The 234,040-nt window shown below is 35.5% G+C and overlaps 3 protein-coding genes, 2 long non-coding RNA genes and 1 other non-coding gene across 15 annotated transcripts; 4 read left to right on the top strand and 2 right to left on the bottom strand.

Annotated features, from left to right (window-relative positions):
- Positions 1-21,011: 21,011 nt before the first annotated feature.
- LOC149807401 (dynein axonemal intermediate chain 3-like) lies at positions 21,012-156,600 on the bottom strand. 10 transcript variants are annotated; one of them, XM_089966322.1, is made up of 26 exons: positions 156,515-156,600; positions 120,395-120,543; positions 103,554-103,719; positions 98,251-98,322; positions 87,634-87,818; positions 85,274-85,378; positions 83,664-83,816; positions 74,888-75,046; positions 71,900-72,057; positions 64,457-64,568; positions 63,696-63,774; positions 62,939-63,063; positions 61,412-61,585; positions 58,995-59,117; positions 54,822-54,895; positions 53,798-53,942; positions 52,625-52,709; positions 50,497-50,633; positions 46,700-46,763; positions 45,495-45,625; positions 44,475-44,501; positions 39,258-39,296; positions 35,276-35,480; positions 33,216-33,307; positions 30,189-30,311; positions 21,012-21,873 (listed from the first exon to the last, which is right to left on the bottom strand). In XM_089966322.1, the coding sequence occupies exons 2-26, from the start codon at positions 120,479-120,481 to the stop codon at positions 21,733-21,735; spliced, it is 2,961 nt and encodes a 986-aa protein (XP_089822448.1). In that variant the 5' UTR covers positions 120,482-120,543; positions 156,515-156,600; the 3' UTR covers positions 21,012-21,732. The 10 variants fall into 10 exon arrangements, with proteins under 10 accessions (XP_089822448.1, XP_089822461.1, XP_089822434.1 ...); XM_089966335.1 differs by lacking the exon at positions 156,515-156,600 and adding an exon at positions 156,288-156,490; XM_089966308.1 differs by lacking the exon at positions 156,515-156,600 and adding an exon at positions 135,043-135,303.
- An 828-nt stretch (positions 156,601-157,428) lies between these two features.
- Positions 157,429-157,500, top strand: Trnac-gca (transfer RNA cysteine (anticodon GCA)). Its single transcript has one exon. It is a non-coding gene; the product is annotated as a tRNA-Cys (tRNA).
- Positions 157,501-160,768: 3,268 nt separating this feature from the next.
- LOC149807396 (histone chaperone asf1b-B-like) lies at positions 160,769-229,447 on the bottom strand. Its single transcript, XM_089966282.1, has 4 exons — positions 229,241-229,447; positions 205,628-205,743; positions 191,439-191,615; positions 160,769-177,818 (listed from the first exon to the last, which is right to left on the bottom strand). The coding sequence occupies exons 1-4, from the start codon at positions 229,347-229,349 to the stop codon at positions 177,588-177,590; spliced, it is 633 nt and encodes a 210-aa protein (XP_089822408.1). The 5' UTR covers positions 229,350-229,447; the 3' UTR covers positions 160,769-177,587.
- LOC149807399 (uncharacterized) lies at positions 168,674-169,579 on the top strand. Its single transcript, XM_089954616.1, has one exon. The coding sequence runs from the start codon at positions 168,674-168,676 to the stop codon at positions 169,577-169,579; it is 906 nt and encodes a 301-aa protein (XP_089810742.1).
- Positions 222,859-223,537, top strand: LOC149807398 (uncharacterized). The gene is made up of 2 exons (XR_016419865.1): positions 222,859-222,967; positions 223,341-223,537. It is a non-coding gene; the product is annotated as an uncharacterized LOC149807398 (long non-coding RNA).
- Positions 223,813-224,813, top strand: LOC149807397 (uncharacterized). The gene is made up of 2 exons (XR_016415305.1): positions 223,813-223,984; positions 224,617-224,813. It is a non-coding gene; the product is annotated as an uncharacterized LOC149807397 (long non-coding RNA).
- Positions 229,448-234,040: the final 4,593 nt, after the last annotated feature.

The raw sequence follows: 234,040 nt of genomic DNA, 5'->3' as shown, positions 1-234,040 counted from the left end.
GCTTAATAATGAATGTCATCAGTGTTCACCAAGTAGTGATCTTGTAAAGGATATTAAAAATGACTATTTCGTTTTATTTATAGCAAAAAAGGGTAGACATTTAACTATTGACTTTTCTTAGTAACATTCTTTTACTTATTTAGCATATGACAATATATGAACAGTATCTGTATAACAGGATAGTGGGCAGCATCTGCATGAGAAAGGAGTAATCAGTAGAACAAACAACATAGATCCTTATCTGCAGGTGTATTATATGATGACAGATCATGATCTTTGTTTGCAGTTTTGCTTGACTTATAAGCAAGTACAAATGGTATGTGCTTTATAGAATAATTTGGTATAAGCTTAAGATTGTTGTTCAATTCTCCATGCCATATATACTTATGTATAAGATCCAAGTGAAAACTATAGATCCAGATCTGCCAGCACTTTATAGAATGCGTCTTTGCAGTTTGTTATGAGTGATCAATAAACAACATAGACCCTGATGTATTATGTGCCAGCAGATCAAGACCCATATTGTTTGCAGTTGGACCAGACTTGTGAATATATATATCTGTCTGATACATACTTTCTATGATGATGTTTGAAATAAACAACCAATTTTGTATAAGGTAAAATGCTTAGCTTTGGCACTGTGTCTATGTAGACAATCAACTTCTAAGTTTTCACATTGATCCACAATTTTAAAAGTAATCAACAAGAGTAAATAAATTCCACACATTCTGCTTAAATAAATTTAAAAAGAAATGTAACAAGCATTTTATAAAATATTTTATTTTAAATAATAATATGTACTTAAGTTGATATTATAGCTTATAATATATGATCTGCAACTAAATATGGTTCATACATGAACGTGATTTTCACTATCACTTATCTAAATTAATTTAAATAACTTCATCAAAATAAATTTAGTCCTTTAAAAATTTAACTACTAACTAGCAGAGTCTTGTTAACTTCAATTCTTTTAAAGTTTTAACAATCATAATCTGAGGTCAATTTTATTAGTATGTTGCAAAGTAATCGTCATCTTAGAACACCTCACTACTCTAGACTTTTGGCATCTTTGATTTAATCATGAAGAATTATTTATTTTTTTTAACTTCTTTTTATATTTTTTTAAAATATTCAATGCCGAGGAATAAAATTACATGAACAGATTCTACTCACAATTACATGCTGTGTTAAACCATCTGTTTTAAATGGCTGACCAATTCATATTTATGATATACCATTATAGATGCATACAGATTTTAAATACACAGGGACAAAGGTTGTTGTTCTGTGGTCTATGCCATTTGTCAGTGCAAGATAGGCTTTACATGGCAGCCAGTATAACTGGTGAAAGAAGAACCCAGGGAAAACTACAGAAAGAACCACCAAAAAATGGGAAGCTACTGGCAAGCTTTCTCACATACCCACATTGGCTGAGCCCAACACTTGAACAAAATTGGACAAAGGTGAGATGGCAGTGATTAGTAAAGGGTCCCCAAGGACAAGGGAGTTGGACAGACTATACACATATTTATTGAATGTTCAATTATATAAGTAGTGTTAATGCACTGGAAGCATAAATATCTAAAGTAATGGACAGCTACAAGCAAGCCACATTATTAAATGGAAAAGCCTAAAGCAGGACAAAAGAATTTGAATTAAACTGGTTCAATATGTTAAGCAAAATTAGTACACCACTAGATTTTTACAAGTGTAGATCACAACTAATGGCTGTTATAACAGTGTCATACCGGATAATACTGCAGAGCTGTTGAGGTTGTAGAAAATTACAAAACCAGAAATATATTATTTTGAGATAAAAGAAAATAGACTAGCTTAAATGAACATCACAGCCCCCCTCCAATGGTCAGTACCTTAACGTAGATAAAGTAGTCAGGTGAAAGTAAATTTCTGCACAACTTGTCTTCTAAAAATTGTAAAGTGCAGTAATTATGTTAACTTTATAGATGCCACACTAAAACTGACATTAGGGGGCTTGTTGATACAAAGAGGAAGTACTGACATGGAAGCCTATAACTTACTAGCTACACGTACATCATAGAAAGGAAAACTTTGAGATGATAACATCCAGTTTTAAGACATCAGAAAGTGCCAGTAATGCACTGATTCAACAACAGGAAAATATTTAGTGGACTAGAGAAATTACGTAAAAGTCAAACAAACAACAACAAAAAAACTACTCTTCTGATTATCGTTGGATGATTTTTGGTCTTACAAAGGAATACACATACTTAACACTTTAAAAAAATGACATTTCTTTCCTACTTTTTCAATCAAAGACATTCCAAAACTTGGATTTGGCCTGAATATTTTTTACAACATCCTTTCAGCTAACATGATGGCATAATTGACATGTCATACATGCGATTCAAGGTTCATACAAGTAACTGCAATAATTGAAATTAATTTGTGACAAATAGAATTATTTTGTAAAACATTAAAAATCTTCGGAATTTTTAATCCATTAATAATGAAAAGATATTTAAAATATAATAAATGAATACTTACTCAGGAATTTCTGTACATTCCTTTCTGATGGAAACTACTAAAGTACCAGTACAGAGAAAACTTATTGTGTTATGAACCATATGAAAAAAAATACTGCAGTATACTTGTAAAATGCCAAGGAGCAGCAGGGAGGGCGAATCCGACATTTTGTCCAATCGTCATTTGGCTTAATTAATACTTTCTGCACTCAGCGGATCCGGTGTCGTCAGCGCCCGGTAAAAAAAAACGACGTCGTCGTCGGGGGGGGGGGGGCCAAATCGAACGTCATTTGGTTTAATATACCTTCTGCGCGCCGATCCCAGCGTCGTCAGCGTCCGGTAAAAAAGCGCCACGACCGCGTCGATGTCATCGCCCTCCCTGCTGCTTACAATGATCTTACAAACAGAGTGATCACTAACTCCTCCTCTTGTAGATCAATTAGGTTATTTGACTGATCGGTAAGTTTAAAATTAATTCTTGTTAAAAACCGATTATGGCATCGCATATAGACCGGATTAATCGGACTCTCAACGATTAAAAATCCCGGAGGGGCTGTTGGTGAAAATGAATAAAGGATATACCCCTGTTGAGCCTGATTTGATTGCTTGGTATTCACCTGGTAACTCCCTTCGATAACATCACACACTAGATTGATTGCTATCACAGACGTAATATTTACGTTGTATGAAGCAATATGCCTACCATCCTCTCCGTTATCGTGTCTGAGGATAGTTGATGGGGCGAGAAAATCATTAAGAGATTTTTTTAGTTCTGGCGCGTTGTATCCTGGAAACTTGAAATTGGGTAAATTGGCTTCTGTGATATTATACTCGGTTAAGAATTTTTGTTTATTATCATCGTTGTTAGCAGATATTGTTTTAACGATTCGTTCATTAATATATTCCATGTCTGATATAAGTTGATTTAACACCTCAACGTGTTTTCGTGCTTTCGTTTTCCGTAGCTGTTCTAGTTGTGATTGGTAATTACGATTAATCTCGGCAAACGCACCAGTGATATCATTTAAACCAACTGTGACCACGGCGGACGATTCAGGAGTTTGCTTATACGGAAAATACCATTGCATGGTATTCCTGTTTTGAAATATAAACCTGCTGGGTAATAACGTGTTTTTTATAATAGACAAATCATCTCGATAAGTGGGATCAATCTCATGATACGATTGCACATTCGTGTGCAAGTCCGCGGGGATTTCATGAGGTGGATTCTTAGGCCATCCTAGTATGGTTCTTATTGAACTGTTATAAATATCAACCATGTACCCCGGTGTGCTTATTTCAATCGTCGACGATAACGTCGGTTCATGAACCGTAATAGCAATTTTTGATTCTTTTCCTGTGATTGATTTTATCCTGCGTTGAAATTCTTTATTGATTTGTTCTATTTGGTATGACCCAGTTGGTATTGTAACCTCCTTCCAGTCTGGGGTCCCATCGGGTTTATTTGTCCATGCAAAAACCAGCGAGTTATTAGGTTGTTGTCCGTTAAATGCATCCGCTTGGATATTAGGCCAACTGTGATATACTCGCAATTTTGCCAGCGCTATTTCCTTCACTGGAACCGATGATGGGAAGTTCACACTGAATTCGGGTTTCGTTGACGTTATTGATATCATACTTGTTTGTACAGGAGTGGTGTTCTCCGCGATCCGTTGAAGTAATTGAAACCCTTCGGGGTTCAGCGACATTATTATTATTCGCTGTTTCTAGTGTTTAATTTCAACACCGAATATTAACAACCTGCTTGTTTTCAGGAGAATGTTTTAAGTCCATTGAAGTGGTTTCAGCGACGTGGTTTCCGGCTTCCAGTTGAAAATTTTCGATTTTTGACATAGCGGAGCCATACAACTGGACCATCGTGGAGAATTCAACATCGGATATGAACGAATTATCGATCGACAACGAGATCAACCCGGATAATTTCGAGTACGCGTCGGATACTATTTGATGTTTTACTGTATACTCGTTGAGTTTTTTCTGAGAACACGATGATATCTTTCTAGTGATTGCGTTGGCGACTCCAGCAATTGTTGTCGCCGCGGAGATAGCGATTGAAACAGCGATCGGGGCTATCATGGTCACCGTGGATAAAACGACGCCGGTACCAGCTACTATACCGGACACCGAGTACACGGTCACGTCGATGGCGGTTATTTTTCGGCGGTATTTTTTTATTTTTGCGCGGTATTGTTCGGAAAGCGTTTTCAAGTTCGCGGAGAATTCTTTTGCGGTATCGAATCGATATTGATGTGACGTCGGTGATACCTCTGATTCAATTACCCTGGTGGTCATTTCTATTCTAAAAGAACTATTGTTTTCAATTACCTACTTAAATTGTTGCCACGAATTCCACATACCATGTAATGTTTATCCTAATTAGACCGCTATCAACGGCTCTAATTATAAACCGTTCGGTTGCATCCTTGTCAACGATTGTTGATATTGTATTGTTAAACCCGGATGAACTCGACGATGATATATTAAACTGCATCGCTGAAATCAATGTCAATCGATAAATGCCCTTAACAGTTGCGGTGATATTTACTATATTATGCGTAGGAGTCCAATCGAATGATCCGTGTTGAACCGTGTATACGCTATTGCCGATGCTCCCATGAGGTGTTTTCATTTTTTCGAGTTGCTCTGTCACTCTAGGTAGTCTGTCTTTAATCGCTGTAACATCAGTTTTGATCGTTCCTATTTCCTGTGTATACGCGTCTATATTAGTCTTGTTCGCTGTAACCTTAGTAATGAGTGTATTTATTTCCCCTCCATACGCGTCTACATTTTTTTTGTTCGCTGCAACCTTAGTAATGAGTGTACTTATTTCCCCTCCATACGCGTCTACATTTTTTTTGTTCGCTGCAACCTTAGTAATGAGTGTATTTATTTCCTGTGTATTCTCGGTTATACTTTTTTTATTCGCTGCAACCTTAGTAATGAGTGTATTTATTTCCTGTGTATTTTCGGTTATACTTTTTTTGTTCGCTGCAACATCAGTTTTGATCGTTCCTATTTCCCCTCCATACGCGTCTATACTTTTTTTGTTCGCTGCAACATCAGTTTTGACTGTTTCTATTTCCCCTGTATGCGCGTCTATATTCCTTTTGTTCGCTGCAACATCAGTTTTGACTGTTTCTATTTCCCCTGTATGCGCGTCTATATTTCTTTTGTTCGCTGCAACATCAGTTTTGACTGTTTCTATTCTCCATCCATGCGCATCTATATTATTCTTGTTCGCTACGATATCAGTTTTGATCGTTCCTATTCTCTGTTCATGCACGTCTATACTTTTTTTGTTCGCTACAATATCAGCTTTGATCGTTCCTATTTCCCCTCCATACGCGTCTATACTTTTTTTGTTCGCTGCAACATCAGTTTTGATTGTTCCTATTTCCCCTCCATACGCGTCTACATTTTTTTTGTTCGCTGCAACATCAGTTTTGATTGTTCTTATTTCCTGTGTATGCCCGTCTATACTTTTTTTGTTCGCTGCAACATCAGTTTTGATCGTTCTTATTTCCCCTCCGTACGCGTCTATACTTTTTTTGTTCGCTGCAACATCAGTTTTGATCGTTTTTATTTCCTGTCCATACGCGGTGATATCATTTATAGTTGTTGTAATCTCATCCAGCTTGGTATTTTTTTTACCAAAGAATTTATCAAAGTTGTCATCGATCCTGTTAACATTTTTTCGTAACGTGTAAAATTGGCCCGACAGCGTTGTAAACTCCGAAATAGTATTTTTTATTGTTGTAATATTCGGTTCGGTTACCGTCGGGGTCCCAAAAAAACTAGCGGTAGTGAGTTGTATATCGGTGACAGATTTTTTTCACCTCGGTGACAGATTTTTTCACCTGCGTGTCAAGTTCGGTCACCAATCTATCCAACCTTATAAAACCGTCTTGGATTAATGTTATCGTCGATATATGTTCACCCGGTTTGAGTCGTCCGCCGCTGGTATACAACGCGATAGTGTTCTCGGCGGCATCACGCTGTCGTGTTAAAACGTCATCCAGCGACACATTACTGGATTTTAATTTACCCTGGCGGTCTTGAAATACAACTATTTCGCCCGGGTCAACGCTGGTTAGATTTAACGTATCGGCGATTTCATCCTCGATTAGTTTTTTTATGTCATCGGTGGCGGGCGTTTCCGTGGATTTTTTCAGCGCCGAAATAGGTCGTCCCCAAATATCAATCATCGTTATTGTAAAAAAAAAACGGTGTTTTTAATTAACCCGCCGGGCCTCTACGACCCCACTAGTGTATTCGTTTACAACCACATGAGGTGGTTTCCGCGATGATGAAATCGCCGCGAGTACGTTCAACACCTCACCGCCGCATATCGGTGGGTCACTTAATTGCTGTGTTGGCAGCGTGGAATAAAAAACCGGGGCTGAACACGCCCGGATATACCGCATGAACTCGTTTGGCGGGGCTAACCCGTATGAATCAAAATAGACGATTGCACGCGGATCAATCGCGTACGCAACCCAATGAGTTCCCGCTCCGGAGGACCCATCGAGGTTAATTATGCCGGTTTCAATATTCCTTGGTGCCGCCGGTAATTGATCCCTCATAAAAACACCTCTGAAGTTTTTTATCGCTAGCGCGTCTGCGGCATCTATTAAATCAAAATTAGACATAGGAGTCATTGACTCTTGCGTTAATAAACGGTTCCCGGTAGTCTTAGACCCTTCCCCGAGTACCATGAATACGGGGTTCCCGGTAGTCTTAGACCCTTTCCGGCCACGGATCGTTTTTTTTATAGCCTTTCCCGGTTGCCTTCTTCAATGCCATCCCCGCCGCGGTACCAACGGCTCCTAACGCCGCCGCCTTCGCCACTGCTGGGGCCGCCGCGGCAATCAACGCTGAAATCGCAGCTAACAGCGGAAATATCCCACCGGTCTTTTCCATGTTTTTAATCGCTGCGGCCGAAAAATCTATTTGAACACCCTTTTTATTCTTCATCGCATCATTGAAATGTTTTATTTGACGTGTCGTCAACGATATCTTATGATTACCACCTGCCATCTGCGACGGCTTCAGCGTTATTGTGGTCCCGCATTGTTTAGCCGACTTTGATCGTAATTTCTTGACTTGACCATCAGTTAGTGTAACGCCGACAACACTATACGACATTTTATTGTAAACGCGTTTGTGTTTTCAATTACATGTTTTCCACCGGCGCATCAACGATTCTCATTCGTCCACCAACACCTTCTAGCAGCATTGATTTATCGCTGAGAATGACAGCAACCGCTCTATAATCAGCACCACCCGGGGCTATACGAGCTCGGAAGTGTATATCAACGACGGATTGTCTCGTTAAATCAAGATGTTCCAACGAAAAATAATAAATCGGATACAGTTTTTTAAAATCAAGTTGTAATATTTGCAAACCAGTGTCGACGTTTTGATCACGACCCATGTATGACAGCAATCGATGATACACACGTGCGATATGGTTGTCGCCGTAATTAAGCTGTATATCCTCGGATGGTTCCTGTTGTCCGTTTATTCTCAGCGAAACATCCCCGACTCCTAATTGATCAAATATCATATGGTTGCGTTCTTGATTACCCAATCGTTCCCTATTCTGTAGCGCTATGAATATATGACGCGGGGCTGAAACACCCTGTTTTGATGCCAAGTGCCATGTAAATGTATCAGCGACATTATCCTCTTTAGCATCAGTTGTTACCGCTAGCCAACTCAACAACGATTTCCCTCCCTGTTCCATAAATGATAACAATCGTGCTTCCGTGGTAACTGATGGAGTCAACACCGGCATCCACAATGCTATTTTAGTTAAAACGACTTTACCGTTATCGACGCCAGCAGCACGCCATATTGCATTATTATCATCGCCCCTTCGCGTTAGCGCGATTGTATGCTTAGCCCCATAGATAACTTTTCTGACATTTCTGCAAAATCCGAATATGTGATGGAGTGGAATCGCGCATGAAAACTGTCGGCGTTGTCCTTGCAACATCCCTACTCGTGTTGCGAATCCCATATTGTAATTATCGTTAATACTTTTTATAATATTGAAATCAGCGCCTGGTCTTGCTCTGCGATCTGGATTGGCTGCTTCAGCCTGTGGGTCAACTGCGTTATCTCTTGCCGTCAGCACGTTAATGTACTGAAGATGATCAGCGTTATTAGTGGTGTCCTTTGCGAACATCATAGATGGGCCCGCCGATCTTGTATAATCATCCGAGTATCTCGCTAACCCAATTATCGTTGTTGCAACATCAACCTCGCGTTCTATTGATTCAATTTCTCGCCCGTCAATAAGATATCTGGCACTCTCAAATAACGCCATGATACCGTTGTTGACGAAACCAACTCGAACACGATTGTCATTTGCGTATGGTGTATTAGCGGCAACATTTGTCACGAGTTCTCCCTCAATTTCGATAAACGCTTCACACGGCAAAAAGTATTTACTGGTATCTTGGACTTGAAGTTCAATTCGCGATCGTAGGTCGGCTTGTGGTGGTTGATAGGAATAAAATTGATAATCACGGACAGAATCATCCCTGCGCACTGGGGCGTCCATATCAAACGCGGGATCAGCGGCTCGCGCAAACATTTTTATTATTTATCATGTTTTCAATTGCAATCCATCAACGTCGTCTTCGTCGTAAATTCTTTGAATTCTGTTTAAGACCACTCCCCGCTATTGCGTTCATGAGCGCGTTGGTTGCCGCATCGGCGGATGGCTGAGCCGCCAGCGGCGGAGTCAGCGACGCTAGTTTTTTTTCCACCGCGTTATTTATTACTTTACTGACATTTGCAGGCATCACCGTCGTTGATGGCATCACCGGTGGTTTCTGTTTTCTTTTTCTCACCAACGACATTAGTTTGTCCTTTGCTGCAGAAAACGCCTTTCCGGCAACATCTCCAATAGCACTAATTCCCTTATCACGAATAACATCAATAGCCTTCATTCCTAATTGTTTGGCTAACGGCGCTACTTTTGGAGCCATTCTTGTAAATAAACCCGCAATGGTATTACCGAGACCATCTCCATAGTACGCGCGGTAAACAGACAATCGCGAGTTTACCACGTAGACGAGTACTGGTTTGTCATGGTTGTAGTGTATGATCATCTTTATTATAAAAACACCAGTTTTCCAAGTAATCATCCACGAGCTCGTCTATGAGCGTTCGATATGCATTAATGTCCATGATTCCGCCTGCAAATAAACGCCTGCAAATATCAGCGGCCTCATTGATTATTTCCGGAGAGTTATTTCCGGCTCGTTTTCCTCCGATTAGTACTTCCAGCCGTGATATATCACCGAGAACACTACCAGGACAAGCGTTTTCAACCACACCGCTGTATCCTTCTCCTTTTTTTGGTTTTGCACTTTTAACCTTATCGAGGAATGCTTTGTAATTGGGACCACCACGACGTGGTATTTCGTCCTTGTGTATACTTGCTAAATACACCATTCTTGCCCAATCCTTTAACTCCTTTACATTTTCCTCGTAACCGCTATTGATATGCTTCTTATCTCGTATGCTCTTAGCAAAATTTGTGACAGTAAAATTAACTAATTCTTCCTCGCTGCTGAAGCCTCTAATTTTATCTATTGTGTCCTTTTTAAGTACATTACGGTATATATTCTCCCCTTTCTCTTTTTTTTTCGGTATTTCTTCTGGTATTTCTTCCGGTATTTCTTCTTCTGGTTCTTTCGCAGTAGCACCTAGTTCTTCTTCATCGGCCATTGTAACATAGGGTTCTTGTGGGTCCGTTATAGCGAGTGGTGGTGGCCTCCGTGTTGTAGCAACCGCTATTTCCGCAGGAGGTGTTTCTAAAGACCTTTTTGTTTGTTCGGTCTGAGCCGCTATCTTTTCAAGTACGCCAAGCAGTGGCGCCTTTTTCTTTCTTTCTTCGTCGGGAATATCCCCGTTTATCGCTGTTTTCACATCCTTGGTTGCACTCGTTATTGGAGCAAAGAGTTGTTCACTTCCAACAGTAAAATCAGTTTGTAGTTGCTGCCGCGTTTGAAGTTGTCCTCGGATCCTGTCTCGTAACGGTATGAACCTTTTAAGCGCCGCTAGTCGCTCTCTGGCTAGCCGAGTAGTAAGTGATTCACCTACCATTATTGCAATTGCTCCGCAATTTCTAATTTCCCGCCGAGTGTGGCGGGGGGATATGTATACATTTAATGTGCCATCGGGGGCTCCACGGAGTTTTCGTCTATAATCCTTCTAATGTTTTTGATCTTACTAGAAATCTCCCGGCGTCGTTCATAAACACGTCCGAGTTTTTTTCGTATTATTTCAACGGCAGTGAATAGTCCAATGAATGCAATTACGTCATTGTGGTACAGGTTCTCATTAATCGTATGTTGTAATCGTTTTATAAAAAAGTACTCGCGGGCCAGGGTAAAACGCCCCCGTTTCGATTGTTCGTTAATAATCTCATAATCGGATAATATTTTTTCGCTGTTGAGACCATCAGATAATTCAATTCCTTGATTTTTTAATTTTGAAATCTCGGTTAATATATTATTGATGTCTTCGATATTCATATTCTTATAAAACATCTTATTTTTAAATAAAAAAAAAATTATTTTACAAAATGAACCCCGCGCAGTGTTTTATTTAGTATGAAGTATTACAGACAATTCGTCATGGTGGCCTTGTCACTCGCTTATATTTATATACGAAAATCGAATTCTGTGTCCGGTCCTTTTTGAGATCGCTGTTTGATATATTCGTTCTGCAACAAATCGTACTGAGGCGATACAAATGTCGAAATATTTTCCTGCCTCATTCATCGACTGAAATATTTTTTCCTCGTGCGTTGATGTATTAAACGATTTGACACCCTTTGCTTGCTTTGAGCACTTACCAGTTTGGCCTTTTTTAATATTTTCGCTCTGAGAGATAGCTTGCAAATTACACAGTATGTTATCTCGATAATTAGAATTAATGTGATCAATAACGAGACCATCCTTAATCAATCCGTGGAAGCATTCATAGATAATTCTGTGACAGAGATGGTTTTTCCCTCCAGCATTAAATATCAAATACCCCTGATTATTTTTCCATCCAACTGGTTTTTTTAGTCTACAAATTCTAACAACGCCGTCGCGAGATGCCTCGTAATTAACGAGCACAGGATGCGGCTGAAATTCTTGGTTCATTTGTATAATAATACTACTTGTCTAATTCATTATTTGGTTTAATTATAAACCTTTCAATGTAGTCTTGAGGAGTTTTGATGATTTTGTCCTTGACGGAGTCAGCGGTGGGGTCCATGACGGCGTTTTTTATTCGTTTGTCATAATAGCGTTTTAGTTCCCTGTATCGCTTTCCGCCACAATTGATACATAATTGTGATTTTCCTCTTACACCAACGTGGCAAACCAAGCACGGGAGGGGGCCAAGAGAACCATTACGAACGCTTTGTAAATGATACCCGCAGAATTCACCTCTACATGATTTATTGCACGGGGTTGTCGACCCAATCATCAACCATTTGCAGTGATTCATTATACTATATTCTTTCATTTAAATACTTGTTTTAATTATATGGAGGAGTTCGAGAGATTAGCAGCAATTAAGCCCTGGAAAAATATTAGGTTTAATCTCGATAGAGTCCTCAAGGACGCACCAAAAGCGTTAATAAACGATAGAACCATGTTGAATAAAATACGCGATTGTATCAATGAATTCAAGCGTGATGGTGCATCTCATAGTTGGTCAACATTTCGAATTGATGGCGTTGTTGATGCTACCATGAACGACAACCGCGCAGCAACGATAATGTCACAACTTGACGGTAAAAAGTATTTCTTCAGAGTAAAATTCATTGTCCGGGTGGAATCAGGTAATTGGATCATACGTGATAAATTTGAACCAGTTCTCAGCGACAAGAAAACAGTCATTGTTAGCCGCGACTCCAAGCCGGGGCTGTTAACCGGAATTGACAGACCATACTATGAACGAGCGTATCCTGAAACAGCAGTTGTTTATGGAATATACCCGTTAAATAAGAAACCTGATATCGGAAAACTAGCGCCGATGAAACAGTCAACGGGGATAAATTGTGTAGCAGAACGAGTAATAGAGCATTTTACAAATGCGCGTCGAGGAAACAAATTGACTGATTTACGACGTAGCAAAATCAACCAGTGGGAGGAGACAGTGCGCGAGCGTGGAGCAACCATCAGCGACATAGCGAGATTAGAAACGTCGTTGAGATTTCCAATAACCGTTACAACGATAACCGGTGAAGTATTATACGAATCGAAGTATAAATCAAATGGAGCCCCAATCAAAATTATTGATCATAACGAACACGCGTGGACGCCCGCGATCACAGTGTTTCCACGGGATAGAACAGTAAAGTATATACCTGAAGAATTTTTGGGAGAAGAATTCTCCCGGGATGGTTTTCTCGCGGAGAGGAAACTATTTGATGCTATTGCTTGTTTGTGTAAAAACGACCCTGTATCAGTGTGGTTACTTCGCAGCGCTGAAAACGATGCGGATACCTTTGATCAGTTTGTAAGACCAAACGGTGAATTATATCGCACTGAAGCGTTTCACAACAAGATGAAAAAAACCGCCATGGAATTTGAGGAGCATGATGAACAACTGCTAACAAATTGTTTTACGATTCCATCGGTTGTGGCTCATGTTGCAGCAAGGAAAAATGCGTGGAGCCCAACGCGCAAGGAATTTCTACCGGATGTACAATCCAGTTGTTTGGAATACTATCACGGTGGACTATGGAACACTGAATACAACCGCGACGCTATGATTTCCGTTGATATGGTTGCCTGTTATCCAGCGAGTTTTCTCGGGTATGGATCCGCCGCTGGGTACTTTAAACGATTTGGACACCCCAGACATGAAATGACTCGTGTTGCTATTAATGGACCACTGCCTGATTTTGATTTAACCGGATTCGCTCGCATAGTATCATTTGAATTCGCGGCAGGACTTCATCGTTGTTGCTATATTTGGATCGGTAGACACATGAATGAAAAGAAGTGGTTGCTAATAGCGCTGCTACGGTATATGATTGATTGTAAAATGCTAGTTTCGTTGATTGTCAGTGACGCAATTATATCATACCGGGCGCAGACTGAAGTCTGGTTACCAGAACCGGAGCGTCTAGATAGCATAATTGACGAGTCCAGAAAACACATTGATGCCGACGAGGAATATATCGTCGAATGGTCCAAAAAGACATTCAACCAACGAAACAGAGAGGCAAAAGATCTCGGTAGAAGAATAATTGGTAAGTTCACACAAGGTGGAAAAAACTGCGACTACAAACGATATTGCTCACGGCTGATTATAGATGACGCAGAATATGATTTCGTAATCAAGGACGCAGTGGCAAAAAATAGATACGTGAACTGCAAAACAGCTTTCTTGTCCAATGGAACAAGGTTGGGTACAGTTGTTACCTACAGCGATGGAGACAGCCCAGCATACCCGCATTTGAGGGCGTCTATGCTGGGTTACGCCGCTATCAATTTATTCTCGATGATAAATAGATTTCCCGACACCGCGGTTAGAGTTGCGATTGATTCATTTTACATAGACGTAAAGTATAAGGAAAACGTAGCCGAGTTTACTAGTCCGGACGAGAGTTGGGGCACATGGAGAATTAAAAATGAAATACGACGCGATTATTCCTCGTCAGCAGATGTCACCGTTGAGAACAACTACTTACGCGGTGATAAATTGTCAGAATGGTCTAATGCACCACCGTGTTCTGATCCAATTTGTAGGCACAAAACAGTTTATTTAAGCGGCTGTGGCGGGTCAGGAAAGACGACTCGGGCAATTGAATTATTTCGAACGCGGGCAAGTATAATCGTGCTTACACCGACCCATAGACTAGAGCGAGAGATAAAACAACGAAATGTTGACGCCGTTACTTATCACAGCTTTTTTCGATACAGCGGCGGTGAGTGGACTCCTGATCGAATGGGCGAAAAATTTATTCCTGAGGTTATCATCTGGGATGAGATATGTACTGTTTCGTTAGATGTTTTACAAATGTTTCTTGATTGGTTGCTGCTCGCGAATACAGCGGTGATAATGTGCGGAGATCATGGTCAACCACCACCATTTGTCGGCGAGGGCCCACATGATTGGTTAAAGGGTTTTGTGGACTATTATGAAGAAACCGATACTGATTACCGAGCACTTGATGAACAACTGCGCGAGGTTAAAAAATTAATCAGATTACAGCCGGATAGAATTCAGTGTGAAATAATCCGCGAGGTGATTCCGGAAACGCCGTTAAATGAATTCTGGGAAACATGGAGACCAAATGATTTGATTGTAGCGAGTAGAAAGATAGTCAGAGACACACTTCAGCGGAAGTTGTTTACGTTGCATAAGGAAAAGTTTCCAACGCGCCCAGTGCCGTTATGTTATAGACCCGCGGACACACGGCGGCAGAACATTGAAGTTGAAATTCCAGGCCCGACAGCGTCAGGGACAAAAAAACAAATTCTCGTGCTGAATGATATCGTGCTCGTTGATATCAGCGTCGTCGAGGACGCGCTACGTGCTGATAAGTCCCCGTGGACGCTAGGATACGCAACAACAATACATTCCTCGCAGGGACTAACCATCACGGACACAATTGTTTGGATAGTTGATAATCGCATCGAATGGTCAAATCTAGTCTATCTTGCAGTGTCCCGAGTACGGAGGATAAATCAGCTTCGAAGAATTGTTATTGACGGAGTCAGTGACGGAGTCACCAACAACAACGACATCATCGATGCAAGCGTCATTGATAGAAAACTCTCGGGTTACCGCCAACAGGATAAAAAAAAACAGCGGCGTTTTGATATTGATGCCGAATTAATAATTGCGTTACGACAACAACAGAATAATCACTGCGCGAGTTGTAATTGTGTAATGCGTTGGCGTTATTCGGATAAAGACGCTCGCCAATTTACCGTGGACAGGATCGATAACAGTCTCGGTCATGTCAAAAACAATGTGAGGTTGACCTGTCTTGAGTGCAATAGACGCAACGGCGCTAGTTAAGACCACGCGGGGGCAATTGAGTATCGTCAGGTATCACTTGTAGTTGCTCGCGTGTAAACCCCCGCTGTGGGGCAGTTGAATCCAGTCTATAGATCGGTGGTCTATCAGTTGATCGTGTTATCGTTGATATGTTATGTGTGGTAACACTCCAGATAGGATCAGTAGCTCTTTTTTTACCGCCTTCAAGCTCTCCTGGTTCATACAGATATCTAACAGTGACATCGCCGAGAATCGGCTTGGAAACGCTATCTATTTTTGATCTTCCGGGTATATACTTTTCTTTAATCGCGTCGCTGGGCTTCATGTTGATTGCTCGGGTAATCTCGTTATTTAACGCGGCAATTACGCCTGGCAACCTTTTGACCCATTCACGAGATCGTTTTTCTTGGATGAATTCCTTCGCGTATTGATATCCAAATAACCGTTCAGCAAGAGTCCGATTGAATCGTTCAACAATTGCCTGATCACGATGTAGCGCAGTATGACCTCGTCGTACCGCGACGCTATGATGTTTCAGCGTTGATAAAACAGCGCCGCGAAATTCACCACCAGGATCAACTTGTAATAGATTTGGCCAGCGCAGAGGGCCTCTTCGATAAATCCGCTCAAACGCATCGGCTACTTCAGTTGCTGACTTTGTTTTTAACGGCTCCGCTTGTTTGTATCGACTCGCAACATCAACTACGGTTAGCGCGTATTTGTAACCGTTGTCATGCGGCAGAAATAGTATATCAGCCTGATGAACTTCATTAGGTACGCTGACATCAAAGCGCGAGAAGTTGATTTGTTTAGGCGGTGGTAGATAGATTTGCCATATAGCCTGTTTGGATGACCAATTAGCCGCAGTGGCCCTCGTTACTTTTGCAGCGCTTGCAAGCTTACCAATTGCGGCCTTCCCCTTCCAGTATCCTCTTGGAGAATAATAGATGGATTCCATGTTGTTATTATAAACGCTAGCGTTTTCAATTACCAGCGCGAGAAGCTCTGCTTCCAATCATTAATTTACCTTTCATAGCCGATTTTACCAACCATGAGGCCAATTTTTCCTTGAAGGATTTATCAGGAATAGCATTTAATGCGTGAATTAATTTTACATCCGCGATATGACGCTGTTGCAAATCGCTACTTTTGTAGTAAGCAACATCATGAGCATGACACGCCTTATCGATAGCGTTTATTGGATACTCACCGGGTTTGGGCTGATTTTGATCATCGAGTCTGATATCTAATCGCGTTCCGGGGCCACAGTAGCTATATCCTGGGAGGTGTTTTTCTCCTGGATACTTTGCCCACGGGGTTCCGGGGAGTTTTGATAACTTGGCTGCAATATCACCTCCTCGCTTTTTTTTAAAACATCCCCGGGTCTAATAGAAATGAATCTAAATTTCTTTATACCGCATTGTACACACTCACCAGTAAGTGCCGATCTGTTATTTCTTGTTGTAGCGGTTGTCATATCATTTGTGCCAGTACGTACTCTACACTTCACACAATATAGATCCATAATTTATGTATAGAGATATGAATATAATTGATTTTTCGGCGACTAAAACAAGAGAACCTGTTAAGCATGTTGCAGCGTTACCAAACTCGATCCGGATGATTATCATCGGACCATCTGGATCCGGCAAGACGCAATTGTTACTCAATTTAATAATGAGATGGATGAAGTGGGATAAGTTGTATTTGGTTGCTCCTAGCGTGGATGATCAACGATGCTACGAGGTGTTGAAAGATTTCAACGAGAATGCATCAGCGATCGCTGAAAAAAATGTTATTGAGTTTATTACAGATATCAATGATGCACCAGGCATCGATGATATTGATGGCGACGTTAACAATCTAGTCGTGTACGATGATGTTATGTTAGACAATCAAAAAAACCCAGCTAGGATATTTTCCAGAGGCAGGCATAAAAACACTGACGTGATATATGTCACTCAACGATACACTCAGATTCCAAAAGTAATCAGAGATAACTGTAATATTCTTGCTGTGTTCAACGGCGTTGATACACACACGCTACGAAATATTTGGCAGACATGGTGCGGCGGTGACATGGACTTTAATGTTTTTCGAAACTTTTTTAGTCATGCTCAGTCAACCCCACATGGATTTGTAACGATAAATTTACATGATCCTCGGACACGATATCGTATCGGACTTGACCAAATATTCGGTTAAATTGTAAGATCATTGTAAGCAGCAGGGAGGGCGATGACATCGACGCGGTCGTCGCGCTTTTTTACCGGACGCTGACGACGCTGGGATCGGCGCGCAGAAGGTATATTAAACCAAATGACGGTCGATTTGGCCCCCCCCCCCCCCGGACGACGACGTCGTTTTTTTTTACCGGGCGCTGACGACACCGGATCCGCTGAGTGCAGAAAGTATTAATTAAGCCAAATGACGATTGGACAAAATGTCGGATTCGCCCTCCCTGCTGCTCAAGGACCTCGATTACATTTTATCTTTGCATAATGAATAGTTTTTATTTGGAGAAATGATTCTGTCAAGAGTTATTCATGTAGTGTATCCAATGTCTCTTTAATCTTCTCATTTTTTGTAAGACTATTGTTGGTCACTATAGGAACCAAAGTAATTTCTAGAAATATTAAATCATTTTGTATATAAGTAATATTGGTTCCTTATCATTTAACTATAAATAACTGCGTTCTTCGTTACGGATCACTGCCATCTCACCGCTGTCTGCGTGTGTTCGAGTCTCGGATTCGGCTAATGTGGGTATGTGAGAAAGCTTGCCAGTAGCTTCTCGTGGGTCGGTGGTTCTTTCCCAGGTTTTCCCGGGTTCTTCCTCCACCATTAATACTGGCCGCCATGTATAGCCAATCGCGTGCTGAAAAATGGCGTTAAACCCAACAACAACAACAATAAATAACTGAAGAGTCATATTTTCATGCAGGGACAATCTGTAGTCAATTAAACACAAGTATTACAAAAAGTAAATATTATAAGATTCTAAAATGTATGGGCATGTTAGAAATTAAAACTTTAATCATCGAGCTTAATCTAGAAATAATAAATCTAGAAAGTGTTGTTGCTGTTGTAATTGGTTTTAATGCCATTTTTCAGCACAAAATAGGCTATACATGGTGGCCAATATTAATGGTGGAGGAGGAACCCTGGAAAGAACCACCGACCCACAAGAAGCTACTGGCAAGCTTTCTCACATACCTACACTAGCCGAGCCCGAGACTTGAACACATGCAGACAGAGGTGAGATGGCAGTGATCCGTAACTGTGAGTGCTTTAGACCACTCGGCCACTCAGGGCCCCTAAATCTAGAAATAAGAAACTGAGGATATAAGATAGAAAGACGAAAGTCTTAGAATCCACATACACGTTTTGGATAATATTATTTGATGAAAAAGAATCAATTATATTGTATTTTTTCCACAGATATTTTTTCCAACCAAGGTAACCATGAAAACACAGCTATTACAGTCCTGTCAGTCACAAAAAGACCTCTGTATGGCAGTAATTTTGTTTTTAAGTTGCATAAATTTTCAATTTAGGTGAAATGAAATATAAAATACTGCTATTGGCGACTTGGAAATCATGCATTTTAAAAGTTTAAAAGTGTGGTCTGATACAGTGAAGACATGGTTTTGTGGGATTTAACAACATTTTGTTGCACATGATAGGTTATACATAGCAGCCAATAAATTTGGTGGAGCAAGACCTTGGAAAGAACTAATGACCCACAAAAGCTACTGGCAAGCTTTCTTACATACCCACATTGGTCAAGCCAAAACTTAAACTCACATTGACAGAGGTGTATGTGTGAATAATCTGTAAAGGTGAGCCCTTGGACCACTTGGTCACCAGGGCTACCAATGCAGTGAGGGCAACATTATATTCAACTAAAATGTTTGCAAAGAATACATTTATCATTAATACCACCACCCCAATTCAGTTTAAAAAACTGCAGCTCCAAAATGCAATGAACTTAAATGACTTCCTTTCAAGTCTCAACTTGACATAAAATCTTTCTATTTTCTCTTTGAAATAACATGGGAGAGGAAATTATCTTTTTCATTTAGCAATATTCCAGTTCACATGACATCTAGTAAATGTAGTTATCACCTGACAGGTTAGGTATCTGAATAATCATTTTATGTGATGTGATTTTAATTTTTTATGTAGCTTTAACAATTTTTCAGTCATATCGCTACGATGTCTGCATTGTGCCAGCTTATAGTGAAGTCTAGCACTGGGGCATCATGCCGCAGACATGTAGCATGATGTCCAACCCAGTCACATTATCCTGACACCAGGCCAACCAGTCCTAACACTCTTAATGCTGAACGCCAAGCGAGGCAGCTGTTAGTACCATTTTTGTAAGTCTCTGGTATGACTTGGCCGGGGATCGAAACCACGACCTCCCGCATCCGAGGCGGACACTCTACCCACTAGGCCACCAGAGCAGTCAATAATCCTTTTATACAACTGTGCCAAATGTGGACATTTTAAGAGGTTGCTTGTCGACTCTATCTTCTATGTGTTTTTATTTGTTGAATGACATTTCCAGATTCAAATGTTTTAGGTACCCACCAACCAAGTCCACTGAATCTAATAAGAAAACCTTGATCCAGACCAAACCTGGAGAAGCCAGTATCCAAATTTGATTGCAATGATCATATTTTCATACTTTTTTGCTACTGTTATGCGAGTGAGTAATTTAAGGTTTATTTCAGTAAGCCTTGCAGAAAAATCAAAAGGGTTGTCAGATCTTCATTTTCACTTCCTTGTTTTGTATTAGCTATTAGCATGCATCACTCTGTGTAGAATTCACAACAATCAGACAATAAAAACTAGCTTTTCAGCAGTTTTATGGATTTTGGTTCAAAATGTCTGTGCTGTCCTGAAACAACTTGGCACTGATGGAGGGAGGTAAAAACAAATTAGCATATGTGACACAGAAATGCCAAAACAACCCAGCACTGCCTGAGTTAATGTATAATCGAATCACACCTCAATGTGATCAGTATAGACCCTAATCTACTGCTGCATACTGTGTGCGTAAATCATAAAACTCAGCCCGAGTATGAAATTCAATTTTCATTCTGCCAATCAAAAGTACCATTGCAAAATAAAGTTCATTGTGAGTAGTGGACACAAAATATCCATCTCAAAAGCTTTATGATTTTTAGGCCACATGTTCTATACCATCCATTTGAAATCCTAAGAAGAATAAAAAATGCACAGACCCTGATTTACAAGCCTTTAAAATGTTGACATATTTGGGTTCATGCTATTTTGCTGCAGTTGTGTGTGCAATATACACAAATATACATTATAGAGAAATAATTGTCAATTTCCCTTGTTTGGTCTCATTTAAGGTTTCTCCATATCTTGGTACACTTTCCATGAGAAGTTGTACTGTTGAGAAACAAAAACAGAGCAAGGTCATTATAAAAACACTTTAATTTCACAGTATTTTTTCACTCTGCAAATCTAATCTTGTACACAGACAACTTTAGACATTTAAAGTTTCCAAAAGTATGATATTGTCATGAATAACAAAATCAAATACATTTTTGTAACAATGACTATGTATTGAAAATTACATCCTGGATAAAGCATAGAATATATATAAATAGAACATCACAGCTATGGTGTAAAGTAAAATATATGCAGAGTGTTTTACAATGTATTGATAAATAAATACTGAGCATTTATTATATGATACAATTAACCTTATTACTAATAATATTAAAATTTATCAATATAAAGTAAAACACATTAATAAACAGTATCAATATTTCAATATGTTGAATATTTCAAGTTGGGTAAGTGTGTATATATATATATATATATATATATATATATATATATATATATATCATTAGAAGGAATGCCATTCATCAAGCTTCTTTCTCATATTAATATTTGTCATATATGTATAAACTTAAATTATTTTGATGGTATTAGTCAAGCAATCATCTCCAATATCAATATTCTTTATTAGTTTAACACTTCTTACAATGTTTTTTAAAATAATCTTTTTTTTTAATTCATGCAATTATTTGTTTCTACTCAGACATAATGATTTGATATGTCCATGCGATAAGATCATCAATAACTCTTGACATTACATAAAGACATTAATCCTGAATTAATCAAGGTATCACGTTGCAGGAAGTGGTTCTTCATCATCCTTCAGTCCAAGTTCCCGCAAGAAGGCTGCTTCTGTTTCTAAATACTGATTGTACTCCTGCTTCATACGGTACTCAATTTCCTCTTCAGACAGCAAAACCTGTGGAGCAATCTGAAAAAGACAAGATACTGTAGTAAAGAGCAACTCTAATCAGGCACATTTCTATAACAAATACGTCTATAAATGAAAGCAAAACACCTGTACAAGCATTTCGTTCCTGAATAATGCCACTTGCTTACTTTTGATAGTGAACAATGCATAGAGAGAACATTGTACTTAAACTTATTTGAACTTCCTTTCTGAACCTCACCATTCACGGTTGTTTGTTGTAACATTTAAATCTTTATTTCAGCGATTATATTAAAAAAATATTATTATTATTTATATTTATTATAATTCATTATTTAATAAATTTTTTTTTACAGCTACTAGACCAGGAGATTCCTCCAAATAAGGGAAAATCATCCATAGAGGACACTATTACTTTGTCTTTGATACGGCTCTGTCTCCAGACAATCATTCATGAAAAGGACTTGCTATATATGTATCAGGATTATGCAGCCTTAGTTCTACATGTAAGACTTCGATGCCGATATTTATGTTTTGGCCGTCTCTGTCTTACTGCCCAAATAATGGTGCTACATAGCATGTTCCAATGTCGTGTAAAAAATCAGAACAACAAATAAAATTTTCAGGAATATCCCACACACTTGGCAACTCATATCGGCGCTTTTCTACAAATTAAAGGTATAATTTTTTAGCCAGACTTTACTTACTCTTATGTCTTTTTCCTACTTAATTAAAATTCCCACACAAGCAAATAGACATGTTTTCAAGTTCTGTTGGCCTTTATTTCAGTTGGCTGGAATGCGATGTAAGCCGGGAATACCAAAATCGATTAGAAGGATGATAAGGATCTTGAACGAAATGAAGCTATTTAAACACTTTCTTGAATATTAATATATTTTTATTCGTTTTGTTAAAGAAGCAAACTTCAACTTAACGAGATTTAGGCATTCCTGGCTACAATCGCTTCCAGCCAAATGAAATGTAGGCCAACGAAACTGAAAACAAGTCCATTTCTTTTGTGTGAATTTGAATTTATTAGAGAAAGGACATCAGAGTAAGTAAAGTAAAACTAAAAGATTATGACTTTACTTTGTAGAAAAACGTTGTTATTGGCTGCCAGTTGTGGGAGATATTCCTAAAAATGTGACTTTCGTTACGATGATGGATGACATCAAAACATGCTACACTGCACTATTACTTAGGCAGCAAGATTTATCTGCCCAAAATATAACTATTAGTGTTGAGGTCTTACATGTAGGACTAATGCAGCCTACATTTTTGTGTCAATGTCTTTTCTCAGTTGTCCATTGCTTCCTCCGCTATTTCACTACTCTTTAATCCTTATGCGCTATTTTTATAGTGAGTAGTAGTATTTATAGAATTTAATGGCACATCAGTAGACTGCTGGCTATAAGCTGTGTTATACTATAAGATATTAAAGGTGTGATATAATGTAGTGAGTAGTAGTATGGTATTTGTAAGGTTTAATGCACATCAGCAAAACACTGGCTATAAGGTGCCATTTTAATAGTAAAGCACTACTGTAATATGTCTATATAATATAATGCCAAAACCAGAGGAATCCTGCTATGTGTTCATTATAACATGAATTCAGATACAACAAAGTTGCATTATGGCTCCTAATCATTTGTATTTGAGTTATTAATTCCCTGACACTGTTCAAGTCCGCCAAGCTAAGAAACATTACAAATTCATTAGTTTCAGAAACATATAGCTTAATAAATGATTTTCTAACACAGCAATGAATAATTTCCACTAAGCATGTGGCAATCTTAATCCCCACTGTTATATAAAATAAAATTAGTACTATCTATATATATATATATATATAAAATATATATATGACAAAAGGTCTGAAGAGTTATCGAACATCTGACTTACTACTGAGCCTATGACAAAGACCGGATTGTGGAGGCAACCCAAAAGGCGAAACAAACTGCAATGACCTACTAAAATATAGAGAAGGAAAAGCTGATAGGATACCATTTATCCTGACCTACCATCCAGACAACCCCAAAGTAGGTAAAATCATCGGGGAAACACTGGCCATCGTGGAATCATGTGACGACTGAAGTTAATACTCCCGAACAAACCTGTAGTAGCCTACCGGAGACCCAAAAACCTCAAAGACATCCTGGTCAGGGCGAAGCTAACGCTAGTCAATGTGGCCCCTGTGGCAATAAAAGGTGCAAAACCTGCCAACATATGATAGAAACTGGGACATGACTGGAGAAAAACTGAACAACATGGATCAAACAAAACGTGCAAAACAGAGGATGTAATTTATCTCATCACACTTAAGATCTGTAGCATCCAGTATGTTGGAGAAACTGAAAAACATCACAAAAGGATCAACCTTCATAGCTCTGATTGGATGACAAAGAAGCTGTAGAGGAGCCCAGTCGCAGAACACTTCTCCTCCCGTGGCCAGACTTTCAGTGATATAACACTTATAGCAATTGCTCACAACCCCAAATGGAGTTCCAAAACCAGGAAAGAAAAGGAATCATACTGGATATGCTGCCTTAGAACATTGATACCAAGCAATTTAAACCAAGAAGACTAGAAAAAGACAGCCATTCAAAAATAAAATTAACTTTTTGCAGCTGGCATATTATCTTTTCTATAATTCTCTAAATTTGCTTATTAGTCACCCAATAACCTATAAACTATAATAATGAAATATCCGGGATATAATCTGCACGTACATACATTTACAAAAAATAACAGATGACGCTATGGCTCTTTGATTTCTAGGTCAATATAAAATATCTTTCAGCATCCGCAACAAGTCATAGTCATGTAAAGTTTTAAAAAGACAATGGTTTGTCTGTTTTATTTGTTTGTCTTGTCTGTGTTTTGTATTTGCCTCTGAAAAATACTCATTAAGAGTTGAAAGCCCTTAGGCTACCTAGATACTAGTTTTGCACTGGTCATAGTCAGTTTATTACATTTATCTTAATCAATCCCTGACAAACGTGATCCCTTGCTGGATCCAGTGCACCTGAAAGGACTGTTATTCACCATATGATTTGTATTCTTTATATATATATATATATATATATATATATATATATATATATATATATATATATCTGACTGGCATCTTGTTTGTCCAAAACCCCACCCAACACTCCTTCAGTGAATTCTCAATCACTCCCACCATATCTTGGTCGGTTCAGTATATAAAGCAGTAGGAAGTTTCCCTCTATACTTAGGCAGTTTCTCCATATATTGCAGTTCAGTACAGAATGTGATAGGCCATTTCTCTCTATACCACAGTCTGGTATACGATGTAGTAGGTAGTGTCTCTATAAGGCAGTTTGGTACAAAATATGATAGACACTTTCTCACTATACCATTGTTCAATACCAAATGCAGCGGAAGTGTTCCTCAGTACTACATTTTGGTACATAACATGGTAGACATTTCCTTATTATACCACATTTCAATACATAATGTGGTAGACAATTCCTTATTATACTACAGTTCAATACATAATGTGGTAGACAATTCCTTATTATACTACAGTTCAATACATAATGTGGTAGACAATTCCTAATTATACTACAGTTCAATACATAATGTGGTAGACAATTCCTAATTATACTACAGTTCAATACATATGTGGTAGACAATTCCTAATTATACTACAGTTCAATACATATGTGGTAGACAATTCCTAATTATACTACAGTTCAATACATAATGTGATAGGGATTTTCTCCCCACAATGCAGTTAGGTACATAAATGTGGTAGACAATTACTTATTATACCACAGTTCAATACATAATGTGGTAGGGATTTTCTCCCTACAATGCAGTTAGGTACATAAATGTGGTAGACAATTACTTATTATACCACAGTTCAATACATAATGTGATAGGGATTTTCTCCCTACAATGCAGTTCGATATATAATGTGGTAGACAATTCCTTATTATACCACAGTTCAATACATAATGTGGTAGACAATTCCTTATTATACTACAGTTCAATACATAATGTGGTAGGGATTTTCTCCCTACAATGCAGTTAGGTACATAATGTGGTAGACAATTCCTTATTATACTACAGTTCAATACATAATGTGGTAGGGATTTTCTCCCTACAATGCAGTTAGGTACATAAATGTGGTAGACAATTACTTATTATACCACAGTTCAATACATAATGTGATAGGGATTTTCTCCCTACAATGCAGTTCGATATATAATGTGGTAGACAATTCCTTATTATACCACAGTTCAATACATAATGTGGTAGACAATTCCTTATTATACTACAGTTCAATACATAATGTGGTAGGGATTTTCTCCCTACAATGCAGTTAGGTACATAATGTGGTAGACAATTCCTTATTATACTACAGTTCAATACATAATGTGGTAGGAATTTTCTCCCTACAATGCAGTTTGGTACATAATGTGGTAGACAATTCCTTATTATACTACAGTTCAATACATAATGTGGTAGACAATTCCTTATTATACTACAGTTCAATACATAATGTGGTTGACAATTCCTTATTATACTACAGTTCAATACATAATGTGATAAGGATTTTCTACCTACACTGCAGTTAGGTACATAATGTGGTAGACAATTACTTATTTTACCACAGTTCAATACATAATGTGGTAGGGATTTTCTCCCTACAATGCAGTTAGGTACATAATGTGGTAGACAATTCCTTATTATACCACAGTTCAATACATAATGTGGTAGGGATTTTCTTCCTATAATGCAGTTAGGTACATAATGTGGTAGACAATTCCATATTATACTACAGTTCAATACATAATGTGGTTGACAATAACTTATTATACTACAGTTCAATACATAATGTGGTTGACAATAACTTATTATACTACAGTTCAATACATGATGTGATAGGGATTTTCTCCCTACAATGCAGTTAGGTACATAATGTGGTAGACAATTCCTTATTATACTACAGTTCAATACATAATGTGGTTGACAATTCCTTATTATACTACAGTTCAATACATAACGTGATAGGGATTTTCTCCCTACAATGCAGTTTGGTACATAATGTGGTAGACAAATTCCTTATTATACTACAGTTCAATACATAATGTGATAGGGATTTTCTACCTACACTGCAGTTAGGTACATAATGTGGTAGACAATTCCTTATTATATACTACAGTTCAATACATAATGTGGTAGACAATTCCTTATTATACTACAGTTCAATACATAATGTGATAGGGATTTTCTACCTACACTGCAGTTAGGTACATAATGTGGTAGACAATTCCTTATTATATACTACAGTTCAATACATAATGTGGTAGGGATTTTCTCCCTACAATGCAGTTAGGTACATAATGTGGTAGACAATTACTTATTATACTACAGTTCAATACATAATGTGATAGGGATTTTCTCCCTACAATGCAGTTAGGTACATCATGCAGTAGATACTTTCTCTCAATACTGTAGTTTGGTTTATAATTTGGTAGTCTGTTTCTCTATACCATAGCCAGCAGTTATGGACCCCAAACTAACGTGTACAGCAGGGTTTGTGTCTCTAAATGATTTTGAATGAGGTTGTTAATCTTCAAGAATTAATTCTACTGATTAAACAGATTAGACAAGGGTTGAAAAAAAAAAAGACGGGCACAGATGCAATTTCACAGTAAAGCATACTTACTTGCTCTTGTATAATTCATAGCAAACAGTGAGTATCAAGGACCCAGATCTGCTGTATATTGCACACTGCACCTGAAGATTAGGGTCTAAACCTGATTTTTAAAGAATTCTATGTAGAAAGAACACCTGAAGTTATTCTGTCAAGACATTTTGTGATGGCAGCTCTAAGTCCCATAGCTAGGCACCAGGGCTCAAATTTTGTCACATGCTGGCACTAAGGGTTTCTAGACAGTCACTTGTGCTGACTCAGATTCCACTTACCTCTAAGGGTTATAAAAATTCTTACTATTTGAAAACAATGTAACCAACTGCAGTATAATTTTAGAAATACAGTAAGTTATTGACTAAAATTTTCTGCTTATTTGTCTCTTGAAATAGTGTGTACCTTATACTGTACTTCAGCAACAATATATGACTTTGTTTACTAAAACATTTAATTCCACTTGACTTAAAGCAATGTTGTTTTTAGATCATGGTGTTAATTACTACTCATTACCAAAATAGTTTATGTTCTACAATGAACTTCAGCAACAATTATGTTTGACTCTGTTCACTTGAATTATTATTCAATTTCACTTTAAATAGTTTTTCTTTATTAATTTAATCAGAATAATTTTTGTCTCCAGGAAAACTAAAGCTTTTAGCATTCTTTTTGAGTACTTCACAACAGTGGATGCATAACAATTATAGAAGATACCCAATGGAACTAAAGTAGCGCCATTATTTGGGCAGTAAGACAGAGATGCCCAAAACATATATATTATACTGTGTCAGCAATGGGCATTAAACACATAGCCCCTAATAATCATATATTATATTGTAAGTGTCAGCAATTGGCATTAAACATATAGCCCCTAATAATCATATATTCTACTGTAAGTGTCAGCAATGGGCATTAAACATATAACCCCTAATAATAATATACTATACTGTAAGTGTCAGCAATGGGCATTAAACACATAGCCCCTAATAATAATATATTATACTGTTTGAGAAATGAGCATTAAACACATAAGCAGCTCATTGTTATTTGTGGAGAACTGAGCCGTAAGTATAGTCTACAGACGAAATACAGAAAATAAAAATAGTATTTTTTTACATTTCATGTGCTTCACTTTGTACACAAAACTTATAGTTTTACATAAAGTATGGAGACAATCTTTTTAAGGTGAGGCATGGATCTGGATATTAACCCTTAAACTACAAGTTGCAACATCATTTGTTTTGTTGGTACATGTCTCATAGTGCTTTTCACAACATATGGTTGTTGTTCTTCAGGTAGGCAACTGTTTACACATCTGGGTACTGTGACTTGACATGAAAAGTTGTTTTAAAAAAAGTTGATTGCTACATTGCACCCTGGAACAGCGTTCTGTCATAGTTTTAACCCTGCATTCATCAAGAAAGTTTTACAAATTGTTTAAAATACAGACTGCCTAGAAAATCCAAAATGGTTAAACCCAATATGGTTCATCTTCAGAAAATGATTTCCTTCAGCAAATACTGACTGATGATAGCAAAGAAGACAATGATTTTTAGAGTTTTGAAGTATAACAAAGTTTTTAAAGATTTTTAAAGTTTTGAAGTATACCAGATTGCTGAAGCTGGGAAAGTTTTACCAGAAACACTAATGTCACTGTGTTTTTGAGCTGGTCAATGCCCTTTTCAACAATATTTCAAAATTAAATGCAGAAATGGAGAATACCATGCTTATAGACCATTTAAGACCATTTTTATGAGGATTTCTTGCACAATACATCAAATTTTTATGCAGATCAGAGAATAAATGGGGCAGACTTTACTTACAATATCTGTGTGAGAAAATGGAATCCTGTCACACCGGATGAATTTAAATTCTGGTTATAGCCTGTGAGTTTGGTGCATAGATCTTATTTTGCTTTTTACTGGGCAGCTGAATATGTGATATCAACCCCATACTTAAAAAAGGGATATATATCTTAATATTCTAAGCAATAAAAAATGAACCTACCATGTGACTAAGCTTATAGGTGTACATTAGATGACATAAATATACTAGAATAAAAAAGGAAAAACAACAAAGCTTTGTGAGATATCAGAAGACTATAGGGAATGTAAACTTGTTTCTGGTATTTCTTGACTGGATGTTCATAAACTATTACCTATTCTGCACCTGTGATTTTCACAACCAGGATATAAAGTTATAACAGACATACATATCTAAAGTTGAACCCCTACCAATAAAGTATTTGTGACATACTTGAGCTTTATAATTAAAAATGAAACAAAGCGGTGAAATACAATGGTAGTTTGTAATTTTACATGTATTTGCACAAATGCAAATATGATAAATTTATATATGTGGCTTTCAAAAGATGCTTATAATAAAGTCCAGACTTCAATAATTACATTTCATATGGGGTTTGTGTATCTATTATGAATAGTAATTACAATATAAGCAATTTAAAACTAGGGTGTGAATTTTGTGCAACAATACTAAAAACATGCCATATTTTGTCATTTCTAAAGGTTTTAACTGGTAGATTAGAACAACTCTAGGGTCTGGGTTGACAAGCCAAAAGGGCAACACACTCAGTACACTGGATGGGCCTAGTCTAGAATGGGGAGGGAATGAGGCTACTTGGCATTTATTATACACTAACAAAAGTTTAACTTACACCAGCTTTCTTCTTTTGTTCTGCCTCTAGCTCTCTCTTCTCCAACTCACGGAAATCCCATCTTGCCACAACAAACACTCGCCTCTTGACTTCCCTCTCAAAGTAGTTGGCAACACCAGTAAGCTATAAGTTATACATTAGGAGATATTAATATTCTACTTTGATAAGTCTTGTGGAGCTAGCCTTATAAATTCATCTACACATGTCCCTCTACAAACGGAAAGGCCTAATTGAATTAGTAGGGATCATCAGAAGTCTGTTTATTCCTTGCTTTTATTCTTACTAGTTGATGAGTATCTTGAGATAACCACTGAGAGAGCCATCTGGAACAGTGGCCTATTAACAACCAACCACACAGTGTAAGAATTTTCTAGTGTATGACCATCCACTGAGGATAAGTAGTGATACAATTTTCAAGATGGCCACCATGGCAGCCATGTTGGAGATCAGATAGCATTAGTTTCAAATAATAAAAACATGCATCAAATGATCAGAAGGAGTCATAATAACACGGTTAGATCAGTATACTTTAAGTAGTATTTCTACTGAAAACCAAATTTTAACTAGACCTGTCAATCACCGAATCCTTACAAAATACCCCCATTAGATCAGTAAATAAATTGGTGTACAATTAATTTTCAGAGTATGTGGAGATAATTCTAAAAGTATTAATGTGACAAAGCCACAAATTACATGGGCACAAAATCATAAAAACATCTCAGATGGTTAAGAAGATATTAACCAGATGAGAGTGTTACACCCACACTACTGCACAATTTGTAATACAAATGGTGATAACTCTTAAAATGCTGATCAGACTGACTCCATGTTTTTACAGCCACACTATGCAGTCCATACAATGTATACCATGTTTCATGAAGATATTTCAAGTTTAGACAATAAAAGATGGATGGATGGACAAGCTGACTCGATTATACCAGTACTACTCTCCCTACATTTCACTTGCTAGAGGAGTATGACAATAAAATCAATTCAGGAGGAGAGGTATACCGAGTGGTGGCCATGCTGGAGGTCAAATTCGCATCATTTTCATTTTTGGACCAATTATACTACTCCTGAGAAAGGAATATATTTTTCTTACACTGATACTTAGGTATTCAATTCTAAATTTAGGTCTGTTGCATGCACTCCTCCTACACAAACCTGAAAGATTTGTGTAGAACGAGTGCATGCAACAGAATATTTGATTAAGATGGCACTATCAAAACTTCTGAAATCAACAGCCTGAGAAAATTTGATGACAATAAAAAATGTCAAGGTTCTACAAGGCCTAAAACTGACAAACAGGGAAAATAAATCCACCAATCATTATTTCATCATACGATGCAATTACACTGAAATCACTGATGACTCTCTGAAAAGGAAACAGATAAAGGTATACAATCTACTACTATAAAATTGTGATGAACATAAATGTGAAATAAAAGTCCATTAAGAAAGTGCAAACACAAACGATGGTGCCAGGGATGGACAGACACTTTTGATTGCCTGATAGCACCAAGAATAGGTAGAATGAAAATTAAAAGAAGGAAGAACAGAATAGACTTCTTTCCAAATTCTCTTCAAAAAAGATCATAATTTGAATAAACTGTTATGTGGAGAAAGAAATTGATACTACATGGGTAAGACAAGAATCCCTCAAAGGAATTTACATTTTAAGCTCAGAAAGAATTTCCTGAAGTCAATATACAACAATTTCTTCTTTTTAACTGCTGGGTGTTGAAACCATCTCTGATATTCTTGATCCATAAGATTTTCAAGTTAGCAACAATGATAGCCATATTGGATGCGAGACTTGTACCATTTTCATTTAAGACACTAAAGGCCATTATAAGACATTTGGTGAAAACCCTATGTTACTATGAACATTCATTCAGGAGAATCAGTGACACAATGTTCTTTATAGTAGCCATACTTGATGTCATACTGATATCAGTTTCCTTTAGGGCCAACCAGATGTCATAATTACTGTACTTGTTGACAATTCTTTCCATTTAGGAGGAGTAGTAATAATAAGACTGTTAAGATGAATACCACAGTGACCATACTGGATATTATACCAGCACTATTATCATTTGATGCCAACTAGACAACATAAGAAGTCATCTGGTGAGAACCCAATGCTGTTATGACTTTCGATCTAGAAGGAGTAACGATAAGATGTTCAAGATAGGCACTGTGGTGGCCCTATTGGCTATATGATCTAAAAAGTCTTCCAGTTAAAACCTCAGCAATATGAATTTCCTTTTAGAAGGCATAGCAATGAAAAGATGTTTAAGATGACAGCAATGTTGACAATGCTGTATTTTAGATTGGCACCAGTTTTACTTAGATCCAGGAAGTCTTTTAGAGAAAACCCCCCTTATGAAATGTCCATCCATTCAAGTTGAGCACCAATAAAAAAAAAAAACCACAGTGTCCATTGTGGCAGCCATATTTTGATGTGCATTTGAATCATTTTCATTTAAGACCAACTAGACATCATAAGAAGACTTCTTCCGAAAACGTCAAATCAATATGACTTTCCATTGAAAAGGATGACATTACCTTCAAGCTGCCTACCATGGTGGCCATAATGAGCATAATATTGATACTACTGTCATTTAGGACTAACATCTTTTAGTGAAAACTCCATGTTGACATGACCATCCATTCAAAGAAGCATTGATAAAAAGATTTTCAAGATGGCTGTTGTGGTGGCCATATGGCATATCCGTGGTACCATTTTCATTTAGGACCAACTAGACCTTTTGATGAATGTGTGTGTGTGTAAAGTTTTAAGACAATCTTCCAAGATTTTTAGGAGGAGTAAGTGATAACAAACTTGTACTTATGATTGGACAAACTGGCCATCCCGTAAATTCTCTTTGTCTGTCCCCAGCAAAGCCAAAAGAAAAGTATACAAAAAGGTACAAATTTGCCTCCCTATGGAAAATATCTGTCAATACAAAATTACTAAAAATGTGACTCTCGCTATTTAGCAAATGTGACTGAAATCTGGCAGACCTCATTAGTTGTAGAGTGTTTCAGGCTCCATGGAATCTCCAGTATGTGCAGAGTACCTGCTGAATCTCCAACAGCAAGAAGGTGTTGTTTGTCTGAAGTTGGTAAATCAAAATTAGGTTATTTTAACTTTGTTTAAATCATAGAAATGAAATGGAATTATTTCAATTCCCTCCAAAAAAGAAATAAAATTCAATTCAATTATATTAAAGTTCATGAAATCAAAATAAACTGGGCACAAATTAAATGATGCTAAGAAGTTGTAAAAATTTTACTCTGATTAGTACAGGATGGAAAAGTTACTTTTTGAAAGCAATGAAATCTTCGAGTTCTTCTTGAGATAACTGAGTTTCAAACATTCCACACTATTTTAAGTTAGAAGTTTGATGCAATTTTTAGACAAAGCTATCTGAATGCCCTCCATGCTATCTTTTTAGGTGTGTTATTCATTCCCTATATCAGTATATAGTGTATAGGTCAGGTACCAGGAACCCTTATATATCCTTGACATGAATGACAGTAACAATATTTTGACTAACTGTAAAATAATCCTGCAACACATTTAGTTATAAACATAGATCTTATTCTTTATCTTATATTTAACATCACATCTGTAAAATTTAATCATTTCAAACTATCAAACAAAACAAGCTTGAAATGGAAATTTTGGTGTAAAAGGTGTCAAACTGCTTTGATGATTGGTCTTAATCTCTAATTCTGATTTTCAGCTTCCACCAACAAAGCAGATTAAGAAATACAATGCTACAACCATACTGCCATGCATAAGCATCAAATGGTCTTCACTTTACATTCCTGACATTGCTGTTAGATTAAATACCTTTACAACTTTGTTTCAAATACACTAAATGACACAGAGAACATAGGAATACAAAAATCAATCAAGGAAACAAAGCACATAATTCATGTTTTGTAACTGGTTGTTCATAGTAATAATAAAATAAATCTGTTATGGTAAATGCCCTCTGATTAAAGTACTTAATTAAGAATAAGAACATAAAGTATATAACAATGTATGTTAGTCTCAGGAATACCACAGCACTATCATTTTCCCCTATGTTATCTATGATCATAAAAATACACAACAAGCATTATCTATCATAAATAAGAGAAATATACATGATTGGGATGAAAATTTGAATCCAAAGTAGGCAAGAAGTTTAAACAGCAAGTACCAGTTTTCATGGCTGAGATATAACAAGCCACTGAATGTGACGAGATATGTCAAAGAAAAATGTTCTTAATCCTGGTCTTTAAAACTTTTGAACGTCCACCCTGGTAAACCATGTGGAATGTTACCATGTTCAATAAAGTTTCAGATCTGGCAAAAGAAGCTTTGACAATGTTATTTCAAAATATCTATTTTTCTTATTTACAAGTACTAGTCCTTGAATGAGCTGTCAGCTAATGAATTTTAATTTTATTGATGGGAAATATTTTGACATCATTAGAGATTAGACAGTGTTATCCATGGATCTTGCTTGAATATCTTTTATCAACAAATGATGAGACCCAAAAGATAGTCTAAGGCAGCTGCTGTTGCTAAAACAAAACTAAACAAAAAGAAAGGTTTCAAAAATTACAAAATCTAATTTTGTGCAAAGCATGTATTTTTTACAGCATATCAATACATGTTCCTTTTCTGTGTCAATTGCACTAACTCTAAACTACTTTTTAGTATCATGGGCAAAAAGCTTGACATTCTAGAGAGAAAACAGTCCAAAAAGAAATGCAGTGATCTCAACTTCCAGCTTTTTAATTCAAAATATAACAAATACTTCACTTACACAGTTGTTTATGGATCTTTATTTCAGTAATGTTTCACTTCCTTTATCGATGGAAATGTTTACAAGTCCAAACAATTAACAGTTGGTAGAAATTTCAGAACAGTCCTGCTATTCTAGCCCCCCTGCCAAAAAACTCTCAATACAAAAAATCAAATGTCCAACAGCAAGCCAAAACTTTATGAACCTCTGGTATAAGTGTTTTGCCTGAATATGAGAGCAAAGACCTAACAATACCTCATCAATCAAGAAACAACTTACGTGAAATTGGCCAGGGAAAAATGGTGGTAATGGAGGTAGGTGAAACACTCTGTGTGAGTGAGGGTTCATGGGTCTTGTCAAGAAGGTCCCATACATCCACACTGCCATCCATCTTGGCAATGTAGAAGACCCCGGGCCTGGAAGGGGACCAGTGTCCTACCGTGAAGCGGATCGAGTTGGCACAAGACTGAAGAATTGGTCCACTCTGGAAAGATAGAAACACTATGTGAAATTTAAGGGAAAGATTTTGATTGATATAAAAGAGATATTGGAAAAAACAACCACAAAAACCATGAGGTACCTTATTTGCATTTATGAATTTACATCTAAAGTGTTAGTAGATGGGCAGTCATTAACATTACATATATCTCACAATATTTGAAATTTCATTTCAATATTAAGGTATCCAACGTACATACCGTTATATGTTGAGTTCAGTTAATATATGTATATTCTATACAAAATATATTTAAGGGTTCTTGATACATTCACAAAAATACATCTTTGAAACGATAATGTGTGTTTGTTAAGCTTATGTAATCATAAGATCATCACACAAAAATATATAATTCACAGCTAAATAAATGCTTGCATGTTGCAATTAATAAAATTAATCCACTGAGCTTTATACAAATATTTATTTTCTAACTAATACGATCATGTCATCATAGAGTAATATTATTGGCAAACTATTATTATGATGCTGATATTATAAACAACTATACAAATCAATCAACAAAAATCCCTTGTTAAGGAGCTAACATCTTTTTAAAAAATATGTGAGAAGATATTTTTTTCTTAATGGACACAACACAACTTGCCAAATTATTAATCCAAACTCTTGCTTACTTTGGCACTAAAACTCTGTAGTGCCTAATGATATTGTTTTAATTACTGCAAAATTCCGGAAGCCACTGCACAATTGGTATATCCAAATATGTGGTATAATGAAGTTGTTATAGTATGGTTTCACTGTAGATTTCCCTCAATGTGAAGCAGTAAAAACAAGATTTTAAAGCTGCCACCTTTGTGACAATACTAGAGGTTACATTGGCACAATTTTGCATTTAGGACAACTAGACACCACATGAAGTCTTTCACTGAAAATCTAATTTTAACATGACCTTCCATTCAGGTCAAGTAGCATTAATAACATTTTCAACCTAAATGTCTGAGTGGCGCCATTTTTATCCTTCTCAACTGAATCAACAACAAAGGCAGAAATCTAAGTATGTTTTGTTAAATTAAATATGGACTATACAAAACAAACAAGCACTGATTGAATGAATCACATCCACCAGTGAATGTTTCAACAACCTGAATGCCTGACACAGGTTGATTATGTTATTTTGCCCTTTGCATCATCATTCTTTCACTGAATTCTTTCAAAGTAGCAAGACATTTTAGCTCTACTGGTCATAGGAGGAGCATGTCCATCATCTGTCCGTCAGTATGTTTATTATTGCTACTAAACTACCAGAAGGATTTCCATTAAAATGTACCGACACATTCATCCCAAGTCCTACATGGTCTTAAATGAAAATGAATGTTTCTTATTGCTGTCATTTTTACTTAAATTAACTGAAATGAGACTTATGTGTTTCCTTTTAAAGACTGAGTCAGTTATGTTGACATTTTGATACAGATTATAGCATTTAAATGTACTGTGAATTGATATTAACTCTTTGACCATGATTAAATGTACTGTGAATTGATATTAACTCTCTGACCATGATTAAATGTACTGTGAATTGATATTAACTCTTTGACCATGATTAAATGTACTGTGAATTGATATTAACTCTTTGACCATTATTAAATGTACTGTGAATTGATATTAACTCTTTGACCATGATTAAATGTACTGTGAATTGATATTAACTCTCTGACCATTATTAAATGTACTGTGAATTGATATTAACTCTCTGACCATGATTTGATATATTATTGGACTTTCTGATGCCTTTTATCTTTGCTGTAGGAGATGAATCAGGTTTTATAAGATTAGAAAATTGCTAGGGAAAAGGCAGTTGTTTGTAGAAGAAAGTTGCAAAAGGAAAAAAAAGCTACATTTACCTTCTGTAATAACAAATTTGAATCACATACATAAAATTTTCTTAGTGTATATGCTAAACAATTAATAACTGAGACTATACTGATACATGACTACTGCAATACACAAACATTTACTATGCTTTTCTCTTTGATATTTTTCTCAGCTCATATTCAACTCTGTCTGCATGCATTCTGTACTATATTGTTGAGAAAAAGATACCATGTTATTGTGTTCACTTCAAACCCCATTTCATGGAAAACTCACATCAACTCACAAAAGAGATACCATGATATTGTGTTCACTTCAAACCCCATCTCATGGAAAACTCACATCAACTCACAAAAGAGATACCATGATATTGTGTTCACTTCAAACCCCATCTCATGGAAAACTCACATCAACTCACAAAAGAGATACCATGATACTGTGTTCACTTCAAACCCCATCTCATGGAAAACTCACATCAACTCACAAAAGAGATACCATGATATTATGTTCACTTCAAGCACCATGCCATGATAATACAATATCAGCTCTCAAAATAAATATTAATTTTTAGGATTCAGCTATCACCAATGCATGTTCAATCAACACACAAATACAATTATCAACACAATTACCACATGATCACTCAACACAAATGAATGAAATCCCACAAAATATATAACCAATCCACTCTCTTAGGTCTTACTGCCATAAGAGTCCTTACTTTTGTCACACCTCAAATTGGGTATTGTTTTTACATACAACAAATTTTTCCACCTCTACTCCATCCATACAAAATTAAACATGTAAACAGTAACATGCATTTTTACACAGGCTTGTTTTCCGACTTAATCTGTAAAAATTAACACTGAAGAAATGAAAATCTCCCTTATTTACTGTAATTTTTAAAAGATGTTTTCTACAGCAGTAAAAATAACCTCCTGAACAGTAAGTTTATCCATGATCAACTACCCAATAGTTTTGAATAGGTTTCATTCCTTTATCATTTTTCTGTCAGGTTTATATTCATTGTTGTAACAAAACTGATGATATTAGTACCCAATGACTCTGATTATTTGTCTAAGAAACACTCAGTATAAAAAGTGATACTCAAAATCAATTGTAAAAGGTAAATGACTAATAGCAGAGGAATAGTTAAACACAAGTCAATTTTTTAACCTATGTATAGTAAAAGAATTCTGCATGATAGTTTTTCCAATGGATATCTGTAACTACTCAGGTTAAAATTCAACCTGAATGGAGACTGTTAGAGATTAATTTTGTAGTCATTATAAAATGACAACTTCTGTGTATTGGTCATGATCTATTTTACTGAACAACTGCTAAAAAAAAGGCATCCATCAGGATGGAAGTACTGCATTACCAATAGAACTTTGATATTTATTTTGGCAATCATTTTTTTTAAAGATGGAAAAAATTTGTATTTGAATAGTTGAATATTCTGATCCTGGTGATAAACTGGTTCCATGTGACAAGATCATTTTTAGTTATAAACACTATTTGAAATTTGAAAATTTGTACCAGCAATTTTTGTTACTTATGATTACCATACATACGTCAAGCAAAACCAACTTTATGGAAATTCAGTGAATATGGATGTGGGATTTGATCCATGTAAAAAATGAACTGTACCTTAATGACCTGGATTGTTTATTTAAGGTCAAAAACAGGGATACAACTTATCTAGGTCAAACATATAAATGTGTACATGGTAACAATGTGCAGAAATGCATCATGGAAACAAAGAAAGTAATTCCAATCATAATTAAATCACTCAGATTAAATAAGACCACCATAATAACAAGTTCAATGTCTATTAGTGTCAAATGTACAGTATTCACCTTCACTTCCATGACATACCAGTGTTAAACACAAGCAACACAAACCAAAACCCTGTTAGAGCCCATTCCATATTTCTACCTTTAATGCTTCATTCTCTGCAGGGTCAATTTTAAAATCCTATAAAATAGATTTGTCTATGAAATAAAGTTGAGCATTATATGTACTATTAAAGGTAAGAATTAAAAAAAGATACTAAACTACTTAAATCCAATTTTTTGTTTTAATTAACATCTAAATTAAGATAAGTAAACTTTCCATTAATAGCATAGATGCATCATAGTAATAAATAAATTGCAAGAAAATTTATTATTATTTTCAGAAGATACGTAACTTTAAATTGGACAAGATCATAGTCTTAGCTATTATGTTTTCCTAATACATATCAATGTATTTTCTTTTCATCTGACACTTTATAGTAATACTCTGCTAAACATTTACAGAAGCAACTAAATGCTAAGAAGATTCTGATATCTACATACATGTATTTGTAATATATACTTCCTCATCTACACTGCTCTGATGAATTAAAATTCTTGATAAGCTGGAGCTCACAAAAAACAACTGATTCTATGGTGCAAGTCACTATCATCAAAAGTCTTCATTTAATCATAGAGAGGTCATAGCAAACCTGATTACAATGCAGCTTTGGTGGTAACTGATTTAAAGGTGATAAAATTAAGATACATGTACAATCTTCAAGTAATGTTCAAAATTGCGGAAAAGAGGTCATGGTGACCCATATTTTGGTGTAATTGACACTTTTATTCTGTAAGTGTAAGTCTGGCAGAAAAATGTTAAAAGGTGCTGGAATTAGAGCCCAGACATAACTGTAACCAATTTGTATGTTAAATCCTGAAAAGAAGGTCACAGTGACCTAGTATTGTCAACAAGAGATGCTCATCTCAAGATGCACAAATGGCAAGGCCGATGGTAACAGTGTAGCAGTTTAGGAGCTGCAGTGCAGAAAGGGAGCATACACACAAATTTTAAGCAATTGTGAAATGTTTTTGGATAGAGGAGAGACTTCTCAAGATGAACCATAAACACAAATTTGGTGCCTATAGGTAAAAACTGATTAGAATCAGAGCCTGGACATAACATTTTTTAAAAAAATTATTCAAGACTCAGGCTCAACCAATGTGGGTATGTGAGAAAGCTTTCTGTGGGTTGGTGGTTTTTACCATGGTTTTCCTGGGTTCTTCCTTCACCAGTTATACTAGCTGCCATGTATAGCTATCCTGTGCAGAGATATGGCATTAAACCCCAAACAACAACAAATCCTGGAAAGTATGTCACAGTGAGCCAATTTTGATGTGCACTACAAGCTCATCCCAAGATGCCTCACAGTGAAAGTTTGATGTTAATAAGCATTGTAAGAATTGTAGCCTGACAAGGCTCTACAGAAGGATCGATATAGGACCACAAATATGGAGAAATTCAGTCATACATACCACCTGCTTCTTGAAACAGGGATATCAAAATATCCATTTTGGTATTCAAAACCAAATTTTAAAACAATTATGTTAAGAAAGAGGGAGCACTTTAAATATTTTCTGATTATCAAAATGTGCAGAAAATCATACAACTTTAAAATCATTGTTCAATATGGATAATTATGTCATTCCACAGGAGTCCTCAGCCATTATTTGCTTCCTAGAACACATAGAAATCACTTATTTTCCCAGTCAGTGACAAGAATCCATTCAGAAAATTAATTATGTACTAACAATGAATGAAATATTATAGTACGCATTCTTAAATCTGAATATAACCCAGATGTATAACATTTCACTTTTGCATATTTCTAGTAAACTTTTGATTATGTGAGAACGAAAGTCTGCAGTGTAATAAAACTGTTGGCAAGTCACATGATAAATCTAAGGTAGAATGGAGGACTAGAACCAGTCAAGGACCTTCTTTTCACTCCAGGCTGTGAACAAGTATGTGTCTGTGATTTGGATTTTTAACGTAGCTGTAACAATTTTTCAGACATAGTGCTACAATGTCTGCAATGTGGCAGTTTATAGTGATGTCTAGCACTGAGGCATCATGCCGCAGGCATGTAGCATGATGTTCCACCCAGTCACAGTATCCTGAAACCAGGCCAAACCAGTCCTAACACTAGCCTCTTAATGCCGAACGCCAAGCGAGGCAGATGTTAGTACCATTTTCATAAGTCTTTGGTATGATTCGTCCGGGAAAAGAACCCACGACCTCCCGCATCTAAGGCAGACGCTCTGACCACTAGGCCACTGGAGTGGTACAGGTTGTGAACAAGTAGTTTAACTGTGGATCTTGTTTCTCTAGGAATTTAATTTTCATGTGTCAGCAGTGATTTTTTTAAACCCTTATCCTAAGGGGTGATTATTCCCTTGGTTATCAAGAACAAAACATGAAAGTCAAGACCTCTTTTATAACACACAACAGAACTACAAATTATTTAATTAAAAACTGAAATTATTAGAAACAAGGACACGATAGAATTTTTTAAAAAAAGCATTATTGAAAGGTAAAGTAATTTAAAAAAATAAAGGAATACATTTCTTAAGAAAATAAAATAACTGACTTGTGAAGAATTCTCTTCTTTTGTATTAGACAGAATATACCATTATAACTTGTAAGTAAAACTATTTCAATGACTACATTGCAATGAATCTTACACTTCTGTTGCTAAAAGTTTATAAAACCTATTGCATCAAATATATCACACACCTGAATTAAAACTTTACTTTTTTAGTGGGAAGGAAATAACTTGTCATTCACCAACAAGTTTTATCCAGAAACATAAAAAAGGACTAATTCATCAAACTATTTGTTGCTTGCTATGAAAGTTATTTTTCATCACCTACAAAGTGCAGAGAAAATGTTCCCAAAGATGTGATTAAATCAGTTATTCCAAAATAAACCCCTTAATCAATACTAAAAAATATGAAATACCCATATATTTATTGACAACAGACTGCCTTACTACCTAACAAACACATAACACTTAAAAAAAACTGGCAGTTCTGGTAAAGTTTGATAGTGAAATTTCATTGATCAAGTTCCCAAGTAAGTCTTGAAAGACATTAATAAAAGTTAGTAGTTGTTGTTACCGTGTGCTTATGCCATGACACAAACCATGTGCCATGACAGACTAGTGTAATGTCTATAGTGCAAACCCTTGGTTAATTATTCAATTACTGGGTTTATGATAAATCTAGGAGATATGTTTTCACACCTCTTTTGTGGTCAAGCAGTTACACTGAGTTTAAACTATTGGGAAAACATAATGACCAAACAAGCTTATATGCTTAGTCTGAAACAACTCTTTTGGATTGTCTGACAAAAAAGTCTGTGAACTAAATCTAGTCACCTCTGAATTAAGCTGAGTCATACCTCTTTTGTCTTGCATTCTGTGGTTATATAGAGTTTAAACAATTTGGAAAGCATAATGGCCAAACAAATTCAGTCTGCATCACCTCTAATGAAAGTCTGATAAAATAAAAACAATCTGTGAAATAGACCTAGTCAACATTAGATTTTAAAGTGTTCATTTTGGCAGTTTAATGGATAAACAAATCAAAGAAGAATTGGTGTTGTATAATTAGAGAACTAATATGAGCCATGCCAAATTGCTCCAAGTAATTTTGTGCAGATGAAAGTATCTAGCAAATGCAAGGATTTCAGGAACACTGGTATGATGTAAGATCCATCTCAATCATTACATTTACCTAAACCAAATTTTGAGTTCTAAAAGAAGAGTTTTTCTTTTAGTGAAGTCAAACTAAGGACCCATTCAAAGGTTTTAGGATGCCTCTGTGGAAGCAATCATTTCTATGATTATGTGTAATTCAGTACAGCTCTGCTATAAAAGAATGTACTTCTGTATGCACACCTGTAATGCTTTACACAGGTTCACCAACATCCTGAGGGGCCCCGAGTGGCCGAATGGTCTAAAGTGCTCTCCGTTACGGATCACTGCCATCTCACCTCTGTCTGTGTGAGTTCCAGTCTTGGATTCAGCCAATGTGGGTATGTGAGAAAGCTTGCCAGTAGCTTCTCATGGGTCGGTGGTTCTTTCTGGGGTTATCCCGGGTTCTTCCTCCACTATTAATACTGGCTGCCATGTATAGCCTATCTTGTGCTGAAAATGGCATTAAACCCTACAACAACAACAACAACCAACATCCTGTATATATTTACCTGCATTGCCTTGTATATATTCGATGCAGAATTAGATCAGTTTTCTAGTTTTAATTAGTTTTACTGCCTAAAGACACCACAACTTCTAAAAACTGTATCTCATATACAAATATCAGAAGGCCTCATGGAAGATTGGTTTATCCACCAAGTGAACTTCAGTCTTTAAACAAAGTTATTATTAATATTATTATTATTATTATGTCAATATAAATTTTGATGGTTAATGAATACTTGCCGTAGTCAGATTTTTATCTAGAAGTCAATACCACCAACAATAACATGCACCCAAGTTGCTACCATATTAAGAAGTACTCCTACTTAGAAAGTGTTTTATCAGTGTTAGTTTCATTCTGTAAATGTCAAACACAACACATTTGCAAAACAGACACTGAAAGCTTTAACAGACATAGCATATAAAGAGACTTAAGTTCATAGTGAAGACACCGAGTATAAGATCAGTAATTCTTCAAGTCCCTGTAAACATGAGACTATGTCTGCAAATGCAGCCAGTGAATGGTCTGAAAATTTCATTTCAACAAGCACTGAGTAAATGTTATAACATCAAACAAATTAAAAACCATATAAAATATCAAGCTGTCTTAAAAATAGATATTTAGTCCATCATCAAGATGTACTAATAAACCATCCACAATTCTGTTTTTATATACTTCAAATTTTCATTCCCTCCTATTTGTTATAAAGCTACTCTCTTGTTAATAAATCTGTTCATCTGTCAAAGTTTGATGATGATGAAGTTTCTCCAGTATAAGTGTCATACTTTACTGTACCAAGTCAAACCAGCAAATTCTTAACAAGATACAAGAATGTCATGACCAAGATGACCATGGCAATCCGATTTGTTCTTTCAAATTATGAATATATAGGATGAATGCTATCCAGTTAATTTTAGTAAACTCCCCATCCGTGTCCTAGAAGGACATGCTCAAAATACAAACTGTTTTAATTTCATTAGATCAGAATGAGAAGAGATTAGCCAAAGTTATTTTGAGATTTAATTTGATATGAAAAGTATGGATCAATAATGTTGTGTATAAATTAATAGAAATGTAACAAACAATCATAATGGAGAAACTTCAGGGGTTTACTTACAGGATCCATTTGTGTCACTTTTTCCATCTATAGTTGGTTCAAACAAAAATCTAATTCAACAAATCTAGTAACTGATCCATGTAATTATTGTCTCACTTCTATAAATGAGACCATGAAAACAAAATCAACTTCAACAAACTGCAGAGCTTTTCAAATCCATTTGCTCAATGCCCAGGAGACAAGCTCAAAGTTGGCTCAAGCAAGATCAAGCTTGCAAGGTACTTACCTGTGGGTAAGTAAAACAAATTGAGAGAGAAAGAGATTGTGGACAACCCAACTTTTATAGAATTTGTAAAGCCCTGAACTGATAAGTGATTTTGGTATTACAATATGACTGATAAAAAGGTTCTACCACATGAAAACTACAAACATTTTCTTATTTGAAGACCATTTCAACTTTTTTGAATTCTATGATGTTTTTTTATTACTTGGACTTAAACTCCATCTTTAATTTTATTTAGTTTCTGGTACTTGTTATTTTGAATCTTAAACATTATATGTACAGTTTTTGGTAATAAATGGCTGTCCTAACTCTATATATTATCAGCTTCAGTAATATACCATGTTTCATTGCAATTAAAGTGACTAGTATAGAGCATGCATGTAATATGTCATATTTCTCTAGAAAATCCCCCTTTTCCTATGTTTTCAAATGAAAACAAAAAGTTAATGCCTTCCAATAAGAAAAGCCATACTAAACACTACATTTAAACAAACGCATTGACCCAATAATGAAGATACAATATTGATCCCTAAATCAGAAAGGAAAATTCAAAAGGTGACAATAACCAAATAAAACTAACAGCAAATCCATAACAAATTTTGGTGACTTGATATTAATACTGCTCCAGTCATATTTAGCCAAATGTCTAAGCACTTCAGAGATACCAGAATTGACAAACCAAGAAAAATGCATATTTGAAATGTTGAGTTTATTTCTTAAATGGAAATAGAATAAAGATATTTGACTGCTTAACCTTGGCAAGCCATTTACCTGAATTGGATGACTACTGTACTTACTGATACTCCCTCCTTCCATATGGTAAAAGTCCAGCCCCCTACGACGAGGAGGATGTCAGAGAAAAATGGGGACCGCTGGACAGTGGATACAGGACCATCATGGATTGCGTGGTAAAAATCAGGCTTAGGAGCTTTAAAAAATAAGTAGTAATTGAAAAGGAAATATGGAGTTAAATGGGGTCACAGATGTTAAAAATGAGTCACAAAATTTATTAAAATGGAGCGATAAAATATAGTACAGTTAAGAGTCAAAAGAAGGACATTAAAAAGGAGTCATAATAAGGTTGTTAAAGAAAGGAGTCATGAGGAGGTTGTTGTTGTTGTTGTTTTGGGGCTTAACGCCATTTTTCAGCACACGATAGGCTATACATGGCGGCCAGTATTAATGGTGGAAGAAGAACCGGGGAAAACCCCAGAAAGAACCACCGACCCATGAGAAGCTACTGGCAAGCTTTCTCACATACCCACATTGGCCGAATCCTAGACTCGAACCTACGCAGACAGAGGTGAGATGGCAGTGATCCGTAACGGAGAGCGCTTTAGACCACTTGGCCACTCGGGGCCCCATATGAGGAGGTTGTTAAATGGAGTCATAAGAAGATTGTTAAGAAAATGAGTTATAAAAAGGTCATTAAAAAGAAGTCAAAAGAGATTAAATGAAAGCATACAGTTTGATTCATGAAGAAACCAAATTTTAAAAAATTGATGTATGAATAATTGCAGACCAAATACATATTAATAAAAAGAAAGCGAAACAAAATAAAATGTACAAATATGTCTGATGATACTGATCCATCAAAAAGCAATGATAGAGTAACCCATACATACGAGTAGCTTTGTAATGGTTCATAGTTACATGCCCTTGTCAGTAACCTTATAGATATAACATTTTCATTATAGAGAAGTTAAAATTGGTTCCACTTGAGACTCTGAATATAGATCAAAAATGTTTCTCACTTGTCTTTGGATGCATGTTGTGAAAGGCAAATTAAACTGTCTAAGGTCAGTGAACTCTACAACAATAGGTCAAAGTTTCATTGTCCCTATACATCTTCAGAGTCCAAGAGGACTGAGCCAGATCTCAGTGTATAAAAAACGTTATTCAAATCAACAGAAATCTGATAACTGAGACTGAAATTTGGAAAGTGCATTGTGTATTTTTTCATAGGTAAATGTACCATAATTAAAAATGATAAACTACTTACTCTGTATTTTTCCAGTGTCCTGGTCTTTCTGCGGCATCCAATCCACATACACTACCTCTCCATCCTATCAACAAGTCTCAATCAAGTATCACAAATATTTATCATAAAATACAATTGTTACTGACCTGTTTGTCATAACTAGCATCACCTCAAATTGTGATACCTCATATTCTCCCAAATTATACCAGGATTTTGCATGTCTTATCAAAATTTAATTATACCACAGTATTATAAAAGTATATGTACTTAACATTATATTCTTCAAATTACGATTAAGGTTAAAATCAGCATTGCCCTAAAATTAATTGCTAATGGATATTTTTGTGTGCTTTTCAACAAATGGAATTGTCTTTTTATTTCAATCACTCAAAAATAAAAGGAAATCAGAACTAATGTACTGCTACATGTAGCATGCATGGAAAAATAATTCTGAATATTTAGAAAAATATCTTAATTATCTGATTTTAAGCAAATTTTGGATAATTTCTGACAAATATTAATACATAAACATGTTCATAACTTATGTTGTTGTTGTGGGGTTTAACGCCATTATTCAGCACGTGATAGGCTATACATGGCGGCCAGTATTAATGGTGGAAGAAGAACCCGGTAAAGCACCGGAAAGAACCACCGACCCACAAGAAGCTACTGGCAAGCTTTCTCACATACCCACATTGGCTGAATCCTAGACTCGAACCGCCGCAGACAGAGGTGAGATGGCAGTGATCCGTAACGAAGAGCGCTTTAGACCACTCGGCCACTCGGGGCCCCTTCATAACTAATGAAACTCTCGGCAATAAAAGTGTTCAATGACAAACTAGTTACAAAAAGAATTTGATCAAGTCAGTAATTTTATAGTTAAAAGTTTAATTTTAATATTATTTTGCCATAAAACATTTTTCTTTTTCAAATAATCTTTTCTTGGTGTAAGACTGCATGAATATTCAATTTTTATAACATTTATTAATATAAAATGTCAACATAAAAATCAGAAATGAATTAGATTGATATTGAGGTTTAATTAACATTGAGTTAGACCATTGGTGTACATGTGCAAAATATTTAAAGTAGAAAACTATTAAAGAATCATACATTCTAATAATTTGTGTTTGTGGGTGATTCATATCTACACTGGAATATGCTGAAACAAAATGAGAGTTATCAATTCTAAATCTGCTAACAAATAAAGCTTTAATCCTTTCAAACTTACACAAATGCAAATTCTTGGTTACAAAATCATTCAAGGGAAATAATTTACACATAATTGGAGTATAAAATTAGAAAATTAACACTCTAATGTAAAAATTTAAATATGAAAGCACTATAAAATGAATAAAATAAATGAAAATGTGTAAAATAAGATTATATGGGTCAGTTGCTGTACAAATATTCATTGGAAATAATAAAGCACCTGTAAGGAGTGTTCAAACATGCATGCCAATATAAAGAAAGAATGAGAAGTCAATGACAACTATTGGTCAAAAAAAGAAATGAAAAATTATATTGCAAACTGGAAAACAAAAAGTTGCCCCATCTCCAAAATTAGTCTAAACAGACCATCTTTTAGGAATAAATGTATAACTTAATTGAAATGAGCACATTAGTGCCCAAAATACCAATATTACAATGCCACATCTATGGACCAAATTAAACCTGGAAACAAATCTTTGCCCATGAGTGTTACATAATATGAGAAGGAAATTTAAATAAAAAAAATTTAAATTTAACATCTGTACAATTCTGAGAAAGAGGGGCACAAAGTAGAAAGTGACAATGATGGTGGTGATGATGATGATATTAAAATAGCCACAATAACAACGTCAGTGATGATAATGAAAATGACAACATGAACAACAATCACAATGCTGATCACGATACATCATATCAATAATACACCTGTAACCACAAAAATGATCTTCTTTTCACAAAATAAATGCTGTCAGATAAGTTTGATCAGGCAGAAGAAAAATTGTCTAAGATTACCAGAAAACTGTTTAACTCCCATATTGTTATGATGCCTAAATAGTGTGATCAATAAAAAGTTGAAATCCAGATTTGTGAAATGTTCAAAGAATGACATGAACAAACTGATTCAACAGTATTAAGCAAATTTTAAGAGAAACTAATGCCCTTCAAGCACAACATAAAGGAAATTTGTGATGTGCAATAGTCATTTACAACTTGAAAGAAAATGTAACTTGAGGAATATAAAGTAACAGGATGTATGTGTATCATTATCAGATGACAGATTGCTGTGACTTTGCTGTCATAGAGATTGGTTGTTGTTGTTGTTGAAGGGTTTAATGCCATTTTTCAGCACACAATAGGCTATACATGGCGGCTAGTATTAATGGTGGAGGAAGAACCCGGTAAATCCCCGGAAAGAACCACCAACCCTCGAGAAGCTACTGGCAAGCTTTCTCACATACCCACATTGGCCGAATCCGAGACTTGAACCCATGGAGACAGAGGTGAGATGGCAGTGATAAGTAACGGACAGCGCTTTAGACCACTCGGCCACTCGGGGCCCCTGTCATAGAGAATGGTGATTATGTGGTGAAACTGCAACTGAAAACAACTATTGCAAGACAATTTTGAAAATGCAGTATGCATGTAAATGCAATGGTAAAAGTTCTGAGATGACATCTCACCCACCCAATAAACAGGAAATAACTGTAGCAAATGAAATCAAATCTGTACATGACAAGTGTAACTGAGGTCTGAAAATAGTGATCTCCCCATTTTCACAAAATTGCATTAATTTTTTTTTTAAACCACAACAAATCTGCAGAATGCTAAGCTTTGCACACAAAAAAGCATTTTCTTGTCATCCACATGTACAATATAGCAACTATAGCAATAAGATTCATTAGTGATACGGATATTCAGGCAAACTGACAAAATAAAGTGTGCAGATGTTTGAAACATGCAAACAAAGTTTCATGCAATGTGCACTGTGTTCATGCATGAATATACTAATGCAAGAAGAGGCATTCAGAATTGCAGATAATAACAAAGATAAGTGCAAATATATGAACATGCTCAATGATCTGTTGAAAATTTACTTCTATAATAGCATAGAAACTTAATACAAACAGACTTGATGTAGTACTTAGCATGCATGAAAACATCCTTACAGAGTTAAGCTTGGAGCAATGGATATATGTCACAGCTGTGAGCATTGTAGCAGGATAGATGGAAGTGAGAGAATATTATGCTTGGAAAACTAGTGGTAAAGAACTCAGTTTCACCAAAAAGCTGACCATGCATTAGATGAAATATTTTCTTAATCAGATCAGACTAAAGAATGTCACATTTTTCAAACAACAGTTATGTTGCATTTTGATAATCTTGAATGCATAGGCAAATTTGACCAGTAAAAATTTAGGCTAGTTAAACTTTAAACAACAACTGTATTAAGCATTGATGAGCAAGAGGGTCTATAACCAGAACAGTGACAATATGTTAATTAGTTTTTTTAAAAATATGTATTTATGCTGTTTACTTTATTACTCTATATGGCTTTCAAAAGGACTATTGAATGTAAAACAAAAATAAAAACAGAGCACTGTCATTGCAAAACTTAAACAAATTATAGAACCCTGAGACTCTGGTCATTTTCCAAGCTGTGCTAAAGCTATTTCTGTATTAGGGACAAAGTGCTATAAAACTGCTACAATGCGGCTACATGTGCAAGACTAAAATAAGGCTATACAGAGTGTGTTGAACCATTTTCAAATCAAGAAATGATTTCTGTGGCATCTTGATTTGTTAAGCTGGGTCTGAGCAGTGTATACCTCAGTCCCAACATAGAAATGAGTCTTCACACCCTGTAAAGTCCTCTTGTCTTTGCCCGAGCCTGGTTTGCCAATGAAGTGGCCTCCCTGAATGCTGGCTTCCTTGTCGGTTATGTTACTATCAGCAGCTTTAGACACTGAAATGCATTTGAAAAATGAAATAAATGTTAATTTGCACACTGTAAAAAAAACTTAAATGATATAGAACAACTGAAATTTCACAGACAATGACACACACATAGTCATAGGCACAGACACGGACATGGATTTTTAGACATCATTTACTTCCTGGGGAAAAAAACCTACAGGTGCAGAAACAAAATTATTTGCCAATCAGAAATGAAATTCATATGCATAAATAAATAACCCACTCTGACCTACTATAACCAGATTATTTCAGGATAATGTAAATGCCAACCTGTTAAAAGGCAATTTTAAATAACAGCCATGGTGAAGAATTTGGTCACATAAATATACCCACTCCTCCTGGATGTTACACCCCATCTGAAATCAAATATACCCCTCCTCCTGGATGTGACACCCCATCTGAAATCAAATATACCCCCTCCTCCCTGATCTTACACCCCCTCTGAAATCAAATATAACCCCTCCTGGATATTACACCCCATCTAAAATCAAATATACCCCCTCCTCCTGGATGTTACACCCCATCTGAAATCAAATATACCCCCTCCTCCCTGATCTTACACCCCATCTGAAATCATGGAGATGAGTCTATACAATACTCATAATGATTAAATGAAAACATGCCAAGTCTCAATGAATTCTAACAAAATCCACAACACTAGTTCAATTTACAAGATTTTGTCATATACTGGGTACAGCTGTAACTTAAGTAAAACAATGTACATTAACTCTTCCAATGACAGTACTGTTCAAGCAGTTTTGGCAAATTGCTGTGAAACTTGTTACCTATTAGAAAATGTATATTTTCAACAATCATTGTACTTACACAGTACAATGATCGTTGAAAATATACATTTTCTAATAGGTAACAAGTTTCACAGCAATTTGAAAAAATTCCTTAAACAGTACTGTACAGTCAATATGGTTAAAAACTCACACAAAAGTTGCAATATACTGACCATAGTAACAACTGAGTTTCAAGGTGGTTCATAAAAATAACCTGATACTTAAGTTGCATTTACAAGAATTCGATGGACACTGCATTTGACTGCAAGACAAAAAGTGTAATAACTCAAGAAAAACAGCAGGAAAATATCTTCAGATGATGACCATAAAAATGATGAAGTTGGATTGGTGAAAGCTAAATTCTAAGAGCAGCTGTATTCACATATTCTGTGATGCACTTTATTCAGCTGTGAGTCAAAATTGGTAAAAGCTGTAATAAAATGTATGGAGAAGAGAGATTTCATAATATGTATATCGTCACACAAGGACCTTAATATCTGACAAGTTTCATGGCAATCCATAAAAACTGGGGGGCTAGTTCAGCTTAAATTGTGTGCATGAAAAACAGGTAATGGTGATGTAGTGAACACTAAGAGTGTTCATAGTATTTCAATGAAAATAATGACATTATTTTGTAAATTTATAAAGCTGGAGAAATTTGTTATTGATACTGTTGAATAGAATCTCTTGCAGTGTATTCTCACCTATCACGTAATACTGTCTTTGGATTAATAGTGTAAGATTAGATGTGTTGATATTAACAACTTTCCAGCCCATTCTCTGGTGATAGAAAAATAAAACTGAAAATATCTGATAAAACATTAACAAACTGATTGGACAATTACACAGTGGTAATGCTGAATGTCCTTGGGTTGTTAACAGAAAAGAAAAACATGACACTTAATCTCCTTGACTTAAAAAATGGTTCTTTTCAAAGATGATAGGACTGCATTTTAATGAGTTGCCAATTTGTTATACAGTTTAAAAGTTGACTGTTTATGTACAAATCTTTAACAAACACTCCAACAAACCATTTTCTGTGCATATTGTGAAATTAAGTACATCAAATACTATAATGATAAAATACATTAATATTTTTAATTTCTTCTCATATTTTGATTAGGATTGGATAAAATGAACTGTTTTGAAGACCAATCTAAAAGACATTTTTAGACTAACAGAGATAACAACATACATGCTCCTCTGTCACCCTGTTTCTCAGAGATGGAGAATCTGGTTGGCATATGATCTCCTCCAGGTTCCGATTTATGTAGATGGACCTGCAGTTTAACATACATATTTACAGTAATGGGATAATGTTTCATGCTTGAAATGATCTGAGAACATAACCGTCTAAACTTTTTATTTTTAAAGCTAATAACTGTCTTAAAAATGTTGCATAAACCAATTTAAAAAAAAAAAAAAACTGGATTTAGTTTTCAATGGATTTCAAGAAATCTGTTGTACATGACAACCTTGTAATAATGCAAAAGTTAAATATGTTAAAGTTAGATTCTTTTTTACAGAAAAACAAATTTTGAAAAGGTAGAAGGTTACAAAATTCATATGTAGTTTACTCTGTGGAAATGTTTACCAGAAGATAAGGGGAGTATGTTAGCCAAAGGGTTCTGAAGTCTGTCCCAAGAGCTCAAGCAAATGCTTCAACAGAGCAAACCATTTAATACTAGGACTACTCCTCTTGCATGATAAGAGATAATTCAATTATATAATAAACCTTTCCAAACACAACAAACAAAAGAACCAGAAGCATTCTAAAGATATTTACTTATACAAAAGATGGCTCTCATTACAAATCTCAATCAGATTTAAAAATTATGTCAAAGAAATTTTGATTTGCAATTTGCCTTGACCCATGAAGCTGCAAATACAAACTGTTCATTTAAGTTTTTTGTTTTACACTAATTTATGTGTGTGTGAATTGGATTTATAATGTAGCTTTAAAAAAATTTCAGTCATAATGCTACAATGTCTGCAGTGGCAGTTTATAGTGATGTTAGAACTGGGGCATCATGCCGCAGACATGTAGCATGATGTCACACACAGTCACATTATCCTGACACCAGGCCGACCAGTCCTAACACTAACCTCTTAATGCCGAGAGCCAAGCCACTAATTTATGGAATTATTTCATAATTAATTATATATAGACATTTTAATAATTATTTCTTCAAGTGTATGAAATATATAAGGCAAAAGTTACTAAATTATATTTTGCAGCCAGTTCCCTTTCATGAAAAAGCAGAGACAAAATCAAACCAAAAACAAATCTCTCACCCTGAATGTTTTGTGTATGCAATCCAAACTATTATCGTAAAGAAGTTTTTGAAATGATCATGCAGTAATTTACCTTCAACATAGGTTTCCAGGTCAGATCTAAATGTTTGAAAGTGGTGGGTACTCCCATGGGGTTTACAGGCTCTTTTTCAGCATTCTTGCTTGACTGCTGTTGTTGCGGTCCTTTTGGTGGCCTTGTGTCCCAGAATAATATACAACTGAAAGTGAACATGATTCATCAGCATATATTACAAATATTAATTGCGAACAGTAAAATGTAAGGCAGTACCCAGAAATATTGTGTGTGTGTGATCTGGATTTTTGATGTAGCTTTAACAATTTTTCGGTCATATCGCTATGATGTCTGCAGTGTGGCAGTTTATAGTGATGTCTAGCACTGAGGCATTATGCCACAGACATGTAGCATGATGTCCCACCCAGTAACACTATCCTGACACCAGGCCAACCAGTCCTAACACTAAAATCTTAATGCTGGGAGCCTAGAGAGGCAGTTGTTAGTACCATTTTTATAAGTCTCTGGTAAGAGTCAGCCGGGGTTCAAACCTGCGATCTCCTGCATTTGAGACAGAAGCTCTAACCACTAGGTCACTGGAGCAGTCCCCAGAAATATTAATCATTTATTTATATAGGTAAACTTTCTGTGGTTTTGCAAATAATCACTTTTCAATTCAACTTAGATTTCTGGATTTGCTGTGCTAAAAATTGGGGTTGACTCATTAATCTTGAGTCTTTAAATTAATGGTTGCAGGCAACTACAAAGCACCTAATCATTACTAAACCTGGAATAAATGTTAATTAGCAGCAAATAAATTACAAGATTCTAGAGAAAGCAAATAAATGTTTAGGAAAATGGATTAGAAAATGTTCCAAAAACTGAACTTCATATACTTTATAGGCTTTGCATAAATATATATCCTAAGATAAAAAGACATGACACAGAACTGATGTACCTGTAGATGTTATGAAAGTGCATATATATTGAGAAAGTGTGGTAGACAGGTAGATAAAGACAGAGAACCAGGCTAAAGGGAGAGAGAGAGAGGCTGGAAGAGGACTGAGAGTCAAATAACACATACTAATCTGCGGCACATGTCATAATCTGACAGCACTGTAAACTCTTGTTTTCTTGTGGAACGCCCATTCTGTTTACCTGTTGAAAAAGAGTTTAAAAGAATAACCACACCATCTGTTAATACATTTTCTTAATGAAAATGTTTGTGTATGTGTACACACATGTATAAACATTCACATATACACTGTATCTTCTACACTGTAGAAATAAAATGAGAGATATTTACATTAAAATGAATACTACTGGAGAGTTAAGTTTTAAAAGTGAATACTCTCTGAACTTAACACAGGATACAGGTTTTACAAATTCAAACAGTGTAGAAGAAAAAATATACAATAATTTAATGGATATCTGATTTATGTGTAACCCTACACCTGCACTATTGAAATTATTAAAGATTTCTGAGTTTTGCATGTGAACTACCTAGTAAGTATAATACAGTATTTTGCATCCATTTTGGAACCCTTGAACTATATTTAAACATTAGATTCATAACAATTTTAAATATCTTCTATTACTAAATTTACAAAAGAATCACTACAAGAACTAAAATGTATATGTGAAATGTACACAAACAATACAGAATTAAAGGTAATCTTCAATGATTGTTTTATTCTCCACTTATCTAATGCCTGCCATTTTTATACCAATTTAATTTAAGAATATCTCTCATAGACCAGTGTACAAAAAGATAAGTTATTATGAAGTATTTTTAACAAAATATTTCATTAACTAAAATCACTAGATGAACTTTTTGATGATCTAAAGCATCAACAAACCAGCCAAAGAAGGGCAAGTTTGGAGGAATTGCAGACAAGTATTTTACAGCAATGTATGCATTAATTAGGTAAATGCTAATTAGATAGTCTCCCTTATCATATGCAAGCCAAATGAAGTGAAACTTATGGTTTCAACATTTGTAACTGATGAAACTGTACACATACTCTATGTTATTGGAATCAAAGCTCTGTGTCAGTAAAAACAATACAAAGAACAATCACGACTTTATGTCGTATACATATCTAAAGCTTGTTTTAATTTATTGTGACATAAATACACATCTTAAGATTCTCACTTTAAATATTTTTATAGTACCTTAAATAATACTGCATCTCTCTAGAGATCCCCCATTTTATCTCACCCCTTTTTCAGGTGTAGCTCTTCAGGTTATGACCACTGTTTAATAATCAATGTATTTATTTTTAATTCATGCTGCCCTATATATCTTGTTATCTTTCTTTGTTTTAACATAGTAGGTCTCTGTTAATGCAAATAGCAGGTACCATGAAGCATATATTTACCAGGTGCTAATCTTGCAAGTTTTATAACAGACCACTGACACCTTTGTACTTGCCAACAGCTGTGTAAAATTCTTGAATTCAAAGCATCAGCTACAGCTTTGGCATGAATAATGATGAGAAATGAAATGCCTCCTAATGAAGTATATACAGAAAGTGTAATGCACTCATTGATAAAGGATACTGGTCATCCTTCTTTGGTGGGAATACAAAGGTCATTTCACTGGCAGAGAAAACAACACAGCATGTTAAACATAAAGGTGAACAATTTTGCAACTTATGTGATACTTTCTGTGATTTAAATTATAGTAAGTCATACAGGCCATGTAGGTGTTCATCGACACTTTCAGTAATGCATGTCATTTTTTAAAAATTTGATTACACGTATCTTTAAATAGTAATTGTTCACTTAATTTGGATCTTCATACATCCATATTTCTTTGGAAGGTTATTATTTTCATACCCTGAGAAGTACATGCAGCAAAATCAATGTTAAATTACATCGTCATTTTTGGATGAGGTCAACTTCAAGTTGTGATCCAGTACAAACCAGATTGGATGTCATGAACCTCTCTGCATTGTAATGTCACAATGAAAGCAACACATGTTGAAAACAAATTTGTTTTACCATATCATTTGTTGTTATAGACCCAGAATCCTCTTTTCTTGACCTAGTTTATTACCTGGCTACCACTTTAAAAGTCCATAGCGATCAATATAATTTTCATCTAGAAGTTTTTTGATGACATTTACTGTACAATGAATTCAACAGTCAAGACTGAACAGATTACACTATTTTAGTATCAAATTTCAGAACAACAATTAACATTTAATGACGTAATGCTACTGCATTACCAACTTGACATACATGTTAAATGGAGCACATATGGGTAAAAATGTGTTATATTTGAATTTAAACTAAAGCTCCTGAAAATGAATCAACACTGTATATTTTTAAATTTCCATTTACTTTATCAGTTTTCTCCTTGAAAAAAGCTTCAGTTAAACAGGGACATTTAAAGTTATATTAAACAAACTGACATTAAAAGGGCCTAAATCTCTACCCCCATTTTCCCTCATAAAAGCAAACAAACTATATTAAATCATTTATAATAATAGTCTAAGCAAGTCATAAATTAAATCACAAGGTATCAGAGTAAGCGCATAATGATGATGGAATGCCAGTTTGTGTCATATTTACACATCTTCAAACCTATCATACTTCAAATGTCAATAAATTACAATAAACATAATATTTACTATTATTATATGCTCATTTGTTTCTCCATTAACTTTACATTGTCAGAATTTTTCAGTATTCTATGATATTGCATTCATGTGCACTTCATATTGTACTCATGTGTGCCCAATAGTGTATTAGGAACTACTTGGTAAACAAATTATGTACATTCACATAATAGGCGCTTTACATCTTCGTTGATTAAATTTGTTTTTGAATGAACTAGAGCAGATGTTTTGTGGACTGCCACATACCAGCTGCTTTGCCATATTCCGCATTAACTTTTTTGATACAATGTTTTCGATTTAGGCTAGCTAAAGACACCAGACAGAGTCCTTACAAATAACATGCAAGTGACAAGGCATAAACTGTCTTCTTTAGCTGGTAATAAGAATGGCAAAAAATATACTTACAGTTTTACATCCTCCATTTTCTCAAAATGTACTTTCTTAGTCCTGCAGATCTGAATTACATGAACTATGTCATGGGTTCTCAAGCTTGAATACACATTTCAAAACTGTACTGTAATTTCGAATATACTCCAAGTGCAATTACATCCTCTTTACTGCACTCAAAATGAAACAAACATTATATTCCACTGCGTCTTTTTGATAATTGCAATTAAAAGACCTCATATTTTCCCCACATTATGATATCAAACATTCAATGACAGAACAGAAACACACTTGCAGATGTCAAGACACTGTTGAAATTTGATGTACTTCACGTAGAAATGGCACAGACAAATCCAGTTCAGTCACAAAACTTTGTAGAATCGACAAAAATACCAAACTTTATTAATTTCAGATCAAATGGAGAAGTTGCTGCAGTGCCCATTCATTCACATATAACTCCATATTTCAATTTTAAGTAGAACAAAATGCCATTTTCTTTCAAAAGTTATGTTTTGCACGTGACTTAAGTTCAAATTTATCTGGGCCGAGTTATGTGCACATTAATAAATGTTGTTGTGTAATGATGAATCTGCACTTGTGTTTTTAGTTAAGAATACGGCATACATTCAGTTACTTTGTTTCTTGTAGTGTATTTTTGTTTATATAAATAAGACTTAGGTAGAATAAGAAAATGAGCATATAATAAAAAGGTTGCTGCATTTGTATGGGGAAAACATGAACTAATTTTGTCAGATGGATATACTGCACTCCCAAGGTCATGCAGTATTTCCATCCGAAAAACTCATTCTTTTCTCCACATACAAATGCAGTAACTTTTTCAAACACTGAAAACATAATATTTGTTTTGTATCTAAAACTGCTTAAATCATTGATGCAAACTTTAATTTCAGTCATCTAATGTAAATCATTTTCATTATAACTGTCATAATAGTATAAGTATTTAATAAAGTAATGATACCTTGAAAGATCTGCAATACATGCTGGTCATGGTGTCATATTAATATAACAACTGGTTCGAGCATCTTCAATCTAATTATGCCCCACTCTCCAAATGGCAAATATTGGAAATGGATTTCCTTTATGAACTATTTAAACAATTTTTTAAATTGGATATCTAATAGATCAATACAATGGGTTGGTAATGACAATGTAAATGTTCAATACACTATGATAACCAGAAAAAATGGCAGCAATATACAAAGATGAACATGAAGAAAGCCTACCTCTAAATGGTCTGGAAGCCACAAGAGATCTGTAATGGGAGCATGATGGCTATTTTCTATATTGGATACAGCACAGTAACGCACTATTGGGGTCTTCAAGGCATTAGGGTCTTCAAACCCTGGCTATATAAAAAAAGAAAACAAATGATATAAGAGTTTTACTCTTCTATAGAAGTTTTCTTGGAAAAAAAATGAGCAGCCTGTATCAGGACAGCCAAGACAAAATAAATTGGCCCTGTACTTCACAATAAACTGTCAGGTCATTATAGTGACGTGTATGATGGGTATTGAATTGCAAAAGGAATAGACATTAATCTGCTGCTGTATAGTGGTGTAACTACACTGTTATAAATCATAAAGTGCAGCACTGATCTTGATTTGCTATAGTAATGTATACTGGTATATCAGTATCTACACTATTTTAAATCAAACAGAAATTCTCCTGCTATTTTTTATATATACTAGTGTATCAGTGACTTAAAAATCAAACAGAAAGCACAATGATCCTGATCTGCTGACACATTATGTATTGCTAATTCTGAGTCTATGTTCTTGGTAGTAGGGTATTTTGTAAACAGTGTAGTATGCAATGTTGTTAACAGTTTGGTGGGATATGTTGTCAACAGTGGTAGTAGGGTATGGTGTAAACAGTGGTAGTAGGGCATGTTATAAACAGTGATAGTGAGGTATGTTGTAAGTTGGTAGTTGGGTATGGTGTAAACAGTGGTAGTAGGTATCTTGACAACAGATATAGTATGGTATGATGTAAACAATGGTAGTTGGGTATGGTGTAAACATTGGTAGTATGGTATGGTATGGTGTAAACAGTGGAAGTAGGGTATGGTGTCAACAGTGATATTTGGGTATGGTGTAAACAGTGGTAGTAAGGTATATTGTAAATAGTGGTAGTAGGGTAAGGTGTAAACCAGGGGTTGGCAACCTATTTTACATAGATTGCCACTTTTGTCCAGATTAATTACAAAATGAATGAGCACATGCCACCAGTAAGAGAATAACACTGTTAAAATTGAGATTTTTGGCTGTCCTTTACATGCCCCACAACACCTCTTTAAGTGTCACCTTGTGGCACATATGCCATAGGTTGCTGACCCCTGGTGTAAACAGTGATAGAGGATATTCTGTAAACAGTTGTGGTAGGGTATGATGTAAATACTTGTAGTAGGGTATGTTGTAAACAGTGGCAGTAGGGCAAGCTGTAAACAGTGGTAGTAGGGTATGGTGTAGACAGTGTTAGTAGGGTATGTTGTAAACAGTGGTAGAGGGTATTTTGTAAACTGGTAGTAGGGTATGGTGAAAACAGTGGTAGTAGGGTATGGTGTGAACAGCAATAGTAGGGTTCACTGTAAACAGTGGTAGTGGGTTATGTTGTAAATAGTGGTCATAGGGTATGTTGTTAATAGTGGTAGTAGGGTATGTTGATAACACTGGGAGTGGGGTATGTTGTAAACACAGTAAAGGGGTAACATAATATATAATGTATTTCCCTATTCTTGTTGATTATTGATGAAATAAATATTTCCAATTTCTTGAAATAATTGCTATCAAATACACCAAAAACAAATTTTATATTATTATCAATAATACTAATTATTACAAACAAAATGACTTAAATAACAAATTTATAAGTTACAGTAGCAATATCTTCAAGAGAAGTGTAATTGAATTTGGTTTTAATACATCAGATGAAAAGTTTCTTAAACAACTACCTTTAGTACATAATTAAATAGGAATTGAGTATATACATGTAAATAAGAATGATGTTATTGTTTTAGTAAACAATGTACTAAAACTACAGTACTATAATCAGCCTTTTTTTCTAACTCTCGCTATGTGACTTATAATTTGCTTGAAAAAAATGAAAGGTCATTACACAAACCCAGCTGTGCAGAAACAGCATAGCCAATTCAGTTGGAATCTATTTCCTGCATAATAACAGATCACTGAGTTCATTTTTCTCCAAGTTTATTTATTTCTACTTTTGTTCCCCATTTTTCTTCTCCATAGCTCACTGAAACAAACCCATTTTTGTGAAAATGATAGCTTGCTCTGCTGTTCACCTGTAATTTTTTTGTGATAAAAATGAGAACGAATACCAAATGACCTTTATCTGACTGTTTGTGTAAAGATTAACATACAGGATGTCAATTTTCTTCAATCAAGAGTACTTATTTGGGATCTATACATTTCATTTTGTCAAATTTCAAATTTTACATTGGAACAGAAAATAAGTAAGAAACATGCTCAGCATAAGGAAACCTTTGTTGTGGAGTTAAATTATTTTCTGCTTGAAGACGACAAATAATGTACTTATTGGGTCTAATTTCCTTATCTCGTGTCAACTCCAATATAATGTTAATAGTCTTTCTTTATGCTAATGCCAGTTAAGACATCAGTACCAATACTAAGGTCCTTTTGTTTCTGCTGCCTCCCCTTGGCTGTTTGAGTCTTTCAGCATGAGCTGAGATGTCCCATAGCACCAACTGTCCGTTCTGACAACCACCAGCGATGATGTTGACATCTGATGGGCTGAACTGGAAGCTGTAGATATCATCAGGGGCTTCTAATAAAAGCTACAAAGATATACCCATCAATGTGTATATCATTTACTGTCAAAAAATATTATGATAAACATTCTACCCTCAATCACAATTTCAGTATCATAAGGTTTAAAATACTAATGATTCATCATATTTGTAATTAAAAAATTGTCAGAAAGAGTTCATTATCAACAATGTTATTTCTGCAAATTAAGTTTCTTTGCAAAGCTGGCAAAGTTGATGCTGGCTGAGATTGTGAATTATGGTTGTTTTTAGAGTAAACATGTTACCTGATACATCTTTCTGCCAAACAATTCATATAATCTCAGCTGTTAATAATGATCAGTAATTAAAAAAACCCAATAAATTGATATCATCTCTATTGGTATTAATTTTTTATCTCAAGAAACTCTAGTTCTCAAGCCCACCTTTTATTTAGCTAGGAAGTAAAATGCTTTAACACTTGAGATGAATCTAAAGTTCTTTCACATTACCCTTAGTCCAGGAATGAACACAATGACGTGGACAGACGAATAAATGTGCATGGACCCTATGATTCTGACAATGATAGGGGGGAAAGTTTTACTGTCTTCACAAATAGATTAAAATTGTTTATTTTGTCTTTATATTCATGGTGTGTGTTATAACACAAAATACATGAAAATGGGTACACTGGAAATAAAAGTGGATTGACAGTACTGGAAGACTAAGTGAAGCAAGTACTTTCTCCTGACATATGTACAAAACTATTACACTTTTTCACCTGTGAGTAAAATATGGGTCAACAGCTTGTGTCACTGTGAACATTTTAGGAAAGAGATGTATAGACGTGTCCCACTTATTTCAAGAAATATGAATTCTCTTAAGATGTACTAATATTTGTCCTTGAAAAGAAGAAGTGCAGCATATGCATAAGGAGTGAACAAGGTGTATTTTTTGGCATCCCTACTGTCTCCCTTCTTAAAGCTGATTGATTAAAACAAAATGGTTTGCATGAAAAATCTATCATACAGAGATCATATAAGCCATATCAACATGCATCCTCATGACCTAAGCCTGTAATAGCTCTACAACTGCTAAGGTCCATACAGTCTTTTATCTTCTGCAAAAAAGAAAGGTCTGTTGGAGCTGCAATATCTCAAATGCGTGTTATCTCTTCATAAATACAAGTCCATGACAAACTACAGAACTATTGTTTTAACAGACACCTGACCATAAAGGGTGGATATTCTTAGTACTAATTTTTATACTGTATGCTTGACAGATGTTCATAATGGACAGAAAAAGTATGTCCCTTTGGTGTCCACTAAGTACAGGTTTTACTGTATAGTCAATTTTTATTTATTTGTTGGATTGGTGAATTTAAAAAGTAGTTTTTTGTCCAACCTGTGGATGTATAGGATCTGTGAAATTCCATATGAGGATAAGAGATGGGGTCATTATAACTTTGGCTGCTTCATCAATCCTTTCATCAAAATTCATCTTTTCTGCCACAGACACAGCAACAACACCTAGAAGGGAAAGAGTGTTTCACCCTTTTATTCTACCTATATAAAAAACTGATTGATGACTAACATCTATCTCAGAAAATGTTCATCAAAAAGGACAGACTAGCACCCTAATTTAATTCATATTGAAAAAATGTGTGGTGATTTTCCCCTGAGGCCTTCCTAACGTGAATTAAAGCATACTTTAACAAAATCTTTCTCAAAATGTGAAGTATAACCTGAGAAGGGTTATGGACTTGCTAGTGGTCATACTGCAAGGTAGATATCTCATGTCCAAATCTGCAAAAAGTTACTGCTCCAAGAAAACTTTAACTAAAGTTAGAGAAGAGTTTTGTTTGTGCCAGTTTCAAATAGATACAAGAATATACTTTAATGCTCCATAAAGATAAGACTAATGGAACAACTACAAAAAGCTGTTGCAAATTTTAAATCATTTCTATACTTGACTTCAGAATGTAAATGTGAAATTATTTCAAATATAATTGGCATTCTTTGAACTATACAGTGTAAATTAAAACTTGATCATCCTAAGAAAGTAAAAATCATACAGATATCTAAGTATACAAATTTTTATGTCAGAACATGATTAGCTTTAGTAAATATAAACGTAAAACAGTAATCAATTTATGTCAAACCTTTTATAGTTGGATGCCATTGTATACATGTAATCTTCTTCTCTTTACTGAACTGTAGGTCTGTGAAAGACTGGTACTCCTGAAAAAGGGAAGAATAAAAACGATTTCACTAAAAATTATGTGACAGTCTAAAATCATGTAACAGAATAAAACTCTTCAAGCATTTATCAGCAGTATGCATAATAAATAAATGCTGGCATATTGCTCATAACTTACTGACTTTAATTTGTACTAGAAATAATTATATCAATGTTCAAGTCTTTGCTGTAGAGCATATCAAACAGAATCAACAAAGTGGCAAAGAAATACATGACAGATAGTTGCAAATTTATCTGAAAGAGAAGTCTAATTCTGAATACTATGTTACCTAAAAGTACCATCAGGTTACTGAATATACTCGCAGAATCGAATGCAAATAACGGAGACCTTGATATGTCAGCACATTATATGATAGCAGATCAGAATCTATGCTGTTTGCAACTGGATACAAAATGTACTCGAGTATGTATGGTACCTGGTAACAAAAGTGATTTTTATTACTTCATAGAAAAACCCAAGCGCTGCTGATAGCAGGATCTCAACTTTAAGTATTTTGTTGTATATGGCTTTAATCAACCACAACCCAAAACATACAAAACTTTAATGCTGATTCTGCTGTCATTATCAATGTTTTTATGTCTTGCCATCTGCTTAACACAAGTTCAAAAATAGCATTAAAAAATACACAAATATCAATGAATATATAAATATTAAATTTCTACCTTGAGATGGTTGTCAGCTTTGCTGCCAAATGCATCTGAGGAATCTCCTAAATGAGCCCAGTCAATATGGAAGACATCCATAATTTCATTCTGTTGTAGAGCTAGCTCAAATCTGACAAAAATATATTGTGTTCATAAGTGTAAAACTGTTAAGTAACCACTGGTAGCTATAACTAGAATAGATAAAAGATGTTCAAATCAGATATTGATGAGGAAATGTCTAAATCATTTGACGAAAAGCTGGAAAACAGATGAAATGTCTAAATCATTAAGATTTAAAGATCGATTCAGGTTAAAAGTCAGATATCATATTTAAGTGTCTCTATATACAGTAAAACCTGTCTTGAGAGACCTTGCTATGAGAGACCAGGTTCTCCATGTAAAGATTTAGAGATTATAGTGTTATAACCTGTTTTGAGAGACCACCTGTCATAAGAGACCATTATGTTTTGGCAGAAGGGGTGGTCTTTTCAAGACAGGTTCCACTGTAATCAAAACTAAACATGTGAGGAAAAAAATATGCACACAAAGTTGTAGAATTTGTTTAAAACTTTGTAACTCAAGTTCAATTTTTTATTCAAAATGTTTTCTCTGGACACAAGGCCTGATGGTCTTTATAAACTATAAAACCTGTCTTGAGAGACCACCCCTTCTGCCAACAAACAGTGGTCTCTCAAGACAGGTTTTACAGTTTAGTGTTTAATAACAAATTTGGCAGGAGGGTTGGTTTACATGGTAAAAATTCAGCTTGTTTTAAGAAGCAAAAAGTCCCATAATAACTGTACATACATTTTTTTATATTCATATTTCTTGCCAAAATATTACATGCATTCGTCTACAATATAATTATACAGCAATAAAGACAACAATCATACATATTTATTTTTTTAAATTTCACGTGCATTCTATTAGCAATTGAATTTCAATCTCAACATAAATAATAAATGAATCAACTTGTTAGATGTAATATACATCCTAAAGTGATGAGATGATAAAATTTCAGACAATGACACTTTTGGTGCTTGGTACAGGTTTTAATTATAGTAACAAATATAAAGCAGCAAATATGAACTATAGAATTAACTCTTGCAGAAAATGAGAAGACTTTAATTATAAAAAAAACCCAAAAGATCTCATTCATGCATTTCAGCAAATGGGCACTGTCTTATGCTGATTAAACACATAAGCAAACATAAAACCCGATAATTTTTTACATCAACTGCACTTTTTCCTTGTCACACTGTTAAAATAGCCAATCTTACATTTAAGGCAGTGAGTGTGGATCTAAACTTTACATTATTTTGGTCCTACTTCTCACTACAGTGACCTATGGCTTTCAAAATAGATAAATATGGGTTTTTGGTTTTACAAGCAGTTTCTGTACAACTGCACAGTAGTTCTGGTATGTATTTTTGTCATTATTTGTGTAATTAGCTTCCCACACATCACTACAGTGGATCCATGATTTTCAAAGTAGTCATATATGGGTTCTGTTTTTCATTAGTTGGTTCCATACCACTGGATTGTTTTTTTAAAAAATATTTTTTTATTATGTACTTGTTTCATTATCTGCATAGTTAGGTTCCATGCTCCACTACAGTTACCCATGATTTTTGAAATAATCAAAAATGGGTTAAGGTTTCAACCAGATGGTTCTGTACAAATGGGCTGTTTGTTTACCAGCTCTTTCTGCACCACTGACTGGCATTTTTGTTGTTGTCCTTGTTCCATCATTGCTGTAGTTGGGTTTCACATCTCATTACAGTAACCCATATTTTCCAAATAGTCAAATATCAGTTGTTTTGTTGACCCGTTGGTTCCATACCACTGGCCTTTATTTTTCTGTCTGTAGATGTTTCATTACTGGCGTAGTTTGGTTCTGCATCTCATTTTAGTGACCCATGATTTTTGAAATAGTCAAATTTGGGTTCTTATATATCACTAACTGGTTCCATACCACAATATGTACCCGTTATATCATTTATTATTAGTTTGGTTCCATGCCTCACTACAGTGATAAATGACTGCAAACTAGTCAATAGGGGTTTTGCCTTCCAACTTTCCAACTATATCACATGTCCCATTACTTCAACATTCCATAAAGAGGGCCCCCTGAAAGGAAAGCTAAGTCATCATCAAGGTCCAAGATACAAGAGGCTGTAAAGACAGTCAAAATGGTGACACCATTGTCAGCATTGTTGGCCATCAAACCTCAACCCGGGCCTTCCAGAGAATAAGCCTGGGTGGATCTTCTGTTTGTTAGGTCTCTGACAGGCTCAACACCCAGATCATCTGGTAGCACTGCCTAGGCCTCCTATGGAAGATAGACTGATGAGAACTTGTGCTCAACCTGGATCTTCCATGCCAAATGACAATGCACCAGCCCCATCCATGGCCTTGTATGCTGTTGTCCGGCTTCACTTATGGGCATAGCCATAGATACAGGTAACTTTACCAATCAGTCAATTATTCAAATGAATCCTGCCTCCACAGCTCTTTCTCAATCACCATTTTTGAGCTCATCAGTCTCCCCATCTGCTCTAATCTCTGATAAAGTTAAGGCAACCATATGGGCAAGCTTATATATAGTTTTCTCAACCCTGCTAAATAACTCACAAGATGCAGGTTTCAAGTTTCAGCTTGATACACACAGTACTGGTCTCAAAATCAGCATTGTCAATAAAACTAGGAGAGTCACACTCATGACAGGACAGTGGATTCTCACATGGATTAGGTTTACTAGTACCCTATGTGAAAAAATCCATTGGTCAATACATCTATTTCCCAAAATAAGGAAAATGTCATCAAACTTCAAGAGAAATGCATTTTAAGTAGGTTTACTAGTATATATGTGAAAGAAAATCCATTGGTCAGTACCTCCCTTTCCCATGGAAACTTGAAGAGAAACATGCTGATTGGCAGCATTATCATGAAAACTCTCAACAATGGTTGCATGAGGTGAAGATCTATTGGGAACCACACGTTTGGAAGTATACATGAAGGCCATACTTGAAACAAACTCAACACAAAGCATTCTCACTCATTTTGTCATAAAATAATAGCTTGTTAAAGGCAAAACATGTATCTAGTTTACATAACAAACTCACTGATGCTCTTTCTTGACAATAGATTTAGAGTTTTCACAAAATGGCCTCCTATGCAAACTCATAACATCATATTCTGTCCCTTCCAATCTTGCCCAGGTAGAAAGTACTCTCAAACACTTAGTTAAAAACATGCCAAACCCTGCAATATGTAGCACAAATAAGTGGGCTTGGACACTATACAAGGACTTCACGTAAACGCCTTAACCAAATTCACTCTCCCAATTTTGATAAATAGTCTTGCCCTTTTCATAGCACACTTAATCAACATGAAATATGTATCACCTTCAATATCCACTTTTGTTTCCACAGGTGGCTACATGCACAAACTTAATGGGCCCCACTTACCCTTCTTCCTCTTCTTTATTCAAAACCTCATTCAAACCACTCACGAAAGAAAATCTCATGATGTACATTTGACGACTGACAAATGTGCATTGGATAGTTTCCTTCATACATACCATCTCTGGCATAAGCATGACTTTTCATGACTTTATTTGAGTAGGAGAAATAACAATACAGACAACTGCAAAGAAGAATGATAATTTGATACAATTATTTCATGTCACTTGTTCTCACTTGTTCTCATTTCTTGTTTTGCATTAGCTTTTCAACACTTCAAACACAGATCATGACAACCCTATCTATTGTATCTTGCAGCCCAAGAAAATCTTTGTAAATGTCTCATATCTCATTTACAAATGTACCTACTGATCAGGGGTAATACTCAAGAACCATTCTTTATGTACACAAGCAGGTAACCAGTTTCTAGAGTAGAATTAATACAGAACTTAGAAGTGTACTTTGCTTTGTGGTTTTAACTCTGATCATTTTAAGTCACATAGCTTCAGAACTGGGACTGCCACTGAGGTGGCTAGACAAAGTTTCAGTGACAAGCAAATAAGAGAATTAGGCTGCAGGAAAACAGATGAATTTAAGAATAACATAAGATTAGGCAGGAGGGTCTCAGCTTTGTAAGACTTCCCTTCCTTTCATAAGGGTTGCCATCTGCCATTTGTGCTACTTTCTTTCTCTTTCAGGTCTTGTGGGATTCACAGACCTGGATGACCATGCTTTGCTGGAATGAAACACAGTTCCATCCTGACCATTTGAACAGCTGTGATCATATGAGGGTGCTCTAATGGCTCCAGGAGATCAGCAGCAGATGCAGGAAATACACAGGTCCACTATAAAGTTTCCTGTCACATGCAGAGCTCTGTCAGGATACATCATAACTACCAGTGTGCATAATGATGCACTACCATTCCAGCTGTACAGGGTCTCCCAGCTGAAGCCAACTCGGCTCTACTATGTGAACTGTTGTCCATCTCAAGGTAAGATGACCTCTAAGTCTTCATCGCAGGACAAAAATGATTTCTGACTCAATGATTGTATGCCCATGCCTCATTACCTGTATATATTACATTTTACCCTTGCTTGCCTTCATCAGCATTAAAAATTTCTGTTTGATGCAGGCCACTTCTGTACTTTCCTCTCATTTCCTTTTTTCTGTCTATCAGAAATACATGATTTACTTCCAGTAATTCTGTGTATGGCGGTTGCAGTGTAAAAACTTTTCTTTAATATGTTGTATGTTTAATTGTTCCTTTTGGTAGCATGTTTACTCAACAGACTTTGTCCAAAAACTTATGCTGCATATGCACAGTTAATTCTGGGTTCATAATATATCATTCATATTCAATACAAAGTCAAGAAAGTGGCCAGCATCGAACACAACAACGTCGGTTCTCATTGTATTTATGTAATCACATAGTTCTGACACAATATTAATGATCTTGTGATTTCTGTTTCTGCTCTGGGTGTGTAAATTTATTTTCACCATCTCATCACATATGTTAATATTACTGAACCCATCCCTGCTTACACTCATTTTCATTCTTTTTGACACAACTTGTAATCTTTAACTGTATTTGCAAGAACACATTACATCAATATGGTTAAATCTGTAATAATACTATTCTACCTCACATATTTAAGGAAGATGGTAAACAGACAACTCTTTCACTCATTTTCTTGTGCATCACAGTAGACAACAATCTGAACTACACCTGCTGACTCTACTCAACACATGTGGTTACTGAGCCTTAACGAAAGGTTTTGCAATGCAGCATTCAAGCATGTTCTGCTTAAAATTTGAAGCCATTGGTCATGTTTTAGAAGGTGCTTGTTGTCACACCAGTACATCTATATAGCAAAATTAATCCACGATGATAACTTTGGTTATAAATGAGATTAGATTCAGCTATACAGATTTCACGGAATTAATTTATTTTGATGGTTTTGCAAAAGAAACGACTATTTCAACACTGCTTAAATTTAAGGATTGGGGAAAATGTACCATTGTTTACACAGAAGAAGTTCATGGGGTCTTTAAATGTATGGTTCCTAATGAAAAACTGAATTCAATGTACAGTAGTCCCCCTCCTGAATGGACCCCCTGACTAGCGGCCACCTGCTCCTTACGGCCAGAATCCGTTGGCACCGACAAGTTTGTGTTCAAAAGTACACCTCACGAAAGGCCACCCGGCTAACGCTACCATCTGCCAGCATATTAGTGCAATAATATAAAATTTACCCCTCACAAGTGGCCGCATTTTATTTTAATATGTATCCAGAACCAGTATTTTATTCATAACGTGTGTTAAGTAATCCGATTTCTGTTTCCCAATGTCAGGTTTTCGTTACTGAAAGAAGTGCTGACTATAGTACATGTACCACTAAGGTTAATATTATATCATTTACGCCTCACGAGCAGCCACATTTATTCCATAAAGCTGAGAAAGACTCAAATTTTAATCCATAAAAAAGGGTAAGCACATGTAATCCAATTAGCCTTACTGCTGTGTTATCATAAGATGTCCGGTTTAGTCACTCTGATAATTGTTAAGATTACAATTATTGAACAGTAGTAACAGCTGAGAAGTGACAGTATCGATGTACAGTACACAAGTCAGCGGGAAAATGGTTTGATAGTCTTTATGGCCTCCCTTAGTAAGATGTTGAGCTTGTTCACTTTGATTATTAGTGGCTATTACTAAAGACAATAAATGTCAAAATTACAAATCCTAACGGCCGCAAGGTCAAATCTGCATGATGTTAATGGTACATATCGAAGCCGTTTTGGATTCTCTCAGTGTAAAGAAATGTATAAAAACAATAGGGTACCATGACAAGATCACTTCCTTTAAAAACACACAGCAATTTGTTTAGATGCATAAAAAATTCTTTTATCAGTATTGTAGTTGGCAACATGAATAATTCTCAGTTTAGAAGAGAAAGTGAAATTAATTCAACTGACCGAGGGGGGGGGGGGTCGAGGATCCTTGCAGAAAACTAATGTTGAAAAGACTCAGATAAATAATATCGTGAAAGATGAGGAAACAATTCTGCAGAAGTGGGAAAGTGAAATGGACGGAGAAAGGAAGATTGTTTGAGCCAGGAGATGTTTGCATCCTGATTTGAATGACAAGAAAAAGCAACAATTTTGTCAGTTGAATTGGGATATGACTACTTTACCGCAAGTAATAGCTGGTTGCACAGATTTCAAGTGCGACATAATATTAAGTGTTCTGTCCTTAGTGGAGAATCAGCAGATATTAATAATGAAGTTGTCGAAGATTGGAACAAAAGACTAAACGATAGATGCAGGGGATATGACAGCAAGGATATTTTTAATTGTGATGCGACTGGTTTGATTTTTAGACTGTTACCAACAAAGTGACAGATAATGTGATTTGTAACATAATTATGAAGACAGTTTTAAAACTATATCAATGGTTATTCATAACATTCTTTTGAAAATGATGAAACAGTTTGTTTTACATTTATTTCACAACATGCATTTTATTGTTTAATTAAAATATTAAATGTTTTAGAATTAAATGTACTTGTGACTTGCTTCATATGCATTTACTATTTACATTTGTCATCCCCCTCTAGAAAGGCCACCCTCATGGCCTTATAAGAGGGGGACTACTGTATTAAAATTCTGTTCTTAGATCAGTATAATCCTCATGAAATGAACAACATACTATATATCCCAGCCTAAGATCATGTATGTACTATGTCTTCCATACCAAATTATCAAATTTATGATGACTTTAATATTATGCTAATTAAAGGTCAAGAAGATTTGTGTAAGAGATATGACATTTTACTATATACCTATCAATATTCTATCCAAGAATGAGCCAGAATTTTACCATCATTTCCTACAAGTAGGAAAATGATTATATCATTTTCTGATTCTGTTTTAGATGACTTTTTAAAGATTATTTAGGTTCTGATAAATCTACAGTACATGCATTTTATTGCATACCTTGGTGTGACATTTGAAATGAAGTTTGCAAGGTTTTTGGAGTTTTCTATCTTTTCTCTTTCCTCTGATGAAAACTCTCTGGATTCATACTGGACATTGGAACTTCTGGGATACTTCCAGTCTGTCTGAGTTCCAGAATTGACAAATACTGGGATTGCCTACCAAAAGTAAATGAAATTTACATTGTTAACTGTAAATAATGCCAAAAAATTTGTTAGTATAATTGTTAAATGCTGTTCCCTTGCATGTCTGATATAACTACATACAAAAATTGTGAATCAGCAAAAGTCATAATGTCATGAAAACTTATAAATATACAAAGTAAAGAAACACATATAATAAAAAATCAGGTTTATTATGCATACAAGCCAACCCCTGGTGAGAAAAAAGTGTAATGTAAGTGGACAAAAAGAGTAATTCGAGCAGAGAAAGAGTAATCCACTTAAACATGATAAAAATTCAATGAGCATGTGTGTGTGTGTGATTTAGATTTTTAATGTAGCTTTAACATGATACAAATTCAATGAGCATGTGTGTGTGTGTGTGTGTGATTTAGATTTTTAATGTAGCTTTAACAATTTTTCAGTCATACTGCTATGATGTCTGCAATGTGGCAGTTTATAGTGATGTCCAGCACTGGGGCATCACACCACAGACATGTAGCATCATGTCCCACCCAGTCACATTATCCTGAAACCAGGCTGACCAGTCCTAACACTAACCTCTTAATGCTGAGCGCCAAGCCAGGCAGCTGTTAGTGCCATTTTTGTAAGTCTTTGGTATGACTCGACCGGGTTCGAACCCATGACCTCCCGCATCCGAGGTGGATACTCTAACTGTTAGGTCACCAGAGCAGTCTTCAATAAGCAAATGTACGAAATGAGTTACTTATCCCTCTGGACTTTTAACATCTATTACTGCTTCAAGTTTTCATATATAACGCTTAGAGATTTAAAAAGCAACAGACTCTTACACTGCATTTCAAAACACTTTGTACCAGCTGAGACTATGTTTTGCACACCAGTAGAGCACTAAGTGCTGGGTTACAGAGCCTGGATCTAAATCAGTTTTATTTTTGTTAATACTGAACAATCTCTCACAGTCAGCATTGGAATGGTAAAGAATCAACATTCCTTTCATAACCTGACAAAGAAGAGGAAATTTATATCTTACAGTTACTGGGTCTTTTAGCTGGGAAATGAGATGAAAAAAAATCAACTCTGTCCGCATGAAGCACATTGTCAGGTAGAGTGCCAACTTGATACTTCAGGAGTTCTCCTTCTAATTTATCAGCAGCCTTGTGCATCATATGACAGAGACAGCCTGATATGTACAGTGGAGATATTTTTCAAAATATAGAATGCAACTCCTTTATAAATTCCAGTCATCACTGATGCAGTATCAGCTGAAAACCATATACAGTTCTGCCAATTTATGTTTATTCAAAGCATTATCAAGCAAATAAAAGAAAATGTGTTCTCCAGTGGAATCTACTGTTAATTCTGGTAATGAAAGAAGAGCACTCTGACTTTGCCCTTTTCACTGTCAAAGTCTCTTACACAGACTTGGTACAACATTTTGTCATCATAATCACTACTCCTGTCTGCTGCAATACTAAACAGCCCAATTTTCATGGTTTCTGCAATTTTAAGTGAAGTATCTTCTGCTAACACCTAACAATATTAGATGATTTTGTTCTTGCACATGCATATTTTCCGCAATTTTGGAATCAGGAAATATCCATTTGAACAAAGGACCAATGTAGTCTTCTACTGCTAGGGGCAGTCCGTGTTCTATTAAGAACTTTGTAGATAACACATCTGCATTTATAAAATTCATGTCCACAATTAAGTTCTGCTGTAAAAAGGTTACCTTAGTATTGGAGTTAGTAAAACGAGCTAATTCAAGGTTTCTTTGTTTTACTACCATGACCAATATTAAAATCCTTTCCACACAGCCTGCAAGGGGCATGAAGCTGCCCTAGAATGCTGTATTGTTTATTTCATGTATTCATCTCTAACTCGATTTTTCATCTTTTCCTAATCCGAGAAATCATCTGAAAAATATTTCTGCTCCAACACACACATTGACAAGAATAAATCTGATTTGACTTTTAGCGCCAAATACCTACAGACTGGTTCTATACCAGATATGATTTTGAACAAAGAATCTGTGAGCAAAGATTAAAAATTAGAAAACCAGTCTAAGCCATACAGCTGCTATAAATAGAAATAGAGGTCAAAAGTAGAAACCAGCATGTTTCTTGGAAATAGGGCAACTGCTATAAATAGAACATAATAATGTTAGGAAAGTGCATGCAAGTCTTCAGACAAGCATACTCTTATGTCATAGTTACATAGAAGCCATCTTTTCTAGAATATGGTCTGTGGATTAAGGGGATGTTAATAAAAATGAGAAAACAAATTATTAATGTTTTTGGGAGGGGGGAATATACCAAAAATGCATAATCCAAATAGTTACGCATAAGGCGTAATTTAGTGAAAAAAAGTGTAATGATTATGCCAAAAGTGTAATGGTTGGCATGTATGATTATGCAGACTTGAAAAAGGGTGATTTACCAATTTAAGTAAGAAACTTTGTAACATAAGCTATTCAATCATCCTTTACAAACAGTCATGTAAGGGAAAAAAAAGGAAAATAAAATAAACAAAGTTTCAATAATTGGACCAATTTAGGCTCCCCCAAATGTGTTTCCTAAAACACTGTTTTTAAAATTAGGGTAGGTAGATATGTATTTTTTTAAAAACATTATATATATTATAATGATTAGTATTTATCATGTATTAAGCACTTCATGTACTTGGCAAATCAATCAGACGCACAAGTCAGTTTCAGAGACCCTTGGAAAAAAAGTGCCAGGGTTGGCAATAAAAAAACCAACAGAAACATATTATTTTTGCCTAGTTAAATTGTTAGAAAATATTTGACACTTTCAGATTTCATATATTACAGTAGAAACAGTCTTACCTGTATTCCTTTGTTAAGCTCTATTTTCTTCAGATCAAATGTTCTGTCCTCATAAGAAACACATTCAACATAACCATCCTTTGCATCACTCACATTTCTGTCCTTGAATTCAAATGGTGCACCGAATTCTCTCCTCTTTCTTCTTACAGACACTTTAATCTGAACAACAATAATACAATATGAAAGTTGTCACATCATAGGGCAGCTAATTTATTCTTTCAAACATTTTTATGTCAATAATGTACTATATTTACTGGTGGTGTGATAAATAATCAAAATAATAGAAGACTGGTCACAAATGTCAAATGATTGGTCATAAATGTCACATGACCATTCATTCCACTATGATTTTCCATAACTGAATACAAACAATCAAAGGGCTGCATCATATCATTATTTACCAAAGAAATAGTCTGTTACTATATATATTTATTTATAAAGCTTATATAGTTCAGTCAAGACATGTAATGTGGTCAGTTAAAATCTGATCTGAACACATACAGTATAATATGGCAGGTGCCATGAAGCCATTGCAAACAAGTTTTATTACAAATGTTGTTAACCAATTATAACCAACAATCAACTGGTTATGAAGAACCAATCAACAGTCTTGAAATATCAACAATCACTTACCAATACTAACAGCTACCTCTGTATAACTCAAAGCCAGCTGCAATCAGCAACGACACAGATCTGTTGCACAATGCAAAGAAAGCGTTCCTTTGCTTGTATAAAAGTGATGTCGAATCAAAGAATTTGTGATGTTATGACACTGCAGTAGTTTACATTCAAACTATATTTGGAAAGTATCATATATCCTTGCTTGCAAGTCAATTCCAACTGCAAACTGCAGAGACCCAGATCCATTGTTGCACAATGTGCTGGCAAATCTGGATCTGTGCAGTTAGGACTAATCAAACAATACAGACCCTGATCTGCAGGCACATGATGCTACAGCAGATCAGGATCTTTGCTGTTTCTAGTTTGCCTCAGATTATAAGTGAGTATATATATGGTAAGCTGCATTATATTCAGCAAAGATTGCTCTTTTGGAAATCCATAAAATCTCAAATTGTCTATTTTTGCTTGAATGGACGTTTTCTCAGGTTATGGCTCAGTACAGATCCTAGCTTGTCAACACACTATACAAGACAGATCTAGGTCTAGGTTGTGGAAGTTGCCCAACGAAAGACATTAACTTAAATATTTCTTCTTCATCATTTTAATGCAGTTTGAGAAATTGTTTTCTGAATGACAGAATTATTCCAATTTTTCAATACAAAATACACATATATGTCAGTATCTCATGTACACAGCCTTAACATTAATTTGACATACCATTTCTGTAAATGTAAGGTCCAAGTTGGCCTGATATTGATCACATGACTTAAATAATATAGCAGCTGATCATTTCATAAGCAGGCAAGTTAATATTGTTAAAATGGGCATATACTTCCAGTTTTTCTGAGAAAAAAACCTTCACCAAATTAAAAACTGTTGACTTCAAACCATGACATGATAGTTTAGTTATCCTGAGCAGGTAAATGAATATAAATTTCAATTAGAAGTATCAAATTAAATCCCAAAGTCGGATGTCCCAGACTACTCATTTTAGAAGTAGGACATGCGCAATTTTTCAGGATGGTAGTCCAGGACAAGTGCTTTTTTTCCTGTTTGATATTGAATCAAGTCAGATATGTGCTAATTTTCATGCTTTAATCACTTTATCCACTTTTATCTGGTTGTTCATGCTCTCTGCATGCAATGAATGTCTGAATCTTAACTTTCTCCATTGATTCATTTACATACTGTGACATATCACACCTACTGCAAGTGGACATTGATACCTGTTATATGCACATAGTGTTACGTGTTTAGGCTCTTTCAAACAGTAACACAAAAAGAGTGGTCTTCACTTGTTGTCTTAACAAGCTTTGTAAAATTTAACATATAATTTATTTCCCTAGAAACACATGGTAAAAATGAGAAAAAGAACTTAGGGTTTTACAAATCAAATCCAAAAATAATCCAAGAATTAAAAAAACTTTAGTCCTAATAATAAAAAGTTCAAATGAAACCGAGTTCAAATCCAAATGAAATCCAAAATAGAAGGTGATGACGTATGGTGTGGTTAGTGTTGTTCTGACGTGTCAACAGTTCTTTGCTGAATCAGAGAAAATAATATTCCAATTTAAATTCTGTATAAATTTTTATAACTGTCTTTGTCCAATAATTAATTTACAGCACAAGTATTTTCAGAAAAGATAATCTCTTGGAATCCAAATAATTTGAAGAAAAATAAAATAATTCACCCCAAAACTGGTCACATCATAAAACACTTTAAACTCTCAAGTGTTAAGGCACAAAAGACTATTCTTTCTCAAAACATCAATAACAAATCTAGCTACAATGCAAAACAGATGCCAGGATGTGGGTCAATCCTCTGGAAAAACCTAATTGATACATGTTATTTGTCCCATACTACAAGTAAGGCCTTAATTTCACTTTATGAATCTAACTCTAAGAATACAATACAATAAAAAAAGTTGTTTACCACAACTCTTATTGGTTCTGAATCAAGGTCATGAACTAGGTCAGCATTATATACAAAGTTTCTACTATTAGATGTTTACAACTGAATTAAATTTCTGGACAATTTCAAATCCAGTAAATAAAATTATATTACAATAATATACTTCTGACAAAACAAAGTCAGTATGATTACAGTAGTAAGAAATAGTGCTTGATATACTGTATTTACTCAAACCAGATACTCATGTGCAGATCATCACAGACTACAATCAAGTGAGTCAACACAATTAGATTAGTGAAAGGTATTTTACCAATATCAGTTTCAGATTCCTTTATGAACTTTAATGACAATAACGATTCTAAAATGTTTTAATTGATTATATAGAGGATCAATTGTCCATGTGCATTACTGCCTTTGAAGGAAACAATAATGCTAATTAACCCTTTACCTCACGTAGGTGCCTTTGGATGAATCTACCCCATTCTCATGGAAGCGCCTTTGGATGCCTCTACCCAATTTGCATGGGGGCTAGTTTTGACACCTCACAGAAGCGCATTTGGAAGCCTGCTGTAAACATCAGCCATTTTGAGCTGGTTTTCATATACCATCTTTGGGGAAAAACCCCTATTAGATACTACATTCATTGATGTGAATAACCATTATGTTTGATCAAGTGGTCCTTGTTTAAGCTCTAGTCATAATCTGCTATTTAAAGTAACTGGGTAGGATTTTCCACTCTCCAAAATGAAGGCCAAGTATTTCATTCTGTACTTTCTGGAGTTTGTACTATTAGAATCATGACTTTTAGAGCTTCAATAAGATAGGTAAAATCTCTGATGTTGATGTAGGTATCACTGAGTTTTTATTATTTATCAAATTCAGGTGATTTAGTGATGCAGACATAGACAAAGGACTGGTAAATTTTGAGTATGAGAAATGGCAGCTGTGGTTGGTCACACAGCTTCACTGGCTCGATGGTGAACAAGTTCTCTCAAGATTTTAAAGCACATAAAAATTCTTCCATGAAAATAATTATACAGCTATAACAATCAGATTTTACTCTTTAATCTTTCTACACATAATAGATGTGTACCAAAAATGTAAACTAGTTAAAATTGAAGTTGAACGTAACATGTACTCCACTACTGTAACAGTTAACTGGCAGGCCTATGTGTATGGAGTCAAATAGGTAATAGGTGTTCTATTTACAGTGTACTGCACTGTATAACTTTCGTAAATATATATCTACTGCCTACAAAGCCATACACTATGAGATAAAGGGTTAAGATACTGCATGTGTTTATATTTTAACAACAAAATGTACATGTCTGAAACTTTTGAAGTAGTTGTCAAGCAAGGCTGGACATCTTTATCATGTGGGATATATATATATATATATATATATATATATATATATATATATATATATATATATATATATATATATATATTCACAAGGAAGATTATTAGGAAGATTTAGAGAATGAAAATTTACATGAATGTGGAGGTATAAAACATTAGGCTGCCACAGAGTCTAGGATAACTATTTGTGGAAAAAGATATACAAGCCAGACTCTGTGGCAGCAAATAAATGTCAAAATATGACAAAACTAAGTGAGCTACAAAGTTTCATCCACATTGGGTTGAGAACTACCCATGGCTTGAATTCAGCAATTCTGAAGGAAAAACAGCAGTTATTACAAACAACTACCACCACTCCAAAAAATAATCATTGTTTTTGTGTCCAAGACTTATATGCATGTACAAAATATAATATTATGTGTCCCACCACTTATAGACAAAAATGTTATCCACTTATAAACACAAAAATGTTATCAAGACAAAATCGGCATGATTTCCATAACCAAAAAGCAGTTATCAGCTAATGCTCAATTACCATGTCAATAAACTGTTATAAACTACTATGACTGTTTTTTTGTTATTTATTTTGCATGTACATAATTTATGATTTCTCCAACATGAAATAGAAAAGGTAAATAACAACTTCATAATTCAATGGTCACTTCAAGTTTATTGGTAGGCCTGTAATTTGTGTACAGTACATACACAGTGCATATCATGCTTCGCATCACTTACATCATTTGAGATAATAAGCCTATTTATTAAGTTTGATCAAATTTCTATCACAAATACAGTCAACTTAGTGGTAAAAAAGCTCATCCAATTGTTTGAAAAATCACTTTATAAATATGCATATATCTAGCTCATATAAAACTCACTAATATCTTGATACAAGTTTATCTACTAAGCCTGATAAAAATTTGATCAGAAACAGGGTTACTATACTACCTAATTAATGTACGAGGAACTCACACACAATTGTAATCATCAAAGCACCTGTTCACCTCATGAATATTCGGTGTATCTCACTTATTGCTGAATTCATCCAAGATCTTGAAGATATAATCTCATATTTCAAGTACAATCCAAACTGGACAAGAATATGGTCTCCAGAGTGTTAACAAACTCTGCCAATCAGATGCAAGACGACCTCCTTAATATGTGTATATCCCATTAATAATAAAACTTGTTGGATATCTTCATGATATTAGCCTTGTTGTCCCAAATCTGACAAAATATGATCAGAAATACAACTAAAGTGTTGACATGCTCTACAAATAGGATGCAAGATCACTATATTAATATGCAGTGGATCTCACTGATAATTACATTCATCTGAAAACTTGATTATTTAAGTACATTACCAAACTTAAAAACAAATGGATCAGAAATAACCTAAAAGAATAATAACAAGGGCAGACGATCAGATTCTTGACCACCGTATTAACACCAACAGATCTTGCCACTGAAAAAACTCACAGGATATGCTGACAAAACATATTTACCAAGATGAATAAAATTCTGATCAGAAATAGAGCTCCTAAAAATGTTCATAACTTCAGTCAATCAGACACGCTCCCTTCATTAATATTCAATGGTCTCACTGAATACTGTATTTATCTGAGAAAATGATAAAAACTGGATCAGAAATAGTCTCTATAGATGCAAGATCATTCCATAAGAATTAGAACTAATATTAGTACCCCTACTCCTCCCTTGTGGATGGGGTACTAACATGAGCATATACGTGTCAATGGAGCAATCCGGGTGTGATTCACACCCAGTGCTCTTTTAGACTAATATCAACAATTTGAACACATTCCTTGCATATAATGCAATAAATTGAGTAGTCCACTTATTTAATACTGGAAGTATTGCAAATCACTGAAAAATGTTTGTAAAATCTATTTTTTTTTAATCCCATATTTTCTTTTAAACTGTCTGCCATATTAGTTCAAATAATGATTACTTCTGTTCTCAGTCTCACCTGTTTGTGTGCCCTTATAAGGACAGTGAAGCCTTATGTGGAAACGTAAACAAATTGTAGCAAAAATATGCCGCAGTTTGAGTAAGAAATTCTGCACATTAAAAGTAAATACGGTTTATTGGTAACTTTGAAATTCCACCAAGAAGCCATTATTTGCCACTTTATTGATAATAACAAAGTGCAGAATATCCAAATATGATCTGTCAAGCCTTATATAGAAAAGGGGTCACGGTGAAAGTTTCATGTTATCTGTCATGGCAGACACGGTGAGGTTAGTGTAACCATACTAATTTATTTTATCGTGTAAGAGCTTAATAAAATCAACATGATTATACTTATGTTGTAGATTTCTACACTATCTGTTTTTCTAACTTTAGGGATGTTTTTTGTTTGTTTGCTCCATTACATGATACGGGATCAGTTCGTAGCCTCAACCACAACAAATCAAGTTGAGGCTACGACATCGTAGCTACATAAGAATATGTGGATCCTGTTAATTATTAACACTGTAAGCCTATATTCTAAGTCTGATCAAAGCTGGATCATAAATTCCAAACAGTAGGGTACTAACTGGGGGGGGGGGGATAGGGCAACTGCCCTAGGCACCAGAGGTCTTGGGGCACCAAAACCCATTTGGGCCATCATCATTGCCATAAGCGCCATTTACCCCTAGTACGCCACTGCTTCCAGAGTACTAAAAATCTCAGCAAATCACTCCATTAACATATTTGGATCTTGCTCATTATCAAACTCATGCCTTGATCATATAAGTGTATATTCCAAGTTCTATTAAAATTAGATCAGAAATAAGCTCAGTCAATGAGAAGCAAGATCATCTGTCAATCTTGTTATCATCAAATTCAACCATGATCTTAATGTGTAGATAGGTGCATTTCTGATGTGAAATCATGGATGACATGTAACAAGCTGCAGATGAATGATAATAAAACGGAGGCCATTCTGATCACAACACAAAGACTTTCTCATTCACATCCTTTACCTCAAACAATAAATATCAGCAATGCCATCATTAAATTCACAAAATCAGTACGAAACCTAGGTGTTACTCTGGATAGTACTCTCACACTGCACCAACATGTCATGAACATATGCAAGGCTGCATATCTTGAGCTGAGACGCATCAGCTCAATTCGCAAATATCTTTCAGCTGATGCCACTAAAACACTTGTGTGTTCATTAGTACTTTCAAGACTGGACTATTGTAATTCAATTCTGTCTGGTTCATCTCAATATCTACTCCAGAAACTTCAAAACATATACTCATTATTCCCACTATGAAAACAAAGTCATATGGACAGCATTCTTTTGCATACCAAGACCCAGCAACAAGGAATGAATTGCCCACTGAACTTAGACACAAAGACACACTGACCACATTCAAGAGGGCTCTCAAAACTCACTTATTTCGACTGCAAGAACAAACTTAAAGACCTAATAATGTTTCCTACCTGAAATATTCTCAGCATGTTTTTTATTTTTTAATGTTTTTTCTAATTTCATAGTGTTTGTTTTTGTAATAATATTTTTTTTGTTTTTTATCTTATAGGTGTTGTCTAATGTTGTAAAGCGCTTAGAGCTTCTGAAGATTAGGCGCTATACAAAGTCCTCATTATTATTATTATTATTATTATTATATAAGCCTATATTTTAAATCTGATCAAAACTGGATCAGAGATATGGTCTCCATGGTTACCATCTCAGCCAATCAGATTGCTCAAAAACATTTTGCTCATTACCAATCCTATCCAAGTTTTGAAGATACATGGCCAATTTCTAAGTCTTATCAAACTTGGATTAGAAATATAACCTCTAGATAGGTAACAAGCAATTGTTGATAACAATACACAATCACACAATAGATGCAGACCATACCATATGCTCAAATAACCTTACAGCCACTTGAGCTAAATGTGGTTTCTGAAACAATGGAACCATTTTGTAATTTGTTAACAATAAATCAAGTCCCTTTACTTCAACTCTAAGTATTTTTAAGTGCAAAACATTTTTCTACCTTAAACTCAAATTTTTAGGGTATTTTAGTGTCTAATTTTTATTAAGGTTTAAAATAACATGCAGCTCATTTAAATTCATTCAATTTTGAGATAAACCTCTGTGGTCTGCCGAAAATACATTGTCATTACCACTTAAACTCAAAATTAAATGGAAAACATCCTACTGTTTCTGCATATGAATACGCTATGAAAACCACAACAAATAATGTAATTATAATATTCCTACATTCTCTATGTTGGCATCTCTTCTGACAAATCTGAAAAGATGCATCAATGCAAAATTTAGTTCCTAAAAAGAAAACTGGCAAATGTAGATAGCATTTTGATTTTTATTCAAATGCATGTAGAATTCCTAAGGAATCATATCCACAGTATCATGTTACATTACTCATCTAGTAATAGTTCTGAGAAACTGAGATAAAAGCAATACAAATCATTGGACTACTAAAAATAGGTCCCAATGACCTTTTTCGTTTTAAGGGTATAGTTTTTTAAAAAAAAAGGGATCCACATATCATGGCTCCAGAAAGTGAGTTCAATGCAAACATCAGGCAAAGTGTTGATACCAGACAGACATAAAAAATGGACAGACGAAACATTACCAATTCAAAAGTCAGAGTTGCTTAGCAATTTTGCCAAGAAAGATAACTGAAAACTGGAACTGTGTATGCCATGAAATATGGGTAAATTTGCATTTCCTAAGATTAAACCCCAAATTTAAATCAGCTGCTAATGTAACCTTAAATGTATATCCGTCTTTTATTCCAACTTTGTTCATTTGTATTTCTCCATCACATTCTTTTTATTCTCAGTCTGTATTAAGTATTATAAGGCACAAGCAACTAGTTCTTCTGATGATACCTTTCTCCTGGTTTCAATGACAGATTCTTCAGTGATCTCCTTCTCACTGCCATGTGACACCCAATCCTTGGGCTCAGGAGGGATATACTTATATATCACCTGCTCCTCCTCCACCATCTCCTGCCCCTCTTCCTCACCCTCTTCTTTGGGAGGCTGGAAAATAAGAAGAAACACAATTTCCAACATGTAATACAAAAGTTTTTATCAATGCATAATGTAAAAGGTGTGTGTGTGTGTGTGTGTGATTTAGATTTTAAACATAGCTTTAACAATTTTTCAGTCATATCACTAAAATATCTGACAATAAAAACAAAAAACCTTTCATTAAAGGAAGTCGTGTGTGATTAGGATTTTTAACGTAGCTTTAAAAAAAATTCAGTCATATCACTATGATGTCTGCAGTGTGGCAGTTTATAATGATGTCTAGCACTGGGGCATCATGCCCCAGACATGTAGCATGATGTCCCACCAAGTCACATTATCTTGACACCAGGCCAACCAGCCCGATCACTAACCTCATAATGCTGAGTGCCAAGCAAGGCAGCTGTTAGTACCATTTTTGTAAGTCTTTGGTATGACTCGACCGGGTTCGAACCCACAACCTCCCGCATCCGAGGTGGACGCTCTAACTACTAGGCCACCAGAGCAGTAAGATGTAAAAGGTAACTGCTTTGTTAATTTGAAAAAACCGGGCATTACATTACACAATGATAATAACATAACAGTGACTCGAACTGCTGTACTTGTATCATAACAGCATAAATATATTCAATACAAATCCATAATATAATCAGTCTCCTGTATTTTCAACCAACCTATCTAGCATAAGCAGACATATCCATTATTTTTACAAATAAAATGAAAATGCAAAAATGCTATCAGTGATTATGAAGTACATTATACAAAGATTTGAAAAACTGCAGTATATCATGATGTCTTAGCATCATTAAATCTATGTACATTTCACTAACTGTTTTAGATACTGCAAAAAATGTAAAACTATTTTACTAGTAATATAAAGGAATATTTAGTTTTTATCTAGTGTCAAACATCTGAAAAGTGAAAACCCCGAGACCTAATGAAAACTTTTTATTTTTTGATTACTTGGGTTATCCATTTCCACTACTTAATCAGATCTGATCTCCTTGTAGTGCTCCTAAAATCAATCAATCTCTCTCTCTCTCTCTCTCTCTATATATATATACATATATATATATATATATATACTGTACATATGTATTTTATGCCATTATGGCTAAAATAATTTATATAATGATTTTCCTCTATTAAAAGTTGATAAAGTGAATCAAACTTTAAGAATATTAGTTTTCATCAGTATATGTTTGGCTATCTGACCAACTGACTACCATATACTCTAAGCAAGCACCAGTGTTAAAGCATTCATCTATAAACTGAAACGCTGCCAATGAATAAAAAATTATTTTTGTTTATAGAGTAGAGGAGTTCACTTTACTCAAACTATTGCTACTGGATTTCAAGCAATAAAAATTGTGGATCAGAAAATTATTTCAGGTTTGAAGGGATTTTGGTTTATTTAAGGGATTTTGGTTTACAAAATTTTCAGTCCTGACAAGTTTCAATGTACTCACATTAAGAATTTTTTCTTTGGCTTCTTCTGTTAGGGCGATGTAGAAATTCTGTCCAAACCTAAAATCAAAGTCATACATCAACAGGAGTTCATCTGAGGGATAGTTCTGGAAAATTAAACATAACACGTGTTAGAAAATAAATTTCATTGGGTACAAGACACATTTCAAAGAAGCATGACATCATTTAATTCTAGCAAAAGTTTTGATCCACTTACAACAATGTATATAATCACTTATAAGACAAGTCCAACTGCAAACCACACAGACCCAGATCTGCCATTTATAATGTGCCAGCAGACCTGGGTCAGTGCAGTTTCTTAGGAGTAATCAGTAGAACAAACAGCATAGAACCAGATCTACAAACACATTATTCTAAACCAGATCAGGTTCTTTGTTGTTTGCAGTTTGACTTGTCTTATAGAATATGGATCATATTCTTTATCTTTACTAAGAGCAAACCCAATTTTTACAACCTGTTAGACAAATTTGTTTTAAGAGTTACTGAGTGCAAATAATCTTTATACAAAAGAAAAGGATTTTAAATGACATTATGATCTGAAAAATTTTTACTGTTTTTTTTTAATCTCCAGAAATCCTGTCAAAATAGACTTTTACTACTGGTCAAATACACACTGTCAAGTAATGTGTGAAAAATTTAAATCTATTCAGACCTACTTTTTGACAGTACTTGTATGATATTTCTACTGGGTCATTTTAAAGGAGTTTTTATTCATTCCAAAATTTTCTTTGTAGCATGGTGATTTGGAGATCCTGGGTTTTACCTAATTTTCTTTTTTATTAACCTCAAACCAGAAGTGCAGATTATTTAACATATTTGCTAATTTTGCCACATGAAATACTCTACCAAATGTCTTGGTTACCAAGTACAAAATAAAAGTTTATCACACTAAAGACCGAAGTTTCATTATATTATATATATATATATATATACAACTTATATGAGCATATCTTGGTGTGACAAAACATTTTGTGACTGCGGATGTTGTTCGTAAATATCAAAGAATTTAAAAATTCTAAGTTCTTAAAAGCACTCAATTAGAATCAATACTACAATAGACACCTTGTCTGCCAAGCTTGCCATTTATTTACTTATGTAAAAATTGTAACATCCCAGTTAACATAGGTAGTGGACAGATGGACACGATCAATGACACTAAAGAAATCTCCATGTTGAGTTTCCAGCAAAGAAGGCTCAACAACTATGTTCTGCATTAAATAGCTATTTCACTCATTATTCCTGAATATATCATATTGATATCATGAACACCCTTGCTCCAGGATCAGTGTGTCATCACAATGCCAGATAGAATGATATGGGTGCTATCTGATAAAAGAAAGATTTAGCTGTACTATTATGCAAAGTAATGCAGATGTTCTATTATCATTAAAACTTCTGCCAAAATAGCAGAATCTGAGACCAGATTATATGTTAAACAAAATCCGTCAGTTTTTCAACTAATATAAAACAACTTCTTTTATGAACCTAAGCATCTAGCTACAGCACAGTCTGTCTGAATCAGACATACTTGGACTAAAATGAAAGTAACATGAAAACTTGGTCTCCTACCCCAATTTCAGTTTAAGATGATAATAATCTCCTCCAGGTACAATGAGTTAAGCATAAACAATAGCCACAAGAAAATTTTTTTTTACAGAAAAAACAAAATTAAAACTGTGAGTCATCATATATTGTTGTGACATAAGTTATGACAAATCCTCCATGTATGTGACAGGTGACATATGTTATGACAACTCTTCCTTGTATGTGACAGATGACACAAGTTATGAGAAATCCTCCATGTATGTGACAGGTGACATAAGTAATTACAACTCTACCTTGTAGGTGACAGGTGACGTAAGTTATGACAACTCCTCCATGTATGTGACAGGTGACATAAGTTGTGACAAATTCTCCATGTATGTGACAGGTGACATAAGTTATGACAACATTTCTATGCTGCGATTAGTGACAATGTTATGGCAATGTCAATCATTATGTAACTGGTAACAAGTTATGAAAACTCTCCATGTATTTGACTAGGAAAAAACCCCTCTAATACACTAAGAATGTGATCGTGTAGCATGAATGCTGTACTACAGTACCCGAAAACCGATCCAAACACAAAACTTAGCTGGGCAGACATGGATGGAAGGATTAATGAGTTGAAAAGAGTAGCAGACACCACTGATACATTTGTGGTGGGGTATACATGTCTTAATATATTGCCAATGCCACAGTCACTAAAGATTCTGTTGATACCAAAAAAGTGATAACCTCTGTCATGCTATCAACCAATGCAGGCAAGATAAAAAGATTTTATTACAAGATGGTGACTTACAATGATTTGTTGTTTGAAGGGATGGAAGTCCGAGACACCTGCACGGTTATGCAGGTCATCCAGGATCTCCTGTTTCGTGATGATTTTCATTTGATTTTCCTGTGTCACATCCACATCAGCACGACAATGGAAGATCTCTTGAGTCTTGGAGGACAAAAATATTGGGATGCAACCTTCAGGAGGTTCTGTATAAATAGAAAACTTATTTGCTTTTATATATTCTCTCAGCTAGAATATTAATATAATCATTAAACACCATAGTGAGTTAGGCTCACAAGATGCCCCCTCTTGTCTTTTGCAGTACAAAACAGTCTTTTCAAAAACTGCTTAAAAAATCTGGGAAAGCAGGACAATGTGACCCAGATTTGTTGCATGTAACACATTCATCCTAAATTTCATGCACACTACACATTATTGACAAAATGTAAAATGAGACTGGATTTATAGGATGGGCTCATTCTTTTAAGAAAGGTTTTTAAGAAAGCAAATTTTTAGTAAATTGTGTTTCTCCGAGAAAACTTACCCGATCACATTAATGTTAGGGATATAAGCCTGCTACCTCTCGAATCCAGCCCTACTAAAAGACGAAAATTCATCTTTTCAGTCTATCTCATATAGACCAAAGGGCAATAACTCTTGCCCCTTACCTCCCCATGCCACCGCCAGGTGTCACTAGTTTTTTAAGCTGAGCGATATATATTATATGAGGATGCTTGCATAGCGGGGTGGTTGGGAGGGTTTTTAAGTAATGTGATCGGGTAAGTATTCTCGGAGAAACACAATTTACTAAAAATTTGCTTTCTCCTTCAAATACGTTCCCCGATCACATTAACGTTAGGAGAATAAGTAATAGGAGGAGGGAATGCTGAGCATCCTACCTCCACCCTGGGTACCTTCTAGGGAATGATGGCTGGATTCCCCATTTGAACGATAACCTGTTCTCCTAATTTCATCAGCATTACAGCCTAGGGTCCCGTGACATGTGACCCCTATATACAGTTAAGAAGATAATTACTGAAATCTTCTTACCTACGAAATTTCACTGGCAAATCCAGCGAAGCTGATAGGCTGTGCTGATTGTTTTAAATGGGTCTGGTGGTCATCTGGGCTGCCGACACCAGACCTACCAGATTCAAGGTTTGCCTCTGCGAAGCCAAATCTCTGAGATAAAAACTGGAGAAGGTTGACTCTGCATGCCAGCCAACAGTTTCTATTACATCTCGGATCGAAACACTGCATTCGAATGCCAGGCTTGCCGAGATTGCTCTAATCTCATGAGCCGTAATCATCATGAGGCGACTCTGATCTTGTGAGACCTCAGAGTACGCTGAGCGTATAACCCACTTCAGCCATGAAGCAAGGGCTTGAGGGGTGATATCCCCGTTTACCAGCTTTGATCAGAAGAAAGAGGCGCTTACGTGTGTCCCGACACGCCTCTGTTTGTTTTAAATAGTGCTTGAGTGCACGAACAGGATCTTGCATGGCTGCTGCTCTTGACTTACCTATGGAAAAGAGTGAACAAATGATGATTCTTTGATTGCCAATGGATGGTAACCTATTTTTGGCTACAAAGCCTGGTTGCGTCAGGAGGACCATCGAACCATCTGATCTGAACTGAAGAAAGTTCGGGTCACTGGAAAGGGCATGTAACTCGCTCACCCTGCATGCTGAAGCTAAGGCTATCAAGAAACATGTTTTGTATGATAGTAGCTTTAACGAAGTGTGGGCTAAAGGTTCAAATTTGTCTGAATTGAGCCATGTTAAAACCCAGGACAGATTCCATTTGGGAAACAGGGTGAGGGATTTTGGTCGATTGAAATCAAAATTGGCTAAAAGATCTGATAGATCTTTGTTATGCCCAATATCACATCTACCATGATGGCGGAATGTGTCTGATATCATGGAGCGGTAGCCTTTGATAGTAATTGGGGCCAACTGTTTCTCCTCGCAAAGCCAGAGAAAAAAGTCGGCCAGTTGAGGGATTGAGACACTCAAAGGGACGATGTTATTGATATGGCACCAGTCCCTGAAAACATGCCACTTTCCCTCGTAAGCCTTCAGAGTGGAGGGCCTTCTTGCTCCTGAGATTCTCTCCACAATCGAAGGTTTAAATTGTTTGTCTCGCAAGGCTGCCTGGACAAGAGCCAAGCGTGAAGACGACGACGGTCCGGGCAGGGGTGGAACACTTGTGACCGCGGTTGTTTGAGAAGATTTGGGCTGGTTGGAATCTTCCTGGGTAGATCTATCGCTAGATCGAGTAGATCGGTGACCCAGGACTTGTTCCATCTGAGAGGGGCAATCAGAATCATCCGACAGTTCTGACCCCTTAACCTCTGGATTATTTTCGGTACCAAAACCGTGGGAGGGTAGGCGAATGCCCACAACCCCTCCCAGCTGATTGACAGAGCGTCCACGGCCCAAGCCTCTGGGTCTGGAGCCGGAGAGACGAAGGTGGGCAACTTGCGATTCCATCTTGTCACAAAAAGATCAATCATCAGACGCCCCCAAAGTGTGCAAATCCGAAGAAAGACTGATTGATGGAGTGACCATTCCATGTGAATGACTTGACCTTTCCTTGATAGAGTGTCAGCCAAGACACTGAGTCTGCCGGGAATGTGTCTGATTTGTACACTGATGTGGAGGTTGTCGCACCAACATAGAATCTGCCAGATCAGAATGCACAGGTCTGGTGATTTGGTGCCCCCTTGTTTGAGGAGGTAAGTCACCACCACAGAGTTGTCTGACATAATGAGGACAGTTTTTCCTGAGAGTTGATCCTTCCAGAAATGAAAGGCATTGATGACAGCCCTCATTTCTAAAAGGTTGATGTGGAGAGGTCTCTCCCCTGGCTCCCACGTGCCGCTGACTGTAGCGAAGTCTGGCAACAGGTGGGCACCCCAACCGAAGGTACTGGCGTTGGTACATACCGTTATCTCCACTTGGGGCATCTCCAGAGGAATCCCCGTGGACAGCCAACTGGGGTTGTGCCACTGATGCAGGAACGATCGTATCTCGGGCATGATCATTATTTGATTGAGGGGACTTGAAAAGGGGCGCCATTGTGCCAGTAACATCATTTGTAAGGGACGCATAAAAAGACGGCCAAGCGGGATCAAGTCCACCGCCGCATTGAATAATCCGAGGAGTTGCAAGAATTCTCTCGCTGAAATCCATGTCCTGTTGGAAACGGACTCGACGAGTTCGACGATCCGGATCACACGAGCGCGAGGAAGCCGTACCAGATTCAGATCGGTGAGAAACTCCATACCCAGATGGACAAAATGCTGTGATGGACGGAGATCGGACTTTTTCCAGTTCACGAGAAAGCCTAGATGATCTAAAAGCGCTAAAAGATCGTTTCTGCCTTTGAGCAGAATAGAACTTACCATATGTTTCTGGAGGATGTTGTCCAAGTACACTGCCATCCCTGTAGATAAAGTCGAGCGGAACAGGGTGACGACGCAATCCATAACCTTGGTAAAAGCCCAAGGGCTGATGTTGAGGCCAAAGGGTAGGACCTGGAACTGATAAACCATGTCGCGGTAAGCGAATCGGAGAAATTTCCGTGACGCGGGGTGGATAGGGACGTGAAAATATGCTTTGGTCATATCTAGAATGACGGCATACTCGTCCCGCCGGATGGAAAGACGGATTAATCTCGCCGTTTCCATCTTGAATTTCGGTGGTAAAATGTATTGGTTGAGGCGACTCAGGTCGATGATCGGCCTCAACTTGCCGTTTGCCTTCTGGATAAGAAACAGCCTGGAATAAAACCCCGGCGATTGCGTTTTTTTCACAATCTCCACCGCCCGTTTTTCTATCAGCGACCGTATCTCCTGTTGTAGAAAGGTATCCTTCTCCCGATCGGACGGTACGTCCGTGAAGTGGGGAGAGGAGAACAGGGCAGGGGGTTGGATAAATGAAATCTTAAGTCCCTCCGAAATGACCTGGATCACCCAATCGTTCTGAGGAAAAAAGGTGGTCCAGTGGTCCTGAAATTGCAGCAGGCGGCCGCCCACAGGTAGGCTGTCCACGGGTGGTGGAGAGGGTATGTCAAGTTTTAGAGTTAGGAGGCCTGAAGATGGAGAAACTTTGTTTCTTACCGCCTCTGTATGGTTGCCTCCTAGTTTGATTAGACTGTTGTCTCCTGGCATTGGGTTGGGATCTATACTGCACATTTGATTGTAAGGATCCCTTGTCCCTGGTCCGCCAATCATCCCTCCGCTGTGGCAGGGCTGATTTTTTCTAAATGCCTGCGAGGGTTGGGCGGTGAGTTGGAGGGGCAGTTCCTGAGCTGCCTGCTTCCGAACTTCTTCAATTTTTCCTCCAAAGAATAAAGGCGACCCAAACGGAGTCATCCGTAAAGCCAGAGTATGATGGGGCTTGAGCAACGTGGACCGCAGACATGCGTCATGTCATATCAGGTCTAAGTTGGCAGAAGCAGTCAACGCATTAGCCATGGAATGGTGAGCTGTCCTGTTAATAACTCTAGCAATCCGGGCCGTCGCTTCCCAAGCGTGGTCATTGTCGGATTTTTCTGCGAGTCGGAAAAATGGCTAATGAAGCAAAGTCTAACATTGAAGACGTAGCGACTACGTTCCGGACTAGTTCTGACATGGCATGGAACACATTTTTGTCCACTTTGTAAAACAGTGGAGCGGACATGTGAACTGCTGCCATATTTTTGTCCAGGGCTGGAAGATCCGTACTGAAGGCGTCTGAATGAGTTTTGTACCAGTGACATGAGAACGTCGCTGGTACTTGGCTTTCTGAAAAGAACGCCTTAGCATTCCCCGGATCACCTATTCGTCCTGATAGACGATCACTGATCTCCTTAATTGTTTCCGACTGGGGAAGGAGCCGGAAGGACGGCGTCTCTTCCTCCCCGTCAAGATCTACAGACATCTTAACTTTGTAGTCTTGAGTGGCGGTAGGAGGTGGAGGGCATTCTGAAGTTGCCAACACCCTATAAATTTCTTCCACTGCTGCCTTGAAGCCAAACTCAGTCTGTTCCATGGTTGGATCTGTGTACGGCTGATTTGCAGGAGTTTCGTCACCCTAACTGTGTGCCGAGTCGTGTTCTGTAATAGCTTGCATTTCTGGATAAAGCATACCAGGTGGCATAGATGACGTGATTCCGTCATCCTTAACACTGTCACTAACTCTCCCTTGTGGATAAGCCATGAACATATGGATGGCCGGCCCTGCCGGCTGGTTTGTCCGGCTTGTGGTCGGTCTGAATGTTGGCGACGGTCCTGCTATCACCGGTACCGGCTGCTCCAATGGCCTGGCTGGACGGACAGATTTCTCACTAAAATCTCCGCCATAATATTGGTATGTTGCCGGCGGTACAGCTTGATGGACGGATTTATCACCAAAATCCCCGTAAGTCATGTTTGGTCGGACCGTTTTAGCAATAGGGTCCCCATGCTGGGACAGCCGGATGGCCGGTGACGTAGAGGTTGTATAAAGAAACGGATCCGATGGATCCGGTAAAAACCCCATGCGTCCTGACTTACAGGCCCGAAGGCCATGCTCGGACATGCAGGGAGGCTTACGCTCACTGGGCAGCCTGAAATTGGGGAACATTCCCCCAAAGAGTCAGAAAAAGCTGCAGAAGCGAGCGAGGGAAATAAGGGTAATATCTGGCCTGATGTCAATAGCTGTGTCGTCGTTTCCTGGACCAAATGATGCATCTGTTCAAAGTTGGACTGTTGTACCCTGTCAACATTATTTTCCTCCATTGCCGCTGATGTTACTGTGGCTGACGGTTGCAAACGACGAACTTTAGGTGGAGGGGAGGACCCCAACGTCCCCCACAAGGCTCGCAATGGAGGCTGTCTTCAGATGTATACCGAGGACATCAATGCTATCTTTCTTCGACTTATTCCGTCTATCCCTCCCTTTTGCTGCCTTCTGGACTACATCAGCCCACGTTTGCTCTGTCCAAGTATTACACACGCTGCATGGTATAGATGATGTACACTTGGTACATACAATACAAGAGTCATGGTTGTCTTCTTCTGCTTTTAACTTTTTGCATTTCATGCATTTGGTTGACATTTCTACTGAAACGACACAAGAAAAGAAAACAAAGCACAAATTATCAATTCAGCATGTTATTAATTCGGTAATACCACAACCGTTACTAACGGAGTAAGCGAAATTATTCAGTGTCGTGTTAACTCTTAATTGATAACACGAATTCCGCGATAGTGTGTGTAACATGGTCTTCAGTAAACGAAATCCGTAAGGGTGACTAAGTCACTCAATTTTGAAAAAAATTGTTAAAATAATGTATACAACCTGTAGAAGAATGATTGTCCAACACAATAAATCCAAATTTAACTTTGGATGGTCCAATTTAACGCCAAGATGGCTTGGATTGTTTGGAGGTATAATGTACGTGTTATCAGTACAAGCGAAGCTTAAAAACTAGTGACACCTGGCGGTGGCAAGGGGAGGTAAGGGGCAAGAGTTATTGCCCTTTGGTCTATATGAGATAGACCGAAAAGACGAATTTTCGTCTTTTAGTAGGGCTGGATTCGAGAGGTAGCAGGCTTATATCCCTAATGTTAATGTGATCGGGGAACGTATATGAAGAGAAATCCCAGAAATTAGGTCATACTGTCTAAGTTTTGGTTACAAAACTTCACCTAAAGATACACAGGAACTCATACAGTGTTCAGTTATTATAAAACATGTATCAGTCATAAAAAAATGTTCATCACAGTCAAAAAGTGATCATCACAATTGTTGTAAAACATGTATTTTGTTGATCCAATGGCATAAATACAGTGTTCATCAGTTGTTGTAAAATATAACCCAATGCCATAAACAATGTTCACCATTTGTTGTAAAACATGTATCTCGTTAACCCCCAGTCATAAATAGTGTTCACAATTTTGTTGTAAAACATGTATCTTGTTAACCCAAAGTCATAGTGTTCACGATTTGTTGTGAAACATATTTTTAGTTGATCCAATGTCCCAGTGTTGTAAATACAATATTCACCATTTGTTGCAAACATGTATCTGTTGACCCAATGTCACAGTGTTCATCAGTTGTTGTAAAGCATGTATCTTGATGATCCAATGGCATATAGTGTTCACCATTTGTTGTAAACCCTGTCATAAATGCAGTGTTCATCAGTTGTTGTAAAACATGTATTTTGATGATTCAATGGCATATATAGTTTTCACCATTTGTTGTAAACCCTATGTGATAAATACAATGTTCACCATTTGTTGTAAATCATGTATTTTGATGATCAGATGGCATATCAAGTGTTCACCATTTGTTGTAAATCCTATATCATAAATACAGTGTTCATCAGTTGTAAAGCATGTATCTTGATGATCAAAAAGCAGTGTTCATTAGTTGTTGCAAAACATATATTGTGCTGATCCAATGGCATATAGTGTTCACCATTTACTGTAAAACCTGTCATAAATACAGTGTTCATCAGTTGTAAAACATTTATCTTGTTGATCCAATGACATAAATACAGTGTTCATCAGTTGTTTGTATAACACATATCTTGTTGATCTGATGACATAAATACAGTGTTCATCAGTTGTTTGTATAACATGTATCTTGTTCATCCAACGACAAATAGTGTTCATCAGTTGTTTGTATAAAATGTATCTTGTTGATCCAATGGCATATATACAGTGTTCATCATTTGTTTGTACAACATGTATCTTGTTGATGCAATGACATGAATACAGTGTTCGTCAGTTGTGTAACATGTATCTTGTTGATCCAATGACATAAATACAGTGTTCTTCAGTTGTATAACATGCATCTTGTTGAATCAATGACATAGTGTTCATCAGTTGTTTGTATAACATGTATCTTGTTGATCCAATGACATAAATACAGTATTCTTCAGTTGTAGAACACGTATCTTGTTGAGGCAATGGCATAACTACAGTGTTCATCATTTGTTTGTGGCATCAGAATTCAGTTATTTTGCAGAACCATTTTTCTTCCTTAAGTCCCTCTAACCTTGACTTCTGAATCCCAAATGCTAGCAAACTACCAAGTTCAATTAAGACATGTGGAAGAGAAAGTATAACCACTAACAACAGGCATGGTTCTTATTGGATATTCAAACCACTGCAAAGACTGGTATGGTATATCTTATACAATTGAAGTTATTGTGTGGAAAGTTTTGTTCTTCAGTCACTGTGACCTTGAGTTTTGTTTGAATCCAAAAACTGCTAGGTTTCTACCTTGCCCCAGAGTTAAGTTACTTAAAATGTTTAGTAATACTAGATGGTGCAGAACTCAAGTTATTATACAGAAGTAAAATTGGAAATAATCAGATGTACATCACAACACCTTATGATATGCATATAAAAAAAACAAGTAGACAATATGACAATATATGTAGGTCTCTCACATCTACAATGTCATTGCTTAGCACAATTAGGGCTTTGCCAAAGATCTCCAGAATTATTTACTCCAATGATTATATATTTCCAGTGAATGATTACTGTTCCACTAAATGGTGAAATTGTACAATTCCTCACTATACGGAATACACAGACTTAAATTTCCTATAAAGAATTACAATTACCCCCAAATCTCACACTGAACAATTCAAAGGATCTCTGTAGTATTCACACAGACTTAAATTTCTTACAAAAATTTACAATCACCCCAAATCTCACACAGAACAATTCAAAGGAACTCTATAGTATTCAGGAACAAAAATGTAGACAACTTCCTGCTCACATCTGATCTACAATTAGGTTATATCCTTTAAGAAAATATACATGCAATATGTCAAACTGCCATATTAACAATTCATATTGAGAAATGTCTTCAAAACGGTTGGGTAGTTTTCTAATTTTTGCTTTCCTTGTGTCTAATATTTGAACATTTTCTTACACATATGCATACAAATGTCATGTACATATGTATATATAATATACAGTGTTTGAAAATGCTCTAAAATCCACACACCCAGACAGTTCTTATTCAACAAACTATTCAAATTATACCAGTTAACAACCTAAACTCAATCATGTGAATGGCTCTTTTCTGGAGCTTACTTAATGATCCTTCTAACAATAGTTGCAAGTAGTTACAAACTCTGACCAGTCTGCTTGTCTCAATCAGGTATTTATTATACTGAAAAGTGACAGAAGTGGCTGAATGAGCTTGACCAAAACTAATAGAAACAAACATCTGTTAAAAAGTATGGACTTTCAACAAACAAAGTCTATAATATTCTGAATAAAAAAAGTTTTTTTTTTATCAATGGATGACTTAACTAAATGCTTGAAATTTTTGCTTGCCATTTTAAGTTAGGCAAGTGAATTTTCATCCTCTAATATATATTAGAGGAATGGTGAGCAATTTCCTCTTTATGTAAACATAACCCTGATTCCCATGCCTTCCACCCCTACCCTGACCATGATGGATTCTACGGTACCAAAAAAAAAGAAATTTTCTCAAAATAAAGTAAACTGATTGGTCAACATACTGGTAATGACAATAAAATGTACCTTGTTTCAACTAATCCACTAAAAAAAGCAAAAGCAGCTGCACTGACAAAATTTTGCTGTACACTGCATCCAGCTGCAGGTTATAAAGGGCAATAACTCTTACAAATATCAAGAAAAAAAAAAAGAACTCCAACTTTTACCCTTCTGCTCATGCGTGAGCAAAATAATCAATAGAAAACGATGTTTCTAACACAACTAGGCATTAGGCTAATGGAAAATCTCTTGGAGGTTGATGTATTCGGATGTATTCAGAAATAGCCCCCAAAATGCATTTCCTATTTGCATTTCAGGAACAAATGACAAAAACCTCCCAGGGTTAATAAGTTAATATGTACATCTTCAAACAATGTCCATAATGCTGTCAGAATTTCAATGCAATCCATAAAAACTACAGGACACATTGTATCCACAAGATTCTGTCATACACTGCATTCAGCTGCAGGATATAAATGAAACCAAGTATGAGAGCAAAGAGATCTGTCGGTATGTGCATCTTTAAATGATGACCATAACATGTACACACTTTCAAGGCAGTTCAATCCTCCTGATTTCAAAAAAATTTATTTTTAGTAAGGTCTATGGAAGGGTGGTCACTTGTAAATACTTATTTTGAAAGTGAGGGGGAGAAAGACAGGGAACATGCATGACGATACTATGCCTTTATATGAATGATAATACAACATATATGTTAGTGGGTACGCAACAGGGTCACCTGTTATATATACATGGGCATTGATTTTCTCATCTTTACATTAAAGAGATACTTATCTGAAACAAAGATCATTTACTGCAAGCAAGGAATTACTGCTGATGATAACATTTTTGGGATGTCAATTTTTGGGGAAAAAACAATAAAAAAACACTTTCATTATGTATTCTACATTAAAAAATAAATATTTTAATATGTGGCAATAATGAAACACTGAAAAGATAGAAAAAGGAATTTTTGTGAGTTTGAGAGACACAGATGGAGGAGTGCTCTAGACCAACAAAGGGGAGACACCGAGGACACAGGGAAGGCATAAACACTCTGATGTGATATCTAGATGGAGTACTAAACAAGAAAACTTCAAAAATTCGAATTTAAAAAATGTCTTACTGCCATCATCCTCATTACCACCAGCAACAGGTGTCTCTGGTGGCTTGGGTTCCTCCTTTGCTTTACTTTTACCTGAATAAGAGGATGAAAAATAAGCAATAAAACACAATTAGTTGAAGGATACAATTCCTAATGTTACCATATTACATACATAAAAAGTCAACATGTACAGATTGTAGGAAATATCTTCTTTATATGTATTTCAAAATGATCTTGCAAAGTGTAAGAACCATGTTTCTATGAATATTTTTTCTATTTACTTACATTTTGGTGTGTTGAAATTAGTAGACACAAGCTAGACTTCAACACAATCATACCAGATGAACCGAGTGGCCACATAAGAAGGTTCTTTGCTCAGGCCCACCCCAAATTTTTATCATCCAAGGTCACAAAAATGTCAGCTGATCATGTGCAAGAATATAACAAGAATTCTTTGTGCAGCCATAAACAGATATTTGAAGGACAGTGGAAAAGAAATCAAGACTTTCAAAGACAAAGAATACAAAAATACTAATTCAATTGTTAAATGCAAAATTGAAATTTAATCTAAAATCAGGTATTTCAAGACCAACCCAGCACTATCAAGTAATTTCACTATCAGAATTAGGGAAAATCAATGTTTATTTGACCCTGTTGCCCTCTGATTCAGAATCTGGTATCTGCTGGCTATTCATTTTCTGACCAGAGGTATTGAATTTTACCTTTAACTGACCTCAACTTCCTTAAAATTAGAAAATGATAAATCCGGCATAGAGTACACTACTCTAACTCATGAAACAATTTAAAAAAACATCACCAAGCTGGTGTTGATGAGAAACAAGCACTTGTCCAGTGAAATCTGTTTAATTTTTCCTGAAGAAATCAGGGAAAAAAACCAAAGACCTTATTTATGCACTGCAGTAAAGAAGCACTGAGATCTGAATTCAATGACAAGTGGTATATTTGTTAACAGGGAAAACCAAAACAGTTCTCCTTATTAATGCCAGACATGCAAAAATGCAGATGTGCAAAAACTATACTGGTCATTCACTCTGTGCAACAGCAATTCAAGCTATGAGCAATGCCAGGATTGCTACCAGAATATTTTTGTATGTGACAGACTAAAAGCATGAGGAGTCTCTCAGAACACATAGTCACAAACCTAGCACTGAGAAAAACAACAACTCATTAGTTCAGTTTTGGAAAATATGGCTACTGGTGGTCAAGCTCTGTCTGTATCAGGCCCTAACACCAACCCCACTTTCACTTCAGATCAAAGTCAGCAACTGCTGATAAAATCTCCAATCTGAAGTTCAAACACTTTAATTGCACAGTCCTTCCAGAACTCCAAAACTCAACAATGCAACCAAACAAAATATATGGCCATCTTTGTGAGTAACTCTACCTTTAACAACTGCACATTTCATTTCAGATTAGAACATTGAAAGGGTCTTGTTAAGTATTAATGATGTTGCAAATGATATAAAATGTTATTCCTGTACACAATGAAATGTGCTGGAACCATGGGTAACCATTGCCTAACACGTATAAACATAATCGTGGCAGTCGTCAATTTGTTGTGATTCTGTACAGGTTAGGTATTATGGGGCAATGTGAAGTGGTTAATGAAAAGAAAGTATGTGCTACTTAAATCTGAATGCATTGTTGATGCAATACATTGATTTGATGATAGAAAGGGCAAATATTGGAATTATAGGGAATAAATGATCATTTTAACTGATGTGTATATTTTACCTAATCACTCACAATGTTAACATAAAGTCCTTCTGGCTTCATTTACTTTGTGAACAATTAGGTAAAATTTATACATTGATAAATACCCATCCATGATCTTTTAAACCTATTTAAACCTATATTAAGAAAACTGCCAATGGTCATATAGCCCAATTATAAAGCATGATGTAAAAGTCAAAGCAACTTAACTTTGCTGATGGCTGTAGTACAGTGTGACCTCCTAAAACACGGCAGTTGGGAGCCATAGAACCCGACTGTGTTATAGACCGAACCGTGTTATAAGCAACCAGGTCAGTTAGCTGATGAAAATGATGCATGTATGCCAAGTTGGTAAAAGTTAGTTAGCGTTTTAAGCCGCTGTTGGTAGCATTCATAAGCATAAACTTTTTTACTGCAAAAATGAAACTTTCACGGCACAGTTAACATGTTCTAGTCACACTGGAAAATGCAAAAATCCATCAGATTCCATTACTTTTATTTAAGTTTGGTACTGACTTCCTTTAAAGAAAAGTTATTTGTTTTTATTGAAGATTGTAGTCACCTTTTTTTGATGAAGGGTGCATGCGTTATTGAAGTCACCACTAAGGACAGCTTTGGAGAACCAAACAAATGCCCATTTCATACTGTGGCAGCAACATCAAATAATTGTATTGCATGATTGAGACGTTTTTTCCCCCTCGATTTGGTCAGTATATTTTGATATAAACAAACGATGCTTCAAGGGTAATCTGTTTCCTTTGACATTTCAGCAAACTATTTTATTTGGGTACATTTTTAAAAAGGAACTGGCCATCATTTAGTCTATTCTAGTGACTGTTCCTCCCTGTCTATTGAATAAACCAATAAAGTAAGATTTATTTTTTTAAAAATTATTGTTATTTACATTCGTGGTAGCAGCATTATGCTGCCTTCCACACGTCAGAAATTTAACAAAGGGGTGTTCTGAAGGATTTAATTCTGACTGAAAAGAAGAGGAATTTTAATTACCATCCACATACAAATGTCAGTCTTTGTAAAAAAATATTAATTACTAGCGAGTGGCCGAAAATACGATGAAAGATAGATTACAAGATAATGCCTCGTCCAGTTACCAGAAATGCCAACAACAAAAAAGCAGATATCTCACAACATACAGTACTCATGCTAGATGTCAAGATAAGCGGATTATGATATAACAATGCACTGTGATGGTTTGTCAATATGGACAAAGAATTTGTTTATGTAACAATAGATAAATTTCAGTGCACTTTATATCCAGTTTGCGGCTTCCTTTCACGGGGCCTCTGAATTCCTCCACTCCACACCAATGGTTGTATATACAAGTTTAAACAGCCAATAAAGTCACCAATAAAAAATAAAAAAATCGCCAGATGGTATATTTTTCTGCCAATAAGGAAAAAAAAAAACAAGTTTGCGACATTGGCAAAGCTCTAAACGATCCCATAATAGACTTCTTACACGTTATTTTGCATACTTTAAGAAGAAAAAAACACTAGTGTACAAGAAAATACATATAAAATTGCAGGAGCCACACCAAGATCGTCTTGTATCATTCATTCATCTTCCCTAAAATGATAAACAACTTTTAGCGTTTTATTTTTCGTAGTTTTATTAAAGTTTTTTTTCATGTGCAAGAAAAATACTAGTATATAAAATTTCAGGAGCCATACCAAAACTATGTTATATCCGAATTCGTGATATAACAGAGCATGCTATAGCAGGGTCACACTGTACTTATCATGAAAAAACTTCATACAACTAATGTAACTTTACAAGCAATGGCATCTGAGAAATGTCCCAAGTGCCAACCCTAAATTTAGAGTGTTGATTCCAGATGGACAAATAGACAGATGTACTTCAGGACAGACATCATCAAACCATAAGCAGAGATTGCAATGCAACATGGCCAAGAATGAAACCCTTATTATAAAACAGATTTATTGATTTTCAGCTGTAACTTGAAATACACCCATATGACAAGGATGTGTTCAAAATAAATTGAAACTGAAGGATACAATTCTAACTCAAACAAGGAGCCTTAACTCCATTACATTTTGTTTGAAAATAGTTGAAATCAAACTTGTGCTAAATTTGGATTGAATCTCAAAAGTCATAGAAAAGCTATCAAGCAGAAATGAAAACATGATGGACATGGATAAAGCTTTATGTCCCCCTTCCACAGATATGGGTGGTGGTGTGGGGGAAACACAAAATTCTATAATTTATCCTGAATCTGATCTCAAGTGCTAATCTGAAAAAAGATATTAACTAAGACCTCTTCAATTATGCACGCTGAATTGCCACAAAGTAAGCTTTTCGATGATCTATTTTAACTTTCTCTTTCTGATTGGTCAATCAAAATTATACTGTGTCTATATTTTTTACCTATGTACAACACAGGGATCACACTGGGCTTCACCAATGTCACAAATTGCGATTTTTTCCTTATTGGCGACAAAATATACCATTTGGCAATCTTTTTGGCAACAACATTTTTGGCTGTTAAAAATTATATACAGACTTGGGTTTGGAGTTGAGAAATTCAGTGGCAGCATTACAGGAAGCTGCATAAAACTGCACTGGAATCTACTGTTACATAAACAAATCCTTTCTTCATATTGACCAACCACCCTAACATGGCACTGTTACATCATAATCCACTTATGATGATGTCTGACCACGTGCTGTAATATAACCTAAATAGTCATGCTACCTGACTAACTACAACCAACCACCTCTGAAACTGGGAACGGGAATGACTACAATCTACCAGAAAAATGTACCAGAAACAATAGTGTTACTAAACTTTCAGTCCAGTTGTCTTCATTTAATAGAAATGTCCATTTTGTTTTTGCTCTGTGTAAATCATAGTCAGTGAGGACAGGTCATCTCTTAAAAATTTCACCTGTATGTGAAATTTCAATTTATTTTCATCCCCCATACCTTATCTAAACACTTGCTTATGTGGACATTACTTTGGTCCCAGGATGTTGAGATAAACGGTTAGTACTGTATTATGAAAATGGCAACATTTTGCGAACACTGGCAACAAAATATTGAGGTTTGAAGTTTTTTTGCCGACAACTTTTCTAAAGCCAGCACCATCCCTGACAACATACTCCAAACTGAACATTTTAGACCCATATCAACAAGTGCACAATGTGCTGGCAGATCAGGTCTCAGACTTGCAAATTTTTGTACTTAAAATTTAAAAATAATCATTGAAATGTTGGAGTATTTAACTTCTTGGAAAGTTAATATTAATATTTTTACATTGATAAGAATCAAAACAATTCAAAATTAGATACTACCCAAACATTCATTCAACATATGACAACATTCCATACAAATATAAACAAATGAAGAAAAAATATGAAAAAACTTAACTCAAATTGTCTATAACTGTAACCTTAATCAAAAGGGCAAGTATGTGTGTTGCAAAATTAATTATCTTAGCTTCCTAATGGTTTATCCCAATTATGAAGGAAATCCATCAAGGGGCATTGTTTCCTGGACAGCCAACATATCAAAAGCTGTGAGCAGTTTTTTTCACTCATCCAGTAACCAACCCTTAGGAGCTTGCTTTGGGGCAGGACTACTTTTTGCTGGTGTAGCTCTTCCCCCCTTTCCACTGCTAGGCTGTCCAGTGCCACTTTTGCCACTGCTCTTCCTGGAACCTGCTGGACTTCTTTTGGGTGTTCCTTGTCTGGGAGTTCCTAATTTCTGAGCTGTATCCTTTCAAGAAAAGAAAATACTGATAGTAATTAAATAATCTACTGAAAAGCATCTTACTCTGCCATATCAATGAATTTAATGTACTACAGTCAAACATGGCTTAATGGACACTTTTTATACCATAGACACCTGCTCTTAAGAGATGACATTTACAAATTGATGCTATCAAGTTAATGTAAATATTAATGTTCTCTATGTAATGGTCTAGCTATATGAGACCACTTACTAACTAACCTACTGGACCAGATTGTTCAGTCCAATGGTATGTGCTCCTGGATTTGAGACATGTAAATGAGGTTCAGAACTGCACATCAACAATAAGACTCCCCCCTTCCATTACATCTACAAATTGAACAAAACATGTATACGTAATGGTAAAATTTTTGGCAACCCCACAATATTGTAATATAATTAAACCACTACAAACAGGAAATGTTGATACTATTGTGATATCAAGACCCTACATGTGATGCAGTACCACAGCTGTCTTCACAATTAATATTTCAAGCGAACTTCCAAAATGCACTGGCCCAATCTAAATTTCAATGGCCCACATAACTATCAAATTATTATGCTTACTGTAATACTTTCTCATAATAACCTTAGACTAACATTTACCAAATATATATTGTGTTAAAAATGAGAGAAGCATTGTATTTTTTCTTATTTATTCCCTCTTAAAATAATATATCACAGAATTAATAAGTTCTTATGACATCTCCTTTTCATAATCAATATCTTCTATACTTTCAGAATTACAACCATCTAACTTAATTCCTAATAGAGCTTAAAGCTCATATAACATTTGTCAGGGTATGTTCAATTCTGAATTGCTTAACCAGCTTGCTACATTCTGCTTTCTTTGACCTGAATAAACACTGACCTGCTGCACTATTCACTACTGTTTTAGATGCAGCTTTTAAAAGAGAAGTCATTCTGTATGCATTTTAGAAGTGTGGTGAGTTTTGAAGATAACGTAAGATGACATCTCAAAGCATATAATTAGGATAGTTAGGAGCTTGATAGTTCAACACCATCCATCTGCTATGTAAGGTCCTGAATGCTCCATACCTAATAAAGTATGTCAAATGCTGTCTAAACGTGACAGTCAATCTGATACATCCAATAAGGATGTCAAATGCTGTCTAAACCTGACTGTCAATCTGATACATCCAATAAGGATGTCAAATGCTGTCTAAACCTGACAGTCAATCTGATACATCCAATAAGGATGTCAAATGCTGTCTAAACCTGACTGTCAATCTGATACATCCAATAAGGATGTCAAATGCTGTCTAAACCTGACAGTCAATCTGATACATCCAATAAGGATGTCAAATGCTGTCTAAACCTGACAGTCAATCTGATACATCCAATAAGGATGGTACTAATTAATCTTTGCAGCACAAATATCCAGATCAATACTTAAAATTCAAAATGAAAAAAAAAACTGCTTCAATGTAAACAACTGACCTATACATGCTTCACTGCACATTTAAAATATTTTTCAAACTCTACCTTTTTGTGCCAAAATGTAAGAAAATATTTAATGTGAACATCCCACCACTCCATTTACTACAAAAGGATGCTAGATTATTCCAGTTAGAAAATAATACCATACTATAATTTCCAGTCTGATATGTTTTAATTTACCTCACCTACAGATGTTAACATAATAAACAGAGAGAGGTATAATATAAACACTATTATTTCAGTTACATACTTAGCAGTTCCCATACAACCAAAGGACATTAAATTTTTGCACAATATGTTTGCTTCTCATAGATTCTGGACTTTATTTTTCACTTGCATATTAATAATTATATGCATTTATTTCAATATTTCTTGGCTAGGTTGAACTTTGAGTAAAGAAATGTTTCTGACCCAAGTAAAAATACATGACCCTGGGTTTTGGACATACTATTATTTTAAAAACTACATTTAATTATAAAATTCATTAATATTTTTACACAGTTTTGTAAAATGTTTTATGGAGAAATAAAAGGCATGTGAGCATTTGAGGGCATAAATGGTGGTTTCAATATCACAAATTGAGTTTTACTGGTAATGGGTTATTGTAACAGAAGGACCCCATGTAGCCGAGCTGATGAAGGCATTCACCGTTAGTGACTACTCACATCTCACCTCTGTCCACATGGGGTTGAGTCTAGGCTTGGCCAATGTGGGTATGTGTGAGAAAGCTTGCCACTAGCTTCCCATGGGTCAGTGGTTCTCCATCCACAATATGCAGCCAATCATGTGCTGTAAAATGGTGTTACACCCACACAAACAAAACCAAAGAAACAGAAAAATCACCATAACAGTCCTCAAGATAAGTATCCCTTAATTTGGAATCAATTATTGTGTTATAAAATAAGAATACCTCTTTTAGTAACATCAGATTAAAATGGTTTAGAAACAGATTGTAATGTTACTTCTGATTGATATAGCAAGCACATTCATCAGTTGTCCTTATTTCATATCATAGAAATCTTTACTTACAGATGGTCAATGCAAAAAAGTGTTCTAAAGTAAGATCATGATTAGACAAATTAGTGTACTCACCATGTACATACTTATCCTTGTAATTATGTCAACTCATATTCTTACAATAATGTCATTTCCATGTCAAATTTTTCAGCCCTAAAATGTTACAGATAGCATAACTGGAAATCAAAATACAGAATTAAACATAAACAACTCAATAGTTTTACTCCACTAATGTCAAAGATAAAACCCCAGTGATGCTTTAACAGTATATAACCTCTGGCTTCCAATAAGTTACCTCTCATTAACTGTTATCTTTTATATCCAATCACTTCCTGGTTTTCCCTTGTCATTTTTCTGAAAATTCATTTAAATTTCACGGTTTCAATTTCTGTTGTCATGCAAAATATATTTTAGTCAGGAAAAAAGGTCCTAATGTCTGTACAAATGTATCATAGTTCCTCAAGTCTATACCAGTAGTTTGTAGCAATCCAAAATTTCAATGAAAACTGCTAGCCTCCAACAAATAAAAGTAAATTCACAGTTCTCAATGAAATTAACTTCCTGTGACCAACCATTTCCCTTAAAAAACTAAGTGTTCAATTCCATAACATAGCATTAACAACAGCATTTCTATTAATATACACGCATACAAGTTCTGTTGAATTTTTTTCATTTTTTGAAGTTTGGGTCTAATGGTTGGGAATTTAGGAGAGAGACACAGAGAGATTAAAGTTTAATGGCTCTTCTCTGATATTTTTCTGTGAAAATTACATGGCTGGCATATGTTTGTGAAATTTAATATAAAAACACACAAAAGAGATATCAAAGCTGTTATGAAATAGAAAACACTAATATATCTAATTATTAAATGTACTAGAAAAAGTGCAATTTTCAGTTCTGGATATACTGCTACTTCAGTGTTGGTATTATTCTTCCATGATTTCAATGGTTTCCCCTAAAATTAATTATTTTTGAAAATCATGTTTTCTTTAAACAAATATATGCTTAAGAATTTCACCAAGTAACAGTATTTTATTTCATTCTACTTTTTCAAAACTTAATTAATAATTGACAACAACTTGACTTGCTACCTCCAAAATGTGTAACATCTAATTAACATGCAGTTCCTTTCTATGAAGGATTAATAATTGACAACAACTTGACTTGCTACCTCCAAAATGTGTAACATCTAATTAACATGCATTTCTGATAAAGTTGGTTGGTTAAGTTCCTTTCTATGAAGGTCCTAAAATAAGTCTTGGAAGATGGTAATAGAAGCAAGTTGTTGTTCATAATATCGTTTTTGTTAATTTAGGCCTAGGCTTCATGCATTTTGCTCTAAAGATGTCATGTACTGACCCACATAGACACATGGTATCAAGGAATCGTCAAATGTCTATCCGTACTGCCCAAGGGGCAATCATTCACTCAAAGGGTTTTAGAGAAGTCCAGGAGATAAGTTTAAAGCCATCTTTTAACGTGTAATTTTTGTGGTTGTTACTGTTTAAATAATTGGGAAAACACTGACTGAACAAGCTAAGTCAATGACACCTCTATTGATTGTCTGATCAAGCTACCATTTTGAATTAAACTAAGTTGGCAACATATTTATTGGTTGTGCAATAAAGAAACAATCTATAAACTAGACCAAGTGAACTTGAAAAAAATAATCATGCCTTAGAAATATCATCTGGATTAGTCAGTTTCAAAAGACAGTTGGCTTATGTGAGAGGCCTGTGATGAATAAGACATCATTAAGAAACCAAATATGACTATTTTTGTGACCCATAAATTGAATCTTCATCTGTCTTTACTGACAGGGCTTAAATATTTAATGACCCCTGACCCTATTGAAAAGTTATGTAACTCCATACATGTCAACCCCTGACGAGGAAAAAGTGTAATCCAAGTAGGCAAAAAGAGGAATCCAAGCTGAAAAAGAGTAATCCACATATAACATGCTAAAAATTCAATGAACAATGATTTATTTGCCCCTCTCGTCTTTTAATATCCTTTACTGCTTCAAGTTTTCATATGTAGCACTTTTAGCTTTAGAAATCAACAGATTATCATGTTGCATTTCAAAACATTTTGTACCAGCTGAGACCATGAATATTTTGCACACTGTTACATGTTTAGGCTTGAATAAACAGTAACACAGAAAAAGTGAAAACAACAAGCTTTTTAAATTTTAACAAATAATTTATTTTCCTGGAAAATTCTGTAAAAATGAAAAAAGGAGAACTTACGGTTTCAAGAATCAAAACCAAAAATAATCTAAGAATGTCTTTCCAAAATCTGTGTGAGCACTCTTCAAATATTTCCAGAGAATAAAGAATTAATCCTTTTGAAATCCAAATGATCTGAAGATAATTATCTCAAAATCTGGCAAAGAAAACAACTTGATACCAAGTGTAAAAGCCCGGAAACTGAGAAATCTCTCTCTACACATCTCTATTAAAACTAACAAATGCATTAGTTATGGAAAAACCAGAATTGCAAAAACAAAGGGGGGAAAGTCATGTGATCATGTTCACAGAATATGGCCTTGATTAGACCAATAATTTTTTCTAATATAAAAAATAAAAAAAGTTGTTTACATCTTAAACCATGTAGGCCCATCTTGACCTTGGAAACAACCAATCATTTTAAAATAAAATAGAACTTTGTTTACTATTTTGAATCAAGGTCAGAATTTAAATCAACACCTGATGTTTATAAACTAATAGTCAAGGTCAAACAATTTTCTGAAAAAGTATCATCTCTAGTGAATAAATTTACATTACAATAGCATGTAAGAAAAATATTAAAAAATATTTAAAACTGACAAACAAACAATTAAATTATAATAAATATATATTAAATCAGATATACGTAACACCTGCCCCCATAAAAAAGAAAGATTTATATGATAAACCTTTCTTTTTACCACAGACTAATACACAAGTTTTAAGAAAAACATAAGTACTCTTATGAATTACAAACAGTGTATATGAAATAATACATTTCTGTACATGGGAAATTCTGAGATAACCTCGACCTTAGCATATATAGGTTTAACTTGTCCATGTCCCACAATATGTCCTAGAAAAGATACAATAGCACAGCAGAACTCACTTTTAGATAAAATAATTGTCAAACATGCATCTGTGAGTCTGTCAAAGAATTTCCTAACTGTTCCTAAATGTTCTTTCCAGGTGTCATTGTAGATGTAAGCATCACAATTGTCTAGACCAGAGGTAATCATATTCATGAGACGCTGAAATGTACTTGGCGACCCTTTCATCCCAAACGGCATTACTTTATATTGGTAAAGTCCATCTGGAGTCACGAATGCCGAAATTTCCTTTGCTCTTTCTGTTAGTGGAATCTGCCAAAATCCTTTCATCAGGTCAAATTTGGTGACATACTTGGCATTCCCAATCTTATCAATACAGTCATCCATTCTTGGTAATGGGAATGAATCTGTTTTTGTCACACTATTCACCTTCCTATAATCAGTACATGTACAGAAAGTTTTATCTGGTTTTGGAACAAGTATGCATGGTGAACTCCAGTCACTTTTACTGGGCTCTATAAAATCATTCTCCAGCAAATAATGAATTTCCTTTTTCATACATTCCTATTTGAGAGGGTTCATCCTGTACAGGTGTTGTTTGACAGGTTTGGAATTTACAATTTCAGCGTCATGGAAAATTTTGTTTGTCCTCGTAGGAACATTTGGAAATAAGTGCTCATATTCAAATAATAACTGTCCGAGTTAATTTCTTTCTTGCACATGCAAATGTGAACGTTTCTGGTCCAGATATTTCATAATTTCTGAATTCCAAAGATTTGTCACTCCAATGTCAGTAGAATCTAATGATATTCCTTCACTTAAATCTTCACTGAGTGGGACAGGTACAACTAAATTAACTGCATGTTTAACTTGGCTATCTCTTTCAATATAATGGTACATGTACTCCTATAGTTTATTTAGATCCCAGGAGCACTAATATTATAATTTAACTCATTCATTTTCTTCTTAACCTTATAAGGGCCACAAGATCTAAACTGAAGAAACATTTGAAGAATGAGCAAGAAAGACAGAACTCCATTATTACAAAACTCAAAAGTTCTCTCCATTTTAGTTCTGTCAAACCATAACTTCACTTTTGACTTGAATTACTGAATGCAAAGTTCAAGCAATATAGGCTGGAAAGTTCCAGATCTAAAATTTGACCCTTGTCCCGATTGGATAGAGTTAGAAAGCCAAATTGAGTAAAAGACTTTATCAAAGCTTTTACTATTGTTTTAGATATTATATTCCTCAAGGGAATTGCCTCTGGAAACCTTGTTGACGCACACATAATGGTCAACAGGTATTGGTTACCTGACTTGGTCTTAGGTAAGGGACCAACAAAATCTACCATAATTCTACTAAATGGTTTGTCAAAGGCAGGAATAGGTTGTAGATGAGCCTTGGGAATTTTCTGATTTGCTTTTCCTACCATTTGACAGGTATGACAAGATCTGCAATATTTACCAACATCACTCTTGACTTTTGGCCAACAGAAGTGAGTTAAGATCTTGTGATAAGTTTTATTGATCCGTAAATGACCAGCCAATGGAGTTTCATGGGCCAGACTAAGTATTTCCTGTCTGTAAGATTTTGGAACTACAATTTTATAGTTCACTGACCATTTGTCATCAGCGGGTACCTCGGGAGGTCTCCATTTTCTCATAAGAATTCCAATTTTAATGAAACAACAGACAGGAACTTCATTAGCTTCAGTTTCACTAATGGCTGTCTGAAACAAGCAGGAGTACTCAGGATCTTTTTCCTGTTCGACATGATTGTCATTTATCACCCTGATTAGAATAAAGAGAATGAGTTGTTAAAAGAGGATCTCTGTGACCAATACCTTCTGATTGATCCAAACAAGGAGTGAAAGTGAACTCATCAAAAGCCTGACCAATACATGTGTCAGCTAAAGGAATACTGCCCTTATCAACATCATTCTCAAGAGCTTTCTTTGCCATAGCTCTGGTAATGGCACAAGCTGTGAATACATCAGGGAATTCTTTTTCAATTGGTTCAACTTTCTGATCCAAGCAAAGCTTGTCAGTTACAAGTGGATTAACCACAACCTTGTCTTCAGATAGGTCATTGATTAGTAATAAATGAATGCCCTCAATGATTAAAACAGAGACCATTCTGACTGTCACGGGTCCTGAAACTAAGTCTGATGACAAATTTACACAATGGAGAGGAACATCAACAAAGCCGCACTCTACTCCCTGAATAAGAAGACTTTCATTAGAAGAAGACTTCTCAGAAAAAGGCAAAGTACCTGACAATAAAAGACTCTGAGAAACTCATGTGTCCCTTAAAATTTTAATAGGGATAGGATTGGCCGAATCACCCAAGAGTGATATAGAACCCTTTGATATGAATGGTTCATAATTCCCCATAATCAAATCGGACTGGGGTTTGTTAGATCCAACAAATGTATTGCTTTCAATACATGACCGTGACCTTGACGTCTTAGAAATAAGAGCATCTGGAATAGGTCTGTCTTGATTCTGATGCATATTTTTCAATTTGTAGCTATCAGAAATAACGTGTTGTTTTTTCTTGCAATTGGTACACGTAGGAAGAGACAAGGATCTTGAATCAAGCTTCTCCGAAATTTGATTTTTAAAAGTTGTGCCAGTTTGAGTTTTAGAAGGACTTGTATTAGGCTGAAATACTTTTCTGCCTGAAGACTGTTGAGTAGAAGTCTTATTTACAAAAGGAACTTTATGAGTTAAAGAATACTCATTAGCAGCTCGAGCAGCATTTTCCAAGGTTTCCATCTGATGCTCATCAAGATAAGACTTAATGTCACTATTGACACAGTTTTTGAAATCTTCAAGTAATACAAGTTGTTTGAGACTTTCATAATCTCGTTCAACTTTCTTGGCTAAGCACCATCTATCAAATAATTGCTCTTTTTCTCTAGCAAATTTGACACGAGTTTGTAAAGCTTCTTTTCTATAGTTTCTGAATTTTTGCAGACAAGCTTCAGGGACTAAATCATAACCCCTTAGGATGCATTCTTTGACCATATAATAGTGTCCACTTTGTTGAACTGACAGTGAACGGTAAATATCACTAGCTTTACCAGTGAGTACACATTGCAATATCACTAGCTTTACCAGTGAGTACACATTGCAATAACTGAGTCCAATGTTCCCTTGGCCATTTCAAATTTTCAGCAACTTTTTCAAAACGAATAAAATATTTGTCTACTTCTTTTTCTCTGAAAGGGGGCATTAACCTAATGTTCTTTACAAGATCAAACCTTAAATTTAAATTTGAAGTATGAATGACATGTGTTTTTCACTTGCCAGTTCCATTTCTTTCATTTTACATTGATATTCCCTCTCTTTCTTTCTTATCTAATTGCATTTGCTTTTCTTGTAACTGCATTTGCCTTTCTTTCTCTCTTTCATGTCTCTTTCTTACCTCTTTCTCATATTGTAACTGCATCTGTTTTTCTTGTAATAACATTTGTTCTTTTTCTTTCTCCAATTTCATTTGTTCTTTCTCTTTCTCCAATTTCATTTGTTCTCTCTTTCTCCAATTGCATTTGTTCTTTCTCTTTCTCCAATTTCATTTGTTCTTTCTCTTTCTCCAACTGTAACTGCATTTGCATTTGTTTTTCTCTTTCATCTTTCTGAACTTCCAGCTTCCTCAACTCCAATTCCATCTTGTATTTTAATTTTTGATTTCTTTACTTTTATGTCAGAGTCTGATACAGACTAACTGATTGAAACCAAAGCACTTTTATCCAAAACATTCTTTTCTACCAAATACTGAACCAAAATATTTCTTATTTCCTGTTTCATTAAAGAAGCCTTTACCTCAGAAAGATTGTATTTTCTGGCAAGTTGAATCAAATCAACTTTTTTGAAAAGATCTAATTGTTCCTGAGTAAGATTTGAAAGAAAGATTTCTACTTTTGATGCCATTTTAGAAAAAGCTTGTTGATCTCACTTAAGATTTCAAAAACTAGGGGAATTCAAATTTCAAAAAACACAATGTATTCCAAAATATTTTAGCCGGAATAAAGAAATCTTGGACAAGCTACCCAATTCTATGTTACGTATTTAGGCTCAAATAAACAGTAACAAGAAAGAGTGAAAACAACAAGCTTTTTAAAATTTAACAAATAATTTATTTTCCTGGAAAATTCTAAAGAAACAAAAAAAGGAGAAGAACTTACGGTTTCAAAAATCGAATCCAAAAATAATCTAAGAATAATCCACAAATTAAATTCCAAAAGTCCTAGTAATAAATGTTCTAATAATTTCAAATTCGAATCCTGATGTGAAAAACCCCAAAATTGAGAAATCTCTATCATAACAAAGGTTATATTGTATCATAAGACGCAGTTTCGAAATTCCCCCAAGTTGCGAAATCAGAATGGGGGTTCACGTGATCATGTTTATATCACGTACACAGAATATAGCCTTGATTAAACCAATAATTTTCTCTAAGAAATAAAAAAAGTTGTTTACATCTTAAATGTAATCCCATCATGACCTTGAAAACAACCAATCATTTTAAAATAAAACAGAACTTGGTTTATTAATTTTGAATCAAGGTCAGAATTTAGATCAACACCTGGTGTTTATGAAAAGAATGATTCAGATCAACCAATTTTCTGGAAAAATGTCATCTCCAGTAACTGAATTAACATTATAATAGCATATAATACAATAAAAAATTTAAAACTGACAAACAGTTAAATTAAAATAAATATATATTAAATCAGATATACGTAACAACATCAGTAGAGCACTAAGTACAGGGTTACTGAGCCTGGATCTGAATTCAGTTTTATTTTTGTTAACAATACTGAACAATCTTTCACATTAGGCATTAGAATGGTAAAGAACCAATATTGCTTTCATAATGTGACAAAAGAAGAGGAAATTTATATCTTCCACTGATTTGGTGTTTTAGCTGGGAAATAAGGTGCCATTGCACATCAACTCTATCTGCATTAAGTATATTGTCAGGTAGAATGCCAACTTGATACTTCAGGAATTCTCCTTCCAGATGATCCAAGTTAGACAAGGGTGGCAATAGAAAGGGATATCTGCTGACAAAGAATCTAACACTTTTAAAACTTTTTGAGTGTCTCTCATTTACATCAGCAACTGAAGCATATAAAAGCACTTCATCTCCATATGGGAATTTCTGGAGCATGTAATCACAGGCTGTAGCATAATAATCTCTAACATTATCATAGAACACCTTCACAACAAGAGTAGAATTGTGTTCTATGAATTCTCTTGCTTCTACACCAATATCAAGATCTTCATTATCTTTCTGGTTTGCTATGTCATGAAAGTCTATATCAGTTAAAAGCTTGGCTGATGAAATGATTTCTGGCTTAATAAACCTTATTAGCAAATCTGACAACTGGTTTAACAGAATCTTGTGCATACACCATTCCCTCGATAACTCGTGCACATCGGGGTCCAGAAACATCGACCGCACTATAAGTGAGGCGCGAGTTATCGAGGGACCTATAAAATAAGCCCAAAACCAATAAAATGATCGACGACATAAAGGAAAAATAAGGGGGGGGGGGGGTAGGCAGATTATAGTGTTGAATACTCACTTTATAATCGTGCTGAGATTAACTGTGAATAAATATCTCTTCATAATTGTGTACTTTATTTATTATTTCCTCATAGGGTAACATTAATTTCAGGATAAATTACAGCATATTGAGGCGATCATCAAAAACATTATTCCACGTGGTTTCCATTCGCTTAACATGTGTACAACTTCACACATTGTGTACTACGTCATTAATTTTTATGTTGAATTGGATACATTCTAGTTTTATTGTTTGATCCAAATTAGACATTTTTTTATATACAAAAGATCGACTCTTTTCGAGAAACAGTGTCGATCGAACGATAGATAAATAGATTTGAATGTGATAGAAGTAAAATGGAAAACAAAAAAACAAGGGCTAATCAGTACTAACATATTTAATTGGTCTACAAATTTAAAACAACGTAAATTAGAACAAGTTAATACTTGCCGTTTGTGCCACGCTTCACAAATATCAATTCACTTTTTGAAAAAATCAGTTACATTTTATATTTTTTTGGGTGTGTTACTCCTTGGTTTCTCTCCCACCGAGCAAAATCCCTCAGATTTCTCAACTGCATGAGCTTTACGTAGTCAACATTTTGGGTCTCCAGCCACCTTATGGCAATATCAAAATATTTGTTTGCTTCCTGTGCAGAGGGGGGAGGTGGTGCAACATCTGTGTCTGCATCACTTTCAACACTTGTGGTACTCCAGTTAGAATCGTCTTCTGCTGAAAATTTGTTCGTTATAGAATTAATTATTGTTTCATCTGACATGTATTCGGCTGTGGGGCAATCATTGTCAGCACAAATCCACTCCTCAATATCATCAAGAGAAACGCCCATCTCAGGACCATGAGTCTGTACGAATTTCTCCCAAACAGCCTCGGCATTAATGACATCAGTTTCACTGAAACCTTCGAAGTCACTATCATCGTCGCTGTCTCTGTTACTATTTTGCTTTATGTCAAAGGCAGCTCCAAGACTCTTAATCCAGCACCCCAGGTCTCTTGTAATCGATTTTTTAATGCAACAAACACTTCCCCCAAGTTGTTGATCAAAACAAAGCCGGCATGTAATTAGGTTCTCACAGAAGTACTCACGGGTTTCGATGATGGTCGATTGACTCTTTTCATGTTTTCAATGAACAGAATATGTTGTGATTATAACGTGTACACTGAAACGGAATTAAAGGATTATAATGTGACTTTCACACAGGAAGATGTTTAACTGGTGTTTATTTCATTTTCTGTTGCCATCTGTTAGCATTTACCAGAAGTTTTCATTGATCGCTATTTCACCAGACTGTTTATTTACCATATAGTGACAACTATTTATCATAAAAACTTACATAATATATGACATCTTTAAACAGAGGTCTCGCTAGGATTTTAAAACTGGGTCTTTCTGCCTCTGAATTCAATCACTAAATATCAGTACATTTTCTCACCCAGCCGCCAGTCAAAGCCTTTGAACTAGCCACCTAGCTATTGCATCATGTTCTTTTTTTATGTACCCTTATAAAATGGCAACATGTATGTACATCAAAGAGTCTTTCAGTCACTGAATTCTGTCATTGTAAATATCAGCACAGTTAACTGATCAACACATTTTCCCACAAAGCAGGTGGCTGAAACAGGACCGGCAAATCTTTGAATTTTCTCGTGCACCTATTACATGCGTATGGAGGACTCCTGCCTCAGTGATTTTCTGTGTCCCAGATCAAAAATTGGCATCCAAATATGCGTAATTAAGCGTTTTCGAGATCTCTGAAATTAATTCTTATTTAGAACTTGCAAGTTTCAAAATATGGATTATATTTTTACGGTCATTAATCACCATTTTCGATGATAAAACGAGCAATGTATCAAGGTTTAGTTTATCAATTCTTATCGTAATTTTTTCATGTTCAGCATATTTTAAAGATATTTTAGATACATTTTCTCTGGAAAAAATCAGGAGCCAAGACGGACACCGCGTTATAAGCGGGATTGCGAGTTATCCGGGCGCGAGTTATCGAGGGAGCGGTGTAATATGATTGCATGGTTCTTCTTTCTGAAAGACAACATTTGCTGCATCAAACATTAAAATGGCGCTCTTCAAAAACCATCTCACATTTTGATTCTTCAAAGCAGTGAACAGATTCTGTTTCTTTCTGTGACATCTTAGTATCCACTTTGCTAGTTTTGCCCTTAGAATAATGAGAAGATTCCGTATGCCCTGCACTCAATTTATTCTCTGATGAACCAGATCCAGTTGGCTGATTTAGTTTACTGACAATGGGTTGAAGTTTTCTGTCACAAGATTTATCTTTCACAATCTTGGTCTGAGCCTGGAGGCCCTCAAGCTGGATAGATAGAGGCTTCTCAAAAAAAAATCCACGCATTTGAATTTCTTTCTTTCTGACAACCCATTCTCTTTATTGTTAGTATGTCTATCCATACTTTCATCTCTTGTTCTCTTCTGACTTACAATAACAGACTCAACTTTTGTTCTACTCTTCTTCACTCCCCCCTCCCCCAGTTTCTCTGTGCAGATTCACTTTCAGTTCGAAAGAAAGCTTGTAGTGCTGTCCAAAGCTCAAGTAAACGGCTAATACATTTGCCCAGGGATAACCATCTTATACACACATGCTTTATAACTTTATAGTAATCAAGATCGAACTGATCTTGTAACAACATTAGAGCTTGTTTCCTTTTACTTATCTTCTCCAAATAGTAGTAGATGTCAATTAGCAAATGACCAATATCTACTTCTAATTTATCAGCAGCCTTTCCAGCAGCAAGGTGCATCAAATGACAGGGACAACCTGTTGTGTACACTGATGGAGACATTTTCAAAATATAGGATGCAACTCCTTTATGAATTCCAGTCATCACTGATGCATTATCAGCTGCAAACCCCAAACAGTTCTGCCAACTTATGTCATGTTTCTTCAAAGCATTATCAAGCAAATCAAAAATGTTTTCTCCAGTAGAATCTACTGTTATTTCTAGTAATGAAAGAAGAACACTCATGACTTTGCCTTCTTCACTGTGAAAGTATCTAACACATACTGGGTACAACTTTTTATTGTCATAATCACAATTCCCATCTGTGGCAATACTAAACGGCCCAATTTTCATGGCTTCTGCAATTTTAAGTGAAGTATCTTCTGCTAAACACTGAACAATATGAGATGATTTTGTTCTTGCACAAGCATATTTTTCAGCAATTTTGGAATCAGGAAACATCCATTTGAACAAAGGACCAACATGGTCTGCTACCGCTAGAGGTAGTCCATGTTCTATTAAGAACTCAGTAACACCTCTGCATTTATAACATTCATATCTGCTGTAAATAAGAAGTTACCTTAGTATTGGAATTTGTAAGACAAGCTAATTCGATGTGCTTCTTTGTTTTCAAGTGTTTCTCAACATCAAATTTACCACCATGCCCAATATTAAAATTGTTTCCTCACAGACTGCAATGAGCATGATGCTGCCCTAGAATGGAACACTGTACTATGCCATTCATGTATTCATCTTTCAATCTTTGGAGGATTCGGTTTTTGTCCTTTTCTGTGAAATTCTTGGAAAAATATGTGCTCTAACACACACATCGACTAGAATCTGTCTGAAGACTTTTAGCAATAAATTGTAAAATTCTTTCCACATGGCCTGCAATAGACGTCATGTGATCCTGCCCTCATGTCTTCATCTTTGGAGGATTCTGTTATTTTTTGTTTTATTTATTTTTTGCCTTTTTCTAATCCATCTGTGAAATTATTTGAATGGAGATATTTTTGCTCTCATACATGCATCTACTAAAATAAATTATACTTTTTAGCACCAAATACCCACAGACTGGTTCTGTACTAAATATGAATTAGAACAAAGAATCTGCAAGTAAAGATTAAATATCAGAAAACCAGTCTGTTCTCTCCTCACTAAATCATACAGCTGCTATAAATAGAATATGAGGTTGAACATTTGAAAGTCGAACCAGTATGTTTCTTGGTAATAGGATAGTTGCTATAAATAGAACATAATACTGTTAGAAAAGTGCATGTAAGTCCACGGACAAGCGTACTCTTATACTGTAGTTACGTAGAAGCCGTCTTTTCTAAAATATGCTCTGTGGGGTTAATAGGATGTTAATAAAAACGAGAAAACAAATAAATGATTTTTTTGGGAAGGTGTATTTACCAAAAAAGCATAATCCATATACGTTTACGTGTAAATTAGTGAAAAAAAGCATAATGATTACGCCAGAAGCATAATGGTTGGCATGTATGTAACTCTTATCTCTTCTCAAAAGTGACATTTTTTCTTCAGAGCTTTAATTGATAGGCAAACAGCTGAAGATATCAAACTATACCTATAATACTGGCACAAAAGACAAATTCCTTTTCTGTTGCAATAACACAACTACTTTTCAAAACATCCTGCAAACAGATTGCTTCGACCATTTACCGTAATGATAATAAATGTCTCACTTTCAAATATTGACAACTTTGAGTCACCTATCAAAGTGAATGGAATATGGTGAGTACATGAAAGGTAAGAAATGTCTGTAAATCAATTCATATAATATGCCACTTCTTTAAAAAAATAACCTTCCTCATGAAGCACATGAGTGGTCACTGTAGATATGCACCAGTGACTGCTTAAGGCAGGGAAAAACCAATGTTTGGTTAGGAAACACATAAGTGCTGTCCACAGAAAGTAGGTGGCCATTACATTTACATACACGACATTTATAAACAAAATCTGTCCAGAGGGAGTGGGGGAAATCAGAATGGCCATTGTAAGCAGGTGACCTCTGAATAAAAAGGCAAATAAATTATTTTATTAAAATTTATACAATGAAAAAAAAAATTATTTAAATTTTCAGATGGACTCACATTAATTATAACTGGTTCTTATTTGCCAAGATTCAAACATACTAACAGAATCCATGACAATAATCTAGCAAACTAAAAATTGAGGGACATCCCCCCAAACAATTCTGTCTTCAGAAACCTGCTTATTGCCTATTGTCCCTTGCTAGCTCCCCCCCCCCTTTCCTCACCTGTTTCTCTTAAATCACTAAAATGCCTTCTTAGATCTGTGTTGTTTTCTATTTCTTTCACTTATTTCTCTTTTTATTTATTTCAGGATAAACGTTTGAGCTTGCTTTTATCTGTTTCTACTTCCAAAAGGGACTAAATTCTAGATTTCAATATTAACATGGTCTTTTTATTTTAAAAAAATGACCTTTGTTACGAAAAGTCCCACTTCCTTCAATAAAAGCACCTCTTGTGCTAACACTGACCTCTTCCCCTGTCCTCTTTAATTCCTAACTAGAACACTGAAGACCAGAATATTATCAAAAGTGTGGGGGTGGGGGTGGTGTAACTGTTGCTGCTGATCTACCACCAGAAAGAAATACTACATTTTGCTTTCACTCAGATGAGGAGGAATATAAGCAATCTCCATTATGGTGCATGTGTATTGCATGTATGTTATCTAATTTCTGTTATAACTGTAAACAGTAGTACTTTGCCTCAGGAAAGCAGACAGACCTTATCTTTCTCCTCCTCCCTGGAGTTCTCTTTCTCCTTTTCTGTGACATCCTGACTCTCAGGCACTTTATTTTCTGACTCTGACATCTTTTCTCTTTAATGAATTGTAGCTTACAAAGTACTCTGTGTTATCAAGGTTTCATGTGTTTCTGAAAACAAAACAAGAGAACAACAATAACAAAAAGAATGTTTGAGACCAAAAATAGTTAGGCTTCTCTGTAGTGGCCACATAAACCTGATTTTCACACGAGAGCAACCACATACTTTGTTCCCATCAAGGCTATTCTAATACTGCTCAAACTTAAGAAGACTGGCTAGATCAAAACTGTATAAAACAACCAAACATCTAGTCTAAACTGATTCCTTTCTTAGGGATATTTTACATATGTTCAAACAGAAAGTATTTATCAGCTTTATTTATCTGTCTTTTAACAGGAAAGGATCCATTTTCAAACAACTCTTGACTATATCAACTCAAACCTACATAACTGGATATAATACTTATTTGTTGTAAGACTCTTATGGCAAAGAAATTAGGTCTAATAAGAGTACCATGAATGGCACATTATATGTTCACCCCATATAAGCACCAGTAGGACATAGATGCTTCTGGAGATTATTGACAAATGGGCTTTAATGACACTGACCCTTGGTCATAGTATGAATGGCTTAAGTAAATGTGCAGAATCATATATTTTCTATTAGACTTACCATGACTATGACCCCTGACCTGACATCAGAATCTATGGGTTTCATTATTATCAGAAGTGCAAGCCAAGATGAAAGCTTGATCAAAAAACTTACTCTTGAATAAAGGTTGTTACTGAAAATCCATTTTTCTTGGAACCAGTGATGTTAAGCTTTAACATTTTGACTAAAAATCAACAGGCCTCTTCCATACATTAAATGCAAGCCCTCCATGCATTTTGATGAAGCTACATGGTCTAGAACGAAAATTATTATGCAAACAAAATTTGTCTTCCTTAAGTTAGCGACTGTGACTTTTGACCTTCAAAACAATAGGCTTCTTTCTTACCCAATGTTTATTTCATGCATAAACATTGGTGAAGGTACATTACTGAGAACTTAAATTTTTGTCCACAAACCAGTTTTCTTCTTGCAGTTTGATTTTGACCTTTGCCATTTTGACCCCAAAATCTGAAAGTTTTACCCTAATACAAGTGCAAAGCTTCCACATATGTCGATCAAGGTATACGGCTTAGAAGTGAAGTTATAATGAACAATACATTTTTATTTAAGTCACCGTTTTTCTTTCTTACCCATTGTGTACGTCATACAAAAATAATGGTGAAGGTAGCAGGTCAAGAACCTAAATGTCTGCTGGAACCTTTTTTCATCAGTCATAGTGATCTTGACCTTTGGCTTATAAGCCCAATTTTACCCGAGTTCAAGCTATCCACAAAATTTGGTCCAAGCCTGTGATATGAAACTAATGTTACTGTTTGGAAACAGGTCTCGCTAGAATTTTAAAATTAGGAGTCCAGAACTCCCATTTTGGTAAAAATAGGAGTCCCACCATCAAAAGTTGCAGTTCCTTCTTACCTACAGAATCAACAGACGTGAGTGCATCTATTTTAAGATGGAGAGGTTTTCGTAATGTAATCACTCACTTTAATATAGCTTCATTACAACAGTCCATTGACAGGATTGCAAATTTATGGTTTATTTATTTGTCTACGTACTCGTTTTAATTTTAGACAATGGTTAAATACATGTATCTGATTTGCTGTTTTTTCCATATTTTCGCAAATACGTGTCAAGTCAGAAAACAGCTTAGACCTTAAAGTGCATCTGGCAAATTCCACAACATGGCATTGTCCCATATGTTTCTGACCTACATAATTTGCATTTTAAAGTTAAATCTTTAATAAAATACTACCTAGGCTTTGCTTTCAATGATTTGTATATTTTTCTGAATATTTGCTTCATGATTTACGAAAACTGACAATCTAATAAACTGGTACATCCCAGACGTAGCAAAGTCTGCCATTATTTCCTGTTAGGCCTACTCATTTACTTACTTTCAAACTAATTTTATGACGAAATAGTGTACAAGAGACAGTTAATACATATCCAGATCACCGATTCTGATCTTAAAACACAAGTCTGTACGTTTTTATTATCAAAGGATATCATGCAGGAAATTGATAGTTGCTACCTTACTTGGAAAAGCGTTAATGGTCAATCAGCTATCAAAACATATGCTTATGAATGGACAAGAGTTTGTTTGTCAACGTAATTGATATCAAAACTAGGCCTAGCTACTGATGTCTTCATGAATGCATTTCACTGCAACACTTAAACTAACCAGGCTAAGGCGAGGGGCATTTTAAAAAAAGTATGGTCAGTCAATGTACCTCTTAAATAATCACAGGGTGAAGTTGTTTTCACTTTCCTAACAGAAGAAGGCGAAGTTTACATTTTTAGCCGACTTAGTCACCCACTTCGCCTGGTAGCGTGATCCCTGGCCCCCCCCCCAAAAAAACTATGAAAATTAGAAGAACTAATGGTTGCCATTGAGTTCAATTTCTACATTCCTTATAACACAGACATAGCTCTTGTTCATCTATCAGAGTGAGGCTGAATTTTGTCAATCCAAGTAAAGACTTATTATAAACACTAAGCTAGGCATTACATATTTTCTTACATTTAGCTATTGTCCCATCCGAACTATCAATACTAGCAGCTTTAGCACTCTTCTGAATCTTGTTACAATCTTCGTAAGTTTGCCGTTTAACCCCAAAATACTCATCGAAATTTACGAGTGGCATTTTGTCTCAACATGTCTTGATTCTGAGGTCACATGCGCTGCTTATTCAACTACATTTGAAAATGAACACAATAATGAAAGCTAAGGTTGTTTATTTGATGTACGTTTATAAATGACCACATGTACATCTCTGGGTCTTTCTGCCTCTGAATTCAATTACTGTAAATATCAGTAAATTTTCCCACCCAGCCATAAGTCAAAGCCTTTGAATTTGTTGCCCAGCTATTGCATCATGTTCTTTTTGATGTACTCTTATAATGGCAACATGTATGAACATGTAGTACATCAAGGGGTCTTTCAGTCACTGAATTCTGTCATTGTAAATATCAGCATAGCTAAATGATCAACACACTTTCCCACAAAGCAGGTGGCTTAAGCAGGACTGGCAAGTCTTTGAATTTTGCCGCACACCTATTACATGCATACAGAGGACTCCCACCTCAGTGATTTTCTGCATCCCTGATAAAAAAATTGGCATCCAAATATGCATAAATAAGCATATCCGAGACATCTAGGAAACTATCTTCTTCAAGTCACAGTGACCATGATCGTAGATCTTTTCACACCAAAATCGACAGTTCTCTTCCATACCACAAGTGCAAACCATCCATAAAGTCTGGTAACTGTATATCTGAAGAACTCTAGTTATTGTGCAAAATCAAACTGCTAACAGATGGATTGATGGACATAACAATATAATATGCTGCCCCTTATGGTGGACATATAAAAAGACTGTAACGAAAGCAAAGGCAATTTTTAACATTCTACTTGGCAATTATACACAATGTTACACTTTTCAGACTTTGATCTTGAGCTTGAGATTTGTTCTCAAAAAGTTTCTGAAAATAAATGGCAATACTGATTTTGGTGCAAGTATCAATCAATCTTCATTCCTAAATTGTATCACTGTTAAATACTTCATATCACATGGACAACTGCCATACAGCATAAAAAGAAAGGAAGTATAGACAAGAAAAGTTAGAATTATATCCCTTCTGTGCATCCATCTATCATATTTTTGTTAAATTTTGCATTTAAGTCATTTTTTGTTCTCTGGTGTTCCATGTCACTAATCATGTTTCTAGTCTTAAAAAAATAAAATGGTTCTTCTAAAATCTAAATCCTAGCTACTTCAAAAAATTGTCAAATCTAAACATACATTGTACATGTTGTCAATATTTTTCCACTAAAATTTGTTAGACACACTAAAGACAGGCTGAGAAAGATGAGTCCCCATATAAAAATACATAGACAGATTGAAAGATTTTATTATAGTATGAAGAGAATATATATGGAAAAAATAGCATTTGTTTTGTTTTCAGTCCCCTTAAAACACATACAATTTATGCAGAAAAAAATAGTTTAGAAGCCATTCTACTGTTCAAAATTTATAAATCTACTGGTTTGAAATACAGATTGTCACATGTGTACAGATCCTATAATATCAAAATGAAAGCACTGTGTACTGGAACAATTTTTTACTAACCTTCTGTACTGGTAACAATTAAACCTGACCTCCATTTATCTCAACCCCGTCACAAAAATGTCCATCAAAATTACAATGTTCAGCTGTAAATTCTGTGATGAAAACTAGGGACAGATTTGTCAAAAGTCAGGAAGGGACAGACTTTGGTAAATCTACTTTGATACTACATTTCAGAAGAACCATTAATATTTAACATTAATAAAGGTACTGACGTGAGCACATAAAATATCTGCCAGTTCTCGCTTATCCTACAACATAAGACACCGACCCTGATAATAATGTTGTTGCACTCAAAGAACATAAATATTGGCAGTATTATAGTGCTCGCGTACCCTCCTGTTTGTTTGTACCACCTTACCGATTTGAAAAACGATAAGCATCAAGGATATATGTCTGTATGTGTGATTTGGATTTTTAACATAGCTTTAACACTTTTTCAGTTGTATCTCTATGATGTCTGCAGTGTGACAGTTTATAGTGATGTCTAGCAATGGGGCACAATGCTGCAGACATGTAGCATGATGTCCCACCCAGTCACATTTATCCTGACACCAGGCCAACCAGTCCTAACACTAACCTCTTAATGCTGAGTGCCAAGCAAGGCAGTCAAGGGTATAAAAAAGAATATAAAAAATACACAAAACATAGTTATTTCGTTTACTAATTAATAATTTCTAACACAACTGTCTCCAAGGGGTCCCTAACACTGCTGAATTATTGGCATATCAACGCAAATGAAAGCTCCTGATGTAAACAAGCAAATATATTGCTCACTGTACATTTTTTGTTTCTAGAATAGTCTATTTCAATTTATACTGTGTACAATGCATCCAATATTTGCAATGTCTAGTTTTAATATTTCTAAAACAAACTGAGCAAATAAATAGGAGGTACTCTTGTATGTTTTCAGTAAGACGTAAATCCCAAATTTATGGAATTATTGAGATTTACAAAGACGGTGAACTACATCACATATGCTGCTTGATAACACAGACTGGCCCAAGCAAACATGGTGACCGTGTTGCTCAAGAGGCTACCTTTTAATTCCAAACGACAACAGACTGACAGAGTCTGAGGCCTCTGGAGACAATTAGTTTAAAACTTATAAATCAATGAATGAAATGAATATTTTTGGTTCATTTTTTTTATATCCCAGATGCCCTTTGTTTTTAAAATTGGTAGTGGGTACAAACAAAATGGATGGTATAAGAATACGATACTCACTGGTCCTCAGTCGCGTCTGGAAAAGTACTAGCCAACTGTTCCTTTTAAGAGTAAAGGAGCAAATGCAATATTTTAAAAAAGGCAGTTACATAGGGAGAAGAGTATCTAAATAACTAGTTATGCAGGTGGCATTTACCCTGTGAAGTTTGAATCGAAACTCTACTAAGGTAAATAAGCGCCGAAGCAGAATGCCGCCATATCTATGATGCCCGGATATAAGCACATGCATCGCTAGTGGCAACAGGACATAGTACACAATTAATTTTACTATATGTTCTCTACATTTGTTTCTCAGTACTGACCTTTCCACTGTGTGACAATCAATGCAAATCATATGTTAATCTAAAATACCTTCAAAGATGACTTCACGGTTAAGTTCTTGTCAAAGGTTGACCTGCTCTTTTTTTAGATCATTGACTGTCAACATAACAGCATGTAACCAGAACACGTATTTCACTTCCGGATCATCACCAAGGCCTTATTACTCACTGTGCACTGTCGCCAAAATACATACAGACAACAACACCCTGAGCTCATATTATCAAGAATAAACAGTTACCTTTAAATCCCTACCAAAACTGCATAAATAAAACTCTTCTATCACCATCAAAATGAGAGAGGAAAAAATGTTCTAAAAATAGACTAGAACTACATTCGTGGGTACTGAACTGGAAGTATTAATTGTAACCCGATTCCTGACAGGCTCCATGTTTTATGCCAATTTTATTCAAACTTTTATATTTGCATGCTATACCTATTTCAACTTTATACATGAAGTCTTTTCGAATTTCCTTGCAAGGAAAACATGTGACACCTGTCAGAAAGTATGTAGTGCTGGTGTTCCACAGGGTGCAAGTTCTGGTCCAAGTGCTCTTGAGAAACCAAAACTAAATTTGCTATATCTTCCTTAATTATAGGAATTTTTCAATGCAGTAAAAACCTAATTGTGATACAAGATAAGCCCTGTCTGAAAATATGTTTGAAAATTACAAATGTTGATAAATTCAGTTTTAATGGCAAATTAAATAAACATTTAAATTTTAAAAACTAAATTTTATTGAAAACTTAAATTTTCATACAAGTTTTAAAACACAGTTTGACAAATTTTAGACAGAAAAGTTGACTAATGAATGATATTTAAAACAAATGGTAGTTTGGGTCTGTATAACTGATAACATTTTCCCCAGGGGTAGTGAAGCATCATAGCTCATAGTGATTTTGGCAGCAAACCGCAATATGCCTGTCCAGATGCATATAGGTGTACACACTAAAGAAACACTGACAGGTGCTATGTTCCACATTTATTGTGTCAGGTACTTAGGCAGTTGTTTCCATAACTAATAGCACATTCAGATTTAAAGTTCTAATGGGACCACTACCATGTTTTATAGCAAAAATGCATTCCATTTCAATGTCGATAACAACAAAAGGTGGCAATGGGATAGGAAAATAGCTTCTAGGGAGGTTCTACCTTACTGAAAAATGGTGCTGATCTCTCTCATGAAAACCTAAGCCATGTCTTTGAGGTGCCATGTATCAGTGTGGTGATATGAACTAATCTTGGTCACTTATGGTAGTACACTGCACATGCCCTTATGAAACCATGCTATTACCACCAGACTACTCAGGAGAGCTTCCAAGCTAATCCAACTCTAACACTTTGTTCCAGATACCAGGCTAGACCTGAAAAGATGCAATATGTTTCACTTAATTCTAGAAAACAGTAAGATCTATGTAAATGAAGTTAAAATGTGTTAGATATGGTGATTTCAAATTAACATTAAGGTTGCAAGCATGGGGGAAAATATTAAACTTGACAGAGTGACACTCAGAAATGTGAAGCAATGGCCATGTATTAAAGTGTTAAATTCATCCTAAAAGTATATGAGGTTTCTAGAAGCACATTTAGCCATTTACAAGTTAAATAACTAATCAGGTAGACTATGTATCATAAAGTTTAAGGCAATGTTGGGGCGGTGAGGTTTGATCATTGGTGTAAACATTATTACATACCAGTATACAGGAAAGTCAAGTGACAATATACTAAATTAGAATGTGTTACTATAAGCATTCTTATTCATGAGGGAAATAACAATTTTGGATATTACAAGTGAATACAGCCAAATGTGGTCATAAAAATCAACTATAAGTACCAATAAATCCTATATCATCAGCTAAATGTGAAATTCTCATCCCCAAAACTTGTAAACAAGGATGGAAATTTGCATATGTGGGACATATACAATGTACTTGTTAAGATCAAATATGCAAACATAAATCAAATTATCTATTTGAACATTTATATGGTATTTTGAAGAGTGTTGGTTACCAATTATTAAGCTCATTGATTGAATGGAATCAGATATCAGCTGATGTTTCAATACCGCACTCTGTCAAAGTACTAAATTGAAATATGTTACCATACATAGGCATATTCATGATGAAAATAACATTTTGGGATATTTTCAGTGCACATAGCCATAAATGTGCTTTACAGGTTCACTATAGGTAAAATGTCAGCCTATATGATGTACTGAATGTGAACTTTTGATCCCAAACATTCTAAAATGGATGGATATTTGTACATGTGGGATATGTAACCATGTACAAAGTTAAATTCAAATAATTTGTTTGAATGCTTCTTATGTAATCTTTAGAGTGTCAATTAACAAATAGTATTAGTAATTAATAATGCATAAAGCAAGATGGATCATTAGAATTCCCATAACATCATATAGGCCACAATGCCGCACTACACCAATCAATATCTTAACCTAACTGAACAATAAAATGGAATGCATTTTGTATTCAACTTACATCATTTTGCTTTTTTCTTACATCCAAGGGTAAATATACCTGGGGGAAGCATATTTTATCCCTTTGACCTGTATTTCATTCTCAGACAGTTTAAAATGATTTAGTAGAGAACTTGAGTAGGTTCTAGTATAAAGTTTTCATCGCTGTCCTCTCACTAAATACCTTATAACTATGTTTATAAACAATTACTGAAGGCTATACAAGCAGATATTTGTTACTCAGGAAGTGACCCCATCATAAACACATAAATTAACTGATTGGACCCCTAATAAATAGTCTGAATGGCCAATACAAATTATAATTTTGTCTTCATGTATTTTTAATGAAGGTCTCATTTTGACTACAAAGATATTTTCTCTGACAAAATGTGACAAAAATCCACCATTGGAGCTTTTATATGGTGTAGGAATACATACATGCTGATAACATTTAATATGATTCCCAAAAATATTATATATGTGCATTTTAGGGGTTTTTTAATTTTTTTTTTTAATTTTTTTTAAATTTTATTAAAATTTTTAAAATAAAAATTAATTTTTTACTTTTAATTTCATTCTTATATTTTAAAAGTCAATATACATGACATATTAAAATTTCATGTGTCTATCTTTAATAATAAAGATTTTATACCAATTTAAACTTTGCTCAAATACTGCCCTTACAGGACATAGTACACAATTAATTTTACTATATGTTCTCTACATTTGTTTCTCAGTACTGACCTTTCCACTGTGTGACAATCAATGCAAATCATATGTTAATCTAAAATACCTTCAAAGATGACTTCACGGTTAAGTTCTTGTCAAAGGTTGACCTGCTCTTTTTTTAGATCATTGACTGTCAACATAACAGCATGTAACCAGAACACGTATTTCACTTCCGGATCATCACCAAGGCCTTATTACTCACTGTGCACTGTCGCCAAAATACATACAGACAACAACACCCTGAGCTCATATTATCAAGAATAAACAGTTACCTTTAAATCCCTACCAAAACTGCATAAATAAAACTCTTCTATCACCATCAAAATGAGAGAGGAAAAAATGTTCTAAAAATAGACTAGAACTACATTCGTGGGTACTGAACTGGAAGTATTAATTGTAACCCGATTCCAACAAGAACCAAGTTTTAAACTAATCGGAATATCGCTCGGCCATTTGGAATTACATCACAATTAATACTTCCAGTTCAGTACCCACAAATGTAGTTCTAGTCTATTTTTAGAACATTTTTTCCTCTCTCATTTTGGTGGTGATAGAAGAGTTTTATTTATGCATTTTTGGTAGGGATTTAAAGGTAACTGTTTATTCTTGATAATATGAGCTCAGGGTGTTGTTGTCTGTATGTATTTTGGCGACAGTGCACAGTGAGTAATAAGGCCTTGGTGATGATCCGGAAGTGAAATTCGTGTTCTGGTTACATGCTGTTATGTTGACAGTCAATAATCTAAAAAAAGAGCAGGTCAACCTTTGACAAGAACTTCACCGTGAAGTCATCTTTGAAGGTATTTTAGATTAACATATGATTTGCATTGATTGTCACACAGTGGAAAGGTCAGTACTGAGAAACAAATGTAGAGAACATATAGTAAAATTAATTGTGTACTATGTCCTGTAAGGGCAGTATTGGAGCAAAGTTTAAATTGGTATAAAATCTTTATTATTAAAGATAGACACATGAAATTTTAATATGTCATGTATATTGACTTTTAAAATATAAGAATGAAATTAAAAGTAAAAAATTAATTTTTATTTTAAAAATTTTAATAAAATTTTAAAAAAATTAAAAAAAATAATTAAAAAACCCCTAAAATGCACATATATAATATTTTTGGGAATCATATTAAATGTTATCAGCATGTATATATTCCTACACCATATAAAAGCTCCAATGTTGGATTTTTGTCACATTTTGTCAGAGAAAATATCTTTGTAGTCAAAATGAGACCTTCATTAAAAATACATGAAGACAAAATTATAATTTGTATTGGCCATTCAGACTATTTATTAGGGGTCCAATCAGTTAATTTATGTGTTTATGATGGGGTCACTTCCTGAGTAACAAACTTCTGCTTGTATAGCCTTCAGTAATTGTTTATAAACATAGTTATAAGGTATTTAGTGAGAGGACAGCGATGAAAACTTTATACTAGAACCTACTCAAGTTCTCTACTAAATCATTTTAAACTGTCTGAGAATGAAATACAGGTCAAAGGGATAAAATATGCTTCCCCCAGGTATATTTACCCTTGGATGTAAGAAAAAAGCAAAATGATGTAAGTTGAATACAAAATGCATTCCATTTTATTGTTCAGTTAGGTTAAGATATTGATTGGTGTAGTGCGGCATTGTGGCCTATATGATGTTATGGGAATTCTAATGATCCATCTTGCTTTATGCATTATTAATTACTAATACTATTTGTTAACTGACACTCTAAAGATTACATAAGAAGCATTCAAACAAATTATTTGAATTTAACTTTGTACATGGTTACATATCCCACATGTACAAATATCCATCCATTTTAGAATGTTTGGGATCAAAAGTTCACATTCAGTACATCATATAGGCTGACATTGTACCTATAGTGAACCTGTAAAGCACATTTATGGCTATGTGCACTGAAAAGATCCCAAAATGTTATTTTCATCATGAATATGCCTATGTATGGTAACATATTTCAATTTAGTACTTTGACAGAGTGCGGTATTGAAACATCAGCTGATATCTGATTCCATTCAATCAATGAGCTTAATAATTGGTAACCAACACTCTTCAAAATACCATATAAATGTTCAAATAGATAATTTGAATTATGTTTGCACATTTGATCTTAACAAGTACATTGTATATGTCCCACATATGCAAATTTCCATCCTTGTTTACAAGTTTTGGGGATGAGAATTTCACATTTAGCTGATGATATAGGATTTATTGGTACTTATAGTTGATTTGTATGACCACATTTGGCTGTATTCACTTGCAATATCCAAAATTGTTATTTCCCTCATGAATAAGAATGCTTATAGTAACACATTCTAATTTAGTACATTGTCACCTGACTTTCCTGTATACTGGTATGTAATAATGTTTACACCAATGATCAAACCTCACCGCCCCAACATTGCCTTAAACTTTATGATACATAGTCTACCTGATTAGTTTTTTAACTTGTAAATGGCTAAATGTGCTTCTAGAAACCTCATATACTTTTAGGATGAATTTAACACTTTAATACATGGCCATTGCTTCACATTTCTGAGTGTCACTCTGTCAAGTTTAATATTTTCCCCCATGCTTGCAACCTTAATGTTAATTTGAAATCACCATATCTAACACAGTTTAACTTCATTTACATAGATCTTACTGTTTTCTAGAATTAAGTGAAACATATTGGATCTTTTCAGGTCTAGCCTGGTATCTGGAACAAAGTGTTAGAGTTGGATTAGCTTGGAAGCTCTCCTGAGTAGTCTGGTGGTAATAGCATGGTTTCATAAGGGCATGTGCAGTGTACTGCCATAAGTGACCAAGATTAGTTCATATCACCACACTGATATATGGCACCTCAAAGACATGGCTTAGGTTTTCATGAGAGAGATCAGCAGCATTTTTCAGTAAGGTAGAACCTCCCTAGAAACTATTTTCCTGTCCCATTGCCACCTTTTGTTGTTATCGACATTGAAATGGAATGCATTTTTGCTATAAAACATGGTAGTGGTCCCATTAGAACTTTAAATCTGAATGTGCTATTAGTTATGGAAACAACTGCCTAAGTACCTGACACAATAAATGTGGAACATAGCACCTGTCAGTGTTTCTTTAGTGTGTACACCTATATGCATCTGGACAGGCATATTGCGGTTTGCTGCCAAAATCACTATGAGCTATGATGCTTCACTACCCCTGGGGAAAATGTTATCAGTTATACAGACCCAAACTACCATTTGTTTTAAATATCATTCATTAGTCAACTTTTCTGTCTAAAATTTGTCAAACTGTGTTTTAAAACTTGTATGAAAATTTAAGTTTTCAATAAAATTTAGTTTTTAAAATTTAAATGTTAATTTAATTTGCCATTAAAACTGAATTTATCAACATTTGTAATTTTCAAACATATTTTCAGACAGGGCTTATCTTGTATCACAATTAGGTTTTTACTGCATTGAAAAATTCCTATAATTAAGGAAGATATAGCAAATTTAGTTTTGGTTTCTCAAGAGCACTTGGACCAGAACTTGCACCCTGTGGAACACCAGCACTACATACTTTGTGACAGGTGTCACATGTTTTCCTTGCAAGGAAATTCAAAAAGACTTCATGTATAAAGTTGAAATAGGTATAGCATGCAAATATAAAAGTTTGACTAAAATTGGCGTAAAACATGTAGCCTGTCAGGAATTACATCACAATTAATACTTCCAGTTCAGTACCCACAAATGTAGTTCTAGTCTATTTTTAGAACATTTTTTCCTCTCTCATTTTGGTGGTGATAGAAGAGTTTTATTTATGCATTTTTGGTAGGGATTTAAAGGTAACTGTTTATTCTTGATAATATGAGCTCAGGGTGTTGTTGTCTGTATGTATTTTGGCGACAGTGCACAGTGAGTAATAAGGCCTTGGTGATGATCCGGAAGTGAAATTCGTGTTCTGGTTACATGCTGTTATGTTGACAGTCAATAATCTAAAAAAAGAGCAGGTCAACCTTTGACAAGAACTTCACCGTGAAGTCATCTTTGAAGGTATTTTAGATTAACATATGATTTGCATTGATTGTCACACAGTGGAAAGGTCAGTACTGAGAAACAAATGTAGAGAACATATAGTAAAATTAATTGTGTACTATGTCCATTTCCGTCAAGTCGAAAAGTAACTACGTATAACATATCCCGTTTATCTATCCTGACTGAAAATGCCGTGAACTCACCTCAGAACTCATTTGGAATCAAATAGATGACAACGTGTAAAACAACACACCTCCGAAACTGAAGATTACAAACGGAAGCGCGACACAAGAAGCATGGGCGATCTCATAAAAGTATATATTAATAATGTTTTAACGGAGAGACTTACATAGTTTAAATTACGATCAAGTGATGTATCAGACTGACCCTAGCAAGGTATGAAAATAAACAAAGTAATGGGGTCAAGTGTTTTTGATAATATTTTGATACTTAGAGGCATGACCTCCGCGTCGACAGAAAGTTAGTGTCCTACAGTGTAAGCACTCTGCGACGATTCCGCAGAGTGCTTACATTTGAGTACATAGGATCAACCTCAAGTTCCGAATACGTTTAAACCGGCCATTGTACAAATACCCAGAACATTCGGACAGGGCACCAGTTTAGCGTAGAAAGCTGCTTCTATCAAAATATGCTCGGCCTTTTCTGTCGAGTCAGGTGAGCTCTACTGTATAGCTCTACTAGTACAAACCCTATTAAATTGGAGATTAGCTATAAGAAATCATGTGCAGAGGAGCAAAGTTGGAAACTTATTTCCAAGTTAGTGTAGAAATGGGGAATAGAAGGAAAATCCTGATAGCTTCGCACCCTACAGGATGCCAGATGCTGGACTTCTGGGCAGTCAATGACTGTTTGGGACAGTCCGATATAATTACGGCAATCAAGCTAAATGGAATTGACATTAACAGGACTGAGGGAATCCAAAATGGGGGACGTAATAAATACATTATATACCCCAAAGATTTTGAAAGCCCCATAATAGAAGAAGGGGAAATTGAAGTCAATGGCCTCAAGGCAATGGTGTCAAAGGCATCGCCTATAACTAGAGAGGTAGAGCCCAAAACCAGAGAGATTTTCATATCAGGGCTCCCTCTAGAGATAGACAACGAAGTCCTCATAGAGAAAATTTTTGCACAAATTTAAAGTGAACATCAAACGATAAAAGATGGCTACAGTATGGGGATATCAACCAATAAAAACAGGGATTCTTAGTAAGATCATGATACAAGGACTGTGAAAAAGAGAGGCCTGCACTAGATGCAGGAAAGTCGGTCACGCGCCTAGAAACTGTCAAAATCCCTACGCCCCAAAAACGTATGCTAACGTGGCAGCAGAGACATAAAGTCACTGAGGGGGAAATGACAAACTATCTGGAATAACCAAACCAGATTATAGAGGCAACCCTGGATATAAACAGCAAAAATTGCTTCGCCATCTCTGATTGACACAGTCAATAATACTAATGTGAATCCAAATGATATCACGGGGACAAAGGAGTTAGAGTGGGAGAACTTCGAAACCACCAAAAAGACTTGCAAACCAGAGAATGGGGGGATGGGGGTGCGAAATCGCAAAAACAAACATACTTCCTACTCCAAATAGAGGATGAGATCTCAAACGAAAATGAGGAAGAAGGGCCGGTGGACCTGATAGGGTTGAAACCTCTGACGTCAACACCCGCGCACAATAAGAGAAAACATAATACTTCTTCACTAAGCTACTCTCTGGAGGGGAGTTGAGCTTAGACAAGTTCGGTCTAAACAGAACACAACACAATAATACCGCCGGTACGAACGACAATAGAAATCAGGAAAATAAAGAAAAACAAGAAAACAAACGACATGGACGAGACAAAAAATGACAGTGCAAACGGAAAGGACAATGAAACAGACGAGACAATCAACGAAAATGACATGGACATAAATCTTGAAACGGACAACGAAGAAACTGACAAAACAAATATGGAAGAGAAACCAAATAAGGAAAATGAGGCTCTGGATAAGGAAAATGAGGCTCTGGAGTTGCTCCAGAGCCCGACTAATATAATTAAATAATTCATAATCTATAACTTAAAACATTATTATATAAATATAAATAATAAAGATAAAAGTGATGCGGCACCTGGTCAAGTGTAGACCCAAAAATGGAAGAAATAAACTTCCGAACTGCGACAATCAATAGCAATGGGATAGACAAAGAAAAAGTAGAAAAATTAACCAAAGAAACAAACTCTGATGTAATTCTGATACAGGAAACGCATAATGGTTTTGTACCAGAACTAAAATTTCTTTTAGAAAACAATCTAGATTCTATAGTAGTCTGTAATGACTATATAAATAAAGATACCTGAGGTGGAGTAGCAACAATTATAAAAAATAAACAGGGCTTAAGTTGGGAACGCTATGAAAAAGGGATTTTTTTTAAAGGGCGATTACTACACATTAAAATGTACAAGTGGCATATAATAAATAAATAAATAAATAATATATATATATATATATATATATATATATATATATATATATATATATATATATATATATACCAGCAAATAGGAACCAAAAACAAATATCTATCGAAAATCTTTTCAAATACCTACAGGACTACTCTATAGACAACTTAATATCAGGGAGAGATTTTAACTGGGTAGGGGATGAAATTGATAGAACAACTGATTTGACAGTAAATGATAAACCTTTTAAAGAGAAAATGACAAACTTAATTTTGTTTAAAAACAAAGACTAAGTGATATATATAGGAAACTAAATTTAATAAGACGGGATTATACTTTCGAATACAAACAGGGAGAAGCCAGTAGGATTGATAAGTTTTATGTAACAAATTTTAAAACAACGATAAACAAAACGGTATAAATTAAAAAAATTAAACTTTCTGATCATAAAATGGTTGTAGCTGAATTAAAAATCCAAAGTAGATGTAAATGGGGACCAGGACAGTGGAAAATAAATAACAAAGTTTTAAACGATGTGGATTTTATAAATATAGTCAAAAAAACGGGAAAAAAATTACAAATGAAGAAAATGCTGACATAATTAAGGAATGGGATAGCTTAAAACATACTAAAAAAGAGAGCTATATAATTTTCAAACATAAGATCAGAAAAATTAAAAAAGGATAAAAATCAACTAAAAATAAGATTAAATATAGCAATAAAGGAAGAGGAAAAGAAACAGCTGAAAAGTAAGATAAAAGAAATAGAAGATGAGGAACATCAGGGGATAACAATTAGAGCGGGAAAATTTACTGGAATATACAAAAAAGCAAAAAGTCTATACAAACGGGAAGAACTGAGGAAAGGGGGAGAGAACATTTTTGAAAAATTAAAGTAAATAATGTTATTTATACAGATAAATCGGAAATTTTAAATAGTATTTACTTATGTTATTGAGATTTATATACCTCACAAGGTATCGAATATGATACAATAAACAACTACTTAAATAATATAGATTGTGAGATGATATCAACAGAACACAGAGACTTGTGTGATGATGTCATCTCAGACGAATAAATAACGAACAACATTGGCACACTTACAAAAGGAAAATCACCAGGGAAAGACGGTCTTCAAGTGGAGTTCTACCAGAAATTCCACGGAGAACTAACGCCTATCCTAAATGCTTTGTATAATAATATATTTTAAGTATTAAAAAAATACACATGTCAAAATCAGTGAGGGAGGGAATAATTACAATAATGTATAAAGGAAAAGGGGATAGGGATGACATAAAAAAAACTGGAGACCTATATCATTGTTGAATAACGATTATAAAATCTTAAGTAGAATATTAACTAATAGAGTAAAAAAACAGCTTAGGAAATATAATCAATATAAATCAAACTTGCGGGGATAAAGGGAGGGATATCCAACGTAATATTTTAAATATACGAACTGTAATAGACTATATAAATGAAACAGGTACGAAGGGAGCTATGGTACTCTTCGACCAAGAAAAAGCTTTTGACCGATTAGAACACAACTATATACAAAAATTATTAGAAAATTTCGGTTTCGGAGAAAACTTCCGAAAATGGACTGAACTCCTATACACAGGAATAACTTCATGTGTACAGGTTAATGGGAAATGTACGAAATAATTTGACATACAACGATCGGTGAGGCAAGGTTGCCCACTATCCATGTTATTATACGTAATAGCAATTGAAATTCTAAGCCACAAAATGAGGATAAACCCAGGAATACAAGGTATACATATTCCAAATTTAAAAGAAGAATTTAAAATGCTCCAACATGCTGATGATTGTGCGAACTTTATAAGAGATGCAAAATCTTTTGTACACTTTGAGAAAGAATTTGAAAATTTCGGGAAAGCATCAGGCTAAAAAATAAACCATGATAAGACCGAAATTCTAAAAATAGGAAACTGGAGAGGAAACAACCTTGGGTTGCCTCCCCACCTACTAAGAGATACAGTGAAAGCACTAGGGATATACTCTGGGAAGAAAGAGCTCATAGAAAACTACAAACATATGATTGAAAAAAATCAGAGAAAATGCACACATCTGGGCCCTAACGCCACTATGCATAATGGAGCTGGCCCAAGTGACTTGTTTTCAAATATAAATTATATAATTAGATCCATTGATATGGAAAACACAATTTTAAATAAGCTAGATAATGAAATAATTAACTACATATGGAATTACAAGACCCATTAAATAATAAAAGAAACTCTTTAAAGAGCAAACAGTTGAGGGGGCCTGGGATTGCCTAGCCCCCTACTACTAAAACTTTCAAGTATAATAAATAGAATGAAAAAGTGCAACGTTTTACGGGGACAGCATGGGAGGCACCGTATATCTACTGGTTCGGCTTCACTATGAAGAACCGACCAGAGATATACAAAAATAATAAACTAATAAAGAAACTTGAAGTGCCAAGGAAATTCAGAAATATAAAAGAAATACTATTAAAATATAGAGATAAAATAGAGATATGGCAACTAGATACAGGAAAAACTTATGAGTGGCTAAGAGAAGACGTAACAAAAAGAATAAGATGTAGAGCAGAAGAGAACAACTGGGGGATGCTGGGAAAGAACTTGGAAAAATTGGGGGAAAATAAGATCTGTCAAAATTCAAAGTATAATTTTTAAATATCTACACAACGCCTGGCTTACAGGCGAAGAAGCTGTAAGACGTCGTATAATTAGAATAGTACCGAAATGCCCTTTATGTAAAGTAGCAATATTTACAAAACTCCATACGATTGCCCAATGCGACAAAACCAAACAGAATTAGTTTGATAATGGAAATAAGTAAGAAGTATAAATACCACAGGAATAATATTTTATATAGAGATGTAAATTTCGAAAATAAGGTAGTTTTAAAAATAATTGATTATATTACCACAGTTATGCCATCCTGTGGCCAAGTAATACGAATTATAAAATAGAAGTTCTAAAATTTTTTTTTTTTAAACCCAAGTAGACAACATGACATAGTGTGACACTAGACCAGGGGAGGGGGAGATGGGGAAGGGACTCCGGTATACCGCGTGGGAGTGGTACCGTAAACGGGCTGGAGCCTCGTTCTCATCTCTCATCTCAGGGAGAGTGTCAAAGAAAACAAAATGACAAATAAAAATAATAATATCATCCTCTAACTTGGTTTTATAAATTTAAGAAAACTGGAATATAAATAAATGTTAACTTTCTCAACAAAATAACTCCCCTTTTATTTATTTTTTTATTTTTCTATTATATATATATATATATATATATATATATATATATATATATATATATATATATATATATATATATATATGTGTGTGTGTGTGTGTGTGTGTGTGTGTGGAATCCGCATTTTAAATTTTGTTAGGAAAGTAGAGGGAAAGAGGGACCTGCATACTGAAGAAGTAAGAGACACAGACGTCGCAGGTCTACACCACAAGGCGCCACGCGAAGTGGCCAGGCCTGCGAAAGAGCCCCAGAAAATCCAGCATGCAGGAAATGGACAAAAAAAACCCCAAACAAACAAACAAATGGGGAATAGTTTTGAATGGGCAAATATAGCCCTGATACATATAGTAATAATTATAATTTTAAAAACTTGTATGTCTTTAATGTTTGGAAGATAAAACAATGCCGAATGCGCATGCCTACAAAATATTCCAGTTCCGGATAGTTCACCGTTCAACACTTGATTAGCGAAACAAAGTCAACAAAGGAAGGAATCTTAGCTGAGGATATTAATTATACACATTAAATCAGATAATTAGATTCAGTGTCCATACTTACAATATATCAGATAATTAAATAATATTTACTTTCCATACTTAAATGATATCAAAAAATTAAATTAAATACACTGTCCATACCTGATACTGTAATTAGATTCATTATCCATAATTTCAGATACATTTGTAGGAACATTTCACTTTGCTCTGTGATTTTAAACATTTATTGCACATTTATGGCTATATAACTTTAATGAAAACAATCTCAACAATTTGCATTCTTCTATGTTGATATATCCTTCTTTCTCAGTTAACTTTCGCAACAGTTCGTTTATAACACGAGTTAAGAAAGTTATAACACAAGTTCGATAAGAAAATTATAACACGAATTCGATACGTCAGCTGATTTGTAATGCTGAATATTTTAAACAAGAAAAGTTTGTTTTTTAAAAAAAAAATGAAACACAGTATTTTAATGTATTCAGAGGAACTTAACAAAGTAATAATTACATTAGCTATCATAACGATAAAGGAGTGTAATTAATGCAAACGGAATATTTGTTTATATTTGGGTGTAAATATCGTGCAATATTCAGATTAAATAGCATGCCCAATGACGTTTATTTTTGTTTCATTTTCTTTTTGACTTTTGAAACATTAAGTATCGGACGGTACATGCAATAACTTTCAGAATAATTCTTCTTTGCTTATGCTGACACGTAATAACTCTCAAATTTGCTGGGGTCTTTAGACAACATTTCTGATTGCCGCCAGCAAATTCATCTAGAACAGTCTTCTTAAAATTAGTTTAATTCTGTTTAACTCTCCATGCATCAAATATGTCAGTTTTAAATATCCAATTATTTCATAGATTCCGTCCAATTACTTTGGTTCGCCTTTAAAATCAATATCGATCCACGTGACTGGATGTGAAATTGCAAACCGTACGATTTAAAAAAGAGACTACTTGTAAGAACATGTTCTACAAGTCGATAATAAATGGATACTCACAAATATTCATATTTGTTGTCTTTATCTATATGTCACTCTTTCTATCTTAGCATCATTTTATATTCGTTTATAACCAGAAGTATGTTTATGTAATATACGTATGCGAACACACATTCATTCGAGAATATACATACCCATGCAATAGATGAAATGAGACAGATATACATACAGACAGGCAGACATGTGAGAGCCACAAAAATCATATACATGCATAGTGTGTCTAACATCGATATTTCTCCAAACTGTATACTCTAAACTTTCCAACCGTTCAAGGAAATACAATTAAAATAATCATCAAGGAGACTCGTACGTGCGCCTGTCTGTTTAAGCGTGGTTGACATTTGTGCATTTTGAAAATTTCAGGAAAAATATAATGAACATTAATAGAAAAGCAACAGTCTAAATCAATAATAAAAGAACCTTAAGAAGTTAGAACTTTCGTCGTTCAACTTCCATTAACTGCTATGATAGAAGCTGTAAAAAATAAACATATTTTCATTATTCTTCAAGCGAGATAAATTGCAAGAACTTTCTACGCAGCGATACACTTTCGCACAATCAAATAATACAAACTAGAGCATAAGGTAGTAATGGAAAGATAATGCAGTTCTGAAATGGGCAGAGAATATGTATTTGAAAGCTGGGAGCAGCACAAGTTAGTGAGAAGACAAAAAAGATGCAAAAACAATTGATCAACTAGGATAGAATTTCTTTTTAAGATAGTGAGATATCGATCCTGCTTGCATAATGTGAGCGGTCTGTCACATTTTCTTGATCTACATCTGCCATCCTTATTGATTGAACTATCCTCAAGTGAGTTGTACCGAGATGCCCTCTGGTGTTTTCAAGGGGAGATACTGACCGTGAAACCCACTCAAGGACAAATCCGAGTAACTTCAAAATTTAAATCAAAAGGAAAAAGAGAATCGCCACACTATAAGTGCATACATAAAAAACATTTTTTTATTATTTTTTTTACCTCTATATAAGGCACCGATTCTCTTAGAACTTATTGATTCCAAAATTATTTAAATATCTATAACTAAATAAAAACTGTCTTTCTGTAATAATAATAATAATAATAAAATAAAATTTAAAAAAAGCCTGAATATAGAAGATGAAAACTAGCAGCAGGGAGGGCGAATCCTACAACTTTTAGAAGGTTCCAAATGCCGAAATAAGCCCTTTACAAAACCGCGATGACGCTTTATGTAAAGGCAATTGTCGCCGTCGTTGCTGCCCTTTGTTGTCGTTGCCCTCCCTGCTGCTTCCTGCGTTCTTTTTCGAAAACTAAGGTCTCTATCGAGGTACGAAGAAAAAAACATTCGCGTGTCTGTTGTCATAAATTAAAAATTGTTATATAATAATATGGTACACTCGGAATCTTACACAGCTAGACTAGCAAGAGAGCGAGAAGAAGCACTTAAGAAATATATCCATGTAAAGGATGATTTTAAAACAAATTTACAATTACAACAAGAAGCTAAGGAAGGTTTTACAGAATCAACTGAACTATTGTTTAAGCCTGTTACCACATCATTATCGCGTACTGCTCAACAACAAAATGTTGCAACAAGACGGTTAGCAGCCGCAGCTGAACGATCCGCTGAAGCAGCTACTAGGGCGGTTACTACTATCAGGAGAGTTGTAACAAGGCCACCCGAAGAAGTTTTTGTAGATGCGTCAGAAACGCTACCTGGAGCCGAAGCTCCGCCGGAATACAAACCTGGTAAGGTAGAAATCAAGGAGGACGTAGCAAAAAATATTAAGATGAAAAATTACGATAACGCGGTTGATCTTTTAGGTGAATTTAATGATCATGAAAACTACCCGGAGCTGGGTTCGCCGTCGTTAAAGTATGACCAATGGGAACGGTTGGTGTTTACTACACATAAAGGTATTCAGCGGGTCACGGCAAAATACGATAATGAGTTTGAACAATTTAAGAAAGATGTTAAAGCAAGGATCGTTGCAAACCCTGTTGTGACCGCAGATCTGTCAACGCCGTTAAAAACAACACCGATAACAACACAGCCGACCAGCATAGAAGAAACATCCGGCAAAGGTTTGGGAAGTGATTTTATTCCCTACCCTGATAATATTTTCAATGACGTTTCGCGGTTAGAAGTTCTCATAGGAGGAAAACGAGCTGGGAATAACTCACCAGAAATAATTAATGAAGCCGCTGATATTTGTCGGTGATTATTTCAAGGTGGTGTTATGGATGCTAACATATACCAAGAACTCGTCGATGAACTCGTTGACGATTATAGTGACTAAAGTCACAGCGATTAGATAAATAATAACAAATAACATAATATGGTTATATACAACAAACATTACACACCCGTACAAGTCAGAGCAATAAACTCACGATTACCAGTTTATAGAGCAACTTACGGAGACGGACTCGGCGATGTGGTTCAGGGTTTATTTGCGGGGTTAGCACCAAAAGTGGGTCCTCTTGCAAAACAGTTATCAATGAAAGCCATTAATATTGTTGGTGAAAAAGCTCCTGGTGCAATTGTTAGTGCTGCTGGTAAGGCACTCTCGGCAATCAAAGAAAAACTAGCGCGACTAATGCGTAAACCTCAAAGAGGTTCACCACCACCGGTGAAATTACCAAGCACTGAAATTATGGCCGCGGATGTCAGTAAGGTGATAAATCAGGCTGTAAATCAGAAACTAGCAGCGTTGATAGATCAGGAATCTGACGCACAAAGAAATATTACAGCAAATTTGATAACAGGAAGTGGACTTCGTGTGCGACGAAGATAATTACCATTTGGAAAAATACGCAATAGTATAAAATGTTCAAATGCATATCCGACACAGCATTCAATATAGATGAGCCGGTTCAGAAAGATAACTCAGTGCGTGATCATCAATTTTATTCCTATGACGCACGAAACCCAGATCAACGAGGGCGTATCGAACTTCAAGTTCATGATAAAAGTAGATATTTCTTGCCCGCTGAGGCGTTTATTGAAGTAGAAGGCGAACTTGTAAAGGCGAATGGTAATAACTACGATCCCAATACACGAGTTGGTTTTGTCAACAACGGGATCATGGCATTGTTAAGTAGCGCCACCTACATGATTGATGGAAAAAATATCGAATCGATTCAAAATGATGTCGATGTTACCACAACAATAATTGGTCTAGCGAGATATTCTGACGACTTTACAAGATCAGCTGGTCCATCAATGATGTTTGCCAAAGATATTACCGACAACGCTGATCATATTCAGTATACTGAAGTGGTAGTAACAGGCGCTTCTGCAGCTGATCGACCAGCTGATGCCCCCATTAAGGTCATAGCTAAACCGGGTGCTGATTTTAATGTTACAAAAGTTAGCGAGACTCACAACTTAGGATTTGCAACACGCCGAGCAATGTTGTCAGGAAACAATAACAGTTTTTCGTGCGCGATTCCACTCTCTCACATCTTCGGATTTTGCAGAGATGTTAGAAGGGTCATCTTTGGAGCTAAACACAGAGTTGTGCTCGTAAGAAAAACTGATGACAATGGTGATGCTGCTCTTGCTGGCAGAGTAAAAATAACAAAACTCTCATTGTGGATGCCGGTTCTCCATCGATCACAGAAGAACCGCGATTGCTCTCTTTTATGAATCAAGGTGGTAAATCATTGTTATCGTGGTTTACAGTAACCACAGATGCCAACCAAAGTACCGTCAGAGGTTTATTTACTTGGCATATAGCATCACAACAGGGCGTTTCTGCGCCGACATATTTTTATTGCGCTGCAAAATAAAACCCGATTGAACAATCAGAAACAATCTCATATGATATTTGAAAAATTTAACGTTACCGATGTTTCGTTGATAATAAACGGACAACAAGAACCGTCCGAAGATATATCATTGTTTTACACATAATCATGTGGCGCGCGCATATAATCGCTGGCTGACATTTCTGGCGCGTAATATAAATATAAATACTGGGACGCAAATATCACAGTTTGATTTTACAAATTTGTACACGATTTATTACTTTTCGCTAGAGCATCTTGATTTATCCAAACAATCTGTCGTTGATATACACTTCCGAGCTCATATTAATGACCCGCCAGCTGGTGCCGATGCTGGTTACAGAGCAATCGCGGTCATACTCAGTGACAAAGCAATGTTACTCGAAGGCATTAGTGGCCGAATGAGAGTCATTGATGCACCAGTAGAAAACATGTAGTTTTCCGAAAACATGTAGACAATTAGATCAATCTCGTATTAAATAAAATGTCATACAGTCACGTTAATGTCACTCAGACTCCTGGTCAGGCGAAAAAATTACAATCAAAAAACGCGAGCGCATGTGGGGCAACAATAACTTTGAAACAAGATCAAATCTCTAATGGCGGTCCAAACAAATTATCGCTGACTAAAACACAACTTAATCATTTCAGTAAAGCAAAACAAGCAAAAACTGGGGTTCAACTTAGTTTTGCTCCAAAAGCCATCAAAGATATGATTAAAACCGGTGGTATCTTTCCTCTTCTCGCCGCGATACCAGCACTGATAGCTGATGTTGCCCCAGCTGTCGCTAAGGCCGCCGCGTTAGGAGCTGTTGGAACAGCTGCTGAAATGGCATTAAAGAAAGCAACTGGAAAAGGATACAAAAAAAAAAAAAAGGACGCGGGTTAAGACTTCCAGGATCTCCGCCCTCATGGTACCCAAAATGGTTCTGATAAAACACAAAGTGTTTTCACCGATGTCAGATTTTGATTTACTCGATGCTGTTAAACAATTAAATATAAAAAATATCAAGGGTGTCTTTATGACAGATCAGTTACCGCAACAAACAAACAATCCAGAAACTGGAATTATTAATCTCGATAACAGCGATGGTCCAGGAACTCACTGGGTTGCTTGCGCGATCGATCCACGTGGAATTATCTATTTTGATTCGTATGGGTTAGCATCGCCAGTTGAATTCCTCAAATATGTGCAAAACACTCCATCGAAAGTTTGGTACTCAACGCTACCAACACAAACACTAACCGATCCTCCGATATGTGGTCGTGAAGTATTACATGTCCTCGATGCGATATCAGCGTCAACCAAACCACCTCACAAAGTCGTGCATGAGTATACCGCGGGTCAATTTAAACAATCGTTAAAGAATAATGGTTGATATCTACGGAAGATCTCTTCTCAACAGAAAAGTGAAGCGCACCGATATAGATTTATCAAAATATGCGACCAAGGATGAAATCGATAATCTTTTAAGCCTGACCAGGGTAGACCCAGATGAGGTTGTTATTTTTCAGGACCGACACGGAAAACTAAAAACCAGCGATATCAAATGGCATGAAATAATTCGTAGGGTTATTGGAGCCACTCCGGGTAACATCCATGTGTTCACTGACAGCGGAAAAATCAGAGATTCGCTGATATCAATCGCGGCGTTAAGAGATGATACGCAAAAATCTTCAAGGGAACGCGTAAAAAAGACCGGCGATACAATGACAGGTGAACTCAGCATAAACGGTAACAAAATAATCGTGTTAAGAGATGCAACATCCCCGGAAGATGCCGCGACTAAAAATTATGTTGACACCGTTAACGGTAAATTATCCACGTTGCGGGCCGAGTATGATGTTCACGTAAACGCGTTTGCAAATCTCCGTAGAAACTTTAGAAAAATTAATGAAACCGCAAGCGAATTCTTTGGTGATCCACTCACCTTTGATATGAAGCTTTCTGATATCAAGACCAACATTGACACGATCAAACAAATACAGCAGGATATCGTAAGTGAAATTCCTGAGATCGTTAACAAAACCAGTTTGATTAAAATCCCATCTGGAGTAACTGCCGGGCATATTACCAACATAGGATACACGGTATCATCTGGATTTGCAATATGGTCTAAACAAAATAATACTATCAAATATACAGCAACAGTCACTGGAGTGTACAGGCTGTCCGTGTTCAGTAATGCAAAATTTGAAATTTTCACAACATACCCCTGGCGACATTCCACTGACAGGTTTTCCGGGGTTGTGACTATCATATTAAACAAGGGAACCGAAGAAACATTTATAGTGGAATCCGCCGACAAGAAAATAACCGCAACATCTTACTGGTGGTGTTTGGAATTTGTAGCTGAAACACCTCAATGGTTACTGCGTAAAATAATAAATGATGTCAGATGCTCAGCAATATAGGTACGATCAAGTACGCGAATGGCAGAGTTAAAAAATACCATTAACGAATGCACAATAAAAGTAAAAAAATACAAGCGGCGTGTAATTATCCTGGACACAATAGTGTATTCAGTATTCGCGATAGTTGCATCTACGGGAGTATTATTATCAGCGCTAACACCAGTGACAACTGCAATCGCAATCACAATTACAGTTTCAACATCAACGACAATTACAGGCATTGTTAATATTATCGCGAAAAAAATATCCTCATGCGCGTTAACAAAATTGCACGAATATGAAAAGTTCAACAATGCGGCCACGAGCGCCTACTCGAAATTATCGTCGCTGATATCATCAAGTCTCGACGATACAGTAATATCAGATTTCGAATTCGCGCAAATGGTTAGGATATACGAAGACTACACCAGTCATTTGAAGCGACAAAGATGAATAATAATGTCGGAATCACTTCATCGAGCTCTGCTCGATATAGTCGCAAATGCAAATCCGGTGAAGACTTCAATGATAACAGCAATCTCGACTAAACCAGAATTCAGTATTAATTTTCCAACTGCGATTCCAGTAAACGAGATCGCGTTAGCACAATTACGAGTGTATCACAGCTGGCCCAATATCAGATCAAAATTATTTGGTGGATTGCCAGCAAATAATTCGTTTGTGTTTGCACATAAAAATAAACCCGATGGCACTCCCGACTGGAATGTCATTGGGTTACCAACCGGGTCTTATCAAATCGAAGAAATCAATGAAGAATTACAACGTCGAATAAAAAATATCACAGGAAAAGAATCTAAGATAACAATAACTGTTCATGAGCCAACCCTGTCTTCTGCCATCGAAATAAGCACCCCAGACTACGTCGTGGATATATATAATAGTTCGATCAGAACAGTGTTAGGATGTCCTCAAAATCCACCACCGGCACCACCAATACCACCAGAACCGAAAAAATCCGATTATATCACTGACAAACAATCATATCACGAAATCACTCCGTCATACAAACAACGTCTGGATAATATAAAAGGATCAAAGTTGGGTAGTGATTTTGGCTTCTACAGTAAGGACCATATTCGGTGGTTTTTTATTCATGAACGACTTCCGGGAGGAGGAACTAGCTCTTTTATTCTTGACCTAAGACATATTATTGAATATTTTAAAACCATTAATCAAGAACATAAAACACAACTAGAGCGACTATGGCAGAGCTTCCAAGAACATCTTTTTGATTAACAAGTTCACGCAGCGAAATCATCATGCGGATTGAAATATTAAATCAGCTTGTATCCGACATGGAATATATTAACCAGCGAGTAATTCAGGCAACAACTGATTATACTGACGACTTAAATCGCTTTAAACAACAATTTTTAACTACATATTCGCTAACAGAAGCCACTCTGCCAAATTTTAAATTTCCCGGGTATAATGCAACCGAACTAAAAAAATCTGTTAACGATCTAATCAATGAGTTCTTTGATAACATACTTGCACAGTACAGAAAAATACTACCAGAGCCAACTATCCTCAGACACAATAATAGTCAAATCGGAGACGGACGACATGTATGTCCGGGCATCGTAAACATAACTGAAGTGGTCGCGGTCAATCTTGTGTGATGTCATTGATGGCAGTTACAGCACGGACACGACAGTATCAAATCAAGCCCAGCAAGGATTTGTTCTTTATTCATTCACCCCGAAAGATGTACCACCTGGATATCTAATCGTGCAAGAGCCGATCAATCCAGTCTATCTACGATGTCATAATCCGTGGCTGACCAGAATAAATTTCAAACTAACAGACCAATCTAGTCACCTTCTTGATTTTCGAGGTGAAACAATACATATTAATTTACTTGTGAAATCCTAAGGATTTTTCAGTCTTAGAAGTCAAAGATTTCCACTTTCAAATCGTAAGATTTTCAGTCTTAAAGACTTTCAAATGGCCTTGACCTTGTCAAGGGGAAGTAAAAAAAATAAATAAATACAAACACACACTGACAATTGCTCAAGCGAGTATTATATAATGTACCACCGCGTGAAATGTTTCATACATAACAAAGAACTTCTTGATGACGCTGTCAAAACCGGAAAAGTTACCCCGGAAAAAATAATTGTTGACGAATACGGCACTGACGATTTTATATTGACTGATACACAACTAAAAAGACTAAAAAAAGATATATTGTGATCGCGCATTGCAGTATACGTCAAATTTTAGAGTATATACGCGTATTTAGATCTTAGATTTATATATCTTAAATATGTACCACCACATAAATGTTTTCGTGTATGACAAACAAGCGCTCGAGCAAGCAGTTAAGGCCGCATTTACCCAAGAAGAAATTAACGTTAAATTCAATATTGACGAATATGGAAACGAAGATTTTTTTACTAACACAGCAACAGTTAGATAGTCTCAGACGCGAGCATATTATTTCAATTGTATGTGACCGAGATCAAATTCTCAATTATGCGCACTCTTGCATTAAATCCGATCGACTAAGGGAAATATTATCTAAACAAGTATGAAGGAAGTAAAAAAAGAGTGATATATTTTTTTTACTTTCAATTTCATTTCCAAGTACTTGACTTCATTCTAGGTATTTACTTCCTTGATGAAATCAACGTGACTTTGTCAAGAGACATACAATTTTTTAGCTTTCTTACACAATTATTTATCATCTTCCTCGTTTTATATTCTTGGGCTAATTCCAACCTAATTTTTTCAATTGCACGAGACAACGAAACAAATTCATTCATTTGTGCTTCTTCTACTGTAGCCAGCGATTTATATAAATTCATCTGGATACTCTTTATAAATCTGTACTGAGCAGGCAAAATATAACGCCCTGCGCATTTATCCTCATGTAGTGATTCAAAATCAGACATGATTTTTTCAGGATTTAGTTCATAGGATATATTAAATCTGCGCTCTTCTAATTTTTTAATAGCAACAATCACATCATTGATATTTTCGTAATTCATATATATATATATATATATATATATATATATATATATATATATATATATATATATATATATATATATATATATATATATATATATATTTAAAAGAAAAAAAAAATAAACAGCAACCATGATGAGCGGTTATCAATCATGGGTCTTTCACTGGCCTATGTGTTTCACGAGGTCCTTTCAGACTTGAGATTTTTGTCTTTTTTTTACTTTCTTGATTTTATCAAGGCGATTTCATCTTGAAGATTTTATCTCAGTCTTACAGAGCCTTTCTAATGGCTTCTCGGCATCCTTGTGACAGAGTCAATAGCCGCATTCTTTCTGAATGAGACCCATGTGACGTAGAGCTTTCTGTATCCAAGGTTACTGTTTATTTTGGGGGGCTCCAAAGCGAAAGTGAAACTGTCTGTGTACATACCCCCCAAGATCAAAATCCCAGGGGTGAAAAACACACCACCACGATTCGCCGTGGAGGAGATATGTACACAAGGCCCCTCATACTTGGACTAACGCAGTTACGATATTTCCGCGGGATCGTGTTGTGAAATATTACCCCCGGAGTTTTCCGGGGAGAACTCTGGTAAAAATATGTTTGATTTTATTAAACAGATAAGCAAAAACGACCCTGTGTCGGTGTGGTTGTTTAAAAGTTCCTAAGATGGCGAGTATGATCAATTTGTAAGATCTAACGGTGAATTATACCGGACGGAATCTCTGCAACAGGAAATTAAAAAACTCGCACAGAGATGTTCAGAAAACAGTGAGCAGTTATTAACTAATTGTTTTACAGTTCCGAGTGTTGCCGCTCACGCCGCCAGAGAAAGAAATTCATGGAAGCCAACCCGAAGTGAGTTTCTCGAAGATATACAATTGAGTTGTGTCGAGCATGGACATGGCGGTTTGTGGAATACCAAGTATGACCACAAGGATATCATTTCCGTAGACATGATTGCGTGTTATCCGGGAAGCTTTCTTGGGATGGGCGAGTGTAGTGGATATTTTAAAAGATTTGGACATCACACGAACTCGATGACGCGAGTTGCTATAAATGGTCCCTTACCCGATTTTGACTTGACAGGATTTGCTCGTGTAATGTCGTTTGCGCTAGCTGAAAAACTTCATCCAATTTGTTATGTTTGGTTTGGCAGACATTTCTCAGAGAAACGTTGGACACCAATAGTGTTGTTGAGATATATGCTTGACAGCCGAATACTGGCATCGTTGACGGTCAGTGAAGCAATCATATCATATCGACCGCAGACTTCGGTTTGGTTACCAACACCGGAGCGTATTAGTCTCGATGAAGTCATTGAGGAATATGCACGAGAGTGTCCCCATCAGACCATGAATGTCATTAACAATAACGCTCCTAATATTTTTAACATTAAACTCAGCAATAGTGAAAAAACGGCAAAAGATCTCGATAGAAGAATAATCGGTAAATTTACTCAAGGTGGTGCATATGATCATAAACGACATCACTCACGATTGATTATGGATGATGCTGAATTAAATTTTATAACTGCTGATGCCGCTGCGAGAAATATATTTTGTAATCGGGAGGACGCTTTGTTGTCCGACGGAACATGGTTGGGCACAATTGTTAGTTATATTAATGGAGAATCACCTCAGTACACACATTTAAGATCTTCGATGCTGGCTTATGTTTCTGTAAATTTGCTATCGATGATAAATATATTTCCTGACACTGCAGTTAGAGTTACAACGGATTCATTTTATATCGATAAAAGATATTCAGAATTATTGGCTCGTTTTACAAGCACTGATGAATCATGGAGTTCGTGGATAATAAAAAAAGGAAATGTTACATGGATATTGTGAATCCGCTGATGTTGCGATTAAAGATAATTATTGTAAATCAGAATTATCTGAAATGTCGTTGGCGCCGTCTGTGTATGATCCAATCACCAGACACAAAACCGTTTATTTGAACGGACCGGGAGGTTCTGGTAAGACAACTCGAGCGATTGAATTATTTCGAAATTCAGATATGATTGTGCTAACACCAACACACAGACTTGCCAGGCAGATAAAACAACGAGGAGTTAATTCTTGTACTTATCACAGTTTTTTCAAATACAGTGGTGGTGTGTGGACTCCAGATCGAATGTGAGAGAAATATATTCCAAAAGTTATAATTTGAGATGAAATATGTACGGTACCGTTAGATATATTAAAAATATTTCTTGATTGGCTGCTAACAAAAAATACTGCAGTGATAATGTGCGGCGATCACGGTCAGCCACCACCTTTTGTTGGTCCATCTTCCCATTTGTGGTTAAAAGATTTTGTAATTATGAAGAAGTGTCTGATGATTATAGATCTCTTGATGCAACGTTGAAGGAATTTAAAACATTAATCAGATTATAACCGAATAAAATTCAATGTGAAATTATGCGTAAAATAATTTCAGAGACTTCAATGAGCGACTTTCTGCAAACGTGGAAACCAAACGATTTGATAGTGGCAAGTAGAAAGATAGTCAGAGACACACTTCAACAGCAGTTATTTCAATTACAACGAGAAAAGTTTCCAATGTTGCCAGTGCCATTGTGTTATAGACCAGCTGATAAAAGACTAAAAAATATTGACGTTGATATACCAGGACCCTTGACAGAGTCAAGGAGAAAACAGAATTTAGTATTAAATGATATTGTCACAGTTGATGTCAATGTTGTTGAAGATGCACTAAAAATGAACAAATCCACGTGGACGCTAGGATACGCAATGACGATTCATTCATCTCAAGGACTGACTATTTCTGACACAGTTGTTTGGATCGTTGATGATCGCATCGAATGGTCAAACTTAGTGTTCAGAGTCAGAAGAATATCTCAATTGCGAAGAATTGTCTTGGAAGAGTCAATGGCTGATGAAATTAATAATGAAAACAACAGTGATATAATAAGAAAAAAATTAACCGGTTACAAACAGAGTGACAAAAAAATAATCGCGATTTTGACCTTGATGTTGAAGTTATCATGACACTGAAACAACAACAGAATAATCACTGTGCGAGCTGTAATTGTATAATGTTGTGGTGTTGCACTAATAAAAATCAAAAACAATTTACCGTAGACAGAAAAGATAATAGTCACGGTCATACATGACAAGATGTGATGTTGACATGTCTTGAATGTAATCGAAGTCGTGGTGCTAGTTAAGTAATTTGGGCGGTAAATGTGTGTCTTGGGGAACTACTTGTAATTGTTCACGTGTGAATCCACGTTGAGGAGCAGTTGAATCCAGCCTGTAGATTGCTGGTCTACCAGTGGATCTAGTTATGTTAGATATCTTGTGTGTCATGATGCTCCAGATAGGATCAGTCGCTCTTTTTCTACCACCTTCAAGTTCACCTGGTTCATATAAATATCTTACAGTGACATCACCCAGTATTGGTTGTACTGAAAAATCACGTCGTTGTGGTATATTTTTTTTGGTAATTGCATTAATAGGTTTCATGTTGGTTGTTCGAGTTATTTCATTATTTAATGCAGTTATCACGCTTGGTAATCTTGCAACCCATTCGCGAGATCTCTTGTCCTGAATGAATTCCTTCGCATACTGATATCCAAATAACCGCTCAGCAAGTTGTCGATTAAATCGTTCAACAATTGCCTGATCACGGTGAATTTCAGTATGTCCTCGTCTAATGGTGACATTATGTTGCTTCATCGTTGATAATACTGCACCCTGAAATTCTTTGCCAGGATCAACTTGTAATAGATTTGGTCATCGTAGAGGTCCTCGTTGATAAATTCGTTCAAAAGCAGAAGCAACCTCAGATGCTGTTTTAGTCGTTAACGGTTCTGCATCTTTGTATTTACTTGCAACATCAACTACAGCTAGCGCATATTTATATGTTCGACGACGAACGGTATCATGTGGCAGAAATAATATATCAGCCTGATGAACTTCATTAGGAACACTAACATTAAAATGTGCAAAATTAATTTTTCTAGGACGCAGTAGATAAATTTGCCATATTGCCTGTTTGGATAACCAATCTGCTGCTGTATCACGTGTGACTTTTGCTTCACTGGCAAGTTTACTAATTGCTGCGCTACCCCTCCAGTATCCTCTTGGGGAATAATAAATCGACTCCATTATAATTAATTATCAGCGCCTAATACAAACTTCTATTTCATCGCAGATTTTATTAACCAACTAGCTAACCTCTCCTTGAAAGATTTATCAGTAATGGAATTTAGCGCGTGAATTAATTTCACATCCGCGAGATGCCTATCTTGTAGATTTGTACTTTTATAAGCTACATCATGGACATGGCATGCTTTATCGATATCGTTTATTGGTTATTCTCCGGTTTTTGGTCGATCTTGGTCATCAAGTCTGGTTCCAGGATCACAATAATTATATCCTGGGAGATGTTTTTCTCCTGGGTATTTAGCCCACGGAGCTCCTGGTAATTTTCCTAACTTGGCGGCAATATCACCTCCTTTTTTTTATACTTGACTTTGGTTTTGGCTTTGGTTTTGGCGCTGACTTTGGTTTTGGCGCTGACTTAGCACCTGACGGAGTCAGGGAGATAAATTTGAACTTTTTTATACCGCATCGCTCACACTTGCCCGAAACCGCAGATCTGTTATTTTTTGTTGTAACAGTTGTTAGATCACTTGTTGGGGTACGTGCTCTACATTTCACACAATATAGATCCATATTTATATTATATTATTCTAATGGAGATCACTGACTTTTCTACTACAAGGAAACGAGAACCGGTTAAGCACCATCCGATGCTACCAAATTCTGTCCGATTGATTATCACGGGTCCATCTGGATCGGGTAAGACTCAGTTATTGTTAAATTTAATAATGAAGTGGATGAAGTGGGACAAAGTTGTATTTGGTAGCCCCGTCTGTAGATGACCAGCGTTGTTATAACGTGTTGAAGGATTTTAATGACTGCAAAATCGTTAAATGAAAACGGTGATGATGTTGTTGAATTTATTACTGATATTGATGAAGCGCCGTCTTTAGATGATATTGATGAATCCATTAACAATTTAGTTGTGTACGATGATGTAATGCTTGACAAACAGTCCAATTCAGCTAAATATTTTCGCGCGGAAGACATAAAAACACAGATGTGATTTATGTTACTCAAAAATTAACACAAATACCACCAGTAATCAGAGAAAATTGTAATATTCTTGCTGTGTTTAATGGAGTTGGTGTGCACACGCTACGATATATTTATCAGAACTGGTGTGACGGTGATATGGATTATAATCAGCTTAGAAATCTATTTAGTCAGGCTCAGCCAACCTCGTATGGTTTTATAACGATAAATTTACACGATCCTCGAACACGGTATCGAATCGGGTTAGATAAAATTTTTGGATAATTTTTCGTACATCGATAAAGGCCTTGGGTTTCAAAAAGGGACGCAGGAAGCAGCAGGGAGGGCAACGACAACAAAGGGCAGCAACGACGGCGACAATTGCGTTTACATAAAGCGTCATCGCGGTTTTCATAAAGGGCTTCTTTCGGCATTTGGAACCTTCTAAAAGTTGTAGGATTCGCCCTCCCTGCTGCTAAACTTGATGGGAGATTTGACTCAAATGCTGTCCTAACATATACATCTATAGCACACACACAATATAGCAAATACTCACATAGCATACACAGGACTTGGGGGAACCTTGGCAAAGGTCACCACTACCAAACAAGGGAAGAGACTCCAACTAGGATAAAAACTTAATTCGGACGAACAACTCTTTAGATAACACTAAGGGAAAGAAAGAGAAATAAAATACCTCAAAATTTTTTTGCAGATGAATAAATTTTTGGTATAAATTCGTTTTATAAAAGAATACAAACACACGAACCTTAGGAGGAAACATAAACACAAAAACACTATTTTTTTGTGTGGAAATTTGGTGGTGGGTTCTGTCTGGTGCCCCAAAAAGAAAAGAAAAAAAGATAAAGAAACATTCACTAAAATTTGCCGCCATTGACAGCTATATTTGTAAATACTTTGTCAACTTGAAAAGTATGGCGACAGGAAAAAAAACAAACCCACAATGGAAACATTGACTACTTTTCTTTATATTCCTGCAACTACATCCGAGTTGGTTTCTTAATATGACTTAAATAGTCGATCGAGCTTCTGATTGTATTGCACATCAATTGGAATCTATCGGCTTTACTTTATCCGTCAAGTCGATACAGAAACATGAATGAAATTCGTCTCCATTGAGAACTATATTTGAAACTACTTTTGTTCATATTAAACAACATGACAGCAGAAAGAGACAACGACGCAGTCTGAACCGACTGGGTCTTTCCTGTTGTAACATATGAGGGGCCACCAGAGGTGAATCACCAAACACATCAAATGAAGAAAATGGTTAAATCGGCTGGAATAACTCTACTATTTCACCTTGAAGTTGCAATGCACATCGGCTGGAATTCTTGTTGCCAGTCTTCTTTCTAATCCGTCAGGTCGTGAAATATTCCTCAGAAACAGTTGTACAAATACACATTAATTGAATGTGTTTTGGTGATTTTGGCAGAGTGCACGCATATGCTACGAAATCAAATGCCGAGGATATTCTGATTGTTACTGGGTTTTTTTTTTTTTTTCTCTTTCCGCTGTGATAATATTACCTGTGAACGAAAGTAGTCCAGAATCGTTCTAAAGTCGACGAATTATGCCCAAGGTGATTTCAAAACCTGACGGAAATGGCCTAGTGATGGACTTCCTGTGACCAATTGATAATGGATAATAAAGAATTTATAAATAAACATGGGAATGTAGGTGGCGCTCTACAGTTTCGTATTTTGCATAGTTAGGATTTTAAAGAAAAATAATTTCCCCGGCTTTCCTCACTGGTTATACTGGCTATTTAAAAAAGACCTTGTATATCTTAGGTATAATGCAAAGAACCTTTAATTCCCTTTATTTTGGTGTATGATTGATGGGTGTACTATTGGTTTTAGAGTATACAGCTTGGCCTTACTTCGGATGTGCATCTTTCAAAAAAGTGCAAGCTCTACTTGGTCATTTTCACTTCCTGAACTTCAGAGGTAAATTGTATAAAAGAGAGCTGATAACTTTTTTTTTTGTTGACATTTCATATATTTGGTAATTCATTCATTGCACTTTCAGAAGCTGGTATTGTTTAGTCTGGCAAAATTCATTTTCCCTATTTTAATAGCTGCTATGTATAGTGTACTTTAGACTAATTCAGGCTGATTTTCTAACATAAATGAGCAGTCATTTTAATTAGCAGTGTGCTTAAATCATGTAAAATTTCCAAAAGTACAATATCCAAAAGAAATATCATCTACATTACATTAATGTAGCATAGAGGTATGCCAACATTCTCTCCACTGTGCATGTTTTAAATGCGTACTACTTCACCTTACATACGTCACTCTCTCAAAAGCACATATTATCTGGTGAGCACCCCCGCATAAATATTTTTAAAAAAAATATTGGAATGGTCTTTATTGGAAAGAAAGAATGTAGTTTAACAGTTATATTTAAGAAAGCTAATAACAACTGTAGTAAGTGTATAGGGGGTATAGCTCAGTGGTAGAGCATTCGACTGCAGATCGAGAGGTCCCCGGTTCGAACCCGGGTGCCCCCTGCGGCTTTTTTTTTTTTTTCATTTCTTCTAATTTTCTTTTCTTTCTACATCCCCCTTCCTAACTTACTTGAATTCAAGATTCTTACATTTCTTTTTCATGAAAAAGCTCAAAAGGACTAACTCTACAATGAACAAAACCATTTCTTAGTTCCAACTGCTGATTGTTGAAACCATATTCTTCAGCAATTAAAAAAAATTCAAACGAGCTGCTGTGGTGTCATACTAACATCATTTTAACTTAGGACAAAGTAGAAGTTTTTGGAAAAACTTCATGTCATAATGATTATCCATTCAAGACAGACATTAGATGTATGGCTGGTACCATTTTCACTACAGTAAGACCAACTTGATATCATAAGAAGTATGTTGGTGATTCAGCCATCCATTTGGAAGGAGCAGAGTTAACAATATTTTCCAAACAGCCACTATAGTTGCCATACTGAAGGTTAGTCATTTTCATTTAGGACTAACTAGACATATTGAACATTAGATCAGCACCATTTAAAGTTCAGAGACAGAAAAACATCGTAAGAGGTTTATTTAATTTGCATTGTTTAGTTGTTTGGTTTTTATTTCCATGCTGTTGGTTATGTAAAGTTGTATTTTGTAGCTTTTCTTGTTCAAAATAAAGTTCATTTTGTTCCTAACCAAAAGCATTGATTTTTAAACTTATGTATACAACTAATACATAGCTAATATTTTTTCTCTGAGTATGGATTTAATATTAGGGTCATTATTAATAGAAATAAACATATTTATCTTGGTTTGAGTCAAGGACATTGTGTTTACTTTGTTAACTTTTTAACAGATATTCAAAATTTAACTAAGATTTTATCTTGTAATCATTTGGAACCTTTAAGAAAATTTTTTTTATTAGGCACAGTAATAGTTATCCAGTATTTGATATGGGCTGGAATTTATTTATTCAAATTATTTAATTCTAGTTATTTTCTGGAAATAATAAGTGCTCAAAAATAACATTCTTGGAAATAATCACTTGGATTTATAGTGAAATTTCAAATAATGATATATTCTTTGATTGTATTATTTTGATTCAACAAATGACTGTTGGCACTTCACTTTGTCACAGGCCACCACAGGCATATGAAGACTTCCAGCAATGGATTTATTTTAGAATATCACTAAGTTTGTTCATAACTTTAATCATTGGGAATTGTGTTCGAAATTCTACGATTATTTGGGACTTATTTTGCAATACTATAAGTTCTTTCAGATTTTTCACTGTATTCTAGGGAAAAAAGCTATTTGTTGAATTTTACAAAACTTGTTAGTTCTAAATACACAGTACAGTATTACTTATTTTAAGACCATAGAACTGTAATGGTGTCAAAAAGCATCATGTTCCATAGAGTTGACTTTGGTTCAATTCCAGTTGTGGGTATGTATATATAAATATACAGGCATTTAAGTTGAATAGTTGATGGTTTTTCTAGTTTCTTGTTTCCTTTATCCTACCCTCCTTTGCAAGGCATACACATCCAAAATAAGCAAACAAAATGTCCCTAACCTTAATCTCACCAAGATTGCTTGGAATCACACACCAATTGCTAGTGTCCATCACTGTAACGTTTTTAAATATGACACCTACCCAGCCATTATGATGTACACTTAAACTGAAGCTGCACCCTTTACAAATTAATTTCTGATCCTTTGAGGGTTTGCAGATTTAATTCACCAAATTGCTAAATGTCTAAAATGAAATTTAGTTTTACTGATAAATGAAGGAAAAGTGTTTAAAAAGAGACAATTAAATTAGTCACTGCAAACTGTATCAACTAATTCACAATAAACCAAATATATGTATATTCTTAGATATGATAATTTTGAGATGTTATTTTCTTCATATATTTATTAGATATGTGTTCAGAGTTTTTAGTTCAAAAGTAAAGCCAACAAAAATGTGTACTTTAAAAACTACTGCCGTTTTAAGGTGTACATCTCTTTAGGACTGTATCATATCTTTAGTAAAATCAATAACATCAAGAGTAATTGATACTAGCCGACAAAGTCGTCATACACTGACCATCAAGAGTAACTGATACAAGCTGACCAACCTGTCATACATTGACCATCATGAGTAACTGATACAAGCTGACCAACTTGTCACACAATTAACCATCAAGAGTAATTGACACAAGTTGACTGACTTGTCATAGTGACCATCATGAATAACTGATACAACCTAACCAACCATCAAGAGTAATTGATACAAGCTGACAAACTTGTCATACACTATAAAGAGTAACTGATACAATCAGACAAACTTGTATTACAATGACCATCAAGAGTAACTGAGAAAAGCTGACCAACTAGTCACACAATTAACCATCAAAAGTAATTGATACTAGCTGACCAACTTGTCATACAGTAACCATCATAACTGATACAAGCTGACTAACTTGTCACACAATTAACCATCAAAAGTAAATGATATTAGCTGACCAACTTGTCATACAGTAATTATCATAATTGATACAAGCTGACTAACTTGTCACACAATTAACCATCAAAAGTAATTGATATAAGCTGACCAACTTGCCATACAGTAACCATCATAACTGATACTAGCTGACTAACTTGTCACACAACTGACCATCAAAAGTAATTGATACTAGCTGACCAACTTGCCATACAGTAACCATTATAACTGATACAAGCTGACCAACTTGTCATACAGTAACCATCATAACTGATACAAGCTGACTAACTTGTCACACAACTAACCATCAAAAGTAATTGATATAAGCTGACCAACTTGTCATCCATGTGTAAGCTTAAGTTTGATTTTAAAACTACTGCCCATGACAATGACATATTGACAATTTTATATTTTAATTTAAATTTTAAAAACGTTTTGTGACAAAAGAATTTCACAGAATGCTACATCTAACTTGCTCAACCAATGCATTACTCTTAAAACCAAATATATAGCAAAATATATCTAGCAGGTCTAATGACTTCTTACTGAACTAGGCAAAAGAACTCAAGAATTCACCAGTAAAATTGTACAACTGTCTATGCAACAGCATCAAGATATGGACACTGATACAGATACTTTCAGTGCTCAATGTTTTTCCAACACAGGCCCAGGGCTTGTGACTTTAAAAAATGAAGTTATCACTCAGGTTCCACAACCCTCAACTCAAATTCCAAGTGTCCAATAGATCCCTATTTTTTTTACCATCATTCCTCACACAATATTGCAATCACTGTACTTTAAACATAAAAAGAAATAAGCAAAATCATATTCAATGGCTGTGTTTATTTAAATCTCAAAACATTTAATGTAAAGCTTAATGGCAGCTTTTAATTCAAGTACAGAAAGTAGATGATCTTCATAAAGGTACAGGGCATACATGGTGATCAATACTGTAATAATTGAATAGTCTTTGAACAACTTGATATTAAATTTCTGTATTTCGTCAGCATGATTAGTTTTCTCAGGAAACTAGATTTTTTGGACAAGCCCTAGTGGCACTTCATTTAGTATATACAATGTGCCCAATTTAAAACTACAGGGGCCCTGGGCATTCAATTGTTTTAGCACTGACTTTGACACCACATTTTCTTACAAAATCTTAGTTACACTGTCATAAAATAAAGACCTGCATGTGTTCTTTCTCACCCATGTGATAGAAAAAATTTAGCCAAGTTGCTAAGCATACCTTTTTACCTCAGTCTAGTTGTCTCAGTCATGGTGTCCACACATTAGCCACAGCACTTGAAGAAACTACTTTTTCAAAAGTACTACTTTTTGATGAATAATGTATATGGCATCTGAATAGTTTAATCTGAAAGAAACTGGGCAGGGAAAATCTGTCAGGGTTTGTACTGAGACAAGGATATTGCCAGTCACAGGGTTACATTACTTGTCCTCCAGTTCAGCAGATCCTCATGGGAGACAAATAACATTCCCCATAACTGCGATTTCCTTGGTGTAAATCCCAACATTCATTCCATTAATGACTGCAGGTTATACAAAGAGAGAAGAATAAGCAATACGATCTCCATTTATAGCAAACTAATCATTTTCTACACTGAACTTCCATGCATTTAGCTTTTACATTTTTAGAACAATATATCTTATTTGCACCATATAGTAATAAAAAAGTAAACATCCTTGAAATCCATGGGACAACTAAACAAAACGTTATCAAGTATGAAAACATCTCTATATAACTGCCTTATCCATTTACCTACTGTTGAACAATTGTGATTACATGTGCTTTTTCACAATAAAACACAAATGCAGCGAGGAACTGTTAAAGGAAACACTCTTTAATACATGAAATATATTATGATAAAGTGTATACACTTTGAAATGAAGTTACTCTTCACCCTATTTTCTCATTCTGGAGTGGCTCCAGAGTTTCTGTGCACATTTTCATCATAAATGGTGCATTTTCTAAAGGAAAACTGTACCATATTGAAAGTATTCAGGCTCAAGGAAAACTTCTGCACACACTCTATATTTACACATAGGTATTTTAAAAGACAATATTTATTTGTAAAGCAACAAATTTAATGACTTGTATCAGTGAAGATTTAATAGCTTGTCTTGTACATATATGTCTTAATTATGGATTCTTATAACAGGACATAAATGTGAACATAACTGGACATTTAAATTCTATGTAACACTTTAGAGTGGCAATGTGTGTGGAACTCAATTTATCTAAATTGTTATTAGCTCTATTTTTTAACAGCAGATTTGTTCATAATTTGAGGAAATAATGTAAAAACAGAATTTAAAGACAACATATTCTAGGATGGTATTAACATTTGCATGTCGTCAGGTCATCCTTCATCTAAGGTAAAAACTCTTTATCCCTTAAACAGTCATAGTTTAGGATCTAATTATGCATATAAGAATGCTGTATCCCTTAAAGTCATGAAGTATTAGATTTAAATATGCATATATGAATGTTGTATCCCTTAAGCAGACATAAGTGTTGGATCTAAGTATACACATATGACTGTTGTATCCCTTAAGCAGATATGAAGTGTTGGATCTAAGTATACACATTTGACTGTTGTATCCCTTAAGCAGACATGAAATGTTGGATCTAAGTATACACATCTGAATGTTATATCCCTTAAGCAGACATAAAGTGTTGGACCTAAGTATACACATATGAATATCCCTTAAGTAGACATAAAGTGTTGGATCCAAGTATACACATATGAATGCTGTATCCCTTAAGCAGACATAAAGTGTTGGATCCAAGTATACACATATGAATGCTGTATCCCTTAAGCAGACATAAGTGTTGGATATAAATATACATATATGAATGTTGTATCCCTTATGCAGATATGAAGTGTTGGATCTAAGTATACACATTTGAATGTTATATCCCTTAAGCAGACATAAAGTGTTGGATCCAAGTATACACATATGAATGCTGTATCCCTTAAGCAAACATGAAATGTTGGATCTAAGTATACACATTTGAATGTTATATCCCTTAAGCAGACAAAGTGTTGGATCTAAGTATACACATTTGAATGTTATATCCCTGAAGCAGACAAAGTGTTGGATCTAAGTATACACATATGAATATCCCTTAAACAGACATAAAGTGTTGGATCCAAGTGTACACATATGAATGCTGTATCCCTTAAGCAGACATAAGTGTTGGATATAAGTATACATATATGAATGTTGTATCCCTTAAGCAGACATGAAGTGTTGGATCTAAGTATACACATTTGAATGTTATATCCCTTAAGCAGACATAAAGTGGTGGATCTAAGGATACACATTGGAATGTTATATCCCTTAAGCAGACAAAGTGTTGGATCTAAGTATACACATATGAATGTTGTATCCCTTAAGCAGACATAAAGTGTTGGATCCAAGTATACACATATGAATGCTGTATCCCTTAAGCAGACATAAGTGTTGGATATAAGTATACCTATATGAATGTGTATCCCTTAAGCAGACATGAAGTGTTGGATCTAAGTATACACATATGAATGCTGTATCCCTTAAGCCAGGGGTGGGCAAACTACGGCCCGCGGGCCACATGCAACCCGTTATGGGCTTTCATGCGGCCCGCCAAGGGTTTTAATGTGGCCTAGGAACAAGTCATCATTTGCACTGACTCTGTTTATGTCACTCTGTTTATCAAATAAATGTGCTTCAAAATAAATGTGCTTCTTTTGAAGTTCAAGTTTTCAAATATTAACAACATATTAACAACTGAAAATTAATTAGATGTTATTTAGAAAAACCTTTTGTTTTTGCTATTTCAAATATTAATCATTTTACTTAATGAACTATGCGGCCCACGACAAGGTGTAAATTTGTGTATGCGGCACTTGCACTGGAAAGTTTGCCCACCTCTGCCTTAAGCAGACATAAAGTGTTGGATCCAAGTATACACATATGAATGTTGTATCCCTTAAGCAGACATAATTGTTGGATATAAGTATACACATATGAATGCTGTATCCCTTAAGCAGACAAAGTGTTGGTTCTAAGTATACACATATGAATGTTGTATCCCTCAAGCAGACATGAAGTGTTGGATATAAGTATACATATATGAATGCTGTATCCCTTAAGCAGACATGAAGTGTTGGATCTAAGTATACACATATGAATGCTGTATCCCTTAAGCAGACATAAAGTGTTGGATATAAGTATACATATATGAATGCTGTATCCCTTAATCAGGCATGAAGTGTTGAATATAAGCATGCATGTAACAATGTTGTATTCCTTAAACAGTCATGAAGTGTTGTATTTAAGTACACTTTTGTATGCATATATGAATGATGTATCCCTAAACCAGTGATTCCCAAAAATTTTCAGGCCACTGCCTCCTTGGTTATCCTCAGCACCCGCCTACCGTATCCCATAATAAGCATTATTCAGCATTTGTTTCCCCCCCCCCCCAGTAATCCCACTGCCCACTTTTGGAACCACTTCCTTAAACAGTCCTAAAGTGTTGGTCACAGCAGCTGCATGCACATAAGGATGGTTTATTTGCTGAAAAAGGATGTTTTTAAATGTGACAAAAAAAGGACTTCTATATATTGGCAGCAGAATGAGCAGCTTAACTGGAGCATCAAACACAAAAATGACCTATTCATTAAAATATCATAAAAGGATTATTTCTATAAATTTGTGTGTAGTATTTCTTTCTTGTAAAGAAACATTTTGTAGCAATGCATATAAGGTATTTACTGGAGCTGTGGTGCATTGCCAGTATACTGTTGTATTTTTTCCAGTGGTATGTACCACAGTACTTTTTCAATGAACCAGTATGTCAGTAGTTTTAGTGAGTGTGTGTATGTAATTTGGATTTTTAATGTAGCATTGAAAAAAATCAGTCATATCGCTATGATCTATGAAGTGTGGCAGTTTATACTGATGTCTAGCACTGAGGAATCATGTTGCAGACATGTAGCATGATGTCCCACAAAGTCACATTATCCCGACACCAAGCCGGCCAGTCCTAACACTAACCTCATAATGCTGAGTGTCAAGTGAGGAAGCTGTTAGTACCATTTTTGTAAGTCTTTGGTATGACTCGGCCGGGGATCGAATCCATGACCTCCCACATCCGAGGCAGATGCTCTAACCACTAGGCCACCGGAGCGGTCACGTTACAGTCAGTAAGGAATGCATGGAAATTCCAGAGGAATCTTGTTATGAATTTAATGATATTAACAGCATTTTTTAAAACTATTCATGACAAAATACTTAAAAATTAAACTTTTTGTTACAAAAACAGTCGTATCTGTCACAAAGAAATAGTACATATTACAAATATAATTATACTATGATCCTTCAAACATGTTTCACACTTGTCACGTATGTCAACGCAGTGTCCTAATGGAGTGTTGTGAAACATTCTGGCCAAATCCAACTTTCAGAAAATTTTTTGACTAAAAAAACAACATAAAACTAACACGTCAATGCTTTATTTATATACTATCATATCGGAATGTGCTAAGCATGTCTGTTGTAAGACTGCAAATCATCCCATGATATTTAGAAGTGCACTTGTTTCCCATCTGAACTTCGTTATTTCTTAAGTCAACTAAATATTTTCTCATTGCCGAGTGTTTTGAGTTTACTGGCCCTCTTTAATAGATATTGTACCTGGGTGTTCACATCCCACTCAAAAATTTCCTTGCCTAAGCTTCTATGCCATAAGTGTAGTCAGAAAAGTGTGGGTTTCAGTATCAACACTGCACTATTTTCCCATTTTTATCAGTAGGCTCTCTAAGGGGCCATCCATTTAGTACATACACATTGAGGAGGGAGGGAGGGGGGTTTAACCCAAATGCACACACTTGCATGTGGGGGGTGGGTCTACTGATAATGTACGTATGCATAGGAAACAGGTGGGGTGGGGTGAAACCTCAATAATAATGTCTAATACATAGCCTCTTGGTTCAGTTGGCGTTTGAATTTTAGCGGACATAAGACAAACTTTTTAAAGTTATGCTGCATATTTCATCGATGCTGCCAGACATTCATCGTTGGCTCTGTTTAAACATGTTAATATTATTAATCCTTGATCATTTCTGTGTGGATTATATATAGGTCGTTATATAGAATTTGGGGTGTGGGGTGTACATCAAGTGTATGTACGCAGGTGTGGGGTGTGTGTGAAAAAAGTATGAATGTGTATGGGTGTGTGTGTGTGTGTGTGTGTCAAGCTTTACCAGATTTTGCTTATGTACTAAATGGATGGCCCCTAATGTCAGCACGATGTTTCCCATAAAATCAATTATAGTGCAAGCTTAAACATCCTACTTTAGTTACAGTTTTTAGATCACAACTTATACAACAATTAACATATACATAGCAAGTTTATCTACTATAAGGTACTGGGCATTTAATCTAAGGGGGGTGGGGGGTGAGTTTCTATTGAGCTGAAATATTTTCTATACTTCTATCTTAATTAACATTTTTTTCTTCTAAATAACATCATGGATAGAGCAAGGTGTTAATTTTGCTACAAATCAGAGCAAGATATTTTTCCAGCTATTGAAAGACAGAAATTAAACAAAAAAGGCAGGCACTTGTCCTAGAACATTGAATTGTTGGTCCTTAATATAACTCCTGTATACTGTGGTATGTATCGTAATACATTAAAAAATACCACAGAATACTGTAGTACAAAATTTTTCCATGGTACACAGCTTTATTTGCATCTGATGTACATGCAGAATATCAATATACATTAAGGCTATTGCTATCTTTTGAAAGACTTCATTTCATCTCAGTACAGCATTTCAACTATCTTCTAAACTTTAGTGAAATGGTAAAGACAGGTAGCAATGTCATCACAGCAATTCCTGCTGTCACATAACAGCAGTCTGCTACAGGTGCTTATAGCAACTGAAGTTAGAGGTACACAACCTCTGTATATTCATTATATTGTATAGAATATAGAAGCATATAGATAAGGAAAACTTAAAATTGTACATGACAAATATACTGTAGGATTGTATTCCTAGTTAATTAAAACTGTTAAAGTGCTTGTGCACCTGTTGGAAAAAGTGAAAACATTAGGACTAACAAGATCTTTACATTGCCACAGACCATTCAACATGAGTAACACAAGATTTTATTCACGAAACCTCATCTGTTCAAAGTTTCTGAGATAATAAACCCATAATGTAGGCATAGAGAACTCCCAATTCGAGTAAGGTTTTTTCCAGAAGTTCTTTCCCACCCTTCAGTGATTTGACTTTCAACTCAAACTCTTTCTCCACTGTACTCTTAGACTCGAATACATAGTCATCATGTTTTGTGATCATAATAACTAGTCAAACCCACTTATCTTGACCTCGGTTATCTCGAGAACCCGTGTATGTCGAGTATTTTGGTCCAGTCCAGAAAAAAATCCTTCTTTGTTATGCCAATTTTTCCCAGCTTATCTCGACCCCTGTCTAGTTGATAACCCCATTATGTCAGGCACAATTTGAAGTAATGTGAACCTGCTTAATTTGACCAAATGCAACTTTTAATGTCCATCTCAAATTTGATAACAAATTATCTGGCGTTACCAGCAATGATGGAGAAAGTAGGTTTTTACTTGCATAAATGCTAATCAACCAATCTCATCAATGCATAGTTTATTACTTGCATAGAGTGGAAAAAATTATGTTGTAAACAATACTTGAGAGTAAGGAAACTGAATGATTGAGTTTCTGACCTTTACAGGAGCTGAATTCATAACGGACAACATTACATGTTAACACCATGACAATATAGTTTGAACCACACACCACTGCACATTTTATCTTAACAGTAACTCAGTAGGGGAAGCCAGGGCTAGTTGATACTGGGGCAAGTTGATACAAGCAATATTACTTAGTTATTTTCAGGAAAGCTCTATCTTGTATCTATTTTTAGATGTACCCGAGATATCTATGCTGCATTTCTGGCAAGCCGTAAACCTCGTTGGTCTTCGAGTTATCGGATGTTTTTAATTTGCGAGTTGCGTTGAAAACTTTTTGAAGATTTCTTGCTAGCATTTTGCGAAAGCACGGTAAGCACGACAAATATAATTTTAATACTATTTTATGCATAGATGTTTCCGCTTTTAAACAGAAAAGTGTCGTTCAGTTCCTGCTCTTCCACGTAAAGTAACAAAGAAATTTCGCATGGCCTACCTATTGGGGCGAATTGATACACATGTGCCGGGGCTAGTTGATACTGTATCAACTAGCCCCATAGGCTTAAATGTGTACATTATTGCAGGGCCTACATGTGTACATTAAAGCATTTTATTAATTTACAGAAATAGGCCTATGTTTGATGTGTTTCAACGTGTTTGATGAATTTGATGCGATTTAATTTTCATATTCAGATTCAGATTCATACTCGAAATCCACCGTGTTCATATTCATATTCATAATCATTCATATTCATATCCATTTATTTGTGTTAACTTATTTTATCTTGAGTGTTGCATAAATGTATGCCTAATGTGAACATGAATATGAATATGCATGGTACTTGACAGTTATTTACACTTTACTGTTTTAGATGGTACAAACGTATAAGCGGAAAACCACTCGAGGAGCTGGGCTAGATGTTTTGGAACATGCTTCTGATTAAGTTTTGAACCAGAACCGACCTCTGCGGCCTGTCGCTGATGCATTTGGAATAGATAAGATGATGCTTTATCGATTCTGCAAGAAGAAAAAAGAACTGGCAGCTTCTGGAGAGGGTGAAATAAAGTGCGGCTATGCTCGGCCAAGACAACTGTTTTCCGATGCTGAGGAAAAAGAGTTTGTAACATATCTGCTTGATGCATCTAAGATGTTTTTTGGCTTGTCACCAAAAGAAACAAAAAAACTGGCTCATGACTTAGCAGTACACCTCAGCAAAGAGATTCCAAACAACTGGAAAGCTAATCTGTCAGCAGGTGATGATTGGTTTTCATGGTTTATGAACCGCCACAGCAGTGTTCTGTCAGTGCGTAAACTGGAAGCCACCTCCATCGGTCGTATCGCCAGTTTTAACCGTACAAATGTAAATTTGTTTTATGACAATCTGGAGAACTTGTACAGGCGTTTCCATTTTCAACCACAGGCCATATGGAATGCTGATGAGACAGGCCTCACAACAGCACAAAATCCTGGCAAAATTTTAGCACCAAAAGGTGTTAAACAAGTGGGAGCTGTAACAAGTGCTGAAAGGGGGACTCTTCTAACTCTGTGTTGTGCAATAAATGCATTGGGCCATGCCATTCCTCTGATGTTCATATTTCCAAGGGCGAGGTACCAAGAGAAACTTGTTGATGGCGGTCCACCAGGGTGCATTGGAAGCTGTCACAAATCTGGTTGGATGACAAAAGAAAACTTTCTTCTCTTTCTTCAGCATTTCGTTAAACATACCAAACCATCCATTACCCAACCAGTTCTTCTATTATTAGACAATCATGAATCTCACATCCCCGTTGAGAACATCCAGTTTGCAAAGGACAATGGAGTGCACTTATTATCTTTCCCACCTCATTGTTCTCACCGGCTTCAGCCTCTTGACTGCAGTTTATTTTCCACTGAAATGCTATTATAATGCACAGTGTGACACCTGGTACAATGCCCATCCAGGACGGTCCATGCAAGCACTGGACATTCCAGCTGTATGTGCTCCTGCATTCAAGTCAGCCATGACACCAACAAATATTCAGGCAGGATTTGAAGTTACAGGAATTTATCCCTTTAATCGAAACAGAATTTCAGACGACGCTTTTTTGCCATCGTCAGTTACGGATAGACCAGATCCTAGCAAAGTATCAGAAGGATTGATGTTGCCGATTGAAGAATCATCACCACCTGCGTCAGCACCAATTTCTACCGCTCGATGGTCAGCTGCTGAATCTTCCACCGATGAAGGCCAAGAAGTGGTAGGCCTAGGTCAACCTGCACAATCTGAAGAAGAACCACATTTGTCAACGTCAGAAATGGTCTGTTCGGTTGAGGGAACATCAATACCATCAACGCTGCATGTATCAAATGACCACATGGAATCATTTGCTGAACCAGCTGCAGCAACCCCTACTAGTAGGCTTAATGATCCAGAACCATCAGCATCTACAAGTCCAGGTTCTTTGCATATGATTCGTCCACTGCCTAAAGCCGGGCCACGGAGTGAGAAACGGACAGTTTGGAAAAGAGGTAGAACAAGAATTCTTACCGACACTCCAGAAAAACAACTGATCAAGCAGGACACTGCAGCAAGAAGTTTGACTAAAAAGCAAAGCACAAGTCTGAGAAATAACGACAGTCAAGCAAAGAAAGATGGTGGCAAACAGAAGCGAGATAACAACCAGGACAAAAAGACAGCAAACAGGTGTAAAAAAAAAACAGCAGTAGAAACAGGAAAAACTCTAGACTGTTATGAAACAGCAGTCTCGCAAGAGATGTCGTAGACCTTTGTTTCAGAGTGTGAGTGCTAGTTCTGATTCTGAATCAGAAAATTTCTGCCTCATTTGCACTGAGCCATATGGCAACAGCAAGTCACGAGAGCATTGGGTTCAGTGCATTGTTTGTGAGATGTGGGCACATGAAGCATGCACTGATGGAAGTTTGAGCTTTGTCTGCCAGAACTGTGATTCTAGTGATGACATGTGACTGCAGGCCTAACTGATCTGACAGTGACAAACATGTTTTTTAAATTTCATTCACATTTTTCTGATTTTCTTAACTTTTCAGTTTCTTGCACTGGTAAGGCCCTGTGCTGAACATTTCTTGTAAGGCATGGTGACTATCAATCATGAATGTGTTTGATTTTCAGCTATCTCAGTTATGTTACAGGGTGCTCAATTGCAGTAGTTAATACGACTAATGATGTCTCAACTTGCCCCATGTAATGTATCAACTTACCCCAGCATGGGGCATGTTGATACGAACCGGAGGGGGTTACTTTTCACCAAATTTCTTCTTTATTTGTTTACTGGAGAAAATATTATTATAGATTATAATGCCCATATACATGACTGAAAAATGCAGTTGTCAATTTAACTTGTAATATTCTTTGTTTCACATTTTTTTTTTTATATAAGTGAAATTGGTATTAACTAGCCCCTGGCTCCCCTACATTATCAGGTCAGCACAATTAAATGTAGCTACAAATACCTAATTCATCTTACACTATATATTTAAAATGAATTATGTACTTTTGGCTAAATTTAATGATGTTAACCTCAAAATTTACAGAATTACTGATAGGATAAAATTCACGACGCTTTATGGAACAAACTATAGTGTAATCCCATTCCAATATCATCAGTCAGTCACCAACTTAATCCATACTCAATTAACGACTTTGGTTTAGAGTTCACTCATAAAGTAAATAGTTAAAATTATTACTGTGCTTGGTGTAAGTGTAAGCCATCAACTTCAGCATGGCTAGATCATGTGACCTACAATCTATAAATAGAAACCGTCAAAATTACAAACCTAGATGTCCACCCAACCCCCCAACAAAGACGTGGTCATTAATTTGTTTTGAAGCAGAGTAAATAAAAGCACAAATGGTATTGTAAAAAATCCATAGCACCCAGTATTTTTTTTTAAATGAAGTTTTCCATTGCTGTGCAATGATTACAGATTCTTCAATGCAAACGAAATGAAGCAGAAAGTGACTGATAGGAGTAATGTCTATGAAACAGAAAGAGGAGTGTGTTCATTGTATTGTTTTATCTTGAACTGATTATCAAAGCCTTGCAATCCATCAAAGTGATACACTGACTCTCTTCTGGCACTGTGTTGTTTATGACAACCACTGATCAAAGCAGACAGGAATATGGGACTAAAAGACTGTATGAATATAATAGGTCTGCTTCTTACAGAATTTGAAGTTCCGACAGTTAACTTTAAAGACTTTAAACACATTTAACAGTTTGTTGGTACAGGAACAAAGACAGCCTTATTTTTTTTTCTGGTACATAGGCATATTTAACGGTAAAAACTGGCATACTGGTGTAAAGAAACCTCTGATATCAGCAAAAGTGATTGATTTTCCAGCACAATTGTGGTCCATTTCATTCAGCTACTAGTTAACACTAACAAAAGAAAATACTTTAAAAAAAAGGTACAGTCCTACATGTACATGTACTTAAATTGGGCTAGATTTTGGACAGCATGAGATAACTATTGCCTTTTTGAGGTCTTTCTGAGGCTATTCATAGGGAAATAGAAACTACTTTAAACCAGTGACATTGTTACAGTAATTTAAGTGTTGTAAAAATGTGTGACACGGTATTACTAAATCTCATTTAAAAGACCTCCAATCTTTTTTTTCTGCAACCTGGCATGACTGCATTATTATTTTCATTGTGCATTAGAACTGCCATGTGTGAAACGAAACTCATCATTTTTGGTACTTCAGATGCATAATCATTGTTCTGCAGTAGATTTCTCAACTAAATCCTGATATCTCAGGACCTGGTTACATAGACGATTTGTTTTAGAAATCTCAATGTAATCAAGATTTTGACTGTATTATTTAAACTTGAATCAGAACTTAAGATGACCAATAATAATCTTCACTTGCATTGTTATATACAAAATATAAGATCACCAATGTTCACTGCCCACCACAACGACAGGTTTGGATGGCAGTGTACTGTAGTCAATTATTTTAGCTGACATCTCTTTCACTGAAGATTAATGTTTCAACATAAGAATAAACAACATTACCAATTCAAAATTTAACATCAAGTACAAATTTTATCCTGTAACCTTTTGTAACTGAAACCTACTTGCAGGGGCCAGTTTTAACAAGTCTCTTTGGTAACATTCCTGTAAAAGTTTGAATAAGTAGGTATAACAAAATTACCCTGGTATGCCATGAACAGAAAATTGAAGAAATAAAAAAAAAAATAAAGAAATTTTTTAAGACGTTTTAATTATGAATAAAAGTAGCAGTGACTTGTTTATTTCTTGTCCTTGACACAAAAGCACCTTTTCTGCATTCTCTTTATCTCATAAGAGCATTTCAGAAAGTTGAAAAAAATTGCAAACCTGTAAGGTTCATTTAGCCATTACAAAGTTCCATTAACATCATTTGCATTAAAACTGTAGCAAAATAAAAACTTAATAGTTTATGGAACAAGTGTATCTTTCATATTAATGTAAAATAAAATACATTTGCTTCAAATTTTATTGAAGTATATTGTCATCATTTGACGTTTTTCAATTTCTTACAGTACATAAGAAACTTCATGTTATGACTGACACCAGTTATGATGTATGGTACATGCACATATAAATAAAGGATCTTAACTAAGTTAAGTAAGTTATTACTCAAGTCATCTGGCACATGCACATATAAACACAGGATTTAAACTCAGTTTAAGTTATTACCCAAGTTCTATGGTATGTGCACATATAACAACATGATCTTAGCTCCGATTAACTTCTTACCTTAAACATCAAAGTAAATCCAAATAAAGATAAAATACATGCAAAATAAAAATCTTAGAGGGGAACTGAAATGAAACATGCCATAATACATATGTACACCTAATGAATGTGACTAACAAATGAACAAAGGAAAATGAGGTGTAACAGTTTTCTCCATGCACTCCACTGCATCAAATTTTCCTGAAATGTCAATATCAGTAACAAAAATGCTTTTGTTAATGCAAAAACTGAAATGCTAATTAGTTAATTATATCATCAGAACATATATATATATATATATATATATATATATATATATATATATCAGTGACCTGGCAGTATTAAACTGAAATGGGCATAACTGAGAAGTATCGTCAGTGCTAAAAATATCCTATAGCCTGATGCCCATGGCCCCTCTAATTTTAGTTTGGGCCCATCCTTTATTCCTAGTGAGGTGCCCGTCAGGCTTGTTGAATAAGAATTTAATTTGCCTGAGGACACTCTAATCACACTGATGCAATGTGTAAATGTATCTTCAAGATGCTGACATACCTGCCATACTGTCCTACGTGAAATTGAGAACTGAATTTAATTAAATTGAAGCATGGCATGTCATACTAAAAATACCATTTTGTACTCCCAAAACCCCCAACACAGTTGTGTTTCAAGAAAACAAAATTTTGAGTAATCTTCCAAAAAAAAAATAATTAAAAAAAAACCACCATCACTTTCAGTATATCCCTGTTAAATGTAGCATGTATAAATGGTAAACAGTCATGACTGGAGCTGATGTAAAGCTATCCCTTGTGCAGTTTAAGTGGCAGCAATTAAAGGCAAATAGGTCAGGTATAAACCCCCATTTCACATATTACTTAACTGGCTCACAGTAGCTAATGAGATATGTTTGAAGGCTGCAGTGGGTGAGCCCTTTGTGCTAAATTGCGTAGGTAGCATCAGGAAGTGGAACAACCCATTACAGGAAAATCAAAGAGATGCTAGATGTGCATACAAGAACAAAAGTCATCACTGATTATTGCCACGAATGAGAATGTTTAAGCCATATGTATCATATTTTTGAAAAGTTTGTGAACAGCAGCAATGTTTCTTTAAGTTGGATTTTACTGCATATATAGAATGGAAACCATGAACAGTTCAGTTGTCAGAACAGTGTTCAAGTGTAATTCATTTTTTAAAGCGATTTAGGAAGCAATGAATTAGCTATCAGCAATGCCCAAGAAAAATAAATTCAGAACTCTTGGCATATGAAAAGTGATTGAATACTTAATCTAAATTAGCAGCTGAGGAAGCTTGCAGAAGCAACGAGGTTCTTGTTAAAAGTGAGGACATTTCCAATATAAATAGGTCCACAGCTGCATCCTACTGCTAACATGAGTGGCAATGCAATGGTTGGCTGTGCCAGATACTTTTCCAGCTCTTCTCAGTCTTTTACATCTCCTCAGCAGAGAGTCTCACAGCCCTGAGAATCAAAGCCATCAGATATGAAAACAAAACAAAGACACAGAACCAGCTAAATTTGCTGTAGATGATTTGTTTCAGGATACATTTACTGTTAGATGAGCCTGCAAGACCAGAGGTAGTAAGGAGGTAGCTTTGTACAAGAAAACTGAAAAATCCACCAACAGTAGTGGAAGTCACATCAACATAAATACAGCTATCCAATTACAATGCAGTAGTCGCTGTCCAAAAATGTTGACTGCAACATAGTGAGAACCACATTATGTCCCAAAATGTGATATATAGAGAATGGTGATTTATACCAAATTACGGTATAGAAGGAATGATCAAAATTTGTTAAATAATAGTGTTTTCAAAAGGAATTCAAGATATAACACTATGCATCACATTTTCTTGCAACCCATACTTTTATACATTCGACTGATTTTGGATATGGAGTCCATAGTTGTACCGTATTATATCAAGGATTGCACTGCAAAGCTGCATCCTTTGTTGTCATAACTGGCTAAAAAATGTACATCAGTGCCATCAGAATGGTTTTGTTTGTTTTTATTTCAGAAAGCAGGGGAAGTTGTAACTGACCAAATAGCTGTTGCCAAAATTTGGGACAGTATTCCCAAATCCAATGATGGCTGACAGGTTTGATTTAGGTTACACATGCAAGTTCAATGTGATTTGTTTTTGTTTACGATTTCTTCATTATGCTAAAATGATGACATTTTAATAATGTTTGCCATATTATTAATACTTTGTTAATTTTGTTGCCTTGGGAGTCGGGATGCCACAGATCTAGTGATAGGTTTCATTTTACATTCATCTAAAATGTAAGAGCTTAATGTGCAAATTTAATGGGCAGGATTTTGTTTCGGGCTGTTCCTTTTAAGCAGACATGGCACCCAAGGCAGGCAGTTTTTATAAAAAAAATATATGCGAGGTACTCAAGAATTCATATGAAAAGGATATAAAATTCTTAGACCGCTCCAGTGGCCTCATGGTTAGAGCGTCCGTCTCGGAAGAAGGAGGTCATGGGTTCGATGCCGGCCGAGTCATATCAAAGACTTACAAAAATGGCACTAATGGCTACCTCGCTTGGCACTCCGCATTAAGAGGTTAGTGTTAGGACTGGTCGGCCTGGTGTCAGGATGTGACTTTGTAGGACATCATGCTACGTGTCTATGGTATGATGCCCCAGTGCTAGACATCACTATAAACTGACACACTGCAGACATCATAGTGATATGACTGAAAAATTGTTAAAGCTACATTAAAAATCCTAATCACATGCACACTTACAAAATTCTAAATTGCCTCTGTGGGCAACTACTCCACAATGAAAGTGCCTTCCCATGGTTACTCGTATGTTTTACTTGAACAACCATTATAGTTTCTCTGCTACTGTTATTAGGATGCTTTAGTATTGGCTATCATTTTTATACTTTTTCTAAAATATAAGAATTCATTAACGGGCAGTTTTTGCTTATGTTTCTTTGCTACTGACAATGAATGTAGAGTGTTTACCTGGTGACTTACAACATCTTCCCTTTTCTAGTATATAACCCTTCAACAAGGTGATTGACCAATCAGTGTGTAAAGTGCTTTGAAGACCATATGGAGTAAACAGAATAAAAAATACCTGGTGACTCAAAACTGTTCTCCTTCCTAGTATATGGCACAGTATTAGAATTGTCAAAGCTGAATACACAAAAGTGAAACCTGAAACTTGTTGAGAGATAATCAAGAACAGCATCGACTTTAATGCTTTTTTATATAAAAAAACCAGATTTTTTTATACAGAAAAGCAGTATTCCAAGAGCATTGCAACAAAATAGGAAGTATTTGTTGAATAAACTGATGTATTTTAAATGAAGGATAGCCAAAGGTGGAAGCACCTCATGTGTCTCAGCAGGACATTTTGTATGAGGATTGGAGTTTTCTTTATGTGACAGCTACATGGTTATTATTGGCCATATTCTATATCCATTTGGGTGGCATTAACTGAATGAAAATCTTGCATGCAAGAAAATAATAACTGAGATGTACCTGTCCAAAGTATGTTCTGAACACAATGGATTAGAGGCAAGCTCATTTTAGTACTTGAACAATCTGGATGATAGATCAATAACAGATAAACAATAGCGTTTATATTAACTGTTAAACTGAACAGCACAAAAGGCTTCTGAACTGTAATCATATTCTAATGTAAGGTACACATGACAAAAGATCGGTCACAACTGTACATAAGACAAGAATGGTCATAATAGTTAACTAGTTTGGATGGAATCATACAAACATCTGTGTAGTGTTAGACAGATCATTAAATTTTATGCTGACAAGCAAGCAATTTTAAACAAAATGCACAAAACTTCAAATTTTTCTTAACATTATAATAACATTCTGAGATAGTGATGTGAAAGAACTTTCCTACTAAAAATCTTAAACTTGTTCAGGGCTGTAAGGCATAGCATTTTCCCAGATATTTTTCTCATAAACAAAAAATCTGCTGATCAAAAATAATTTTAGTAAAACGAGTTAGGACATTTAAGCAGACAAAACTTATGATGGCCACACTTGCAAAACAAGTAAATGACAAATAAACTGCATACAAGCCACCTGATGTCTCACTATGTTGTTAAAATTAGGCCAAACTTGTCCTCTAAATCAGCAGAAAAATAGAAACTGTCCTATACTAGGGCTACTGATCAAGGAACACTTATGCTGGTTTCCTCTACTTCCATAGCACTGCTGTTACTCTCTGTCAAGGCATTATTCTTCTGGATAACATCTGTGTTTACTTCTGGAACAATCTGGTTTGATTCCGATTCTGTGTTCCGAGAAGGTGCAACATTTTCATCATTTTCTTGTGGATTGTCATCCCAGTCAATTTTAAAGCGTGTTACTCTTGGATTCGTTGCCAAAATATTCCTCTGCAGCTGAAATGATATAAATGTAATGTGAACAGCAAAATCAATTGATAATTTCTTTTAAAATGTCATAAAGAAACGCAAAGTATGAAACAATGAATTTTACATTTTTTTATGATTTTTCTAGATTATCATGAAACAAGTGAAAAAGAGGCACAAGTGGGCATGAGATCACTCACCTGGCTGACACCTGCCTAATATTCAAATATAGGATTCAACAAACCAAAAAAAAAATAAGGGTCATTGGGATGCTTTCTGAAGAAATTTCTTTCAAAGTTGTTGATTGTATATGTTATGAAAAGAACTGTTTAAAGGTTTCTCCTATTTTAACATCTTCACGCATGTTTGAAGGCACATCAGCCTCATCTGTCCAATAATGAAAGGGCTCTATGTATAAACACTTTCTCTTAAAGCTGGTAAATTTCTCTTATTTTTGGAAAAGGTTATGTACTGGTAAATGTTTCCATATATTCAAGTAAAGGTAGCCATATTTGATGGTGGATTGGTATAATTTCCATAATCGTTAAAGGCTTTTAAGCCAGGACACTTCCTGTCAAATCTGGTTAAGCAATTTTTTTTTATAAAGTTTTAAATTTTTTTAGTAGCAGCAGCCATATTTGAAGGTAGATTTGTATCATTTTAAACTTGAAAGTCCTTGATGTCAAGATGCTTTTCAGTAAAATTTGATAAAATTCTGTTTTTCACATTTAATGGTTTTTTTTATTTTTAATAATGGCAGGCAAATCTAATGTCTGAACAACATCATTTGAACAAACAAAAGAAATTCAAATAACTTGAAAATGTCAATCTGATGTGTACAAAGCCCATCAAGGTTCAAGCTAAACTGAAATCTTGTCCTGTGAAAGGACAAATTCTAACCATTAGACACAGCAGTAAACAAATACTACAAAAACTGAAATCACACATTCATGACTGATATAGAATACAAATTAATGGAGACCATAAAGAAATGAAAGATGTCACTGGTGAAATTAAATGCGCTTTAAGATGACATGGTCAATGGATAACACAGCTCACAAACAAAATACGAGATCAGAATTAATCACCCATGGCTATCAGAACGCTGAACTTGTGTAATTCTGCAATTATAGGACAAACATTTGTGTGTTCCAAAAGACTTGACTGACAAAGAATATTCAGTGTTCTGTCTGAAAATCAGTGGCGTGAAAGAATTAGTAATGTGCTATAATTAGTGTATATCAGTAGTATTTATAGGTTACTGCATTTGTATGGGAAAATATGAATGAGTTTTTCGGATATAAATACTGCACTACCTTGGGAGTGCAGTATATCCATCTGACTAAATGAGTTCATATTTTCCCATATAATTGCAGTAACATTTTTATTATATGCTCACTTTCTTATTTTACCTAATGCTTAATTATATTAACAAAATACACTACAAGAAACAAAGTAACTGAATGTATGCCGCATTCCAAACTAAATACACAAGCGCAGATTCATCATTACACAACAACATTATTACTGCGCACACAGTGACTGGGTGGGACATCATGCTACATGTCTGTGGCATGATGCCAAAGTGCTAGACATCACTATAAACTGCCACATTGCAGACATCATAGCGATAAGACTGAACAATTCTTAAAGCTACGTTGAAAATCCAAAATTACATCATATCACTGTGCATATAACTCCGCCCTGATAAATTTGAACTTAGTCACGTGCTTGAGATAACTTTCGAAAGAAAACGGCATGTCTAGTTAAAATTAAAATTTAGAGTCATATTGTGAATAAATGCGCATTGCAACAACTTTTCCATTTGATCTGGAATGAATAGATTTTGCTATTTTTTTCAATTCTACGAAAATTTGTGATTATGGACTGGATTTATATGTGACAATTCCACATGAAATACATCGGACTGAAGAAGCGAGTTAGAAGCATGCTGACATCTGCAAATGTATTTGTTTCTGCCACTGAATGTTTGAAATCATAATGTGGGAAAAATATGAAGTCTTTCATTTGCAATTATCAAAAAGACACTATGGAATTTAATGCTTATTTCATTCTGAGTGCAGTAAGGAGGACGGAATTGCACTTGTATTCGAAATTACACTACATTTTCAAAATGTGTAATCAAGATTGAGAACCTATGACATGGCTCATTAATTCGGATTTGCAAAACTAAGAAAGTACATTTTGAGGAAATTCAGGATGTAACACTAATTATATTCTTTTGCCATTCTTATTACCAGCTTAACAAGACAGTTTATCCCTTGTCCCTTGTATGTTATTTGTAAGGAACCTTTCTGGTATCAACTGTATAGCTAACCTAAATCCGAAACATTGTATACAAAAAGTGAACGCAGAATGTGCCAAAGCAGCTGGAATGTGGCAGTCCACAAAACATCTGCTTTACTTCATTCAGAAACAAATTTAATAAAAAAGCCTACTATGCGAGTGTACATGATTTGTTTACAAATCAAAAGTACTGGCGTCTGCGTCTATTGTTTGTTTACAATAGAAAGTAGTTCCTTTATGCACATGAATGCAATATGAAGGTGTGCAATATTGTAAAATACTGAACGATTCTGACAATGTAAAGTTAACATAATAATAGTACTTTAGTTCTGATGTTCCCTGGAAATATGCACAGACAAAACAAACTGTTTTCAAAAGGATTTACATTTTTATTGGAAGTTTCCACTTTAATATTTTCATTCAAGTGTTTTCAAAATAAGTTTCAACTGAATCAAGGAATTATGTAAATTAAATCAAATTTATTTCCAAAACTACATGTATTTAAATATTTTATGCCATTTTGCTGTTCTCCTTAACCTTAAAGGGGACAAAAACCTGACCTGCACAATTTTTTTGTAAATAGAAGGATATTAGTAGTTTGTGTATATAATCTATCCCGACTATTTTTTTCTTTGCATCTATTGTATTTGCACAAACATTTCATACAAAATATTGTCCTGTATTCCAAGATCAAATGGAAAGAACCTGCCCGGAATTTGTTAGCTCCCTTCCATACAAACAGGATGTGAAATCATTTGAGATGATTAACGTATAAGAGTTGTATTCAATTTGTGCAGCGAAGTGTCAAGTAGAAACAAGATGGCTAAATGTGCAGCTCTAAATTGTGTGATTAATAGCAGTTCTGGAACAACCCTCAATTATTTTACGCTTTTTTTTCCTCCTCCATCTTTGAAAAGTAAGAAATTATCTACCAAATGAAATAACATTAAAGAAATGTTTATGCATTTTCATTCATTTCATTCAATGTTTACAACATCAATTCATTATGCAAGTTTGATTTTGTATATAACTGCATCGGATGAATATGCATTTTTCTTCCACACTTACGTTCAAGACTTTTCCACTCGTGTAATAAACCCATCCTTCCCATTCTGCATTCATCTTGTTTGTGTAATGCCGATAATAGAGAAATAAATCACTTATAATTAAAAGTCTGTGCATAAACTCATTAGATTTCTTATAACTACACGCACCGGAACATCATGATACAATTTTTTTAAACAAATGTTACTGTCAACTCTCCTGATTGATAAATCTATTATGTTAACATTATTCATTAATGTGGTAATTACTCTCAAACTTGGACCAGGCTGATTCGGTACAAATCACTGACTGATTCGGCCCATATATCTGGCTGATTCTCCAAACTTCTAAGCTGATTCGGACCATGTGAAATGTTATTCAGTTTAGTCCAGGATTTAAATGTGACATTTAAATTTGTTTTTAAAGATGATCTTCTCATTATGTTGAGCAGTTCAAATATGCATTTAAAGAACAAAATCCTGTTAGTACGCGTGATCATGGTATTGTTATATATAAAATAACGTAATCATGTTTATTGTGCATCGGCAATTTAATAGTGAAATATTTGTTAAACTTCTCAACTTTAAATAGTTTGTTTTATTGAGAAATAATAAAATTACGATCACTGACAAAAAAGAAGAAATAAACTTAATGATGGGCGTAGTACATGTGAGCTTTCAGAAACCGTCTGAATTATGCGCATTAGCCATGATGTTAAACTCAACAGCGACTGGATTTCCTGAGTAGACATCAATTATGCTTTTTATCGAGTTCAAGTATTATTCGTCAATGGTTAGCAAATCTCAATCATGTATAAAACTGCTGATGTCACATCATGCTTACACCTGCTCTATTCTTCCAATTAAAATGCATTTAATGACTTGAAGAGCAGGGCAAAAGGGATAGATACCACTTTGTTTTCGTTAAGTACAGAAGCGGAGTTGATCAAATGGAAAAGTTGAAAAATTGCACATTTTATAGATTTAATAACTTATTAAGCTGAAGAAAAACAACAATAAATAAAGCCTTAACAAACACGTGGTGACATCTCAGAATTAGTATATATGATCCTTGGGGTGACTTCTCCAGGCGCAGTGGGGCAACTTCTCCGACCACCATGGGGCGACTTCTCCTAACACTTGGGATGAGTTTTCCCAGGGCGAGTTCTCCATAATTCGTTATCAACAATGCCAGTGTGTACACAGTGTCTCAAATGACGTCACACCCGCTATTTTTACATGGGGAGGGAAACCCATTGTTCTATTCAAGACAGATCGGTAGAGTTGATCGGTTTTTCATAAATTTCTTCGTAACGAGTAAGAATAAAAGGTACAAATTTTCAGAAAATGAACCTTATACATTTAGCAAATTATATATGAAGTTTGCGCGAATTTCAGTTTTGCATGTTTGTCCCCTTTAATGACAGCTACAGTATATTGTATACAGATAATGAAGTCAATCACAGCCACAGCTCTAGATAAACAACATATCTGAGCATATTATGCAAAAACAAATATACGTTTCTGGTCAGCCGACTGTTCCTGTTTCTCATTGCCGACCCTAGCATTTTCCTCCGTAGTTTAAAAAAAAAATCACCCTCCCCACCAAAAATCACATTTAATATAATGTTGAAAGCAAACAACACTCGACCTACTTACCCTAATTTTAAAACCAGTGCAATTGGAAACATTTTTTTGTTGGTCTTACTACAATAATTTGATTAAAGATGCACAAGAAATTCTTTAATGCATTCATATTATTCAGAACAATTAAGTCTTAGGCATTTAGTACAAATGTGTCAACATATTACCAGTACTCTTGTGATAAGCACAGTCCATGTTGTTTTGTTGTTGTAGGGTTTAATGCCATTTTTCAGCACACGATAGGCTATACATGGTGGCCAGTATTAATGGTGGAGGAAGAACCCAGGAAAACCCAGGAAAGAACCACCGACCCATGAGAAGCTATTGGCAAGCTTTCTCACATACCCACATTGGCCAAATCTGAGACTCTAACCCACACAGAGTTGAGATGGCAGTGATCCATAATAGAGTGCTTTAGACTGTTCGGGGGCCCCCTCCATGTTTTGTGATGGGTCATTTGATCACAAGTAAAAGATATTCACTGCACATCTGTAATGAGCCATACAAATGAATACACCCTGATTTAGTCATTCACAATATTAGAATGTGAGTATTAGAACATCAATTCCCTGCATAACATTTGGTTCATATTCTGTTGGGTTTTTCAAACTGTGATTAAGAGCAAAAACAAATTCCACAAGAAACGGTACCTGATGAAGAAAAGAAGTTAAACTCCAGTATCAGAGCTCAAGAGTGGATATGTAAATGTGCATGTGCAAACTTGCAACGACTTGTATCAGTCACAAAGCTGTTAATAAAGAAAACTAAAACTAGAGTCAATTCCAAAAATTCACCATGGAACATGTTCAAATTGTCAAATACAACAAATCCAAGCATGCCATACATGCCATAACAAGATGTCACACATAAAACACAATTTTTAAATATCTTAATCCTCTGACACGACCCTGTTTAAAAAAAAATGATTTTTCAGTAATCTATGCCAAACAAATTATTTTAAAGTAAACTATGTTTCTCCAAGAATAAGTTCCCCAATCACATTATGTTAGGAATATTAGCCTGCTACCTCGTGAATACAGAATAAAAGACAAAAATTGTCTTATGCTATCTATTTTTAGACAAATGGCAGTAACTCTTGCCTATTATCTCCCTTTGATACCACCAGGTGTCGTCAGTTTGTAGCTAAGCAAGACATTAACGCGGATGCTCGCATGGTGGGATGGTTGGGAGGGTTTCAAGCAATATGTTTGGGTAAGTATTCTCAGAAAACTTAATTTACTTAAAAATCTTGCTTTCTCCTTCAAATACATTCCCAATCGCATTACGTTAGGAGAATAAGTATTAGGAGGAGGAGATGCTGAGCAACCAGCCTCTACCTCGAGTATCTTTCTGGAGATGAGTGGCTGGATACCCCAAATGAAAGATAACCCGTTCTCCTAAGGATCCAAGCAACACAGCCCGAGATCCCTTGATCTGGGCCTCACATAGTCCGAGTTTCCTCTAACCCTTGCCAGCCCATTTTTGATATTTGGATATTTATGTTGGGGTGTAGGGTCAGAGTCCATTCCCTATCGAAAAGATGGAATTTGCTGACATGGGGTAGCCACTTACTAGCTGGCCCAGCAAACTTGAATGACCTTTCATCGAGATATACCTGCATGAAATAGCTAGGAATATGATTTTCTTCAGAAATTGCGATTATATCATTCGTTCTGTCTTTAATCCGCTGACAGACGAGACGAAAGTACATCGATGTTGAAATTTGACCTGGATCTGGCCATTTGCAGTCCTAGTCATATGACTACACAACTCTTGTAACCTACATGTCAATGATATCAGAGGTCATACAGTCACGAGACATATGCCCATAAAATGTAGTACGTATGTTGTCTGCATGGTTCCATGCTTTTCTAAATATAAATTTCCATGTCTTTTCCAGAATGAAATTAATTTTTTCCAGGTTAACATATGATCATTACTGAATGAAATTAAAAGAATATTTTGGATTATATAAAACAAGCATTTTTCAAATCTGAACATGTCTCTCTTTCAAGACTCTCAAAAATATTTATGTTAGAAAAGATGATCATGTAAAAAACCACAAATGAGTCACACAAACCAAATTCGACTATATGCCTATAAATTGGCATTTAAAGCCATTTCAATGTACAGAATACAAATCCTAACTTTACTTTGGTGACCTGCATTATGTTGTTATGTGGAAGCAACATAATGAGCATAAATTATATTGTTTCCTTTCAAACCTTTAATTCTAAAGAATTCTAGAGCAATATATGTGCAAGTTATACAAAGTAAACATTTCCTATCACAGTCTAAAACAAACCCAATAAATGCAAAGTATTAGAATCTTATCTTGTAACGAAAAATCAACCCTGGATTTATGTGTGCCAATAAAATCTCAAAAAAGATTTTTCAACCAACCTGAACTCCTCAAGACAATTTGGTTACAAAATTCCATCATTTAAAGACATTTACAAAAGGGTTGATTTAAATTTTGACAAAAGACCTTCAAAATTATATCTTGTTGTATAAACAAGGACTGAATTTTTTCTGTAAAATCAACTGTCTACCGTTTTCAATGATAAAACGAGCAATACATCAAAGTTTCTGTTACCAATTTTGATCGCGATTTTCTTCAAGTTCAACAAATAGGGATAATTTTTGGGGGTATTTTTGGGTTAAAAAATGGGATCCATGCCTGACACCGCGTTATAAGCGGGTTTGCGAGTTATCAGGGCGTGAGTTATCGAGGGAGAGGTGTATAAAACATGCATTTTCTGTATCTTAAGATGTTTATCTTTCAAGACTCTCCAAAACATATATGTCAGAAAAGATAATCGTGTACAAAACAACAAAATGAGTCACATGAAACAAATTTGACTATATTCCATTAAATTGGCATTTTAAAGCCATTTCAATGTACTTAATGAAAATTCTAACTTTACTTTGCTGACCTGCATTATGTTGCTACATGGAAACAATATAATGAGCATAAATTATTATGTTGTTTCCTTTCAAACCTTTAATTCTGAAGAATTCAAGAGCAATATGTGTGCATGTTATACAAAGTAAACATTTCCTATCACAGTATGAAAAAAACCCCGATAAAAGCAAAGTATTAGAATCTTATCTTGTAACAAAAAAAGTTTAACCCTGAAATTATGTGTGCCAATAAAATCTCAAACAAGATTTTTCAACCAACCTAAACTCCTTAAGACGATTTAGTTAAATATTCCATCATTTTAAAACATTTACAAAAGGGTTGATTTAAATTTTGATAAAAAAACCTTCAAAATTATATATTATTGTATAAACAAGGACTGAATTTTCTGTAAAATCAACCCGTCTTCTTGTAGTTCAATAAACCAGTCTGAAAACCTGTTATAATACATGGGCTCTATCATTTCATAATATTTAATAAAATGGACAACAATTTCCCATATCTCCTGCACTCTATTTAAGATCTGAAACCAATGCTTCAAGATACATGTCACTGTGTAATAGTTTCGCACCAAAGTTCAGCTCAAAGATTTGAAATTGTTCTATTCCGGTTTTCCTCCAAATATTCTAACCCCATTTTTCACATTTTGGACATTTAGGATGGAGTGTGGGTTCAGAGCAATTACATGTAAAACATTTGGAATTTGCCACCACCATAAGATAGCTTACCAGAGGGCCAAGCAAATTTAAACTATGTTAAATAGACTTATATTTATTTTCTCAAAAATGGCAAGTATTATATTCGTTATGTCTTTAATCCGCTGACTGACTAGACGAACTCGACATAGATGAAACCTGACCCAGTACTCGCCATTTGCGTTAATAGTCACATGACTTCACTCTCAAATGACACCTTAAGTCCAATAGTCACGTGATCTCAACAACAAACTCCTTTCTAATGTAGTTGTACAAAATGTCAATTATATTAAATGAAAGTCAGATACCTTTTTCAAAAACCAGAAAGAACATATAATTCTCAACATATTTATTTTGAGAACTACAAAAAACTCGGCCAGTCTGATTCATCAAACAGAGTAGTCTGGTACCCGGCTTTGTAAGCTCCCTGCGTGAGAGAGCACATGTTAACAAGGTAGTCACATGATACAACAAAACTCTGGAAGTAGGTCTCGGAATATAGAGAATTTTGCGCTCTTTCGTTTTTGTATTTTTATTACAACCAGTGTAAGACTTTCATTTAATATTTTTTTCCAACAATATTTGAAAATGACAGTTGTGAGATTCTGTGTGCTCATGTGACTAGCAATCAAAATTGCTAGTACCAGCTCAAATTTCATCAGCGCATTAGTTTTATCGTCTTTCAGCAGATTCAAGACATAATGATTTTAATACTCGCAATTTCTGGGGAAATAAATAATTTTCATATCAATTTTATGCAGGTATAACTTGATTTAAAAAGTTTAAGTTTGCAAGCCCATCCACTAAGTAGCAATGCTTTAATGCCACCATGTTCTCCTCTTGTGATGCTATACTGGTTTTCATACCTTCCATATAAAAAAAGATACGGATATCAAACTTTCTGTGAAACAAAAAGTCTACTAGATGAATCTAATCCACCGCGTGTTGGATTGTCTCAACAAATATATTTATGCCAAGCACCCAAATGATCCATACTGCAATCTCCTAATATTCTGGTTAGGACTCGATAAATGTAACTCAGGATCAGTTCAATTACGAGTCAATTACGTAATGTTTCGGGCATCAAGTTGTGGAGGGAAAATTCCCGGGGTTTTCCAGACTTTTGTCATTATTTGCAAAATTCAAGGACTTTTCACGATCTGGAAAAAAATTCTAATTTCTTCTGACTTTTTCCCATTTTCCCGGTAGCATGGGAACTCTGTCTGTAAATGGAAGACGTTCAAGCTCAGTTCATCTTTTTGGGGGGCATTCCACATGGTTCTGTTCTTCAGCCGATTCTCTTAATTCTGCATACTCAGCCTCTTTCAAGTTAAATTATTATTTGGCTTCTCACCAATTTTATGCTGGTTAATCTCAAATGAAAAATCTAGTTATCCAACTTAAGTTGATTCAACCATCTGAGGTGGAGAGAAGTGCATTTTTCATGTTAAGTCATGGATAACATGTAACAAGCTGTACATAAATGATGATAAACTTGAATCCATTCTGATCACCTCACAAAAACTTTCTTATAATCAGTATCAGCAATACCAGCAATAAATTCACACAATTAGTATGAAACCTAGGTGTCACTCTTGACACTTCTCTACCTTTGTATCTGCATAAATTCACACAATTACAATGAAACAGGTGTCACTCTTGACACTTCTCTACCTTTGTGCCTACATAAATTCACACAATTACAATGAAACATAGGTGTCACTCTTGAGAAATCTCTTACTGCACCTACACATAAAAAACTCATATAAAGCTCAAAATGAACGTGTGATGAATGAAATAAACAAAATACCAGTCATAATAAATAATTAAGCCCCATAAAATTAAATGGCCAGTCCCATACAGCACACGTGCATTCAGAATTGAACAAGTTGGTAGTTGTGTACATGTATATTCAATCTCGTAACAGGGTCATTAACTGCTTAAGGACTAAACATGTGGTTTGCATTTAAGTGTAAATTGTGTGTTCTTTTTTGTTGTTTGTATTTTTACACGGAAGCTTCTACATGGAATTTAACTGTCCATACATCAGATGATTACTTTTCATATTTAAACAGTAGGGCAAAATTAACATTGTTCAAGAGAAGCTCAGCAAGGTGGGCCTCTCGTCAAGTCAGTGATATAAGGTCTACAATCAAGCACAAAAGTTTATGACAATCTATCAATTAAAAAAAACCACACAAACAAGCAACAAAACAATTGGACCTTTATAAAAACATGAAAATATTTGTTACTGGATAAAGAAACAAAAGATACAAGATAGCAAAACATGCAATGTATTGCCTCTATAACATTTATCCCATGTAATGAAACCAATACTCTACTAGAATTCAAGATAAGATTGTTTCTTCCTTTTAACTGAAGAATATTGAAACAATCTGATATTCTTCAGCATTAACAAGATTATTCAAATTAGCTGCTGTTGTTCAAAGTGGAAGTCAGCTTGGCACCATTTACATTAAGGACAAAGTAGGCATCATTAGACATCTTTTGGTAAAAACCCCATGTCATAATGATCATCCATTCATGGAGAATAGTGGCAACAAGATTTATAAGATAGTCATCATGGCAGCCATACTGGATGTACATCAGGCAATATTTTTTACTTAGGCCCAACATGTTTCATGAAAAAAATATGCTGATATAGACATCCATTTAAGCAGAGTTAACAATATTTTCACAATATGACTTTCCATGATGGAGTAGCAATAATAAGATTTTCAAGAAGGCTGCTGTGGCACCCATATTGGACATCAGATTGGCACCATTCTGATTTAAGACCAAATTTCAGAAGTCAGATCAGCACCATTTTTATTTAGGATCAGCTAGACATCATAAAATTTGATGAATAAATGTTGATATGACCATCCATTTAGCAGGTGTAATGATAACAAGAATTTCAAAATGGCCAATGTGGTGGTGGCCATAATGAGTGTCCAAGTACAGTGTAACCCTGCTATAGCGAGCTCTGTTATAAAGTGAATTTGGATATAACACGGTCATGGTGTGGCTTCCGAAATTTCATATACATGTATTTTTCTTGTGCACACAAAATTCTTTCTTAAAAAGTACAACAAAAAAACCATAATAAGTTTCTTATCATTTTGGGGAAGAGATCGAATATGAATAATACAAGACGACCCTAGCCTGGCTCCTGAAATTTTTATGTATTTTTCTCAAACACGGAAAAGTATTTTTGTCTTCTTAAAAGTAAGAAAAAAAATGCATACAAAGTTTATTCTGGGATCGCATGGGTCTTCGCCAATGTCGTAAACTTGGATTGTTTTTCCTTACTGGCAGCAAAACATACCATGTGGCTTTTTTATTTATTGGTGACATTGTTGGCTGTTTAAACTTTTATATACAACCATTGGTTTGGAGTGCAGAAGTTCAAAGGTCACATGAAATGAAGCTGCAAAATGGATATAAATGCAATGAAATTTATCTATTGTTACATAAACAAATTCTTTGTCCATACTGACAAACCATCTAAACAGTGCATTGTTATATCATAATCCGCTTATCTTGACATCTAGCATGAGTTCTGTATGTTGTGAAATATCCGGTTTTTTGTTGTTGACATTTCTGGTAACGGAGATCAACCAGACAAGGCATTGTCTCGTAATCTTTCATCAGATTTTCGGCTGCTTGCTAGTAATTAATATATTTACAAAGACTGACATTTGTATGGGGATGGTAAGTAAAATTCCTCTTCTTTTCACTCAAATCCTTCAGAACACTCACATTTTCTGTAATAATCCCTGTCAACAGAACACCTGCATCTCTATTGTCCGTTGACCCTTTGTTAATTTTCAGACACATGCGTGGAAGGCAGCATCATGCTGCTACCACAAATGTAAAACAAAAAAAAGACACCTTACTTATTGGTTTATTCAATAGCCAAGGAGGGATATTAACTAGAAAAGGAAACAGATTACCTTTAAAGCACTGACTGTTATGAAAACGTACTCAGCAAATGGAAAAAATACTAGTCTCAATCATGCAATACAATTATTTGATGTTGCCACCACAATAAGAAATGGGCATTGTTTGGTTCTCCAAAGCTGTCCTTTAACGGTGACTTCAATAGCGCATGCACCCTTCATCAAAGAAAGCCGACTACAATCTTTCAATAAAAGTAAAGAACTTTTCTTCAAAGGAAGTCAGTACCAAACTAAATAAAAGTGATGGAATCTGATGGATTTTCGCAGTTTCCAACGTGACTGGAACATGTTAACTGTGCTGTGAAAGTTTCCTTTTTGTAGGGAAAAAGTTTATGCTTACGAACGCTACCAAAGGCGCCTTAAAATGCAAACTAACTTTTTCCCGACTTGGAATGTACTGAAAAGTAAATGTGCTTCGTCATTCATTACGTGACTGTGCTATGTTTTTACACTGAATTCAGACCAATATGACCTGTTACAAAATTACTGAATATTTTAAAGCAGTGTGTGTTCATATTTTCGATGGAATCACTTGTATTGTGGATTCAATGAATATGATGAGGTTCACGGGTGAGTACACGGTGTTGATTCTCTATTCATGTATTCATATAACATTTATATATAAACAGGATTCAAGTATATGTACCAATTCATGGTTCTCTAAATAAAGTAAACTATTATATGTCTTCTCTGTTTTCACTACAGGTGTATTTATCATTTAATATGCATCAATTTAAGAGGGTAACTGTGCTAATGAAGCACGTATTTTACCGCCCGCATTTATTACCTTAAACCCCCCCAATTTTTTCTGGGTACATTTTCTTCAGCTAACTGACCTGGATTCTTATAACACGGTTCGGTCTATAACACTGTCAGGTTCTATGGCTCCCAACTACCGTGTTATAGCGGGGTCACAATGTAGCAATATTTTCAAACTTATACTATGGCCAGTGTAACTACAAATTAGAACTGAGAAGGCTTAAGTATCTTTCCATAAGGACAACATTTGTGGTCCCTTGAATGACTCTCATATATAGACTCCACTGTATTCTTATGATATGATCAATGTAGAGTACCTTGTCATACTGTGGGGCCTCTGGTGGATTTTCTTTCTGTTCAGGGTCTGTATATTCATTATTGACATAATAGCCGACTCTGATGAATTCCTTATTTCTGTAGGAACAAGTCAATAGTACTACTGTCACCCCAACTGCATCTGCAATTGGAATCTTTGCTGTGTCAGGAGGACCTGCCTGTGAATGGAGAGACATTAACAAATAACATATATTAGACCATTGTCTGCACACTTTTACATTTAGGGTAAGCAGTTTAATATTTTTGATATTACAACATGTCAACATAATTTTATTTGATTCTGACTGGTCCAAATAAGCCCATGAAATTCTTGCACAGTATTCTCATTAATGATTGGCTGCAACTGTGGGAACATATTCCTTAACCCCACCATCTGGAACTTTTTGATTTTACTATTACTATCAACATATGGCGGTCATTTTTCAAATCATTTGCCAACTGGGAATTAAGGTAACAATGTCACATATGGTCATTATACCCCAACAGTGTTTTGTTATGCTATGTATAATTGCATATAATGCACTGAAAAATGGCATTAAAATCCAAAAAAGAACAACAAAAAATAAAACTAAGGGTATTGGCCATTTGATAGCAGACATAGGGGCAGGGGTGGGAGGTTATTCCTGTAACATGGAATCCACCCTATATACAAGAGTGGTTTAAATGTCAACTTCTAGGAGAATATAAACTCATCTCTGTTCATAGAAAAACTTGAACATAAACTAGCCTCCCAAGTGAAAGAACATTATCAAACTACAGCCTTTAATGTGGTAAAATAGCTCAAATGATTTAATGTTTCTTACATGATGCAATTCCAACTGTCTACTGTTTCAAATCAAATAAACTAATATCCAGTAAAAAATACAGTACAGTATATCTGAATTTCTGCATCCAGTAATAATACTTTCACATGAACATCAAACAACTTCCAGCAGTAAAAATGACATTTGTGAGGTGTAACATTGATCGACTAACCTAAACGGACTTTAGATTTGTGACATCACACTGAACTTCCATACACATTCTGTGTTGAAAAGTGTTGTTGTCTGAGTCAAATGCTTTATTTATTCAGAAGGACAGTTTCTCATTGAATTATAATTTGTAAAAATATATCTGCTTTTAAATGTCATTGGTTATAAACTGCAAAAATTTCAAATTTTAGTTTGGGACTAACTATTTGTATATGCAACAAATGAAGGGTGCAACATCTAAAGTCGGAATGAACAAAATTATTTCTACTTTTTTCTCTCCAAAATGATTCCATGAAAAAAAACAGTGATAAACATAATTTCAAATGGGAAATGATTTAATATTAAATTTACCCATTCAAGATCCTCAATTTATTATATTTCAACATGGACTTACCTCAGGAAAGAGCTTCACAAAAAATTACATCATGTGATAATTACAACAAGTAACACCACAAAATTATATCATGAAGTAATGGAGTCAGTTCTGTTAGGTGAAGAATTCTCTCTTTTTGATCCAGTACATAAAGTACTTATTTCTCATAGTTATAAGCACTTATTACCTATAAAGCAGACTGGTTAAAATCTGTGAGAACTAGAAATTGGTACTAAAAGTAATTTTCATAAAGCAAGCTTTCCCACAATCAGCATTATGGTCAATCTCACCAACTTAGCAGACAGTCAAATTATAAAATGTTAAGTGTTGTGATAGAAATAAATTCACAAATATGTTCATTGATAATGCTTACCAGATCATATTATTGTAAATGTAAATCAACTGTCTCCCAAATCTAGTCAAAGCAAAAAATATGTTCACCATCATGTTTTAGCAAGATGATAAAAAGTCATCTGCTTGCTATGATGCAAGTCAGAAGATGTTTTCTCCTTGAATAGCTATTGGTGCCAAATATTAATTTTTAGTACTTCAAGGAATGTAGCTGCAGGGAGAGACTGGGAGAATGTGAGCAGGCAAATACAAAACAAATAATTTTTTACTCCCATAACTGTCTTTCTTCCAATATGTTACCCAAACATAAATCATTAGCAGAATAAATAAGAGATGGGAGTTACATCCCCTTACCCCTGAGCTGGTTGTGTTTGCATTTTCCTGAAGTAGCTTTGAGTCCTGTTCAGGATATGGAGCTATAGGGTTACAGCATGGACAATGCGTGGATGCATTTTTGAGAATAATGTGGATGCAGCAAAACCAGTAGAATCAGATCAACTGTTGTCATTAAAAAGTTGCAATGGGAATTGGAAGTTGACAGAGATCCTACCAGGTCAAATTAAGCCATTTGAGATGAAAGGTGGAGAATATCACCTTTGCCTCCATCCCACAGCTTGAACAATGACAGCCTGGAAACAGTTGCACCTGAACACTATGCTGTAATCAAAAGTTATTCATTATGGCCTTCATTTGCAGGAGGTTTATGTACATTAAGCACCCAAAGAAGGCAATCTGCACTAACTTCAAAGGTGGGAATAAGTGGACACTGTATCATTTGTGCTGATCATGATTTTTGGCAGTTGATCCTTCAGTGAGATTATCTCTGTCCACCAGGGGAGGTCTTCCCATTTGCTGAGATGAGGCCTCAGATAATAAAAAAACTGATCATTGGGGCAGGTAGGTAAAATCTGGTTACCACTGTATGAGATCAGAGATTGACAACGTACAGCACACATGTCACAAGATGGCACATCAAAAGGTTTTGTTTGGCACATGAAGGGCAGCCATAAATCTAGAATTTAACAGAGTTACTCTCTTACTGGTGGCACACGCTCATTCATTTTGTAATTAATCGAGAAAAAAGTGGCACACTATGTAAAATAGGTTGCAGACCCCATTACTAGATGGAAGATCTGCAAGGGTTTGATAAAATGGGAACACAAAGTGAGAAGATTTGTGGTTGTACTGTGAAAATCCATGAGGCAAAAACATTCTTCAGCTAAGAATTGACTCACCATGCAGATCCTCAAGAGACATTCTTGGGTGACAAAAACTCCAATGTGGTTTTGTTTGAACCATCATGAAAGTGCCTAGATGGAAAGATGGAAAGAGAAAAATCAAGTGCAAAACAAAGGATAATGAGTTTTGCTACAAAAGGTGGCAAAACTCGTTTCTTTGGAAGATGGGTAGGTCCCACTCTTGAATGACGTTGGAAATGAAACTCTAGATCTTCATGCTGAACTTCGGTGCCTGAAAGAGTAGGCAGAAATAACTTTGGTTTAGCAAACATCTGGATTAAAATCCCCATGGAGTTGTGTGTAAAAAAAAACTTGATTGCCTTTCTCCCGAGTGTTTACGTCTAGCAAGAGCCATGGGATGTGAGGCAGATTATCTCCAAGGTGAAGTGTTGAAGGCTCATAAGCACCAGGGGTATTGGAGAAGGGCAGCAAAAAACATCATGTCATCTGCTGTGGAATGGGAGAGGAGCTGGGTGGAAACCAGTCTTTCTCTCTGTCTTGATGTCTCTGAGGAAATCTGATCAGGAATAAGGTTAAGAGAAAGGTTTTCTTTCATTCCCACTACCCTGGTACCTTTTGGGGAATGTTCTTCGTCTGTTATGCTGAATTAGTTTTGCCTCATTGGCAGCCTGTTGAGCTGCATGGCCGAGTACAGGTTCCATGTGCAACACTAACTTCCAGCATGTCTGTTGACAGGGTTCTCAGTGGAAGTACTTAGGCTAGGCTCAGATTGCTGAAATACAACCATCAAGGTTACGTGAAGAATCGAGCCAATTACTAGTGTTGTGCAATACATGTTGCTAGCTAAGGGATTTTCACTTCACACACACAGGAAAGTTTCAGTTTTCACAGGCTTGTGATGACTTTGTCCACATCTGGGACTTCAGTATATAAGACTGGCACTTTTGTCTTGCAGAAAGTCAGACTGAGGTGGGTGATAGCAAGGCTATTACCGTGCAGCTGCAAACCCCCGAGTACAAAATTTACTTACTTCTTGTGACAAAAATATGATTTTCAGGAACAAATACCGATTTCAAAATTTTAATGCATATGTAACTATTTACAACATCTACATCAGTAAAGTAGAACAATAACTTAATTATTTAATGTCAAAGATGCACATATTGCACTCCTGCAACTTCTGAATGGGCACACTATTCCATTTGGGTGCCCATTCAGAAGGTGCAAAAGTGCAACACACACACTCAGACACAGGTTGTTTATAGCAGCCTGTTCCACTTCTTATTTACTCAATCATTATCGATTCCATGTACTATCTTTCATTGATGATCTGAATTCTGTGCGATTCTTTTTAAGAAACAAGTTTTGTTTTAACACGAGTAATCCTTTGCAATTTTACTGTCTGGAAAAAAGTATGCGAAAAAATCACCAGCAGCTGGAAGAGGAAGGTTCATTTCTAAAAGAAATTTAGTAAAACGAACTTCCTACTGAATAACATCAAAGTTCTCACTATTATTTATAAACTTTGCAAGTTCAGGCTTCATTGTTGATGATGAAGCAGCAAGCTGATGATTATTAGCTTTTTCATGCTTTTTTGTGTCACGGCGCCTCCCTGCCAAGTGGTGAAATCACAATTACACAATCTGCAAAACAAAATTTTGTTTTTACTAGATGGCTTCACAAAATCTACATATGATAGTGATATTGTCCTTCTAGTTCTGTTTTCTTTTCTTTGCTGGATAAAATTCTGCTTTCCTTTTCGATGTGACTAGAAGTTGAATATTACGAAGATTTGATACAGTGATAGCAGCAACTGCTTTGCACAATCCAATATGGAAATTAAAGACTGGCATAGTAGCCTCACAATACATTTATTTTCAGAATGGAACTGGGTGTCTGTTCCAAACAGAAAACCACAAGGAAATTTTAATTTCATTTTTTTTATTACAAAAAAAGAAGATTTTTAACAAGTAAAATGTGCACCCATATTCAGGTAAAAAAATATGGGACAAATACGGGGAGAACGGTTCACTTGGCAGCTATGTTACCATGATGGTACAGATCACTTGGATTGAAAAGGTCAGAGACTAGCAACTAGAACAGCATCGGCAAGAATACTCGTGGCATAAATTTCTCTGTGTGCGAGTTTCTTGGCCCTTTCATTAGACCTGTTAGGCTAAGTTAGTTGTCATCTTTCCCCAGTAATATCACTGTATGTATCATTCAAATGACACCCTAAAGAGCTAAAACATCCTCCAGGGCAAATCTATTACACATCACACATTTATTCATGCCCATTGTTGTTGATAACTGTCAGCAAGATAACACCTGTACCAATGAAATCTGTCAAGCTTCTTACCGAGATTAGTAAAATGGATTCTATGTAATAGGATAAATGCTTAAGAAAATTATATATGCAGTTTTTGCTAGGAATAAATTATCAATTACTAGATTAAGTTTACAAAACAGGCTGAGTACTGGGTGAAGAGCAAACACTTTAGACGATGGGGCAGGCAATTAAGATGATGCCAATTAGCTTACTGTGAAACAAAGTTAGACAAGTGAAGTGCAAAAATTGGTCAATGATCCTGGAAGAGAAAGTGAGTAAGAAAACAGATGGAGTATACTAGATGAGAAAACTTGAAAATAACTCCAACTGGTAAAAAGGAACAAACATAAGGCATTTATAGCACCAAAAGACAGATGAACATATCAGGAAGGGCTAAGTAGTACATGCACACCTAATAATTATCATCAGAAGGAATTGGAATCGAAATATGGGAATCAGTACTGGAAGCTTATGGTTAATGATATTCCAAATGTTACTATGCACAGTAATTTCATGTTCCTCATTCCACTTCCTCAAGAACTACTTGTAATACCAGAAAATACAGACCTTTTTTGAAACACTGATTTTAATTAGGTAATACTTACCCACCATTATTGTGATACTATCCCTTACCTAGTGCTAATCAGGATAAATTCTCTCCTCCAATTAAACAGAAGTGTTAAAATAAAAATTGTATAAACCCAGTCTCATACCTTAGCTACTTCTGCAATTCAGAATATTGTCCTTATCTGCCCTAAACTGAGATTATATTATAAAGACATTAGAATGGGATGGGATTTAGGAAACTAGGCAATAATAGCAGGAAAGAATTACACAATTAGTTTTAACACCCCCTCCAAAACAAAATACCTTTCATAGCAGCAATATATTTCTGCTAATATTGCATTGTTGACTTTACCAGACTGGCTTATGGCCCAGATATAAGCTGTAAGAGTTAACTTGTCTTCTGCTGTCAATAGGCGTTTACTGCAAATGGAAGCACAGTCTGACAACTCTTTGCGCGGACACAATCAGGCCTATGCATTGATGACTTCCTACTGGTGCTCCATTGAATCAAGGATGAACAATAAGAAGTGAGACTGCTAGCAAGCAGTTTTCAAAACTCCACGCTCTGAGAATGCTTAAGAAAGGCTCAAGATACATCAATAGCCTTGACATCATGGGCTTTGATCTTCAGGAAGGAAACTCTGTCAGTAAAAGACTGATAAGCCCCAATGACAGACAAATTGACCTCAAGATGGTGGTTGTCAAAATATTAGAGAAAGAAGTAGATAAAAAGTGTCGCACTAATTAGTGAACAAAGGTAAAAGTGGATGCCAATATACCCCTTATCAACATACCTGTGGTTGTTTGCTTCAACATGCCATCATTATTTCTTTCTTTTTTTTCTAAGAGATTATGATCAATGATCGTTTTGCATGGATCTGATATAATTTAATTTTCCTGGTTTATCAATGATATCCTTATAGAATGCTTCTTTCCGTCATACTAGAAATTCTGATATAATGAACATACCCAATATTGCAAGAACAGAAAGATTCTGTGTTTCTATCTAAATGGTTCCCATGCTTTTCTAAATATAAATTTCCAGGTCTTTTCCAGGATGAAATTAATTTTTTCATGGTTAGCAAATGACCATTACTAAATGGAATTAAAAGAACATTTTGGATTACACTTCTCCCTCGATAACTCGCGCACAACAGGGTCAACAAACATAGACCATAGACCGCACTATAAGCGAGGCACGAGTTAAAGACAGACCTTCAAAAATTGAAAAAAATTGCTTTGACATCGAGAGAACGGGGCGGGGGGGGAGAGTGGCGTTAGGGAACTGGGCTGTTTAATGACTGAATTCTCATTTTACAATCACGTCGATGATAATTTTTAATAATGCGCTTTTTTCTAATGAAGTTGTTTGTTATTCTGTTTAAATAACATTTTTTCTCTCAAAATATCCAACATATGAAAGATCGTTCCACCTGGTTTGAACAACCATCACGTGTACACGCAAAATCTGTGTATTACGTCACTGCTTTTTGTTTTCTTGATGAGTCAGGTTCCCGTAGTGGTATTTAATAATATCTTGCCAAATTGGTAGTCCACAATTTGGGAACTAGACTAACTGTTGATACACCAGAAAACAAGATTCCTTTATTTAAAAAAAAAAACACGCGACATTTATTTCGTGACACGTCTACGTCGAAACTCAACTTTTTATTGTTAAATTAGTACAATGTTAATGTCATGATTTCATTGGAAGTAACAATGAAATTTCTTATCATCCCTGAGGATATCTCTAAATGCCAGTTCAAGAATTCTCTGAAACCTACTTGCCCACAATGGTCCGTATCTGTGAAATCACGCTCTTTATTTTACAAGGTATTCTTTTTGCTTTGCTGCTTTGTTATCTTTGATCACAGTTATGAAAGAGTTGGTTAATTTAAGGTAGTTTCTGTTACATACACAATAACATTTATTACAGTGTTCGACTGATCAAATGAAGTGAGTTCACCCGACATACAACTGAGGCTGCTAGATTTTAAGTTAGTCTGATTTTTGTGCCTCTTAACTTTTCTTTTATTCTACCTCCTTTTTATAATTCAAGACATAATTAACGTGACAATATAAGGAGGCCAGCTTTTAATTCAGTGCAACAATACAACAAATACTTCCACAAGTCAGTTATCCAAACACAGTCGGCACTTAATCAGGTTCTCAGAGAAACGCCTGCGGACATAGCTGTTACAGTAGACTAACATATTTTACATTTAATTACAAGAGGACACATTGCACTTATGACGATTATGGAACTAGAACAAAAATTGTGGTCTAAGGTTGACATTGCCCGGGGTGGGAGTGGGAGACAAGCGCCCCAATCCTCCAAAATGCCCCATACGGCCTGCGTCTCTTACTGCCTCTGTCAACTAAAATCCAGCTCCTGGCCTTCGCGAGTGGCTTAGATTTGAAGCCCGGCAGACCATGTTTTCTACTAACAGGAGAAGGGGTGAAGGCGGCCCGCTGGCGCCTTAAAACCAGTTGCTTCGGGTAGATGGGACTCGTAAACCTTGGATGGTAGCTCATCTAGGAGAAGGAAAACTCCGATTCCAAATCTCTGCTGCCTTGTGGCTATACCCACTCATGGGAAAGGCTAAGGGAGTAAACCCCGACAGAAAATCCGGAGATGGAGTCCCTAAGGCGGTATGACATTGACTTCAACGTCATTCTGGCAACTCCTGTGACGCCGTTGGTGCCAAGCTGTATCGGCATTCGTCGTTCCCTTGGGCACACCAGCTGCGTGGAGAGGGGGGATCTGCTGCATGGGCAACAGCTGATTCTCCATACCACCTTGCCCAGGCTTCATAGCTCCAATGGAGAGGACACTCCAGCGTCGTCGTACGGCGTCGGCACAACACGAGAAGTAGCAGTTTACCGGTTCTAAGTCAAAGCTCGATTGGCGTAGAGCTTGGCGCCAGGGGTTACTTCTGACGGTGGGAGAGATCATCAGGTCTCACTGGACAGCTACCGCCCGCCTCAAGCTGGGCAGCCCCCAGTCAGTAAGGTGCTGCCCGCCATGGCCTGCCTGCTTCACTGGGTGCGTGGAGCTTAGAGAACCATCTCGACAAGTGGGCCACAAAACTCTGCACCAGGAAAGACTAAAAGAAGAAATAAAAAGACTCCAACTCTTCGTTTTGCAACCTGGAACATCAGGACCATGTGTCCTGGATTGACCACTGACCTACAGCAGATCGACGATGCACGGAAGACTGCCGTCATTGACAGAGAACTCTCCCGACTGAACATCGACATTGCCTGCCTCCAGGAGACCCGACTGGCTGACAGCGGCACCATCAGGGAAGCCAATTACACATTCTTTTGGCAGGGGAAGCCCTTGGATGAACCTAGGCAGCATGGTGTAGGCTTTGCCGTCAAGAACACGCTAATCGCCTTCATTGAACCTCCATCATCAGGTACTGAGAGAATCCTTGCCCTCCGGCTGTCAACATCCTTAGGCCCGGTCAACATCTTCAGTGTGTATGCTCCAACCCTCTACTCCACCTACGAGGAGAAAGACAAGTTTTATGAGGCTCTGGATCAGGCAATATCCAGTATCCCCAACAATGAAAGCCTTTACTTACTAGGAGACTTCAATGCTAGAGTGGGAGCTGACCATGAGGCCTGGTCCACCTGTCTCGGCTTTTACGGAAGGGGCAAGATCAACGAGAATGGTCAGCGACTGCTGGAGATGTGCTGCTCCCACAGACTATGTGTGACAAACACTTTCTTCAAATGCAAGGAGATCCACCAGGTGTCGTGGAGACACCCACGTTCACGCCACTGGCACCAGCTAGACCTCGTCATCACCAGGCGTGCAGAACTGGCCAGTGTCCTCCTTACCCGCAGCTACCACAGTGCCGATTGTGACACGGACCATTCCCTCGTGGCCAGCAAGGTGCGAATATTACCCAAGAAGCTGCACCACGCCAAGAAGAAGGGTCACCCACGTATCAACACCTGCTGTGCAAGCAACCCAGAGAAAACACAGCAGTTCATCAGCAAACTGAAGGAAGCCCTCACCAAAGTGACACCTGATGACACCATTGATTCCAAGTGGTCCCATATCCGTGACTCTGTGTACAATTCAGCCATCACAGCTTACGGGACCTGACGAAGGCGTTTGACATGGTTAGTCGAAGTGGACTCTTCAGACTTCTGCAGAAGATCGGCTGCCCCCCACGTCTTCTTGCTGTCATTATGTCGTTCCACGAGAACATGCACAGCACAGTGTGCTTCAATGGCGCAACATCTGAAGCATTCCCAGTCGTTACCGGAGTCAAACAAGGCTGTGTCCTTGCACCGACGCTCTTTGCCATCTTCTTCTCCATGCTTCTCCAGCACGCATTCAAGGACTGCAGCGAGGGAGTGTACATCCATACCAGGGCTGACGGCAAGCTGTTCAACATCGCCCGTCTCCGTGCTAAGACTAAAGTCACAGAGGTACTCATCCGTGAATTGCTCTTTGCCGACGATGCAGCCTTGACATCACACACGGAAGATGGACTTCAGCAGCTGGTATGCTGCCTCTCCCATGCATGTAAGGAATTTGGACTGACCATCAGTTTGAAGAAAACAAATGTCATGGCACAGGACACAGACTCCCCTCCCTCTGTCTCCATCGATGGGTACAATTTGGAAGTTGTCGAGAACTTCACATACCTCGGGTCTAACATCTCCAGCTCACTCTCCATTGATTCTGAGGTGGGCGGCAGGATTGCCAAGGCAGCAGCAGTGATGGCCAGACTTAACCAGAGGGTCTGGAACAACCCCAACCTCACAGAGAAGACCAAACTGCGTGTCTACCAAGCGTGCGTGCTCAGCTCACTTCTCTACAGCAGCGAAACATGGACCACCTATGCAAGACACGAGAGGAAACTCAACAGCTTCCACCTGAGATGTCTGTGGCGCATTCTGCACATCCAGTGGCAGGACAAAGTACCCAACACAGAGGTTCTAGAACGCGCCAACATGAACAGCATGTTCTCCATACTCAGCGAGAGGCGCCTTCGCTGGCTCGGCCATGTCAAGAGAATGGACCCAGGTCGCATTCCCAAGGACCTGTTATATGGGGAGTTAGCAGAAGGTGCACGACCAACTGGACGACCACATCTGCGCTACAAAGATGTTTGCAAGAAGGATATGAAGACAGCAAACATCAATGTCAACGACTGGGAGAGCTGTGCAAACAACCGTTCCAGCTGGCGTCTAGCTGTCAGGCAGGGAGTTCAAAACGCAGAGGAAAAGAGAAGAATAAAGCAAGCTGAAAAGAGAGCTAAAAAGAAGGATAAGCAAAAGTGTACTTTGGAGCTATGCCATCGTCTCTTGTAGACGGATGGATGCCAAGAACTAGAACAAGAGGACACATTGCACTTATGATGATTACACTTAAAAGGAACTAAAAGATGGAACTAGAACAAAAATTGCAATCGATAAAAAAATTATTTGATTTGTATTTATTTATTAAAGTACTGCCTACACTATTTTAAAATTTGATATTTCATAGTGTGATTAAAATTTCCAGGTCCTGTCTACCGTTTTCAACAATAAAACAAGCGATACATCAAAGTTTCCTTTACCAATTTTGATCACGATTTTCTTCAAGTTCAACAAATAGGGATAATTTTGGGGGGCATTTTCAGGCTTAAAAAATGGGATCCATTCCAGACACCGCATTATAAGCGGGTTCATGAGTTATCAGGGCACGAGTTATCGAGGCAGTGGTGTATAAAACACGCATTTTCCGTATCTGAAGATGTTTCTCTTTCAAGACTCTCCAAAACATGTCAGAAAAGATGATCATGTACAAAACCACAAAATGAGTCACACAAAACAATTTGACTATATTCCCATAAATTGGCATTTAAAGCCATGTCAATGTACAGAATAAAAATTCTAACTTTACTTTGCTGACCTGCATTATGTTGCTACATGGAAACAACATAATAAGCATAAATTATTATGCTGTTTCCTTTCAAACCTTTAATTCTAAAGAATTCAAGAGCAATATATGTGCATGTTATACAAAGTAAACATTTCCTATCACAGTATAAAAAACCCCAAATAAAACCAAAGTATTAGAATCTTATCTTGTAACAAAAAAAGTTTAACCCTGAAATTATGTGTGCCAATAAAATTTCAAACAAGATTTTTCAACCAACCTAAACTCCTTAAGACGATTTGGTTAAATATTCCATCATTTTAAAACATTTACAAAAGGGTTGATTTAAATTTTGACAAAAAACCTTCAAAGTTATATATTATTGTATAAACAAGGACTGAATTTTCTGTAAAATTAACTTGTCTTCTTGACACAACAATTTCCAATTTCTCCTGCATTCCATTTAAGATCTGAAACCAATGCTTCAAGCTATATATCACTGTGTAATAGTTTCGCACCAAAGTTCAGCTCAGAGATTCAAAATTTTTCTAATCCGGGTTTCTGCAGAATATTCCAACCCCATTTTTCACATCTGGACATTTTGGATGGTGGGTTCAGAGCAATTACATATCAAAACTCCTTTTTAATGTTGCTGTACAAAATTTCAATTATATTAAATAAAAGTCTAATACTTTTTGTAAAAACCAGAAAGAACATATAATTCTCAACATATTTATTTCAAGAACTACAAGAAATTTGGCCAGTCTGATTCATCAAGCAGAGTAGTCTGGTTCCTGCTTCGTACGCTTGCTGCGTGAGAGAGAGCACATGTCAACGTGGTAGTCATGCGATACAACAAAACTCTGAAGTTAGTCTTGGAATAAATATAAATTTTGTGCTCTTTCATTTTTGTATTTTTATTACAACCAGTATATGACTTTCATTTAATATTTTTTCTACAATATTTGCAAATGACGGCTGTGAGATTCAGTGTGCTTGTGCGACATGCTATCGAAATCGCTAGTACCAGCTCAAGTTTCATCAACGCATTAGTTTCATCGTCTTTCAGCAGATTAAAGACAACGACTTTAATACTCTCGCAATTTCGGAGAAAATAAATAATTTTCATATCGAATTCATGCAGATATAACTCGATTTAACGTTTAAGTTTGCAAGCCCATCTGCTAAATGGCTATGCTTTAACGCCACCATGTTTGCCTTTAGTGATGCTAGACTGGTTTTCATACCTTCCATAAAAAAATACGGATACCGAGCTGCCTGTGAAACAAAAAGTATACTAGATGAATCTGATCCAATGAGTGCTTGGATTGTCTCAACAAATATACATATGGCAAGCACCCAAATGATCATTACTGCAACCTCCTAATATTCTGGTTAGAACTCAATAAAGTTGACTCACGATCAGTTCAGTTACGACTCAATCAAGTAATTGTTTTGGAAGCCATGTTGTGGAGGAAAATTCCCGGGTTTTCCCCCAACTTTTGTCAATATTTGCAAAATTCAAGGACTTTTCATGGTCGGGAAAACAAATTTCATTTCTCCCGACTTTTTCCTGATAGCGTGGGAACCCTGTATCTACTTCAAGAGAAATGTCTACTTGCAGTTTGTGTGGATGTTGTTTCTTAAAAGACTGTCAGCAAATTTTCCAACGTTCACCTGATTTTGCCATCGAAAATCCTAATTTCATGAAAATATCCCTGTGTGTAGTAGCTCAGGCCTGTCTTTAACACACAATCTGAAAAATTCTTTCAATCAGGTAAAGTTTCAAAAGCAATGTCAGGAATATTTTCCAACGAAACTGTTGATGCTGCTGAATCCACAATTTTGATTATCACTTGTGAGCCAGAGCAACTAAGCGGGCAGAGCTTATTACTGGAGACTGCAACTATCCATCATTTGCTTAGGAAACACCTGGCTGCTGAGCACTGAAAGCAGGTGACCTCATTACATCATTACATACAGGACATTTATGTAGGAAATTTGCCGGGGGGGGGGATCAGAATAGCCACTGTGAACAGGTGACTGCTAACTAAAGGTCACCACTAGGACAGGTTTGACTGTACGTTTAGAAAGCACTTTGCTACTCTACCACATGTCTGCTGTTAGATCCAAAAGTCTGAAGGCTGAAGAACTGATTTAGCTTCTTAAAGATAAATACCAAGTACAAGGAATATCAATGAAAGAGTTTAGGAAATATAAGCAAATGAACCAAAACCTATATACACATTTTCCATGCCTGCAATAGAAATTCAAAGGGACAAGTGAATGAATACTTTCAGCTTTATAATAATTCATGCCAAGCATGAGAATCCATCAAGCGGTGAAAGGAATTATATGTAAATGAAAAACTTCAACCAAAACTATAAACTAATGGTAACAACAATGAAGAAAAAGTCACTGCTATATCTAGTATTCCTGCTGAGGTGGGTTCAACAAAAATGATCTGAACTTTAGGGATCTGCTATTTCTTACCTGAAAAACAAACATATGTCTTCCCCCAGGAACTGGTCCAACCAAAATGGTCTCCAAGACTTGGTCATATTCCATGCTCTCAGCCGAACCAACATAGATGATCTTCCATTCCAAATCTGATCAATATTTTAAAAAGAAACATTTTAAAATAAAGATGAACAGTTATAACACATTTTTTAAATACTAAAATCTAAATGCAATTTAAAGAAATGGACAAATGAAAATAAAAGTACCATACAAGTGATGCAGATAAACAATGTAAATGACGGAAAAACATGTTGCTATAACTTTAATTATGCTATCACAGAATGTCTTTAGAAAGTCAGGAACATCCTAGAGCTTGGGTGGGGGGGGCACAGCCTGTGAACGTGTTCTGTCTGGCCCTCAGGGCAAATTAAAACAGAAATCTGTCCCCTGAACAGTAATTATTTTATATAAATTAGTGTTTGCGGCCCTCGAGTGGTCTTAGAAAATGCAATCTGGCCCTTGGCCGAGACAGGTTGTGCACCCCTGTCCTAGACCAAAAATAAAAGTGTAATACCTTTGTCCAACTTAAGTTACCTTGCTGCAAGTTTGAAAATACTGTCTCTGGAACATTTTTCCATTATGCCGTTTATATCAAAAGTAGTTTTCACTGTTATTCTTATCTCTCATGTTAATTTTATTTTATTCTGTTTGCATATATATATATATATATATATATATATATATATATATATATATATATATATATATATACATACACACACATTGAAAACTAGTATAAAGGCATTACCAGAGACAGTATTTTCTCTGAAATAAAGTTAAAGACCAATTATCAATTACCCACTGCAGCTGGGAGTTAATATTTAAAATTACTTTTGGACATTGGACATTACTGATTATGGTAGAATCTTACAAGCAGTTCAATTGTGGATAGTCCATATGTTAACAGTATGTACAGGAATTCAAAAGCTGCTGGACTAAATGTGGCCAACTCAGACAGGCAATGCTGTTAAACATGACGGAAAGATTTTATGAAGCAAATATTCAGTACAAGTAGAAATGTCCACCATAAAATTTGCTGCAGTAAAGTTTTTCTTCCCCATGTCCTGTTTTCAGAAAACATGCAGGTTTTTAAAATCATCAGTTTTGTTCTAGACTATAACTGATGCAGTTGTGTAGTATTTTAAATATGCAGCAAATCGTATCACTTCAGTTATGTACCATTTTAAGCATGCAAAATATAGGATCATTGTTGCAAATATTAGTACCAACACTGAATCATTTTTTTTGGGACAAGTACCCACACCTACAAAAATATGTGTTGTTTGTGTGTTTGTGTGTGCGTGAAAAATTACAAATCAAATATCCCCGTTTTTTCCACCTCTCCTGCTTATTATTTGATTAGTTACTTTATTATCTGACAAGTTAATTCATGCATTTTATTGTACATATACAGGGTTCACATGATACTGCAAAGTGGAGCAAAACATCCCTTTGAACAGCCTGAATTCACCCTCTTTCATTGCTTGGGGCCAAGATACATTCTCTTCTGGAAACAGAGAGAGCCAATACTATATGCATTTGAAGTGTGCTGACAAGTGGCCAATGCTACCGTTTCAGAAATGTGTGCTTCACATAACACATGGCACTGTGGGATTTGTAAAGTGCTTACAATAAAATAGCATCCTATTTATCTGTAAATTAAATCGGAATGCTGGCATTTCAAAATGGAAATTTGCTATGGATCATTAAAGCATGCAGTTACTGTCCTGACTGGTGTCATTTGATTTAAAATTATAATCAGGAATTAACTTTTTGCATATTAAGTTATAATGGTAATTTTGGAATTGTACTTAAATAACAATAAATGGCTTTAACTTTACGATGTCAAAAACAAGTTGGCGTGGTATTCCAGCTTTGGCTCATGTGAAAAGTGCTAAAAAGCAAAAAGATTATGAAAATTTAGAATTTCAAAAACCAAATTAAACAAAATGTTGAAAGAGAAAAATCTTAATTGGTGTATTCAGGATGACAAAAGCTTTTGGCATTACTCATATTGTAAAAACACCAATTCAATTATGGACCACTAATCATGATCATCATTCTTGATGCAAGTTTTGTTTGTTTGGCAATTTCATTTTACTTGTATTTTTTTCGTTTCTTTCATTTATATTCATGATTACAAGTTTATAACATGACATTTATCATAACACTAATCAAAATCATCAATATTTAAAAAAAAGTCATGAAGAAATGAATGTAAAAATTCTGCTCTGCAACATTAATTTCAGTAGCCTATCTGTTAACTAGTATTTATTATAATATTTTTAAGACCCACTCAGTCCAACCAATGTATACATTTTGTTAACATTCAGACAAAATATTTAACATTTTATACATGTTTTGTTTCATTGTAGCCCATGACGAGATTAACAGACCTGCCAACCCTGACGAGTCCATCTCAGTAAGACAGTTGATTTTTGTTTCATAAGATTGACCCGTTTTCAGTAAGGTGTAACAAAACATCCATAACTGCTTTTGTAAAGCTGGAAAACATAATTAAAAGTTTGACACATCAAAGATAAACATTATGTTCAACTGAAAAGTTTGTAAAGTACGCATAGACTTTGTTTACCACTAGTACAGTTGCACAAACTCTAGTTCCAAACCCTATGCAGCTCAATGGCTTGTTGCTATCTATCAACTTGACATAATTCTTGGAAATTCTTTTCCATTTCAAATGACCATGGCAATCATATGTCCTGCCACGAGACATACTCAAATTGGCATGTGATGTGCAATAAACATAATTGCGTCTTTTCCAGCTTTTATTCATAATACTCTGATTACTCCTTTTTATTCTTCTGTTTTGATTATTAACACTTTTCTGGGAGCTTATTTTCCCTTTTGTCTTAAACATGCATCGCTTTCTGGATGCCATTTTTAAAAATTCTATAATCAACAGTTTGATCATGCAGACGTTTCTCATGAACAAATAGGTGCAGTTTCAAGCGACTGGGGTGCTGCTGTAAAGTTAGTCTGGTTCCCTGACTAATTTCACTAATTCTAAGATGAAACCCAGATCCAAATAAAATATGGAAGAACCAATTATCTGGATTTTTTGGCAACCATCATTTTTCCGTAGTTTTTGCTAGTATGCCATAAATCCATATTTTCTAGGTAATTTTTGTATGACTTACTGCAAAATCGTAAGAGTTGGCACGTCTCAATTAAAGATGTAAGAGCTGGCCCCCATCCACCTGATAATGTTGGCAACACTTCACAAACATAATGACATGCTGCAAATCCAAAGACACTAGAACTGCTACAGTTCTTAGACTAAACATTTTGGAGAGACATGTTAATCTGAACAACTCATGTAGTTAGTGCATAAGTGAATTTCAATTAGCCTTGGCAGAAATAATTTTGGATTAGATGATTCAAAATGCAGACTTTTTTTGTCTTGACTTCAGATGACTTGATTTTAAGCTGCAAGTACCAGATTAAAATTCTGACAGACTTTATCTCCACTATGCAGATCTCAACAGTATCAGCTTGATGTTGCAACCACAGATACAACATGTGTGTACTAGAAGAACTCAAGTCCATAGGGACAGTATCAAATTTATTCAAGAGGACACCAGCATAATGATTTGTCAAAAGAATGGTTATGACAAGTCTTCAGATACTGAATTGCAACATCATGGAACAACACTGTCTTGCATACTGCATGCTTTGGATTCATCACAAACAGCCAAGGAAGTCACACATGTAAATCAATAAAGTGGGAATGTATTCTGTCATTGGATCAGCTGTAAGGAGCAACAGACCTAAAGAAATACTAACACTTTCAAAATCACATGCAGTTAAAGCATGCTCAATTTCAGAGATTACAATGGTCAGGCTTAGAAAACATCAATGCAGATAAATAGACATGACTTATCCTGCCTTATGCATGACCAAACAATATGAGGCTGTCTCACACTATTTCAAAAGTTTTGCTTGCTGAAGTAAAGCTAATAAAGTTTATAGCCACCACACATTAGTATTTATCCAAGTGAATTCCTGTCTTGCACGACAACATTGAACAATGTTTTCCAGAAGGAGTCACATAAATACAATCTACTATATGTTTAACAGTAGAGTCTTGAAAGAACAATGAAGAACAATTTGTTATGAAGATGAAGAAAAGGTGGAAATGTGGAATATAAGTATAGTCTATATGATCTTAAACTAAGAAACAGAAAAAAGAGCCAAAACCAAGAAGTAAAATTCAACAAATTAATTTCCCTAGAACACAAAGTGAAAATTTAAAAGGAACTTGAAGCGTTGTGAACTAAATCCCAATATATATATATATATATATATATATATATATATATATATATATATATATATATATATATATATATATATATGCACTATATGCTTCAAGCACTGGGCAAAATCAGTTCAATTGGCAAAATGCAATTTTTGTTTCATAGGAAAAAAGTGCTAGGGTTGACAATGAAAAACAGGGATGGTCAGCTGACCGGAAACAGGGGCATTTTCTTTCCCCCTAATCCAGAATGTCTTTAAATGAATTCACAATAATCCCAAAATAATGATTAAGTCCAAAAGTACTGATGAGCACTTTGTAATTTCAATGCATATTTAAATAAATCTCAGTTATAACCAGACACAACTAAGATTGATTCCATTACAGATATTAGGACACAAATGAATAATTCTTATGTAAACAGACATAATATAAAAACCTAAGACACAATAAGAGGACCAGGATGAGGTTCAAAAGTTCATTTTTAGAACATTCTAAGTTATAAACAAGGTCAGGTCTTTTACTTAAATTTTAGTAATGAACATGACAAATATATGGTACCTCACAAATTTCCATAGGGACAATTATTGTCCTGAACTCAGATCCAAGTAAACATGTAAAGAAAATATGACTAGTCAAGTAGCCCAAACTACTACCATCAATTATGGACAAAGGTCAATTACACAAATGATACAAATTAAATATAACACGAGACCAATTGTTTCTCTTTGAGAGCAATGGTAAAATGGTATATTACATTCCAAACATTTATCTGTGAGAGTGATGATAAAGTGGGACAAATAGTTTCACTGTGAGTGATCGTAAAGCGGTGTACGAGAAACCAATAGTTCATTTGTGCGAGTTATCATAAAGTAGTATATGAGAGACAGTTTATCCATGAGTGATGGGAAAGTGATAGACAAGACCATTAGTTTGTCTGGGAGAATGATTGTAATATTGTCACATAAGACCAATAGTTTATCTGGAGAGTGATGGTAAAGTGGTATAAGAGAAACCAATAATTTCACTGTGAAAATGATTAGTTTGGTTTTTTGGATTTAAAGCAAATTTTTTGCACATGATAGGCTCTACACAGCAGCCAGTATAAATGGCAGAGGAAGAAACCAGAAAAACAAAGGGAAGATCATGGGAGTTAGCAAGCTTGCTCACATACCCATAATGACTGAGCTCAAGCAGACAGAGCTAAGACGGCAGTGATTGGTAAAGGATTGCACCTTAAACCACTAGGCCACCTAGGGTCCCCTGAACAATGCTAACAGTGGTACAGTATACAAGACCAATAGCATATGTGAGACTGATGGTATACAAGAGTCCAATAGTTTATGTAAGTTTCTTTGTCAAGTAGCATAAAATAGACATGGGGCAGCAAACTAGACAACACTTGGGAGCTACAATACTGGATTCAATATTGGAAACAGCCATATATATATATATATATATATATAGGTGTGTGTGTGATGATGATGATGATGATTGATATATATTATATACTAAGCAAGCTAAACCAGCTCAATTAGACGTACAAATCAATTTCCAGAAATTTTTGTCAAATTTTTTTTATCGGGGTGGGTGGGTTAGGTTTGGCAGCAAAATAACAACAAAAACAGATGGTTGGATGACCAGAAACACACGGGTGGGGGGTGCTTATTGATAAATGTATGAAGAAGTTGCCTAAATGTTTTCCATGTTTAAAGGATGTATACATTTCTGTTAAACAGTATTACATTATTACATGTATTAAAATACAAAAATGCAAGATTTATAAATAAAATAGCATCTTTTTCTGTTACTTGCATTTACTGGATTTATCAAATATGATATGCACTAAAAAGATCTACCTTTTGATGCGTGTTTCCTCAATTTACTTAATAACAATAAAATTAAAGTTTTAATGAAATTTTTCTCAGTATTGTGAGCAACACACATAAAACCCTCGGATATAATAGATAATTAAATGATCAAGCAAGACCCATTGTATTTATTTTGTTTATAAATTCATCAAGCCAGCCATCAAAAAAATGTATATACGTGGCTGAAATGCATGGGTGTATACAAAGTTCTGCCAACCCAAACATTTCTCCATGTGAGTTCATGCAAGAGTAGTGACAACAGATCTATACAAGATGACTGATTAGCACATTTTTCATTCACTAGCATTCGCACACTCTCCTGTTTGTTTGTACCCCCACCCTCAAACAAATTTGAAAATACAAATACCATCAAGGATATAAAAATACACAAAACTTCATCGTTTCAAAAATTGATTTATAATTTCTAACCTGACTTTTGCAGCCTGGAATTACCTCAATAAGAAAAAATGCATCTGAGCAAGTACAGAGCAAATAAAGCAATTTGACTTGAAGCTGTGCAATACCCAATTAGAATTCAGCCTGTGACACTGGAACCACTGATGCAATTCATCAGCCCACCAGAGTAACAATGTACCTAAGCATAATGGGTAATTCCTATATTTCTTGAAAATAAAGTGCTCAATACATCAAAATTTGCATTCAATCCTTGCTTTTTTCCCCTCACCTTTATATCTCCAAAGATTCATAAATTTTGTATTAAATTCAATTTTAATAGCATTTTCACAATTGTACATCCTAGATGCAACCCTGTAAATGTATCAAATCCATCTTTCCTTTGCTTACTTGGGTATTTACTAATGCCACCCCGACTCCCTGCCATGCAGCATGGAAAACATTGAACTCCATCATCTAAACTGAAATGTCATTTATGGGGTCTTCATTAAACTGTTTCTGGATTCCGATTAAATGTCAAAAGAATTTAAGGATCTTTTCCCAGTGTATGTTCAAACTCGGAAGGACTACAACTGTTCCATTAGTACTGAAGGAAGTTGGTCAAAATGGTCTTAATCTCCTTTATATTTTCTGTTAAATGCAACTAGTTCACAATTCCTCTGAAAAGTGATGTGTTCACAATCAAAGTCTCAGACACAAAGATTGCAGATCTATAGAATTTGGCATATAGCAGGACTGATCCCATAACCCTATGTCCCAGATTATTCATTTTCTAAGTCAGACATGTAAAATCCTCCTTGTGATAGTCCTGGTCATGTGCTTTTTCCTATTTCAAATCAAGTTGGGCAAACAATGACAAATTCATACTTAATCGCTTTATCTACCTTTATTTGTCCATTGATGCCATCCAGGCATTCTGAATGCTTGACAATCTTCTCTTCATTTATTTATTCACATCTTGTGATGCTACAAAACAGGTGATGCCAGATTTTTTGCCACAGATGCATTTCTGAGGTGATGGAGTAAATCAAAAGTAATATTCCCATAGGATACTTGTAATGTAAGAAAGTTCTTGGGCAAATTATATTACTAAATTTTCAAGAAATTGTAAACAAATTAATACAAATAATACATATGTGAGCTGCATGCAAGTCAGTGATGATGTAAAAACAAGCACTGTGGCACAAATTTAATGTTATTTCTTCATTATAAATGGCATTATGAAAGCACATAAATCAAATTGGCATAGTGTGAGAATCAACTGTAAGTGGTCAGTGACAACTGCTGCATGTGTGCAAGTTTTATTTCTTCTTGACTGCATACTGGGCTAAGTGACCAAATTTTTGGCTAATCAAACACTAAAAGAGAAACAAATTCTTTATGATTAATTAGAGCTTTATTAATTAGCAATTTTAAACAACAATTTTTACTCAGCCCAGATATGTGAAAGAGGATCCCCCTCTGATTTTAATTGGTCTAGTCAGTACAATGAAATAACTGAAAGGCACTTCATCAACATGTGTCCATATCCATTATGAACTTATTCAATAATAGTAACTTTTTAAACTGATTACAGAGTTCAAAAATGTGAGATATTGCATTTCAAGTGATTACGCTAATTAAGAAGAGGTCCACATTTCCATGTACACAATCAAATGATCACTTTAGTAGAAATAATTGTCAAATGAGGGAATCTTTTCTATTCTTGTGTGTGTGTGTGTGATTTGGATTTTTAATGTAGCTTTAACAATTTTTTAGTCATATCGCTACGATGTCTGCAGTGTGACAGTTTATAGTGATGTCTAGCACTGGGGCATCATACCGCAGACATATATCATGATATCCCACCCAGTCACATTATCCTGACACCAGGCCGACCAGCCCTAACACTAACCTCTTAATGCTGAGCGCCAAGCAAGGTAGCTGTGAGTACCATTTTTGTAAGTCTTTGGTATGACTCGGCCGGGGATCAAACCCACAACCTCCCACATCCGAGGCAGACACTCTAACACCCTGGCCACCAGAGCGGTCTTTACTATTCTGGACAAAACGAGTCTGATCAATTATTTTCGCAAGGATGGTCATAATGAAAAGTGAGAGCAGAAAACTTCATATAATAATAGAGCTATAAAACGCAAGGCTCTCACTCAGTCTTGAGATAAATATTTCTCCAAAGACAGACAACCCAGACTTTCTGGCAACAAATAAAAAAAAATCTACTATGACAAGCCTAGCAAAGAAATTTCAGCCACATTGGGTTGTTAATTATCTAAGGATTGAATTCATGGACTCTGAAGGAAAGATATATTGCAGCTATTGCAAATAATATCCCAAACATGCATGGGTTGGATATTCAGCCTGTGTATTTGTCAATGGAACTGATATATTCAGGAATTAATCAATCACATCTTATGACAGTTTTGGACCTCTTCATGCTTTGCTTACTATTATGAAAGATTTCTTATTGCTCCATAATTGTATATTAGGGTTTTAAGTCCATCAATGCCATAGTGTCCTTTCTCAGACAGTATTTTGATAAATAAATATCTATTTTTTAATTTCATTTCTGATTCTTATTTATTCAATTCATCTTAAAGTTTTTAGGGTTATAGTTCTGTATCACAAGATCTCACAGGTCTAAATTGTTTGAGAAATGAAAATAGCACTCTAGCTTTAAACTGTCTTTATTTCATCTGGCTTGATAGTATGCCTTTTCTACATTTAATTTCGAAATACCACTGAAAGAAGAGTTGACTTGCATGCCATCTGGTTTTGTCCATCTCGCATGTACATGGGACTTGTATTCATCTTCTTCTGGCTCAAAATCACTCACTGGTGTCTTCATTAGAACTGTCCATGCTAAAATAATCTCATATAGTTCATAACTTGAACAATTATTGTGATTGTCACTAATCTTCAGCCATTATTTTCCAAAAGAAAATGTCATCTGAAGATGATCCATGTCGGATATCAGTCAGTTTTGGTTTTATAGGTAGCCTGTATTTTATACACTGATTTGAGAAACTTATTTGATGCAAGGTTTAAACTATGACAGAATGATTGTTCCAGGGCTCGACATGCCAATCACGTCAAGCAAAAGAACCCAGATATGTAAACAGCAGCCTACCTTAAACGAGACAGCTATGACACATCTAACTGCATCAAGACTTGGCATGGCAAGCACATTAAACAGTTAAACAAAAATTATACGCTGCAAAGAGTGAATTTTTAAACACTCGACTTTAAACTAATTTGCAGGTGTTTTCACACATCATTGCTCTCCAAGTGCATGAATTTTTACAAAGTTTGCATGACTCCTGCACTCGCAGTTCCTGGCAGCATTTCTTTGTTATATATGAAACATTACTGATTTTCAAGAAGAAAAAAAATAATATTATAATTCTTTTTAGAATATTGGTAATTCTATTGCTGTGTAACAACGTCAAAACCTGAACAGGAACAGTTAACCAGGGGTCACACAACCTGGTGAAGTGGGCAACTAATGTAAACTGCACCTTCTTCTGTTAGGAAAGTGAATACAACTTCACATTGTGATTTTTTGCCGGTACATTGAATGACTGTCCATTTTGAGATGCTCCCTCAACTTCACCGGGTTAGTTCCAGTGTTATGTTATTGGGCCTAGCTCAAGGCAAAATGTAGTTATCTACCAATCAAACAGCTGGCGTTGATATCAATTGCGCTAACATACAAACTCTTGCACATTCACAGGCATGAGTTTGATAGCTGATTGGCCTTTAATCCTTTTCCTGAGTATGTTTAAAGCAACTATAATTCTGTATTTCTTCAAGTTATCCTTTGATGATAAAACATACAAAGTGCATTTTGAAACTTAAACTTATATAAATAGCAATCAGTGTTTTAAGAATAAAATTGGTCACATGAACATTATAACTGCAGTGTGTGCATTATTTTCTTCATAAATATCAGTTTGGAACCATAAGTGAATCTGTCAAGGTGAAATACTGGCAGACATCTCTGTGTCTGGGAAGTGCAACTTTATTAGGCTGTATCTTTTTGTAAATCATTGGGCAAATATATTCAGGAAAATATATAGTTCATAGAAAGCAGTCTAATTATTACTTTATTGAAGATTCAGGTTTAAAATATAATTATGTATATTAGAAACGTACGGACAATGCCATGTTATGGAATTTGGGAGACTGTAAGGTCAAGGCTGTATTCTAAGTTAACTCACATTTGTGAAAATACAAAGAGAAAAAAAGCAAAGCAAATACTACTTAACCAATGCCATATGTGACACCAAGTACGTAGACAAATAAAAGAGCCTTATATTTACAATCATATCGATGGATAACTGTAAAGAAACTAAAAAGCAAGTGGTTACATTAAGAAAACCCATCTTTCTAAAAAAATATAGATGCACCTGTATGTTGGCTTGTTGATTTGGTTGAAAAATGGGTTTAGTTCATTTATACCAACTGTAATTCTTCAGTGTGTTGTCTATGAACAGTCACAGTAAAGTTTTATCAGCAACAAAGAAATTAAAACAAACAATATGATCTGAAAGACATGCATTTGCTCTCATGTACATGGTACAGTGGTTGTTTCAAACAAATTAAGAATCTTTTCAACTACCATTTTTTAGCAAACTTACAAAAAGTAAAAAGGAAAATTCTTGATTAATGGTCATTGATTAAGCATTTGTATTAACTTACAATTTAAATACTGTAATCTATTTACTCAGCTAAAATTAATTAAATATATAGCTTCTGTTGTTCTCTTTTTAAATCATATTGCCAAAAATACACTGCATATCAATATGATAGTTTTTAAACAAGCATCAAAAGTGTTTATAATATAGATAGAACTCAGAAAATTTTAGTACTGCTTAAAACCAATGTCAAATGCAAATAAGCATATTGGGAAATAGAGGGTATAAATCAAATGTGAGAATGAAAACCACACACACACATATATATTGCACATTTTGCTTTACTTCCACTTCTCCCTGATCAGCTTTCGCTTCTCCCTGTTCTGTCAAAATAGAGAAGTCACTTCTCCCTAAATTTCAAGTCGAGCTTGAGCCCTGGTTAACTCCAGTATTTGTAGTGAAACTTTCCAAAATGATTCGTGGGTGGGTGGTGCTATTGCATATGGGACTGACTACAATTTTTCCTGTCATTACTAATGAGAGACAATAAAACATGATCCATTCTGACACCAGACACTATCATACTATATAAGAGACAAGGAAAATAACTTCCAAGCACTCTGTTCCATACCTGGACCCTTTGATATCAGGCTGATATTCCTGTCCAAGAAGGTACTCAGCCATAATCTAAAGCTGTACCGAACTTACTTTTTGCCTATTATGCCAATACCGCGTATAGCCAATTATTAAAATTGCCGATACTGATTACGAGACAGATTATTTCAAGAAACCGCCTGTTAGTGAAAGCACTAGCATTTGATTGACAAGTAAACCATGCCCTAATTTTGTTATAACTAACAATGCCTAAAATGGGTGTGGATTTATGTTAACAGTTGAAATGTGGTCTCGAGCTACCATACATGTGGTAACTATTTCCCACATTTTATATCCCACCTTATTTCTTATTGTTAACTCATATATACAAATAAAACTCTTTACTAAATAACATATTTATTCCGAATTAGTTTCTGGGGGGCACATATACTCTGTGAAATGTTTCTTCATTCCTTCTTTTAATTAAATGATGTTAATCAATGCTTAAATATACGGTACAGTAATGCCAGGACAAGCTGACTCGTTTAAGTTTCACTGGTGGGAATGAAGATCATAATTTGCTTGTCAAGAAAAAATCTACAGCATTCAGTGATCATTCCTAGGATTAGGAAGCAATTCACTAACAAGCAAAGCATGTAAAGTGCGGCAAAAATAAATTTCTGAACTCCTGGTTTGACTGAGATGTACTTTGTGAAGCTAGCCATAAGGGGGGGGGGGGGGGATTATAATTCTTGAATGCGTGAAATCGACGGTCACATTATCGTTCATTTATCTTACAATGCAAAGTATGATCATAGGGTTTTCGTATTAAAATGTAATTATCTAAATAAAGTTTCTTACAAAACTATTATTTGGCAAATAATATACATAATATAGATTTGCTACCTGATGTTTCTATTAAAAAAAGAGACTGTAGGAAAGTAGATATTTTACATTTCATAATTTATTTCAGGTGACAACAGCTTGACCTATGCACTAGCGGTGATGCGCAATGGGGGCGCTCACCAGTTATTATGTACTTTTGAGAGAGTGACGTATGTTAAGGTGAAGCTGTTTGCATTTAAAACATGCACAATGGAGAGAATGGTGGCATACCTCTATAATACACTGATGTAATGTGGATGATTATTTCTTTGGATATTGTACTTTTGGAAAATGTACATGATTTAAACACACTGCTAACTAAAATGAATGCTCCCTTGTGCTAAAAAATCAGCCAAATTTGTCTAAAGTACACTATCCATAGCAGCTATTAAAATAGGAAAAATGAATTTTGCCAGACTATACAATACCAGCTTCTGAAAGGGCAATGAATGAATTACCAAATATATAAAATGTAAAAAAAGTTATCAGCTCTTTTTTATACAATTTACCTCTGAAGTTCAGGAAGTGAAAATGACCAAGTGGAACTAGCATTTGTTTGAAAGGTACACATCTGGAGTAAGGCCAAGCTGTATACTCTATAACCCATATTACACCCATCAATCATATACCAAAATAAAGAAAATTAAAGGTTCTTTGAATTATACCTAAGATATACAAGGTCTTTTTTAAAATAGCCAGTATAACCAGTGAGGAAAGCCGGGTAAAGTCTTTTTCTTTAAAATCCTAACCCTATGCAAAATACGAAACTGTAGAGTGCCACCAATGCAAAGACCATGGAAGTAGTGCAAAACAGTCATGTAATGATTTATTTTGTAATATTATGGCTGTATTGCTTGTTGTCAATAAAGTAATAATTATCCCATCTTTTTCAATTTTCACTGCCTATTACATTAACAGTCTTGGAAAAATATTCACTACTTATTCTGGCGACATTTTTTGAAAATTGGCAACAAAATATTGAGATTGGTGATTTTTTTGGCAACAAAATTTTAAAAGCCAGGACCATCCCTGTAATATGTATGCTGAAGTTCAACAGCCACACGAGGCCTCATTGACTGCTGTGATTAGGATAAGTGCATGCATGGTATTGATAATTTCTTGTGAGCAGACAATCAGTGGTAGTTTACAGCAAGTGTGTTAAAAAGTATTTACTTTAAAGAATATACTGTCTTTCAATTAACCCCCAAATCAAATGTTCATTCCTTAATTTCCACTATTTAATTCTGATTTAAAATTCAAGCCATGTCAAGATAAATGTTATGATTAAATTTATATTTTGGAAATTTGTTTACATTGGCACCGATTATTTCTGCCGATACCGATTATACCAATTGTTCCAATAATCGGCCCGATTATGAGTATGACCGATTAATCGGTACAGCTTTACCATAATCTATGGTTCAATTTACTCCAGATATATTATTCTATTCACCAAGCCAACTTTTACTTTTCTTTGTTACACCAAAGTGAAGCTACAGGCCCCAAAACAATGAATTGTGATCAAACAAGTTGCACTCACCTTCAATATGTCTGTATGTATTGAGCTAAGCTAAATTTACTATATGACATAAAAATGACTGCAATACCTAATATTTCCATTTAGAAAAAGTCAATAATGCCAAGTAAATTTAGTACATTTAATGTAATAACTCCTGAACCCTCAAGTTGTGTTCCAAAGAAGCACTCTTCTCTGATGAGGTAGTAAATATTGTTCTGATGGATTTAAAAATGAGTGACTGTTTGCAAACAACATATGTAATTCTTTCATGGAACAAGATTTCACAAGCTGATTCGAATGAATGGTAATTTGCAACTTACCTCTGAATCTACCACTGTTTTGAACTTAATGAAGGAAAGCATCTTAGAATCGCATCTCTATGTACTGACAAATTGTAGAGGAACATTTGTCACCAACACAGGCACTTGATTCAGGGGTACAACACTAATGTGTACATTCACCAATTAACTGGTGAGTGTACATATTAGTGTACCCGCCCGGAATCATGTGCCGGGGTCACCAAGTACGATTTCCCTTCAGGTCATTTCTTTTTCAACAATTAGCTTCTGTCAGCCACCTTAGTCCTACAATGTAAGACACATCACCCGATATTTTTGTTCTTGGGGGGTGATGGGTCTTACTGCCTAACGGCGCTGTGTAGCGTGTTTTGATGTCGACTCAAAGTATAACGAAATTCAAATTTTCAGATATATCACACACAAATGGCAACCAATAATTATGCTTTTCTACAAAGTAAAGTTATAATGATTTTGTCAGACTTTACTTACCCTGTCTTTTCTCTAATAAATTCAAATTCTCACCAAAAAAATGGACTTAGAAAAGCATTGTTATTGGTTGCCTGTTGTGATATTTCTGAAAATTTGACTTTCGTTACACTGTTAGTCGACATCAAAACATGCTACACAGCGCCGTTAGTTAGGCAGTAAGGTATGTGGAGAACTCGCCCCAATGTATCTGGAGAAGTCGCCCCAGAGTGGTTGGTAAAGTCGCCCCAATTGGTTGGAGAAGTCACCCCAAAACTTGTCACCCAAATAACCTTTTTATAACAGAATTAAATCATCTTTTATGTAATTCATATTTAGATTTTTATATATACACGATCACAAAAGAGATATTAATTGGTAGTCATAAAAAGCAATATCATAGTAATATTTCTAAGGACGAAATTAAGTCTTTATATAACCTAATGAATGACAACAGTATAGTGATTAAAAAGGATGATAAGTCAAACACTATTATTATTATTATGAATCAAGATGATTATGTTAAAGAAGCTGAATGTCAAATAGAAATTAAATAAAAAATTTCAACATGCATTAAAGGAATAGGGAACATACAATTAAAGTTGTGGTTATATTACTCATTTGTTGCCCAAGATAAATTAAATAACAGTTTGGGGCAACCCAGTTACACCGAAAAAGATTTACATTATAGGGAATGAATTGCACGAGCATTCCAATATGCATATTTGTCGAGTAGAAACAAGGCTAATTAATGTGACATCACAGGATCTTTTGCAGCTATCGGCCATTGCTCAGCATCCTGTTGATCCATTGTGCTCGACAGTAGGCAGCGTATTAGTGTTTGTATTCGAGTTTATTTTCCAAGAATCTTCCAAAATGCCCCACTGTGCAGCATTTGGATGCAAAAACAATTCGACTGGTAATTTTTTGCCGATTTCCGAAAGACAAAATCCAACGAAAGGCTTGGATCCATTACTGTCGCCGTGAGAACTTTGAGCCGGTAACTCATAGACTTTGCAGCCTTCATTTTTCAAAAGATCAGTATGAAGCTGATCCAGAAAGACGTGCAGAATTGGGATATTTAAATGCCAGAGTAAGACTTAAGCCGACTGCAGTACCAGATATTATTCTAACCCTAGGCCTGGGGGAAGATCTACCGACAGATCCGAGTGGCAGCAGCACCACAAGCTGCACAACTGTCAAACCGAATCGAGTAAGAGGAGCCTATCACAAACGGCGGAAAGCAGAGGTAAATAAATATGTTGTATGCACTCTAATTTCCATCAATGTCGTGACAATAATGTAACTGAAGTATTTAAACAATAATATCTGCATAAAATAGAGCTTTGTTCATCTCAGATTCCCATGCTTCTCCAACATTATCACCACACCCCCACCCCATGTGCTGCGGAGATTGAATTATTGCGTACACTATATATTCCTGGAACATATTTATCTCGGAAAGAGTTGTTTATGACGCTAACGTTAGAGTAACAGTTCTCTGTATTTAAAATATAGTGGAATGCATAATTTCATGTTTTTCACTATCACCTGAGAAATATGAGCCTTAGGCTATGACATAGGATAAACTTCTTTGTGCCCCCCCCCACTTCCTTTTCCCCTTTTGTGCGGCCATGAATGTAATGAATCAGTTGTTGCCATGTGACTACTCAAATGTTTCAAAGATACTACATACATACTACAAATGCTTTTTCTTGTCAATAATATAAAAAATTTCTTTCAGGTTCTGCATCAAGCAATGCAAAGTTACAATGCAAATTATGTGCTTGATACACCTACAAGTGCATGTGCTCTGGTAGAGGTAGATGATGTTGAACTCAGCATACCAGCTTTCGTACCAAGTCCTCAGGCCCAACCACAAAAACTAACACGAAGTGTGAAAGTTCAGGCTAAATTAGATCCCACAAGGAGGACTCGCAGAATTCAGGTTCGAGCTACAACAAGATCAATAGCAATTCAGTGTGAGCTCCTAAAACCAACAGAGGATTCAGATAATGAAACTGAACCAAGCAGTGAGGATGACACTGACCCTGATACATACCAAGATTCAGAAAATAAACCACATTCAGATACTGATGATGGAGAGGACAGTGATGATAACAGTGACTTTGAAGATATGCACATGAACTATAAGCTTGATAAAGATGCAAAACCAGAAGATCAGTGAACCATGCCTACTGGGTTGCAGCTTCTTGTGCGGACAATGGTAAACTTAAAAGTTGCCAAATGGGAATCACTAATGACCACATCACAAACAAGCATGAGGACCATTCTACCATCTTCTGCAAATGTGAACATGGTCCCATTTTGGAAGAAAGACAGTGGTTGAAGGATGGTATGTTTACAATTAGACTGTGTATAGAAAAGTATACATATGCTTACATTGCTCTATTTCAATATCCAGTTACTGATACTAGCTGTGTACACACGTGAGCTACCGGTATAACCGAACTCAGAATGAGATTTGGCCATAATTTTATCACGATTTTTTTCTAATCGAGATTTGTGTTATATATATATATATATATATATATATATATATATATATATATATATATATATATATATATATGGTTGGGAAACCCAGTGCTATTTATATTGTGGGCTTATTCTAAAGAGCTTAAATCACAATACGCCTTTGATTTAACCAAACATGTAAGCACAGACTGATAAACTTGTTCATATACACAATCATTTCTCTTGATTAGGATCCAGGGCATACAAACTTATGGATAAAGTCCTTCGCAGTCCTCACATACTCCGAGACATCCAGAAGCTATCACCTATACATCAAACTTATGGCTTAGAAGTGTTCCACAATGTTGTGAATCACTATGCACCCAAGAGCACACACTTCTTTTATGGATCCATGCTTGCAAGGCAACTAGTATGCAATTAGATTAGTTGAAAATGAGAACGTGTTTCCGATCAGCTGCTCCTATCACTTTTTCCCCCCATGGTGATAAAAAAATAACTGTTGCAGAAATTAATTATTGCATGAAATTGAGCCAGTTTTGCCAGTACTTTGAAACACTTATATATTAGATATTAATCATTGTATTGTATCTATAATGTTTAAAAACTAAATTGAAAAAACCCTACCTGCCTACCTTAATTGTAAAACTAGCTCAGTAAGCAGCAAGAATCACTGACCATTTAATTCTGATTATTTTTTTTTGTTGTTGCTTTTATTTCTTCAGGTTACATCTAGGTGCCCTGCACTATAATGAAAATTCAAACAATGCACATGCAGTGACCAAGACTGGCCAGGAGCGGTGGAGAGTTGTCTATCCAAAAAGCAAGAAAGGGATGGAGGCTGTTGTAAAGCCCTGCAAAGTAGACCCAACCTTTGGTAAGATTTTGACTAAATATGTTGGTGGCATATCTGTTATGTGCTGTATCCTCCTTTTCTACACCAAAACCATTGTGTATAAGCTGCTGTCACAATTTCTCGGGGATGATTGATGTCAATTGTAGATTGACAATAGCCATTTTTAATGTATAAATGTAATGTCCAGTTTAAACAGGTAATCAGTGCTGATTAAGGCATTGTAAGCACTGAAAATAGTATGGTACCCCGCGCCTACAAAATGTGAAACTAAAAAAAAAAACATTATTAAAATCTAAAAAGAAAGGAAAATCAAAATACATGGAGATCAAAATGGTCATTTACAATTCAATAAATTCATCATCAACACTTAATTTGAATTTTTTTCTGGTGCCCTTGTTGGGCTGGTGCTTTAAGTATGCGCTTAATATGCTTAATGTGTAATCCTGCACAGTAAGTAATTAGAAGAAATAAAGTAATCTCTAGTAAAATCTGAAATATAAATAAAATAATTAAATACATTTATAGTTCATGGAATAAATTTTATTAAAGTTCATTATGTTGGGACACAGGTTATCCTATCATTAGGAAAATATAATAGTTCAAAATTAAAAAGTTTATTGATTTCATATCTTGGTGCATTTTTATTCTTTAAGGTTACATTGCACTCCTGAAGCAGGCATTGCTGGACTTGAGGCAGGACTTGCCTACATACACAGAAGCATACATGTTCATGAAAGGGGCATCTCAGTATCCACCACCACTCACAGCATCATACAAACAATTTTCAAAAGATGAACTCATCATAAAGCACAAATCACGCTTTATGAAATCCTAGAATTTTTATGGTGCAGCATATTTGAAGCCAACATATTCCTCTGAGGGAAAAGATTCTGATTTTTGAAACAACACAGGATGGAAGCACTTTACGGCTGTGTCTGCCTAGTCGATGCCAAATCCATGTGACAAAACGCGGATATGCTATATGCCTGTATGTTCTGAAAATAAATATAGAATGCCTGTAAGAGTAAATTCATACAAGATTTAGACATTTCTTCTTTGGTAAATCATGCTGAATTGTACTTTTAGTACTTCAGGTGAATTATGTTTGATTGTTTTTTTTAAAATCAAATTATTAATCTTCTTTGAATACATATGGATTTGATACAAGACATCATACATGTGAAATGACCCATATCATTATAAAATGGTTCTATTTATTTGTTGTTTGTTTATTTTGTTCTTGAAGACTCATTAAACCTAGTTGATAAGCAAAAAATATTTTTGTCATGATTGCTGTATCATAGTAATTATTAGAATTTATGACAAACCTGCTATTCTTTTCTCAATATATATATATATATATATATATATTAATGGCACATGAGCACAATCCAGGCTATATAGTGTAAAAAAAAGTTTAGATACCATTCCAAAGAAAAGACAAGAAAAAGGGTAAAGTCTTTAAAAGAGAAAGCTACATTTTGTTCTTAAAAACTGCATTCTTTTCATAAGTTCAAGACCATCACAGCTTGAACATCGTAATGGAATGCATCCCTCTGCAATAAATGAGTTGCAAGATGAAAACACTTTGAAGTAAGAAAATCTTGCAAATAGTTTGTTTTGAAAAATGTGTCCCAAACATTGTCACAAGTGTAGGAAAATCTGATGAAACAGGAACTTTGAAGAAATTTGTATAAGTTTGGAAAAATTACTCGTGTATTGGTTCATTATCATCCAAATGTCCATGATGTTCCAGGTATTCATACAGGGATACTTCCAGCACGTGTCTGTTTAAGCAGTTTGCTATGAAACTTTCATGGAGGGTTATACATGTCAGGTCACCCTTCTTTTTCTCAATTACCTCTACCTCTTCACAGCATAAGCACTCAATTGCCGAGTCATCATTTGGCAGTATCCACAATCACACCTGTAAGGAAAGAGCACAACATAATTTTGACCATTTAAGAATGTTTAAAAATCACTTTCAGCATTTTGTAAGCATTGAAAAGGAAAGATGCGGATTAGAAATAGCATGTTGATTCTGCATTTGAAATAAAGTTTGACAAAACAACATTAGTTCTCAGTATGTTGCCTTTCAAAGTTTAGAGTAAGCATTATCAAGTCAATGTGATATTTTGAGTCGAATTGTATTTAATAGGTTAATATTCGGTGCAACTTATATCGTTTGACCTGTGATTTTTGTGTTTATAGATTACAGAAGGAGTTAATCTTTGGTGTGTACTGACATTCGTTATCATAGTCATGTATTCTGTGTGGGCTTTTGTCCTTTATTTGAAAAAGAAAACATATACTTCACTGTGTGAAGGAGTAAATGTAGCTGAAGTTTAAAATAATGAACAACAAAAAAATCTGTGTTTACAGTGTACAGCACGTCATTATTTCCACTAGAATCAGTGCTCTGAAACAATGCAGCAATTATAAATTTACAAAATCTATATGTGGCTGTCACTGCTTTAAAAATTATGAAAACTCTGCTACTTAATATCGAAAATGTTTTATTTAGCAAGACATAAACACTAGAATACAGCTTTACAAGCATCTACTTTGATAACTCGCACGATCGGTAATCTTTAAAAGTTTCAGGCAATCGAGGGAAGATTATTGAAATCTGGATCCACCAAAACTTACAGATTTATACACACACGAGTTGACAAAGTTCCAGTTTATTTTAATGAAATGTAACGTGCGTTCTGCTAATTTTTTTTTATACATGAAATGCATACTATAAATCGATACAAACCATTGTGTGTTCTCGAGTCGTCCTTCTTCACTCTGCAAAATATCATCATCATTCGAAGAACATGACGACGTGTCATCACTACCCTCTTCGTTGTTAGTCTTCTAAAGTGGCTCATACTGATACGGTAAAATGTTCACGCTTACAGAGAAGTCGCGGAAGTTGTTCTCGCAATTTTCCATGATGCAAAAGGGAAAAGAAATTATTGAATCACGCTAGCAATCTTCGTAGTTAGCTTGGTTGGGTGGCAGCAATAGATCCTATGACATCACTACTGGCCACGTGATACGTATCTAATTATCTCGCAAGGCACTTGCACGGATAACCGAAATATTTCCTTGTAGTAACTAAAGGGCCCAAGAACGGTGTACGGGAATAAGATAAAATATAATTCTGCACGACAGGCAATCAAATAATATAAAACCAACATGTATGTTCCCTATTCCTTTAATGAGATCGCTAAAAAATAATAATTCTGTATATGAGGAATTTGTTACTTTCCCTCTTAACATACATACACCTCAATTCACATATTACCCAAAACTCAAAAAAACTTGACCATAATTTACCTTTAAATTATCCAGGATGACCCATTATATCAAGTTGTAATTCATATACTGAAACCCTATCAAAATTTATTGATAGTGTTTTTCAACATTTAATGAAATCACTTCCTTCATGCATTAAAGATATAACCACTTTCATTAAAAAGTTGAAGTCTATTCCACAGCTATCTGATCATTTCAATCCTGGTATCATTAGATGTAACATCATTATATACCAACATTCCGCATGCAGATGGTATTGAAGTGTGTAAATATTTTCTTGATAACAATCCTAAATAATAGCACACTATCTAGTGAAGATATTTGTAAAATAATAAAACTTATCTTGGAAAATAAATATTTTCAGTTTATTAATACGAATTACATACAAATAATGGGTATGTCAATGGGTATTAATATGGCTCCTTCATACTCTTTCCTTTCATGGGTAAATTAGTAAAGGATTTTCTTCAAAACAAAAAGTTTAATCCATCTCTTTGGTTCAGATTTTTAGATGACATATTTTTGATCTGGAAGCATTCAACTGAAGAACTGAAAAAAAATTCTTAATCGCCTAAATCGTTTTCACCCAACGATTAAATTTACTTATACTGCATCTAGTACGCATTTTTCATTTTTAGATGTAAATGTAATAAAAAATATTGATAACAATATCTCTACAAATATTCATATCAAGGAAACTAATATCCACCAATATGTGGAATATTCTTCATGTCATCCCATGTCATGTAAAAAGTGCATAACATATAGCCAGTCCAAAAGATACTGACACATTATTTCAGATGAATATCAATTACAAAATCCGTTGAATAAATTACAAACATATTTACAAAATAGAAATTATCAAACACATGGAAAAGTTGAAAACTTGCAAATTTTATAGATTTAATAAGTTATTAAGTTGAAGAAAAACAATAAATAAAGCGTTAACAACCATGTGGTGACATCTCAGAATTACTATATATGATCCTTGGGGCGACTTCTCCTGACACCTGGGATGAGTTCTCCATGGGGCGAGTTCTCCACTATTCAGGCGGCAAGACCCATCACCCCCCAGTACATTGTAGGACTAAAGTCTGACAATACAAACCCCGTTTGTTTGTACCCCCCTACCGATTTAAATAATGGAAACCTTTAATGTGATAAAAAGTGCAAGGAACTTAGTCAATTCATTCAATGATTTATAGTTTCTAACTTTACTGTGAGTAGAGTGGCCCTAACAATGTGATCTGTGCTTTTCATGCTTAACGTAAGTTTTCAATGTAATAGATGGACATGCACGGATCCGTTCCCAGTTCCTGGACAAGTCCATTTTCAGCAAAGGGGTGTCTCATGGCTATAGATGTACATACATAAGTCGTCTGCTTCTGATATCTACAATGTCAAATCAAGCAAAGGAAAATAATAACACATTTGTTTCACATGGATTTAACAAGCGGTTTAATTTCTATGTTCATGTGTGCAGAGGGATATAATTCCAAACTCTCAACGTAATGGTAATTTATGAACTACGTCATTATGTTGTCTGATGGAAATAAACTTGCATATAGTGTACGCAATATGGCGCCGTGTTAGCATGGAAAGTCCGTTAAGCATGAAAGGTGCAAGGGATGCCAGCATTAGTGCCATTCTGGTCAAAGTCAGGTTAGAAACTATAAATCAATGATTCAATTGACTTAGCACTTTTTATCACATTAAACGTTTTCATTATTGAAATCGGAAGGGGGTACAAACAAACAGGGATCTATAGTCAGACTATAGACTAGTACCGTCTTACATTGTACGACTACAGCCACCTGTGCATTGAATAGAACTGAATCCCTTCAGGGCTTGAGTAATAATTTTAAATGGCATTTAAGTCATGTGAATATCGCTGCAGGGTGGAGGGCAAGCTGCCACTTGGTACGTTCAACTCACTGCCACCCACCCTTTCTTAAGTTACTACCATCTCACCTTCTGGCAGGTCCTCTAGAGATTCGAATGTTATCTCAAACTGAAAAGGATTTAAGAATGGTGAAGGGTTGTCTAGTACAACGACATTAATTATATTAACTTTGGCCATCGTTTTCACTGACAGGCCCTAAATATTTATAAGGAAAGAGGAATAATTTCATTAACGTAAGAAGATAATAGTGCTGTCAAGAATGGCGCCAACTACATGCATTGTGCTACGGCTTCTACAATTGGTTACTCTTGAAGCTGTGTATTAACCTGCTTTTCATTGGCTTTCTCGACAATATCAATAATACGGATTTCTTGATACACCCATTCTGTAATGATTATGAAATTCCTAAAATGTGTTCGACGAGTCGGTAACACAGGGAACGGTTAAATAAGTGGTAGTAGTATCAGTAGTAGTAGTAGTAATAGTAATATTTAATAATAATAATAATAATAATAATACGGCCAATGGTGATTCGGACCAGGATTATTCGCGGGCTAAAGTAATGTAAAGTTAATTTTATTTAAAGTCGACAGATATATACAAACATTGTATGATACAACCAGTAATATGAGCTCTTGCAAGCTCTTACAACCGACTGTAACTTACTTGCACATTGCACACACACACACACACCCAATATATATATATATATATATATATATATATATATATATATATATATATATATATATATATATATATATATATATATATATATAAGATACAATGCATACAGATGATACCATAATATTAAACCGTTACAAGCAGGGAAACAGTATCGGTAAGAGAATGAAATTAAACATATCCATAACTTTTAGTACCCTTAGCCACGAGCCATCATCTTCTGGAATTTACAAGCACTGCATGAACATTTTTGCCCACTACATCAACTATTATAAGATTTCAGCTGGTTACACGTGACTATATTGCTAGCCTCGTTTAGCAAAGAGTTCCATAGTCTAGCCGCCTCATATCTCAAGTAACTTCTGACAATGATTTATCAGACTTGGATAGAGCATTGCCATATGCGTAGTTATACAAATTACAATCCTTCACAAAAAAAGAACACATCATTAATAATTAAAGATAATTGGTCCCAAAATGGATCCTTGAACAACATCTATGAAAAGTATCTAATATCCTACTGATGTTCTAACTAATTTTTACACTCTGTTTGCTATTAGACAAATAGCTGTTGAACATATCTAATGATGATTTAGACGGGCCATAAGGTTTCAGTTTAAGTAATAATAAAGCACGTGGTAGGCAATCAAAAGCCTTACATAAATCCAGTAAGACAGTTGCTAAATACTCATTATCGTCAAGTGCTTTTCTTCAATCTTCTATTACTTTTCTTATGGGCTGGAACAACCTGTGCTACTTTTAAGTGGTCATGAAAAGATAAGAATACTTTAGATTAATTAACAAGATTGGTTATGGGTTTCGTAAAGACAGGTTTGGCGAAGTGGGCATGTTTTGGAGAAATGCCATCTATACCGGTAGCTTTTTTTGAACATTACTATTGCTAATACATTTACTGACAAAAATGTCGTCATTTAGAGCGCGCGAAAAACTATTGCTATCCAGTTCCGGATGATTATCTGTAATTGCCATTATACTAGGGTGATATTCATCGACTATTGTTCCATTAGATCATATATATATATATATATATATATATATATATATATATATATATATATATATATATAAAGAATACAAATCATATGGCGAATAACAGTCCTTTTAAGTGCATTGGATCCAGCATGGGATCACGTGTGTCGGGATTGATTAAGATAAATGCAATAAACTGACAAGGAACAGTGCAAAACTAGTATCTAATTGGCCTAAGCGCTTTCGACTCCTAATGAGTCTTCTTTTCAAAGGCAAATGCAAAACATAGACAAGACAAGACAAACAAATAAAACACAAAAGCCACTGTGTTTGCAAAACCATGTAAAGTTTTGCAAACACAATGGTTTTTGTGTTTTTATTTGTTTGTCTTGTCTATTTTTTGTTTTTGCCTTTGAAAACTCACGAAGAGTGGAAAGCGCTCAGGCTAATTAGATAATAGTTTTGCACTGTTCATTGTCAGTTTATTATATATATAATATATATATATATATATATATATATATATATATATATATATATATATATATATATATAGTCATTCATTATGTGCAAACGGGAGTGGCGCGATGTTGGGGATGGGTAGAGTGGTTTCTAGGTACCAGGCGAAGAGGATCGCAGTCACGATCTCGTATATATTCTTCTTTATTTATTTCTTGTTTTTTTTTGCAGCTGATTTTTACATTGTTTTCACCACCATGTTAGTGTGACCGGGGCAATTCTTTACAAAACTTATTAGGGGAGGGGGAATTTTACATAAAAACTGTTCTCTTAGCAAAGTAGAGGCGACAGTAAATAACATTGCCCCTTAGAGCCTAACACATCCTCGTGCCACTTCCTCTACCAAACGATGCAAGTTAAGTCAGCGTCAGTTGATTACCACCGGGTTCGAATACGAAATTATGCGCTCTGAGAAAATCCTGGTTTAAAAAAAAAAAATTCTGCCAATTTATTTAGGGATAGGCAAATTTTTAGTTACTTAAATCTCTATTTAAATGTAATGCAATGGCGTCCGCAAAACTGGTGCGAAACCAACCCATGTGCTTTCGAAATCTACCGATTCCTTTTTCGAGGACACAAAGCCAAGAAAGATAATTACGTTCTCTACCAAGTCTACATTGTGTTTGGTATAGATAAGTACAATCAATACAAAATAAAGTTTGAACGATGTTGAGTGTTGTTACTTTTTAGTGCTAGTTTTAACAACTGTCCTCAATCGTATGTCTCCTTTAGTAGTTTTCAATTAAATGTCTGCGCCGTCTTCAAAACTTTTCATCCCGTTTATAATATTTCCATCCTGGAATTAATATTTTGATGAGCTGGCTGTTTATTAAAACTTGCATGAAAGTATGTTCTAAAGCAATATCGCATCATTGAGTTGGTAGTATATAGTAGCGTAATAAACGCTTTTTTTAAAACAAATTTATAATGCGTTTCCTTTTGACATTTTTTTAATACATAAAACGATAGCTAAGACCATGTGTTTGAGAAAGCAAATAATGATAGGAAAATGTAATACTGGTAACCTGTAAGTTCATTTTAACCTATGGAATGACAAATGCTTGTTTTGATTTTTTTTTTAAGCAACTGGATTTGAGTGCACACAACCGGCAAATCTAATTAGCTTCTTTGGGTATACTATTAGCTGTGCTCCAGTTTGAGTTATGGACGATCATAGTCGAGATTACATCACTGAATGTAACGTCAAGAGAAGAGAAATGTACCGCCACTAGGCTCCTTTCTACTTTATGGTTTTACTAGTCTGATCTGTGGAGATTCATTCTAATGTTCAATTTTCGGCGTTTCACCAACATATTGGGAGCTGCATATCTTGCACGTGAATAAAACAAATTCGCAAATGGAACATGGTCGACCTTTTTGTTGTAACATATGTGGTGCCCAAATACCAAACCCATCACATTTTCGTGTATTCCTATAACTACACTTAAAGTTATTTCTCAGATTGACAGAAATGACGCAACAATAGTTCGATTGTTGTCACAGACCAGTCGATAAGATCGTGATCAGAGATTTGGTTCAAGATAATTCCATAATTCAAAAGAATTCTGGTGAAGACATTAAGTTAATTCATGACTATTAATTACAAATGAGGGTTCACCCAGCACGTGTAGTGATACAGCAGGAACAAAATAATGAAGAATTCTTTTTTATTCTGGTACACTGTTAGAACATTCTTGCGAGAGGAATTACAAATAATTCCCGCAAATATCCAGTTGCCACCCTCGAAGACCCTCTGCGCACAATTGTGTGGTGCCCATAGGCGTAATTGGTAATTCCGTCAGAGAAGTTCCACCGTTTGGTGTCTTGCGGACAAAAAAATCGTGTTGGTGCAACGATACACACCCATTTTTGTTTCCGCCACCGAACAAGATTTGTTTCGTGCAAGAATTGATGTCGTTACCGAAGATATGCTACGTACATGTTGTGTTTGAGATCATAAACACAACTACGCGTCTGACTCCTTTCTTTCTTGATGTTTTATTGGCAGTCTTTATCTAATACATTTTTTAAATTTAAGTCTTATGAATATCTCGATGAGCTTGCCCGCACGCTAGTACTTGAACTTCCCCACGCCTTTCTTGCTGACGGTGCTGAACAACGATTGGTCCTTCGGGTACACAATAATGTCCAATTTTTTTAAACAATGTCTCATCTATGTCCGCGTAAACGTCTTTGGTCGTAATATTTATCAGCATTTGTTGCAAATGCCATACCGTTTTTGATATTTTCATATTAAACTCCTACATGAGCAGCTTTGACAGAAGGCATAAACGGTTTTTGTCAACTTTAGCTAATATTTCTTGCTGTGTACGGCAACGGGTCCACCGTCAGATATCTTGCGCGTCTGAATAGAGGACACACGGTACTAATGGTATGGAAAAACATAAAATAGAGTATATATGGGTTAGGCTGACCAGGATTGGTTAATAATGTAAGTTATGTTGTAGGAAAAAGAATCTTTTGAGAGCTTATCCTAGTTGTAAGGGAAACAATATAGAGACATTGTTTTATTTATGGAATTTCATTCCTTTAACATTCTTCAGTTTTGAACACTCATTACTAAAAATAGCACCATACTCTTTGGTGCGGAATTGAAAGCACGTGTTTCAAACACATGCAGGTCCAGAAAATGCCGCGGCTCATATCCTTTCCTC

The sequence above is a fragment of the Sinohyriopsis cumingii genome, chromosome 1, assembly GCF_028554795.1.
Source record: "Sinohyriopsis cumingii isolate HCF-2022 chromosome 1, ASM2855479v2, whole genome shotgun sequence".
Taxonomy (NCBI): Eukaryota; Metazoa; Mollusca; class Bivalvia; order Unionida; family Unionidae; genus Sinohyriopsis; species Sinohyriopsis cumingii.
Note: the sequence above shows the minus strand (reverse complement) of the source record. Positions and strands in the feature narration are given on the sequence as shown.

Bases quoted from the DNA above. Each gene is read 5' to 3' on its own strand.
- LOC149807396 (XM_089966282.1), bottom strand. From the start codon at position 229,349: ATGGCCAAAGTTAATATAATTAATGTCGTTGTACTAGACAACCCTTCA. The intron at 191,616-205,627 runs GTAAGAAATAGC...CTCCATTCACAG, and splicing joins GACATATGTTTGTTTTTCAG to GCAGGTCCTCCTGACACAGC. The intron at 177,819-191,438 runs GTACTCTACATT...ATATCATTTCAG, and splicing joins AGGCCCCACAGTATGACAAG to CTGCAGAGGAATATTTTGGC.
- LOC149807399 (XM_089954616.1), top strand. From the start codon at position 168,674: ATGATGCTTTATCGATTCTGCAAGAAGAAAAAAGAACTGGCAGCTTCT.
- LOC149807401 (XM_089966322.1), bottom strand. From the start codon at position 120,481: ATGTCAGAGTCAGAAAATAAAGTGCCTGAGAGTCAGGATGTCACAGAA. The intron at 85,379-87,633 runs GTAAGTCACCAT...TTAATTTTCCAG, and splicing joins CCTTCAAACAACAAATCATT to AACTATCCCTCAGATGAACT. The intron at 61,586-62,938 runs GTTGGACAAAAA...ATATCTTTGTAG, and splicing joins CAGATCCTATACATCCACAG to CTTTTATTAGAAGCCCCTGA.